At 41.7% G+C, this 288,358-nt stretch overlaps 1 protein-coding gene and 1 non-coding gene across 2 annotated transcripts; both read right to left on the bottom strand.

Moving 5' to 3' along the window:
- Positions 1-115,805: 115,805 nt before the first annotated feature.
- On the bottom strand, positions 115,806-254,889 carry LOC126282044 (ionotropic receptor 93a). The gene is made up of 10 exons (XM_049981461.1): positions 254,852-254,889; positions 235,341-235,479; positions 233,695-233,771; positions 233,287-233,463; positions 205,454-205,796; positions 186,387-186,577; positions 136,381-136,480; positions 129,794-129,989; positions 126,722-126,920; positions 115,806-117,252 (listed from the first exon to the last, which is right to left on the bottom strand). The coding sequence occupies exons 2-10, from the start codon at positions 235,426-235,428 to the stop codon at positions 117,016-117,018; spliced, it is 1,608 nt and encodes a 535-aa protein (XP_049837418.1). The 5' UTR covers positions 235,429-235,479; positions 254,852-254,889; the 3' UTR covers positions 115,806-117,015.
- Positions 233,856-233,929, bottom strand: Trnat-ugu (transfer RNA threonine (anticodon UGU)). Its single transcript has one exon. It is a non-coding gene; the product is annotated as a tRNA-Thr (tRNA).
- Positions 254,890-288,358: the final 33,469 nt, after the last annotated feature.

The following is a 288,358-nucleotide window of genomic DNA, read 5'->3' as shown; positions in this document are numbered from 1 at the left end:
GACGAAGAAGGAAGTGCTTGCATTAAAAAGAGTGTATGAGAGGGATGTAGTCTTTCGCCCTTTTCCATCTGTACATCGTAGAAGCACTAATTAAAATAAAAGTAAGGATCAGGAGTGGGATTAAAATTCGAGGTGAAAGGATATCAATGATACGATTCACAGGTGACATTGCTATCCTGAGCGAAAGGGAAGAAGAATTACATGATCTGATCTAATGAGTACAGAGTATGGATTGAGAGTAAATCGAAAAAAAAGTAACGAGAAATAGCAGAAATGAGAACAGAGAGAAACATAACATCAGGACAGATGATCACGATGTAGATGAAGTTAAGCAATTCTACTATCTAGGCAGCAAAATAGCCAACGACAGACGGAGCAACGAGGACATCAAAAGCAGAATAGCAGTGGCCAAGAGAAGTCTTCTTGTATGAAATATAGGCCATACAGAGATTGGAATACATCCTGCAGATAATTGAGAACTTAGGTTGTAAGTGCTACTCTGAGATGAAGAGAAGAGGAATTTTTGGGGGGGCGCATCAAACCAATTACAAGACTTAAAAAAATTATTTACGAGAGACTTCCACAGTACGACGGCGCTAAACTATAAGTTTATATTGCAAGCTCTCTGCGTAGGTATCCGAGGCTACTTCCTGTCAGCTTTAGATGCGGTCCAAAGGGTTACCTTCATTAACACCCACACGGCGTCCCGGATGCCTCATATGGCGGAAGAGCTACTGATGATTGCAGTGATGGCACAGCGGATCGGGTCGGATTTTGGTTGCTTTGATAGTGATGCCCTCACACTCCCCCCCCCCCCCACCCCCCCTCGCCGCAGAGGACTTGGACTTATCAATGTTCGAGCGCGTGCAGCAACCCTTTACATCAACACCATACTAAAAGGCGGAATCGTCGACACAGTTTCATTGGTCTCCTCACTGATGAACTGGTTCCTCCGTCCGGCATGCCCCGTGTTGCAGTCGCTCACATCGGCCCTCCAACATCAAAGCACGCTTCCTCAAAACAAAACAAAAAACAAAAAAAATCAAATGTGTGTGATATCTTATGGGACTTAACTGCTAAGGTCATCGGTCCCTAAGCTTACAAAAAACTGATTCAAATGGCTATGTGACTTAACTTCTGAGGTCATCAGTCGCTTACAACTAATTAAACCTAACTAACCTAAGGACATCACACACATCTATGCCCGAGGCAGGATTCGAACCTCCACCGGGACCAGCCGCACAGTCCATGACTTTGGCGCCCCAGACCGCTCGGCTAATAGTGCGCGGCCATGCTTCCTCGATTACAGCTATGTGCACATGAATTTCACCCGTACCAGGGCACATAGGGGCGTGATGTGTACGACGTGTTGAAGACGAATCACCTTCGTAAGTGGTTGAAAGACGCCATCCATGAGGCGTGGAGCCTACAGTGTGGCGAGCGATTGACCAAAAATACTTCACGACGTAGATCCGCGCCACCTGAAGTCCGGATCATGTAGGAAGGCGGCCCAATTTTCAGTGGTTCTGCGCATCCCCTTCCTTTAGCTGCTGGCTGCCAATAATATTCATTCTCTTTCCGAGGGGTTAGCAGCGGGCTATAGCTGGGTGGCGAGGATCTCGCTCCTCTATGCTACCTGTTGCTGTCTTTCGCGACAACCGAATTGTGTGATTGGATTGAAGAGTTCCTAGATAACAGGACGTAGCATGTCATTCTCAATGGAGAGAAGTCTTCCGAAGGAAGAGTGATTTCAGGTGTGCCGCAGGGGAGTGTTGTAGGAAACACCCCCGATTAAAATTCCTGTACTGAGTTTTGCGTTATTTGTTGAAGCCGCCAAAAAGTTAATTATTATGATTATATGACCGCGCGCGTAATGGATGAACGGCTATCGGTTTTTCTGCTGTGGTTTCAGGGGTATTTCAACCGAGTGCGGCTGTTTTGGAACTGTATAGTTGAAATGATTGAAAGTTTGTGTATTATTAAGGACCACAAAGGTTTCAGATGTACAAACTGTACGAACACACAAGTTCTGAGGCAGTTGCTACCTTCGCCTTACACGTCTAATCACAGTTATATCTTTTTATTGGTTGTTGATTTTCAGTACTTCGTCACATGCGATGCTGATGGTTAACATTCACAACAGTCCTCTCTGCATCCGCTCGCTCGACAGTCTCCACTACTACCACTCGACACTCGTCTCAATACCTACTGCAGCATTCGACAATCGACTCCTGTCTGCTATCGACCTGGGATCGGTTACTAGCATCTATGTTCGTGGGATCATGGATCCCTTACACGTTGCTGTTCGCAATATACATAAATGACCTTGTGGATAACATCGGAAGTTCACTGAGGCTTTTGGCGGATGATGCTGTAGTATATCGAGAGCTTGTAACAATGGAAAATTGCACTGAAATGCAGGAGGATCTGCAACGAAGTAATCGCGAAAGCGTTACGGAGACGGTAGACAAACTCCAGTGCAAGACTCTGCAGGAGACACTCAGTAGCTCGGTACGGGCTTTTGTTGAAGTTTCGAGAACATACCTTCACCGAGGAGTCAAGCAGTATATTGCTCCCTCCTACGTATATCTCGCGAACAGACCATGAGGATAAAATCCGAGAGATTAGAGCCCACGCCAAGGCATACAGACAATCTTTCTTTCCACGAACAATACGAGACTGGAATAGAAGGGAGAACCGATAGAGGTACTCAAAGTACCCTCCACCACACACCGTCAGGTGGCTTGCGGAGTATATGTAGATGTAGATTCATTCAATTGTCAGTTTTTTTCTTCTAGCAGTATAGTTGTGAATGAGTACCTGTAAATTTTTTAGTGAATTTAAAATAAGTGAGGTGACGACAATAAACGTGAAGTGCTTCACAAGCAAGAGAGGGGGAGATTATTTACCGCATTTATAACTTTTTCAAACTTGAAATTGAAATCAATCTCCTACTGTTGACATTTGAAGACTCAGGAACAGACTGCAGAACTGTAAAGAGAATTATAAACGAAAATGTCTGGGCTTTGGGAATCGTAGACAAAGTTGGTTTCGTCTCACCTGGAAAGGATCAAAATCGCAAGAAACATGTAACACAAATGGATGTTTGTTTTTAACAGGGATGTTTAAAGTACTCCATATGACTGCTGAATGCCCGACATCGTTAATACTTGTTACTGTAATGCATGAGAAAACTGCCTTCAAACGTAGAGCTTCGTTAATGTAAAGGACTTTAAAAGACGTTGGTTTCAGATGTGTTAAGAAGAGCGTTTTTAGTTCGAGGAAGTGACGTATAAAAATTCACGATACAAATGAAAGACTTAGTTCTACAGTGAATTGCCTCGACGAAATATGGGCCAATCAGAATAATTCCAGGATGATCTGCTGGATAATGAGTGACGGTACTGGCGGTTTTGAAGTTGTCAAAGGAATAGGTTCTCGGATAATTATTCTGCATCCTGGCTCGTCTTCTGATTTTATTCCTGAGAGTAAACTTGTACTTATGTTTAAGAAAAACAGCAGTTACCACCATGCGGAAATGAACGCTGTCAGATTCGTGACGTGGTTCACAGTTCCTATCGTACCTTGCTTCGAAGTAGGTCATTATAACGTACCATGCCAGTTATAATTTAGCTGTTACAGAGAAAACACCAAGTACAAACATCAGAAAAGCGGACATTTTCGCCCGGCTTAGAAATGAAAATATTTCGCACAATATAAAACAGACTGGTGCCGGTCTCCTGGCGCTCTATGATTTTTGCAAGTCACGCGACGGAACGTACAGATTTGACTTCATTGCACGTGAATGGGATCACACTGATTTTCTTTTACCATATTATCACTGTCAGTATAACCCCATGGAATTAATCTGGACAAAGAGTAAAGGCTATACTTTAAACTAATCCTGATCATTATCTTTTAATCTGTTGAGCTAAATATACCGCTTTAAGAACTGAAGCAATTAGTACTCGAAACGATATTTCTGTTACGACAAGAGAAAAACCTGTGGCAAAAATTAATAGTTTCCTAAAATTTTTTGAGGTTATAGTAGCTAAAAAAGACGAAAATAGTGTAAATTTACGATAAATGTAAATAATATACACTCCTCTTGAAAGGGAAAACTATATGTAACACCATACGTTAGTTCTAATATGTGTTGTTGATGTTGTGGTCTTCAGTCCAGGGACTGGGGAAATAGTCAAAATACACCTGTTCCTTGTGTAGTTATGTAACGAAATTGCGGAGCGAGTCTTCTTGAACGAAGATAGGCTTTCAGTTAACAAAACTTTCTAGAAGAGTGAAATTTAAGTTTAGACCTACAACTGACGATAATAATATGAGTTAATTGCGGCACTCATAAATGTTCGAAATATGACGACACTCACTAATACCGACACACTCAGTGAAAGATTATGCACATGCAACGCCAGCCGTAAAATGTTAGAATCTAGAATTTCAAATCGGCAAACGAATCTGGCACTCGCTGTCTTCCACAGAGGAAATTTCGGAAATTGGCTTTTATATGTAAACAAACAAGCCAATTGCAGGTTTTTTTTTTACTTAGCCGATTCTGCGACAACTTCTACACTGGATTGCCGAAGACAAACACTGCAGTGTCGGTTTATTTCAGTCAAAACAGCGAAAATTATGGAGCAGCAACAAAGCAGTCTTCTGCTTGGAGCAGCTAAAATGTTCCTGCATAACAGTCTTACACTTCCTTCTGTCACTGGACTCGCTATCGGGAGGACGACGGTTCAATCCCGCGTTCGGCCATCCTGATTTAGGTTTTGCGTGATTTCCCTAAATCGCTCCAGGCAAATGTCGGGATGGTTCCTTTGAAAAGGCACGGCCGACTTCCTTCCCTAATCCGATGAGATCGATGACTTCGTAGTTTGGTCTCTTCCCTCAAAATAACCCAACAACTTCCTTCTGTGTCCTATTTCATCTGCCTCCGTGTTTACCTTTAAATGAGGTATGCTTGCTTCTTCTCTATTAATGTGACGATTTCTTCGATTCACACTGTCAGTACTTAGACCCAAGCGTTAGATATTACTATTTTCAGCAGCCATCCCCTCACCTGCTGACTAAACAGTTCTTTTTAACTTTTTGAACGGTGCATTTTAGATTCGTGCATTACTGACATTGTGCTCAATCTTTGATCTTATTCTTTTGGATTCCTTCAAAAATGGTTCAAATGGCTCTGAGCACAATGGGACCTAACATCTAGGGTCATCAGTCCGCTAGAACTTAGAACTACTTAAACCTAACTAATCTAAGGACGTCACACAACACCCAGCCATCACGAGGCAGAGAAAATCCCTGACCCCGCCGGGAATCGAACCCGGGAACCCGGGAAGCGAGAACGCTACCGCACGACCACAAGATGCGGGCAGAGATTCCTTCTCGGGAATGCTTTTTTATCTTTAGCTTTTCAGTTTTCGTTCGTCAGAATTCCACGAATAATTTTCATTTGTAACTCGCCCTGCTCCACTGCCCTCCTCCGTAGTTTGGTGCACCCTAGCTCCTCATCGTTAATCATACGCTGCTTCATTAGGATGTACAAACACGCATCTAACAAGGAATCTGCATTGTTCTATATATTATGCGTTTTTGCTTTGCCAACGGATTGAAATGTGCTGTTAGAAGGTCATAATGTTCTTTTCAGTCTTGAACTGCGTAAATTCATCTCGAGTGAATCATGATATTTCATCAGTCAGAAAATAATGTGTTTCCACCGAGCTATATATATATATATATATATATATATATATATATATATATATATATATATATATATATATATATATATACAGGGTGAGTCACCTAACGTTACCGCTGGATATATTTCGTAAACCACATCAAATACTGACGAACCGATTCCACAGACCGAACGTGAGGAGAGGGGCTAGTGTAATTGGTTAATACAAACCATACAAAAATGCACGGAAGTATGTTTTTTAACACAAACCTACATTTTTTTTAAAAATGGAACCACGTTAGTTTTGCTAGCACATCTGAACATATAAATAAATACGTAATCTGTGCCGTTTGTTGCATTGTAAAATGTTAATTACATCCGGAGATATTGTAACCTAAAGTTGACGCTTGAAACCTCCGACGTTCAGTTGCGTGTTGTAACAAACACGGGCCACTGTCGGCGAGTAGTATCTGCAGGGACATTTTTATGATGATGACCGTGTTTACGAGTGTGGCTGTAGTGCACTGTTATGGTTTGGTCTAGCTGTCGCAGTGTCCGCATGTAGCGCTTGCTGCTATTGTTATTCTGCATTCGTCTCCGCACGCAGACCAACTGTAGTACACGGTGTTATCAGACGTCTGTGATAGTGTAGTGTTGTAGGAACTGTGACCATGGTGTATTCGAACTCTGAAAAGGCGGAGATGATACATACTCATCTATGGCGAGTGGCGACAAAAGGCAGCTGAAGCCTGCAGGGTGTATGCAGAACGGTGCCCGGACAGAGAGCATCCGACGTGCCGCACATTGCAAAACATCTACCGCCACTGTATGCAACATGTATGGTCGTAGCACGCAAACGGGTCCGTGACAGGCCCGTCACAGGAGAAGCGGGTGCAGTTGGTGTGTTAGCTGCTGTTGCCATGAACCCACACATGAGTACACGGGACATTGCGAGAACCGGTGGACTGAGTCAAAGTAGCGTCACCTCTTTCACCCGTTTCATGTGTCGCTACATCAGCAATTACATGGTGATGACTTTAATCATCGAGTGCAATTCTTTCAATGGGCATCAATAGAGAATGCGTTGCAGTTCTACCTGTTTACCGATGATGCGGTTTTCACAAACCACGGGGCAGTGAATCTACGGAACATGCATTACTGGTCCGTGGATAATCCTCTCTGGCTCAGACAGGTAGAGCGACAGCGACCGTGGACTGTAAATGTATGGTGCGGAATCATTGGAGACCACCTCATTGGTCCTCACTTCATTGCAGGGGCCCAAACAGCTGCAACATACATCGCGTTTCTTCAGAATGATCTGCCAACGTTGCTCAAAAATGTCCCACTGGAAACGCGTCGACGTATGTGGTATCAGCATGATGGTGCACCTGCACATTACGCAATTAACACTAAGCTGACTCTTGACAGGATGTTCGACGGACGTTTCATGGGACGTGGAGGACGCATAAATTGGTCAGCCCGTTCTCCTGATCTTACACCTCTGGATTTCTTTCTGTGGGGTACGTTAAAGGAAAATGTGTACCGCGATGTGCCTACATCCCCAGAGGATATGAAACAACGTATTGTGGCAGCCTGCGGCGACATTACACCAGATGTACTGCGGCGTGTACGACATTCATTACGCCAGAGATTGTAGTTGTGTGCAGCAAATGATGGCCACTGCATTGAACATCTATTGGCCTGACATGTCGGGACACACTCTATTCCACTCCGTAATTGAAAACGGAAACCACGTGTGTACGTGTACCTCACCTCTCATAGTAATGTACATGTGTGTGAGTGAAAAAGACCAATAAAAAGGTGTTAGCATGTGGACGCAATGTGCTGTTCCAGTCTCTTCTGTACCTAAGGTCCATCACCGTTCCCTTTGGATCCCTACGTAATTCGGTGCTCTCCGATACATGCGATCGAACATCAGAGGAGTGGTACTCAAGAGTCAACTTTAGGTTACAATATCCCCGGATGTAATTAACATTTTACAATGCAACAAACGGCACTGATTACGTATTTGTTTATATGTTCAGATGTGCTAACAAAACTAACGGGGTTCCATTTTAAAAAACCTAGGTTTGTGTTCAAAAACATACTTCCGTGCATTTTTGTATGGTTTGTATTAACCAATTACACTAGCCCCTCTCCTCACGTTCGGATATTGATAACTTTCGAAAATAGTCAAAAAAGGATGTTTGTTCGCATTGGCATGTACTGAAATTCAGTATGAGTTGTTCTTTATCAGTACTGTAAATCATAAAAGCTGATTTGTGATTTGCTATGAAATCTTCATTTTGGCGAGAGTGTTTTTACTCCGCAGAAATAAATCTGTGGGTAACAAGCAGGAGAGCATGGACCAAAAGGTGTTTATTCATTTATTAATTGATTTTATTTCGTGTGTGTCACGTTTCCCTACATCCCTTCCCTTATGCGACCTGAGCTGTATGAATGAGATATTATGTGAAGTAGCAGAAAGCTTTAGTCAGAGGTTGTAGCATTGCATGAGTAGAGTGGTTCTGTGGTAGAATAGTACCAACCCCTTAAACACGAACAAGTTTGGCAAAGAAAGTGTGTAAGTCAGGTCAGAGAGTTCGCGAAGTCACGAGTATTGGCTCTGTCATCTTGGCGAACCATCCTCTCCACCACCTTTTGAACGAACAAAGGTTAGGCGATGTGGCCGCAGGTCCATTTAGTCCTGGGTAGCGGTGCTGGACAGACGTGGAGGACCGACCTCATGATTTTTGTAATGTTAACAACGGTATTTGAATGTTTCAAATCTACTCCTTAATAAAGTCCAGATGTTGAAAACAGGTGTGACACCAAGACGAAACCCCCACAAGGGAGTTTATTTTCATAACTTAGTAAAATTACTGTAAGAACTTTGCGTTTGTGTCTTGGTCAGGCCACACACCAAGCCTTAAGCTCGCGGTCTTATTATTTGTCTGTGCTTAACTGAATCTAACTGATTTAATGTATTTTAATGTGGTCTTTCTTTTTCAGTAACATATTGGGGTGTTTTTTCATAATGTTTTCTTCGTGTACTTGCTTTCCGGCCACGTGGTCGGTTGGAGCAACTGCCACATTGGTGAAGTGGAGTTCTGTTCTGAAAATGTATAGTAGACTAGTGAATAACCATACGGTAGTGGGTGAGTGTAAGATTGGGAAGGTATAATCTTGTGTGTCCGTATTTTTTGCTTTTCTGTTGGCTACCGCAATTTGCCCACGTGTGTGGATTAGTATTAACATGATAATTCGTTAATGTTTCTTGTGCCCCCCATAACTGTTTGATTTGCTTGTAATGTTGTGCGTTACATGAAATATATGGTTAAAACTCTTGTATCTAGAAAAGTTCAGATTTTAATGCCCATTGATGAGATAAAGACTTGCAAACTCTTCCCGCCATATGATAGTAAATATTCTTCCCTCCCCCAGCTCGGTGACGTGGTGTTGTTTCTGGATGCAAGAATAGACCAAAAAGGGCAGTCACAGTCAAGTGCACCACTTGCTACTCCCTCTTCAGCGTAAGTTTTAATGAAAAGTAAAATACTCTCCTGGAAATGGAAAAAAGAACACATTGACACAGGTGTGTCAGACCCACCATACTTGCTCCGGACACTGCGAGAGGGCTGTACAAGCAATGATCACACGCACGACACAGCGGACACACCAGGAACCGCGGTGTTGGCCGTCGAATGCCGCTAGCTGCGCAGCATTTGTGCACCGCCGCCGTCAGTGTCAGCCAGTTTGCCGTGGCATACGGAGCTCCATCGCAGTCTTTAACACTGGTAGCATGCCGCGACAGCGTGGACGTGAACCGTATGTGCAGTTGACGGACTTTGAGCGAGGGCGTATAGTGGGCATGCGGGAGGCCGGATGGACGTACCGCCGAATTGCTCAACACGTGGGGCGTGAGGTCTCCACAGTACATCGATGTTGTCGCCAGTGGTCGGCGGAAGGTGCACGTGCCCGTCGACCTGGGACCGGACCGCAGCGACGCACGGATGCACGCCAAGACCGTAGGATCCTACGCAGTGCCGTAAGGGAACCGCACCGCCATTTCCCAGCAAATTAGGGACACTGTTGCTCCTGGGGTATCGGCGAGGACCATTCGCAACCGTCTCCATGAAGCTGGGCTACGGTCCCGCACACCGTTAGGCCGTCTTCCGCTCACGCCCCAACATCGTGCAGCCCGCCTCCAGTGGTGTCGCGACAGGCGTGAATGGAGGGACGAATGGAGACGTGTCGTCTTCAGCGATGACAGTCGCTTCTGCCTTGGTGCCAATGATGGTCGTATGCGTGTTTGGCGCCCTGCAGGTGAGCGCCACAATCAGGACTGCATACGACCGAGACACACAAGGGCAACACCCGGCATCTTGGTGTGGGGAGCGATCTCCTACACTGGCCGTACACCTCTGGTGATCGTCAAGGGGACACTGAATAGTGCACGGTACATCCAAACCGTCATCGAACCCATCGTTCTACCATTCCTAGACCGGCAAGGGAACTTGCTGTTCCAACAGGACAATGCACGTCCGCATGTATCCCGTGCCACCCAACGTGCTCTAGAAGGTGTAAGTCAACTACCCTGGCCAGCAAGATCTGCGGATCTGTCCCCCATTGAGCATGTTTGGGACTGGATGAAGCGTCGTCTCACGCGGTCTGCACGTCCAGCACGAACGCTGGTCCAACTGAGGCGCCAGGTGGAAATGGCATGGCAAGCCGTTCCACAGGACTACATCCAGCATCTCTACGATCGTCTCCATGGGAAAATAACAGCCTGCATTGCTGCGAAAGGTGGATATACACTGTACTAGTGCCGACATTGTGCATGCTCTGTTGCCTGTGTCTACGTGCCTGTGGTTCTGTCAGTGTGATCATGTGATGTATCTGACCCAGGAATGTGTCAATAAAGTTTCCCCTTCCTGGGACAATGAATTCACGGTGTTCATATTTCAATTTCCATGAGTGTATTTAGACAGATACTCTTCCGCCCTGACGACTTTGCTTGTAGTGTCTCTACTGAACTTGTTCTGCGTGACCTATAGCAATTAAATGTAATAATCATGGGTTGAAGTATAATTGTGTGTCTGCATAAAATTTCATTGAAGCCAGGTGTGCGCTCCCTTCTCCCTTTCCATAATTACGTGGCCAAAGTGAATCATGTTAAGTAGAGAGACCAGTTGTGATGATGTATATTCCAATATACAAGGCTAGCTGTAAAAATGCCATCGGTATTGAATAAATATCAATTAATCTATACCCTCGACTGATTATTTCCTCCCTTCATCATAAAGAATAGGTGAAAGTCAGTACCACAGTCGAATGCTGGGACATGAAAATAAATAAAAGCTCTATGCTGCCTAATAGGCTTTGCATAGGTGCCTTCTGTAGTGGTTGTAAAAAAAATATTGCGTTCCCGTTGCGTTCAAATTTTTATCGGTTGGTTAAGCCCACCTGCTAGAAATTATTTATACCCCAGCGGTAACTGACAGAGGGTAGCTTGCACGAGCTGTAGGACAAAACAAGCAACGGTAACCTTCCTACCAGGTCGAGCTGCTTCTTGTAGCTTTTGGGATGGAAGATCCATGTAGGTGTTCTTAAATAATAGGGAATGTTTCAATAGCCATATGTAGTCCTATTACATCTCTTTATTTCAATTTCATACTATGCTCACTAGATATTGAACGCTTATTACTTTTTAGTTGCTCATCTCATGGATCAGTCTGTGACTCTTTGTGAGTAGAATCAGTCGGCTTAATCACGATTTGCACAGCCGCCATTATGGCCGCCTCGTTGAGGTAAGTATCATTTGCATTTATTTATTAGAAACTACATCTTTTATCGGAATGAAATTCAATATATCGTCGAGAACAGAAAATGATGTGCCTATAATTTTGAAGATTTGTCGTCATAAGACTTTCAACCAAGCCAGTTAATGCTAAAATAAATATTTCGTGTTCTCATATTTAATGACTTTGAGAGTTTCGAAAATAGTAATATTATTCTCAGAGATGTAATGGTCGTTTTTATGCGATCTGAAACCACGAACCGCTGTTGAATCAGTACCACGTTAAACGTTTCGCACACTGGCAAGAAAAGTGTCACAAGTCAAAAAAACAGCAACTTTTTAGTTTATGTCACTGAAAAATACGTAAGAAGTGTCTCAAGGTGCACGAAAAACGTCACACATCCATCTTCCAGTTTGTCCACGTAAGGAAAGTTCTGTCAGTTTTGTTGTTGACTATTTCATCATTGCCACGGCAAGAACTGTGTCCTTCGTCCTAGCTACTGGAAGGTGAGCATTAAGAGCGGCACATTCTAAGTTTTCATGTATAAGGTAGGTTGAATATGATTTTTGATATCACTGCTTATAACAATGTCTGTGTTCGGTATCTTATAATATCCTTCAGATAAGCAAGCGTATCTGAAGGAACAGGCACTGTTTTGACTGTTATAGTTGTTGTAATTATTACAAAATTTCTTGCGTAAAGAAAGAAATGGAAATTTCTGCTCTAAATAAAGTTATTATTATTGAATCCCTTTTCTCAGGGATTTGATATTCCTTCATTGAATAATCCCATTTACGATTATATGTTTTCTTAAACTGTGTCCCTAAATTGTACCTAATTGATGTTCTATTCCTTGTTAAATTGTATTAATTTTCATAGTTTATACTTTTACATTGTATGTTTTTCTAATAAAACAATTTCGAATTATTTTTAATTTTTTTATTCTAACTTAACTACTAATTTAAAAAACCAATTTTGCGTGATGGAGGTTCGAATGTCGCACTATGGTTCAGTGAGGTAAAAACTGTGTATTACTTGGAGTGGAAAAGTGGCAAAAGTATTACATGAAGGGTCATAACAAAAACTAAAGCGGTTTTAGAAAAGCCATAAAAATGACACAACTCGAAGAACTAACTGATAAAACCCCATATTCGACGGGACAGAACTCCATGTCCATATTACTGTTGTTTCGAATATAATGGAATTTAATGTCAGAAATACTTACTGGAAATTTAAAGAAAGTTTGTATTAGTTCAATATAAGGTTTATAGAATTCCTTAAGTCGACTTTTCTCAAGTACTATGGTTTTGAGTCGTGTCGCATTTTGTACCAGGGTACGATTTGTTTAAGCTGCAAGATTTTTTTAAATTTCTTCCTTGCTCAGATCGCATATAGACAATGTACTATTTCCCTAGACAAAGCTGTGCTTACTAGTAGGCACTACACAATATCATCTTCTACTGAATGGTAAAATTTCATGAAAAGTGGCTCGGTTTACCAGATTTTTCCTACTTGTCAAAATAACTCACGAATAGTAATGAAATGTTAAAAGCGTCAGAGATAGCGACCGATGGCTCGAATCGTACCATTACGAAAGCGCGGTATATCTGTCCAAGATGACGCGCGTCCGACCAAAATGGGCGTATCAAATGATGAGGCGAGCGGCTGCTCCTATTGGCCACAAGTGGCGCCCGACTGACGTGTTTGAAGCAGCAGTTAACTGGCGCTTGAAAATAAGGTTTCAGCAGTTACGTAATAGCGAGTGTGTTTAGCGACGTCTGGCTCCCCATCCGGGACAATGCGCGTGTTTACTAAGCTACTAACACAGCGACATTAACGAACAATTGCTGACACATGAGACCTTGCGCCAAGCCAAGGGCAGCGCTGACGTAAACAGGACACATACGTTCGTTCGTTCGTTCGGCGGCAAATAGCGAACTGTGCGACAGGTATGCTATAATAGTAACACTGAAGCCTTGTCCGTATTTAAGAGCCAGCATCAAAGACATAACGTGGAGAGATGTCGAGATTTCTTGAACAAAATAATAATCTCCGTCGAGAGCCAGGATGGACCCTGGGATGCGTCTCATGGGCCTTCTGAAGTGACTGCAAAACAACACCGTATCAGAAATGTAACCCGACTGGGGAAATTAGGGCAATGCCCTGGGACCCCCCGGGTCAAGGAGCTCCTTGGCATAAAACAGGGAGAAAAGAAAACGTTATAAGGAAAATTTATATTGAAAACGAAAAGTGCCAAAATAGAAAATAGTGCGCCCATGTGGATTCACAAGTGTTCTTAGTTCGTTGGTGGTCTTCAAATGTTTTTGGCTACGAACAGAGCAATAGAAAAACTAATAGTACGAGAGCCCACGACTAAAATCGTGTCTCATGGTCTTATGGCCAAAACCGTACAAAATCACTACAGTAGGTGATCATGAACCTGACTAGTTGCAGAAACAGTCAATTACGTCACAGCTCCACGGGTATATATTTCTACAACGTCAAAAAAAATACATTAGGGAAGATAAACTTCTTTGCCAAGATCGCTAATAATAGCCTTTATTCCCGATAACAGGTTTCGGTAATCAATGTTACCATCTTCACATGCCGACGGACAGGTTATTACAAAATTCATAAAATAGTAGTAAAAGTGGTCTTTCTCGTGAACTGGCAGGCCAAACTAGAAGACTGATGCATCGGCGTATTGAAATTAAAACAACCGTATTCACAATTATTCACGACATACATCTGTCTTATGTCACTGACAACATGGCACATCATTGCAGCCAGAGCGCCACTAGAATGCTAGTTGTTTTGACATGCCGATGCATCTGTTACGTACCTGCCAATTTATGAGAAAGAGCACTTTTACTGTTATTTTAAGCCGTATTCAGCAACCTGTCCGTCCAGATCTGAAGATGGTAATACTGATTACCGGAACCGATTATCGAGAATAAAGGCTATTATTAAGGATCTTGGTAAAGAAGTTTATCTTCTCTAATGTGTTATCACAGGTCACCCCTCGCTGCTCAGTATGAGTAAACTGAAACGGAAAAAAACGTAGATAGATGGTATTATCACAATACGCCTGATGTACGTAGATTCTACCATTTTATTACGAAAATGTTCGTTTTCAAATTTTCAATTTTCGACATCACCTATACTTCCAAAAACTAAATAACATTCTAGCGCTTGTCATACTCCTAGGTTGAGGACTGTTACTTACTTGTCCCTCCATTCACATCTCACGAACGTTAACAAGTCAAGTCCTCGGATTAATTTTGATAATTGGTTACCACAGGGCATGGCGCAGATTATCTCAAACGAAGCTATTTATATCAATCACGATACGTGCTATGAATATTGGGTTGAATGTGGTACTGTTGAATAAACAATTAATAAAAATCTAAGTTGTCAAGGGCACGAGGAGGCAGATCCTAAGATTGTTTACCATGTTTGTGAAATTAGTTAACGGCATCCATTACTACACAACATTCAACAATGACATTGTAATTATAGTGCTTGAGGGTATGGAATTTGTAAAAACTTCCTTAAACATTTGGATTGATGCTGCCGTTGATAATTCCTGCAGTTGCGTTGATGTTAACGTCTGTATGAGAACAACAGAACCGCTCTAGCAAAATTTTTACCTGCTTTTCACGCTATGACTGGCTGTAGTTACAAATCCGCATTCTATCGCAAAGGGCAAAAGCACTGACAATGCTAAAAAATTCTACACGTTACCAAAGGCGTTCACAGATTTGGCAAATATACTTATTAGACCGGAAATATACTGAATGCCTTAGAACATTTCACGTGCAGATTATACAACGAAAGAAAATTGACGATGTCGATTCAGTTAGATTAAACATTTTTGCACAACCATGCAAAATGAAAAGTAAACTTTCTTCTACAACTCTAAATCTGGATTGATCTAATTTTGACGCCTGTGGACTACCGCAGCGTAAAACAGAATTGGAATAGCATTTGCTGTAACCAAAATACATTTCACAAATATGGAGCAACGCTCAAACGAAAAATCTAGCAGATCTTGGTAAACCTTGCAGAATTTGGGTGGTGTGACAATGCGGAACGTTGCGATGTTTCATGAGTCTCCCGTTGCCAATCACCAGAAATGAGCGACCTTATTGAAGACGAAGGCTCGACGTATACAAAAGATGTAGCTGTCATCAATTTCGCTGTGAGGTTTTTATAAATAAATTAGTGATATTGACTAACTATTTTTGTTTTCCAGAAGAAGAAACTGAAGAAATTCGTACTGACCTGGAGAATCATATTGATGAGGATGACAGTTTTGACGAGACAGACATTGATGAAAATCGTTCATAATTTTCTATTTAAACAAACTGTATTTTTCAAACTTTATTCCATTTTCTTTTTGTGCAATTTATTTACAAAAATTCTTCAGTATGATAGTTTCGAGTACGCAGTCTATTAATCATATCAATATCTGATATGACGTTATACCCAGGGAATGAAATTTAAACACACTGATTGCCACTTCGGAACTATTTTGTTTGATTACGCAGTGTTCAGCCACAGAACCCTGCACGTTTTCGAAGGTCCTTTTGAGGTACCGCAAGACATGGTCGTATCTGCCTTTCGACGTTAAGGAAATTTCTTTAGCAATATCGCAGAAAAATGGCAAAGCTTCGAGATTTACCACGTGTTAAATGGTGTGCGTCAGATTAAACTTGAACTGACGAAGCACGTGCCTACTTATTTGACGATTGATTGTGTATGGGCGATTGTGACGTATGGCGGTCAGCCATGAACTTCTACGGGCTCCGGCCAGGCGGCCAGTCAGGTCGGATTACCTCCGCAGACACCTGATTCAGACGCCGATAGGAGATGTTGCATCTTCCGTGATGACACCTGCAATGCTCCCTGTCATCTTTGTTGCTGTTGCGAAGGTGTCGCATGCAACGGCTGAGATTCCTCCCGATATCCCATCTTTGCAGGACACTGACGAGGAGGCGAGTCTTCAGATTCCCTCACCATTACCTCCGGCGGAAATAACGCCCTCGGATGCCCGCCAGAATACCAGAAGCACCGCCGGCAGGTGTGGCCGTGTGGCCGAGCGGTTCTAGGCGCTTCAGTCTGGAACTGTGCGACCGCTAAGGTTGCAGGTTAGAATCCTGCCTCGGGCATGGGTGTGTGTGATGTTCTTAGGTTAGCTAGGTTTAAGTAGTTCTACGTTCTAGGGGACTGATGACCTCAGAAGTTAAGTCCCATAGTGCTCAGAGCCATTTGAACCAGAAGCACCTTTACAGTTGCGATGGGCATCAACTCGGGCGTTGTACCAATCTCTGCTCTCTTTCCAGCTGTAGATGCCGTTGAATGATGGCTGATCCCACGCTGATACAGAACAACACGTTCGGAAGCACAAGTCACCGAGGAAGCGTAAGAAACATAGTCATATGCCATCTGATGATTTTCTCCTCAGTATGATCACACAGGACGGTGAACTGAAATCAGACAATGCATCAGTCCCGGAGGTCGGCAACATGTGGCAGAGTCGTGATGATTCTACCCATTGATAACGCACCGATACTGCTGCTACTTCTCGGGTGCAGATGTAGAGGAGGAATTGGAACGGTCTGTGAATACCGTTGGTGGCCGCATTCCAGCGATTGTGCCCCTGCCATCTCATCACAGTGAACGCCATGGCTTCGGCCATCTTGTGCGCACTGCCCCTCTCCGATGCCACTGGCTGAACCCATGTCTCGACAGCAGGAGTACCGGGACAGATACATCGCCTAGCTACGATCACTGTCAAACCTCTCCGTGCCCCTCAGAAATTGCCGATGCTCCACGTTATATTTCGAGTGGTGGATTCAGACGTGGTCCCCTTGCAAGAAGTGCATATCCATTGGCAAAAGATTCCGGAATAGTCCCCCATTCGGATCTCCGGGAGAGGACTGCCAAGGGGGAGGTTACCATGAGAAAAAGATTGAATAATCAACGAAAGGATAACGTTCTACGAGTCGGGGCGTGGAATGTCAGAAGCTTGAACGTGGTAGGGAAACTAGAAAATCTGAAAACGGAAATGTAGAGGCTCAATCTAGATATAGTAGGGGTCAGTGAAGTGAAGTGGAAGGAAGACAAGGATTTCTGGTCAGATGAGTATCAGGTAATATCAACATCAGCAGAAAATGGTATAACAGGTGTAGGATTCGTTATGAATAGGAAGGTAGGGCAGAGGGTGTGTTACTGTGAACAGTTCAGTGACCGGGTTATTCTAATCAGAATCGACAGCAGACCAACACCGACAACGATAGTTGAGGTATACATGCCGACGTCGTAAGCTGAAGATGAACAGATACAGAAAGTGTATGAGGATATGGAAAGGGTAATGCAGTGTGTAAAAGGGGACGAAAATCTAATACTCATGGGCGACTGGAATGCAGTTGTAGGGGAAGTAGAAAAGATTACAGGAGAATATGGGCTTGGGACAAGGAATGAAAGAGGAGAAAGACTAATTGAGTTCTGTAACAAGTTTCAGCTAGTAATAGCGAATACCTTGTTCAAGAATCACAAGAGGAGGAGGTATACTTGGAAAAGGCCGGGAGATACGGGAAGATTTCAATTAGATTACATCATGATCAGACAGAGATTCCGAAATCAGATACTGGAATGTAAGGCGTACCCAGGAGCAGATATAGACTCAGATCACAATATAGTAGTGATGAAGAGTAGGCTGAAGTTCAAGACATTAGTCAGGAAGAATCAATACGCAAAGAAGTGGGATACGGAAGTACTAAGGAATGACGAGATACGTTTGAAGTTCTCTAACGCTATAGATACATCAATAAGGAATAGCGCAGTAGGAATTACAGTTGAAGAGGAATGGACATCTCTAAAAACGGTCATCACAGAAGTTGGGAAGGAAAACATAGGTACAAAGAAGGTAGCTGCGAAGAAACCATGGGTAACAGAAGAAATACTTCAGTTGATTGATGAAAGGAGGAAGTACAAACATGTTCCGGTAAAATCAGGAATACAGAAATACAAGTCGCTGAGGAATGAAATAAATAGGAAGTGCAGGGGAGCTAAGACGAAATGGCTGCAGGAAAAATGTGAAGACATCGAAAAAGATATGATTGTCGGAAGGACAAACTCAGCATACAGGAAAGTCAAAACAACATTTGGTGACATTAAAAGCAACGGTTGCAACATTAAGAGTGCAACGGGAATTCCAATGTTAAATGCAGAGGAGAGAGCAGATAGGTGGAAAGGATACATTGAAAGCCTCTATGAGGGTGAAGATTTGTCTGATGTGATAAAAGAAGAAACATGAATCGATTTAGAAGAGATAGGGGATCCAATATTAGAATCGGAATTTAAAAGAGCTTTGGAGGACTTACGGTCAAATAAGGCAGAAAGGATAGATAACATTCCATCAGAATTTCTAAGATCATTAGGGGAAGTGGCAACAAAAAGACTATTCACGTTGGTGTGTAGAATATGAGTCTGGCGACATACCACCTGACTTTCGGAAAAGCATCATCCACACAATTCCGAAGACGGCAAGAGCTGACAAGTGCGAAAATTATCGCACCATCAGCTTAACAGCTCATGCATCGAAGCTGCTTACAGGAAAAATATACAGAAGAATGGAAAAGAAAATTGAGAATGCGCTAGGTGACGATCAATTTGGCTTTAGGAAAAGTAAAGGGATGAGAGAGGCAATTCTGACGTTACGGCTAATAATGGAAACAAGGCTCAAGAAAAATCAAGACACGTTTATAGGGTTTGTCGACCTGGAAAAAGCGTTCGACAATATAAATTGGTGCAAGCTGTTCGAGATTCTGAAAAAAGTAGGGGTAAGCTATAGGGAGAGACGGGTCATATACAATATGTACAACAACCAAGAGGGAATAATAAGAGTGGACGATCAAGAACTGCTCGTATTAAGAAGGGTGTAAGACAAGGCGGTAGTCTTTCGCCCCTACTCTTCAATCTGTACATCGAGGAAGCAGTGATGGAAATAAAAGAAAGGTTCAGGAGTGGAATTAAAATACAAGGTGAAAGGATATCAGTGATACGATTCGCTGATGACATTGCTATCCTGAGTGAAAGTGAAGAAGAATTAAATGATCTGCTGAACGGAATGAACAGTCTAATGACTACATAGTATGGTTGGAGAGTAAATCGGAGAAAGACTAAGGTAATGAGAAGTAGTAGAAATGAGAACAGCGAGAAACATAGCATCAGGATTGATGGTCACGAAGTCAATGAAGTTAAGGAATTCTGCTACCTAGGCAGTAAAATAACCAATGACGGACGGAGCAAGGAGGACATCAAAAGCAGACTCGCTATGGCAAAAAGGGCATTTCTGGCCAAGAGAAGTCTACTAATATCAAATACCGGCCTTAATTTGAGGAAGAAATTTCTGAGGATGTACGTCTGGAGTACAGCCTTGTATGGTAGTGAAACATGGACTGTGGGAAAACCTGAACAGAAGAGAATCGAAGCATTTGAGATGTGGTGCTATAGACGAATGTTGAAAATTAGGTGGACTGATAAGATAAGGAATGAGAAGGTTCTACGCAGAATCGCAGAGGAAAGAAATATGTGGAAAACACTGATAAGGAGAAGGGACATGATGATAGGACATCTGCCAAGACATGAGGGAATGACTTCCATGGTACTAGAGGGAGCTGTAGAGGGCTAAAAGACAGAGATTGGAATACGTCAAGCAAATAATTGAGAACGTAGGTTGCAAGTGCTACTCTGAGATGAAGAGGTTAGCACAGGAAAGGAATTCGTGGCGGGCCGCATCAAACCAGTCAGTAGACTGATGACAAAAAAAAATCGATAGTATTCTTTACCCATCTGGGTACATCCCTTTTATCTTCAACACATTGGACATCAGTAGCAGAGCGGCGATCCGCATCCGTGTAAAGTTACCCATCGACAACGTCCAGTTCTTCCGTATTTGACGGGCATGCCTCTCACTCTCTTCTTTGTCCGATTTTTTAACATATTTGCTCGCTCATTATCAGGGAGTCGAAGGGGACGCTCTGCCTTCTTTGCGGAGGCAGTCCTACCTCGTTTCGTTGGGCGGCTAGATGCACTAGTGTTGGGTGGTGATCTTAATTCCACCCTGCACCCCAAAGATCAGTTGCCGCATCATTCACCTTGCGCAGAGGCTGCTACGATCCTCGCTCTCTCTGACTTGGGGACACGTGGGAACACGTTCATAGTGACAGCCAACGTTCCATGCACTACTTCAAACATTCTTTGAGTCGCCTTGGTCGCATTTATATCTCACATTTGCTAGTAGGAAGATCCTGATGGGCTGAGATATGGCTTGTCGCTTTTTCCAACCATGTGACCTATGTCTGCAGCATCATTCTCGACCGCTGAAAGCTGAATGTGGCGCTACTGGCAGCTCCTGACTGTCAGCAGTTTATCAAGGTGACTTGAATAAAAGCAAGCCAAATTTAAAAGAACACAAATTCCCCAAGATTGGCAAAGTTTTGCAGAAGTTCGAAATATAGCGAGTGCTTCAATGCGAGATGCTTTTAATAATTTCGACAACGAAACTCTGTCTCGGAATATGGCAGAAAACCCCAATAGATTCTGGTCATACATTAAGCTCATCAGTGACGAGTGGCTATCAGTACCTTCACTGCACGATAACAACGGTCACTGATGACAGTGCCACTAAAGCAGAGTTGTTAAACGCGGTTTTCCGAACCTTCTTCAACAAAGAAGACGAAGTAAATATTTCTGAATTTCAATCAAGAACAACTGGCAAGATGAGAAACATAGAAGTATATATCCTCGGTGCAGCAAAGCAGCTTAAATCACTTAATAAAGGCAAGGCCTCCTGTCCAGCTTATTTACCAGTCGTGTTCCTTGCAGAGTATGCTGATACAATAGCTCCATATTTAGCAATTATATACAACCGCTATCTCATATAAACATCCGTACCTAAAGTCTGGAAAATTGCTCAAGTCTTATCAATATTCTGAAAAGGAAATAGCAGTAATCCGCTGAATGACAGGCCCATATCACTAACGTCGATTTGCAGTAGTGTTCTGGAACATATACTGTGTTCGAGCATTATGAAGTACCTCGAAGAAAACAATTTATTGACACATAGGCAGAAGGATTCATAAAATATCGTTCTTGTGAAACTCAACTAGCTCTTTATACTCAGGAAGTAATGAGTGCTGTCGACAGGGGATGTCAAATTGATTTCATATTTTTAGATTTACAGAAGGCTTTCGACACCGTTCCTCACAAGCGTCTTCTACCCAAACTGTGTGCCTATGGAATATCGCCTCAGTTGTGCGACTGGATTCGTGATTTCCTGTCAGACACAGTTCGTAGATCGAGTATGACGTTCCCCGGGGAAGTGTTGTAGGCCCTCTATTGTTTCTGATCTATATTAACGACATACTAGACAATCTGAGTAGCCGTTTTGAATTGTTTGCAGATGGTACTGTCATTTACCGTCATGTAAAGTCATCATCAGCTGACCAAAACGAATTTGCAAAATGATTTAGATATGATATGTATATGGTGCGAAAAGTGGGAATTGACCCTAAATTAAAAAAAAGTGTGAAGTTATTCAGCTGAGTACTAAAAGAAATATGTTAAATTTCGATTACGTGATAAGTCATACCAATCTGAAGGCTGTATATTCAAGTAAATACTTGGGGATTACAGTTACAAATAACCTAAACTGGATCGTTCACATAGAAAATGTTATGGATACAGCACACAGAGACCACGATTCATTGGCAGAACACTTATAAGGTGCAACAGTTCTACTAAACGGACTGCTTACACCACGCTCTGTCCTGGAGTATTGTGCAGTATGGCATCCGCATCAGGTGGGATTGACGGATGACATCGAAAAAGTTCAAAGAGGGGCAGCTCGTTTAGCATTATCGCGAAATAGGGGAGATAGTGCTACAGACATGATAAGTGAATTGAAGTGGTAGCCATTAATGCAAAGACGTTTTTCGCTGCGATGGGAACTTCATAAAATTTCAATTACTCGTTTTCTCCTCCGATTGCGAATGATCGTCACGATAATGTAAGGGAAATCAGGGCTTGCCCAGGAAAATTTAAGTGTTCCTTTTTCCCGCGCGCCGTTCGAGAGTGGAACGGTAGAGAGACAGCTAGAAGGTGGTTCGTTGAACCCTCTGCCAGGCACTTTGTTGTGAATAGCAGACTAATCACATAGATGCAGACGTAGATACATGTCACTGCTGCTGTGGCAGTTACACATCTATGTTGTCATGGTGATCCCTCTGCAGAAAAATTACCCTCCACCAGGCCATGATGGTGTATGGCAGAGTAGGAGGTATTCCCTGGAATTACATTACCAAGTGTGGAGGGACTCCTCTACGACGCCATTTTCGCCTGAACGATGCACAATAACGAACCGCGCAAAAGTCACTGCCCTCATGCACCCACCACCTTGAAGGTTGGTTGGTTGGTTTGGGGGAAGAGACCAAACAACGAGGTCATCTGTCTCATCTGACTAGGGAAGGACGGATAAGGAAGTCGGCCGTGCCCTTTCAGAGGAACCACCCCGGCATTTACCTGGAGCGATTTAGGAAAATCACGCAAAACCTAAATCAGGATGGCCGGACGCGGGATTGAACCATCGTCCTCCCGAATGCGAGTCCAGTGTGCTAACTCCCTTGAAGGGACAATGATTTGAGCCTGCACTTGCGACCATACGGCTTTGGAAGCTCCAGTGATGTACTACTTTCTAGCAGACAGACGACGACATTACCGGGCCCTGGTTCAATCACTGATGACAAAGGCACTCAACATGACACCCAATGCTGCACAGAACATGCCCTTCATGTCTATTATGCTAGTTTGTCCGCTAACGATCCTCATTCACCATCTGTCGTTGAAACTGTCTCTCGGCTCCAGAGGACGTGGCATTGGAATAGGAGGCACCAGTGACAGAGGTTGAAGTCCTTACGCTATCTGAGTGGGAGCTGCCAACAAGTCATCTGGCCCTGATAGCATCTCCCTCAAATTTTATCGTGCTTTCCGATGTCTCTTGCTGCCCACATGTACTGTTATCTGCAAAGAACTGATGTCCCCATAGTGAGGGTCCCCAGTGCCTTTCTAGACCGCTTCATTGTCTCTTTTTACATACCACACGGGGGTCCATACATTAGTGACTATCGGCCCTTGACCTTGCTAAATAGCGACATGAAGGTCTTTTGGAAGTGCGACGTAAGTGAGCAGCCCATTATGTCGCGTCCTGTGATCAGGTATCACTAGACAGCCTAAAACATTTGAACAGTGCTCTGCCACTACAAGGTTTTGATTGCCCTCGCCCGGGCTTAACATTTGCACAAGGCTTTGGCGTCCCATCAGTCAGGTGTTTCACTGGGTCGATCGTTCTTTCCTTACGGCTGTCCTCTATCATGTGGAATACCCAGAAATTATTGTCGAGGTGGTAATACATCTCCTGTGTGGCGCGACATCCCGGATGCTGCATAATGTGAGGCTCACACAACCGACCCTGATCAAGCACTCGGTGCGACAGGGGTGCCTTCGCCCTAGAACCATTGTTATGTGGCCTACAACGAAGACTGACGGGGATGTCGCTAGATGAACATTGATTTTGCTGTACTGCCTATGCGGCCTCTGCCTTCAAAGTGACAACAATACCCAGGCAGCACTTGCTTGAGTGATGATCTATGACGGGGCGTCGGGCAGCTCCCTTAATGTATATAAATCGCTAGCTATGTACATGAGTACAGGCCTACCTCAAGGTAGCATTGACCTCCTCAACGTGACCTATACCTTAAGCTGCCTTGCTATCATTTTTACGGCTGATCTGCGGCACTGTGCTAGCGTCAACTGCAGATGACCATTGCAACGGTTCGGGTTTGGACTTGTTGAACATCGCCTCCAGTTCCTTGACCTCCAGTACCGTACGTGCTACGTCAACACTCACATAGCGTCAGGGATCCCTCCCGTGGTCCCGCACACCGTAGCTCACCACATGTTATTTGTGATGGGTTCCTTTGTTAGCAAGGGGATGATCTTCAAAGCCCGCTATGAGTCCCTCACCCTTCTCCAGCCTCGAGAGCGTGCAGATCGTTAACCATGTTCCGGATAGATCTCAGACCCCATTTTGTCAGCTCACAGTCGACGATGTGGCGGCATCAGCTTAGTGCTTGATGTACATTATCCAGCATCGTTGGCTCCTCCAGTGATGTTATCGGACATTGCAGTGGCCTTCTATCACGTCGGACTCTTTTTTATGGAGCACAGATACCTTTCTACCTCTATACCGCTTGTGCAATTTTTGTTACCTAAGACGGTCTACAGTGGGATGCAATTGGCCTGCGGCTCCAGTGTGACAGAACAGATGTACCTGTTCTAGGGGTGGCGCAATACAGTGTGATTATAATTAAAGTTTAACATTCAAACCGGTGTAGAAATAACACCACTGGTCGTAATGACGTCAAATTTCAAAGAAATATTATTGGAGAAGGGGAAAACATATGGCAGAAGAAAAATAAATAGTTGCAAATTGTAGCAACAGATGGCGCTGTGAGCATCATAATTTAATAGTGGTCGACTACAAATGACAAATGAATCATACAACAATGCCTAAGGTGTACGTCTGAAGTTAACAAACTGTACTACTCAGTGTGCATGGGTGTACAGGTGTGATACTATTAGTTACGTAAACCAATCCACCACGGCAATATCATATGACATCGGATGCGAAAACTAGGTTTTTAATTGTCCTGAGGCGAAAAACTGCAAAAAAAGCATGAATCACATCGCTTTTTAAGTCTTCTGAGGCAAAAAAGGCGCCAAAAAAGCATCAGTCAAAATCAAATCGGATTATTAACTTCCATATGACTGGCGCAAACACGTTCAATATGCTGGCCACTGTTTTCTGGAACAAGTTGAAAAAGAGAAACAGCATGAAGTGTTTCCGTGGTCACGTTCAGAATGTGTTGCGCAATGCGTGCCTTTAGTGCAGCTAAGTTTGCAATCGGAACGCTGAACACAACGTCTTTCAAAGAGCCCCACAGCCAGAAGTCACACAGGTTAAGAGCAGGTGATTAGGACGCCCAGGCTGTAGGGAAATGGCGAATCTTCCACGGCCAATCATTGTCCAAGAAATTCTAAAGAAAAGGTTTCTCTTGCAGGCAGGTCAACGGGAAAACTCGTGCACATGGGTAATTTTGAATGGATAGCAAAGGAGGATGTTTCGCGGATTTTATGCACCGTGCTCACGGGTATGTCCAATGTTCGGGCAATTCTCCGTGCACTACACGTTTCCACACCACCACTCGTCTCCTCCTCCATTGCTGTGACCACTGCTTCCACTGACGTCGAATCAATTCGTTTCCTCCCTCTACCATGTTGCACACCAAAAGAACCCGTCTTTTCGAATTTCAGAATCATTTTCTCCAGACCCACGGCAGTAATCAGACCAACGCCGTTTTTCAAACCCTGCAGTGGCCAGAACTTCTGCAGAGCAGAGCATTCTTGTAATACAGCTTTACGAGCAGAGAGCAATCCTGCATTGAGGCAGTAATGGCGAACGTCGCAGACGCGAAAGCAGGAAAAGCCGTGTATCCGGCGTGTTTATACGAACTTCAATAGGACGTGCGTGTGATAGGTGTTTTCATTTACGTGTTCTGACACATACAGCGCCATCTATTGATGAATTTCCACACTATTTTTTTTCTGCTGCCATACGCTTTCCCCCTTCTCCGATAATATTCCGTTGCAATTTGACGTCATTCTGACCAGTGGTGTTACTTCTAGAGCGTTTTGAAAGTTTAATTATAATCACCCTGTATATGTCGGGTAGTGAGCGCCCCTATTGTTGACATTGCTGCACGCTTCGCAAGGTGTGTCACCGTAAACAGAAAACAACCAAACAGTCCTTGTCTGTATCAAGTTCAGCTCGTTAACTCACCGCCTTGCTTCGCAAGTGGGATGCCAGACACAGACGATAATCGCTTTGTTTGTGACCTGGCAGTTGACGCCTGACACTTGGTCAATCAAATTCTGGACTTCCTTACACGTGCTACTTCTGACCTAATAACGCACAAGATACTGTTCCCGGATGACGCGTACTTCCCCCGCACACCAAGACTCACTCTGTGAACTGTTTCGGCGGTGTAGTTCGATATTTTTTGCCACCAGCGACAACAGTATCCTCGATTTTTGGACTTATACAAGCGAACGACATTGCAACATTGCCTGTAATCCGAAATACAGGTAATACTTTTCCAGCTTCCTTTGGAGTGCTTACTACGACACGCCACATAGCTGGAATGTCCGGGAAATGAGCAGTTGATTTCATACACTATTTTTGATACTATAACCCATAACTATGTTCCCCTTTATTTCGAGAAGACGTGCATGGATTTCTCCACGGCTATAAGTGGCGGTTATCATGGACTTCACTCCACCAGACACAAGGCGAAAAAACTTCTTCTCTGTTACATTCATTTGGTACCCGCTCCTCCCTTTCCGCTCCGCTCGGGGACTGTGTCTTGTGTTGTCTTCATTGCCATTTCATCCTCATAGATAAGCAAGTTGCGGAAGTAGCGCCAACTAAAAAGACTTCCTCAGGTGACCGGTCTACCCGACGGAAGGCCCTAGCCACGTACAAATTTCATTAGCAAATAAAGGGTCTTTCATTAAGAGTGATACTTTTCGAAATCGGAAAAAATAAAGCACTTGACGTGTCGAAGTAAATTGTAGTTATGTTCTGAGCAAAATATCGTTCAAATGTCCACCACAGATTTGAACACACTGACGCACACGATGGCTACAGTTGCTATTCACTCTGTCCAATGTTAGTGACGTATGTCTGTGACAGCCTGACGAATGTTCACCTCCAACTGCCCAAAAGCTTGTGGCTCGTCAGCATAGACCTGGGCTTTGATGTAGCCCCACAGAAAAAAAGTCATGGTCGCCAAATCACTCGATCGTGACGGCAAACTGACAGATCCACGTCTTCAGATGATCCGTTTGCCAAATTTCTCGCTCAGCAAATCGAGCACTGAACCAGCTATGTGGTACGTAGAGACATCTTGCTGGACCCACATGTTTTCAATACCTATGGTCTCAGGTTCCGGTGATAGAAATTCGCTTGACATAGATCTGTGGTGGTTGCCATTGGCGGTAACGGATCTTGGCTCATAATCTCTAAAGAAATAAAGTTACATGACTCTGCCACGCTATAAACCGCACCAGTGAGTTTTTCTGAATGCAATTCAATTCAATTTACTAGCGTCCTTGTAGTACATCATCAAAATGACATAGGACTTGTCAATAAACATTACAATTTAAAATACATATACATGAAAATTTATAATTGAATTTAATTGTCACTTAGACATTACAATTGTAATAGAACTATAAGAACATTAACATAAAAATATACAAGTAGGATAACAACGCACAAAAAAAAGCTAGTGATTCTCACATCAAAGATTATTTCCATTCTTACATTAACACTGTTTCACACTTTCATAGAACAGCAACTATTTAAATGTGAGCAATTACACATATTTATTAACTGCACTTGTATTGTCAATGATTCATAAACTTTTCAATACTGTAAAAACTATTGCACAATAACATGTTTTTTAATTATCTTTTAAATATGTGCAGTTTTGATATTATTTTTAGTTCTTTGGGGAGAGCATTGTAGAGGATTTTGGGTTGGTACAATACACTTTTGCGATACATAGCTGTTTGATGAATTTCTGTGTGGAAATCATTCTTATTCCTTGTTTCGTAGTTGTGAAATTCTCTGTTTAATGTAGAAAATTCCTCGTGTTCTTTTAAGAAACATATGCTTTCATATATGTATAAGGATGGTAGTGTCGTGATTTTTAATTCTTTGAAAGCTTGCCTACAAGAGTCTCTATAACCCATACCTTTTGTTATTCTGACTGCCTTCTTTTGTAGTCTAAATTAATGTTTTGTTAGACTGTTGTTCCCCAAAACTGACGTTTCCTTGCAAATTTCCATTTGCTCAGTTACTGCTATGGTGAGGATATCAGGCAGTTTGTGTTGATCACTGAGATTATTTATTGTTTTCATAATCTGAGCACAGGCATTCAGTTGTCCTGCTCTATTTAGGAGATCTCCACTGTTTATGAAATGTTTTCTGAAATCTAGCTGGACAAATGTTGAATTTGGGTAGCACTTTGTTATTTTTGAAGCAGTCTGTTAGTTTTTTTGATTTCTTCGTTAACACGAGATTTCTTTTAAAAAATCGTATGGAATGCTGGTTACCATCACATGTACATTTTTTAGCTTTTCGAGCGTCTCTCTTAGCGCTTGTCTTGCTGATAATACATCATTGCAGCGGACGTCTACTCCGCCCCCTAGGATTAGAACACAATTATTTTTATTTATCTTGATACTCAGATTTTCGCAGTTATTGACGATCTCTTTCAGTGGAGCATAAGGTTTTATTACCCTAGTAACACTGCATCCTGAGTTATATAGGGTTTCTGCCTGTCTTTTTCCCAGACTGTCGGCAAGTATATACACAGTAAAAGCATTATTTGTTGTGCTCAAGTCTTCCGAAGTTTTGCAGTCTATTATACGATCTTCTTTCTTTTCACAGTCTCTATGTATTATATTATTAACAGATTTTAACGTTTTGAGTACATTATGGGCTGAGTTGTTAAGTTTTCACTCGAGGTTTTTGTTAACAGTTGCTTGTATGTTAGGTGTGACGAACTTTTCGGAGGCTTGTTTACTTTCATTTCTCACGACACTTACTACTTCCACTCTCTCGCCACAAGATTTTACTTCGTCACATATTTCCAGAGCATTGTATCAGTTTTGTACAGCGATCTTTTTAGTTGCTTTTAGTTAGTATTTTTTAAAATTTTCACTCATTTTAGGAAGAATAGATGTGCTGTAGATTTCGGAGTTGGTGTTAAGTGATGATACTCCATGCAATTCACGTTCACGAAGCTTCGCTTTTAGGACTTTTATTGTTTTTTAGCACTTTGCAATTCATACAACACACTTTCTAACACATTAATTTCACGTCGGGTAGCGTAAGCGACTAACATAGCGTTAAATCCGTTACAACTTCCCTGATCACATTCACATGAAAACACAGTTTTTGAATTAATGTACCTCACACACGCAGAATGTATCCGTAATTGTGATTCTAAGCAAAGTCTGAAACCATTTTGCACATTTGAATTACAGATTACACACATCTATTCGATTATTTCTGGGCTGTTAACACTCCAATAACGACAATTTTGCGTACTGACGATGCCACTAAGCCAAAAATGCGCCACGCCTTTTCCACTGAAACCAGGATGAGCTTCCAACTGTTGTACAGCCCACTTAGCGAACTTACAACGCAATCTGTGATCGTTTGGCTTCAGCTTTGTAGTCAGTACAACCTTGCAATGATCCAGGCCCAAACCACTTCGCAAGTTTCGTCAAGTTGGTTTCTCAGATAGCCAAAACCGTTGAGTTCGTCTCTTCCTCAATACTGGCTGCAACTGTTGCGACATTGTCCTCATTTCGCACTTTACGTTGTCTTGTTGGTGACTTCTGGTCGTGTAGAGTGAAATCCTGCTCAAACTTGGTTATTTGGCTGCAGTCCAGAGTATAGCCTTGAGTGGGGAAACGGTGAAGCAGAACCAAACGATGACCACCCACAGCTGAGATGCCTGTTTGGTAGATTTTTTTATGGTTTCTAAACATTCATGAAGTGTGAATTGTTGCATGATAAAACTGTAAGTTGTACTTGATATTTTCACACCTGGAATCACGCAAAAAATACACACTGAAGAGCCAAATAAACTCGTATAGGCATACGTATTCAAATACCGAGTTATGTAAACTGGCAGAATACGGCGGTGAGGTCGGCAACCCCTATATAAGACAAGTGCCTGGCGCAGTTGTTAGATCGGTTACTGCTGCTACAATCGCAGTGGTGAAAGTGGTGTTATAGACGGCGGACGAGCGATGGTACAAAGCACATCCGAGATAGCGATGATTTGGGGATTTTCCCGTACGACCATTTCACGAGTGTGCCGTGAATATCAGAAATCTAGTAAAACGTCAAATCTCCGACATCGATGCGGGCGGGAAAAGATCCTGCAAGAACGAGACCAATGACGATGAAGACAATCGTTCAATGTGACAGAAATGCAGCCCTTCCAGAAATTGCTGGAGCTTTCAATGCTGGGTCATCAACAAATGTTAGCGTGAGAACCATTCATCGAAACATCGATAAGGGCTTTCGGAGCCGAAGGCCCACTCGTGTACCCGTGATGACTGAACGACACAAAGCTTTAGGCCTCTCCTGGGCCCGTCAACACCGATATTGAACTGTTGATGACTGGAAACATTCTGCCTGGTCGTTTCAAATTATATCGAGCGCATGGACATTTACGGGTATGGAGATAACCTCATGAATCCAATGACCCTGCATGTCAGCAGGGGACTGTTCAAGCTGGTGGACGCTCTGTAATAGCGTGGGTCGTGTGCAGTTGGAGTGATTTGGGACCCCTTATACGTCTAGATACGACTCCGACAGGTGACACGTACGTAAGCATCCGGTCTGATCACCTGCATCCATTCATGTCCATTGTGCATACCCACGGACTTCGGCAATTCCTGCAGAACAATGCGACAACCTTCACGTCCATAATTGCTACAGAGTGGCTCCAGGATCACTCTTCTGAGTTTAAACACTTCCGCTGGCCACCAAACTCCCCAGACATGAACATTATTGAGCATATCTGGGATGCCTTGCAACGTACTGTTCAGAAGAGATCTCCACCCTCTCGTACCGTTACGGATTTATGGACAGCACTGCAGGATTCATGGCGTCAGTTCCCTCCAACACTGCTTCAGACATTAGTCGAGAACATGCCACGTCGTGTTGCGGCATTTATGCGTGCTCGCGGGGGTCCTACACGATATTAGGCAGGTGTACCAGTGTCTTTGGGTCTTCAGTGTATGAGAAAATGGGAATTTCAATTTTAATAAGTATCACTCTTAATGAAAGACCCTATATTTAAAAATGATTCAAATATGTAATAAAAGGGGAGAACCCAATGGTGATGATAAAGATGAACAGAAACATCTTTAGGCGAAGAAATCGAGAAAAAATTGTGGTTGTTAAAAATAGTCAGGACCCATTTCCATAATCGTTTCTGAAACAGCACAACGGTATTTCAGACGTTTAAATACCGAAGGGAAATCAGCAGTTAATTCATTAATGTTGTTAACATTTCCACTCGCAATATAGTATATCAGATCCGTAAAGTGGTCGATAATAATTTCTTGAGCACAGAATTTTTGTAAAGACAGTAATTATCTCGTAAGATTTTCCTTCTCACGAGTTTCTACGTTACCATCGTCACATAAATAACGCTTGGGTGTAAAACATATAACTGTAGATCCACCGTATCTCATAAAGGCGTACATTACTGTTGTTTTGTGAAAATGGGCACTTCAAGATTGCACTGGGCGTTTATCAACAACGAAGTAGGGGACTGGAAAACCTTACCCGAAAGGATTTTAACAGCTAGTTTCATGCTACCTGTCAGTAATGGAAAACATACGAAGTTACAAAAAAAATAAAATGGTATAATATTTGGCATTATATTTTAGAAGGAGTAATTAATGTACAATTAATATTAGCAACATACTATCATATCTATTGTGGAAAAAACAGCTATGTAAGAAACTCATACAACGGTAGTTTTCTTCCCGCCACTGAATTACTAAACAATTGTTATTCAGTATGGTACTGAAACAATTACACCAGTAAACTGGTCCAGTTGGCTCTAAGCACTATGGGACTTAACATCTGAGGTCATCAGTCCCCTAGACTTAGAAACATGTAAATCTAACCAACCTAAGGAAATCACAGACATCCATGCCCGAGGCAGTATTCAAACCTGCGACCGTAGCAGCCGCGTGATTCCGGACTGAAGCGCCTAGAGCCGCTCGGCCACTTCGGCCGGCACACCAGTAAACAGGTGACTCTGTAATTTAGGTAAATCCCGTAACTCAGAACGAAATTATTTCTTTGATGGCAAGAGAAGTGCCACGCCAAATAATTCGACTTTATAAAGCTCAGTTTTTTTTCTTCCCGTCATATAAACTGATCAGCTAGAATATTACGATCGCCCGCCTGATAGCCGGCATGTCCATCTTTGGCACGGATAACAGCAGCGAAGCGTCGTAGCATGGAGACAATAAAGACTTGGTAGGTCGCTGAAGGGAGTTGGCTCCAAATTTGCACACACAAATGTTACCGAATTTCAGTAAATTCCGGGTAGGGGGGCGATGAGCTCTGACGCCACGTTCAATCACATCCCTGATGTGTTCGATCGGGTTCAGTTCTAGCGAGTTGGGGAGGCAGCGCATCAATTGGACCTTTCCACTGTGTTCCTCGAACCACTCCATCACACTCCTGGCCTTGTGACATGGTGCATTATCTTGTTAAAAGATGCCACTGACCTCGGAAAACATGATCCTCATAAAGGGGCGCACGTGGGCTGCAACCAGCATACGGTACTCCTTGGCCGTCATAGTGCCTTGCACGTGCTCCAGTGGACCCATGGATGCTCATGTGAATATTACCCATAGCATAAAGGAGCCACCGCCAGCTTGTCTCCGCCCCACAGTACGGCGTTAAGTAGCTGCTCCCCTGGAAGATTCGCGCCCTTCCATTGGCATGATGAAGAAGGTATCCATCAGACCATGCAACGTCCTGCCGCTGCACCAACTTCCAGTTCTGGTTCTCACATGTCATTCCAGTCGTAACTGCGATGTCATGGTAGTTAGTATTGACACATGGATGGGTCGTCGGCTGCAGAGGCCCATTATTAGGAGTGTTCGGTGCACTGTGTGTTAAGACGCACTTGTACTCTGCCCAGCATCAGTCTGATGTTCGTTCTGGCAAATTCGCCGCCTGTCCTGTTTTACCAGTCTGCCCATCCTGCGGCGTCCGACATGTGTAGAGAGGAGTGGCCGCCCAACCCCACGACGTCTGGGCGTGGTTTCATCTCGGTTCCACCACTTGTTGAAGACACCAAAGCACTCCTCGAACACCCAGCAAGTCATGAAGTTTCCGAAATGCTCGTCTCATGCCTCCGGGCCATCACAATCTGTCCTTGTTCAAACTCAGATAGATGGCGCACTTTCCCCCTTCTACACACGGACAGAAAAATGGTTCAAATGGTTATGAGCACTATGGGACTCAACTTCTGAGGTCATAACCAACCTAAGGACATCACACACATCCATGCCCGAGGCAGGATTCGAACCTGCAACCGTAGCGGTCTCGCGGTTCCAGACTGTAGGGCCTAGAACCGCACAGCCACTCCGGCCGGCACACGGACAGCACATTCACTGATACTACGAAGGGGAGTTGGAAAATAAGTTTCCTCTGTCGATGGTCTCGCGGTTCTAGGCACGTAGTCCGGAACCGTGCGACAGCTACGGTCGCAGGTTCGAATCCTGCCTCAGGCATGGATGTGTGAGATGTCCTTAGGTTAGTTAAGTTTAAGTAGTTCTAAGTTCTAGGGGACTGATGACCACAGCAGTTGAGTCCCATAGTTCTCAGAGCCATTTGAACCATTTCCCCTGTCGGCTGTGGGCAGAGTCGTGTGATATGGGCGCAAGACGGCACGGAAGGTAAAGGCGCACGTGCAAGACACCGATACACCATTATTTAGAGGTCGACCGCGATCAAGCAGATGGTGCTGTCGCACACCTGCGCAAAGCGGGTGCCAGCTGCTCAGTCTTTTCCCGGAGCTATGGAGAGAAGGTGCGTTTCGGAGTCGTGGTCAAAAATGGAAGTGAGAGCTGTTATCAACTATGAACGGGCACGTGGAGTATCAGGCACAGAAATTCATAACCGCGTTGTTGAGGTTATGGGTCAGGTGTGATGTCAAGGCAAATGGTGCGGAGATGGTGCCAGCAATTCAGTGACGGCCGGCCGCTGTGGTCGAGCTGTTCTAGGCGCTTCAGTCTGGAACCGCGCTGCTGCTACGGTCGCAGGTTCGAATCCTGCCTCGGGCATGGATACGTGTGATGTCCTTAGGTTGGTTAGGTTTAAGTTGTTCTAAGTCTAGGGGACTGATAACCTCAGATGTTAAGTCCCATAGTGCTTGGAGCCATTTGAATCTGAATTCAGTGATGGACGTCAGCAAGTGCAGAACATACCGAGAGCTGGACAGACGCACACGGCCACTGCAGATGCAAATGTCAGGAAGGTGGATGACATGATTAAAGCGAACCGGCGTATCACCATGGATGGAGTAGCGGCAGAACTTGGAATCGGACATGAGCGAGCTCATAAGATCATCCACGATATTCTTCGATACAGGAAGGTGTCAGCACGATGGGTGCCCCGCCCTGACCCCGACACATGTGGAACAACGCATGGCGCTCAGCCTGGAACAGCTCCTGCGTTACCATGAATCTGGCAATGACCTTTGTGTTTCGGATTGTGACGGGGGATGAAACGTGAGTCCACCATTACACGCCCGAATCGAAAGCCGCATCCATGGAGTGGGAACATCTGTCATCACCTGCCCCAAAGAAGTTGGAAGATCTGCAGGTAAAGTGCTACTCACCGTTTTCTGGGACGCCAAAGGAGCTTTGCTACTGGACTTTCTGGAGGACGCAAACATCAGTGGTGCGCGGTACTGTGCCACTCTGTCGAAATTGAAAGAGGTGATTCGAAAAAAGCGTCCTGACCTTCTCAAATATGGCGTTCTGCTGTTCGATGACAACGCGAGACCACACACGGCGACGGCAACGCAAAACCATATTGCAACTCTTGGTTGGGAGCGTCTACACCATTCGCCTTACAGTCCGGATCTCGCACCAAGTGCCTTCCATCTGTTTACTACTTTGAAGAAGACTCTCGGCGGAAAACGCTTTGGTAGCAATGCTGACTTCAAACAAGCCGTTCAACGCTTCTTCCGTATGAACCGCCCTGATTATTTCCTGAAATGCTTTTTGAAGCTTATAAAGCGGTATGACAAATGTATCAATGTACTTGGAAATTATGTAGAAAAATAGAGATATGTCTTATCTTTAATGTCTCATTCTCTTTTTTTTCCTTTCACACGCAACTCTGGCCACAGTCGACACGCCAAACTTATTTTCCAACCCCCCACACTTACATGCATAGTGCGTGTATCTGACTGGCAGCCATTCCTCACCACGTGACGCTACTATCGCCTGGACGGGTTTAATCGATAGCAGGTCGGTGGTCATGAAGTTCTGACTGGTCAGTGCATAAAAGTATGTAAACCATTTTTAGAACCGATCAGTTACCATATCATAACAATTAACTCTTAACTGGAGTTGTGACTTACTTTACCATTAATGATACTGTGGTATCCAAAAGGATGCCACATTTTTTAGCCATGAAAAATAATTTATCTTGCTTTCATCACAAATACTTATTCATATACCACCTGGAAAACTCGGCATTGTCTAGGGAGTTCAATTTGTCAATTCCATATTAGAAGTGAAAACAAAAAAACTGTGTTTTTAGTGCAACATCGAAAAAACTTTTCATTTCCTTGTATTCGTGAAAACAGCTTTGAAATTGAGACAGTCGTACAAAGAAATATGAATAATGTACAAATGTGTAAGTACAGTGTTCAAATTAAGAAACGTAGTATGCAAAATACAAATTATGCCACATTTATTTAACTCAGAACTTTGTGATCAACAATATTTCTAGTTACTTGACCAGGAGCCACGACGGATAAGTTCTTGCTTGAGCCCAGCCTTGAGCAGGTGACATGAAGTTGTCCATGAGAAAAGTATGGAGATTCCAGAATGAGATTTTCACTCTACAGTGGAGTGTGCGCTGATATGAAACTTCCTGGCAGATTATAACTGTGTGCCCGACCGAGACTCGAACTCGGGACCTTTGCCTTTTGCGGGCAAGTGCTCTACCATCTGAGCTACCGAAGCACGACTCATGCCCGGTACTCACAACTTTACTTCTGCCAGTACCTTGTCTCCTACCTTCCAAACTTTACAGAAGCTCTCCTGCGAGGAAGTTTCATATCAGCGCACACTCCGCTGAAGAGTGAAAATCTCATTCTGGAAACATCTCCCAGGCTGTGGCTAAGCCATGTCTCCACAATATCCTTTCTTTCAGGAGTGCTAGTTCTGCAAGGTCCGCAGGAGAGCTTCTGTAAAGTTTGGAAGGTAGGAGACGAGGTACTGGCAGAAGTAAAGCTGTGAGTACCGGGCGTGGGTCGTGCTTCGGTAGCTCAGATGGTCGAGTCGTGTTCCGGCACTCGGCCAGTGCACATCGCGCGGTGACGGGCGGTAGCGCGGGCCAGTGTTTACGTCGCGAGCAGTGCTGAGGTGGAGAGCTGAGCAGCGTGTGCGAGCGTTGTTAACGTTTGTTTCTGTATAACTGTTGTAAGTAAGATGTCGACAATTAACAGAGCGAACAGCGTTCAGTGTGTTTTCGATCGCACTGCCTTGCGACCGACGGCGTTTGAAATTCATGAGTGGATCTTTGAGGATTTGAAATTGCCTGAAGATATAGTCGACACGTTCCAGTTGGACTTTGTGCAGTACTCGTTATTTATCAAATTTATTTCGAGTGACACTTATGAGAAATTCGTTGAGGAGCATGTTGGTGTGAGACCATTCCGTCATAATGATGGCAGTATTAGTAATGTCCAAATCGTGCCTTCGGGATACGGAATGAGAACCGTCAGGGTATTTAATGGGCCACCTGAGTGCCCTAATGATCTGATTGCACGTTCTCTATCACTGTACGGCGCTGTTTTGTCTGTTACAAATGAAAAATGGTCGAGTGCCTATCGCTACCAAGTTATCAGCGGGGTACGAAGTGTAGACTTGAAAAAGCTTATACCTTCGTATGTTGCCGTTGGCGGCTGTCGTGCACAGGGAACTTACATTGGACAACCCCCTACCTGTTCGATCTGCCATTCAAGAGAACATGTGTGGATGAACTGTACACGTCGACGTCCATTTCAACTTCCACGGGAACGTCCTGCAGACGGAAGTGAAAAGCTTGTTCCACTATTGAGTGAGGTGGTCGCGGGGACTGTACCACCACCCCGGCAGCCGGAACATGTTAGCGAGGCGGAGATGCCAGTTCAGGGGGAATGCAGTGCTAAAGGCATTCGCGGTAGGACGGACGTCGATTCGGCACCGTCATCCTCACAGGGGCAGTTACCGCTGGATACCAACGATGCGCCAGCCACCTCTGAAACTAAGCCGTGTCAGATACAGGAGCGGGTGCAGATCAGTTTGCCTGAACCACCCCTATCGGTAGAGACTGTAGTAGACACGAAGAAAGGCCGCCGAAGGAGAAGCAAATGGAATAGTAGCAAAGAGGAAAAGTCGAATGATTTGAGACCCGTACACGTGTCAGCAAGTGGCAGCGAGACTGAACCTCAATCTTCTTGCTCCGTGCGCTGCGAGGACACCGCGAGGCAAGAACGCATTCGTGAACAAACCAAACACCTGAAGGCACTACTGAGCGCTGAAAGGGATCAGAGCACCGTAACGGCTAAGAGGAAGAGCGAGCAGAGCAGCGAGCAGCTGCAGCAGCGCTCCCGCAGGAACTCGCTGACGTCAGTCGCAGCCCCGCGTGGTGGCCAGGCGGATGCGACCACGTTGACAAGACTTAACCGGCGGTGGCGGGCAGGGCGGCGCGCGCACCGAGCAGCACCCCGACAGCAATGAGCCGTGGTGGCAGCAGAACGAGGAGATGCAGCAGTAGCTGCTCTCGCGCATGACCATCGCGATGCGACCTTCCCCTCCCTGACCCGTTATTGGTTTTGACATTACGTTTCGTACTCCAAACGTTACCAACGAGTTTGGTTCAAAGCCGGAGAGAAGGACGATCCAAAACTCAGAGCTCATTGTCCTCTGAACCATCATGTGTGACAGCCAAACCTACAACATTACCACACTTAACGTCAATATAATTCAAAGTGCGGTGAAACTCCGTTGGCTAACTGATTTCTTGTATGGTACCAGAGTTGACATTGCCCTCCTACAGGAGGTAGTCACAGCCTTAGAAGTGCCCGGTTACTTTCTTATTGATAACATCAATCTTCAGGATGCTGTAGGCACTGCCATACTTCTGCACGACGGTATACCCTTTACGGATGTGCAGCGGCTGCCCAGTGGTCGTGGCATTTCTCTTCGAGTGAATGGTGTGCAGATTGTTAACGTGTACGCCCCCTCAGGTAGCACTCATAAGAGAGATCGTGCAAAATTTTATAAAACCGAGGTTCCCATTCTTCTTAGCGCTTATCGTGAACATCTCATCCTTGGTGGTGACTTCTGTGCTCAACGACAGAGACCAAACTCCTAGCACCAACAGATGTATCGAACATGAAAATTTAATTCATGCCATGCGTCTTCACGATACATGGGAACAACTGCACGGTGAACGGGTAGCGTACAACTTCGTAACCAGTCATTCTGCCAGTCGGCTGGATAGGATCTATGTGTCCGATGCCCTCCAGCGACACACTGTGAACTGTGACATAGCTCCTGTCAACATCTCCGACCATTGTGCATATCAGTGTTACCTCAACCTACAACGCCAGCCAATTACCGCGGGAAGGGCTACTGGAAATTGAATGTCAGCCTTCTGCAGGATGCCCAACTTGAAGAGGAGGTGAACTTAACGTGGCAACATCTCCAGCGACACCGACGTCGTTACGCTAGCGTTCTACAGTGGTGGATTCAGTGTGCTAAGCCTACATTACGCCTCACCCTCATGAGCTACGTCCGACAAAAAAGCTTTTGGCAGAAACAGACTATTGAATTTTATTATCGCTGTTTGAGAGAACTGTACAGTCGCACTAACAATCCTTCTCGCGACATCGCCGTAAAGATCAAACGATATAAAGCGAAAATCACGGCGATACAACGCCAACGAATGCATGGCATCATCGTGCGAGCCCACCCCAAGGACGTTGCCGCCGAAAAACGGGCCTCTCTGTACCACATCCTGAGAACGACGAAACGGCGTAAAGCCATGTTGATTGAAGCCGTCGTTGATGACGCTGAGAATGCCATCACGAAGCAACGTGACATCATCTCGCACGTCTACGACTATTATAGTCAACTTTACAAGAAGCAACTAGTTGATGAACACTCGTGCGAGGATTTTCTTAGGGCCTTGAGCTGTCGCTTGTCACAACAGGATAATGCAAAGCTGGAATCTGTTTTCACAGAGGAAGAAATCCGACTGGCGGTCCACAGTACACAGAAAGGGAAATCACCAGGACCCGATGGTCTCAGTGCTGAGTTTTACCAGCGATACTGGAACCTCCTCGGTCCGACACTCCTCGAGATAGCGAATGAACTCTGGCACCTGGAAGTCATACTCAAGGCATTTACGGAAGGTATCATCCTGCCCTTACCGAAAAAAGGGAACATCAGGAAGGTCGAAAACATGAGAACCATCACACTCCTGAACGCCGACTTCAAAATCATCACCAGATCGATTAAGCTAAGGATGCAAACCGTTATGTATAAGGTTTTAGGCAGTTACCAGTACAGTGCAGTGCAAGGCCGAAGTGCAATCTCAGCTGCCTGCGATTTGAGGGACATCATCTGTTCATATGCTGAAACTAAAGGACAGGGCGCTCTGATCTTTCTAGATTTTGAGAAGGCTTATGACCGTATACGTTATGAGTTCCTCTTTCAAAGCATGAAGAAACTAGGATTTGGACCTCATCTCATAGAATTAATTCGCAAACTTACTACAAACGCCTCTTCACGGATTCTCATTAATGGCCATTTTACAAAAGAAGTTTCCATTGAGCAATCCATCCGCCAAGGATGTCCTCTGTCAATGATTTTGTACGCCATTGCAGTAGAGCCGCTACTGAACAACTTAGCGCATAGCGGGATCGGGCTTAGCGTCGAGTCTGTCACTATCCCATGCATTGCGTATGCTGACGATATATGCGTAACTGTGTCATCATCGCAACAACTGTGTCATCATCGCAACAACTCTTCTACAAACATTCACCTTTCTTTCAGGAGCAATACTCAATAGAACTAAAACCACAGTTTTGCAGATCGGTGGCGGTATCGGAGACATATCCCATGTTACCTGGTGCAAGGTAAAGGATTCTCACACAACCCTTGATGTTACCTTTGAGGCCAAACCAGACAAATTCCTGACGAAGAACTGGTCACATATGCTTAATAAATTACGTGCTGCTTTGATGCTTCACTCCGACAGTGACTTGAACATACTACAGAAAGTTAAGACCATCGAGATCGCCATTACGAGCAAGATGAATTATTTGGCGCAAATTCTTCCAATATCCGACCACGTAGCCAAGAGTATACAACAAGCGTTATGTTGGTTTATTTTTAGGGGGCATATTTTCAAAGTTCAATTCGATACCTTAACCTTACCTTCGTCCAAAGATGGCCTTAACCTCATTAAAGTACACAAAAAATGTGTCACCCTGCTCCTAAATCGCATCAGGAAGGAGTTTCGTACCCGGAGGACCAGTCTCATCAGAAACCTCATTCAGCGGTGGAAGCCTCATAGCTTTGACCCACCCGTTAATATCGCCGGCATTCCACTTTCTTACCGACATGTGCGACTGTACTACATGGAAATGAGCTACATTCGACACAACATCGTCGATAACGGAAGCCTGACGAACAGGAAGCTTTATGACCTTCTCATGACAACAAACCACAGGAATCGTCTCGAAGAAAAACATCCACATACACATTGGAGTATAATATGGCGGAATGTGCACAGCTATATGTTACCATCACGCGTCGTAGCCGACTGGTATCTCACAGTCAACGATATAGTAGCAACGAATGAAAAGCTACATATAATAGGCCTTCATCCGACGCCCGACTGTGACGCATGCGGAAGAGTCGATACGCTTCTTCATAGGTTCACGTGCGGACATTCAGAAGAAATTACAACATTTCTTCGTCAACGATTGTCAGTGATAGACCGTACGACGCCCAGTGGTGTAGACCTTTTAGAGATCATTCAGCCACAAAAACTGAGGTATACACGAGCAAAAAAACAACGCTACAACGTGGATCATGGGCCATACAGCATCGTTTATTATGCAGAATAGGCATGCTACTTTCCTAGACTATTATTCTTACATAGAATTTGAACACTTTAAAATAATCCAACATTGTGACTACAGGAGGATATTTGGAAATATGCTGAAAATCATAATTAGCGGTTAAATGCTTCAAATACAATATTTAGATAGTAGAGGTTGCCAGTTGCCTGTATGTATGAATCCTATTTGCTTCCTGGGACTTTTGTTCTTGCCGTAATTTTAAGATACTATTCAGATGCTCACCAATGCAGAAGGCATTTTTTTCTTTCCCAATTTCCTCTCAACATTTTCCTTCTCTCGCAGAGCAGCGGAGCAACATTCCTTCGACAATGAAGTGATAGTCCTTTGTGCACCTCAAGAAGCCATTTCCTTTCTTTTCTTATATTGCGCAACGGCAGCCTAGAACTGATATATACTATGTTCATTCTATTCTCATTACAAATCGGAGTAAATGTTTATTTTCCCTTCCTAATTAAAAAAAAATTTTAAAAATTAAAAAATTAAATTAAAAAAATATAAAAAGGCGCTAGTTTAAGGCCCCACACCAAAAAAAGATGGTAGAGCACTTGCCCGCGAAAGGCAAAGGTCCCGAGCTCGAGTCTCGGTCGGGCACACAGTTTTAATCTGCCAGGAAGTTTCAAGTATGGAGATGTCAAATCCACGCCGCCAATGTGTAGTAGACTGTCGCAGTGACTTGTAAATTGTGATGGCAAGTGCAGATCTCACTGGAAACGGCAGTCTTTTGAAGTGAAAGAGGAAATCTGTCGGGGTAAGGGGTATCTCTTGAACTATGTGTCGTATGGCGATATATTTGTGTTGTCACATTCTGCGACGTATGTGGATATAGTCTGTGAAATATATTACGAATAGTGTTTGTAGCAAAGAAGTAATAAATTTAAATGTCATGCATGATGCAACAATTTTTCACGCATACCAGTGTTTATGATGTCATATCTCTTGTTTCGTGTCATAAAATGATATACTTTTGTAGGTACATAGAGCGGCATGTGTGGATACTGTCTGAAGATGTGTTGAGAATAGAGATAGTAGCAAAGAAGTAATAAATTTTAATGTCAAGCATAATGCAGCAGTTTTCTACCCGTCTCATTGTTTATGACGTTAGATCTCCTAAACTATGATAGTTAAATGGTTCTTACCCCCACAGTAATCGTTGCCTGACAGCAAGGGATATGATTACCAAGTTTGGCTGAAATCAGTCCAATGGTTTAGAAGAAGATATGGAACATACACACATCCAGTTTTATTATACTTATGGATCTCGTGTTTGCATGTATCAGATTACCAAACCGCGGTTTAATACAAAAACTCAAAACAAATCACAAAAGGTAAATAAGTTTATGTAACCCTGAATAAGAGTAAAATGAAATGATACATAAAAGTTCAGACTAGTTACTGTGTTAGAAACAGTACTACATTCCTGTAAGACGGACACATGCGATGTGAAAAATCAACAGCATGTAAATGGACTTCACATATAAATCGATAAACAATTTTTCACAAGACTTTAGTATTCACCAAGCTACCCTCTCCACCATTTCAATAGACCACTAAACGACAGGTTTGGCAAACTGTACGACTACAACAAATAGAATAGTGATTTGTCTTTTTTCTCGCTGACATGGGAGGACAGAGCACATCATTTCATCTTTGAGTGCAGTATAGGTATCCGTGATTTAGGCAGAGCTTTCTTCGAAACTTGTGAGACTGTTATTCTTAGTTCTTTTAGTGGTCTGTCATTCATCAGTCTCGTTGAGGTACGGTTCAGTATTCTGCATGTCCAATGTTTTGATGATTAAGTCTAACAGTAACTTAGTTGATAAGTGAATTTTGACTATATAGAAAACAGAAAAACGTTGTCATGGGATCAATAATGACACCACTCAAACGTCGCATCTGTGCACTAAAAAAGCGGATGAGTCAACATTGCTTCTTCTCTGTCTACGGGTCGCGTATCAGTTGCCAACAAGGTACAGTATGTGGAACCGTCAACAGTAGAATGACCAACAGAGGAAACGGCTGGGATGTACAATTTCACTGATATCGAAAACGACCCCATAAATCAGTTTGAGAGTTTAAGGTGGTTGTGTTAAGAAGATATGCGGATCATTTACAACGTTTTTCGCAAGTCGAAGATCAGCCTTGAACTTGAAAGTAAAATAACTGAACCTAAAGAACGAAAACAGCAAGAATTTAGCAAATGTCGAGACCAGGCTATAATGGAGCACCCGTTGCGAGGGTCGTACAGGTACACAATGTCAAAAGGAAATAAAGAACCAAGAAATTAGCTCCTCATATCTACAATTGTGCGTTGTGGAAGTCACAATTTCAAGAAGTCGCAATTTCAATATAGTTCTTTAAGACAGAGTAAAGGCTAATTAAGAAACAACCTCGTTTTTCGAAACACTTGAGAAAATGTACTCTTTTTTTTTTCTTTTTTGCTTCAGTGACAGGATCCCCTGAATTAAACACGCTGTGGTGGAAAATAAGTCGCCATCTATGATCTTCTAGTAAGTTTCTCTGACGTTCTTCAACAAAGTTAATTCTTACGAGTAAGAAATGTAATGAGCGAACTGTAGAAATAGCTCTTAAAAAGAAAATTAATTCTACAAGCTTTGTTGTCGGTAGCATTTTAGTAATTGTTGGAACTAGCGCAGCAAAATACGTACTTCTGAGTGAACTTTCACTTTGCAGCGTATTGTGCGCTTATATGAAATTTCCTAGCAGATTAAAACTGCGTGCCGGACCTAGAATCAAAATCGTGAGCTTTGACTTTTGCATGCAAATGCTCAACAAGTTTTTTTCGTAATTCTGAAAACTATATTGTCGGAATAAGGCAAGCTAGATTTTAATGACTACATAGAATTTGCGCATTATAGTAGATACATTGTTAAGAGGACACCACAACATACTCAAAACACAGTCCGAGAGACCTGTGCAGCACATTTTGCCATCAACACACATGCATAAGAAATTATAGTTCATATACGGTATCCTAATAGTTCATGTATACGTGCCGGTGTCGCAAGCAGAGAATGAAGCAGCAGAAAAAAAGTATGTGAGAATATTGAACAGGTAATTCACTACTTAAAGAGAGATGAAACTCTGATAATACTGTTGGATTGGAATGTGGTTGTAGGAGAAGGAATAGAAGAAACAGTTACAGGAAAATATGGGCTTGGTAGTAGGAACGAGGCAGGAGAAATACTGAGTTCTGCAATAAATACCAGTTAGTAATAGCGAGTACTCTCTTCAAAAATAACTCCGTAGGGGAAGGGGAGGTATACCTGGAAAAGGCCGCAAGATATGGCAAGATTTCAGTTAAATTGCATCATGGTCAGGCAGAGATTCCAAAATCAGATATTGGATTGTAAGGTGTTACCAGGTGCAGATACAGATTCAGATCACAATTTAGGAATAATGAAGATTAGGATGAAGTTTGAGAGACTAGTCAGCAAGAATCAATGTGCAAATAAGTAAGACACGGAAGTACTAAGAAATGAAGAGGTTCAGTTGAAGGGGAATGGACAGCTCTAAAAAGGGCAGTCATAGGAGATGGAAAAAAACGCAGGTCAGGGTAGGTAACTGCAAAGGAACCATGGATAACGAACGAAATACTTCAGCTGATCGACGAAAAAAAGAAGTACAAAAATGTTCAGAGAAATTTAGAAATGCAGAAATATAAGTCACTGAGAAATGAAATAAAAAGAAAGTGCAGGGAAGCTAAGGTGAAACTGCCGCATGAAAAATGTGAAGAAATCGAAAAAGAAGAAGTGACTCAGCATACAGAAGTCAAAATACTTTCAGTGAAATGAAAAGCAACAGCGCACAGTGGGCCAGAATCTTGAAAACGTGGCCAAAAAGGAAAAAAAGTTTAAAGATGGGGATTTTGGACTATCAGGTTGGCAGCAGCAATGCTGGGACAACTGAATGCCGGCTGTGCGGACGACCAGATGTTCATTTGTTCGGTAATATCTCAGGTCAAATGCGGCAGTTCATTGTTAGCATGCGCGCAGCTGGCCAGGCTACAAAAACAGTCGTGTTGTCGAAGGAAGTTATTTATGTTTTGTGCAAGTGAAACCAATACTTTCAATATGGAATGTATTCTAGGAGGTATGTACTAGTGAAAAAACACTTATATCACTATTAAATCATCAATTATACACGTTTACATTTCAATTAACGTACTACATGGAAATGAATGACAAAATCGTAAAATACGCTTAAAAAATAGAGATAAGTTACGAATTCCACGACATTCCGCTTTCTTTTCGCTGTGTACGCAAGTATATATACCTTTGTAAATTAAGCTTCAAATCCTGCGACTAGTTACGACTCTGGCTTTGAACCACGTTTTAAGCGACACTTGCAAAATGTCATTGTTCAGACATCTTCAAAAATGACAGTAGAATCAATTAATTATGAGTTGTTTGTACAATTTAAATTACAATCGACACGTAGAAGCATTCTAAAGAATAAAATCGTTAGAAAAATGACGAAAAGTGTAACACAGATTTTTTTTTTTAAATTTCAGTTTCATCTGATCCAGAGTATTCCAGAATCGGATTTTCGAGGAAAGATATTTTTCTAATAACAAAAGAGTATTTGTCAAATGATTTGGAAGGGATCATAGAACATTTGGAAAGGTTGTTGACAGAAAAAAGTGTACACATAATTAAAATTCCCTATGATATGAGGCCTACCATTTCGATTTTGTTAACAAAGTTATGAAGCAAGTATAAGGAAGCAAATTGGCGACAAGGATATTTTTTCAAGAATAACGAAACCTGGTTAAATACAATAGTATATATTCCGATTGATTCGAAACCTGCAAGTGTGACTAAATCAACAGGCCGACCTGCCACAAAATTTGAAACATTATCTGATAGGTCTAAAAGAAGGAGAACTGAGAAGATTCGTACAAAGTTCACTCCTGTCAAATTATCGTTCGCCGCGCAAATGAGTCTACGCTCTTCGAGGCACCCGGATGCTGCGAAGATTGTGAAAGACGTCACACTCTCAAGTCCATCCAAGGTGGAAAAATACAAGGCAGGCTTGCGATTTTCAACATCATCGCCATCCTCATATGATGCAAATGACGGTCTAGCACTCATTCTCGACTTGAAATTGTTCTGAAGAATCTTACCAGCATTTGAGAAATGGGGCTAAAGAAAAAGGCTTAAACACACTATATCCACCGTATTCAGATGTTTTGGTAGCAAAAAAAGCTTGCTGCCCTCCAGACGTAACCCTCACTTTTACTGAATCAAAAGCTGAGGTACGGTTCCAAGCTTTGTTAGACCACACTGTTCAACGTGTTCTACTGCTGAAACAAGATGATACTTCACATATGAATGATTCGGAAATGTCTAATATGGCCCTTATTTGTAAGTGGGGCTTTGACGGAACCTCCGGGCAAAGCATGTATAAAATGAAGTTTTCAGATTCGAGTATTTCAGATGCAACTTTATTTTTCACTTCGCTTGTTCCACTGAAACTTGCAGGTGTAAATGAAGAAACTAAAGAAGAAAAGATCGTATGGATTAATCCAAAACTGTCTTCAACCCTCTTTTGCAGACCACTGAAGTTAGAATTTACAAAGGAAACAGAGCAAACGTCTCTAAATGGGAAAGCGTATTATGACAAACAGATCAAACAACTCCAGTCAATCAAAACAGTTATTCATGAGAAAGACATTTCCATTAAATACAATTTAAGCATGACCATGGTAGATGGTAAAGTGTGCAATGCTATCACCAACACAAAATCTGTGCAACGGTGCTATCTCTGGAAGGCTACGTCTGCCCAATTTAATAGCATTGACGATGTTTTGAAAAAACAAATTACCGCCGATTATCTGCTGTACTGACTATCAACTCTTCACACCTGGATTCGATGTTTTGAATGTTGTATTCATTTGGCATACCAAATGAAAACAAAAAAGTGACAGACACGTAAAACAGAAGATAAAGAGGAAAAAGCAATACTGAAAGCCAACATTCAAAAAGCTTTCAGAGAGCAGCTTGGAATTGTAATTGACATGCCAGAACAAGGGTTTGGCAGTACGAATGACGGAAACACCACTCAACGTTGTTTGAAAACACTCCAACATCAGCTCTGATAACTGGAGTTTCCGAAGAACTAATCCACCATTTCCATATCATTTTGCAGTCGATTTCGAGCAGACGTCAGATCGACGTTGAAAAGTTTTGAGCATACGCCTTAGCAACTGCCAGGCACTACTTGAAACAATACCCCTGGCACAACATGCCAACAGCAGTCCATAGATTGTTGATTAACGGACCAGACATTATTTCTTCGGCCATTTTACCCATTGGTCAACTATCGGAGGATACTCAGGAATTAACCAATAAGTTGATAAAGCAATATCGCCTGAGTTTTTCTCGAAAGTTTTCTAGATTTAAGACTATGGAAGACGTGTTAAGGAGACTGTTGGCAACGACAGACCCCTATGTTTCTTCCTTACCCAAATCTTCGCCAAAGAAACTGGAGAGTTTGTCGCCAGAAGCCGTTGCCCTCTTAGTTCCTGTGGTGGAAGACTATGAAGATTCAATGCAGATGCAGATAATGAGGAAACAGTGTTTGAGGATGATGACGATTCAGTTGAAGCAGATGATGAAAAAGAATAAGAAAATGAAAACTTGTAAATTAAGTTATAAAAAAATTTTCAAAATAAATAATTATAATTAAAATGAAATAATTTTTTGTAATGCTTTACTCCATTTTGTAACCTATATTTGGTCCTTTCTTCGAGTTTTCCACTTTTTTGGTTTATTTTTTAAGCATTAACTACAATAACCCCCCCCCCCCATGAACCATGGAGCTTGCCGTTGGTGGGGAGGCTTGCATGCCTCAACGATACAGATAGGTGCAACCACAACGTAGGAGTATCTGATGAGAGGTCAGACAAACGTGTGGTTCCTGAAGACGGGCAGCAGCCTTTTCAGTAGTTGCAAGGGCAACAGTCTGGATGATTGACTGATCTGGCCTTGTAACAATAACCAAAACGGCTTTGCTGTGCTGGTACTGCAAATGGCTGAAAGCAAGGGGAAACTACGGCCGTAATTTTTCCTGAGGGCATGCAGCTTTACTGTATGATTAAATGATGATGGCGTCCTCTTGGGTAAAATATTCTGGAGGTAAAATAGTCCCCCATTGAGATCTCCGGACGGGGACTACTCAAGAGGATGTCGTTATGAGGAGAAAGAAAACTGGCGTTCTATGGATCGGAGCGTGGAATGTCAGATCCCTTAATCGGGCAGGTAGGTTAGAAAATTTAAAAAGGGAAATGGATAGGTTAAAGTTAGATATAGTGGGAATTAGTGAAGTTCGGTGGCAGGAGGAACAAGACTTCTGGTCAGGTGACTACAGGGTTATAAACACAAAATCAAATAGGGGTAATGCAGGAGTAGGTTTAATAATGAATAGGAAAATAGGAATGCGGGTAAGCTACTACAAACAGCATAGTGAACACATTATTGTGGCCAAGATAGATACGAAGCCCACACCTACTACAGTAGTACAAATTTATATGCCAACAAGCTCTGCAGATGACGAAGAAATTGAAGAAATGTATGATGAAATAAAAGAAATTATTCAGATAGTGAAGGGAGATGAAAATTTAATAGTCATGGGTGACTGGAATTCGAGTGTAGAAAAAGGGAGAGAAGGAAACATAGTAGGTGAATATGGATTGGGGCTAAGAAACAAAAGAGGATGCCGCCTGGTAGAATTTTGCACAGAGCACAACTTAATGATAGCTAACACCTGGTTTAAGAATCATGAAAGAAGGTTGTATACATGGTTGAACCCTGGAGATACTAAAAGGTATCAGATAGATTATATAATGGTAAGACAGAGATTTAGGAACCAGGTTTTAAACTGTACGACATTTCCAGGGGCAGATGTGGACTCTGGCCACAATCTATTGGTTATGACCTGTAGATTAAAACTGAAGAAACTGCAAAAATGTGGGAAATTAAGGAGATGGGACCTGGATAAACTGAAAGAACCAGATGTTGTACAGAGTTTCAGGCAGAGCATAAGGGAACAATTGACAGGAATGGGGGAAAGAAATACAGTAGAAGAAGAATGGGTAGCTTTGAGGGATGAAGTAGTGAAGGAAGCAGAGGATCAAGTAGGTAAAAAGACGAAGGCTAGTAGAAATCCTTGGGTAACAGAAGAAATATTGAATTTAATTGATGAAAGGAGAAAATATAAAAATGCAGTAAATGAAGCAGGCAAAAAGGAATACAAACGACTCAAAAATGAGATTGACAGGAAGTGCAAAATGGCTAAGCAGGGAATGCTAGATGACAAATGTAGGGATGTAGAGGCTTATCTCACTAGGGGTAAGATAGATACTGCCTACACGAAAATTAAAGAGACCTTTGGAGATAAGAGAACCACTTGTATGAATATCAAGAGCTCAGGTGGAAACCCAGTTATAACCAAAGAAAGGAAAGCAGAAAGGTGGAAGGAGTATATAGAGGGTCTATACAAGGGCGATACACTTGAGGACAATATTATGGAAATGGAAGAGGATGTAGATGAAGATGAAATGGATGAAATGGGAGATATGATATTGGATGAAGTGTTTGTCAGAGCACTGAAAGACCTGAGTCGAAACAAGACCCCCGGAGTAGACAACATTCCATTTGAACTACTGACAACCTTGGGAGAGCCAGTCTTGACAAAACTCTACCATCTGGTGAGCAAGATGTTTGAAACGGGTGAAATACCCTCAGACGTCAAGAAGAATATAATAATTCCAATCCCAAAGAAAGTAGGTGTTGACAGATGTGAAAATTACCGAACAGTCAGTTTAATAAGCCACAGCTGCAAAATAATAACACAAATTCTTTACAGATGAATGGAAAAACTAGTAGAAGCCGACCTCGGGGAAGATCAGTTTGGATTCCGTAGAAACACTGGAACACGTGAGGCAATACTGACCTTACGACTTATCTTAGAAGAATGATTAAGGAAAGGCAAACCTACGTTTCTAGCATTTGTAGACTTAGATAAAGCTTTTGACAATGTTGACTGGAATACTCTCTTTCAAATTCTAAAGGTGGCAGGGGTAAAATACAGGGAGGAAAAGGCTATTTACAATTTGTACAGAAACCAAATGGCAGTTATAAGAGTCAAGGGACATGAAAGGAAGCAATGGTCGGGAAGGGAGTGAGACAGGGTTGTAGCCTCTCCCCGATGTTATTCAATCTGTATATTGAGCAAGCAGTAAAGGAAACAAAAGAAAAATCGGAGTAGGTATTAAAATCCACAGAGAATAAATAAAACTTTGAGGTTCACCAATGACATTGTAATTCTGTTAGAGACAGCAAAAGACTTGGAACAGCAGTTGAATGGAATGGACAGTGTCTTGAAAGGAGGATATAAGATGAACATCAACAAAATCAAAATGAGGATAATGGAATGTAGTCGAATTAAGTCAGGTGCTGCTGAGGGAATCAGATTAGGAAATGAGACACTTAAAGTAGTAAAGGCGTTTTGCTATTTGGGGAGCAAAATAACTGATGATGGTCGAAGTAGAGAGGATATAAAATGTAGACTGGCAATTGGAAGCAAAGCGTTTCTGAAGAAGAGAAATTTGTTAACATCGAGTATAGATTTAAGTGTCAGGAAGTCATTTCTGAAAGTATTTGTATGGAGTGTAGCCATGTATGGAAGTGAAACATGGACGATAAATAGTTTGGACAAGAAGAGAATAGAAGCTTTTGAAATGGGGTGCTACAAAAGAATGCTGAAGATTAGATGGGTAGATCACATAACTAATGAGGAAGTATTGAATAGGATTGTGGAGAAGAGATGTTTGTGGCACAACTTGACCAGAAGAAGGGATCGGTTGGTAGGTCATGTTCTGAGGCATCAAGGGATCACCAATTTGGTATTGGAGGGCAGCGTGGAGGGTAGAAACCGTAGAGGGAGACCAAGAGATGAATACACTAAGCAGATTCAGAAGGATGTAGGTTGCAGCAGGTACTGGGAGATGAAGAAGCTTGCACAGGATAGAGTAACATGGAGAGCTGCATCAAACCAGTCTCAGGACTGAAGACCGCAACAACAACAGCAACAACAACTACAATAACCCCTAAATACTGACTTTTATATGAATAAAAATGTATAAATATAAATAAATAAAAAGACATAGATTTTGACCGCCATCTAGGATCCACCATTTTTAAATAATTTGAACTCTGTCATCATCAGTAACCTCGATAATTCCCTAAAAATTACTTTTATATGTACAAAATGATAGTAGTGTACATAGAGTCTGCCATATTGGGTCCGCCATTTTGTTTTTTTTCACTTTTTGATATCATATTCTTAATCAGAAACTCCGTAAACCTTTACATACTAAGTAAATTGAACAACTACTTACATTTTGACCAGCTTTTTGGGATTCTGACCCACTGTGCGGCGGTAACATTAAGAGTGCAACGAGAATTCCACTGATAAATGCACAGGACAGCTGATAAGTGAAACGCGTACATTGAATGCTTGTACGATGGAGAGGACTTGTCTCATGACGTGATAGAAGAAGAAACAGGAGTCGACAGAGAAGTCCAGTATTAGAGTCAGAATCGAAAAGAGCTTTGGATGACTTAAGATCAAATAAGGCAGATGGGATATATAACATAATATATAACATTCCGAGGAATCCTAATAGGATTTAAATGCAAAGTAACATGCAAATCAGTGTAGTATGTAAGGGCCTCTAATCTGAGAGTATGGATGTTGCAGCTACATACGATCTCTTAGGAAGGGGGCTGGCAGAAGTAGCTACTTAGCATCAAATGATAATTTAAAAAACTGCTTCAGGTAGCTTTTAACATCTGTGCAAGATAGAAATTGTACTTCTCAGCTTCCCTGCTGTTCTGAAACGGTTGCAGCTCGTCAGCGATGATGCTCGAACAGCTAAAAATACTAAATGCTGAAAAGTCTTATTGAATTTGACATGGAGGGGTATTTACAGTACTTAAATAATTCCAACAAATGCTCTACGATCATATATTGAAATATTTAACACCCACACACATGCACAACATGTGTAGTTCGATCATTAACATCGTAGGCAAACATAGGATAGAGCAAAATCTATAATGGCGCTCTTTTAATAACGAAAAACTAACATGATCCCAGATATTATTGTAATGTAATTCTATGATACATCTTTTTAACAAATTCTTTGATGAGTACCTATTGCAAAAATTAATTTTTGATCAATAAAATTCATATTACATTTTCAACATACAATGATTCTTAGCGTTTTGTGAATGTTTGTTAGATAAAGGTTTACGTCATTGTTTATTATTCATCATTATTAAGAGCATGTTATAACAGCAATTGTAATGGACTTAACCAGCAATGGGTTGTGCGAAATGATGTCAGTGTCCTACAATGTGGTGTTTGATAACCATTTGACTTACAATGGTCGTAATCGTAACTAAATTGAATATATTTATTTTAATTATGTAAACCGAACTGTTTAATATACACTCCTGGAAATTGAAATAAGAACACCGTGAATTCATTGTCCCAGGAAGGGGAAACTTTATTGACACATTCCTGGTGTCAGATACATCACATGATCACACTGACAGAACCACAGGCACATAGACACAGGCAACAGAGCATGCACAATGTCGGCACTAGTACAGTGTATATCCACCTTTCGCAGCAATGCAGGCTGCTATTCTCCCATGGAGACGATCGTAGAGATGCTGGGTGTAGTCCTGTGGAACGGCTTGCCATGCCATTTCCACCTGGCGCCTCAGTTGGACCAGCATTCGTGCTGGACGTGCAGACCGCGTGAGATGACGCTTCATCCAGTCCCAAAACATGCTCAATGGGGGACAGATCCGGAGATCTTGCTGGCCAGGGTAGTTGACTTACACCTTCTAGAGCACGTTGGGTGGCACGGGATACATGCGGACGTGCATTGTACTGTTGGAACAGCAAGTTCCCTTGCCGGTCTAGGAATGGTAGAACGATGGGTTCGATGACGGTTGGATGTACCGTGCACTATTCAGTGTCCCCTCGACGATCACCAGAGGTGTACGGCCAGTGTAGGAGATCGCTCCCCACACCATGATGCCGGGTGATGGCCCTGTGTGCCTTGGTCGTATGCAGTCCTGATTGTGGCGCTCACCTGCACGGCGCCAAACACGCATACGACCATCATTGGCACCAAGGCAGAAGCGACTGTCATCGCTGAAGACGACACGTCTCCATTCGTCCCTCCATTCACGTCTGTCGCGACACCACTGGAGGCGGGCTGCACGATGTTGGGGCATGAGCGGAAGATGGCCTAACGGTGTGCGGGACCGTAGCCCAGCTTCATGGAGACGGTTGCGAATGGTCCTCGCCGATACCCCAGGAGCAACAGTGTCCCTAATTTGCTGGGAAGTGGCGGTGCGGTCCCCTACGGCACTACGTAAGATCCTACGGTCTTGGCGTGCATCCGTGCGTCGCTGCGGTCCGGTCCCAGGTCGACGGGCACGTGCACCTTCCGCCGACCACTGGCGACAACATCGATGTACTGTGGAGACCTCACGCCCCACGTGTTGAGCAATTCGGCGGTACGTCCACCCGGCCTCCCGCATGCCCACTATACGCCCTCGCTCAAAGTCCGTCAACTGCACATACGGTTCACGTCCACGCTGTCGCGGCATGCTACCAGTGTTAAAGACTGTAGTGGAGCTCCGTATGCCACGGCATACTGGCTGACACTGACGGCAGCGGTGCACAAATGCTGCGCAGCTAGTGCCATTCGACGGCCAACACCGCGGTTCCTGGTGTGTCCGCTGTGCCGTGCGTGTGATCATTGCTTGTACAGCCCTCTTGCAGTGTCCGGAGCAAGTATGGTGGGTCTGACACACCGGTGTCAATGTGTTTTTTTTTCCATTTCCAGGAGTGTATTTAAATTTTATTACTAATCCTTTAACATTGCGAGGAATAAAATAAAATGGAAAAGAAACAACGGTGTCAGAGGAACTAGGCCTACCGAATTAGCAATCTGGGCAGCTGACCAATAGGACTCTTACGTGGGTAGCCGCTCAAAAATCCCTCAGTTCTACATGGAAACCTTTGTAGAACGTAAGTAGTGTTGACGTGATCACGCATTCTGAACCTACAATCCTCTCACTACTTTACAGTTTCTTCCTACTCTTGATGAATAATAAAGTTTTGTTTATTTGTTATGCAAAGTAGGCCTATCTGTCTCTTGGCGTGTTCTTGTTTGCAAGAAATGGTAGACTGATTGCATCTCCCCAGCATTCTACCAATAAACCGGAGTCTACCACCTGTTTTACCTTCAACTAACCACAGTGTGTTTCACCCTGGTATTTGTGTGAGCTGGCCGACTCCAACTCCGACTTACTGATATTGTAGGATGTATGTTTTTTCGTTTTGTGAAGTGCCAGATTTTACACTTATTTATGGATTCTTCCGTCGCTTCTTGATGAACATTTCCATATTGAGAGTTGAATAACATTCAGGCGGTATTTTTGTTCTACTGATTTTTATTTGTATGAACTAGTTTTAGGCTTATTAGGCCATCTTCAGATAACTACGAACCAAAAATTATTCTAAATAATTCTAATTGTTGTCATACATGGTACTGACAAACCATAAAAATGATTTATTATGTTAAAGAACAGTTTTACAGAACAAATAGTCAAGTCGACCTAGTGTAGCAAAAATACGATTCACTCTTAGAGCCGACACATCTCCATTGCTCGGCAGTCGAATCCCGATGGTTCCGTGCCCACTGCAATCGTAATTGGCGGTGTTGTTTGGTCTACATGTGAACACTTGGTGGTCGTCTGTTGTGGAGATCCATGCGCAACTTAGGATTATGGATGGTGTGCTCCAAAACACTTGTGTGTGCACCAACACTGTCCTCTTTCGGTAGAGAAGTTACAAATCACCATCTGCCCTCCTTTACAGAGCAGGTAAACCCCCCAAACCCCACATTCTGCAAAGAGGGGTGGACTTCCAACCATTTAGCGCCTAGTGGTACTGTCCTACTTCTTTCTGTAGATACTCATGACAGTAGGATGTGAACAATTGGCCAGCTTTGCCGTTTTTGAGATATTCATTCACAGGCTCAACGTGATAATAATAACCTGCCCTTTGTCAAAGGGTCGTATCTCAATGGATTTCCCCGGTTGCTGCCCATATATTCGCTAGAGTGATCCTCTATCCATGTCTGCTCCACTTACATACTTTTGTTACTATGTCACTTGCCCGCATTGCCACAGGCGGCATCCAACATCGTGTTTTGGATTAACAGTGTGCAACATGCACAGCAAGGGTCTGAGCATACTTCAATGCGGCACACCCAAAGTTACTTCTATATCTGGTAACGACCCTCCAACCAAGATAACATGCTGCACGTCATCCCTCCCGAGAGATCCTCACTCCAGTTACAAACTACATTTGACACCCTATACGATCATACTTTTGACAATAAGTGTAGATGTGGTAGTGGGTGAAATGTTTTTCGTAAACGAAGAAATACTGCGTCTGCCTGGATACCTGCATCCAAACTTTCAGTATTTCGTGTGAGAAAAGTATGAGTTTGGTTTCGCATAGTTGATGTTTTCAGAATCAATGCTATATGGGATGGAAGCGGACATTCTGTTCAAGGTACCTCATAATGTTTGATCTCAGAATATGTTCTAAGACTCTACGAAAACTTGATGTTAAGGATGATGGACAGTAGTATTGTGGATCACATCTATGACTCTTCTTGGAAAAGGGGTTGACCTATGATTTCTTCGAACTACTGGGCATTGCTTTTTGTTTGAGGGATCTATGATATACTGTAATTAGGAGAGGGGCTAATTCAGCTGCAAATTCATTATAGAATCTGACAGGGTACATATTTAGCCAGTGCATGGTCAACTATCTTTTAAAATTAAACAATAGTACCTCTAACAGAACTGATAACATATGTGTAACAAAAATCTTAAAATGCTTTTCTGATCATGATGGGCAGCTGTTAAAAATGCATGGTTTAAATCCTGATAGTAAGAGTAGTTTGATCAAAAAATCATCTAGACTATTAACAATGAGAATCAAGAAACCTTCAGTGAATGTTTGCAGTGGTTAGAAAGAGACAGTGTGTACGGCTAAAAATGTCAATGATAAATTTAACCTACTCCTGAATGATTTTTTGCCCTTTTTGAAGCTGTGTTTCCTAGGAGATTTTCAAAAAGTTCCTCCCTGAGTGATTATAGAAAACAGTGGCTCACTAACAGAATTGAAACATCCTGAAAACAATGAGAATAGTTCAGTCAGAAATTCTAACAAGCCATAGGAAGGGAGCACTACAAATTATACTGTAGCACCCAAAAGAATGCGATAAAAAAAATCCAAGGATATTTATATCAGATCTGAAATTGACAGGTCAAATAGTAAAATAAAAACTACTGGGAAGGTGCTCAAAAGGGAGACAGAAAAAATTTCAGAAGATAAATGGAGTATCAAAGTGTATCATAAGTGAAGGTGATATAGTTGCCAATATTTTCAAAACCATCTTTTGACAGTAGCAGATCAGACTGTCCCCAACTCACTCAAATATGCAATTGTTAATCCACTTTTCAAAAAATGTGATGAAGCTGAGGTTTCCAACTACTGGCCAATTTCATTGCTAACAAGTCTTTCTAAAATCCTAGAGAAACTTATGTTCAAGAGAATCATTGATCATCTTAATAAACATGACATCCTTAATAAAAATCAATTTGGATTCCAAAAGGGTATTTCAATTGAACATGTCATTTTCTCATTTGTCAACGAACTCCTGAAATTGATAAACAATAAAATGTAATTGGTTGGGGTCTCTTGTGATCTGTTTAAGGTACTTGACTGTGTAGATCACAAATTCTACTTATGAAGGCGGAGCACTATGGCTTATATGGCGAAGTAGTCTTGTTGAATTTTGCTGACCCTAACCCAACTTGAAACATATCTAGATGACAGAAGGGAAAAGATAGCACTGAATAATTGTGCAATTGCACCTGCTTGCTCTGACTGTGTCACAGTGAAATGTGGAGTATCACACAGTTTGGTACTAGTTCCCATACTTTTCCTCATCTTTGTCAATGATCTGCTGTAGTGTCCACAAAAAAAGCACACTTCGCCCTATTTATAGATGACACAACCATTATGATCAAGAAAGTACCAAACAGCAGTCTAGAGAACTCTGTAACCACCATATTCAAAGATGTTCTAGAGTGTTTCATTTCTAATGGTCTGGCCCTCAATGTTTACAAGACTCAATTCATTCAGTTTCTAACAGCAAACAAAAAACTTGAAAGTACTGAAATAAAATGTGGTGACATTGAGAGTTGAGTCCTCCAAATTCCTGGAATTACGTATTAACAACACTCTAAACTGGTCAGTTAACATCTTCGGCCTACTTAACAGAGTTAATTTGGCTACATTTACCATTTGCCCAATTTTATCTGCTTGTGATGTGGACACAATCAAAGCTGTGTACTTTGGATATTTCCATTCTCTTATGATATATGACATCATGTCCTGGGGACACCAGTCATGAGCAAATAAAGTCTTGATTGTGCAGAAGAGTATCATAAGAATTATGGGTAGAGTGTACCATAGATGCTTTTTAAGAAACTTACTCAAACAACAAGAATTCTCATCATTCCATGTGTAATCTTATCCTCCCATGCATCACCATTAAAGTTCTCATTCTTTGCACAAATTTTGAAAACTTTGAGAGGAGGAAGGTTACAAAAGAGGAACTTTTTTACTTATGTTGATTATCTAATTGTTGTTGTTGTTGCTGGCTTAAAATCTTGTTGTATCTATGAGTACATTCTTGCTGCTGAAAATTTTGATTTAATGTTATAGGTTCTTGAAGACAAAATAACTGATGAGTTACCTCTTGCTGTGAAGAAGAGCAATTTTAACTGTTAGTACATAATCACACTAACACCTGAAATATAATATACTGTATACAAAACTTTTAATGAAACAGCTGAGATAATTTTAACGTATGCAAGAATCGATGGTATACATGATATTGGTTATCTCTCTATATAAAAAAGGTTATGTTAGAGGAGGGTGGTTCGTCATATATGCTAATCTTGTTGTTTTTCACTGATGTGCTTTGTGCACAATAATCATACAATCTACAGGACAAACAGTGAATATCATGATCAAATACAAGAAATAAACATAATTTTCACGAAGATATAAAAAAATATCAGCATGGTACAGAAAGGAATGCATTGTTCAAGCATAAAAGCTTACAATTAAATTCCAGTTCATGTTAAAAACCAGTGACTTGGGATAAAACAGCCAGCTAAAACTCTGTCTTTTGAACAATTATTTTTATTCTTTAGAAGAATTTTTCACAGTATGTAATAATTAGGGAAATGTGTTTAATTGTAACCATTCCTATACGAAGTGACTATGTACCACTGTATATCAGTTGTTGACACTGCTTTTTATATGAATTAGAAAGTAAACCTTATAATTTGTTTGTGTACCCATAACCATCATTACTACTATAATTTATGTTGTTATTTGAACACTGGAAACTCATGTATCTGTTGACATGTGATTTATATAATAAGTCTATCGACCATTTACATATGGTTATTTTTGTAATAATCTGACATGTTCTACAACCTAGCAAAACACTCAGGTCAAGGATCTGTGGAACTCAAAAATAAATAAATAAAATATTCCTAGACTGTTACACTGTTTATTTTGTCTATATATTTATCACTCACTGATCTTCTACAGATAACACCATGTACTGCCACTCCATGTTGGAAATATATTTTTCACCATTGTAATCACATTTCTCGTTTCATTTATGATGTCTTCTTTGCTGTAGTTTTGAAGAGAATTCGTCCCCATTTGGATAATTTGAAATTTCCATTACAATTTACACTTTCCTTTACACTATGCTTTGCTTCAAGAACATTTTTCAGATGCTTACTCAACTAATAAGTTCTTATCATTGGGAGAACAAGTATTCTGCAGCTTGGAGCTACTTCATTTTTAAGTACAGAATCTCAGATTATTAGTTTTCATTTTTGAAGCTTTGTTTAGTACTATTGTACTGTTTTTGTTGTTTGTGTTATTGCATTTATATTTAACTCGTGGTTTTGTATGCTGTTTGTTATCTGCAGTTACACCATTCACACCAGGTTCTATTGTATTACTTAAATCTGTTTTATCACATGCACACACATTTTTTAGTTATGTTTCATCACTGTTCTTTTATTTTCAATGGTGCACTACTTCTGTTTTCTTTTTTTAATCTTGCATTTTCTTCTTTCAAGGAATTTATATCATCTTTAAGAATGTCAATGTATCTGGTCAGCAACTGGATAATTACATTTTTAGAGCTCACTATGTTTGTGAAGTCTATGTGTTATTCATCTTTACATACATAGCATGACCAAGGAAACTTGTCATTTAACTTTTTTTCTTACTTTTGCATATGTCTCATGAAACTAGAAGTTACACTTTACTCATGTTACACCTTGTAATGAGTGTTTTACACATACCTGGCGTTTTGAACTACTGTATGTAAGTTTCTTTGTAGAGATCGAAGTGTCAGTGCACTGATCCATTTTGCACCATCCAAAATCATATCTAATAGTGAAGAATGATAAAGACAATAGATGCAGTTCTGAATGCAACCCAAGGAAGAATTCACAATATGAACTGAAGTAATACTGTCAGTTAACTGTGGCACCTGGTAATTGTCAGTTACTTGGCAATGTAAAGGGTGCTTGCACTATGAGGTTATTACTCATGGTATTTCTTTATGTTCAGAACAATGTATATACCTTTGCTTACACCTGTTCTTATGTTGCAACATCTACTGCATTGGGCATGTTATTCTAGTTATCTTATAAGGCCCTTCATATGAGGTCTGTTCAAGAAATTCTGGAACATTCGTAATTTCATGCCAATGGTGCATTGGAGGAAAATGCACTGGGCATACCTGCACATGCTTGAGTTAAATGTGTAACTGCTGGTAGTTTCATTGTTGTATATCTATTAATTATTTTTCAGTGGTGTATTGAGTAGAACAGTTTACAAATTTCAAGATGGCAGAGTTAGAGGAGAAGCACATCTGCTTTAAATTTGGCATGAAACTCAAGAAAACCTTAACAGAGACACACCAAATGATGCAGGAAGCCTACAGTGATGAGTGCTTAAGCCATACTTAGTGTTACCAATGGTTCAAAAGGTTTAAAAATAGCCAGACAGAAGTTAAATATGACCCTCGTTCAGGACGCCCTTTGATGTCTACTGACATCGCTCAGGTCAGATTCATCAACAAAACTGTGTGTGGCAAACGAAGACTGACTGTCTGAGAGATTGCAGAAGAATATAACATTTCAGTTGGACCATGTCATGAAATCCTGACAGGATCTTGGAATGCATTCTGTTACTGCCAAGTTTGTCTCTCGGCTCATGAGTGAAGACCAGAAAGACCTTCACCTTGCACTCTGTGAAGAGATTTTGGATCACGCAAATGAGAATGGGATGTTTCCTAAGAGAATTGTAACTGGTGGTGCGATGTGGGTCTATGGTTGTGATGTTGACCCCAGGGTTCAGTCTTCACAAAGGGTCAGGAAAGGTTCTTCAAGATCAGACAAGCTCATCAGGTCAGATCAAATGTCTAAGCCATGCTGACAAGTATCTTTGACTTTGAAGGATTAGTTCATCATGAGTTTGTGATGTAGGGAAAACATTTAATTGATGATACTATTGAGGTGTGTTGAAATGCCTGCAAGGAAATGTGAGAAGGAAATGGCCTGAAATGTGGCAACACAATTCATGGCTCTTGCATCATGATAATGCACCTGCACATTCATCCGTGTTTGTGCGTGGCTATTGCACAAGCCATGAAATCACTGTGTTGCCTCATCCACCATACTCTCCAGACCTGGACCCTGTGGACTTTTTTTATTCCCAAAGTTGAAAACCCCATTGAAAGGATGAAGACTTGCAATGATAGATGAGAAAAAATAAAATTCGCAGATTGCACCGTGTCATCCAACAAGAGGCATACCAAGACTGCTTCCGGAAGTGGAAACAGTGTTGGGAGTGGTTTATCAATTGTGGAGGACAGTTTAAAAGGGAACCATGCACATTTAGTAAAACATAAGCATAGAAAAAATTTGTGGATAAGTTCTGGAATTTTTTGAACAGACCTCATATGTCTCATAAAATTTATGTTTATTTTTGAATTTAACATAACAGAAGGAAAATACCATCTGCTTTGTTACAGTATCTCTCTCTGTCTCTCTCTCTCTTTCTCTGCCTGTGTGTGTGTGTGTGTGTGTGTGTGTGTGTGTGTGTGTGGTATAATACTGTGAATTTTTGTCTTGCTGCTTGCGTTTAATGCCTTAGTTTTCTGACATGCACTATCAGATTCTAAAATCTTATGCATTTTTACTGTCATGTTGTTAAAGTCCATTTTAATTTTATTCACAGATTTTTTCACACCAAAGTGTTCATGTTATGTAGTGTGTGTACCGTCCAAGTCTTTGAACTGCACACAAAGGGCTATAAATATTCCATGATTCTTTATTAGGATTTGATCTATGATGGTGCACTCTTTATGTATTATATAGTATTTCTGACATTGTCACTTGTTTACAAATTCCATTTTTCTTGAATTATTTTTGTTGTGTCATCTCTATTCTGTTCCCTTCTCATATCCTTTAACACATCCTTTATCCTGTCTTTGTACTTTACTTTCAACAATTATAGTATGGAAACTTTCTTCTGTCTGTATTGTTCAATTCATCATTATGCTTGCTCATTGGCAGCCTGGATAATGTGTCTGCTACTACATTACTCCCTCCAGGCAGCTACCTAATTCCATATTCCTGAAGAGCAAACACCCGTCACTTTAATGTACTCTGCATTAATCTGTAATCCACAAGGAAAGTACCTTATGATCTGTAAACACTTTGACTTTTCTTCCCATGTCACAGTATCTAAACTTGTTAAAAGCCCATACTATCACTAGCACTTCCTTAATCATCACTGAGTGTCTTCTTTACCATTTATTCAATACATGACTGGCAAAATTGATAGTCTTTCTTTCCAGTGGCTCCCCATTTCCAATGAATTGCTACAGATGAGATCTGATGGCAAAATGAAAGAGGTCCTTTTGGCAAGTATGAGATGGCAGTACCTGTACTGAAATTAAACAATGCTCTGTGACAAACAAATAAGTTAGCTGGCTCAAGATCAATGTCTTCGATTATTTCTGCAAAGCATGTTGCGATCTTTTCAACAGCTCCTCTGGTTGACACCTTGTTTATGCACTGGTCAGTAGCATGTACAAATTTTACAAAATGCAGAACACTGTGCTGTCTGTTATAATGATATTTATTGTGCTACTGGTTTCAGTCTTAAATCATCTGTAACAGCAGAAAAATTATTGCTGGTTTATCACATTTCATACAGACTTTGACATTTGTTACTACTGAAAACCATAATTGCCAATAAAAATGAAAAATTGTAGCAAGATTAAAATACAATCTTGCTATATTTTTCATTTTTATTGGCAATTGTGGTTTTCAGTAATAATGTATGTCAAAATATGTATATTGTCATTATCACAGATGGCATAGTGTTATGCATTTTCAAAATTGTCTGGTGGAATTGCAGTCATAAATAGCCACTGACATGCACCAATTACCTAGTTCTGTCATCAAATCACAGACTGAGATAACAGGTGACACATGACAGAGACGTAAAAAACAAATGCACTCACAAGTTGGCCCTAAAGGGTAAGTGCCTGAGCTCTTTCTCATAAATAATATAAGTAAGAGTTACTTGAACAGTCCCTCCAAGATAATGGCATAGGGAATATTTTAGAATTATTACACAAACCTAGAGTGTAACAATGTACACTTATTTTCCTCCAATGGTAAAAATAACAAAAGATATGTTGCACTAAATTGACCAATCTGAATGAATGAGAGTTACACAGCAGTGAGTCGCGATCCCATTAGTTTTTATTATGCTTGCAAATCTAGATTTCAGCTATAAACAGGCATCTCCAGTGCTAAAATATAAGGAAAATTATAGAATCGAAATTAATTTACTTTACATAGAGCAATGAGTAAACACCATGTTATCCAATAGTGGCTATCCACTCTGGTATACATGCAATTTTCGTTACAACGCAACAGACTCATGGCAGTTCATATCACCATATATTATTATAAGCAGAAGGACACTGAGGTAGTTTTTTACAGCAAGTACATCAGTCTTGATTTATATCATATAGAACAAGTAGCACCCTCTTCATTATGAATTAACTAACAGAGTTTTGTTACAATATAATAGTTTAAAAAGCTTTTTTATATAAGATCTAAAATTAAAAAGCATATTTGTGTATCACTTCTGAAATATTCAAGAAATGCCAGATTACAATTTACTTTCTCATATCTTAGTGGTGAAGCAATACATGAAAATGTATGCAGAGGATCATTAGTTGGTTCACATAACTATCTTATACAAAATTATTACACTACTTTAGAAATAAAACTAAACAAATTAAAAAGATTTTGTTGAAGATCACCTTGATTAAATACAGTTCTACACCAAACTGAAATTTGCAGAAGCTAAAACCTAGCGTAGTCACTCATACCATAGTGCTTATGTGATCAACTAAATTTTTAATATAAAAGAAATAGTCCTTACAAATACTTTTTATGGAGATCTGTTAAAATATTAGTAAAATAATGAAGATAAAAATGGCAAGGCTGATTTAACCAGTCACATTTAATCAAAGATACAAACGCCTTCTATTGACATAAAACTTCATACATAAAGGTATTGTGCAGTTGTAATTGCTTTATGCTGTTTGCTGAAAGACGATAAAACATACTGCCATTATACCTACCGTGTAGGTTAAAATTGAATATGGATGTGCTTATTTGGTGGTAAAATAGATACATCAGTGGCTAATACCAACAGAAGGGAAGACTGAATGATCCTCTAGTAATACTAAATAATGTTATCACACATAATCATGCCAAGTGTTGACTTTTTAACAGCAAGCCAAAATTTTTAAATCAGCTCACTCCTGTGTTATGATGTGTTTTGCCACAAAGCAGAAAATCGTCAAAGAGCTTCCAAAATAGGATATTCTTCACTAACAATTGCTCATTGAGCAGGTGGATGTTACGTGATCTCAGATGGCAGTATATCTCTATCTTCTCTAGGAGGTCCATGAATCTGCATTTCTCTGCCTTGTGCAATAACTTGATACCTGATCTCAGAGAGGACAGGGTGTGTCCACTCTCAACCAGGTCAGCAGTGAAGTTGGATATATTAACTGTATCCTGTGTCTTCAAAGGTACATGCTCACCAATCCTGATCTCAAGTATTTTACCTATCTGTCCCACGTACCAGGCATCATAGTCTGAACATTCCATTCTGTACACACACGATACATGGTGTGTATTTCTTTTATCAGTACCACTAGCCAAAATATACCAAAGGCTGTTCGTAGTTTTTCTGAAAACGGATGCTGTTTTAGTACTATAAGTGCCATAGTATGTCATACAAATATATCTGTTATGTGCAACTTCCATTTTGTTGCTACATACAATTTCTCTTTTATTTTGGTATTTCTTGAATTGTGTTGTGTTGTGAATCATGTTTTATTCATCTCACGGTGTACCCAAAGATGTATAATACAGTTACAATGAGTTTTACATTAATAAATAATAGCACTGCAACAAATAATAACACTATAACAGAATTTCTTGGAAGATGTACCACATTGTATCCAGCTCAAATTTACAGTTTGTACTGCATGAATTCATCCACTGAGTAATAATAATACTTCAGTGTCAGTACCTCAAATAGCTTTCTTTTAAGTGGACCTAAATTCATCTGCATCAACTTGTTCCCTTTTAATTTATTACAGATTTTCATTCCCATGTACTGAGGTCCGTGGACATTCAGTCTGAGGTGGTGGACGGGGAGCATAAAATTTTCTTTGTTTCTAGTATCATGTGAATGGACAAAATGGTTTCCCTCAAATAATTCATGTCTGTTGTATAAAATTTTCAGAAATTTTATCTACATAGGTGTTGGCACTGGTAATGTGTTCAGTAGTGCCTAATTTGCTCAGCTGGGAGACTGGGAGTTTAAGAAGACAGTTAATAGAAAAATAAAAGAAGGCATCCTTATGTTGATCTGTATATCTGTGTAAGTATATTTTCTGAAAATGCCAAATCCATGTTTCCCATTATCATTGCTGATATTTAAGTCCAAGAAGTTAATCAAACATCGGTTTCCATTTCGCAGGTGAACTTGATTTTTTGATGTAGTCCATTTAACCTGTCCACGACAGCATGAATTACATCACTGTTGCCATTAACTAGCAGCAATGTGTGTTTTGATTTTATATATTAACTAAAAAGGCTTTTTAAACTATTGTATTGTAACAAAACTCTGATCATTTATTTGTAACAAATAGGGTGTTAATTGTACTACATGATGTAAACCAATCCTGGTGTACTTGCTGTAAACAACTGCCTCAGCGTCCTTCTGCCTGTACACCTGTAAGAACATATGGGTACCATGAACTGCTGCGAGTCTTTTGAGTTGTAATGAAAATAGTATGTTGACCAGAGTGGATAGCTTCTATTGGATAACGTGGTGTTTACTTATTGTTCTATGAAAAGTAAATTAATTTTTATTCTGTAATTTTCCTTGTATTTTGGCACTGGAGATGCCTGTTTATAGCCAAAATCTAGATTTTCAAGTATAATAAAAACTAGTCTTCCTCGTCTGGCTCTCCTTTCTTACAATCTACGGTCACTGTACACAATGGCTCCTGATGGAATCAAAATTGGTTAACAAGCTGAATGAAACAGAATCCTACAGGAGTATGCTCCCAATTTTTAATATTCTGATGCTCTCTGTTGCTTCCATGACAGCCTCCACCTTCATGTCTCACCAAAATGCTCCCTTTCCTCTTCTAGTTGGCCTACGCTATGTCTTGGTGGTATATTGTCCTCCCAACTGTGACCCTTGACATTCCTGTCCATGCCACTGCCTCCCACATATTTTTGCTCCACCCTTCCTGCCCTTGACTGTTTTCAGACAATGAATGTAACAGCTCAGGTACATGCTTTAATTGATATCTTCTTTGTTGATGATAATATGTTTCTTCTGCACTGACACCAGAAATTTCAGTATTATAACAGCAGATTTTGTTAAAGGATCAGTTAAATGGTTGTGTTTCTCCCAGTGGTGTTGGAAAAGGTCTTTATAACTATTACAACCACTACTAGCAAAGCTCCAACCTTCAAATATTTCACTTCTGACACTCTACTACTAGAATACTATTGGTTCAAAAATGCTCATACAAATTCATCATATGTTTTTTAATTGTTAATTAATCCTGTTCCCTAATGATATGACATCCCCTTCAAATCTACTGGCAACCCATTTCATTATTGTTTTTCTAGCAAGTGTTCAGGAATAATACCCTCAAACCAAAAATCGAATTCCACAATATGTATGTTACCTTTTATAGAGAAATGATGAAATTTTCATGCATTTAGATAATCATCTTAATCACATACTTGTACACTGCCTTTCCTCTGACCTGGCACTTATCATGTTTCTAATTTTTGTTTGGTTTGCCCTTCTATTTTAGTGACATGATTTGTCACCATTGCTACAGCAGGGAGTTTTTCCTATACTTTCCTCAATTTCTTGCATTTTAACATGAATCACCTTTGTGCTCTCTATACTTTCCATTTTCATATTGAAAATTTTACTGCTAAGTTTATCTTGTTCATTCATAACAGCTCACAAATAACCATTCACAGATAGATTATGTAGTGCAAAAAATATAATCTCTAAGAAGATTACAGAATTCATAAGACCAGTAAAAATATTACCTTTGTGGAGTGTGATGGTGTTTATAGGATAAATTTTGAATTATTTTTGAGTTATTGTCTTGTAATAGGATGCTGACTCATTTTTTGCTGCAGAATTTCTTAACTGCACCTCTGTTTGGATGTCATAAAGGTTTCTCCGCAGAAATGGTCATTCAATACCTCACAAATTATGTACTGGTTACAGAAAAACAAGAAAAATTTCCTGCCATTATAATCTGTGATCCTTAAAAATATTTTGTTTATGTGGACCAGGAAACTCTGCTTGGCAATGGATGAATTGTCCACTGATAATGAAATCATTAATGTCAATTTCTGGTAAGTTTTATTTGTTTGAAATCACATAATATGAGTATGTGTGATTGAGATTTAAACTGATGTAACTCTTCAGGCTTTCCCGGCAAGATCTTGACATGTGGAATAATCGGGTCTACTGCTGGATGTTTGTGTCACTCTGGCACAATATTTCGGCCACTTAACTTGTTTCCTTCTTCTGGTGCTACCTGGGACTGCCATATTGGAGGATCTTGTCCAGTATTTATGCCCAGAGGGCGCTTGGTGCTCTCTTTGCCGTCCGCACCTGCCTGGTGCTGCTCCTGAGGTTTTCGCCCTTCCCTGGTGCTCCCACAGATGTCCGTGCCTGGCTCATCCACCATCTGTGGTCGCAGCAGCTGTCTGGAGCTGGACCTGTGTTTGGTGTTCCGTTCATGGTCCATGCCCGCTTGGTGCTGTTCCTGAGGTGTTGGCACTTCCCTGGTGCTCCGACAGTCATCTGTGCCCGTCTCGTCCATCATGTGCGGTCGCGGCGGCTGTCAGAGGCCTGTCCTGCGTCAGGAGTTGTGTTTGCAGTCCGCGCCCACGTGGTGCTGCTCCTGTGGTGTTACTACTGCTTGAGGAGTTTCTTGGTTTCTTTCGTTGGGCCCTTATATGCTCCAGAGCCAGACTCCACGCCAAGCTGAGCTGGTAACCGCTGTCTCGGTTTATTAGGTTGTCTGTGTCCTTGATCTCAATGGCCTCCTTTATGACACTGTCCCAAAATCTTGGCGTGTGTGTCACAATTTTAGTGTTGTTGTAGTCCATTGAGTGACCGAGCTCCAGACAGTGCTCTGCCATGGCAGATTTGGTTGCCTGTCCGAGTCTGGTGTGCCTCTGGTGTTCTTTGCACCTGACATCAACCATCTTGGTTGTCAGGCCAATGTATGACTTTCCACACTGGCACAGGATGTTGTAAATGCCTAGTTTACGTAGCCCCAGGTCGTCCTTCACACTTCCTGGCATTGTCCCAATTTTGAAGGGGGGCACAGAAGATACATTTTATACCATATTTTGAAAGAATTCTGCTGCTCTTTGCAGAAACAGGTCCAGCATGTGGCAATAGACCTGATTTTTTCCACATGTCAAGATTTAAACTGTTTGGTATGGACCAGTTGTACACATGTTCAGCTATCATCTGCACTAAGACTTAAGGACAGGTTTTTTTCCTTAAGTACCAGCTTTCCAGCTTATTTTAACTATGTTCAGTTTATCCAGAGTAGTCACACTTAGTGTAGTTATAGTAGTAGTAGTAGTAGTAGTAGTAGTAGTAGTTGTAGTTGTTGTTGTTGTTGTGGTCTTCAGTCTGAATTTTGCTTTGATGCAGGTCTCCTCACTACTCTGTCTAGAGCAAGCCTCCTCATCTCCAGATACCTAGTGAAAACTAATTACATTGGACTTTTTTACTGCATTCATGCCTCAGTTCTGCTCTACAATTTTTATCCCTCACACTTCTCTCTATTAGCAAGACTGGTAACAGTGATTCCTTTAGTCCTCAGGATGTGTCCTGCCAACTGATCCCTTCCTTTAGACAAGTTCTCAAGTGATGTCATAAATATCTGTTTTCCTCAGTTTGATTCAGTATCTTCCCACTAGTTACTAGAACTACTCAAGTAATCCTCAGCATTCTTCTGTAGCATCACATTTCAAATGCCACTATCTGCTTCTTGTCTGAACTACTTGTTGTACACATTTCACTTTTACTCAAGGTTACACTCCCAACAAATACCTTCAGAAAAGATTTCCTAGCATTCAAAAAAAATTCTCTTTCTCAGAAATGCTTTTCTTGTTATTGCCAGTCTGCACTTAATACCCTCTCTACATTGCCCATCATCAGTTATTTATTGCTCAAACATCAAAACTCATATATTTCTTCTAGTTCATCATTTTGTAATATGATTCCATCAATATCACCTGATTTAATTCAAATATACATTTCATTGCCATTGTTTTACTTATATTGATCTTCACCTTATAACCTCTTCTTAAGACACTATCTACACCATTCAGCTGCTCTTACAAACATTTTGCCATCTCTGACAAAATTACAATGTCATTGCCAAACTTCAATGTGTTTATTTCTTCTCCTTCAACTCAAATTTTCTTTCCAAATTAACCCTTGAGTTCCTTTACTATTTGCTCGGTGTGCAAATTGAATCAAATTTTGGAAACAGAGCAGCTCTGTCTCACTCCCTTCTCAAATACTACTCCCCTTTCATGTCCTTTGACACCTGTAATTGCAGTCTGGTTTCTGTATAAGTTGTGAATAACCTTTTGGTCCAAGTATTCCTGCTACCTTCAAAGTTATAAAGAATGTATTCTGGTCGACACTGTCAAAAGCTTTCTCTAAATTTACAGGTGCAATAAATGCAGGTTTTCCTTTATATAGCCCATTTTCTAAGATTAGTCATAGGTTCAGTATTGTCTCATATGTTCTCACACTTCTTTGGAATGTGAACTTGTGTTCTCCAAAGTCTGCTCCTTCCAGGTTTCCATTCTGCTATAGATAATTAATTTCAGTATTATGCAAGCATGATGTATAAAATTGGTAGTTTGGTAATATTTACACTAACCAGTGACTGCCTGCCATAGAATTGAGGTAATTGCATTGTTCTTTAAGTCCCAGGATATTTCACCTCTCTCATATACCTTGCATGCCAGGTGGAATATTTTTGTCAGGTTGGCTCTTCCAGTGATTTAAATAATTCTGAGTCTGCTCCTGGAACCTTGTTTCTATTTAGTCTTTTCACTGATCTGTCGAATTTCTCTCTCTGTATTACACCACCCAGCTCATCTTCATCTGTTTCCTCTTCCCTTGTAATAATGCTTTCGAGTTTGTTATCTTTGTACAGTTCCTGTATATACTCTTTGCCTCTCTAAAATTTCGCTTCTTTGATTAGTATGTGCTTGCCATCTGAACTTTTGATATTCATACAGCTGCTTCTCATTTCTCCAAAGGTTTCTTTAATTTAACCTACAGACAGAATCTATTTCCTAAAGTTCTGCTTGCATTTGTCTTCTATCCATTCCTGCTTAGCCATTGTGTATTACCTGTTGATATCAGTTTTAGACATCTGTATTCTCTTTTGTCTCCTTCATTTGCTGCATTTTAATATTTCCTTCTTCCATCAGTTAGATTACTTACTTCCTGTGCTGTCTAAGGTTTACTTCTGGGCCTTTTTTTTGCATATTTGATCCTCTGCCCCATTACTATTTCAAATGTTATGAGTATCCATTCATCTTCTAGTGTGTTCCTTACCCCATTTCAGTCAATGATTGTCTAACGCTTCCTTTGAAATGCTCGACAACCACTGGGTCTTGCAGCTTATCCAAATCCTTATCTTAAATTTCCTCCCATGTTGCAGTTACTTCAGCTTTAATCAGCAATTAATGACCAATAATTGATTGTTAGTATCAATATCTGCCAGTGAAAATGTTTTGCAGTCTAAAATCTGTTTTTGAAATAACTCTTACCATTATGTATCAAACTTCCTCCCCCCGCTGATGTGAGCTCTCTCTCTCTCTCTCTCTCTCTCTCTCTCTCTCTCTCTCTCTCTCTCTCTCTCTCTCTCTCACTCTCCTCCCCTTCCCCACTCTCCCTTGCTACTCTCCTCCCTTTCATGCCCCTCTCCCTTTCGTGCCCCTCTCCCTTTCTCTCCCCCCTTACTGTCTCCCTCCTCATCTTCAACTTCTCCTCTCCTTTCCTCCCTCAATTCCTCTCTCTTACATAATCTATCTTCTGAACTCTTTTAGTTTTTTTGAAGTGAGTCATCTGCCAAATGACATGCCTGACATCATCCCACTATCCCCTCCTTACCTCACAGATCCTTCCCTATCCTCTTCTCACTATCGTCTGTCCAGGCAACTACTCTCAGTAATCATGAATGAATAACCAGTCTCACCAATGCCACAGGAGTGTGCATTTAGATGTCTGTGTGAATGTGTGTACTTTTACCAGAAAAACAACAAGAGCTTGAAAACAAGTGTAAATACTGTTTTCTGTTCAAGGTTTCTTTGCACCATGCATTGGTTTGCTATAGGTTAGCAGTTGCCTGTTCCTTATTTTATATATTTTTCCACCTAAGTATTTCCATTGTGTATTAAAAACAAAGATTCCAAGACTTACCAAGTGGGAAAGCGCCGGTAGATAGACACAATGAATAAAACACACACGCAGAATTTCGAGCTTTCGCAACCAGTGGCTGCTTCGTCAGGAAAGAGGGAAGGAAAAGGAAAGATGAAAGGATGTGGGTTTTAAGGGAGAGGGTAAGGAGTCATTCCAATCCCGGGAGCAGAAAGACTTACCTTAGAGGGAAAGAAGGATAGGTATATACTCGCGCACACACACACACACACATATCCATCCATACATACACAGACACAAGCAGACATATTTAAAAGCAAAGAGTAAGGGCAGAGATGTAAGTCAAGGCAGAAGTGTGGAGGCAAAGATGTTGTTGAAAGACAGGTGTGGTATGAGTGGCGGCAACTTGAAATTAGCGGAGATTGAAGCCTGGTGGATAACGAGAAGAGAGGATATATTGAAGGGCAAGTTCCCATCTCCGGAGTTCGGATAGGTTGGTGTTGGTAGGAAGTATCCAGATAACTCGGACGGTGTAACACTGTGCCAAGATGTGCTGGCCGTGCACCAAGGCATTTTTAGCCACAGGGTGATCCTCATTACCAACAAACACTGTCTGCCTGTGTCCATTAATGCGAATGGACAGTTTGTTGCTGGTCATTCCCACATAGAAAGCGTCACAGTGTAGGCAGGTCAGTTGGTACATCACGTGGGTGCTTTCATACGTGGCTCTGCCTTTGATCGTGTACACCTTCCGGGTTACAGGACTGGAGTAGGTGGTGGTGGGAGGGTGCATAGGACAGGTTTTACACCGGGGGCGGTTGCAAGGGTAGGAGCCAGAGGGTAGGGAAGGTGGTTTGGGGATTTCATAGGGATGAACCAAGAGGTTACTAAGGTTAGGTGGACGGCGGAAAGACACTCTTGGTGGAGTGGGGAGGATTTCATGAAGGATGGATCTCATTTCGGGGCAGGATTTTAGGAAGTCGTATCCCTGCTGGAGAGCCACATTCAGAGTCTGATCCAGTCCCGGGAAGTATCCTGTCACAAGTGGGGCACTTTTGGGGTTCTTCTGTGAGAGGTTCTGGGTTTGAGGGGATGAGGAAGTGGCTCTGGTTATCTGTTTCTGTACCAGGTCGGGAGGGTAGTTGCGGGATGCGAAAGCTGTTTTCAGGTTGTTGGTGTAATGGTCCAGGGATTCAGGACTGGAGCAGATTCGTTTGCCACGAAGGCCTAGGCTGTAGGGAAGGGACCGTTTGATATGGAATGGGTGGCAGCTGTCATAATGGAGGTACTGTTGCTTGTTGGTGGGTTTGATGTGGACGGATGTGTGAAGCTGGCCATTGGACACATGGAGGTCAACGTCAAGGAAAGTGGCATGGGATTTGGAGTAGGACTAGGTGAATCTGATGGAACCAAAGGAGTTGAGGTTGGAGAGGAAATTCTGGAGTTGTTCTTCACTGTGAGTCCAGATCATGAAGATGTCATCAATAAATCTGTACCAAACTTTGGGTTGGCAGGCTTGGGTAACAAAGAAGGCTTCCTCTAAGTGACCCATAAATAGGTTGGCATACGAGGGGGCCATCCTGGTACCCATGGCTGTTCCCTTTAATTGTTGGTATGTCTGGCCTTCAAAAGTGAAGAAGTTGTGGGTCAGGATGAAGCTGGCTAAGGTGACGAGGAAAGAGGTTTTAGGTAGGGTGGCAGGTGATCGGCGTGAAAGGAAGTGCTCCATTGCAGCGAGGCCCTGGACGTGCGGGATATTTGTGTATAGGGAAGTGGCATCAATGGTTACAAGGATGGTTTCCGGGGGTAACAGACTGGGTACGGATTCCAGGCGTTCGAGAAAGTGGTTGGTGTCTTTGATGAAGGATGGGAGACTGCATGTAATGGGTTGAAGGTGTTGATCTACGAAGGCAGAGATACATTCTGTGGGGGCTTGGTAACCAGCTACAATGGGGCGGCCAGGATGTTTGGGTTTGTGAATTTTCGGAAGTAGGTAGAAGGTAGGAGTGCGAGGTGTCGGTGGGGTCAGGAGTTTGATGGAGTCAGGTGAAAGGTTTTGTAGGGGGCCTAAGGTTCTGAGGATTCCTTGAAGCTCCGCCTGGACATCAGGAATGGGATTACCTTGGCAAACTTTGTATGTAGAGTCGTCTGAAAGCTGACGCAGTCCCTCAGCCACATACTCCCGACGATCAAATACCACGGTCATGAAACCCTTGTCAGCCGGAAGAATGATGATGGATCGGTCAGCTTTCAGATCACGAATAGCCTGGGCTTCAGCTATGGTGATGTTGGAAGTAGGATTAAGGTTTTTCAAGAAAGATTGAGAGGCAAGGCTGGAAGTGAGAAATTCCTGGAAGGTTTGGAGAGGGTGATTTTGAGGAAGAGGAGGTGAGTCCCCTTGTGATGGAGGACGGAACTGTTCCAGGCAGGGTTCAATTTGGATAGTGTCTTGGGGAGTTGGATCATTAGGAGTGGGATCAGGATTATTTTTCTTCGTGACAAAGTGATATTTCCAGCAGAGATTACGAGTGTAGGACAGTAAATCTTTGACAAGGGCAGTTTGGTTGAACCTGGGAGTGGGGCTGAAGGTGAGGCCTTTGGACCTCCATTATGACAGCTGCCACCCATTCCATATCAAACGGTCCCTTCCCTACAGCCTAGGCCTTCGTAGCAAACGAATCTGCTCCAGTCCTGAATCCCTGGACCATTACACCAACAACCTGAAAACAGCTTTCACATCCCGCAACTACCCTCCCGACCTGGTACAGAAACAGATAACCAGAGCCATTTCCTCATCCCCTCAAACCCAGAACCTCTCACAGAAGAACTCCAAAAGTGCCCCACTTGTGACAGGATACTTCCTGGGACTGGATCAGACTCTGAATGTGGCTCTCCAGCAGGGATACGACTTCCTAAAATCCTGCCCCGAAATGAGATCCATCCTTCATGAAATCCTCCCCACTCCACCAAAGGTGTCTTTCTGCCGTCCACCTAACCTTTGTAACCTCTTGGTTCATCCCTATGAAATCCCCAAACCACCTTCACTACCCTCTGGCTCCTACCCTTGCAACCGCCCCCGGTGTAAAACCTGTCCTATGCACCCTCCCACCACCACCTACTCCAGTCCTGTAACCCGGAAGGTGTACACGATCAAAGGCAGAGCCACGTATGAAAGCACCCACGTGATGTACCAACTGACCTGCCTACACTGTGACGCTTTCTATGTGGGAATGACCAGCAACAAACTGTCCATTCGCATTAATGGACACAGGCAGACAGTGTTTGTTGGTAATGAGGATCACCCTGTGGCTAAAAATGCCTTGGTGCACGGCCAGCACATCTTGGCACAGTGTTACACCGTCCGAGTTATCTGGATACTTCCTACCAACACCAACCTATCCGAACTCCGGAGATGGGAACTTCCCCTTCAATATATCCTATCTTCTCGTTATCCACCAGGCCTCAATCTCCACTAATTTCAAGTTGCCGCCACTCATACCTCACCTGTCTTTCAACAACATCTTTGCCTCCACACTTCTGCCTCGACTTACATCTCTGCCCTTACTCTTTGCCTTTAAATATGTCTGCTTGTGTCTGTGTATGTATGGATGGATATGTGTGTGTGTGTGTGTGTGTGTGTGCGCGCGAGTATATACCTATCCTTCTTTCCCTCTAAGGTAAGTCTTTCTGCTCCCGGGATTGGAATGACTCCTTACCCTCTCCCTTAAAACCCACATCCTTTCATCTTTCCTTTTCCTTCCCTCTTTCCTGACAAAGCAGCCACCGGTTGCGAAAGCTCGAAATTCTGCGTGTATGTTTGTGTGTTTTATTCATTGTGCCTATCTACCGGCGGTTTCCCACTTCATAAGTCTTGGAATCTTTGGTTTTAATATATTTTTTCCCATGTGGAAGTTTCTTTCTATTTTATTTATTTCCATTGTGTGATCTATTTGAAAACTTCCTGTGTGTCCAGGGCATCTACCATATAAGCAAATGTCCTTAAATTAAATAGTATTCTGTGTGACAGCTTCTACCAGAGTTTCCTCTTTTATTCCATTCGCTCCTGTCCATGTGCTCCTGTTCATGTGCTCCTACTATTTTTCCTTCTCCTTCTTTTCCTATAATTGAATTCCAAGCAATGAATCATTATAACTAAATTTTTGCCACCTTCAACTATTAGAATAATTTATTTTAACTCATCATACTTCCTTTTAATCTTTTCATCACCTATGAAGGTAGTTAACATATAAACTTATCCTATTGTGACAGGTGTTGCTTTCATGTCTACTTTGGCTGTGGTAATGTGTTCAGTATGCTGTTTGCAGAAGCTTATTCATATTCTTATATTCTTATTTATTATTGAATTACTCCTCCATTACTCTATTACATTTTGAATTAATACCCTATACTCACCTGACCAGACTGTCATCACACTTCACTAATTCTCACCATATAGAGCTTCATCCTATCAATTTCCCTTTTAAACTCCCTGGCATATCTATCTGATTATGGGATCTAATATCCCAAATTCTGACCCACACAGTGGCAGATTTGTTTCTCCTGATGATAACATCTTCCCGAGTAGTTCCTGCTCAGAGATTTGACTGGGGGACTGTTTTATCTCTGGGATATTTTACCCAAGAGAATGCCACCAACATTTAACCCTACATACCTGAAAATGGAGCGATGAAGGAATGACTATCTAAATGCCTTTGTACAAGCCCTAATTTTACTTATCTTACCTTCATCGTGCTTATGTCAGACATATGTTGGTGCTAATACAATTATTCTGCAGTCAATCATAAAGGCCAGTTCTCTAAACTTTCTCAATAAAGTTGGCAGAAAGAATGTCGTCTTTCCTCCAGGGATTCCTGTTTAAGTCCTTAAGGCATTTCCACAATACTCACGCTGAACATTCTAGTAAAAAATCCAGTAGCATACCTCTGAATTGTTTCAATGTCATCCTTTAGCCCCATCTATTGGGGATTGTAAGCACTCAAGCGATACTCGAGAATGGATAACACTAGTGTTCTATATGCTAATCTCCTTTGTAAATCAGTTGCACTTCTTTAGAATTCTCCCAATAAATCTGAGTTGATCATTTCCTTTTTTTTCTACAACTGGCCTTATGTGCTTCTCCCATTTCATATCAGTTTGTGATATTATGCCTAGATATTTAATTAACATTATGGTGTCAAGGGGCACACCACCAATACTGTATACAAACAATACAGGAATATCATGAATGCATGAATGCATGAGGAGATGAATATTGTTTTCTGCTGTTGTTATGGTCATATAATCAAACAAACTTCTTTGCTAAAATGTGCATTTCCAAATTTGTTCTACAGTTTTTTTTTTTTTTTTTTTTTTTTTTTTTTTTTTTTTTTTTTTTAAGTTAAACACAACAGCTAGTACGGTATCATATGTAGTGGCAACGACAGAGGCTGCATGATTTTTCTGGACATTGTGGTCACCTAGCTACATTTAACCTTTGTGATGGCAGCAAAATCAGTTTTACACTGATTTTTGATACTATAATTTCATCTAAATGTATGATATGCTGTCCTGTCTAGATAATCAATTCCAGTAATGCCATTTATGTGGTGCTGAATAGTCTTGTCTCTTGACTATCACAGTGAATAAAATTGATAAGAGTAACCTCCATACACAATATTATTAGAACGGCTGGAACAATTGGCCGAAAGCAGTGGTAGCTGCTGTGTAAGAGCACAAGAGCACATGAACATCCTAACTGTCATCTTACAAATTTATTGGTTGTATTTCTTTGAATGCTGTTAATTATAACATAGATGCTGCAAACTGAAAGATACGGCACTTAATGTACCACGCTATTGCTCCTATAGACTCTGTGAAACTTGGCATCAGGGTTGTGAGAACACCTACAGCTGTACATGTTTGGTTCATACCCTTGAGAAAGACTATGATAAGTCAGTGAAATCAGGCGTATATAAGATTGTGTGTGATGATTGCCCATGTTATTACATAGGTCAAACAGACAGAGCTACAGCAGTAAGGTTTAAACAACATCTTCCAATAAAGGGCATAGGAACACTGGGGTCAGCCTTTGCGGAACATCTGGTGCAAATTGCTCATATACCTAAACCTTTACGTGACATAGAGCTACTACATCATGAAGCTATAGACTCGACACGCTTGAGGAGCTACAAATTTCTGCACACCTAATTACAGATAGAGACAATTTACTGAACGATCAACTGTATCTAAAAAATAGGGCATACTTCGAAGGCTTCCAGCCTATATTAGGTTTCCAGAATATTAGGTTTACAATAATTCATAATGCGTGTGACCATTACAGATTCTGTAATAATAGAACCTTCCCTACAGATTTTCATACGAGATTTGTTGGTCAGTTTATAAGAGTCCGTGGCAGAAAGTAAAATATAGTCATGCTGGATACTGTAATTAACTTACAATAGTAAAGTATAAAAGTATTTCATAGCAAAAATGTTATCTGATGCCTGTGTAAGTGTTTGATTCCATATGTCTCACGCACGCTTCACCCTCTGTGAGGCAGACCGCGAAGCCCTTGCGGTCCACAGTCTCTAGTCACACGACGAAGCCCATACAATGGGCTTAAAATGAATTTGCTACAGCTTGTTTAATAGAAGTGACAAAACCTTGTGATTATGCATCAAGTTTTATAAAGTTGACTTAATACATGGCTTCTTTTAGGCAAACATTTAAATAATATTTTATGCAAGTACTACATGTTGCATCCTGTAGGATGAAATATCTAATATAATTTACTAGCACATTATAATATTAACTTTTTGCAGGTTCTGAAGAAGACGTTATTACTAACATTGATACCTAGGTAAACGATAAAGTTAACCTGCAACTGTAGGCTGTATATTCTTATATAAACAATATCAGTTGCTGTTGCTGCATAAAAATGTTAAAAATTATGTTTTAAGAAACTTTTGTACATGTGCAACTCATATGACATAACTGCCTTATGGCCAAATACATATGGATTTGATGAACAAGATGCACGGTTCACCATGTGAACAGCTAGCCCTGGCCACTCAACTAGTGCCATTCAACTCAGCGCCACCAGGAGGGAGCACACTGTAGCAGACTTTTACCCCTTTCACTTGGCAGCTTGGCATAAATCCTGCTAGATGATAGCCTACTCCTCAGGTATGCTAATCTACTCTCTATATACTGCAGTAAAATTAGAGTGGATGACAGTATATGTTAAAGTTGTACTGACAGTAAACCTATTTTGTGGGTTTCTGATTGAGTTATAGTAATTTAAGATCTGAAGTCATTGACACAGTAATCCATTTGAAGAGTGAAAATCTCATTCTGGAAACATCCCCCAGGCTGTGGCTAAGCCATGTCTCCGCAATATCCTTTCTTTCAGGAGTGCTAGTTCTGCAAGGTTCGCAGGAGAGCTTCTGTAAAGTTTGGAAGGTAGGAGATGGATACTGGCAGAAGTAAAGCTGTGAGTTCCGAGCGTGAGTCGTGCTTTGGTAGCTCAGATGGTAGAGCACTTGCCCGCGAAAGGCAAAGGTCCCGAGTTTGAGTCTCGGTCGGGCACACAGTTTTAATCTGCCAGGAAGTTTCTTATGTCCACTCTGTTATTACCTACTGAATAATATTTTGGGAAGTCAACAGTAAAAATATTCAAATAGTTTTCAAATTACAGAAAAGAGCAATTCGTATAATAACCAGGAGTGGCAGTAGGGCTCACTGCCTTGAACATTTCCAAAAGCTGGAAATCCTAACTGTCCCCTGTGAATACATTTTTCAAAGTATTACGTATTAAAAAACAAATATTGGCTGCCATGTTAAAAATTCTATAGTACACAGCTATGAAACTAGAAACCAATACAATCTGAATCTAGAGATGAAAAATTAAGTTAAAACTCAGCAGAGCTTGTTGTACAATGCCGTTAAATTGTATAATAAATTACCTCAAAATATAAAAGATATTGACACAATTGGACAGTTCAAAGCAAAACTAAACAAAATTTTATTACATAATAGTTATTACGCAGTAACAGACTATCTGAATTACAACATGTAGCATAAATAAAGTAGCCTGCATTGTAATACCGGGTGATCAAAAAGTCAGTATAAATTTGAAAACTGAATAAACCATGGAATAATGTAGATAGAGGTACAAATTGACACACATGCTTGGAAACACATGAGGTTTTATTAGAACCAAAATAATACAAACGTTCAAAAAATGTCCAACAGATGGCACTTCAGCTGATCAGAATAGCAATAATTAGCATAACCAAGTAAGGCAAAGCACAGGTGATGTTCTTTACAGTAAATGCTCAATATGCCCACCATTATTCCTCAACAATAGCTGTAGTTGAGGAATAATGTTGTGAACAGCACTGTAAAGCATGTCCGGAGTTATGGTGAGGCATTGGCGTCTGATGTTTTCTTTCAGCATCCCTAGAGATGTCGGTCGATCACGATACACTTGTGACTTCAGGTAACTCCAAAGCCAATAATTGCACGGACTGAGGTCTGGGGATCTGGGAGGCCAAGCATGACGAAAGTGGCTGCTGAGCACACGATGTCACCAAACGGCGCGCGCAAGAGATCTTTCACATGTCTAGCAATATGGGGTGTTTTTTTTTAATTCTTATAAAACCCCATGTCATTCCAAGCATGTGTGTCAATTTTTACCTCTCTATCTACATTATTCTGTGGTTTATTAAGTTTTCAAATTTATACCGACTTTTTGATCACCCGGTACATGAGGAAATAATTATAATATGAAATCCAGAATTGTACAGTACTATAAGAAAATTACATAAGGATACAAAACTTATGTAAGATACTTTAAAAATATGTGTAAATATTAATTTTATGTGTATAAATTGTAGGTATATTGTATTGTACATGATTTTGCTGATGAAATGTAAATTGTTACATGGATTAATAAAGAAATCAATCAATTCCTGAAGACTGAGGGCCAACCTTTCTCTTTTATGGAAATGCAGTTTATACTCATGCTTGTTAATAGTAATTAGCAAAAATGAAAATAAAATATATTTAAGGATGCAGATGCCAAAAGAAGAGAAGAAGTAAAGAGATCGCAGCTTGCAGTTTTCAGTCAACAAGCCCTTCATCAAAAATAGACAAAAAACATACACACACTCATGCCAATGAAACTCACATGTGCAACTGGTCTCATGAGTGTGATTTGTGTGTGCGCACGCATTCTTTTGTGTGTGTGTGTGTGTGTGTGAGTGTGTGAGTGTGTGTGAGTGTGTGTGTGTGTGTGTGTGTGTGTGTGTGTGTGTGTGTGTTTTGTCTATCTTCAGTGAAGGCCTTGGTGGCTGAAAGCTCACCTTCCAACAGTTTTTGTTGTGCCTCTCTGTGGCTCAGTATCTGTGCTATATGGTATGTAGCAATCAATTACTTATTGTTACGATACAGATTATTGGTTCACTATTATTAGTATTGGTTTATTAGTATTGTTTCAATGGTTACAGTGCTACTATGGTTTCAGTTCAGAACACTGGTATATTATTACTGGTATGGGTACGCTATTACTTATCAAAAACCTCTTTCAGACTGCAGAAGCAACGGTCAATGCCTTCACTGTAGCTTTGAATCCTGCAACACTGTTTACGAACTTTATGTTATTTGGTAAATTTCTAAATATCATTTTTCCCAAGATGCAGAACTTCATTTTGGCAGAGGTTAGTTTTTGTTCTATGCATATGGAGTTTCATTTTTGGTCTTGTATTGTAGGTGTGTACATCCCTATTTTTGAGGATGAGTGCAAAATTTGCATTCTGGATAGCTTAATGCTATTGGAGAAGCTCTCCAGAAAACGACTCTGCACTTCAGAAGAGAGTGAACATTTCTATAGTACACACATTTAGACAGTCTTTGTTACAGCAGCTTTCGAGGATTCTCATGACATAGGAGGATCTGTTCAACTTTCTGATGAGGTTGTCATTAAGTGTTTCTCATCTGACATTATCCTGGATCCAGAGCCTGAGAAACTTTCTCAGATCAACTGTTTTTACAACTCTGCCCACTGGATATTGATAGTTTGTGGGGCCTTTCCCTTGACATTAGGAATGTTGAATGCTACAGAATTTTATGATAATTTTACTGAGTGTGAACTATCCTGCTATTCTATCATCTTTATTATGTTCTCTTATAGTAAGTTTTCTGTTTTTGCACTGATGAAAAAGCATGTCATCAGAAAACTGATAAACATTTTAATCATGTGTGTTTGTTTATGGATCATTTACATATAGGAGGAACAGTACTGGTTCCAGTATGGATTCTTGGGGAACATAATATTTCATATCTCATTAATCTGAGTAATGGTTTGTAATTTTGGTCATTTAGTGTGTTTTACTTCCACTACTTGTTTATGTCTGCAAAGGTATGATCTGACCTAAACATTAGATATGCTCCTGATGCCTAGTTAATTTAATTTATCAAATGCCTTCACCAAGTTACAGCATATGCCAGTAACATATTCACCTCTTTCTGTGAAATTTTGCTCAAAAATTTATAGATAGCATTGTGGGTTGAGTGGAGCTTTCTAAACCTCTGTTGTTCTGTGGACAGAATTTGGTACTTTTTGCATAAAGCACAGGTTTTTGCAGAAGACGTTCTCCAAAACTGCTGAGAATAAAGACGATAAGGCAATTAGCCTGTAATTTCCAGGTCCTTCTATGTTTCTTTTTTTGTTTATTGGATTCAATTTTGCAATTTTTTTGACAAGATGGGAAAGTCTCTAATGCCAGTGAACGATTGCATTAATGTGTCAGTGGTTTACAATGAATTCACTAAACCTTTCCATTATTTCATCAGGTATGAGTGTACAGTCTACTCCCAAAGACCATTTCATGTTTAACATCATTAATGAGATTCAATATTAATTTTCATTTATTGGGCACAAAACAATGGGATACCAGTGCTATTGATCTTAAATGATGATTCAGCTGCATTTTTGGTACAAGGGTTATTCTTACTGATTGGTTACTGCAGTTACATTTGCAAAATGGCCATTGAAATCATTTGCTATTTACCAAGGGTCTGTTATTTTCTTTTCATCTTGATGTAGGTTGATATTGCAATTTTTGGTGGTGACATTATCTGACTGCTGTCATATCTTTTCTTCCAGTAGATTGTATATAAAGGCAATCTGCCTACATTTTTGCTCCCTTTTTTAAGTACTGTCTTGCGTTTCCTGTAGTTAGCAAGAATTTGATCATTTGCTTGCTGTGCCTGACAACACAGGGATCGCTCTACTGATGCCTGCACCGTTTACTCCCCATGTGTGCCAAGGAGTAGATGCCCATCTCCCTGGGGCATCAGGACCCCCGGCAATGGCCATCCTGCTAGGTGGCCCTTGCTGTGGCTGGGTGGTGCCCCTGGGGAGGGCCCTTGGTCAGAGTAGGTGGTATCAGGGTGGATGACATGCAATGAAGCGTGGTACATCATCTCTTGCTGGTGTCCAGCCACCAGCAGTCTCTAAGCATTCAAGGGCTCATTTTAAAGGTAACGTTTATGACCCCCAATCCTTCCCATCCCTGGCCACACCATGGGAGGAACAAAAGGCAATGAATGACAGTGACATGTAATCGCCCAGGTATCTTGTTTGTACCAGAGCTGATGGGGAATCCTTTGTATCCATGAAGCCTCTGTTCTTTGTAGAGCATTTGGAGGACAAGTTTGGGGAGGTGTAGGGCTTGTCCAAAGTGCGCTCCATGTCAGTTTTGATAAAAACGGCATCCTCAACCCAGTCACGCAGGTTACTTACTTGTGAGAAGTTGGCGGATGTTAACGTTACAATCACACCACGTAAGAGTTTAAATATGGTCCAGGGTGTTATTTTCCATAGGGACCTACTTTTGCAGTCTGATGACGAGCTGCGCGCCAACTTAGAGTGTAGGGGTGTTCATTTTGTCCGGCGCGTTCATCGGGGTCCGAGGGAAAATCAGGTTGCTACCGGTGCCTTCATCTTGGCCTTTGAGGGTGATACATTACTGGAGAAGGTCAAGGTGATGGTCTACCATTGTGACATCAAGCCCTATATCCCTCCCCCGAGGTGGTGCTTTAAGTGCTGGAAGTTCGGCCACATGTCTTCCCGCTGTACTTCCAGCCTCACATGTTGAGATTACGGACGCCCATCTCATCCCGATACTGCATGTGCTCTGCCTCCCATCTGTGTCAACTGTGGAGAGCCTCATTCACCTTGCTCGCCAGACTGCAGAATCTTACAGAAAGAATGCAAAATCATGGAATACAAGACCCTGGACCGACTGACTTACACTGAGGCTAAGCGGAAATTTGAACAGCTACATCCCGTGTGCATGATGGCATCTTATGCCTCAACTGTCACTCCTGCTGCAGCTCCTTAAGCTCCACCACAAACAGTCAGCTCTCAGAGTCAGAGGCCCTCACCTGCCCCCTTGACGATGGGGGGCCCTTCTCTCACTTTTGCTCCCACACCATCTACCTCGGGAGCAGCACCCACTAAACCACTGGGGACACAAGTCCCCATTTCTAAGCCGGAGAAGCGTGGATGTCACTCGCACGGGTACTGAATCAGTGGCAGCGAGTGAATAAGCGGTGTAAATTGCCTTCCCAGTCCCTTCATGCCTTTCTCAGCCATGGACAATACCATCCTGCAGTGGAATGCAGCGGTTTCTTCCACCATCTAGCTGAGCTCCAACAACTTATCAGCCTTCACCCTTTCTTCTGCATTGCTATTCAGGAAACTTGGTTTCCAGCAATGCGAACCCATGCCCTCCGTGGCTATCGGGGTTATTATAAGAACCGGGCAGCTTATGAAAGGGTGTCTGGTGGCGTCTGTATATATGTCCTTACCTCTCTTCACAGCGAGTCTGTCCCTCTACAAACACATTTAGAGGCTGTCGCTGTTCGGGTGTGGACACCACAGGCTGTTACCGTCTGCAGTCTTTACCTTCCACCGGTTGGTGATGTCACGCAGCATCTCCTGGCTGCACTGATAGTCCAATTGCTGCCGCCTTTCCTGTTACTGGGCGACTTCAACGCCCATAACCCTCTGTGGGGTGGGTCGGTGGCTTTTAAATGATGGTTCCTTCACACACTGCAATGTGGTGCATGGCACATACTCCACCATCGACCTTTTGATCTGCGTCCCTAGCCTCTTACCGTCTGTCCAATGGAGAGTGCATGACGACCTGTGTGGTAGTGACCACTTTTCGATGTTTCTGTCACTGCCACAGCGTCAGTCTTCTTGGCGGCCTTGCAGGTGGGCTATGAATAAGGCTGACTGGGACTTGTTTTCCTCCACTGCCGCTATTGAGCCTCTCTCTAGTGATGACATTGATGCGGTGGTTCAATCGATCACCACCAGCAGCGTTACTGCCGCCGAATCTTCCATTCCGCGTTCTTCTGGGTCCCCTTGGAGGAGGACTGTGCCTTGGTGGCCGCCTGAGATCGCTAAGGCGATTGAAGATCGCTAGTGGGCGCTCCAGTGTCACAAGCGACATCCCTGCATTGAATACCTCATCAGCTTCAAACAGCTGCGTGCGCGGGCCCGCCTCCTTATCCGCCAAAACAAGCAGGAGTGCTGGGAGCAGTATGTGTCCACCATTGGCCTCCATGTCTCTCCATCGCAGGTCTGGGCGAAGATCCGACGCCTCTATGGCTATCGGACCCCTGTCAGCGTCCCTGCGCTCTCACTGAATGGAGCAGTTTGTACAGACCCCGACGAAATTACCAATAGCTTGGCAGAGCGTTTTGCTCTGAGTTCCGCTTATTCCAATTACCCACTGGCCTACCGCTCCATTAAAGAGCAGATTGAACGTCGGAGCCTTTCTTTTCGCACCCACCATCCTGAATCTTACAATGTTCCATTCAGTGAGTGGGAATTTCACAGTGCCCTCGCCGCTTGTCCTGATACCGCTCCTGGGCCATATAGCATCCACTGTCAGATGCTGAAACACCTTTCAGTGGACTGACAGCGACGGATCCTCGATCTTTACAACCGTATTTGGGTCGAGGGTGAGTTTCCGTCGCAATGGCGGGAAAGTATTGTTATCCCCATTTTAAAACCTACCGTCCCATTAGCCTCACCAACGTTCTTTGCAAGTTGCTTGAACGGATGGTGAGCCGGCGATTGAATTGGGTTCTGGAATCTCGGGGCCTTCTGGCTCCATCTCAGGGTGGGTTCCGTAAAGGCTGCTCCGCAGCCGCCAATCTGGTGAGCCTGGAGGCTGCCATCCGTACTGCCTTTGCCTGCCGTCAGCACCTGGTCGCTGTCTTTTTCGACATGCGGAAGGCATACAATACGACATGGCGTCATCACATCCTTTCTACGCTTCATGGATGGGGTCTTCGGGGCCCTCTGCCAATCTTTATCAGAAATTTTCTGTTGTATCACACCTTCCGCGTGCAAGTCGCGGCCTTCTATAGTTCCTCGCGCGTGCAGGAGAACGGTGTGCCACAGGGATCTGTTTTAAGTGTCTGCCTATTTTAATAGCCATTAACGGACTCGCTGCGGCGGTGGGAACGTGTGTCTCAGCGTCCTTGTATGCTGACAACTTCTGCCTTTACTACAGCTCTATTGGCATTGCAGCCGCTGAACGTCAGCTACAGGGCGCTATCCGTAAGGCGCAGTCTTGGACTGTAGCTCATGGGTTCCACCTGCGTTATGCATTTCTGCCGGCGACGCACTGTCCACCCGGAGCTGCGGCTTCATCTTGACACCGAACTTCTTGCAGTGGTGGAATCACACAGGTTTTTCTGGGTGGTTTTCTATGCCCGGTTGACTTGGCTGCCTCATATCCGGCAGCTTAAACAGGTGTGTTGGCCGCATCTAAATACTCTGAGATGCTTGAGCGACACCCACTGGGGCGCCGACCGATCTACTCTGTTACGACTCTACCAGGCGTTAATCCAGTCCCGTCTGGATTATGGGAGCCTGTCTTATGGCTCAGCATCCCCATCTGCGTTGCGGGTATTGGACCTAATCCTCCACAGCAGGATACGCCTTGCCACTGGTGCTTTCCGTAACAGCCCTGTGGACAGCATACTAGTGGAGGCAGGTGTCCCTCCACTGCGGTTACGGCGCCAACGTTTGCTGGCCGCTTATGCTGCCCATGTTCTCAGCTTGCCGGGGCATCCAAACTATCGGCTACTATTCCCACAGTCACACGTCCATCTTCCAGAACGTCGGCCCAGGGCTGGATGTACAATCGCGGTCCGTGTCCGAGAGCTTCTCTCCGGACTTGGGGCTTTATCTCTTCCGCCTCCTTTCTGGGCACCTCTGTGTGCACCCCCGTGGTGTGTGCCTCGCCCTCGCCTTGAGCTGGAACTGGCACAGGGCCCGAAGGACTCAGTCCCTCCAGAGGCCTTCCGCCGCCACTTTTATTCCATCCTGGCCACATATAAGGGCTCTGGCGTTGTATACACTGATGGTTCGATGGTTGCTGGTCATGTTGGTTATGCGCTAACTCTAGGGGACCATTGCGAACTACGTTCCTTGCCAGATGGCTGCAGCGTTTACACTGCTGAGCTGGTCGCTATCTTTCATGCCCTAGGGTATATCCGCTCCTGCTCAGGTGAGTCCTTCGTGATCTGTAGCGATTCCCTGAGCGGTTTACGAGCTCTTGACCAGTGTTTCCTTCGTTCTCGTCTGGTGATGGCTATCCATGAGTCCCTGCATACTCTTGCCCATTGCGCCCGCTCTGTGGTCTTTGTGTGGACCCCCAGTCATGTCGGTATCCCGGGCAATGAACATGTTGACCGCCTGACCAAACGGGCCACCAGTGGACCCACTCTAGACATTGGCCTCCCAGAGACTGATTTGAGGGCAGTCTTACGCCGCAAAGTTATCTCGCTTTGGGACGCTGAATGGCGCAGTCTGGCCACCCCTAACAAACTCCGTGCCGTCAAGGAGACGACGACTGTGTGGCACTCCTCCTTGCGAGTCTCTCGCAAGGAGTCTGTCGTCCTCTGCCGACTGCACATTGGGGACACACGGATGACCCATGGCCACTTACTTCGCCGTGAGGACCCCCCTCTATGTCGCTGCGGCTCGGCATTGACAGTGGTCCACATTTTGTTGGACTGTCCACTTTCATCTGTGCTCAGGCACACGTTTGCACTTCCTGACACGCTCTCAGCCCTTTTAATAGATGACTCAGCCACGGTGGACTTAGTTTTGCATTTTATTCGGGCAGGGGGATTTTATCATTTAATCTGAGTGTTTATGTTTTTTAGTGTTGATTCTGGCTTTTAGCCTCTGATTTTAGACTGAGTTTTTGGTGGTTGACTTTCCTTTTTTTTTTTCTCTATGGTCGGCCAACCACCATCACACTCTGTGTGTTTTAAATTGTTTTGTCTTGTCTCTGTCGGAGTATTTCTTGTCCTGTTTCGTCCTCTGTCTTTCGTGTTGTTCGTTTTTTACTCTCTTTGGGTGGTTTTAGTTTTTTGGAAAAAGGGACCGATGAACATAGTAGTCTGGTCCCTTTAATCCCACTAACCAACCAATCGTGTTCTTCTAGATCGCTGTTAGATGTTCCAGATAGGGACCCCTGCTTGCAGCCCCGCCACTATCATTTTCATTGAAGTCGCTGACAACAATTCCTTCTCCTGGATTTAACACCAAATACTTTGCTTGGCATGGCTTTCCTTTTGTTTCATTAGAGTGAACCTGTTTCAACTGCATTTCAAAGGCTGCTGCCCAAGAATCTTTTGATGAGTTGGTACCATGTGCATTGTTGTCAGTTGCTTCTGGAATCTGTGAAATGACTTTATCAGGACAGAAAGGAAAAATCCCTGCTTTTCTGAAACCAGATATTATATTTCATCTGGACATGATAGCTATATTTTCGAAGGTTTTTCTCAACAACTTAGGAAATTGGGATTTTAGCACCACTCCTCTATTCTTCCTTTTACAATCGTCTAGCACATTTCTCCAAGCAAGTTTTAAAGGTCTAAAAAAGGCCACTTCAAGTGGCTGACACAAATGAGTAGAATTGGGTGGTAGAAGCACAAATTTAATGTCCAGTTCCTGGCAGAGTTTAATCACATTATATGACAGATGAATCGAGAAGTTGTTGCCTATAATCACTTTAGGTCCCTCTAATAGCTGGGCATGAGGCAAGACAATTTCAACAAACCATGATTCAAACATTGTTAGGTCAAACTAACCACTTTGATTCCCATTATAACCTGCACCAGTTATGACCCCTTCAGTCCAAGTATTGCAGAGGTGTTTTGCCCTATAAACTGTGTATGGTGGGAGAACTGAGCCGTCAGCTGGTGCTGCTATCATCACACTGATACTTGACTCAGAACTATCCATCATCCTTTCAGGATGTCTTGTGCCTCGCGTCACTATTACTTTCACTTGTCCAGGGTCATCACAAAAGTGTGTCTCATCATAGCTTACAATGTTAAATGGAGGGACACCACTTAGGGTCACTTCAAGGTTTTTAAAATAATGAGTCTCTGTTTCTTGAGTAACTGCTGCCTTTGCCCTCTTCACATTTTCACTTACTCTAACTGATAGTTCTTTATTTATTTGCAGAAAAGATGTTACCCACTCATGCCCAGCTCGATTCTCACAATTTTTTTTATCAATCCTCCCTGCTTGATTTAGATATACGTGTACAATGTCCCTAACATCATTATTCCTCAAATGAAAGCCCCATTTCACACAACACAATAATCCTTGAACCAGACTTTTTTCGTAACTATTGATTAACACTGGTTGGCCGCCTATTTTATATTTGTACCTTTCCCTGAGTTTGTCATTTAATATGCTATATGGAACTGAATATTGCTCTGAAGCTTTCTGGATGCTTAATTTTCCTTTAGAAGAAATTGTGGTTCATAGGCTGATTTTCATGTTTGTTCCTAGAACCCTTTTGTACACAACTGGCCATTAAAATTGCTACATCACGGAGATGATGTACTATAGACGCAAAATTTAACCGACAAGAAGAAGATGCTGTGATATGCAAATGATTAGCTTTTCAGAGCATTCAAACAAGGTTGGTGCTGGTAGCGACACCTACAACATGCTGACATGAGGAAAGTTTCCAACCGATTTCTCATACACAAACAGCAGTTGACCAGCATTGCCTGGTGAAACATTGTTGTGATGTCTCGTGTAAGGAGGAGATGCAAACCATCATTTTTCTGACTTTGATAAAGGTTGGATTGTAGCCTAGCGTGATTGCAGTTTATCGTATCGTAACACGTTGGTCAAGATCCAATGACTGTTAGCAGAATATGGAATCAGTTGGTTCAGGAGGGTAATATGGAATGCTGTGCTGGATCCCAATTGCCTCCTATCAGTATCAGTCGAGATGACAGGCATCTTATCTGTATGGCTGTAATGGATCATGCAGCCACGTCTCGATCCCTGAGTCAACAGATGGGGACTTTTGCAAGACAACAAGCACCTGCACGAACAGTTTGACGATGTTTGCAGCAACATGGACTATCAGCTCGGAGACCATGGCTGCAGTTACCATTGACGCTGCATCACAGACAGGAGCGCTTGCAATGGTGTACTCAATGATGAACCTGGGTGCATGAATGGCAAAATATCATTTTTTCGGATGAATCTAGGTTCTGTTTACAGTATCATGATGATCGCAACCATGTTTGGCGACGTCGCAGTCAACATACATTGGAAGCATGTATTCTTCATCCCCATAGTGACACATCACCCGGCGTGATGGTATGGGTGCCATTGGTTACAAGTGTTGGTCACCTCTTGTTTGCATTCATGGCACTTTGAACAGTAGATGTTTCATTTCACATGTGTTATGACCTCGGGCTGTAACCTTCATTCGATCCCTGCGAAACCCAACATTTCAGCAGGATAATGCACGACCGCATGTTGAACTGTAGCCTTTCTGGATACAGAAAATGTTCTACGGCTGCCCTGGCCAGCACATTCTCCAGATCTCACACCAATTGAAAATGTCTGGTCAATGGTGGCTGAGCAACTGGCTCTTCGCAATATGCCAGTCACTACTCTTGATGAACTGTGGTATCGTGTTGAAGCCGCATGGCCAGCTGTACCTGTACACGCCATCCAAGGTCTGTTAGACAGAATGCCCAGGCGTATCAAGGCTGTTATTACGGCCAGAGGTGGTTGTTCTGGGTACTGATTTCTCAGTATCTATGCGCTCAAACTGCGTGAAAATGTAATCACATGCCAGTTCTAGTATAATATATCTGTCATATGAATACCTCTTTATCATCTGCATTTCTTCTTGGTGTAGCAATTTTAATGGCCAGTAGTGTATAATCGCATGATGGGATTCACCTTACAGAAACAAAATTTTGTAATTAGGCCTGCATAATGACTAAGCAGTATTAGCAATGAACAAAAAAACAGTGAACTGTATCACTTAAGACATTTATAACCAAGCAATAATATTGCAACTTACTAATTACACTTCAGATGTAACAGACGTCAGCAGAATTTTTCACACTGTTGTGTTGACTACACAAGTGTAGCACAACTGAAAATGCTATTTGATGGTTGCACACAATCTAACTTGCCATTGTTGTTGATAGATTAGTCAAGAATTCACGACAATGGTCGGCTGCAATGTGATTGTTAAAATGCTACTCAGCTATTCAGATGTGGAAAAACTGGTAAATGTTAAGATTATCACCACCTGATCAGATTCATCTCACTTTACGGTACATCACTTATTACTTACATCTTGTTGAATCTTCAAGGCAGATGTCATGTTTTAATTCAATTGTATCTGCTCCGAGTTAAAAAGTAATTGTGATCTGTACACCCACTGAGACAAATACAAGACTGTCAGTGATGAAATGTTGACATTATTTTTCTAATTAGAATAGATATTGCTCTTCCTTCCACCAATAATAGATGCAAAGGAGAAAAACTACACATGGTTCTACAGAGATACTGCTTTACAGGACTTCCATGTGAAGAAGATAAGTAGCAACACCTGAGTTCCATTAAAGATAAATTAAAACATGATACACTGGGTGACAGATCAAATGTGAGTGTTCTGACTAAGCTCTGAACACAAAGAGGAGGGTCAAAAACATTTCATTTTCTTCCCAGTGATCAGGACACTGGTCATGGTGAGAAAGAAGAAGATAAAGAAGGTATGAACTGTGAATTTTCAAGATTTTAAATATTAGTAAGTGATAGATTATGGTGTTGGCAAGAACAATGAAAAATAAACAGACTCAGAAAATATGGCAGACAGGATGGTCAGCAATCTGTGGTTGTTTGCTGATGATGCCATTGTGCATGGTAAGTTGTCAAAGTTGAGGTACTGTAGGAAGCTACAATATGACAGTTGGTGTGGTGAATGCAACTCCCCCCTAAATGTGGAAAAATGTAAGTTAATGCCGATGAGGGGCAGAACACACATGTAATCTTCAGATACTATGTTACTTGTATCCTGCTTGACACAGTTAAATTATTTAAATATCTGGGCATAACATTGCAAATTGATTTGAGGTGGAATAAGCATGTGTAAACTGTGGTAGGAAAGGCAAATGGCCAGCTTCAGTTGACTGGGAGAATTTTAGGAAAGAGTGGTTCACCTGTAAAGGGTGCCTCTTATAGAACACTGGTGTGACCTACTCTTGAGTATTGCTCAAGTGTTTGGGATCAGTACCAGGTTGGATTGAAAGAAGACATCAAAGCAATTCAGAGGTGGGCTGCTAGATTTTTTATTGGTAGGTTTAAACAACTACACACTGTTGCATCAGCTATGCAAGCCGAGGATGCAGTTTGAACAGAAAGGGTGAGCTCTTAACCCTTTAGCGACCAAATTATTTCCAGAAGTTGTAGACTTATGAACACTTTATTGCTCTAAGAAACCATACATAAAATCATAGTTTAAATCTTGAAAGTGAGGATTTAGCGTACAGGAAAAAAAAATAGTGGAATTGTTTCCACTGAACACTGGAGTAACTTGACTTGGTAATTTTTTTTAAAAAATGTGTATTCTTTATTTTTTAGTTCAAATAAACATATTAAACATAACATTTATATTTGTATTAGTTCATATTGTCCTTTGAGTTCACTAAGGTGATATACTATGGATCTTAGAGAAGCATGGTGCTACACACAAAGGTACACAGCAGTTGGTACACACTTTTTTGTTCTCTTTTCTTTGTTCTTTGTGCTACATTGGCAGCATCTTCTGTTTGTTGTACCTTTTGTAGGCAAATAAGTTCCAACTTTCTCCAGATGAACTTCATCTGGTACTGCAGACATGACTCTTTTTGGTGTTTGAAAATAAATGGGCCTCCCTCTTCCCTTAAGACTTGAGAAGCCGGAGATGAGCTGCTAGCCAAGTGCAATCTAAATGTTAGCTGATCTGCTTCTGTATCTTCCACATAATGTAGGACTTGACAACTGTCAAATGTACAAGAAAGAGAAAGTGTCTGTGCCACCACTTCCACGAACGACGACCTACAGCATACTGTACATGCAGCTGATCAAATCTATCCACTCCTAACATTATTTTATTGTACTCTGCCACAGCCAATGGGCAGAATATTTCACTTCTCCTTCGATCTTTGCTTCTTCTCAGAACAGTTGTAATGTATTTGGGATTTTGGTAATTTGATAGTATACAAACAGGTTTACTATCCTGCCACTGCACTGCTGCAACACATGAACTGACAGCAAATTCGAATTCTCCCCTGCTAAGTCTAGAATTTTTTTTCAGCATATCAGGCAAAATTCTTCCTATTTGAACAAACAGTTCCAATGCCATGAAGTCCACGAGACTGTAACTCTTCCAGTATTTGTAATGTTGTAGAATAATTGTCAAGTGCCACCAGCCTTTTCCTGCCAGCCATTGCATTCGTTAGAGTAAGCACAACTTCTTCACCCAAACTAAATTCAGACATATCATTTGTATCTCTTTTTCCAGTGAAGATGTCGCAGTTTATGATGAACTAGTATTAGCATCAGCTAGGCACCACAATTTTTATCCATGCTTCACTGGTTTCATTGGCATATATTGTTTGAGTGTTGACAGTCCTTTGAAGGCCATGATACATTTGTCAACTGCTAAAACAGAAGATGGTTTGTAAACTCCACAAAGCTCATTTGATTTTGCATTGACAGGTCAAATTTTATGCAACTTTTCATTACTGGTTTTTCTTTTTTGACACACATGCTGTCATCATTGCCATGCAGATTTTTTGTATTGGTACTTTGTCATGACTGATGAGATAGCAGTTATTCCAAGAATAGGATCACTGCTCCAATAATTTGTGAGTTCTGGAAGCTAATGAACACTCATCAAAATAAACATTCCCAAAAAAGCTTTTATCTCAGGAACAGTAATGTTCTGCGAGTTGGAGGTTGCTTTAGTTGTTGCCTTCCCTGACTTCACAACGCACCATTTCTGCCTTGCATATAAGTTCATCTGATTGCAAATGTGAAGCAGCAGATCTTCTGTAAATACAGATTTGAAATCTTTTATTTCATTATCAGACTTGGAAAAATTTGCAGATTTCTGCACTTTATTCTAATTTCAGTGGAAGATTTACAAATACTCCCATTCCATGTTATATCACTAGAAGAAAATGTCGCAGCAGCTATTTCTGTCGTCAAATCAGATACATTTGCCTGATAAGGAGACATGTTCCCAATTTCACTAGAGAAACAGTAATGTTATCACTATTTTGATTCAAAATCTGTGACATATTTGGTTACTCAGAATCTTCAACAGAGTCGCATTGATATCTGAATCTTCTATGTCTTCCCTTAAAGCATATAAAATTCTGAATACCTGTGAACTTCCTATTACAGGCCCCCTTCTCTTTACAGTTTACAACCTACAACTGTAGGATTGCAGTGGAGTGTATAATTATAACAATAGACTGGCAGAATTTTATGAGGTGTTTATTAGATTACAGATGTTAGTCATACCACTTGCTGTAGGGAAGGAGAGTCCATGGAGGATGTAGAAGGCTAGGAAAATTGATGGAATGTTAACATGCATAGCAGAACAAGAGATAAAGTGCTAAAGAGTCAACAATCTAATGAGATGTTGTGCTAACTTCTTTTCAACAAGATGAGCGTTATGCAGTATAGGAGGTAGAACGTTAAAATATGTTCACAATGAAGGATTTTATAGAACAGGAGTGGAGATACTAACACTCCTAGTATATTAAAAAGAAATACATTGAATACATTCAAGTAGTCAATTGCTGTCTAGTAAATCTAGTAAATGTAAGAGAGTAAAAGATAAGAAAATAGGTATAAATAAGCAGAAGACATAGGGGTGAGAAGTATGCGTTTGTGGTGTTGTCATATGCATTATAAACAAGACTAACAAGTAAAAAGAGAAGTTAAGGAAAGGGGAGTTATAATGCAGAGGTAGAGAGTAAAGTCAGTGTAAAATGAGTATGGAGAAACTTCTCATATAAAGTGAATAAAGATTGTGAAAAAGGTCTAGTAGCTGTGTTTACTGATGAAGTTAAGATGGGGCATACCCAAAACCACAAACAGGTGTCAGAGAAGCAAAGGATTGGGGGATCTGTAGGAGAAATTTCCTACGCCTTGTTCAGGTAAAACCATGGGAGGAATGACCTGTACTGATTTATGTAGGTAGGACAGGTGTAAGGATAGGTGAACGCATGGCAGGAATGGTCTATACCTTGGTCCGGTGAACCTGCTGAGGAATTACCTGTACCATATTTTTTGTGTATGGAGGGAAAAAAAAGGGACAAGGATATCTATAATGGAACAATGGTTTAACACAGTGTGAAACTGTTGATGTTTATAAAAATATCAGGAATCTGATATATCAGTATTTATAAAGGTATCAATATTAGCCCTCAATATATCAATGTAAAAAATATTGACATACATCTACATCTACATCCATACTCCGCAAGCCACCTGATGGTGTTTGGCGGAGGGTACTCTGAGTACCTCTATCAGTTCTCCCTTCTATTCCAGTCTCATATTGTTCGTGGAAAGAAGGATTGTCGGTATGCTTCTGTGTGGGCTCTAATCTCTCTGATTTCATCCTCATGGTCTCTTCACGAGATATACATAGGAGGGAACAATATACTGCTTGACTCTTCGGTGAAGGTATGTTCTCGAAACTTTAACAAAAGCCCGTACCAAGCTACTGAGTGTCTATCCTGCAGAGTCTTCCACTGGAGTTTATCTATCATCTCCGTAATGCTTTCGCGATTACTAAATGCTCCTGTAACGAAGCGCGCTGCTCTCCGTTGGATCTTCTCTATCTCTTCTATCAACCCTATCTGGTACGGATCCCACACTGCTGAGCAGTATTCGAGCAGTGGGCGAATAAGCGTACTGTAACCTACTTCCTTTGTTTTTGGATTGCATTTCCTTAGGATTCTTCCAATGAATCTCAGTCTGGCATCTGCTTTACCGATGATCAACTTTATATGATCATTCCGTTTTAAAACACTCCTAAAGCGTACTCCCAGATAATTTATGGAATTAACTGCTTCCAGTTGCTGACCTGCTATTTTGAAGCTAAATGATAAGGGATCTATCTTTCTATGTATTCACAGCACATTACACTTGTCTACATTGAGATTCAATTGCCATTCCCTGCACCATGCGTCAATTCGCTGCAGACCCTCCTGGATTTCAGTACAATTTTCCATTGTTACAACCTCTCGATACACCACAGCATCATCTGCAAAAAACCTCTGTGAACTTCCGATGTCATCTACCAGGTCATTTATGTATATTGTGAACAGCAACGGTCCTATGACACTCCCCTGCGGCACACCTGAAAACACTCTTACTTCGGAAGACTTCTCTCCATTGAGAATGACATGCTGCGTTCTGTTATCTAGGAACTCCTCAATCCAATCACACAATTGGTCTAATAGTCCATATGCTCTTACTTTGTTCATTAAACGACTGTGGGGAACTGTGTCGAACACCTTGCGAAAGTCAAGAAACACGGCATCTACCTGAGAACCCGTGTCTATGGCCCTCTGAGTCTCGTAGTGCGAGCTGGGTTTCACTTGATCGTCTTCTTCGAAACCCATGCTGATTCCTACAGAGCAGATGATGTATCATGCAGCGTAACTTGCTGTGACAGTGCGAGAGAGAGAGAGAGAGAGAGAAAGATATTGTTTATTACTCTGTGGCGGTCAGCGCTCTCATAATTATTCTTAGGAGAAAGAGCTTTTGTTCTTCTTGAGAGTAAAAATTTTAGGAGGGGAGAGCCATTCTTGTGATGTAAAAATCGACACCATTCCGAGTTTTTGATTCACATTGTAAAATATATGTGCATATGGAAGGAAATTAGTTAATAGAACAATAAAATATTGTTCATTTCAAGAAGGTACGTGTTATTATACACCCAACGATATACTTCTATTGTGATTTACTAATAAACACCAGCTTGAGAACAGTTCTGACGGGAGCATTCAGTTCTAGTGAAATAGTTCGATGTTTTCTTTGGAAAAGTAGTCACTTCATGGATCATTCAAATCCACAATAGTACCTGGACATTTCTCAGAACTGAAAGCAATCTGAGTGCTATGCAACAGAGCGCCGAAGAATATTTCTCCGTACTTTGGTTACCACTTTCAGCTCCACACGGTATCTGGAGCAGATTTCTACAACAGTGGAAGGGTGTAATCGCTTATCAGTTTCATACATTGCCCTGTGTACGCTTTATGTATTTACCCACAACAGTGAACATATAGTTACTCACACAGACAATACAAGGTGGTGTGGGGAACATTTCAGTATAAAGGTCCTGTAGAGCTGTACAGTAATTAGCCTAGTAGTAGTAGTGGTAAAATACAAAAAAAAATTTTTTTTTTTTTTCAAAGGAGTCTTTATATATGTCTACCGTTAGACAGGACACGATCCTGATACCACACTCATAGTGAATCTCTAATATAACTATGTTAGTAATTTAGTAATTAATGTTTCATTGTGTGTATATATGTCTAGTTTTATAGAGCAACTACATTATGGTCCTTTGTATGTTTCATGCTACCGGAAGGTGCGGGAGTATCTTGTGAAGAGAACGAGTACGCCGTTCCAGCAAACGAGCAGAAACTTCAAAAAGGCCAGAACATTTGAATTAATTGCTTTCTTGAGCATTTAAGCATTGCAGTGACCTTTCATGTATTAATTTTCTAAGTATAAATAGTGTTGCTACATTACTTTTACTAGAATTCCAGTATTTCAGTAGATATAGTAAGACAATATTTTATGTTTTATCTATGTACTGTGTTTGTGTCACATTGTAAAGTGTACATTAACAGCATTAGGACATTAACGGTTTTTGAGTGTGTAAAATTTAATGGTCACTTTTGTAGGACTTATTTTAGCGGAGAAACTGTCAACTGCTTATTTACATGGTGATAACTAGATATATGTTCAAAGCCAATAAGCAAACACGCATCACAATGCCACAAAATGAATTGAATAGTGTGAATGCGTCGTCAACTAGTGCCACAGAATTTAATACCGCCGTAGTTAGCGATATGTCGATTACGGCTGAGCAACCAGCAGTAATTAATACGCTCGCGCCGTGGGCCCAAACGGTTACTGATTCCGACATTCATATGTCGAAAGAAGCCCAGAGAAATATGCAGCAACCAACAAACAACATGATTTTCATCTCTGGCACACACACGTGAGAAAACGAAATGACTGTACTGAAAATTGTGTCGGTACAATCCTCATTAAGCCCAATGCAATCGTCAATTGCTGAGAATACCGATTTGTTATCCCAGCTGATGTCAAGTTTGACACAAGGGATTAAAGAATGGGAAATCACACAATACACGCTTGTAAACGATATGAATCGTAGATTCCTGGCATTCGAAACCACGCAATCCACGTTTGCAAATGACATGAATCGTAGATTACAAGTATTGGAGAGTGCGCAATTTAATTTGGCTCAGGAGCATTCTAATAAACTAAAAGAAATAAATGATAAGATTACTGAAAAAATCCTGAGTTTGGAAACAAAGCAGAGTCACTTGATTGCCAGTCAGGCACAACTCATAGTTACACAGGAACAACATTATCAGGAATTAACACACAAATACAAAGACATCTTATGTCGTCAAGATACACTAAATCATCAAGTGCAAGAAGTTATTCATGTACAGAACACTATTCGCAAGACGTGAATACAATTAAGCACGATAACGAGCAAGCTATCATTGGACTTACTCGGAGGATGGACACTCTCAGTCTCGAAGGCGAGAAACACATAGAGAAACTTTTCAATGAACATAAGATCGCATTCTCTAAGGACATTGAAGATTGGGCGAAAGAGCAAACCGAGACAGTGCGAAATTATGTTGACAAAACCTTGAAAGAATCGGTTTCTAACGTGCAACTTAACAACGAAGCAGCACAAGAACAACTTAAAGCAGAAGTTAAAGAGATTAAGGAGAATATAGGAGATCAATTTCCTGCTTGGAAAGCAAAGATAGAAAATACATTAAAAGCATGGCAGCAGGGTCTAATTAACACTAGAGGGGCACATACTACTTGCAGTTTATCAAAAGCAGACCTTATTCCTAATGAAACCAGTGACACCGAATCCATCCAACAATATCGATGTATTGGTGCTTATTCATGTAATCAGCCAGAAACAAATTATCGAGATTATCATTCAGCGCGAAGTAGCTACCAGAATACACCTGTGACTATGAATGAAGAAAAAATGCTTAAATATTGTCAATTCCAGATATTTATTCCCGAAAGGAAGTCGATCAATCCCGTGGTATATATCAAGCAATTTAAAGGAATATTGCCGCGAATGTGGACTGAGCAACAAAAAATTATGTACGTTGGAGGATTCATGCATGGAGATGGATCGACGTGGGCATCAGGAGCATCTGATTGGTGTCAAGATTAAGACCAATTTGAACGTACTTTCTTGCACAAATACTGGAATAAAGGAGTACAAGAAAGACTACGTAAGGAAGTTTTTGACCCACAAACTTTTTCTTTCAAAAATGGATCTTTAAGAAAGTATTTCGAGAAGTCTAGTTAAAAGTTGATTAAGTCTTTTCAGTAAATTGATTCCTTAGCATGGATAGGATGTGTGACTGCTGTGTACGGACGCAGGAGGAGCTGGCCACTCTTCGCGAACAGCTGAGCGTGTTGATGGCCGCGGTCAGCTGTCTTGAGGCTGCTGCCTCGGAGTGTAGCGGCAGTGGGGAGTCTGGTGCGTCGCAAGGTACATCCCAGGTGTTACATGCTTCACCCACTGTCCCTGCTGTCGAGACATCTTCGCGGGTACCGAGCGCGGTTGGGCCACCCTCTCCCCAAGGGGAGTGGCGGGTTCAACGGCGTTCGCGGCGCACGAGGCGAAGGGTAAATGTGGAGGCTGGCAGTGTGGCATCGCCCGCTCTGCCTGTGAGTGGACATGTGGCTGCTCCTTCAGCAAGGTCCGAGCAGGCACACGGGGGAAGGGGCTTATTAGTTATTGGGAGCTCCAACGTTAGGCGGGTGATGGAGCCCCTTAGCGAAATAGCGGGAAGGTCGGGGAAGAAGGCCACTGTTGACTCTCTCTGCTTGCCGGGGGGTCTCATCCGTGATGTGGAGAAGGCTCTACCGGCGGCGATAGAGAGCACTGGGTGCACCCGACTGCAAATTGTTGCTCATGTCGGCACCAATGACTCATGCCGTCTAGGTTCAGAGGGCATCCTCAGTTCGTACATGCGGTTGGCGGAATTGGTGAAGGCGGAAAGCCTCGCTCGCGGGCTGGAATCAGAGCTAACTATTTGTAGTATCGTTCCCAGAACCGATCGCAGTCCTCTGGTTTGGAGCCTTGTCGAAGGCTTAAACCAGAGGCTCAGACGATTCTGCGGAGATCTGGGGTGCAAATTTCTCGACCTCTGCTATCGGGTAGAGAAATGTAGGGTCCCACTGAATAGGTCAGGCGTGCACTACACGCCGGAAGCGGCTACAAGGGTAGCGGAGTACGTGTGGAGTGCACATGGGGGTTTTTTAGGTTAGAGAATTCCCTCCCCAGGCCCGACAAGACGCCTCCTGAGACGTGGCAAGGTAGGAGTAGGCAAAATGCAACAGAGAATAACAATATTAATGTGCTAATGGTAAACTGCAGGAGCGTCTATAGAAAGGTCCCAGAACTGCTCTCATTAATAAACGGTCACAACGCCCATATAGTACTAGGGACAGAAAGTTGGCTGACACCAGACGTAAACAGTAATGAAATCCTAAACTCAGATTGGAATGTATACTGCAGAGACAGGCTGGAAAGTGAAGGGGGAGGCATGTTTATAGCGATAAGAAGTGCAATAATATCGAAGGAAATTGACGGAGATCCGAATTGTGAAATGATTTGGGTGAAGGTCACGGTTAAAGCAGGCTCAGACATGGTAATTGGATGTCTCTATAGGCCCCGGGCTCAGCAGCTGTTGTGGCTGAGCACCTGAAGAATAATTTGGAAAATATTTCGAGTAGATCTCCGCACCATGTTATAGTTCTGGGTGGAGTTTCTAATTTGCCGGATATAGACTGGGAGACTCAAACGTTCATAACGGGTGGCAGGGACAAAGAATCCAGTGAAATTTTTTAAAGTGCTTTATCTGAAAACTATCTTGAGCAGTTAAACAGAGAACCGACACGTGGCGATAACATATTAGACCTTCTGGTGACAAACAGACCCGAACTATTTGAATCAGTTAATGCAGAACAGGGAATCAGCGATCATAAAGAGGTTACTGCATCAATGATTTCAGCCGTAAATAGAAATATTAAAAAAGGTAGGAAGATTTTTCTGTTTAGCAAAAGTGAAAAAAAGCAGATTCCAGAGTACCTGACGGCTCAACACAAAAGTTTTGTCTCAAGTACAGATAGTGTTGAGTATCAGTGGACAAAGTTCAAAACCATCGTACAATATGCGTGAGATCAGTACGTGCCAAGCAAGATCGTAAGAGATGGAAAAGAGCCACCGTTGTACAACAACCGAGTTAGAAAACTGCTGCGGAAGCAAGGGGAACTTCACAGCAAACATAAACATAGCCAAAGCCTTGCAGACAAACAAAAATTACGCGAAGCGAAATGTAGTGTGTGGAGGGCTATGCGAGAGGCGTTCAATGAATTCGAAAGTAAAGATATATGTACTGACTTGGCAGAAAATCCTAAGAAATTTCATAGGACCGTTGCTATTCACAATATACATAAATGACCTGGTAGATGACATCGGAAGTTCACTGAGGCTTTTTGCAGATGATGCTGTGGTGTATCGAGAGGTTGTAACAATGGAAAATTGTACTGAAATGCAGGAGGGTCTGCAGCGAATTGACGCATGGTGCAGGGAATGGCAATTGAATCTCAATGTAGACAAGTGTAATGTGCTGCGAATACATAGAACGATAGATCCCTTATCATTTAGCTACAAAATAGCAGGTCAGCAACTGGAAGCAGTTAATTCCATAAATTATGTGGGAGTACGCATTAGGAGTGATTTAAAATGGAATTATCATTTAAAGTTGATCGTCGGTAAAGCAGATGTCAGACTGAGATTCATTGGAAGAATCCTAAGGAAATGCAATCCGAAAACAAAGAAGCAGGTTACAGTACGCTTGTTCGCCCACTGCTTGAATACTGCTCAGCAGTGTGGGATCCGTACCCGAGACCATGAGGGTAAAATCAGAGAGATTAGAGCCCACACAGAAGCATACCGACAATCCTTCTTTCCACGAACAATACGAGACTGGAATAGAAGGGAGAACCGATAGAGGTGCTCAGGGTACCCTCCGCCACACACCGTCAGGTGGCTTGCGGAGTATGGATGTAGATGTAGATTTAGATGTAGATGTATATAAATAAAAGCAAATACTGGAATGAACCAATCCCGACGCAGGATATCATTCGAATATTAAAGGGCAAACTTCCACTTGAAGTTAAGGGAACACTTCTACATGTGCCTAAACAATATGTGGAAGATTTTCTAGCCACAATGGATTCAATAGACATTCTGTTCGAAGAATCACGAGTGCGCTATAACCAACCAAGTTACCAACCTAACAAATACAATAGTAACAACAAACAATATGGAAACAAACTTTCTGCACAAAATTCACCAAACCCACAGGTGAATTATTTCCAGAAAAACGTGACATTTGGTAACGAAAATCCCGACCAGTGTAATCATGACCAACAATGTGAACAAACATATAAACGGAAATGGAGGAAGAATAATAAGAAGAGGAAAGGATACTATCAAGAAGGGAATTATCAGCAAAAACGCCGATATCAGCAACCAACCCAAGAATATCACAACGAACCACAAACTTCAGGTTGGGTACCAAATGCTAATGCAAATGAATGGAGATATCAACCACCAATAATAACTGACGTAACGGAGCAGACATCTACTAATAATGGACAATCGTCAAACTAAACTCGACTGTCAGAAGCCCCGACGCTGAAGTCGAGGAAGTTTTGAGGGGCGAAAATTCAAGCGTCAATTTTTTTCGGTACAATGATGGCAGATTATTAATAGAAGAACTTAGAAGAACTTCAGCACGATATGATGCCTTGTCAAGAGGAACATATCACTGAACCTGCTGCGAAAATTCAGGCGGCAATTGAAGGCATTACTGTGCAAGTTACTTTAGATACAGGAGCACCAGTAAATGTCGTTTCTGATAAGTTATTTCAAATAATACTTCAGAAAGCAAATCCACCTATTTGTCCTGTTCAATGTTGTAGAATTGTAGGTCCTACTGGTCATAAGTCTTCTCAGGTTAAAGTGCAAACTCAACTGCAGTTAGATATAGGAAATGTAGCTATAAATTGCACGTTCCTTGTAATAAAAAAATTGGTTGAGGACTGTATCCAGTGTATAGATGAATTTTGAGAGAGAAATTGGCATATCGATTTTTCTCTAGTCCGTGCCAGTTTTACAGTAATGAATCAGAAACATCAAATGAATCTTCTCAGGGAGTATAGTACCCATGGAAAGTATTGTGAGGGACGAAAGCTGCAAATAAAGTGGATACATAGCAAACCTGCATGGTATTACTAAATTAATTACTTGCAACCAGTTTAAACCCTGAATATATGGTGTATGAAAAGGTGCAAGAACCTGAATATTTGCAACAACACCAAAGAAAGCAATTTATGATCTTCTACAGGAATATCATGAAGTCTTTCAAGAAAGACCTGGTGTAATCAAGGGATACACATGCCATTTAGATGTGATACCACACCAAGTTTTCTGCCGCATTTTTTATCCAGTACCGTGGCACCAACGAAATGCAGTTGATGCGGAAATCCACCAGATGCTTGAATGGGATCTGATCTGATCGAACCTTCGACGAGTCCATACTGTAGTCCGTTTCATGTTGTCTCGAAAAAGGCAGAAAAAGTTAGTCTCGTGTTAGACGCACGGCAGATAAATAAGATTATCGTGCCCGTGCGAATTCATCCGGAAAATATCGATGAGCTAATTCAAAAGTTCGAGGGGATAAAATACTTAACAAATATTTATCTGAGAAGTTCATTTTGGCAGGTGGCTCTAGACAAAGCATCAAAAAAGTACACCGCGTTTGTACATGCAGGTAGAAGCTATCAATTTAAGGTTTTACCTTTCGGGCTAAACGTGAGCTCAGGAGTTTTTATAAATGCTCTAGATTACGCATTGGGACCTGCACTTCGAAGCAATTTAATTTTGTTTGTGGACGAGATGTTCATAGCTATGACCACATGGAAGGAGCACGTTGATTTATTAAGAACAGTGTTAGAACGTTTCAAGGAAGCAGGCATAACCGCAAATCTGCAAAAGCCCCATTTTGCTCGAAATAAAATCAAATTTTTGGGTCATCTTATAAATGGAAAAGGCATCTTACCGGACTCCGAGAAACTAAAGGCAATCAAAAACTTTGCAGTTCCAACAACAAAAAGGCAATTAAAGGGCTTCCTCGGAGTTGTCTCTTTTTTCAGGCGTTTCATTCACGACCACTCTATTAATGCAGAACCGTTGCACAGCTTGTTGCACAAAAATACTCAGTGGGTGTGGACGCAACAATGTCAGAATGCATTTGAAGCAATAAAACATGCCTTAGTCAATTCACAAATATTATATCATCCAGATATGAGCCAAGAATTCGGTTTAATGGGAGATGTTTCGGAAATTGGAATAGGTTCATACCTCTTCCAAGCAAATATGATAGATAGAAAATCAACTTCCTGTCAAATAGCTTTTGCTAGCCGACTCTTAACTGCTTGTGAAAGAACATATGCGACTACCGAAAGGGAAGCATTGGCCGTAGTCTGGTCATTTAAGAAATTTTACTATTACTTATACGGAGCGAAGACAACAGTATACTGTGACCACAAAGCGTTAAGTTTTTTTGCAAACATGTCAATTATTACATCCAAGATTAGCAAGATGGACTCTCTCACTCCAAGAGTTTCAATTTGAAATTAAATACATAAGCGGACAGGATAATTTCATCGCCGATGCACTGTCTACAATGCCAGATGGAGATTTGTCAACTATCAATATCACGGACAATCAGTCCGAATTTAATGTTCTTATAATGACTGATAGAATATATTGGAAACATTTTCTTGACATGTGTAAGAACATGGAAAAACTACAGAATGAAGATCCTTGTTGGCATTCAATAAAGAAAACTTTAGCAAAGCCTGTAAACGATGATCTGAAGAGACTGTACAAAGTTGGGGACGACGTCTTATTTTTCAAAGGGCATCTTGATTCACATAAGTGGAAGGTGTGTATTCCTGAGAAGAATGAGAATGACTTAATTTTGCACACGTGCGTCACTTGGGGTCATTTTGGAGTATTTAAGTGTGCTCGGAAGATTCAAGCATATTGCTTCTTCCAAAATATTCGCAGGAAAGTACACAGGTAGTTAAGGAAATGTAAAATTTGTCAGCTAGCCAAACCAGGAAATTTTTGTGTGAAAGATTTCCTACATCCTATTATACCCACTAAACCGCTGTCAATCATTTCGGTCGACGTCTGTGGTCCTCTACCATCATCAAGGGGAAGATGATATTCACTAAGTACGTCAAAATTTATCCATTAAAATCAGCTACTGCTGCATTCATAGCCAAGAAGCTGGTCAAGGATTATATAATCAAGGTAGGCAAACCAGAGGCTATTCTTTCTGACAATGGGACAATGTTCACTGAATTTCGTTGGAGGCAAACATTAACCAGTTGTGGTATAAAACAAATTCTAACATCAGTGTACCACCCTTCGGCGAATCCCGTGGAACGAATTTTTCGTGAATTAAACCGGTTCATGAGAATATAGTGCCACAACCAGCAACCCAAATGGATCGATTATCTTCACGATTTTCAGGAAATTGTAAACAATATGTCACATACGAACTGATGTTTGGAAAACAGGAACAGAATGACTGGATTCGACCACTCCTAAAGTAGCTATTAACAAAATAGATCTACAAAATAAAGTATGACAATCCTTACTCAATATAATGGACAACGCAAGAAAAAGGAAAATATATTTTGACAATCGACTTGGAAAAAAAAACATATAAAGTGAAAGACCAAGTTTTAGTAAAAACTCATCCTAAGGCTTCACTTATACAGAGGAAGAACACAAAATGGCAATTATTGTATCAAGGACCATTTATGATTACCAAAATACCCCATCCAGGAACTTTTTTTTGAAGGATGTGAAGAATGGAAAGGTGAAAGGAATGTATCATCACTTGTTAAAGCAATTTCATGATGACTGAAGATTCTGAAGATTGAAGATACTTTTCTTATCAAATAATATTGATTAGAGAATTTTCATTAAACCTATGAATCATACTTTGGATAGTTTCTTTCTTTTGCAAATTAGTAATTAGTTTTTCTTTTCAGGCGTAATGTACGAGAGACATGCAGAAATTATGTATTTGTTTCCTACTGTAAAGAGAAGTTTTCTTTTCAGTATGCAGAGAATTTAGCTATACTATGAATGATTTCTTTCAAAAAAAATTTTATTTAGTTGATAGTAACTTCAATCAGGTTTCGGAATGCATAATGACCATGGGTTAGTGACTCAAATGAATCTGGTCTATGGCAAGATATTTTTTCTTACGTCAATTTAACAATGTCAGTATATGTTTGTATTTGCTTTTTTACTCGCTGAGCTGAAGTCATGCTGTTCAGAAGGGGTAACCCGTTCTCAGTTTTAAAAGGACGCCTATTACTTTGTTTCAATATTTTGTGATGGACATTGTCTTTATAATTGTACTATTGTTGTAATATACCTGTGTATGTAAATTATGTTATGTTAATTGTTGCTCGCGAAGTTACCAACTGAGCAAATGCCTTTCAGTTATAAGCACATCAACAAGCGTTAAAGTCCATCTGAAAGATGACGAGCATAAGTTGACACAGCAGCACCAGTTGGATTTTTGTATAGTGCATTCTAGGGCTGTTGATAGAAATGAAGAACACCTTACGACTTCCGAATATTTCGAATTCAGGACAGAGAATTAGAAAGAACTTTAGATTAGATTCTATTTCAGCTCAGCATAGATCAAACACCTTTCCCTCAGAACTTACACTGGCTCTTATTTTCTTGTTAACCATATGCAGAAAACTATAATACCCACGAGGAGACAGTGAAATGGGAATAGAATTCAATCAGTTACCCGGAGATGACAGATAGAAGGGAATCATAGATGGACGTAAACCAAAGAGTCGATGGCTCACCTCAAGACACAGAAGATTAACAGTGTTGTGTTTCTTTTGTGAACAGTGTTTAAATTCATTTAGAAAAATCCATATTTTAAATATATTTTTCCATTGTAATTCAATTAATTTTCTTTGCAAATGAGAAATACAAGGATGGTAAATCTACCCCGAGGTTTTCCTTGGTTTTCCTTTGTGGTGCTTGGCCGAATGGCTAGATTATCCATTTGAGACATCCCAAGGCAAGTGACAGAAGCTTTGAGTGATGATGAAAAAGGTTTCTAATCATACCTCATGCCATCCTCGACGAATGAATAAAGGCAAGCATGTAAACTATGCATATAAGCTGCATCAGGAATTTTCAAGCAGCACAGGCTTTGTCAGCAGTATATGCAGCCAAATCTATAATTTCCATTTAGATAGTCATTCACTAATACCAAAATATCATAAGAAAAGTAGTGGACCTTAATACTCTAGAGGACATTAATACTATATCACCGATATAGTGTTGTGTGAACGCTCGTGTTTGTTTTGCCCAAAAACGTTCGTCCACATGAGGGGCATATATGATGTATCTTGCTGTGACAGTGCGAGATAGAGAGAGAGAGAGAGAGAGAGACAAAGATATTGTTTATTACTCTGTGGCGGTCAGCGCTCACATAATTATTCTTACGAGATAGAGCTTTTGTTCTTCTTAAGAGTAAAAATTTTAGGAGGGGAGAGCCATTCTTGTGATGTAAAAATCGACACCATTCCGAGTTTTTGATTCACATTGTAAAATATATGTGCATATGGAAGGAAATCAGTTAATAGAACAATAAAATATTGTTCATTTCAAGAAGATATGTGTTATTATACACCCAACGATATACTTCTATTGTGATTTACTAATAAACACCAGCTTGAGAACAGTTCTGATGGGAGCATTCAGTTCTAGTGAAATAGTTTGATGTTTCCTTTGGAAAAGTAGTCACTTCATGGATCATTCAAATCCACAATAGTACCTGGACATTTCTCAGAACTGAAAGCAATCTGATTGCTATGCAACAGAGCCCTGAAGAATATTTCTCCGTACTTTGGTTACCACTTTCAGCTCAACACGGTATCTGGAGCAGATTTATACAACAGCGGAAGTGTGTAATAGCTATCAGTTTCACACATCACTCTGTGTACACTGTATGTATTTACCCACAACAGTGAACATATAGTTACTCACACACATAGAAAGACAATACAAAGTGGTGTGGGGAACATTTCAGTATAAAGGTCTTGTAGAGATGAACAGTAATTAGCCTAGTAGTAGTGGTAAAATATAAAAAAAAATTCTTTTTTTTTCAAAGGAGTCTTTATATATGTCTACCGTTAGACAGGACACGATCCTGATACAACACTCATAGTGAACCTCTAATATAACTATGTTAGTAATTAATGTTTCATTGTGTGTATGTATGTCTAGTTTTATAGAGCAACTACATTATGGTCCTTTGTATGTTTCATGCTACCGGAACGTGCAGGAGTATCTTGTGAAGAGAACGAGTACGCCGTTCCAGCAGCCGAGCAGAAACTTCAAAAAGGCCAGAACATTTGAATTACTAGCTTTCTTGAGCATTTATGCATTGTAGTGACCTTTCATGTATTAACTTTCTAAGTATAAATAGTGTTGCTACATTACTTTTACTAGAATTCCAGTATTTCAGTAGATATAGTAAGACAATATTTTATGTTTTATCTATGTACTGTGTTTGTGTCACATTGTAAAGTGTACATTAACAGCATTAGGACATTAACGTTTTTTGAGTGTGTAAAATTTAATGGTCACTTTTGTAGGACTTATTTTAGCGGAGAAACTGTCAATTGCTTATTTACATGGTGATAACTAGATGTATGTTCAAAGCCAATAAGCAAGCACGCATCACAATGCCACAAAATGAATTGAATAGTGTGAATGCATCGTCAACTAGTGCCACAGAATTTAATACCGCCGTAGTTAGCGATATGTCGATTACGGCTGAGCAACCAGCAGTAATTAATGCGCTCGCGCCGTGGGCCCAAACGGTTACTAGTTCCGACATTCATATGTCGAAAGAAGCCCAGAGAAATATGCAGCAACCAACAAACAACATGATTTTCATCTCTGACACAGACGCGTGAGAAAGCGAAATGACTGTACTGAAAATTGTGTCGGTACAATCCTCATTAAGCCCAGTGCAATCGTCAATTGCTGAGAATACCGATTTGTTATCCCAGCTGATGTCAAGTTTGACTGTCATAACACAAGGGATGAAAGTATTGGAAATCACTCAATCCACGCTTGTAAACGATATGAATCGTAGATTCCTGGCATTCGAAACCACGCAATCCACGTTTGCAAATGACATGAATCGTAGATTACAAGTATTGGAGAGTGCGCAATTTAATTTGGCTCAGGAGCATTCTAATAACCTAAAAGAAATACATGATAAGATTACTGAAAAATTCCACTATAAAGGTCCTGTAGAGCTAAATAGTAATTAGCCCAGTAGTAGTAGTAGCGGTAAAATACAAAAAAAAAAAAAAAAAATTTCAAAGGAGTCTTTATAATACCTGCCTATAAAAATTTCAGCTATATTGCCAGTTTCAGAGCTGTATATTTAAGTATTGATTTATTATTAGATGTTCTGTGCCTCAACAAGATAGCAGCCTGCCTATTCCCCTTAGAGCAAGAATTGAAAGAGAAACAATGCACATTCATGCTTGGTGAGAAACACTTTTTCTAACAATGGTAATTGCATACAAGTGGCACAATAAAAGGTGTCTGATGCGGCTGTCATTCAGTTTCATAGCACATCAGAGTTGTACCAAACACTTTATGTTGAATTCCCTATTATTTTCATTTCTGCCAACACCAATGACCAAGCAGTTTTAGTGTCAAAATTGTTTGGTGAAGCTAAATGTTGCAGTTTCTGTTGCTAGCATTGAGTGCTGATTGTCAGCATTTCTCCTCACATGTCTGTGGCCACTGCAAAGACAAATCGTCTCATTTAGATTTTTGTTCGTCGTTTTCAGTGACTGTTTTTGAAGAATGCCAATGTGAAGAAATAGCACACTAGTTGCATTAAGAATTGTTTCTTAACACCACTTCATATTGGAAATATTGTTATTCCATTCACACCACTAGCCTCCAGTACAGTCGGATTTTTTCTTCTTTTGTGCCACATGTACTTGTTTGACACAGCCAAAGTGAAAGAGTGGATGTGATGAAAGCTCAAAAAGTAGTAAGACTTCTCCACAAGGTGAAAGTGAAATTATGTTCTACTACTATTTCAAAAGAACAACTTCAAATATATACTGAAAATTGTGAAAAAATATAATGTAAAATTAAAGTATCAGCACTGGATATTGCAGTCTTTACATCAATATACCAGGGAGAAAAATATCTGTCCTTAGAATGAGTGTAACTTGAGTTAATACATAAGTGTGAAGTTTTATTGTGACTGATGGTCACGATGTGGAAGTTTTCTCGAAATTAGTTATAAAAATGAATAGACTTACCCGATAGCCAAGGTGAAAGATGGTTTGGAGCAGAGATATTCCATACAAGTTGACAAGAGCACGTACTGAAATTTGACTTGAAGAATTGTATAGTATGTGAAGCAGTTGACTGGGATATTTTTCACTCCCCCTCTTGTTTTGCCATCTGCCTCCTTGAAATTCATTTTTTCATGTCTGCCTAATTACTTTTAACGTATGTGAGTATAATCTGCATTTCTATAAAAGCGAAAGGATGGCTCTCAGTTTTACAGAAAATAACACCAGATCTAGTTTTGTGCTTAGTTTTATGTATGTAACTGATTTTCTAATTTATTTTGACTATTCCTAGTTAGTATCTTTTGTTATAGGGTGAAATCAGCAATTGTTTGATTACCTGGCTCAATTCGAAAACATGTTACCAAAACCAGCCCTTAATTAATTCCAATGTAATAAAAAGTTTTGTCAAAAGTATTGTTTGTGTAACAATATTTGTTAATTTCATGATTTAAACAAATAATTAGGCCTAACCCTTGTAGTATAAGAAACTGTTAAAAGAAACGATTTTTTTGATGCATTCAGTTAATTTAATGAGTTAAGTTTTAATTGTAATTTCTGTAAATTTGACTTTGAGCAATTTGTAGTTTCAGTGTCTGTTATTGTAAGGAAATATGAGGGCCCAATTTCTGGTCCCAAGACAATCAGTCCACAACCGAGTTTCAGACAAGGAACCTGTATTAGATAGATGAACAACAATGCATTTGTGAAATAAGTGTATCACAATTAGGCCGTATGTTAAAACAATGGCAGTGAGCATTCCATACATACCTTTTTATTCTTCAAGAACCGTGAACTATGTGATTAGACTTTTACTGCTCGTAGGTGTTCAACAGTAAACTATTGTAGCAGTATGTGGATGTTTGGCTGCAAACTGTTAATGAGGTTTACTGAAAGTACCAGACTTGTGCCTTGTTATTAAACATGGTGTATATTCTGATTAACAAAATGTCAATTAGTATAAAGTAATTATGTGTCTTTTTAGTGTTATGGTTTGAGAATTCATTTGTAACTCACAATATAGAGTTATCATGGCATCTTCCCTTTATGTGGGGATATCTGTAATGTTACATGCCTTTTAGGCAAATGAAATTTCCCACTCCCTACTTATGGCAAGAAAAAGTCAGCATAACAAAACACTAAAGTAGTATTAGGTAGGGAATGAAACAGCTTGCACGATCTTTTTTTTTTTTTTTTTTTTTTCATGTTTGTGCGGAGTGGAATGTAGATGTGTGCAGTTCAAGTAAGCAGCCAGGTATGACGGCGAGTAGAGATCTTCACCTGCTGTGGGCAGAGCCTTTTATGTTCAGATATCATGTCATTGTGGTGTATTGTCTCTCCAGGAAAGTAAACAGCAATTAACAAAGGAAGCTTTAGAATGAAATTGTGACTTACTTATGACTTACTCCTTGTTGAGCCTTCAAAGTGGATTTTGTGTTTGAATTAAATTATATATCCTCCTAGTTACAAAGTAATTGTGATGTGTAAACCCATTGAAACAAATATAATACAGTCTATGATGAAATGTTTACATAATTTTGTAATCAGATTAGAAATTGTTTTTCATTTCACCAATAACAGTGGCAAAGGAGAAGAGCTCAAATCCTTCCAGGCCTATGTACTGTTCTGCAGAGATACATTGCAGGACCTCCACATAAAGAAGATAATTAATAGCAACTGAGATACATCAAAGGTAAACTAGCACAACATAAATCCAGTGACAGATCAAATGCGAGTTTTAAAATTTTATTTTTGTGGGGTGTCCATAGCCTCGAAGTGTTTTGAGAATGGAAAAATGATCCAGGTAAACCTCTGATCATTTTCAAGCAGGTATTTTAAGCTTCCAGCTTCATTTTTCATACCAGCAATATAATGTAAAATGTAGCTGGAAGCATAATATATGTGCTTGAAAATGTCCAAAGGCTGAAACTGGCCAATCACGTAGATAACAAAAGGAATGCAGCCGTCCTGGACCACATTTTCACTTTCGAATGTGATTGTTCTGACTCAGCCCCAAACAAATAAGAAGACAACAGCCTTTAGGTAAGATTTTTACAATTTTCTTCAGCCTGTTTCTTTATTTTATCTGTTACCTAAGCTAAAATTTCATAATTACTTTCCCTCCCTTGGTTGTCTTTATAGTTGGTTCCTGGACCACTCTGCAGTACTTCTGTGTTGAGTTTACATTTATTGCTCCTTCACATTCTCTAACTCCCCACCACCACCACCACCAACAACAACAACAACAACAACAACACACGTAGTTTAGATGATCCTGTGTTATTTTTGCATGGTTATTAATTCACATGTTCCCCAGTGTGAGCCTAAACTGGAACAAACATTATTTTTGGGATCTTAGGCTAGTTCCCAGTGTGGTAATTACCATTATGATTTTATTATTTGTGATTATTCTTTCGCTCTAAGGAATTGACCCAAACTCTAGTCTATCATGAGTTCTAAACACATTAAAATGCCTGTTTCTCGTGAAATTATTGTTGTTGTTATTGGTATGCTTAAAATCTCTTTCAATGTGGTTAAGGAACCTGTTTCAGAGAAGTAGAACATCTGTGTTCAAGTCCCAGTCTAACAGAAATTTTCAACCTTCGCCATCAATTTATTTCAATTCCTTTAGGCAGCTGAAGTCCTGATTTCTCAAAATACAATGGTACTCATCCAATACTCTATGATCATCTGACATTGTCTTTATATTAACACAATCCTTCATTACTCACATAGTATCCAACATGCTGCATATTTCACTGCAACCCTTTTGACCAATGCAAGAGACCATCCTTAACCTTGTGAATACACTGTCCATCTGATTTGTCTGATCTTGATACAATCTATTTATAGCCTTACCTTTTGGTGTCAATTTAAAATGTTAAATATAAGGGCGTACTGAAGAGATACAGTGTAATTATTGAATTAACATTAAATAAAATTGTCATAACTTCTGAACAGTTTGTATTAGGATGTTCAAACTGCACAGTTGGCCATGTGGAATGATGGGAATTAGTATGTCACTATTGTCTGGTTTAGCAATGAAGCCCACTTTCATTTGGATGGGTTCATCAATAAGCAAAATTGGTGCATTTGGGGGACTGAGAATCCTCACTTCACAATCGAGAACTCTCTTCAACCTCAGCAGGTGACTGTATGGTGTGCAGTGTTCAGTCATAATCAGTGTGATATTCCTTGGTGGTGTGGTAACTACGAAACAGTACATGAAGGTTTTGGAAGATGATTTCATCCCCATTGTCCCTAGTGATCCTGATTTCAACAAGATGTGGTTCATGCAAGATGGAGCTTGAACCCATCAAAGCAGAAGGGAGTTTGACATCCTACAGGAGCACTTTGTGGAGCACATTCTGGCTCTAGGGTACCCAGAGACCTGAATTGGCTGACATATTCTCTGGATCTGAACACACACGACTCCTTTTTGCTGGGCCGTATTAAAGACAAGGTATATTACAATAACCCCAAAACCATTGCTGAGCTGGAAACAGCCATTCAGGAGGCTGCTGACAGCATCGATGTTACAACACTGACACTTCAGTGGGTCATGCAGAATTTCGGTACTCGTCTGCAGTGACGTTTACATGTTGAATAAAGTGTGTGCACACAATAGTTTGTAACAAATTTAGGTTTTTTTTTTCATATAGTTCAATAACTGTCATCCTGTACCTTCCAGTTTTGTAATGTGAGATATTTCTAATGTATGCAAATTTGTAAGCATGAAGAATAAAGATGTAGAATTTTAATATTGTTTGTTTTATTTAGGTAGCTGAATACTTTCCCCATAGAAATTTGGAGTCATTACTTTTCAGCATGCCCTCATAGAATACTACTACTGCAGAGTGAACATTATAGTGCTTATAGGACTGGGTTTTTTTGACTAATGATTTTAAAGTGATTTCTACCTTTGTGTTTTAGAAAAAAATTAGATTTTTCATCTTATAAGTTCAGTTGCAATTAAATTTCCTCAGCTGTCATTAGAGCTGCCATTATAATCAGTTTAGCAAAAGTTTAAATTTGGAATATTTCCCTTAAAATTCAAAATGCACTTAGAAAATTTTGGGCTACAGTCTTATCAAAACAGATTTTAGAAATGTGATGTGGTACAGTACTCGGAAGTATCTTGAAATAGGATTAATTAATTAATAACTTTTGAACTGTCATATTTCTAGATAAGTTAATTACCTTCTCTGAGCACAGGGTGATGTGGGAACATGACTAATTACTATTGGTAACAGAATGTGTTTGCATAATGTTTGCAGTGATAATGTTGCCGTAATAGTATAATTATTCTTTAGAATTTAACAAAAAATGTAGGTGTATTCTATCATGGCAATTAATTTTCATTGTGTGCATGATAAGAAAATAAAATAAATTGAAAAGTCCAAGTTAAACTGAGTTCTTAATTAACTTAGTGTTCAACAAATTTGCAGACTCTTTGACACATCTTTGTGTTGAAAGAGCTTTATAGTCTTGAAAGAGCTTTATTTACAAATGTGTATTTACAATTATGTGGCATGCACTATAGTAGCATAAATACTACATTTTTACTCCATCACATTATAAGTGCAGTTTCTCATCTTTCTAGAAATACTATCAGTTATCAATACACAACATTTTTCTATGAAAACATGGAGAAGATAATGAAATGCCTATATTACATTTCAGTACTGTAACTTACAGCAATATTTCATCACCAGTACAAAAGCTGAAACACAACCTTTTTTTTTCTATTTCTGGCTGCCAAAACACACCAAATATATATGTCTCTAATGTGGAACATTACATAAAACTGAATTATATATGTTCAATGTAAATAAGAAATGTTATTTTGACCATATTTATTGAATGTGATGAACTCTTTAAATAGTTAACAAAACTTCAAGTATAACATGTTTTTAAAAATCAGTTACGTGCTACACACATTACTCCTTTAATTCCTGGTAGCTATATTTATGATATTACAAAAGTGCCAACAAAGAACATCAATACTTGACATTATGTGTGAATTATATTAAGAGGTCATAGAACCAATAAAGTTATTAAAGATATAGCTAAGGTACAAAAAAGATATAGTTCAATTTTAGTACAATTTACATTCTTTATGGAGGTTAATGGTGAGTAATGAAATGAATGTTTGTTATGATTAATTTCTACTTACTCTTTCAGATGCTGTCACTTCAAATTTATTGATGTTATATTTTGCTTAAATCACATAAAGAAATGGTGTATTTTAAACAGAATGTCAAAAATTGAACCTACAAGGTGCAAACGTGTATGTAAAATCCTGTACATAAGTCAAAAATGAAGACAGAATATTATAGTTAAAAGTAGACTGAAACAGTTTTATATTCAATTCCCATCTACAAAAGCACAGAAAAACTTTGCAAAAGAAGATTAACATTTCTTTCTTTCTGTGGCCTCTGATGAACATCAGTTTACTCCTTGTTACATACTTCAGCTTTAGTGTGATATAAATAAACCTGTAGTTCTGAAAAAAATTAAGATAATATGATGGTGGCACAAGTCTCAATTATTTTTTTCAATGTTTCTCATGCTGTTAGATGCCTGCCCTAGCTTAAATATGACATTTGTGTGTTGTGTGAACAAAAGAAATCTACTTGTTATGACTACTGAAATTTTCTTCATTGGTATTATTTAACTTGTGTATTGAAACACATAATTACTGTTTTTCTGTCTTGACAGTGATTTTCTGCTTGATGATTGGAAATCTTTTGTAATGCTGTAGGCTGGCTGTTTAACATTAATTATATTCCCATTTAAGTACATTGTGTATGGTGGTCTGTTGGCTTGTGCCTTTACAGTTTTCCAGTCATCTGGATAAGATGCAGATGCTTCTGTCTGCAGCTCTGCTTCAGCAATACATCGTTTTACCTGGAAATTTTTTATGACATCAATGTAACATCTGAGCCAAAAACTGACAATATTATTAAAAGGGTAGACTGCTACTCACCATATAGAGGAGATGTTGAATCACAGACAGGCATAACAAAAAGCCTACACACACACACACACACACACACACACACACACACACACACACACACGGGCCCCTGGCACCCCAGGCATATGCATGTGAGCTGTGTTTGCATGAATGTATGTGTCTGTATGTGTGTGTATGTGTGTTTTGCCTCTCTGAGAAGAAGGCCTTCTGGGCAAAAGCTTATGTGTGTGATAGTCTTTTTGTTGAGCCTGTCTGTGACTTAACATCTCTACTGTATGGGAAGTAGCACTCATTTCTTTTCATAATATTGTAATTATTTCATCCTAGATTTTTCTTACATATCAGACTTGATATTATCAGATCTTAGAGCTCTGTACTACTCTGGTAAGGTAAAAAACAAACCAATTTCAAACATATCACATTTTTAAGGTACACGGTTTAGACAAAAATATGGATAAACCACTAGAAATCATATTTGGCCATAAACAGCAGGTGTGCAATGTCCTCAGTATGTTGCAAGTGTCACTCATAGCCAGAACAGTGTTCTGTGTAGATGTGAGAGCATTATGTTGGAGCTGAATGAATTTGAATGTGGGAAAATTCTTGGTGCTCGTACAGTGCATGCTTACATAACCAGGTTTGTTGAAGTGTTTGGTGTTTCAAGAGGTACCATATCAAAGATTTTTACAGTGCGCAGTGAAAGTTGAAAACATCCACTAAGTCACAATGCAGAGGAAAGTATATGTTGGCCGATCATGATTCACAGTCATTATGAGGGCTGTGACAAAAAATAAAGAGTAAGACAGCTGCAAATGTCATTGCAGGACTGAGTATTACACTCACAGATCCTGTCAGAACCAAAACAACACAAGGGCAGCTCCTTAGCAGGGAACTGCAGGGTAAGCTTGAATTGCAAAGCTACTCATCAGTGATGTGAATGCCTGTAACAGGAAAGCAGGGTTCCGAAGCCATAAAATCTGGACTGTGGAACACTGCAATTTGGTTGCATGAGTCTCATTGCACATTTTTTCCAACTTAAAGCAGAGTTTGAGTCCCAAGAGTGAAACATGGTGGAGGTTCAGAGATGTTTTGGGCATCACATTGTGGTATATGACAGGCCACATGGTTACTCAACAAGGACACTTTACACCCTAGGATTATGTGACATTTAACCCTCCAGGAATTTTTAAATCTGTCCACACATTGCGGCAAAATTAAAATTCATTCTGAACTGGTAACTGTTTTGGCAATGTTCTGACAAGTTTCGCATCTCTTTGGACTGCAATGTAGCTCTAAAACTATTAAAGAGCTGACTGCATTTGGTCCACAGAGACCACAAACACTAATTACTTCAAGGAGAGAGGCATTTAAGCAGTCATCCTTTCCAAATTTCAGACATGATTGGATGAGGAAGAAACCCTGACATGTGGTACCATGCTAATTACCATCAACCCACAGATGCATCCTAAAACCACTAAACAAAATCCAACATTCCATTGTTACTAGCACTTCCAATTTTCACTAGGTATGTTAATGTTGCCACATACAAAGAACTGCTTATCTGGGTCATTATCACATAGGCTTAGCATTTCACAGTGTCTGTCCTTTCAGAGTAGATTGTGCAGGAAATCACATGCCTTTTGCAAAATGCTGAACATTCTGTTGCCTGTTCAGTATTTTGAAGACTAAGCATAGTTTCACATCCCAAAGATGTGTTTCTTCATTTAAATCATAGTTCCAGTCTAATTTAATTCCTTTAGTCTCATTTGGCCCAACTACATAGTTCCTATGTACTAGGTAGTCTTTGCATCAAAAGTAAAAAAGATCAAATCTCAGCTATGGGAATATTATAGTGTAGGCAATAGAGAATTATGCAGTGCCTGTACTACAGCTAATAAGATTTGGTTGAAGAACTAAAAGCAGTGAACCAAAACAGAATCATGAGAAACTGAGAAGAGGGCCAGCTTGCCGTCTTGGGATGAAACACTTTCCCCACTTCCTGGTCTGTACTAGGATTTGTGGGAACATTACCTGCCATAAAGCCATTGTTTTTTGTGGACAGTATTGAGAACAAGTTTGGTGGAATCTCTTAGTAAGAAGCGGTTGGGCTCCCTATTGATCAAAGCTTCTTCTGCCACCCATTCTGCAGCTATTTATGTTTGTGATCATCTTGGCGACATCCCAGTGGCTGTTACCCCTCATCAGTCACTGAATATGGTACAGGGAGTGATTTTTCACTGGAATCTAATCCTGCAAACTGATGAGGAACGTCGTGGTAATCTAGAGCGATGTGGCATTCACTTTGTTCGACATGTGCAGAAGGGTAATAAGGAGAACTGCACTGATACCAGGACAACTGCACTGATACCAGGACAACTGCACCATTGCCAGCGCCTTTAATTTGGCTTTTGACAGAGATACCCTCCCAGAAAAAATCAATGTCATGTGCTACCGATGTGATGAGAAGCCATACATCTTGCCACCCATGAGGTGTTTTCCATGCTTGCTATACAGTGGACCCTCTGTGACTGGTCACCGACTCCATGAGGGAAGTTCCTGTGTTCTACCACCTGTGTGTGTAAATTGTCATGACTGCCACTCTCCACACTTGCCGGACTGCCCAGCTTATGAGAGAGAAAAGAAGATCCAAGAGTACAAGTCCTGAATTGCTCGTCTTATGCTTAGGCTCACCAAAAATACAGGATGTACATAAAGTCCAGGAACGAATTCAATTGCACAAGAACTAAACATAGTACAGTTATGATACATATGTCATTTTGAAGAGAAACTCTCAAAGTTTCTCTTTTTTTTTTTCAAATATTCAATATGCAAACCATGAGTGCTTCACTGATTCCTTTGGATTCCTTACAAATGTCTCTAGTACACGCTCCACATTCACTTTACTCACACTGGGACGTCTGCTTGTCTCTGCAAGGCACAAGCAACCCGTCGTAATGAATTTGTAGTGCCAGAGGTAAATGGCCTTCCTTGTTGGTGGCTTGTTACCATACTTAGTTCTAAACATCTGTTGAACAGCTATGGCACACTTGTTTTTGTTGAACTCCAGCCCACAGGAAGCTCACTCCGCACCTGAACTCACCTTGTTTGCGACTGGTGCTGACTATTGGCAAATTACCAAACTACACTGTGGCAGTATACATGAAAGAAAACTTTCAGGGTTTCTCTTCAAAATGACATATGTATGGTATCTGTAGAATGTTTGGTTCTTGTGCAATAAATAATTGAAAGTGTTCCTGGACTTTATGTACACTCTGTACGACCGAATCCTCCCAGTGTTGATTTCTTCAACTTTTGCATCTCTTACATCCTTTCCCTCCTCTTCCCTCTTCCTTACCCCAACCCCGTCTCCTTCTCCCCTTCCCCTCCCATGGAGTCCCCATGCTCTCCCATCCGGGTGCCACTCCTCCTCCCCAGCCAAACAAGTGCCCCCTTCTTCGGCACCCACCAGTGATGAGGCTCTCCCCCCCCCCCCCCCCTCCTCCCCTGGTCATCTCCCCCCTGACGTCTCTCAGGCTGGAAGCTTGCTATCACAACTCTGCCACAAGATGTACCATCTGTATGCCCCAAGGTTGCTCACTCACTTTTGGTCTTGGACCTTGCAGAAGGACCTGTGTCCTGTCCTCTTCCTCCAAAAGATAAGAACTATAAGTCCTAGGACAAGGCCCTCCCTGTGTCTACAGAGGTACCATCTCCCCTCTCACAATTTAAGTCTGACCTCTTCGTTATGGATATCATCCCATCCTCATCAAGCAAAGAGGGTGCAACCAACTACAGACTGTGATGCACATGGGGAAAGAAAACAATGCCTGTCATCAGGCCTCTGAGGCCATATTTTGATCACTCCAGTAATTAGCAGTGAGGGTTGTGAATACCAGCATTGCTCATGGAGTTCCAATGAAGCTCACAATCTTCATCATTGTTCTCAGAACAGATCGTGGCCCCCTATCTCTTAGTCAAGTGGAAGGCCTGAATCAGAGACTCTGAGGGTTCTGTGACAAGCTAGGCTGTGACTTCCTAGACTTGCACAATAGGGTTGAGAGGTGTATGGTTCCTTTAAATAGCAGCTCAGGTGTGCACTACATATAACAGGCAGTTACCCAAGTAGCTAATTGTGTGTGGGGTGCACACTAGGTTTTTTTTTAGATTAGGTGACTCTCCATTCAATCCAGATAATGATAGCTGTGGGAAATCCAGAAGCATCAGAGTAAGATTCAAAGAAATGTCTCCTGCAAATTAGAGTATCAAAATTCTAGTGGTTAACTGTAGAAGCATTCACAACGAAGTGCCACAGTTCAAAGTACTCCTAAAAAATACCAAAGTTCTTGTAATATTAGTCACTGAGAGTGGGTTTTAACCCGAAGCTGATAGCAGTGAGATCATTGGGGAAAATTTAAGCATATACTGAAAGGATAGAGAAATGGAAAATAAAGTTGGTGTATTTGTTGCAGTGGACAAGAAATTCAAATCTGCTGACTTAGAAATTGAAGCTGCATGTGAGATTGTTTGTGAAAGACTCAGTATGATGAGTGGGCAAAATATTATAATAGGGTCCTTCTATTAACCACCAGGGACTCCTTCTGATGTAACCGAAAACTTTAGAAAAAAGCTTCAGTTCACTTGTACGTAAGTTCCCTAATGTTACTGTAATCATTTGAAGAGATTTTAATCATCCAGTAATCAACTGGGATAATTTTAATTTTGTTAGGGATGGGCTCGACAAGACATCCTGTGAAACAGTACAAACTGCATTCCTGAACACTTCCTGGATCACATTGTTCAAGACCCCACCTATGATTTGCACCTTGTAGGACAGTTCATAATGGGAGAGATCCTCCAAGATATACAGTCATTATAAAGATGCTTCTAAAGAAGCAGAGGCTACTGCACAATAAATATAAAACAAAGCACAGGGAGACAGAAAGAGAGGTGCTAGATGAAATGCTTTTGGCAGGCAAGAAAGTGATGCATGAATCCTTCAACGACTGCTGTAGCAGAACAGTGTCCAATTATTTTTCACAAAACCCAAAGAAATTCTGGTCATGCATAAAGACTGTTAGTCGCACCAAAGTTAGTGTTCAGTCACTCATAAATGAGACTGAAATGAAGTTGAGAATAGGAAATCAGAAGCAGAAATGCTTAACTCTGTTTTAAGATGTTCCTTTAAAAGGAAAATCCAGGAGTATTCACCCCAATTTAATTATTGTGTCACTGAAAACATGAATGATATTAGTGTCAGTGACATAGAAAAACAGCTGAAATTGTTGAAACTGAGAAAAGTCCCTGGATGCAATGGAATCGCTATCAGATTCTATACCATATTTACAGTTGAGTTAGCCCCTCTGTTAACTACAGTCTTTTGTAGATCCCTCTAACAAAAAACTGTGCCTTATAGTTGGAATAAATGACATATTACACCTGTCTACAAGAGAGGTAGCAAATGTGATCCACAAAACTATCATCCAATATCACTGACATCCATTCATTGTAGAATCTTGGAACATATTCTGAACACACACATCATGACGTATCTCAAACAGAATGATCTCCTCCATGCTATCCAGCATAGATTTTGAAAACTTAGATCATTTGGAAGCCAACTCTCTCTCACTTTTTTTGTGTGACATCCTGAAAGCCACCAATAAAGGCAGTCAGGCAGATGCAGTATTTCTCAATTTCTGTAAAGCATTTAACTCAGTACCATGCCTATGCTTATTGTCAAAAGTATGTTCATATCAGGGATCAGATGAAATATCTGACTAGACTGAGGATTTCTTGGGAGGAAAGATGCCTTATGTTATTTTGGATGGAGAGTCATCGATTGAAGTAGAGGTAACTTTGATGCATCCCAGGGAAGTGTGTTGGGTGCCTTGCTGTTATTGTTGTGTATTAATGATCTTGTGGACAACGTTAATAGGAACCTCAGATTTCTTGCAGATGAGGCAGTTATCTACAACAAAATGCAATCCAAACGAAGCTGTACAAATACTCAGTCAGACCTCAATAAGATTTCAAAGTGGTGCGATGATTAGCAGCTTGCTTTAAATGTTCAAAAATGTAAAATTGTGCACTTCACAAAACAAAAATCATAGCATCATATGAATATAATGTTAGTGAGTCAGAGTTGGAATCTACGTGTCTGTTAGGAGCGGGGCTAGCACGGCCATCTTGGTGTCATGGCACAGTAGTATTACACTTGGCATCATGGCGTGGGGTGGCATGAGATATGGCTTCAGGCCGTGGCAGAACTAATTGAGGGAACTCCAATGGCTCAGTGGTATGTCATGGATGTCCTGCATCCTCATATGTTATCTCTCGTGCAACAGTATTGTGGTACCATCTTTCAATGGGACAATGCCCATCCACACCTGCCATGTGTCTCTATGAACTATGTACATGATATTGCAGTACTTCTGTGGTCACCAAAATTCTTACATATTTCATGGATAGAACATGTTAGGGACCAGCTCAGACATCAGTTCCATACTAATGCCAGTATCTACAACATCAGGGACCCTTTACAACAGCCATGAGCCAGCTTGCTTCAGGAGAGAAAATAATGACTTTATTACACTCTTCCCAACTCAGTAAATGTGTGTCTCCAGGCCAGAGGGGTGCAACTTCATACTGATAAGTGAGCTTATGAAGCCAAGCTCTTTGTAAACTTAAGTCAATTTTGTAATCACTGAAAAAACATCACATAAACTTTATGGCTGAAGAGAGTAATCTCATTTCTTATTGCCTTGTGGGTGCTTCATTTTTTTTTTAAATTATGTGTTGTATCTCCTAACATGTAATGTATTATTGAACCACTAGAACATCTAATATGACTCACCACTCTTTGAGGTATTCTCTCATTATTCTATGGTTCACAGGCAACATACTGATGAGTTCTGTGACTGCTGCCTGTCAGTACCTTCATCTTTGTTACCTGTGTGATGGGTATAAAACTAAACTTGCTTCCTCTGCACATTTCTGTAGCACACACTGCCTCCACCACAAATGGAGCAATGCTGCTCGTGTAGACTGTTCTGTTGGTCAGTATGCCTCAAAAGGGTATTTCAAGCTTAAACTGTTAACAGGTTGTCACTTTAGACAGAGAGGTTATAATCATGGGAAGTTGCTCACCAAATTGGTGTGCATTCTAAAAGCATCATTAGAACATTCAACCATATTGTGAATAAAATAGAAAGAAACTTCAACATGGGAAAAATATATCAAAAACAAAGATTCCAAGACTTACCAAGCGGGAAAGCGCCAGTAGACAGGCACAATAAAATAACACACAAACACACACACAAAATTTCTAGTTTTCGCAACCAACGGTTGCTTCTTCAGGAAAGAGGGAAAGACGAAAGGACGTGGGTTTTAAGGGAGAGGGTAAGGAATCATTCCAATCCCGGGAGCGGAAAGGCTTACCCTACGGTCTTTCCCTCTCCTTCCCTCTTTCCTGAAGAAGCAACCATTGGTTGCGAAAGCTAGAAATTTTGTGTGTTTGTTTGTGTGTTATTTTATTGTGCCTGTCTACCGGCGCTTTCCCGCTTCGTAAGTCTTGGAATCTTTGTTTTTAATATATTTCAACCATATTGCGAGACACAAGACATTGTAGATCTGTTTCATAGTGGTCATCCACAGTCAGAATCAGCTACGTATAAATTATGTCTCATAGGTGTGCTGAGAGGAATGCTGTAGAGCTGTGTACTGCCTTCTTGGAAGTAGCTGGGAGGACTGTGTTGCCCAGCAGTATGCAACTCTCTCCCTACACAATCCATTTGGCTACTAGCTGTTGATTATGCACATCAACCCCCACCCCCAAGAACTGTAGTGCATGAAGAAGGTGTTGAATGAGAACTTCTTGAATGTAACATGAATCAGTGGCATGCGGTGTCATATGTTCAGTCATATTTTTGGCTGGTATTGTATTCAAACATAGGATGCTTCTGGTTGCTGTAGAGAATAATCAGAGGGCTGTGAGAAACTGGGACAGGACCCTCCAGTCTACATACCAGCCCTACAGTCAGTATTTTGGTGATAGGACCCTCTTTCAAGACAATAATGCATAAGTGCACTGCACCCACCTTGGGAAAACATTGCTCAAGGAGGCATGAATGAACCAAATAGAAAGACTTGATGTATGTGCTGGCAAGAGCACTCTTGGAACCAGCTGAAAACTTGAAGTACATCATTGTAGAAACCCTCCACACATTTTGAGTGACCTTAGAAAAATTGACATCAAGGGACGGGCAGACTTGTCACAGCACCACAGTGACTACCTTATGGGCAGCACGCTACTGAGGACCCAAGCATATTACATTGAAAAAGACATAGGTAGACATTACTGGATGGTGCCTAGAAGAAAATCTGGATTTTATAACTGTGCACTTTAAAACTAGCTGTCTTTGTTTTTGTTATTTTTCTTGGTTTTAATTTCACATTAAATTTATTTTTTTCGTTTTATTCTTTTATTAAACCTGCCTAGATAGTCAAGCACATTAAAGTGCCCTCTTCTGGAACACAGGGAAGCACTCAGGCCCATTATCAAAGGCATCGACAAATTAACGACAGGGACCAGTGTGCCAGGCAATTTGGATGTTGTTTTTAGACAGTTTTCCACATTGGCTAAGGTAAATACTGGGCTGGTTAGGATGTCTTGCGTCAGACAAATGATGTATTAAGAATTTGAAAAATTATGTCACATTTGACCTTGTGATTACACTATATGCACACAGAGGAGGTTCCTCCTAGTGAATGGCTGGCTGTAGCTGTAGAATGCCTTTGGATCTTGTGACCCCATACTAATAATAGCCTATATATAGGTATGGTTCGTTCTCCATGAAACTGGGGAAATTCCATATCAGTTAAAACATGGCATTGGCTAAATAAACAGCACTGAAATGGAAGTAAAAACTCTTTCATTCTTTACTCTCCTTAAATTCAAGTCCAAGGACGTTTGCAGATATGCAGGTGGCGCAAAAATTATTTTTGAGCAGGATGCTGCATCGTATGGACTCGCACCACTCACAGTCACATATAAGATTTTTTTTATTTTGTGCAAAGTGGGAAAAAAAAACCAAATCAGGGCTCTAGTTGATACCAAAAAGGTAGGCTATGAGGGATGCATTTAAGGAAGATCCTTATTCTTCATAGTTGGCTGGCTGCACAAAATTTGTGGATCGTGAATGTCTTCATTTGTTAAGATTATCTGTCTAGATGCACTGATACTCTAAGGTAGCCAACATATTTTTACGGATGAGCGTTTTAGTGGGTGGTAAGATCTCAATAAAGATATGTAATAATAATAATAGTAATAATAATAATAATAATGTGCCTCCTGCTACACGACACAGGGCTGACTGTGCCTTGCTCATACGTTATACATACCTGACGTGTAAGAATTTCACCGAAGAAGGCGACTGTAGCGGCGCAGAAGCCAGTCACGACGATCATGTACGTCATGTACAGGTCAGAGTTGCGAAGCTGTCGCTCCTTACTGCCCAGGTCCAGTGGACAGATCTCGATCTGTGGCAAGTCCTTGCGCAGCAAGTGCCTGACTATCCCAGTTTCCACCAGTGCCTTCAACCTGGTAAACACCGAAAGTCTGTTGATAATGTAACACCAAAAATCGCAACAAATGAGGTATCTCACTGCGCTGTAATACCGCTATAGTAAAATTTTTATCTTTACAGTCTCAAGAGCTTTTCAATTACAGAAAGCACAGTGAATGGAGTGTGTCACGCGAATAAGATGTCGGTGATCGGCTGGAGCTTCTAAACGGCGATGGAGAACTTGATCGGCTTGTTGGGGATCGTCCCCTACAGCGACTATCTTGCGGCGATGGTGACATACATCGTCCTGCATCCACATCATCTCATTCATCTTCGTCGTCCCGGAGTTGGCGTCGGCTAAGATCTGTTATTCGTGGTTTTTCTCATTCACACATACACACACACACACACACACACACACACACACACACACACACACACACACACACACACATGAACTACCAACATTGGAAACCGTATTTTCAGCACCAAGAAGAGTGGTGTGGCATTTCTATTTTTGAAATATGATATCTATTGAAATTTCGCGCCAATCGCATAAGAGTGGCGCTAATAGGTTTGCTTTAACAACATGCTGCAGTGGTCGAGAGCATTAGTTATCTATGAAACTGAACGTTCATGTTAGTCAGGAAGACGCCATTGGCAACACCTCACTGAGTCTGAACGGGGTCGTTTAACAGAGCTATGAGAAGCTGGATGTTCCTCTGCGATCTGCAGAAAGACTTGGCAAGAATGTAGCCAATGTACGTGATTGCTGACAGCTGTCGCTACGAGAATGTACACCCACAAGAAGACTGGGCTCTGGACAGCCATGTGGGATTATCAAAAAGAATGATCATTGTGTTTTGTGTATTCTGTTTATGGCTCTGGAGGATCACACTGCAACTGCAGCAGCAACTTGAGCAGCACCTGGCACCACAATGAGAAAGAATTTTTCCAAACCGGTTACTTCAAGGACAGCTCCACGAGAGGCGCCCTGTAGCGTTTACCCCACTGGCCCAATACCACAGCCATCTGCGACTTGAGTGATGTCAAGCGAGAACTCAGTGGAGGGCAGAGTGAAGGTCTGTTGTGTTTTCTAATGAAGCTGGTTCTAACTCTGTGCCAGTGATGGCCATGTGTTTGCTTACGAGGAAGCCAGTTGAGTACCTACAACCAACCAGTCTACATGCTAGACACACTGGGCCTACATCTGAAGTTATGGTCTAGGGTGCAATTTCGTAGACAGCAGGAACATTCACGTGGTTATCCCACGCACTCTAATGCAAATTTGTATGTCAACCTTGTGATTCGACATGTTGTGCTACTATTCATGAACAGCATTCCAGGGGATGTTTTTCAACATGATATTGCTCATCCACATATCGTAGTTGTAAACAAACTTGCTCTGTAGAGTGTTGACATATTGCCTTGGCCTGCTCGATAACCCTATCTGTCTCCAATCTAGCACATTGGGACATCATCGGACAACAACTACAGCATTATCCACAAACAACACTGACCCTACCTCTACTGACTAACCAAGTGTAACAGGCACGGAACTCCATCCCACAAACTGACATCCGGCACTTGTACCACATAATGCATGTACGTTTGCATGTTTCCAGTATAATTCTAGTGGTTACACCGGTTATTAACGAATCAGCATTTCACATTTGCAATTGCTGATCTCGCACTTCCGTTAACCTGTGGTCTTGCTATGTTACGCATTCACATATGTTACTTACATGTGTTACATAGACAAATGTATTCCCGAATTTCATTACTCTACACTAATAACTTTTTGTTGTTACGATTTTTTTCCGTTTGTATAGATAAAAACAAACATGTATTACAGGCCACTGAACATACTTCTCATATAAAAGAACCGAAACGTAGAGGCAAAAAAACAAACTGCCTTTCATTTAGTTGCAAAGACTGAGTATACTCCATGAAATCTGAAGCTACTTAGGTGCGACGGAAGATGGAAGAATATCAGCTTTGTCTTGTTCAAAATGTCGAGCAATATGATGAAAACTGATCCATGACATATTTTCACTTTTTCCACTAACGCCTCGATTGTTAAACACTGGTCTTTGAACACCAGGCTCTCCCTGTCTCTTATGATTCTCAGCTCTTGAGAGAGAGTGAGAGACAGAGAGAGAGAGAAACTGGGTCATTTCGGTCTCTGCCATTTAGAGTGGGTTGGCAACACTGGAAGCTTCTGCGCCACATTAACACCGTTCCATTTAATGGTGCATTGTTGCCATACATTTCCACCAATCCAATAGGCGTTGTGGTGGTGTTGTTCGCCTTAAAATAGAGAAAACGAATTCTTGCAAGATATTCCACTTTATTCATATCCAGCGACATTTTGTTCTGGTTCCTCTAATGACAAGCGATGAAACTATGGCACGGGAATTCCCAGAACTTCTTATGCCCACGTAGGAAATGCCAACGGTGTAAATGTAATGATAGAATCCGACCAGTGGTTTCTGTTCAATAGGAAAATAATTTTTCCAGTCAACATGAAACAAACCCGCCCAGACAGCTGTGTGTGTTAAAGTACCAGCCTGGACATGGAATTTTCCACATCCCACTAGATTAATATTTGGCTAGTAGCCAACTCCCACCTCCGTTACTTGGTTCGCAAACACTGGAAAAATGTTCGCTCATTTTATAACGAATGACGCACACAGTTGAAATATATGTATTCTGTCCCACCAGGGACGGCGGCGATATAAAGACCTCACCCCTTCTTAAATTAAAGACGCCGCTCCGTTGCCAATCATGACCGAACCTTTTACTATGTGAGGATAAGGCACAAGAAAGAGAAGAAGATGAAGCCAGAATGGAAACATGACAGCATTTAATCGTGAGACAAATTCATTCGGTTTTTCTTCATACTTACAGTGGATCAAATATGTGAGCCAAGCTGCTGTTGAGCGGATAGTAGAAAGCGATGGGTAGGTGCAAGAAAGGCACCTTTGTCATCACAAATGTGCAGCGATCTTTCTCCTCCACTTTGGGGTTTCGTGTCTTCTCCAGGTAATCTCTGAACATAGTGTGTTCCACGTGCTGTTTCTCCCTCAGGTAAACCAAGTCATCTGTCAAACATTCACAAGCAACAGTCATCTAACGTATCTAGTATGCTGGTGACGTACACTGAAACACATGCCGATTAAGTTATTGACTTATTCTCTTACAGATATAAAATAGGAGGGCTGTTCAGAAAGTAAGGACCGATCAGTCGCGAAATCAAAACCACAGTGAAAATCAAAACTGTTATTTGCAACAGTTAGCTACTTCTCTACATAGTCGCCACTTCAATGCAGACATCTGTCGTAGCGTTGTACCAACGTTCCAATACCCTCGTCACAAAAGGGAGCCTCCAGTCCTTTCTGACTGTTTTCTACGTTGGACTGCAACTCGATGTCTTCATAGCCAGCGGTTCATTTGGGTAAAGATGAAGAATCGAAGGAGCCAAGACTAGGCTGTATGGTCGCTTATCAAACGCTTCCCATCGAAAATGCCGCAGGCGCATACTCACTGCCCCTGCAGTTTGCGGCCAAGAATTATCATAAAGAAGAAAATCCATAACAGGTCCGTTATGTGGGTTGCATGAAATCAGGCGAAGTCGCTCGGTAGGCACTCTTACTTAATGGGAGACACTGTTTTCTAGCCATCTTTACACGCTCACTGTGCGCTCAGAACTGAGAGTAGTGGCGTGACACTATTATCTACAGTCATACTGGAGACACTGCCCAACACACATGTGCAAAGGATGTAACTGATCGTGTGGATGAGTCAGGTGGACTTTTTTTAGTTTGCCGAGTGGTTATAAGTAAAATTCAGCTACTCAGGGAGGTCCAGTGTGGGCTGTAATTATCGTTTGCCATCGAAACTTTACAGATCTGCTAATCCGTTAATGCGGAATCTATTTACGCTGGGAAAAATTAGGTCCAATTTTGGCCAGCAGGGGTACAAAACTGGCGTTTTTCAGCATCTCGTTGATGTCATCGGTGCGCATATTGAACAAACTGTGTAATTTGTGGTTAGCAATAAGATCAGTATTACGCCATTCTCACTTGGTTCACATTTTCTGGCCACATCCCGTTCCTGATCCATTATACAGGGTGGTCCATTGATCGTGACCGGGCCAAATATCTCAAGAAATAAGCGTCAAACGAAAAAACTACAAAGAACGAAACTTGTCTAGCTTGAAGGGGGAAACCAGATGGCGCTATGGTTGGCCCGCTAGATGGCGCTGCCATAGGTCTAACGGATATCAACTGCGTTTTTTTTTTAATAGGAACCCCCATTTTTATTACATATTCGTGTAGTACGTAAAGAAATATGAATGTTTTAGTTGGACCACTTTTTTCGCTTTGTGATAGATGGCGCTGTAATAGTCACAAACATATGGCTCACAATTTTAGACGAACAGTTAGTAACAGGTAGGTATTTTTAAAATTAAAATACAGAACGCGGGTACGTTTGACATTTTATTTCGGTTGTTCCAATGTGATACATGTACCTTTGTGAACTTATCATTTCTGATAATGCATGCTGTTACAGAGTAATTACATGTAAATATCACATTAATGCAATAAATGTTCAAAATGATGTCCGACAACCTCAATGCTTTTGGCAATACGTGTCACGACATTCCTCTCAACAGCGAGTTGTTCGCCTTCCGTAATCTTCGCACATGCATTGACAATGCGCTGACGCATGCTGTCAGGCGTTGTCGGTGGATCACGATAGCAAATATCCTTCAACTTTCCCCACAGAAAGAAATCCACGGAGGTCAGATCCGGTGAACATGCGGGCCATGGTATGGTGCTTCGACGACCAATCCACCTTTCATGAAATATGCTGTTCTATACCGCTTCAACCGCACGCAAGCTATGTGCCGTACATCCAACATGGATGATGTCGTCCAGGATACCGAGCATACATAGGACACGCCCGTTGGGCATTTTGATCACAATACCCATACATCAACACGATATCGACCTGTTCCGCAATTGGTAAACGGTCCATTTTATACATTTGTGACTATTACAGCGCCATCTATCACAAAGCGAAAAAAGTGGCACAACTAAAACATTCACATTTCTTTACGTACTACATGAATATGTAATAAAAGGTTCGGTTCCTATTTTAAAAAACGAAGTTAATATCCGGTTGGCCTGTGGCAGCGCCATCTAGCGGCCAACCATAGCGCCATCTGGTTTCCCCCTTCAAGCTAGACGAGTTTCGTTCTTTGTAGTTTTTTTCGTTTGATGCTTATTTCGTGAGATATTTGGCCCGGTAACTGTCGATGGACCACCCTGTATATGTACACTTTGTACAGTACATGGAAACATTCCTACTTGTCTTTCTTGCATTCACATCTTCATACTTGCACCTCATGGCAAAAATTTAAAAATTTTTCCAACTTAAGCTGTTCCCCATTAACACACTAGAAAATCTACCAAGTTTCACTGAGAAGTGCTGTCATACGATAATTACCCCCACTCCTCCCCTCATGAACCATGGACCTTGGACGTTGGTGAGGAGGCTTACGTACCTCAGCGATACGGATAGCCGTACCATAGGTGCAACCACAACGGAGGAGTATCTGTTGAGAGGCCAGACAAACGTGTGGTTTCTGAAGAGGGGCAGCAACCTTTTCAGTAGTTGCAGGGGCAACAGTCTGGATGATTGACTGATATGGCCTTGTAACATGAACCAGAACGACCTTGCTCTGCTGGTACTGTGAACGGGTGAAAGCAAGGGGAAACTACAGCCGTAATTTTTCCCGAGTGCATGCAGCTTTACTGTACGGTCATATGATGATGGCGTCCTCTTTGGTTAAATATTCCGCAGATAATATAATCCACCATCCGAGTCTCCGGGCGGGGACTTCTGTGAAGGATGTCGTTATCAGTAGAAAGAAAACTGGCATTCTACGGATCGGAGCGTGGAATGTCAGATCCCTTAATTGGGCAGGTATGTTAGAAAATATAAGAATGGAAATGAATAGGTTAAAGTTAGATTAATGGGAATTAGCGAAGTTCCGTGGCACGAGGAACAAGACTTCTGGTCAGGTGAATACAGGATTATCAATACAAAATACAATAGGGGTAATGCAGGAGTAGGTTTAATAATGAATAAAAAATAGGATTGCGGATAAGCTACTACGAACAGCATAGCGAACGCGTTATTGTAGCCAACATGGACACGAAGCCAACGCCTACCACAATAGTAGAAGTTTATGTGCCAACTAGCTCCGCAGATGATGAAGAGATTGAGGAAATCTATGATGCAATGAAAGAAATTATTCACATACTCAAGGGAGATGAAAATTTAATAGTCATGGGCGACTGGAATTCGAAAGTAGGAAAAGGACGAGAAGGAAAAGTAGTAGGTGAATATGAACTGGGGTTAATGAATGAAAGAGGAAGCCACCTGGTGGAAGTTTGCACAGAGCAAAACTTAATCACAGCTAACACTTGGTTTAAAACTAAGGAAAGAAGGTTGTAGACACGGAAGAGGGCTGGAGACACTGGACGGTTTCAGATATAATATATCATGGTAAGACAGAGATTTAGGAACCAGGTATTAACTTCTAAGACATTTCCAGAGGCAGATGTGGATTCTGACCACAATTTATTGGTTATGAACTGTAGATTAAAACTGAAGAAACTGCAGAAAGGAAGGAAGGAGATGGGACCTGGGTAAACTGAAAGAACCAGAGGTTGTGAGAGTTTCAGAAAGAGCATTAGGGAACACTTGACAAGAACAGGGGAATGAAATACAGTAGAAGAAGAATGGGTAGCTTTAAGAGATTGAATAGTGAAGACAGCAGAGGATCGAGTAGGCAAAAAGACGAGGGCAAGTAGAAATCCTTGGGTAACCAACGAGATACTGAATTTAATTGAGAAAAGGAGAAAATATAAAAATGCAGGAAATGAAGCAGGCGAAAAGGAATACAGATGTCTCAAAAATGAGATCGACAGGAAAAGCGAAACTGCTAAACAGGGATGGCTAGACGACAAATGTAAGGATGTAAAGGTATATCACTAAGGGTAAGATATATACTGCCAAAAGGAAAATTAAAGAGACCTTTGGAGAAAAGAGAATCACCTGTGTTAATATCAAGAGCGCAGATGGAAAACCAGTCCTAAGCAAAGAAGGGAAAGCAGACAGGCGGAAGAAGTATATAGAGGTTCTATACAAGGAAGATGTACTTGACGGCAATATTATGGAAATGCAAGAGGATGTAGATGAAGATGAAATGGGAGATATGATACTGCGTGAAGAAGTTGACAGAACACTGGAAGACCTAAGTCGCAACAACGCCCCATGTGTAGACAACATTCCATTGGAACTACTGACAACCTTGGGAGAGCCAGTCCTGACAAAACTCGACCATATGTTGAGCAAGTTGTATGAGACAGGCGAATTACCCTCAGACTTCAAGAAGAATATAATAATTCCAATCCCAAAGAAAGCAGGTGTTGACAGATGTGAAAATTACCGAACAATCAGTTTAATAAGTCACAGCTGCAAAATACTAACAAGAATTCTTTACAGACGAATGGAAAAACTAGTAGAAGCCGACCTCGGATCAGTTTGGATTCCGTAGAAATATTGGAACACGTGAGGCAATACTGACCCTACGACTAATCTTAGAAGAAAGACTAAGGAAAGGCAAACCTACGTTTCTAGCATTTGTAGACTTAGAGAAAGCTTTTGACAATGTTGACTGGAATACTCTCTTTCAAATTCTAAAGGTGGCAGGGGTAAAATACAGGGAGTGAAAGGCTATTTACAATTTGTACAGAAACCAGATGGCAGTTATAAGAGTCGAGGGGCATGAAAGGGAAGCAGTGGTTGGGAAGGGAGTGAGACACGGTTGCAGCCTCTCTCCGAAGTTATTCAATCTGTATATTGAGCAAGCAATAAAGGAAACTAAAGAAAAGTTCGGCGTAGGTATTAAAGTCCATGGAGAAGAAATAAAAACGTTGAGGTTCGCCGATGACATTGAAATCCTGTCAGAGACAGCAAACGACTTGGAAGAGCAGTTGAACGGAATGGACAGTGTCTTGAAAGGAGGATATAAGATAAACATCAACAACAGCAAAACGAGGATAATGGAATGTAGTCGAATTAAGTCGGGTTATGTTGAGGGAATTAAATTAGGAAATGAGGTACTTAAAGTAGTAAACGATTTTTGCTATTTGGGGAGCAAAATAACTGATGATGGTCGAAGTAGAGAGGATATAAAATGTAGTTTGCCAATGGCAAGGAAAGCGTTTCTGAAGAAGAGAAATTAGTTAACATCGAGTATAGATTTAAGTGTCAGGAAGACATTTCTGAAAGTATTTGTATGGAGTGTAGCCATGTATGGAAGTGAAACATGTACGATAAATAGTTTAGACAAGAAGAAAATAGAAGCTTGCGAAATGAGGTGCTACAGAAGAATGCTAAAGATTAGATGGGTAGATCACATAACTGATGAGGAGGTATTGAATAGAATTGGGGAGAAGAGGAGCTTGTTGCACAACTTGACTAGAAGAAGAGATCGGTTGGTAGGACATGTTCTGAGACATCGAGGGACCACCAATTTAGTGTTGGAGGGCAGCGGGGAGGGTAAAAATCGTAAAGGGAGACCAAGAGATGAATACACTAAGCAGATTCAGAAGGATGTAGGCTGCAGTAAATACTGGGAGATGAAGAAGCTTGCACAGGATAGAGTAGCATGGAGAGCTGCATCAAACCAGTCTCAGGATTGAAGACCACAACAACAACAACAGCAATAACAATGGGTTTGGGTTTTTACCAAAATAATGTGTCATCAACAAAGATTATCTTTTTGTGAAGAGTCGTCCAATGCACGCGGTAAACCATTTAAGTAAGCCAAGAACAGGAGTGGGTCAAGCAGTGAACATTGTGCTACAACAACTTCAATGTTTTCCCACTCTGAATTTAATTTTATTCCCGTCCTATATATTTGTTACGCGGCTCTCTGTTTTCTACTGGTAAGATACGACTCCATAAATGCAAGAGAAAGGCCTGTAACGCCCTGCATAATCAAAGACCTCGGTAAGATCACAGGATATGCCAATAGGGCATTTTTTCTTGTTTCGTTCTTCCACTACTGAATTCGTGAGATCATATATTGCTTTCTTGGTAAAGAAGTCTCTACAGCAGCCAAACTGAGCTGCTGATAAGAGATTATTCTCAGAAAGATGATTCAGTGTTCTGTTCCAGTTTACCTCCTCTAACAAGTAAAATAAATAGGTAAGAATAGAAAAGAAATCTAAAAAAATGGCTACGTAGGGAGAAAGGAGCTCGGTGTATAATTACAGGTCAGTTGCTTATCACTATTTCTATAAATGCTGCTGCATACTTCAGTCTTTCAGGAGATACAAATTTACTCATCGACTGCTACAGCTGTTATTGTCGCCTTTAATGTTCTTTGCGATGAGCTTTGATATTACTTACCCTTTTTTATCCTCAGTAGCATCTCAGTGTCGCTTACGTCAACGAACTGGCCGTATCCAGCTTGCAACGACAGATTGAGGAAGCTGTACTCATCATTGTTCTGAAACAAACGTAATTGCTGTGTTTGATAGGTGGCGTTTCTAAAACCATGCGGCCGATGTTTGAGCTTGCGCAATCGGAATGTATCCCTGAAAACAACTAGACGCATTAATTCAGAGATAGCCGAAACAGTGGTATCATTTTCCACAGTATAAGAAATATACAGTGGCCTTCCTCGGATGTGTCGGTGGTTCGCTGTGTGGCTCATACCCAAATGTTAGCTGGACATACTGACTGCGCTGTGTGGCGGGTTCTAGACCCATTTGTGTTCCAGGGTTGCGACTACTTTACTCTCATTCTTTGTGGAACCTGAGGGTTGAGACATAATTGTTGACTGTGTAATAAACAGTTTATTGTGCAACTATCAGCTTTTTGAAGGATTAAAATGGAGTAAAATTTCTGTTAACAATTTAGAATAATTCGAGCAAATTACAGAATTAGGTAGAATGTTGCCTTATCGCTCGGTTCACATTATACGTGACACTCTTTTACAGCAGTGCTTCAGAAAGCTAGCATTCCCCCAATCAGACAAACTAATAACAGAACACCGTTGTTAGTTGTGGGAAGTAATCGCTACTGCAAAAAGGATGGAGCAACTTGTCAAAATACAGATGACCTGATCTTCTAAGGATTAACTCGTTCCTACACGAATGGAAACTTACACTAACGTTGAGGAAGCAGCGAGAAATCACAAGGAAATTGGTGCTGGATTATTACAAGGAGCGCTCTATGTCACGTCCTACGCATGATAGAGCCTAGCGGACGTCTTTTCGCAGAATATATGGCCATTTACAATGTAGATGTACACTTAGTTTCAATGCCCTCAAAGTATAACGTATAATGGTTCCGATCTTTATTGCTACTAAAATAAATTACTTCGTAAAAATGCTCATGTAGTGTCGCAACTTAAAGGGGCTACAATTACATATCGATTGTTTACGACGAGGGACAAAATAGCTTGCTGATAAATAATGATTCAAATTTTTACGTGAAAAGTCTTAAAGCTTTTTAAATAAAAAACTTGTTAACGTTATGTATCTTCATGTCTACATATTTATTTCTGAACATTGTCACCTATGCGACGAACACATTTCTCCCAACGAGAGAGCGGTTTGTTGATATAGTCAATATAGACTGTTTGACATTGCTCCCAGAGCCACAACCTCATCTCAGCTTGCACCACTTAATCAGCATCAAAGTGAAGTCCTGGAAGGTATTCTTTAAGTTTTCGAAACAGATGAAAATCGGATGGAGGCAAGTCGGCACTATATGGAGGATGATCGTTGACAGTGAACCTAAGGAATCTGATTGTTGCAAATGTCGCAGGGCTCGTGTGTGGTACGACTGTCATATTGAAGTAGAGGATGATCCATGTGTGGGCAAAATCTTCCTAATTCGAAACTCGAACACAGCACGCTGTTTCTCACGCACTGACATAGTAAACGTTACACACCGCTTGCTACACACTATAATTCGGTGCTCTCCAGCGGCAGAATGTTGCAGACATGTCGACATAAAGAATAAAGATGTAGAATGTTAATAAAATCTGTTTTATGTAGTAGTTTTAGGGGTTTCCCACAAAAAATAGGGGGCATTGCTTTTCAGTAAGCCCGTATTCAGTTTCCAAGTTAGTAATTTATCATGAAGCTTACACTGCAGACATTCTTGAAATTAGAATATAATATTTATTTAAATAGTTACAATAACAGATTTAATTTATTTCAAAAATTTCTTTCAAAATCGAAGTAAACACACCTTTTTACATATTGAAATATTTTATTATACATTTTAGTATATTTGTACCTAAGTAAAAGCCTGTTGCTTATTTAATCATAGCAAAGAAAAACAAAATAATATGATTTCTGAAAATTTTTTGTGTATTAGGTAATCTGATTATCCGAATGTATCAGATACGCCCCGCGTTTGTCGCATCGAGTACTCCGTTTTTTTTATGTGTATCACGTGTTCTGGTTCGTGGTGAAAATAGTGTCGTTGACCACTTCCATTACAGTAGCCACTTGAGCAAAATCTCCTAGTAATTTAACTTTTCTAGGATGGGCCGCATGACGCTTTTGTAAGCAGTGTCTTTTGTAGATTGCCTGCATTTTCCTATTATCCTACTACTGAACCAATGTCTCTCTCCTGCTTACTTAGGATTGCGCCTATATTATCGTTCTATATCACATTTCCACAAATTGTTAGCGCAGCTCTTTCTATGAATTTACTTGTGCCAGTTGTGACTCATTCATATCGTAACCATGTGACACTATGTTTTTACGTTTTGTGGAGAACACAGTTTTACGTTTCTTAATGCCATTATGATATTTTATCAAGATCTGGCTGAATATTTTTGTCGCTTTTTTTCAGGTAATGTTTCCCTGTAAATAACTGCACCATCTGCAAAAAAAAAAAAAAAAAAAAAAAAAAAAAAACCCTGGTGTTACTATTGATAATGTCAATAAGTTCATTAACATACATTGATTCCTTCATTCATTTAATTGACCCTATCAATTGACACGACCTGTTCTTTAGTTTCCTGCAACAGGTCTTACTAAAATGTTATAATGGTGTTCCAAAAGTAAATATGTGGATTATGTTCAGAAATTAATTGTTTTCAGAATCATATAATGCTGTTTCAACAAAAACAACAAGAATAACTCTAGCAACAACAACGCCTCCTCCTACTACTACTACTGATGCTGCTGCTGCTGGTGATAATAAAAGGAAAAGAAGGAAAAGATTCAACTTGAAAAGCAAGGTTCCCAAGACACCAGCTTAAGGGTGGGGGCCCGTATTTTAGTTAGGCAAAAAATGACATATGACAATCTTTCAGTAGCTCGGCCAGGCAGTTACGGTTCAACAAAGAGCTAAGATCCGGTATCATCACGCCATGTCCAGATGTCTGCTGCACGTATCTGCCCAGTTGGATGTTTTCTCTGCCAACTCGCATGTTTTTCGTGATATTCAAGATGCTTTATTTCTCGGCATCAAATAATATCACGACTCTGCCTCATTAATAGTATTCGCTTGCGAGTTTTGCTCTAAATGTTCCAGTGTGAGGTTTCATTGCGGAGTTTTCGTTACCATTATTTTAAAGACACTTCATTCACTTTTCTGTATGAATTACATTTATCATTTGCATATACGATCTACGCGAAGCATCAGAATACAGTATATTGCGAACTGAGTCTTTTGTCACTAGCTAAATAGGTTGCTACTCTTTCAGAAGTCATATATGAGGGCACAATCAAATCCTGAACCCAACGACGCGCTAGTAAGTGACGATCACTTACACACCAACGACTATGTTCTTTCTCTGACGTGCTTGTTTTGTCCCTTTGTAATGAGGAGTGCATCGTAAAGGCAGCAGGAACCAGATAAGCATTAGAACAAAACGATCACGTAGTCACACATCCGTCAATGATTTGTTGAAAATATTGTCTCTATCTGTTCTTAGTTCGATTAGACTGAGCTGAAGTCTCTTTAATTCTCATGAGCTATCACGGGAATTATTCTTTAACAATGAAATTCATAAAAATCTTCACTTTCCTTAGTGAGGTTGACAATTTCTAAAATCAGCAGTCTCCTTCTTACTTTACCATTACATTATGGATGAGTGCGGCCTTTGTTAGTGGACTCTTAGTAAGTTCTAACTTACAAATGTGTACACATAGCGAGAAAACAGCACGACAGAATTAGTGATTTCGAGATTTCCTGGAATTGCAACAAAGTACAGGAATTTCACTAGGACGAAATCGTGCTTAAATCTAGTCAATTAGCGAATGACACGATCAGTTGCAGGAGGCAAGACTGAAAAGAAGTGGAAATGGTTTTTTTTTTTATTTGATGTTTCAGGTGTCGCGAATAGAAAAAACGTCGAGGAGAAAGCGATATGTTAAATACAAATTCTGCGAGTCACCGTCAGAGCGTAGTCTGACTGCTGATGTGGCTACTGCAACCCGACTCAGAAAAAATAGTCAGTTTCAGAAAAAAAAACATAGAAAATATATTTAAAATTATTTTTTCTTGGATACAAGCAATTTTTCTTTCTCCCAGGACCCGTGAGCAAAATTTTAGTTCATGAACTATGACTTTCCTGAATGCATATAGATTTTCCTTAGAGAATAAGCACGAATACAGAAAAAACACGTGTTGGACACCGTTTTCTTTAGTGTCGCACGGTATTTTTTGCAAACAAAAAATATAGATTTATTTTCCATTTCTCAAGTATGTGTGACCATGCTAAATAAGACTAATGGAATACTGAAAGTATACCCAAAAGGGCATCATGAGTGGTCACAGGTTTTTTTCGACTCATGAGATAGCGTCAGGGAGATGCTCAAAAACCTGATCTGGCAGACGGTTGAAGACAGATGTAAACTTTCTAGCATTAAGAGTGCACAAACTACAACCACCTATGTATCGGTCCCGTATGAATCGCTAAGGTCGAACTCATAGCAGCACGCACAGAGGCGTTTAAAATATGGTTCTTCCCGCATCTCATATGCGAATGCGATAGCAAGTAGCAACAATAAGTGGTAAAATGCGAAGTAGCCTCTGCCATGCACTTCACAGCGTTTTTCAGAGTACAGGCATATCTGTAGCTGTGGAAAACCGGTATTCAAAGAAGGTTGTGTAACCGCTATGCTACGGCGATCGCATGTACACTGCCGGAAAAAAATCGCAACGCCACAAAAATTATTAATGAAGAGTAATGAAATTTCGGGAATACATTTGTGTAGGTAACATTGAAAGACCACAGGCCGGCGGCAGGCATAAAACGTCATCCGAAATTGTACTGTATGCTTTCTCATAAAATTATTTTAAACAATTAGTTTATGAGCCTACTCGAATCGTAAATGGTTGCGAAAGCATACTTGACCTCTTGCAACAAATAACCCGGCACAAATAGGGAGTAGGATGACGAATACAGGGATTAGCGACCACAAGGCAGTTGCTGCTAGGATGGATACCCTAACAGCCACAACCATCAAAAAGAAACGTAAAGTACATCTATTTAAAAAAGCTAATAAAAATGCTCTTAATGCCTTTTTAAGAGACACTCATTCCGATCCGACCACGTAAGCGTAGAAAAGATGTGGAATGATTTCTATGAGATAGTTGTTGTTGTGGTCTTCAGTCCTGAGACTGGTTTGATGCAGCTCTCCATGCTACTCTATCCTGTGCAAGCCTCTTCATCTCCCAGTACCTACTACAGCCAACATCCTTCTGAATCTGCGAAGTGTACTCATCTCTTGGTCTCCCTCTACGATTTTTACCCTCCACGCTGCCCTCCAGTACTAAATTGGTGATCCCTTGATGCCTCAGAATATGTCCTACCAACCGATCCCTTCTTCTGGTCAAGTTGTGCCACAAACTTCTCTTCTCCCCAATCCTATTCAATACTTCCTCATTAGTTATGTGATCTACCCATCTAATCTTCAGCATTCTTCTGTAGCACCACATTTTGAAAGCTTCTATTCTCTTCTTGTCCAAACTATTTATCGTCCATGCTTCACTTCCATACATGGCTACACTCCATACAAATACTTTCAGAAATGTCTTCCTGACACTTAAATCTATACTCGATGTTAACGAATTTCTCTTCTTCAGAAACGCTTTCCTTGCCATTGCCAGTCTACATTTTATATCCTCTCTACTTCGACCATCATCAGTTATTTTGCTCCCCAAATAGCAAAACTCCTTTACTACTTTAAGTATCTCGTTTCCTAATCTAATACCCTCAACATCACCCGACTTAATTCGACTACATTCCATTATCGTCGTTTTGCTTTTGTTGATGTTCATCTTATATCCTCCATTCAAGACACTATCCATTCCAACCCTCCCTTGTATAGACACTCTATATACTCCTTCAACCTTTCTGCTTTCCCTTCTTTTCTTAGAACTGGGTTTCCATCTGAGCTCTTGATCTTCATACAAGTGGTTCTCTTATCTCGAAAGGTCTCTTTAATTTTCCTGTAGGCAGTATCTATCTTACCCCTAGTGAGATAAGCCTCTACATCCTTACATTTGTTCTCTAGCCATCCCTGCTTAGCCATTTTGACTTCCTGTCGATCCCATTTTTGAGACGTCTGTATTCCTTTTTGCCTGCTTCATTTACTGCATTTTTATATTTTCTCCTTTCATCAATTAATTTCAATATTTCTTCTGTTACCCAAGGATTTCTACTAGCCCTCGTCTTTTTACCTATTTGATCGTCTGCTGCCTTCACTACATCATCCCTCAAAGCTACCCATTCTTCTTCTACTGTATTTCTTTCCCCCATTCCTGTCAATTGCTCCCTTATGCTCTCCCTGAAACTCTGTACAACGTCTGGTTCTTTTAGTTTATCCATGTCCCATCTCCTTACATTCCCACCTTTTTGCAGTTTCTTCAGTTTTAATCTACCAAGTGTTACCTATGATTAAGTTGTGCTCTGTGCAAAATTCTACCAGGCGGCTTCCTCTTTCATTTCTTTGCCCCAGTCCATATTCACCTACTATGTTTCCTTCTCTCCTTTTTCCTACTACCGAATTCCAGTCACCCAAGACTATTAAATTTTCGTCTCCCTTCACTAACTGAATAATTTCTTTTATCTCGCCATACATTTCATCAATTTTTTCGTCATCTGCAGAGCTAGTTGGCATATAAATTTGTACTACTGTAGTAGGTGTGGGCTTCGTATCTATCTTGGCAACAATAATGCGTTAACTATGCTGTTTGTAGTAGCTTACCCGCATTCCTATTTTCCTATTCATTATTAAACCTACTCCTGAATTACCCCTATTTGATTTTGTGTTTATAACCCTGTAGTCACCTGACCAGAAGTCTTGTTCCTCCTGCCACCGAACTTCACTATTTCCCACTATATCTAACTTTAACTTATCCCTTTTTAAATTTTCTAACCTACCTGCCCGATTAAGGGATCTGACATTCCACGCTCCGATCGAGATAGTATCGACGGGAAGTGAGAGATATATATCACATAAATTAATAAATGTGGTAGTGATCCCCCATCGAACACAAAACGGGCCAGATCGCTGTTTCAGAAGCAACGAAAAAGGCATGCCAAATTTAAAAGAACGCAAAATCCCGAAGAGTGGCAAAGTTTTGCAGAAGTTCGAAATACAACGCGTGCTTCAATGCGAGATGCTTTTAATAATTTCCACAACGAACTCTGTCTCGGAATCTGGCAGAAAACCCAAAGAGATTCTGGTCATATATAAAGCACATCAATGGCAAGACGCAGTCAATACCTTCACTGTGCGATATCAACGGTGAAGTCACTGATGAGATTGCCGCCAAATCAAAGTTATTAAACACGGTTTTCCGAAATTCCTTCACCAAAGAAGACGAAGTAAATATTTCCGAATTCCAATCAAGAACAACTGCGAAGATGAGAAACATAGTAGATATCCTCGGTGTAGCAAAGCAGCTGAAATCACTTAATAAGGGCAAGGCTTCCAGTCCAGATTGTATACCAGTCAGGTTCCTTTCAGAGTAAGCAGATCCAATAGCTCCATATTTAGCAATTATATACAATCGCTCGGTCACAGAAAGTTCCGTACCTGAACACTGGAAAGATGCTCAAGTCACAACAATACCCAAAAAGGGAAATAGGAGTAATCCGCTGAATTACAGGCCCTTATCACTAACGTCGATTTGCGGTAGGGTTTTCGAATATATGCTGTACTCGAACATTACGAAGTACCTCGAAGAAAACCGATTTATTGACACATAGCACGGATTCAGAAAATATCGTTCTTGCGGAACACAACTAGCTCTTTATACTCATGAATTGATGAGTGCTATCGACAGGGGATGTCAAATTGACTCCATATATTTAGATTTTCAGAAGGCTTTCGACAACGTTCCTCACAAGCGTCTTCTAACCTATGCCTATGGAATATCGCTTCAGTTGTGCGACTGGATTCTTGATTTCCTGTCAGAAAGGTCACAGTTTGTAGTAATAGACGGAAATTCATCGAGTAAAATAGAAGTAATATCCGGCGTTCCCCAAGGAAGTGTTATAGGCCGTCAATTGTTCCTGATCAATATTAACGACTTAGGAGACAATCTGAGAAGCCCTCTTAGATTATTTGCAAATGATGCGGTCATTTACCGTCTTGTAAAGTCATCAGATGACCAAAATGAAACGAAAAATGATTTAGATAAGATATCTGTGTCGTGAAATAAGTGGCAATTGATCCTGAATAAAGAAAAGTGTGAAGTTATTCACATGAGTACTAAAAGAAATCCGCAAATGTAGATTATAAGTCAAACACATCTGAAGGCTGTAAATTCAACTAAATGCTTAGGGATTACAATTATAGATATCTTAAGTTTGGAACGAACACATAGGTAATGTTGTGGGTAGAGCAAACGAAAGACTGCGATTCATTGGCAGAACACTTAGAAGGTGCAACAGACCTGCTAAAGAGATTGCTTACACCACGCTTGTCCGCCCTAGTCTGGAGTATTGCTGTGCGGTGTGGGGTCCGTATCACGTGGGACTGACGGATAATATTGAACAAGTTCAAAGAAGGGCGGCTCGTTTTGTATTATCGCGAAATAGGGGAGACAGTGCCACAGACATGATACGTGAATTGGAGTGGCAATTATTAAAACAAAGGCGTTTTTCGTTGCGACGGGATCTTCTCATTAAATTTCAATCACCAGTTTTCTCCTTCGATTGGGAAAACATTTTTTTGGCACCCACCTACATAGGGAGAAATTATCATCACGATAAAATAAGAGAAATCAGGGCTGGCACAGAAAAATTTAAGAGCTCGTTTTTCCCGCGCTCCGTTCGAGAGTAGAACGGTAGAGAGACAGATTGCAGGTGGCTCTTTGAACCCTTTGCCAGGCAGTTAATTGTGAATAGTAGAGTAATCACGTAGACGTGGATGTAGATGTCAGCGCGTTATAAACCATTGCATATGTGAAATTCTAGTATATTAGCAACCGGTGTAACCGCCAGAAGGTTGAATGCAAGCATGAAATCGTGCGTGCATTGTGTTGTACAAGTTCCGGGTGTGAATTTATGGGATGGAGTTCCGTGCCTGTACGGGTCTGTCAATACTGGGATGGTTAGTGATGGTTGTGGATGACGCTCGTGTTATTGTCCAATGATGTCCTGTATGTGCGCGACTGGATACCTATCTGGTGATCGAGCAGACCCGAGCAACATGTCGACAGGCTGTAGAGAATGTTGGGTTACAACAGCGGTTTGTGAGCGAGCAGTATCCAGTTGGAAAACACTCCTGGAGTGCTGTTCATGGCCGCGCCGAGTGGCCGCGCGGTTAGGGGCGCAATGCCACGGATTCTGCGCCCCCTCCTGCTGGAGGTTCGAGTCCTCCCTCGGGCATTGGGGCGTGTATGTGTGTTGTCCTTAGCATAAGCTAATTTAGGTAGTGTGTAATTCTAGGGACCGATGGCCTCAGCAGTTTGGTCCCTTAGGAATTCACACACATTTGAACATATTTTTGTGCTGCTCATGAATCAACAGATTAGCGTACTAATTTTCAGTCAGGGTGCGTGCGACGACGACGAATGTGATCCTGTTGTCATGCGGAACTGCACCCAAAACCGTAACTCCAGATACAGGTCCCGTATGTCTAGAATGCAGACAGGTTGGTTGCAGAACCGCAACTGTCCTCCTTCTAAGCAATAAATGGTCGTCGCTAGCACCGAGGTAGAACCGGCTTTCATCAGAAAACACATCGGTCCTCTACCCCGCTCTCGAATGAGCTCTCACTTGACATCACTGAACTCGTAAATGGCGATGACTTCGGGTCAGCGGAATGTATCTTACAGAGCTTCTGGCTCAGAGCTGTCCTTGAAGTATCCGATTTGTAAAGGTTCGTTGTGTCACTATGGTGCCAACTGTTCCTCAAATTGCTGCTTCAGGTGCAGTACAATGCACCAGTGTCCCACGCCGAACACGGCGGTCTTCCCTCTCGGTATTACCGTATGGCTGTTCAGAGCTCGGTGTTCTTGCGACCGTACATTCTCCTGACCACCGCCGCCAGCAATAGTGTAGAGTGGCTACATTTCTGCCAAGACTTTTTGCAATATCGCAGGAGCAATGTCCAGTTTCTCGTATCTCTTTTACACGATCTCATTCAAACTCACAAGGGAACCATCAGAAGTGTAAATAACGGATTTTGATGGGTCTGAGATATGTTATAGAGGGACATGCCCTGAATATGAGGATACCCGCTTTCTTTTTAGCGACGGGCCTTGGTTTTCGAAAAAAATTGAAGTTCACTGCGCGCTGTAATTAGCATAAAGTTAGCCCTGTTCCATCTAACCGAGCGTGGCGAAGCGGTTAAGGTTAACGTCTACAGCTACCACGCTGGATGTACTGTGTTCTGGTCTTCTTCGTGTTTTTACTTTTTTTTTTTAAATCAGAATATTCCGAAATTTCTTCATTTTATTTTAGAGGGTATCAACAAACAGTGTAAATTCTGTCAAATTATTAAGAAGTTTAAATTGCGTAGGCTCGGTCAAACAGAAAGTGATCTGTCCGCGCGGACATCCCGTACGAACTCTGTAATTGTGACAGTGTATCGCCCTCGTTACCGCCTTTTATTTGGCTACGGCGATATAATTTCATAATACACTGAGTTCGCACGGACAGTCCTCTGTGAATTACAACCACGTATCGCCATGGTCAAACGAACGGCGGTGATCTAGCTCCTAAACCGTTAGTTTGCATTTGTCTTCAACGTCGGTTGCTCGCAACGCGTTGTTAGTGCTGTGCGTGTTCGAAGAATGCAGTGCAATGGGCGACACAAGTGTGTATACAGAAGTGCAGCCAGAGGAAGAGTAGTTGAATGAACAATCGAGAGGCAAAATCACTAATGCTTTCAAATAGGCCGAAAAATTGCTTCGTGATTTAAATCGTGTAACAAATACACAGCCCAGCACGATCTCTCCTAATTGAATTGCAATATGCAATGAGATATGTTTCGCAATACAAGACCTATTGGCCAAGAGACGGATCATCGCCGGCCGGAGTGGCCGAGCGGTTCTAGGCGCTACAGTCTGGAACCGCGCGACCGCTACGGTCGCAGTTCGAACCCTGCCTCGGGCATGGATGTGTGTGATGTCCTTAGGTCAGTTACGTTTAAGTAGTTCTAAGTTCGAGGGGATTGATGACCTCAGCGGTTAAGTTCCATAGTGCTCAGAGCCATTTTGAACGGATCATCGATGGCGATGAATTAATAAACATCAACGAAGAAGATGTGGTGCACGAATATGAGGCGTTAATTTTTACTTTTTTGTGGATGTTCCCTTTCTTGCGGACGCATGGACATAATATAAAGCTATTTACTTTCCAGCGTACAGGAGTAGAGGAAGATGGCGATTTCGTCGCTGACGAATTCGCACAAGAACCAGCAGATTATGTCCCTCTATCGTACAAAAAACGAGCAGTCGCCCTTGCAGTAGCTCATCCAAAATACAATCTGAAGAGTTTGCAGTCACACGGAGTCTCTCGGTTAAAGCATAAATCAACGCTATATCGATGGAAAGGGGATGTGAAATGGAACACTATCGACCGAGAGAGGTATAAACGGCTCGGCGAAGCGAGACAGAAGTTGGAAAAGGTAAATCATATCAAAAAATATGTCAAATACATTGTAAGAAAGAGGCTGGCTTGTGAAAATAACATAATTTCTTCCGCGAGCAGGTGACAACCAGAACTTTACAGCAATGAGCGATGAAAGCTGCTGTTCCACTTTTATCGGATACCTTTAATTTCGTGGCCAGCTCGACTTGGATCCAACGATTTAAACAAAAGCATAAAATCAGGCAAAGGAAGATTACGAAGTTCATCAGTTCCAAAGAATGTGCAACGATGGAAGAAGTATTAGTAGATGCGGAAGGATTCCGCACACAAACGAAAATACTTATTGGTACTTTTAACCTCGACTACACTTATTAAACGGGCTGTATCAATCAGTCCCTCTCAGAGAAGGCGGCGAGAACCGTTCTAGTGCGGAGAAATAATTTAAACAAGATAAGTCATTCGTACACAACACAGTACACTCTAATTGCATCAGGAAAGGTGATCAAAAATCAAGTGGCTCTAAGCACTATGGGACTTAACATCTAAGGTCATCAGTCCCGTAGACTTAGAACTATATAAACCTAACTAAGGACATCACACACATCCATGCCCGAGGCAGGATTCGAACCAGCGACCGTAGCAACGGGGCGGTTCCCGACTGAAGTGCCTAGAACCGCTCGGCCACAACGGCCAGCTGAAAGGTGATCCTGTATGATTTTTTTATGTATGCAGGAACCGTCGGGAAAATTTGGCTCTAATGTTCAGAAAAGAGTGGATGAATTAAACCTCAAATGTGAAAACGTAATTGTATCCTGCACGAAATCAGGGAAATTCACGAAACTGGTGTACGAAAACTTTTTAAAATCTGTAATTCCTCAAACGTGGGACTGGAAAAATTTCTATATATTATTGATACCTGGGAAGGGCAAATTGATCTGACCGTATATGATCACATCTTGGTGAATGAGAGGAAAGCGTGCACCTGCACCGTAAGACTTATCGCACCAAAGTGTACTCCAGTTTGCCAGCCTTGTGACGTATATTTTTACCGACAGGTTAAAATTTTCACGAAGAAAATTCATAATGCCCCCGATTTGTTGAAGACCAACAGAGCAATCGCGTCCAGGGACGACTCCATAAAACTACACTCATTAATTTTACATCAGTTCAGGGCACCTGCTTTTTCGAGTATGATCAAATACGACTGGTTCACATTCAAAGTTAACGGATGACAGAGAAACCTTTTTGAATGTATACGAACAATGTTTTCCGCTATCGCTCCTAAAAACTCCGTCCGCCAGCAAGACAGTAGCTTTTATGAAATGTGCTTGGTGCTGTAAAACGGTGTGTTTCGGTCGATTTACGACACATATCATCCGGATTTCTGTTGTGGCATAGCAAGCGATTCAGGCGATAGCGAATAAGATTTTGTAATAATGACGTGAAAATTAAATTACAACGGCAAAATTGATTATTTCTTAATAATTTCACACAATGTACGCTGTTTTTTGATATTCTGTAAAATGAAATGGAAAAATCTCGGACTATTCTGATTAAAAAAAAAAAGCAAAAACGCGAAAGGACCCGAATACGCTACGCTATCTAAGCGCGGTAGCTGTAGACCTCAACAGTTCCGCCACGCTCGCTTGGTTCGCACAGGTCTAAAGGAACTCGTATTACAGCAGACTGTGTACTCCAGAACCACTTTTATCGAAAACGAAGGCCCATCGCTAAAAAAGCGGATAGCCTCGCACTCAGGGCACGTCCCTCTACAACATATCCGAGACCCATCAAAATCCGTTATTTACACTTCTGATGGTCCCCTAGTCAGTGAGCAGTTCATAACGGCGCCTTAAAGGCATCCTTGATTAACATCGACTCACCACGTCCAACCTGAAAGGTAACCAACGCTCATGACCGCTACAGCGTGTATTTAAAGCAAACCTGGCTTGCATCCTCATAGTCATGGTACTAGCGCTACTCTTATGCGACTGGCGCGAAATTTGAATAGATGACATCTTTCACACGTAGAAACACGCCTATCAACTTTCGTCTAGTCGCACAACTCCTCCTTGGTGTTGTGATTTTTTTTTCCATCAGTGTATCACTTGGGGCTCGTGGGAGTACAGAGATCTGCGGGCGCGCAGAAAGGTATACAGACTATTTTTTCCCACTCTCACAATGTGAATGGCATAGGGCAGTACTGGTACGACGTTTACGCCACTATGCACTTGCTGTGACTTGCAGTGTGTACTGCATATCTAGATGGATATATACGAATAGCTTCTCGTTCATCGACTGACAGCACGAGCTTTACAAATAATGGCAGCACATAGATATCTGGACGTATTATGGGCGGCAGTCGATGTTTAAACGGTACACAGCCACTAAACGTCGCCGGCACTTTGATTTAACGCACACGTTTGTAACACCACGTTTACTTTACGTAATTATGGTTACCTTGTGAAGGACGTATACACGCCAGCAGATGAACTGTCACTCGTTATCTACGTCCATTGTGACAAATAATTACCGTTTCTCGCGACATAGTCGCTCCAAACCTCCTGCGCTCTGTTATTTAGGGCGTACCATTAATCAGACGTGTCACTGACAATTTTTTTTCTGCGACTGGATCAATGGCGAGTAGACATGGAATGGAAAGTTTCTGTACGCCCATATTCATCCACTGACCTGTTTTGTTACCAGGTGTAAGTTTCCTGCTTTTTCCCTGAATCCAGTCATCCGAGTGATGACAGGACGGTAGAAAAAAAGGGGTAGGGGGTCTTTCGAACAACAGATGGTCGATTTCCTCCTCCATCCTCCTCCAAGTAAGGCAGTTTTCTCTCCTTTTCTTCTTTTTCTCAAATGGAAAACTTTCACCCTTTACTTTTTTTTTTTTTTTTTTTTTTTTTTTCGTTTTGCGAAATATCACTGACTACCTGAATTACGAAGGGAAACACCCGCGGCATATCGCACGATTGATTACAGTAACATACAGCCGGATTTGACGATTACTCGTACAATCGTAACTAGAGAAACTCGAAGGTGACCCAGGTTTCTGAGCAGCAGTCACGCAATCTCATAAAATTAGCCGGCCGCGGTGGTCTAGCGGTTCTAGGCGCGCAGTCCGGAACCGCGAGACTGCTACGGTCGCAGGATGGAATCGTGCCTCGGGCATGGATGTGTGTGATGTCCTTAGGTTCGTTAGGTTTAAGTAGTTCTAAGTTCTAGGGGACTGATGACCACAGATGTTAAGTCCCATAGTGCTCAGAGCCCTTTGAACCATTTTCATAAAATTAGATAAATAACCACCCATGTGGAATCAGAATTTCTCACATCCTATACAAGGTGTTTGACTATCAAGTGGAAGAGTGGAGGATAATGAAACGAGCATATGATTCTAATAAACATAGGTCCAGAAACCAATGGTTTCCCATACATGACGTAAGCACAAATGCAGTCATCCCAATGTTACAATACTGTTAATGTCTAAGGCTACGTTTGAATAATGTTCCTCATGGTGAAAGGATGAGTATGTGGCACACGTGTGATGATGCACTTCAATGTGACTATTCGGTAACGCGTGGCACGAATCTCCCACAACAAGTATTTCGGTCGCGGCTCATCAGGACCGTGGTCTCCTAAGTTCAGTGACTACAATCTGTTGGATTTTTTTTTCTTTTGCGTGATTTAACAGCATAGCTGTACTCGAGCCCATTCATAATGCCGTTCGACTCCGGGAACGCAATCCTGATGATTCTGTCAGTGCATTCGGAACACGCTTTGGATTCTGAGCGTGTTCTGGAATCAATGAGGAGAAATGCTGGAGCTTGCCTTCACATGAACGGTTGCCATGTGGAATATTTGTAGCGTCTTTGTCATCAAGTGCATAGCTACAGTTTGGATCCTCGGCGACTCTGTTTCAAGGTTTTCATGTATTCATTCGTAATACGTCGTAATGGGGCAACCATTGGTTTCCGTACATTTGCCTGTTTCATTATCGTCTACAGGCTCCTTTCGTTTGTGCCTATAATAGTCAAAACACTCTTCGTGTTAAGTATTCATTTTTCATGTAGATGACGCTGTGCTTATGGCAGACGCAGAACTATAAAGAGAAATTGTTTATTTAAGATATACACTCCTGGAAATGGAAAAAAGAACACATTGACACCGGTGTGTCAGACCCACCATACTTGCTCCGGACACTGCGAGAGGGCTGTACAAGCAATGATCACACGCACGGCACAGCGGACACGCCAGGAACCGCGGTGTTGGCCGTCGAATGGCGCTAGCTGCGCAGCATTTGTGCACCGCCGCCGTCAGTGTCAGCCAGTTTGCCGTGGCATACGGAGCTCCATCGCAGTCTTTAACACTGGTAGCATGCCGCGACAGCGTGGACGTGAACCGTATGTGCAGTTGACGGACTTTGAGCAAGGGCGTATAGAGGGCATGCGGGAGGCCGGGTGGACGTACCGCCGAATTGCTCAACACGTGGGGCGTGAGGTCTCCACAGTACATCGATGTTGTCGCCAGTGGTCGGCGGAAGGTGCACGTGCCCGTCGACCTGGGACCGGACCGCAGCGACGCACGGATGCACGCCAAGACCTTGGGATCCTACGCAGTGCCGTAGGGGACCGCACCGCCACTTCCCAGCAAATTAGGGACACTGTTGCTCCTGGGGTATCGGCGAGGACTATTCGCAACCGTCTCCATGAAGCTGGGCTACGGTCCCGCACACCGTTAGGCCGTCTTCCGCTCACGCCCCAACATCGTGCAGCCCGCCTCCAGTGGTGTCGCGACAGGCGTGAATGGAGGGACGAATGGAGACGTGTCGTCTTCAGCGATGAGAGTCGCTTCTGCCCTGGTGCCAATGATGGTCGTATGCGTGTTTGGCGCCGTGCAGGTGAGCGCCACAATCAGGACTGCATACGACCGAGGCACACAGGGCCAACACCCGGCATCATGGTGTGGGGAGCGATCTCCTACACTGGCCGTACACCTCTGGTGATCGTCGAGGGGACACTGAATAGTGCACGGTACATCCAAACCGTCATCGAACCCATCGTTCTACCATTCCTAGACCGGCAAGGGAACTTGCTGTTCCAACAGGAAAATGCACATCCGCATGTATCCCGAGCCACCCAACGTGCTCTAGAAGGTGTAAGTCAACTACCCTGGCCATCAAGATCTCCGGATCTGTCCCCCATTGAGCATGTTTGGGACTGGATGAAGCGTCGTCTCACGCGGTCTGCACGTCCAGCACGAACGCTGGTCCAACTGAGGCGCCAGGTGGAAATGGCATGGGAAGCCGTTCCACAGGACTACATCCAGCATCTCTACGATCGTCTCCATGGGAGAATAGCAGCCTGCATTGCTACGAAAGGTGGATATACACTGTACTAGTGCCGACATTGTGCATGCTCTGTTGCCTGTGTATATGTGCCTGTGGTTCTGTCAGTGTAATCATGTGATGTATCTGACCCCAGGAATGTGTCAATAACGTTTCCCCTTCCTGGGACAATGAATTCACGGTGTTCTTATTTCAATTTCCAGGAGTGTATTTCATAGAAGTATGGATTCCTACTAACTCCAGTGTTCAGCAGAAAATACCTTATCACAAGTAAAACAGACATTAATATAAAATTCTGAAGATGGTACCGTGAGGTAACTCAACATTGATGTTGAAATAATGCTTATCAAGGTTAAACAAGTCAAATGAAACTACGACAAAACAGCATCTTACGTAACAAGACCCTTCACACTGTACAGAAGTGAAACATAGATATTCTTCAAGGAAGACAGAAGGGAATTTATAACAGCAAAAGTAAAGTTTCTTTAAGCTGCACCAATTTGCGGAAGTGATTCACAAATGTTTATAAATGAGAATAAAAGGAAAAATATTAGGTCTAAAACTTTGCTTCCACAGTTCCGCAGTAGGTGGCAGTAGCGGCATGTGGTGGTAGGTCGTAAGCGTCATACAACAAGCTTACGCATTTGTAAACATAACTCAATCAGAATATTCCTCGATTTGTCACAACATCATAATGTTATTCACTCGATTAAATGCGACAAATTACGAGCCCTGTTTTTGTAATTTGCGGGAGGTTTTAATTTTCTGCTTTAACACAAAGAAATTTGGGGCCGAGTCTCATAAAATGCTGGGTAAGACGTGTGGTAAGGTCCTCTCCTCTCCCCCCCCCCCCCCCCCCGCCCACCCTTTCCTCTCCCGTCATCTGTCCAGGTTCCCCCCATCTGCTATGGTAGATCATATTTGTGCCAATTTTTTAGCGCAGTGTTCAAGTGAATGTTCAGTGTTGTTTGTCTTTTAAAAGTGTTGCGAACAGAAACCATGCTATCGCTGGGTGTAAATTTTATATCTCTTGCGAACAGAAACCAGACTGTCACCGTGTTTCTTTTAATTGTATGTCTATTGTTTTACCTGTCTGCTTCATATGTAGTTTATTAGCATCATCAACCCTTTATTTTGTGTTAAGTTCCACGATTTTCCGACATATTACCATTTAAGTCACCGATTTTATCGTCTGTTTTTATTATTTATTATCTTCATCTTTTTAAAACAAATTCTGTAGGCTGAAGAGCGGCCTACTAAGCTGCTGCCAGCCCGCCTCCTTCGGGGGGAATCGAAACTCAATAAAAAAGTGTGATAAGGCATCCATTAATGAAAATAAATGTGTAGACAACTGTTCCAACGCTTCAATAACAGTGTATTTGATGTTGAATGTTGGCATTTCAGTGTAAGTGAGATTTTCGAAGCTACTGAAACTGACGAAAACAATTACAAGAGATCGTTTTCGAAAGGAAGTGACGCCTCTGAGCCGAGCATTTAACGGTGAACGGCCACAATACAACTACAGACATGAAAAGATTACTTTGCAACATGACAATGCCGCAAAACCAGTTCAAACTTACTTGGAGACGTTGAAATAAAAATCCTACCACATCCGCCTCATTCTCCGCACATTGCTCCCTCTGACTAGAATCTCTTTCGAGCAGTGGCACACGGCCTGGCTGAGCAGCATCTCTGGTCATATGAACAAATTGCAAAATTGTATCGATTCATGGATCTCCTCGAAAGACTCACAGTTCTTACGTCGCGGTATTCGTATGCTACCCGAAAGATGGGAGAAAGTAGTGACCAGTGATAGCCAATATTTTGAATCCTAAATGATTTGTAATTTTTTCACTATAAAGCCTCAAACTTCGAGAAAAAATGGCGAAAGCAAAGTTGCAGACCTAATACAAAAGCAAAAATAAAATTGTCATTATCTAGTGTTGGTGAACTGTCTGCATAGAAGGGGAAAAGCAGTTATTTTCCAGTGACCTGTCTGTGACTGTAATTGGAGGACATATTAATGTCCAGTACAATAAAAAGTTTCTCTACCGCGAATTTTCCAGTTTTTTGCGTAGTACAGATGATGGTGTTGTCTCTCTACAGATCAAAGACAGTCCCAAACTGTGAATGAATGTAAGATTTGTCTTAGAATCCATTGAGATAATTAAAGAATCTTTGAAATATCCTATCTTTTGGTATCTTGCTAACTGTTTCCCAGCCTCTATGTCCACCGACGAAGTCACAACACCTGAGCAACTGCATCACCTTGACAGACCTAAGAAACGCTCCCTCACTTTACAATGACGGACCGTAGTATCGGCTTATTACAAACTGTTTCTCGTTGTATGGGATATCTGGCGTCCTTTCCCTATTCTAAGATTATTTCCCAGGCAATATATGATTCTCTCATCTTTTGCTTCTAATGCGCAATGCAACGTGACATCGTCGGCGCAACTTCTGACTCACAAAATAAGAAATCGTTTGTCTGTTTGGTTTTTTCCTTCCTACTGTACATAATCCTGACTTCGATAGCTTTTAAATATACTATCTTCAAATTAGTTATTTCAAAACCTATAGAATTAATGCTTTTGGTGTGTCCTCTTATTTTATTATTCATAGCTTGTTCTGTGGTAGAACTCGAGCGAGATACGAGAGTTGCCAATAAATTGAAAATGGGGCTCGTATCATATTATGATGATTCTCGTTTAGCAGCATAGTGGTTTTCGTGCATTACTTAAGGAGAATTCGGGGTTCGTTCTCTCAAAAGGACCGCGACCATTACGTTCCTCCGTCCTCCTTCTTGTTCATCAAGCCCGTGGTCAGTCACTGACAGCCTCGGCGTCAAAAGGATGCTGAACATTAGATCCTTGTCAATGAAGGCCACGGTTATTGCTTTATACTCAGATACTTTTTTATCGCGTTTATGACAAGTTTTGTCTAGAATATGTATTATATTTTTAGGCTGTCCTCTTTATGTGATAATGTAATTTCATATAAGTGAAAAATAGAGCTTAGATCATTAAATGTATCAATTTGGGCTCTCGCATTAAAATTCGTTTTGAAAATTATGTAATTTGTATAGATATTAATGAGGGTTTATATTGCTGTGCCTTCCCCGAGTGTTTCTTTTGGGATACTCTCTTTTTCTCTCTATCTTACCGTTGTTAAACATTTATCTTGTCGATTAAGTCTAGAATTAAAGGTTTAATTCTTCTCGTAGGCAACGCTGTAAAGGGCGATGTACTTGAGGACAATATTATGGAAATGGAAGAGGATGCAGATGAAGATGAAATGGGAGATACGATACTGTGTGAAGAGTGTGACAGAGCACTGAAAGACCTGAGTCGAAACAAGGCCCCGGGATTAGACAACACTCCATTAGAACTACTGACAGCCTTGGGAGAGCCAGTCCTGACAAAACTCTCTGATGAGCAAGATCTATGATACAGGTGAAATACCCTCAGCCTTCAAGAAGAATATATTAATTCCAATCTCGAAGAAAGCAGTTGTTGACAGATGTGAAAATTACCGAACTATCAGTTTAATAAGTCACAGCTGGAAAATACTAACGTGAATTCTTTACAGACGAATGGAAAAACTGGTAGAAGCGGACCTCGGGGAAGATCAGTTTGGATTCCGTAGAAATGTTGGAACACGTGAGGTAATACTGACCCTACGACTTATCTTAAAAAATAGATTAAGGAAAGGCAAACCTACGTTTCTAGCATCTGTAGACTTAGAGAAAGCTTTTGACAATGTTGACTGGAATACTCTGTTCAAATTCTGAAGGAGGCGCGGGTAAAATACAGGAAGCCAAAGGCTATTCACAATTTGTAGAGAAACCAGATGGCAGTTCCAAGAGTCGAGGGGCATTAAAGAGAAGCAGCGGTTGGGAAGGGAGCAGACAGAGTTGTAGCCTCTCCCCGATGTTATTCAATCTGTATATTGAGCAAGCAGTAAAGGAAACATAAGAAAAATTTCGAGTAGGAATTAAAATCCATGGAGAAGAAATAAAAACTTTGAGGTTCGCCGATGACATTGTAATTCTGTCAGAGACAGAAAAGTACCTGGTAGAGCAGTTGAACGGAATGGAAAGTGTCTTGAAAGGAAGGTATAAGATGAACATCAACAAAAGCAAAACGAGGATAATGGAATGTAGTCGAATTAAGTGGGGTGATGCTGAGGGAATTGGATTAGGAAATGAGACACTTAAAATAATATAGGAATTTTTGCTATTTGGGGAACAAATTAACTGATGATGGTCGAAGAACACAGGATATAAAATGTAGACTGGCAATGGCAAAGAAAGCGTTCCTGAAGAAGAGAAATTTGTTAACATAGAGTATTGGTTTAAGTGTCAGGAAGTCGTTTCTGAAAGTATTTGTATGGAGTGTAGCTATGTATGGAAGTGAAACATGAACATAAATAGTTTAGACAAGAAGAGAATAGAAGCTTTTGAAATGTGGTGCTACAGAAGAATGCTGAAGATTAGATGGGTAGGTAACATAAGTAATGAGGAGGCATTGAATAGAATTGTGGAGAAGAGGAGTTTGTGGCACAACTTGACTAGAAGAAGGGATCGGTTGGTAGGACATGTTCTGAGGCATCAAGGGATCACTAATTTAGTACTGGAGGGCAGCGTAGAGGGTAAAAATCGTAGAGGGAGACCAGAGATGAATACATTAAGCAGATTCAGAGGGATGTAGGTTGCAATAGATACTGGGAAATAAAGAAACTTGTACAGGATAGAGTAGCATGGAGAGCTGCATCAAACCAGTCTCAGGACTGAAGACCACAACAACAACAGTTAGTTAGTTTCGTATTCAATTGATCAATAGCACGGAAAACCGTTATGATGTGGAACGTGTCAAATGCACTAGAAATGCGCACAGGAAACATTTTTTTGTTTAGATTGTAGTGTTATACGTAAATATTTCTAATATCTATCCCATTCCCTTAAATGGCACAAAAATATATCTCCAGATTTATTCAAGAATTCATCTATGGTACAGAAGGAATTCTCAAGCAGGTGTGATTTCAATTTGTTTTTGAAACTATTACTGCTGTCTGTCAGACATTTTATTTCATCTGGTGATTTAGCAAAAAGTTTTATAGCAGCATATTTTACCCCTTTCTGTGCCAAGGATGGGTTAAGGAAAGGATAGTGTATTTATTTCTTTTTACTGGTATTGTAATCATGAATGTCACTGTTGATTTTAAACTGGTTCATGTTGTTGAGAAAAAATTTCATTACCCAGTAAATGTACTGTGAAGCAGTTGTAAGAATTCCTAAACTTTTAAGCAGATGCCTACAAGATGTGCGACTATGAACCCCACACATTATTCTAACTACCTTTAACTTCCGCTGGCATAAGTGCCAGTACCGCAGCACCTTTCCATGTAGTACAAGATTCTTTTAATTATCTTTCTCCCATTCTGTTCCTCGTTACATCTTACTAGATTATCACCTCATTATTTTGCTATCTTTGTCACTGTGTTATATCACACTCTCAAGGAATGACGAGAAAACGACAAAAAATTAATATCACCCATACTGGAAACAATGGAGCATTTAAGGCTAAAATGACATAAGAAAGTTCAGTTATTACTGAATATGGAAATAAACATATTGATGCCGTTTGTTGTGTGATGGTGGCCGGAAGAAGATAAATAGGTAATAACCACATCCTCACCCCCACCACCCATATTCTTTAAAGAACTGAACTGAACTTCATTACCCAGTAAATGTACTGTGAAGCAGTTGTAAGAATTCCTAAACTTTTAAGCAGATGCCTACAAGATGTGCGACTATGAACCCCACACATTATTCTAACTACTTTCTTTTGAGCACCGAATACCTTTTGCTTAAGTGTTGAGTTGCCCCAGAAAATTATTCCGTATGATATCAGAGAGTGGAAGTATGCAAAGAATGATAGCTTACTAATTTCTACATCCTCAAAATTGGCAGTTATTCTGATTGCAAAAGTTGCTGAACCTAGTCGCTTTAGGAGATGCAAAATATGAATTTTCCAATTAAGATTCTCATCTACATGTACATCCAAAAACTTAGTATACTCTACCCTGGCTGCTGACTTCTTTTGATGTGTTATGTTTATTGAAGGAATTATACTTTTTGCAGCAGAAAATTGGATGTACCGTGTTTTTTCAAAGTTCGGAGCAGGTCCATTCGCAGAAAACCAATTAATATCTTTTCCAAAGACCTTATTTGTATCATTTTCTATCAGACTCTCTTTTACTGGATTAATAATTATACTTGTATCATCAGTAAACAGTGTCAGTTCAACATCTTGTTTCACTTAAGAAGGGAGGTCATTCACATATATCAAGAACAGGAGGGGGCCCATGATCGAACCTTGTGGAACACCTAATATAATTTCACTCCAGTTAGATGAAGTGGCAAACTCCTTTGAATCACTTGAAGCATATAAATATACTTTTTGCTTCCTGTTCTGTTGATATTATTTAAACCATTCAGATGCTGTTCCATTTATACCATAGAATTGTAATTTCTCTAACATAATGTTATGATTCACACAATTAAATGCTCTGGATAAGTCACAGAATATTCCTGCTGCTGACATTTTACTATTTAAAGACTCTATTATGTGGGCAGTGAAATTGTATACATTCTTCTGGCTCGAAAACGTGGTCTTATATCATTTTGAGGTAGAATTTTGCTCATGCGATCTGTGCTTCTGGAACCAAAAAGGGAAACTAACAGAATGAGAAGATGGTTACTCTTCCTTCTTTATTAACATAAGTAATGAAATTTCGTTCGCTATTCCTGACTATGGAAGAAGGATGGGCTGTTGTTGTTACTGATACGGAAGCCACCTGAAGATAGAGTGTTGAGCACTGTCTTCCCATTATACAGGTCTAAGTCAAGGCAAAACGAGCTGTGGAAAATATCGACTTTCCGCAAAAACGAACTCACTTCAAATCACCAAAATTCCGTAAAATTTTAGGAGAAAAGTCCTAGAGTTTTTGCCAACAGAAGTACCGCACATTTGGCTGAACGCCATTGGAATTTTGAGGGGAGACTGCACGGAGTTTGAGAGACGGACACAGACTTAAATTTCAGCCGAATAAGCCAATACGAAACAGTTTTATCTACGTCATTTACGAAGATAAAGGGGCCAGCAGCACAGAGTTGAAACAAAACAATATTTTAAATTTTTGCGGTGCTGATCCTTAGGCAGTGTTTAAACGAGCCCCTGTAACTTTACCGTCTGTATGGATGGGCCCCGCCTGCGTGTTTGTCTGTGCTGCGCAGTCAAAACTGCCGGCTGCCCCATTATCGGCCACACCGCGATCGAATGGCCGACAGCTTGGCACGGAAGGTAAATGGCAGCCATTACCCGTGCGGCCATAATGACGGTATGCGTCCCGCGACTCGGACGCCTGCCAGTCGAAAGCCTTGCATAATTCACGAGCCTCCTCGGAGACCGCCCCCAGTGTGTGCAAACATGGCATGTCTCCAGGGACTGAGTCAACTGTATCAGGCCATCTGAACGATAGCGGCATGCCTACAATTTCCGACACAAAGAGCTATCTATGGTACGAAACGGAGCCGGTAAAATAGTCGGTTTCTTCGCAGTGATGACGTCACCCACTGCTGCTTTGCACAGCAGAGCAACTTGTTTTCTTGTCTACACAGTATTTTCATTATCATTATGTGCATCAATTACAACAAAAAATTCCGTTCACATGTAAACCAAAAATATATATTTGCATCTATTTACGCTATACGAACATTTAACGACCCAGACTATCTACAAATGTCTGAAGACTCTATCCAGTGATGCACCTCGACGGATGTTTCATGTAGACTGTTCTTAACTCCAGGAAAACGTCTTATAGGGCATTTGTTTTGAAATGCAACACACCAGTTAGGAAAGCATGTAGAACAGATCAGTATGACAATTCTCAGTTCATTGAGAGCAAGTCACCACACAGAATCCAATTAACAGGATAATTATAAAGTCAGAAATAATAATCTCTACCTTCTGAACAATGTAATGTTGAAATTAATATGAAATACCAACATAACAAACCTACGATACGCGGTCAATTGATGGGAACATCCGCAATTGTCGTATTCTCTTTGTAATTAACATACAAGGAAATCGTGTCATCCCATATAGCTCATTTTCTTTTTATCGGTCGAAGTACTTGAATCAATGCCTGGAATAACATGAGAACTGCTATTATCCATCTTTGTAGCTAAACTATGTGCCAAAATTTACTAATTTACAAAATAATTATGAGACTTTGCAAAATAATGAAATCCAGTGCAGTTCAGCGTTAAAGATAGAATTACTGTCATTACTGGCCAAAATCTCTAATGAAATGTATGTCGAAAATATGATAGGGACACTGCGCTTACTTTTGTTGTTGTGTAATTAACAAAATTGTTAAGATCATTGTTCATCCTGCATGTTTGACGTAAAGTCAAGTGATAACATTGTTTCCTGGCTGGTTTAAATATATGAAACGAATAAAAACGTTTGTAACATTTCTACAGGTACGTCAAGTTAACGTTGTGATATTTTTTTTAACTGTAATACCTAAAAACTGTAACATCAGCAATGAAGTAAATATTTGAAGTGTGTATAAGGTTATGTGTTGGAGAGTTCATGGTTCACTGTTGATCTGGTATTCACGAGGGACCACCTGTGTCCCTCTGAGTAATAAAATGCCGTAAAACGTACATCGGTATACCTTTTACTCAATTCACGTAGCACGCAGAATGGGTATACACCCATGCCCTGTTGTAGTGAAGAATTCCAGGACATCGAATGAGAAGTATCTCAGTTACACCACCCATCTAAATTGTTTGTATTTACATGTGTCTTAATTGCAACAAGTTTATATCACTTTAACTTTCAAAAAATAAAATATATTTAGTTGAAGAATTTATGTTTCAGTTTAAACGAGGCTCGCTCATTGTCTGACAATCATCACAGTCATACACAATGACAGTGCAAAAACCCACTTGTGCGTGTTTTATTTACATACCTTTTCCAGTCCGGTATTTGTTAAGCTGTACTCTCACCTTTCTAAGATAATGAAAACTTGGAACTCCAACAACTGTGTGATCAATAAGTTCGTGGTTAAGTGTTTTCGTGGGTTGCCACTCAGTCCCATTCAGCGTTCCGGTTGGACCCTGTGTGGGCAGATTTGAAACTTCCTGGCAGATTAAAACTGTCTGCCGAACTGGGACACGAATCTCGGACCTTTAACTTCCTCTGGCATAAGTGCCAGTACCGCAGCACCTTTCCATGTTGTACAAGATTCTTTTAATTATCTTTCTCCCATTCTGTTCCTCGTTACATCTTACTAGATTATCTCCTCATTATTTTGCTATCTTTGTCACTGTGTTATATCACACTCTCAAGGAATGACGAGAAAACGACAAAAAATTAATATCACCCATACTGGAAACAATGGAGCACTTAAGGCTAAAATGACATAAGAAAGTTCAGTTATTACTGAATATGGAAATAAACATATTGATGCCGTTTGTTGTGTGATGGTGGCCGGAAGAAGATAAATAGGTAATAACTACATCCTCACCCCCACCACCCATATTCTTTAAAGAACTGAACTGCCAGGTAAAAGCTAAAACATCTTCAGAGTCTAAATATTTTCCAAATGAGTTAATGTGTTAAATGTTTGATTTTCATCACGTAAAACCTTCATGGTCGAAGACGCAAAACCCTAGTTATGGTGGTTTTATTAGTGTCGGATTGGTCACCAATACAGTAATGGAAAAGTCGACACAAAGCTCCAAAACTACATGTCAGACAGTGATATAATTTTATAAATGTCTTCAGTGATATATGTGTATACGGCCTGTAAAACGGGTAGCGAACAGAGTTAGTAGTAAACAAATAATAAATTAAAACCTCATTCTTGGTAACTAATTTTACTGCATGAATAACGAAGAATTAGTGACTGATAAACAGTTCTCTTTTCATTAATTTGTGGGCTTGTAAGCGAGAAAAACAAAAGATTTAGAATTACGCTGAAAGTTTGCTGGAGGACACTAAGTGCTCTCATTATCAAGCAATGGATGAATATGGTCTCGTAATTTGCGCGCTGTGAGTTACGGTGCTTCAAGACATTTTCTAACTTTAATCCTTGATGTTAACTGAGTCTCCCGCTGCTTAACTTACTGTGTTGAAGTTTTGTTATGAGTCTGTTCCTCAGCGTTCAACACTAACGGAAAGGGCGTGTGTACCCAAATGTGAGCGCACTTTTCTAAGTTTAACCACGTGAATGGTGTCCCAAACAGTAATCACAAGTGGAAACGTTTATTATTTATGATGACAAGATTACGGCCATCAGGTCACCTCTCATGCATAACCAGACATTCTTCCTTTTTTTATATTTCATACATTAATACACATGTGTTATAACACCCCTTATGTCAAGTATGGTCTCATGGATACAGTTACGACATAAATACTGGAAACAGTAACAGCTATAGCAATAAAAAAAAACAGTTTATATTAGTTTCATATAGAGATAATAGAGATAAATTACAAGTAGCTAAATATAAATTGTGATCAGTGGTAACAATGGGCGTCAGTAGGGGGTGGAGAAGAAAGAGGAACTTGATAAAACAAATAAAGAATGAAGATGGAAAGAGAGAAACATGATAAGGGTGTAAGTAAGCTGTTTAGGTTTTTTTATTGGTAACGCCGCCGCCACGTAGCGCTCTGTATAAAAATCACTGGCTGTGCCGTGCGCAGTCTGTGTTTAGTTGGCATTGTTGTAATACTCGCCATTGTAGTGTCGGGCAGCGGCAGCTGGATGCTAACAGCGCGTAGCGTTGCGCAGTTGGAGGTGAGCCGCCAGCAGTGGTGGACGTGGGGAGAGAGATGGCGGAGTTTTGAAATTTGTAAGAATTGGTGTCACGAACTGATATATATATATATTATGACTATAAAGGTAAATACATTGTTTGTTCTCTATTAAAATCTTTCATTTGCTAACTGTGCCTATCATTAGTTAGTGACTTCCGTAGTTTGAAACTTTTAGTTAGCTAGCAGTTGTGGCGCTCGCTGTATTGTAGTAGTTCGAGTAACGAAGATTTTTGTGAGGTAAGTGATTTGTGAAAGGTATAGGTTATTGTTAGTCAGGGCCATTCTTTTGTAGGGATTTTTGAAAGTCAGATTGCGTTGCGCTAAAAATATTGATTGTCAGTTTAAGCACAGTCGTGTATAAATGTTCAAAGAGGACGTTTCACATAGACCAGTCGTGTACAATTTTTCTAAGGGACGTTTCAAGGGCTAAAAGGTCCATGTTGAAGTCCGCGAATTTATTGTGTTGACAGGTATTAAATTTTTAGTCTGTGTCACATAAATTTTTAATTTCATCAGAACATGTACATGATGCATTTCGGCAACACCAGCTCAGACTGAAAAAATAGAAACAATTACCTCCTACAAAAAGATAGTGTACTGTCAGTTCTGTGCCTCTTTGCATTGACTGACCGCCCATTGCATTTGTATAAGTCAGTACCTTTTCCATTTTTTATGATATGGTGCTGGAGTTACCGCAATGCAAAATGCGTAGATTTCAATTAAAACAAAAATTTCTGCAAAGAGCATGGAACATCTATCCACTGGCATGACTAAATACTGAAAGAAGAGTATCAGGGAGAAGACGTGAACATCTACTTTGCTTACTGACAGAGAGAAAAGGCGATGAAGCCTACTGTTAATTTTTTAGAGAAAGATTGTGAAAGCGATAATAGCAAATCCTACAGCTTTCTCTTAAATGCAACAGGGTATTGAACTGTGCATAGAACGCCTAGATAACTAGCTCTAGAAGTGAACAACAGCAATGTAAAAGGAGTTTGCAAATGTTTTTGCTTTATGGTAAGCCGCACTCCGGATACTAGACTCTACACGGTCCAATCATATTAATGTGACCAACTACGAAAAGTCCGAATAACAACATTTTGCAGAGTTGTCGTACAGGAAAAGAGTCAGTGAGGTTCTGGCAGTTACAGACACGGATGTGGAGTCATGCAGACTTCAGTGCTGTGGGCAGCTGAGCTAGGTTTCTCGCTTGAGGATTCTTGATACGAATAGACCGATCGAGGTGGTCCCACACATTCTCGATTGAGTTTAAAATCGGGGATACTTATGGCCAGAGAAGTACAATAAACTCATCTTGCTGTTCTTCGAAACACACATGTACACTGCGAGCTGTGTGACGCATTGCATTATCCTTTTGTTAGATGCCATCGAGCCGAGGAAAACCGAGCTGCATGTAGGAGAAGACATGGTCCCCAAGGATAGATGCATATTTTTGTCGATCTATTCTGCCTTCCAAAATCGCTAGATCGCCCAGGGAATGCCACGAAAATGTTCCCCAAGACCATACCGCACACAGAAAGTTAGCTTTCAGATGATTCACGCCGTGCATGCCAACGGCCATTTGTCCGATGTTGTACAAAACGAGATTCATCTAAAAGGTCAGCTGCGCAACTCAGGAGACGTCCAGTTGCCGTAATGGATTAGATTAGAGATTAGTTTAGATTAGTACTTGTTCCATAGATCATGAATACGACACTTCGTAATGATGTGGAATGTGTCAGGTTAATGGGCTCTGAGCAGTATGAGACTCAACATCTTAGGTCACCAGTCCCCTATAACTTAGAACTACTTACACCTAACTAACCTAAGGACATCACACACAACCATGCCCGAGGCAGGATTCGAACCGGCAACCGTAGTAGTCCCGCGGTTCCGGACTGCAGCGCCTTGAACCTCACGGCCACTGAGGCCGGCTGTTAGGTTAATGAAAGGTGTCTATACAAGATATTACATTACACAAAATATTGCATGACACTTAATATTTTTAATTTTTTTGCGGGGGTTTGGGAAATTACCCACTTACTATATCCAAAAATTCATCGAATGAGTAGATGGAGTTGCCATTAAGAAATTGTTTTAATTTCCTTTTAAATGCTATATGGCTATCTGTCAGACTTTTGATGCTATTAGGTAAGTGACCAAAGACTTTTGTCGCAGTATAATTTACCCCCTTCTGAGCCAAAGTTAGATTTAACATTGAGTAGTGAAGATCATCCTTTCTCCTAGTGTTGTAGCCATGTACATTGGTATTACTTTTGAATTAGTTCGGATTGTTAATAACAAATTTCATAAGTGAATACATATATTGTGAGGCTACAGTGAAGATCCCTAGCTCTTCAAATAAGTGTCTGCAGGATGATCTTGGATGAGCTCCACCAATTATTCTGATTACACGCTTTTGTGCAATGAACACTCTTTTACTCAATGATGGGTTACCCCAGAATATGATGCCATACGAAAGCAGAGAATGAAAATAGGCGTGGTAAGCTAATTTACTGAGATGTATATCGCCAAAATTTGCAATGGCCCTAATAGCACAAGTAGCTGAACTCAAACGTTCCACCAGATGCTCAGTGTATTTTTTCCAGTTCAACACCTCATCAATGTATACACCTAGAAATTTGGAATATTCTACCTTAGCATTTCTGATCTAAGTCTATATTTATTAATGGTGTCATTCCATTTACTGTGTGGAACTGTATATACTGTGTTTTGTTAAAGTTAAATGAGGGCCCATTTGCAGAGAACCACTTAATGATTTTCTGAAAAACATCGTTTACACTTTCACCAGTTGATTCTTGTCTGTTGGGTGTGGTAGCTACACTTGTATCACCGGCAAAAAGTACCAGCTTTGTATCTTCGTGAATATAGAATGACAAGTCATTAATACATATTAAGAACGGCAGTCAACATGGGTGCATAAACCACGCGCCGGCTGCGGAGGCACATATGCACCAATGGTCACTGAACGGTCGCAGAGGAGACACTGTTAGTAGCTCCTTGGCTCACGTGGTCGGTCTGACGCCCAGCAGCCGCTCGTCTATTCGGCCGCGCACACCTCCAGAGCCGTCGTTCACTGTTGCCATCTGCGGCCAGTGGTGCGTCATAGTTGCCTTGGCGCCGATTTTGAATGGGGTCGTTTTGCCCCGTACGATATTCTTTATCCACGGCGGTAAGCGAACAGTTTACAGTCATAAGAATTTCGGAATATTTCAGCAATGATCATGCCTTTTTGGACGTCATATAAATCGCTACGTTTCCACATTCCGACAACGACTGCTCTATTATTCGCGTCTCCCCCACAAGGTTTATATATCCTCCAAGGAAAATGCTGCCATCGGCCATCTGCGAGTGGTAATGCATAGATCCTGGTTTGTGGTTTTAATTAAATTATTGGCGCAGCTTAGAACCGTGTCAAGGATATTTATTTAATTATCCTCCTTTTTCCATTTCGACAATTTGATGATGCCTAAGCACGGCAACTGTGACTATTTTACTTTTATCCTACTGTCCATTAAAGTTGCTACACCAAGAAGAAACGCAGATGATAAACGGGTATTCATTGGACAAAGATATTATACTAGAACTGACTTGTGATTACATTTTCACGCAATTTGGGTGCATAGATGCTGAGAAATCAGTACCCAGAACAACCAACTCTGGCTGTAATAACGGCCTTGGTACACCTGGGCATTGAGTCAAACAGAACTTGGATGGCGTGTACAGGAACAGCTGACCATGTAGCTTCAACACGATACCACAATTCATCAAGAGTAGTGACTAGCATATTGTGACAAGCCAGTTGCTCGGCCACCATTGACCAGACGTTTTCAGTTGGTGAGAGAACTGGAGAATATGTTGGCCAGGGCAGCAGTCGAACATTTTATGTATCCAGAGAGGCCCGTACAGGACCTGCAACATGCGGCCGTGCATTATCCTGCTGAAATGTAGGGTTTCACAGGGATCGAATGAAGGGTGGAGCCACCAGTCGTTAACACACCTGAAATGTAACGTCCACTGTTCAAAGTGCCGTCAAGGCGCACAATAGGTGACTGAGACGTGTAACCAATGGCACCCCATACCATCACGTCGGGTAATAAGCCAGTATGGCGATGACGAATACACGCTTACAACGTGCGTTCACCGCGTTGTCTCCAAACACAGATGCGACCATCATGATGCCATAAAAAAATTACGTTTTCCCATTCGTGCACCCAGGTTCGTCGTTGATTACACCATCACAGGCGCTCCTGTCTGTGATGCAGCGTCAAGGGTAACCGCGGACACGGTCTCCGAGCTGATAGTTCATGCTGCTGCAAACGTCGTCGAACTATTCGTCCAGATGGTTGTTCGCATGCAAACTTCCCCATCTGTTGACTCAGGGATCGAGACGTGGCTGCACGATCCGTTACAGCCATACGGATAAGATGCCAGTCATTTCGACTGCTAGTGATACGAGGCCGTTGGGATCCAGCACGGCGTTCCGTATTACCCTCCTGAAACCACCGATTCCATATTCTGCTAACAGTCATTGGATCTCGACCAACGCGAGCAGCAATGTCGCGATACGATAAACCGCAATCGCGATAGGCTACAATCCGACCTTTATCAAAGTCGGAAACGTGATGGTACGCATTTCTCCTCCTTAGACGAGGCATCACAACAACGTTTCATTAGGCAATGCCGGTCAACTGCTGTTTGTGTATGAGAAATCGGTTGGAAACTTTCCTCATATCAGCACGTTGTAGGTGTCGCCACGGGCGCCAAGCTTGTGTGAATGCTCTGAAAAGCTAATCATCTGCATATCACAGCATCTTCTTCCTGTCGGTAAAATTTCGCGTCCGTAGCACGTCATCTTCGTGGTGTAGCAATTTTAATGGCCAGTAGTGTATAAAACACTCCGTTTCCGCATTCCGATAACGTTTCCACTATTATTCGCGTCTCCCCCACAAGCTTTATATATCCTCCAAGGAAAATTCTGCCACCTGACATCTGCGAGTGGTATTGCATAGTTGCTGGTTCGTGGTTTTAATTAAATTATTGGCGCAGCTTGGAACCGTGTCTTATGAAGTAAGCAGGATACTTATTTAATTACCCTCCTTTTTCCATTTAGACAATATGATGATGCCTAAGCACGGCAAACATGACTATTTTACTTTTAATATAATTTTCGTTCCTTTATCAAGGAGAAAATTTCCACTGATTCCTCATAAATGCCTTGAAAAGCTGCATTTTCTATTGTTTCGCACCGCCATTGAAATAAGATGTTCCAACTGCTGTTGAGATAAATTTCTTCAAAAGTTTTCAGTTTATTTCTCTGTGCAGAATCTGTGGAACGAAGTGTTCTCTGATGTTTGGAACACTCTGCCAATTATTTTGACTGTAAGAAAAGTTTTAAACAAATTTGACTTTAGCAGGTTTGAGTGGTCTCGCGGCCGCTTCCATTTTGTGGAATTCTACATCTAGTATCGCGTATTTCTGTTGTGCTAGTTTCCACCTTTCTATTGATTAAAATGGTCCACTGAGTTATCTGCGCCACTGGTTAGCTTCAGACAAAATAATTGTATTTTATAGAAGAAACTTACTTCTGTTCCTGCTGCGAATAAAAGCAGACGTATTTTTGTAAGAATACTTTATCCATACATAGGAGTGTCATTTTGAGACCAAAGAATTATACCGTCTCAAATAGTTTGATCAAAAGAGTGAGTGTCATTTCGGTGTTTCGGCTTCTTCTTTTAAAATCCGTTAGATTACAACCTCTGTACTGTCAACCGTTCTATGAGTCTTAGGCGATGCGAGAATGCGAAAATTTCACATGCAGTCATCATGAGCGGAGAGGTTCGGTTTGAATAAACTGAAGTCGGAGGATGCTCCCAATACTAGTGGATGCTAATAAGAGTTCAGACATATTATAGGGTCAGAGTCTTTTCAGCCAAATTACAAGCGAGCTGATGTTTGGGCACGTGGGATCCCGATTGAAATACTTGGGAGGGAGTTTCCAGCTGTGTTCGACGTCAACCTGCAGGAGCCACTCACAGACAGCTGGTGGTAGCACTAGCAGTGGAGGATATATGAAGCGTGCTGGGGGGGGGGGGGGGGGGAGTGGAAACTGAGTGATTTATCTGACGTGCGAAAGAGCTTAATCATTGGATTTCAGGCGAAGCGTGGAAGCATTTCCGAAAGGACTAAGACTGTAAACTGTTCGGATGTCGGCGTGTTAAAGCATACCGTGCATGGCGAAATGGCGCTATCTAAAACTGGCGCCGAGGCAGTTATGGTGCACCACAGGTTGTAGGCGACAAGGGTTAACAACGGCTGCAGAGATGTGTACAGACGGATACATATGCAACTGTTGAGAAACTTACTGCCTAGATGAACCAAGGGTCTTCCAAAACCGACTGCTCAACGAACGTTGCTGTGCATGGGCCTCCACAGAAGGCGCGTGGTCAATTTATCCCACGCTGACTGCGGTTCATCGGTGACGAAGTCTGGAATTTACGCGCCAGTAACGCAACTGGACGTCCACTGAGTGGATGAATCACGTTTTGTGCCCCATCGGACAGGTGGCGGTTGGCATACAAGGCGTGAAACATCTGACAACAAACACCCTGCATGCCTTACGGCCTATAGAATGTTTTCGTGGCATTCTCTAGATAATCTCATCATTATGGGAGACACAAAGGATCAACACAAGTATGTATCTATCCTTGGCAACCATGAGCACCCCTACATAACGTTTTTTTTTCCCTCGGCACGATGGCATCTACCAGCAGAACAGTGCATAGTGTCATACAGCTCACATTGCACACGCATGTATCCAAGAGCACCAGGATGAGTTCACTGTACTTCCCTGGCTACCAAACTCCCTGGATTGAAATCCAATCGAGGATCTGTGGGACCTAGATCAGGCTGTTCGCACCTTGTATTCTCAGCCAAAAAACATAGCACAACTTGAAACGGCGTTGGAGCTGACATGGCTCCACATACCTGTCGGTACCTCCCAGAACGTCCCTAGCTCTCTTGTTCAACATCTCACAGCAGTCCGCACAGCAAAAGGTGGTTATATAAGCTTTTGATGAGTGGTCATAATGTGATTGGAGAGTGTATAAACGGAAAAAGTTGCGTTATAGTAAAACTGTGCACTGAACTGAATAACCCGATCCTGAACTTCACTTCTAATGATGGCGTCGACATGTCATTAAACTTCATTTTACTTCATTCTTTTATATTAAATTCATAGCTTATGCGGTTATCTGCGGTTATCCTTTATGCTTTTGTTATATTTTTCTTTTAATTTACAAAGATATGTCACAATCTACTGCTCCATACCCAAATAGCACAGTCTTAAAAATTACCAAACTTTTCGTTGAATAATTTATCCTCAAAGGAAACACACATTTTAACAAGCAAGAAAGATGTGTATGGGTGCTCTCTGTTCAAAATAGGAAGAGGTGATATCATGTATGCCAAGAAATGGTTGAAGTGGCTCTGAACACTATGGGACTTAACATCTGAGGTCATCAGTCGCCTAGGCTTAAACCTAACATCACACACGTCCATGCCCGAGGCAGGATTGGAACCTGCGACCGTAGCAGTCGCGCGGTTCCAGACTGAAGCGCCTAGAACCGCTCGACCACTCCTGTGGCGCATGCCAAGACCGAATACACTATGACCAGTGTCCCCAGGGAGACCGACTGCCCCATCCTGGCATTGCCAGGGCGTGACATGTTAAGGAAAGCGTGGAAGAGGAGCAGAGACGGATGAGGAATCATTCTGGCGAAATACGGAGGTCAAATGAAGAACTCAGGAGACATAAGCACTTTGACAACGGGTAGAGCGTTGTGGACCAATACCTGGGAACAAGCGGCTCAGAAATGAAGAAAGTTATTGAATATTCACGCTCTACCGTCGCGAGCGTGAAAGGTCTCTGTTGGATTCCTTTCTTGTTAATTTCTTAAATCTGTTGCCATTTACTGCATAAATTCCTCTTCTAAATTTACTGTGGTGTTTCTGACTATCTGGGAGGAGACAGAGCAGTGAAACGTGTTACTTTTACACATAAACAAGAACGATCTGTCACACTACTACACTTTAAAACACAGTTTATATGTAATTCATGTCACACAGTCTCATACGGAACCTACATCCGCTTTCTTTTATATACAGTATATGTTAAGATACTGTCATCCCCATTCCCTTCTGTGTGAAAGAATGAATGAGCAAATGTATTTCTAGTTGCATGCTTGATGGTAGCAGACAAGCCTGTCTGCTAGAGAACAGTAGGACCAACGTCGGAACAGGTAGCTACGCTTTCTAGAAGCAAACAGGTTTCTATTCTTAGTATGGTCCTGTCCGTCCCTTGTCATGTTGGTATAGGGAACTGCCTCTCTGGTTACTTCCGTTTGTATTTGTGAAGCACGCTCGGTAGGAGCCCCGCAGGTCAGTCTATCCGTGGCGAGCCTCTGAAGTGGTAAAATCTCCGGCTAAGCGCGTCTCTGCTAAGTCCATAGGACAATGGATTTCTTAAGTTCAGCGTAACTGAAAATTTAATCTCTTTTATTTCAGGTTTAGCTCTAAAATATCTAATGTTATATTAAATTGTAACGCAGTGTGATTCGAGTGTACAGTTCAGAATATCTTCCGGTAGTTGCTTTGTCACTACTTTGTGAGTAAAGTGGAACCACGTGTTGATCAGTAACTCTAACTAAGATCATCAACTTAAATGCGAATGTGCGTCAGATTATAACGTCTCGTCTTGACAATATTTTTCTATATAGCAACTTTTCTTTATGTTCAACCCACGTGGGGTGTACTTTGTGACACCAGTACCACGTGCTTATACAATTGTTTCACCCATCAGATCAATAGTAAGACGATAGTAACCAGTTCGAGGTTTTTCTTTTTTGTAAATTGCTTTTCGATCTAATTTATTTTAATTATCAAAATTATTGTGGAGTTACACTCTTTGGTTAAACCAAGTTGACCACGTGAAGCATGTGGTGTAAGCATCAAAGTAGCTCTCAGCTATTCTTTTCGGGAAGATTTCACAGAGAGTTAGTATGAATTTAGTATACCAGTGTGTGGTAATTACATGACGGACAGGATTGCGCTACGAACTAACTTCTTTGGGTGAAAATTGAATCTGTTGGCTGTGGTTAATTTCCTCTTGCATATGTTTCAACGTTCTTCCTGTGTTATTTTATGAATGAAGTGTTGTATGTAGTCTCCCAATCTTGGCTCCCTATTTGATGTGTTCCGTAAGATTACAAATTCACATTTTCACAATCCTAAATGAGGCACCAGCTTAGTTATGACTCAAGTTTAATATGCTGAAATTTCAATGATCAATGTTAAAATAAATTTCCAAATATAAACTGATTTATTTCTTTTTATTTAAATTACATATATATATATATATATATATATATATATATATATATATATACATATATATCACCGGTTGTCGTATGACTATTAAAATATTATAATTAATGTGTCTGGTTGGGAATTTGATAAGCTAGACAGGATACCTGGTGAAACAGTTGCTCAGTTATGCAAGGTTAACTTCTCCAGACAGCTCACAGCTTTTAAGCCACTTTTATGGTCTTGAACATCAGCACCGCTTTCAGAACAAATTAATGCAACAACGTTACAAGCGTCTGTATAAAGTGGTTGAAGGGCGGTGAATCTAAGAGTAGGCGACAAGGTTCAGGATATCCATGCCTCATTTCAGAACGTAGAGGTTGGTGACTTTCCCAACCTGTAAAGCAGCATAGCTGGTCATCTGTGCTAGGTCTGGCGACAGGGTTCAATGCTGGGGCACGCACAACTGTTCCGGAGAGTTGCTCAGTGCACATTGTTGAGCATGGGGCGCTGCAGCAGACGATTATTCTTACGTCCTCCCATGTTGACCCAACGAGGTCGTCAGATAAGAGAGCACTGGCCACACGATCATCGAGATTCTACATCTACATCTACATGAATTCTCTGCAAATCACATTTAAGTGCCTGGCAGAGGGTCCATCGAACGACATTCACAATTCTCTATTATTCCAATCTCGTATAGTGCGTGGAAAGAATGAACACCTATATCTTTCCGTACGAGCTCTGATTTCCCGTATTCTATCGTGGTGGTCATTCCAACCTATGTAGGTCAGTGTCAACAAAATATTTACGCATTCGGATGAGAAAGTCGGTGATTGGAATTTCGTGAGAAGATTCCGTCGCAACGAAAAACGCCTTTCTTTTAATTACATCCAGCCCAAATCCTGTATCATTTCTGTGACACTCCCTCCCATATTTCGCGATAATACTAAACGTGCTGCCTTTCTTTGAACTTTTTCCATGTATTCCGTCAGTCCTATCTGGTAAGAATCTCACACCGCGCAGCAGCATTCTAAAACAGGACGGTCAAGCGTAGTGTAGGCAGTCTCCTTAGTAGGTCTGTTACATTTTCTAAGTGTCCTGCCAATAAAGCACAATCTTTGGTTAGCCTTCGCCACAACATTTTCAATGTGTTCCTTCCAATTTAAGTTATTCGTAATTGTAGTACCTAGGTATTTAGTTGAATTTACGGCTTTTATATTAGTTTACCAAGTTCCTTTTAGCAATCATGTGGATGACCTCACACGTACCATTATTTAGGATCAGCTGCCACTTTTCGCACCATTCAGATATCTTTCATAAATCGTTTTGCAGTTTGTTTTCATCTTCTGATGACTTTATTAGTCGATAAACGACAGCGTCCTCTGCAAACAACCGAAGACGTCTGCTCAGCTTGTCTTCCAAATCGTTTATATAGATAAGGAACAGCAAAGGGCCTATAACACTTCCTTGGGGAACGCCAGAAATCACTTCTGTTTTACTCGATGACTTTCCGTCAATTACTACGAACTGTCATCTCTCTGACAGGAAATCACAAATCCAGTCACAAAACTGAGACGATATTCCATAAGCACGCAATTGCACTACGAGCCGCTTGTTTGGTACAGTGTCAAAAGCCTTCCGGAAATCCATAAATGCGGAATCGATCTTAAAGCCCTTGTCAATAGCACTCAACACTTCATGTGAATAAAGAGCTAGTTGTGTTTCACAGGAACGATGTTTTCAAAACCCATGTTGACTGTGTGTCAATAGACAGTTTTCTTCGAGGTAATTCATAAGGTTCGCACACAATATATGTTCCAAAAGATTAGACCGTGGATAATTGAAAATGTGTCGCCTTGTCGGTCAATCACTTTTCTTGTTATACCAATTCGATCGTCATGGCCCAGTGAAACGTGCAAACAATTAAACATGCCTTTTCCATCCAGTTCTAGGTTGATTATGTAATTAGAGGGAGATAATGGTGTGCATACCTTGGCATATTTAACGACAGTAACTGGACATCCTGCGCTCTTTTGATGTTCGTTTCCTTTCATTTAATGTGGTACTGGGATGGCTCGTTTTCAGGGCGATTTTTGAGTGCGTGGGAAAGCACAGCGTGTTGGATTTGAGACAGATTGGTCATAAAGGGCTACGAAAAAAGCTAATCTTTGCTGTCAGCGCAACCTGGATTGCTGTGATCGGGCATTTCTTGATCCACACTCGCAGACATCTGTACGATCTCCTGTCTCAGGTCGACCATTGCTGTACTAACTGTTTGAAATTATTGATTAACCAGTAGGTTTACGTGACTGTTTTGTTTAGGATCAACGAATTTGGGATTCTTGCCCTGATTGATATGAGCATTAGGAGGGCATACTTTTATCATTCAGTCGAGTAACTCTGCGAATAGATGCCTATACACCAACTAGAATTTATATAATATAGAGTTTGTAAACTATTCCACAGTATTTCATAATCTGTCGATACGAAAATGTTTGTTGAATAAATTAACTGAAAGGATGTTTCCGTTCCATATCTTCCATTCAAATTAAAACATTGTTTGTGAACATCTCCACTTTAGAATTTACAGCTACGGTCTTTAAAAATCGCGTTATCCGTTAAAGTTGAGTACATTAAAATTTATAGCAATAGCTGTAAAGGCATGGCTGGTTCACAGTTAGTTTTCTCGGCGTGAGTAACTTTATACCCAGGGACTTTCACATCGATACGTTATCATCCAGCTGCACAGCTGCTCGAAACATGCACTGTGCTACGGACGCAAGCAGGTGGGGGCAGTGTAACGCAATGATAGACAATCATCTGGGCTTCCAGGAGACTGGAAGGCATCTTGATAGCTGTGAATATTATTGCAGACCACAGGCATATCGTTAAGTTTGATGACTTCCCCTAAGGCTAACGATCTATCTAACAACGCCAGAACCGTTTGAGGAGCATACTGTCAACTCATGTAGATGCCTTAGCCACCTAATCGCCTGATCTGAATCCAATGGGACACTTAAGGGACGCTATTGGGCTCCAGTTTGTGTCCACAAGTCATCCACAAACCATCCAACTGCAATTCGCATGATTTGAAGGACCTGCCCGTTGACCCTACCGAGGACTTATCGAATGCACTCCATGTGGCATCTCTGCTACACTGAGTTCCAAAGGTGGACCAGTGCGTTATTAAGCAGATGGTCATACTGGTGTGGCTAATGTATCTTATTTCAACTTTTAAGGCCTAATTTATACATAAGAGGAGAACAAGCACAGACATTGTTGTGGGAAACTAGAACTGGTCCACTGACTTGCAACTTGTGCCCGCTTCCAGAGTGTCATTTTCTGTACAGTGTCGTGCTGGAGCAGTGAGAGAACGGACATGTGACTTCCCCTAGCGTCGCCGTGCCCGAGCTGGTCGCAAGCACCTACGGTGTTCCATGGAGTTAGCGGCAGCAAGTGGAACAAGCAATACCTTCCGGAGGCCAGTGCCGCCGTGGTGCTGGGAACGGTAGCGATGGAGAAGTCTGTGGCGCGTCGACACAGCCCAGATTGGTGCGACAGCAAGGTGACTGTAAGAGTGCATTTATGCTGCTGGTACCTTATAGCTCGATACTGGCGTATCGTATCTCACTGCTATAACCCGTTCACCATAAGAATAAACTTGATACAAATACTGCAGTGTGTACTGTTCCGCGTTTGCTGGAACCTCATTGGATTTCACTTTCACGTGGGATTGCAGCCAAGCTGTCTCCAAGACTGTCAAGTACGCTAATAAGGGTACATTTTGTAGTGTGCGTCACGCACACCGACTTAGCGATAATACGGGACAACAGCTTCACCGGCGCATTTAACTTGGACAGCACTGGCGGGTCAGCTGCTACAGCTGGCCTGCAGTGACGTGGCCAGCTGCAGTTCACACGTAAAAAGAGACGAGCAGAGGAGCAATACAGCTTCGAATGTCATTTAACTTTTAATCAGAATGTAATAATAAACTGAAAAAAATGAAATGATCGTATGGCATTGTTGGCAAATCCCCCACAATACGCTCCTTAGACGACTAAACGAAAGCTGCAACTCGCTATCCTTTTTAGCTAACTTTCTATTGTAATTTAAAACAAGAATGATGAAAATTCCTGACATAACGACAGGGTAATTTTTCTGCATAAGCTGAGTGCAACGTAAGAGAGAATTGAAATATTTCACCGTATATTTAAATATTGAAGCCACTGAAGGCATCACTTACAGTCAGTCGTCATCTCTTAGCTCTTTCCTTATCCGAATCCGAGAAATACATTTCAGTTCTGGAAGAGTCACTTGCTACGGTGATAACGCGCCTGTCAACAACAAAATCCACGAAGCCAAACAGGCGCAGCATTTTCTCTGCTTCATTAATGACGAGCCGTTCTACATCCCGCCAGCGTTCGGCAGCGACGTGAAAACGCTGCGTGCATTAGTGCCAGTACGTTTGGTAGCTTAGCAGTCTTGTTACTTATCGGGCCAAATCCCGCAGCATGGCTCCAGGTTACTTCCCTTGGGTTAATGTTGTGATGGTACAGTAGCAAAAGTAAAAATGCAGCATTTGTTTGATGTGATCGATGCTGTGAAAATGACTGTTTTTCATGTTTCTACGACACTTATCTACCTCTGTGGTATAAAAAGATGGACACAGTCCAAATAAAGAGGATTTGTTTTTTCATTTGTGCCTTAAAAATCAAATTATTTTTTCTTAATTTAAATAATTTTTGAACAGTTTTCCATAAAACGGCGATAATTAAGAATTTGTATTTGAAATAGAAACAGGAATTTTGCGTCCAATATGTAACTAGAAACAAGGCGACGTGCCTTATTCGTAGAAATATGATGATGTGTTTTATAATCGAGCTGCTCGGGGGAACAAAATGGTAAGCGCCATAATCACAGTTTCGAGATACAGCGCTTCTAAAGTTTCAATTGATCTGCAAATCTGAATTATTTTTTTTTTGAACAGTCCTTTTATTCTGTAGTGATTCTAACATCTATCTTCTACTATACAGACATAAATGAAACTCAGAACTGACTAAAACAAATGAAATATACAAAAATTATTACATTACCGTACACCATTAACAACACATAGTGATAGAACATTACATATTAAATTTTACAGTAAGTCTTCAACATTTCACTGAAACTGCAAAATCATTCATCACTCTCATTACTAATGTCTTTTTCATCTAAAACTGTTGGTTTTAGTGACAGGAAAAATCCATTGTGGACAGGTGATATGTAATTTAGGAGCGACGGGTCGTCAGCAATTTCCTTCTTTTCAATAAGCCTTGGCCCATTGTATTTAAGTCGAAGCGTAGGAACTGGTCCTTAACTTCCACGTATCCTGAAGTTTATTTCATGCCAAATGTCATGACAAAATGCCTCGCTGATGAATAAAGATTATGGATATTCGGAGGTCACCTTCCACCTACATATTTTCCATAGGTTGACATCTCGATCATCAACTGCCTTCTTTCTGAAGACAAACGCTTCTTTAGAGTGTCGTATTTGATAGAAATCCTCTCTTTTTCATATTGCATACAAGCCGACTTCTTGATGATCTCGCACCACCGATCTGGACTGTACTCTGTGTCACTTACCATTATGTTTCCGCAACAGACGGACAGTGGCGCTTACCATTAAGCTGCTCCCTGACATCTGTTGAATGAATTTGGAACTGCTAGTAAGTTTACTGCATTGTGCATCCCACAGGTGGTGTTATTAGCCATCTACCGCAAAATACACGGCGATGGCGCTTACCATTGTGTTCCCCCGAGCAGCTCAATTACGAGATGTAGGTATTTCTAATTGAACGAGACAAAAAATGGTACTGGAGAGGTTTGAATCGACGTACGAATAACGGCATTTAGTTCACACCGCATCACTCTGCGTACTGCGCTTCACGTTCAATGTGCATTTGTGTATCAACTTCATTACATAAAACGCTGGAAAAACCTCAAAGCCGATTACTTCGGTAAATTTATGGCTCTGAGCACTTTGAGACTTAACTGCTGTGGTCATCAGTCCCCTAGAACTTATAACTACTTAAACCTAACTAACCTAAGGACAACACACACATCCATGCCTGAGGCAGGATTCGAACCTGCGACCGTAGCGGTTGTGCGGTTCCAGACTGTAGCGCCTAGAACCGCTCGGCCACTTTGGCCAGCAGTAAATCTATGAAAAATATTAAGAACAGCCTATATCTCATCACTTTTTAATCGTGTTCCACACTCGTAGTTCACTAAGGATCAAAAAGCAGAGTCAGGCATTTTGATACTACGAATTAACAACACCACAATCAGATCACAACGCTGCAGAAGCTGTGACTGTACACAGTTCTTGAAATAAAAACTACGTAGCTAAAGCGTGATTAAGAAAAACGTTGATGGCTGTTAATATATTTGATTATCTTTAAGTTTCATTTAACGTAACTTAGTAATAAGATATCTAATACGTAAGTACGACCTACTTCCAAGAGCATAATAACACCGGTGTACGTGTGATACGGCTTCTGGCCAATCATCGCGTTTGTGTTTGTTTACATCAGGTTTATTCTTATGATGAACGGATTATAGCCGCTAGCGTTGTCACATTTACGCTGCAGTTTCGCTGCTCGGTGCCCACCGCGAGTAATTACCCTGCAGCTGTTCTCATATCGAGCAGAGTGCTAGCTGTGTTAAACGCAGCACTACTGCAGTGACCTTGGAACAGCCGTTTGTGACTCTAGTTGCAGAACATATGGCAATGTTCGCAGAACGAAACACAAGTCAGCTTGATATCACCGCCTGGTGAGGATCGTAGCGAGCAGGTGGGTGAGTCATGTTAAATAGACCCTTAAGGCGCAGGGGGCTTGATTCGTCATCGCCGGGCGATGCCGGCAACCAGCGAGCAGAAAGGTGGTAGCACAAACGCACCCGAAGGGCGGACTGCGCCTGAAGGTGTAGGTAGTCCCTGCAAGGAGACCAACGGGCGAATTCTGAGCAGTGCGGAGGGCGAGGGCCTCGAGAACCTGGTGTACTGCAGCTCAGTCAGCTGGACGTCACTACGGTCTGTACGGGGTGTGGTAGCTGTGCGGACACAATGTAGACGGTTCTTTCTTTCGCCAGACGGTCATCGGTCCCAGTTGAGGTGAAAAAAGAGGCTTCATATCAAGAAAAGCAATACCCGAGTGATTTTGCAGCTGATGGTTGCACGATGACCGTTTTATGGTTGACACAGTGTACTGTGTGTGTATATGAGTGGTGTACTGAGTGTTTTTGTAAGCAACAAATTCTGCACAAATTCCATGCTCGACATGTGGTAAGTTGCGATTTCTTATTTATAGCACAAAGAGGTGCAGCTGTGTATGCTGTCAGCAAGAACAGTTCTACGATACGTTGGAAGCTCAAGAAGTGAATTAAAATTTGTGCTGCGGCCGGGACTCGAGCCCAAGTCGTTTTGCTTATGATGCAGATATGCTAACCATTACACCACCACACCCAAGTCAAAGACCCTCGAAAACAGAAATTCCAATTCACACCTCCCCTTATATTGTCACTATTTCCAGGGCTCTCTGTGATTCGAATATGTTGACCATAATGATGTGGTGGTATGTTGTTGTGGTCTTCAATCCTGAGACTGGTTTTGATGCAGCTCTCCATGCTACCCTATCCTGGGTAAGCTTATTCATCTCCCAGTACTTACTGCAACTTACGTCTTTCTGAATCTGCTTAGTGTAATCATCTCTTGGACTCCCTCTACGATTTTAACCCTCCACGCTGCCCTCCAACGTCAAATTTATGATCCCTTGACGCCTCAGGACATGTCCTAGCAACCGATCCCTTCTTCTAGTCAAGTTGTGCCACAAACTTCTCTTCTCCCCAATCCTATTCAATACCTCCTCATTAGTTACGTGATCTACCCACCTAATCTTCAACATTTTTCTGTAGCACCACATTTCGAAAGCTTCTATTCTCTTCTTGTCCACACTATTTATCATCCATGTTTCACATCCATACATGGCTACACTTCATACAAATACTTTCAGAAACGACTTCCTGACACTTAAATCTATACTCTATGTTAACAAATTTCCTCTTCTTCAGAAACACTTTCCTTGCCATTGCTAGACTACAGTTTATATCTTCTCTACTTGGACCATCATCAGTTATTTTGCTCCCCAAATAGCACAACTCCTTTACTACTTTAAGTGTCTCATTTCCTAATCTAATTCCCTCAGAATCACACGACTTACTTCCACTAGATTCCATTATCCTCGTTTTCCTTCTGTTGATGTTCATCTTATATTCTCCTTTCAAGACACTTTCCATTCCGTTCAACTGCTCTTCCAAGTTCTTTGCTGTCTCTGACAGAATTACAATGTCATCGGCGAACCTCAAAGTTTTTATTTCTTCTCCATGGATTTTAATACCTACTGCGAATTTTTCTTTTGTTTCCTTTACTGCTTGCTCAATATATAGATCAAATAACATCGGAGAGAGGCTACAACCCTGTCTCACTCCCTACCCAACCACTGCCTCCCTTTCATGCCCCTCGACTCTTATAGCTGTCATCTGGTTTCTGTACTAATTGTAAATAGCCTTTTGCTCCCTATATTTCACCCCTGTCGCCTTTAGAATTTGAGAGAGAGTATTCCAGTCAACATTGTCAAAAGCCTACAAATGCTAGAAACGTAGGTTTGCCTTTCCTTAATCTTTCTTCTAAGATAAGTCGTAAGGTCAGTATTGCCTCACGTGTTCCAACGTTTCTACGGAATCCAAACTGATCTTCCCCGAGGTCGGCTTCTACCACTTTTTCCATTCGTCTGTAAATAATTCGCGTTAGTATTTTGCAGCTGTGACTTATTAAACGAACAGTTCGTTAATTTTCTCATCTGTCAACACCTGCTTTCTTTGGTATTGGAATTATTATATTCTTCTTGAAGTCTGATTCTGTTTCGCCTGTCTCATACATCTTGCTCACCAGATTTTAGAGTTTAGTCAGGACTGGCTCTCCAAGGCTGTCAGTAGATCTAATGGCATGTTGTCTACTCCCGGACCCTTGTTTCGACTCAGGTCTTTCAGTGCTCTGTCACACTCTTCACACAGTATCGTATCTCCCATTTCATCTTCATATACATCCTCTTCCATTTCCATAATATTGTCCTCAAGTACATCGCCCTTTTATAGACCCTCTATATATTCCTTCCACTTTTCTGCTTTCCCTTCTTTGCTTAGAACTGAGAGTCCATCTGAGTTATTGATATTCATACAAGTGGTTCTCTCCTCTCCAAAGGTCTCTTTAATTTTTCTGTAGGCAATATCTATCGTACCCCTAGTGGGATAAGTTCTCTACATCCTTGCATTTGTCCTCTAGCCATTCCTGCTTAGCCATTTTACACTTCCTGTCGATCTCATTTTTGAGACGTTTGTATTCCTTTTTGCCTGCTTCATTTACTGCATTTTTATGTTTTCTCTTTTCATCAATTAAATTCAATATTTCTTCTGTTACCCAAGGATGTCTGCTAGCCCTCGTCTTTTTAGCTACTTGATCCTCTGCTGCCTTCACTACTTCCTTCCCTACTTCATCCCTCAGAGCTACCCATCCTTCTTCTACTGTAGTTCTTTCCCCCATTCGTGTTAGTTGTTCCCTTATGCTCTTCCTGAAACTCTTTACAACCTCTGGTTTGGTCTGTTTATCCAGGTCCCGTCTCTTTAAATTCCCATCTTTTTGCAGTTTCTTCAGTTTTAATCTAGAGTTCATAACTAATAGATTGTGGTCAGAGTCCACATCTGCCCCTGGAAATGTCTTACAATTTAAAATCTGGTTCCTAAATCTCTGTCTGACCATTATATAATCTATCTGATACCTACTTGTATCTCCAGGATTCTTCCATGTATACAACCTTCTTTCATGATTCTTAAACCAAGTGTTAGCTATGATTTAGTTATGCTCTGCGCAAAATTCTACCAGGCGGCTTCCTCTTTCATTTCTTAACCACAATCGATATTCACCTACAATGTTTCCTTCTCTCTTTTCCCACGCTCGAATTCCAGTCACCCATGACTATTAAATTTTCATCTCCCTCCATTACCTGAATAATTTCTTTTACCTCATCATACATTTCAGCAATTTCTTCATCATCTGCAGAGCTAGTTTGCATATAAACATGTACTACTTAGTAGGCGTGGGCTTCGTGTCTATCTTGGCCACAATAATGCGTTCACTATGCTGTTTGTAGTAGCTTACGCGCACTCCTATTTTTTTATTCATTATTAAACCTACTCCTTGCATTACCCCTATTTGATTTTGTATTTATGATCCTGTATTCGCCTGACCAAAACTCTTGTTTCTCCTGCCACCGAACTTCACTAATTCCCACTATATCTAACTTTAACCTATCCATTTCCGTTTTTAAATTTTCTAACCTACCAGGCCGATTAAGGGATCTGACATTCGACGCTCCGATCCGCAGAACGTCAGTTTTCTCTCTCGTGATAACAACGTCCTCTTGAGTAGTCCCCGCCCGGAGATCCGAAAGGGGGACTATTTTACCTCCGGAATATTTTTACTCAAGAGGACGCCATCATCATGTAATCATAAAGTAAAGCTGCATGCCCTCGGAAAAAATTACTGCTGTAGTTTCCCCTTGCTTTCAGCCGTTCGCAGTACCAGAACAGCAAGGCCGTTTTATTTAGTGTTAGAAGGCCAGATCAGTCAATCATCCTGCAACTACTGAAAAGGCTGCTGCCCCTCTTCAGGAACCACACGTTTGTCTGGCCTCTCAACAGATACCCCTCCGTTGTGGTTGTACCTACGGTACGGCCATCTGTATCGCTGAGGCACGCAAGCCTCCCCACCAACGGCAAGATCCATGGTTCATGGGGGAAGTGTGGTCGTATAATGATCAGCATATCTGCAAGCAAGAAGACCCGGGTTTGAGTCCCGGCCGCAGCACAAATTTTAATTAGCTTCTTCAGCTTCCAACGTTATCGCAGAGACTTAAATGTCTCAGGGAAAATTTAATTTAAGAACAGCTCTAAGTGTTAACTACATGCTGAAGGCATGGTCAATTGCATTACTCCAAAAGTGTTTTGATAAATTACCTTGAATGTGACATCTCAAAATACATATTGATAGTTGTTCTATGTGAACAACTAGTGTTTTTATTATTGTACAATACTTTGTTAAAATATATGCGAAGGTAATTGGATAGAGCCTTGTTTTTAGGTTTTTGTGGTAGCCATCTGGTAGTAGTAAACCAAAGCATAGTTCTATGTTATAATCCCAGTTTGAGAGTTGTTTGCCATCCCACGTTTTACATTTGAAGTTGTCTCGGTTATTCTTTCTGGTTATCGCAGAGGGTGAAGCACTGTAAATCATAAATGTTGTTGATCAGTTAAGTAAGGGCAAAGGTATAATTATATATTTGAGTCAGATTGTGTGGAGCCCTGTATAGGATCTTTACAATCTACAGAATTTTTTATTTTTTTTGTGAAGGGTATCTCCATTCTGTTGATGACATTGTACAAAAAAGGTGTAAGAAATAGGTGTCTATGTGAAAGGTGGATAAATGAGTTGAACGGCCTCTGTATTTGTGTCAAGGAACTCAGAAACTGAAGATAATTATTACTATATAACAGCTCAATTACTCCAACTACTATAGCATCAAACTGGCTCGGTGACCCAGTGGTAAAAACCAAAGTTTCGAGTCCCAAATAATCTTATAATTTATATGTTTCACCTACCACTCCCTTGTAACGGGCTGGTTTAATCAGTTCTAGATCGAAACATGGCAACGGCATACCACTTCCAAAAGAAGCGTGTCTAAAACACTGTGATGTTTAGTTCTGTGGTATCCGGTCGGCCGCACTTCCAATTACGCCCGCCGCCATTTACGCCGCCGCGTTTGCTACTGCCCAAGGCGCGGGGACACTGCCACGACCAATTACGCCGCTGCCCATGAGGTACAAGCACCGCTCTCGGGAGCTTCAGCGCGGGTGTTCTTAAGTTCTAATTTTCATTCACTGTGCCCATTTTCTGTCTCTGGCAGTTGAATAACATTTACAGGCTTTCAGTGGCCAGGGGACGACATCTTGCAGACAGACATTGTATTGAGGAGTAACAGATTTATAAATCTTTTGTATCTGTATATATTTCTACATTCAAATCTACTGTTAGCAACTGACGCTGCAACTCATTTTTACTATTCGATATCAGATGTAGAATAAATTAACATCTAAATTCTCTGTCCATGAACCCATCCGTTCCTCGCTCCTGTATCCAAAAAGAACCACACACTTTGCAAAGGAAGCCATAACAACACCAACCCTCGAGCTCATGACAGCTCTGTCTAGGATTAGTTTAGCTGATTTTCTAAGCAAGAAAAAAATAAGGAAACACAATTGACAACCAAAGAAATGATGACCTATATTAAGCAACAAGAATGTAACGAAAGCCAACTGGAGTAATTAGGGATGAAAACATTCCTGATTACACAAGTTGACAGCATGTAACAGTAATGAAGCTGACGTATACTTAAATAATATTCGCAAGGAATATTCTCCCCATTATATTTGACAGCGTAGCTATTGATGTAGATTTCGTTTTATAGTTTCTGCTGTGAAACACCACATTTAATAAGTGCAGTTAATATGTTTTTTTTGGGAAGGAAAGAGCGATTACTCACATAGACGAGGTATTCCATTGCGCTGCCCTTCTGCGCCGCCCAGTGCGCCTTCTTAGTTGATATATCTTTGAGGTCAGTGATCTGCAGGGTGAAGCGCGACAGCGTCAGGAAAGCTGTGAGGTTGGCCGTGTAGAAGGAGGTCAGCAGTGTGATGAAAATCCACCAAGTGGCGAACAGCAGCCGAGATGAGTCTGTAACAAGGTCACGGGCAGCTCTAGGGGTAATCATCCTAACTTTCCTCCGGTTTGATTACTAAATTAAACGCAGTATCAAACAAGATGCACACTGTCTGACCAGAAGTATCCGGAAACGAGTATATAATGCGCAACTGACTGACAGATGCCTCAAGAAGTGGGCCCGCCAGTGTAAAAGGTTTTGGGGAGTGGAGTGGAGTGGAGTGCTGTGTTGCCGGTAGAGAGCATTAAATACTTCAAAACCTAATAATTGGCAAGCAATGCTGTACATCCGGAATTAAGTCATGAGATGTTCAATTGACTCTTTTATTAGAACATGTTACGCGTTTCGGGATTATACCCATCTTCAGACATCACAAACTTCAACTCCTTCCTAACCAACCTGGCGTACAGCCTTGACAACTCAAAGAAAGTGTCGAATAAAGATGTCTTCATGGAATAATAATTTTCAGTCATAACCACCCATATCGGTTCTTACTGTAATAAACATTTTCATATCACCATATTCAAGCTGTTTAATGGTTTTATGTTTTTCAGGTAGATGTATTGGAAATTTTACTCACATTGTTTGCAGGCAAACTGATAGAGTGCTCATTGTGTCGTGTCGTTTAAATATTTACCCTCGACAAGTCGAACCTGTCGATCTGGTTTTTAAGAAATCCAAACGAATATTTATTACCACTTTCTACATGGAACTCTTAACTGTATTTTCACGGTCAACGAGCCTTCAAACAGCGACGGCGCTCAATAGCTACGAGGGGCGTTTGAAAAGTCCGTGCAAAGTAGGAGAGATGGCTCTACCAGCGAGTATCGAGGTCATGTTTAGTTAGTAGCATCTTTGGAAAGAACGCACACCAAGTTTCAGCCATATTGGTCTATTTCTTTGTGTTTGGCATTCGTGTGAATCAAGGAAGTCGAATGATTGTCAAAAAAAAAAAAAAAAAATGGCCGAAAAAGAATTTCGTGTGGTGATTAAACATTATGAAAGGCAAAACACATCAGGAGACTAAAGAGAAGCTTGATAAACATTACGGTGATTCTGCACCTTCAATTAGAACAGTTTATAAGTGGTTTCAAAAATTTCGGAGTGGCCATTAGGGCACAAGTGATGCTGAACATTCTGGACGCCCTGGTGAGATTACGACACCAGAAATCATTGATAAAATCCATGATATGGTGATGGATGACAGAAGCGTTAAGGTATGTGAGATTGCTAGTGCTGCGGACATCTCAAATGAACGGGTACATAATATTTTGCATAAACGTTTGGACATGAGAAAGCTATCCGCAAGATGGGTTCCGCGATGCTCACACATGACCAAAAACGGAATCGTGGGAAGTGTTGCAAGGATGGTTTGCAGCTGTTCAGTAAGAATCCGCAGGACTTTAAGCATCGTTTTGTCACTGATGACGAAACATGGATAGATTACTATACTCCCGAAACCAAACAACAATCGAAACAATGGGTTACCAAGGAAGAATCTGCACCAAAAAGGCGAAGACCATTCCTTCGGCCTGAAAGGTTATAGCGTCTGTCTTTTAGGGTTCGCAAGTGATAATCCTCATCGACTATCTGGAAAAGGGTAAAACTATTACAGGTGCATATTATTCATCGTTATTGGACCGTTTGAAAACTGATCTGCAAGAAAAACACCGGCGATTGGACCGCAAAAAAAAACCCTTTTCCATCACAACAATGCGCCAGCACATACCTCAGCAGTTGTGGTCGCAAAATTAATAGAAATAGGATTCCAACTCGTTTCACATACCCCCTATTCTCCAGACCAGACTGCCTTGGACTACTGTTCCCCAATTTGAAGAAATGGCTGGTGGGACAACGATTTTATTCAAACGAGGAGGTGACTGCAGCAATTAATAGCTATTTTGCCGACTTGGACAATTCCTGTTATTCGAAAGGGATCAACAAATTTAATATCGTCGGACGAAGTGTATAAGTCTAAAAGAAGACTGCCGAAAAATGAAAAAGGTTTACCCCAAACACGTAAGTAGTTTTTATTTTTGCGCGGACTCCAACACCCCTCGTACCAAGGACTGCCAAGGACTGGTACATCGGAAGAATAGAACAGCGATGGCTTACAGGTTTAAAGGTAACAATAATTCAATATTATAAAAACATTAGCTGTGTATGGATATGTGTAAAATTTCTAACCACATCGTGCCATCACATTTGTAATGTCTTTCCCGGGGCAAACCCATGCTCATACACAGCTTATCTATCATTAATTTAAATATTCGTGTCTTTTTATCTGCCAGTAAGGAAAGATTCGTTATAACGTCCATCGTCAACAGCCGACACTCGACGTTAGTTGTTTATTGTACGAATAAGATTAACATCGAATTAATAAGGCCTCGTTCACCTCGTGAGTTAAACGTCTTTGTATTAATTTGGAAACATGAGAAAAGAAATATCCGTTGCTAGCACGTGTCAATAACAATTCGTTCAAGGCGAAATGTGTGATTAATAAATTTTAGTCACAGTTCTCAAAGGTAATTACGGCGTTTAAGAGATTAGCCTCATGCTAGAATGAGGTATGTTAGTGTTCAATGTTTAACATCTCGAAAGTTTTGTAAGTATTTAAATAAGTTCTGTAGATTTACATTCGTAGTTATTAAAACGGGGGTAAGTTGGCAACCCTAGTTACGTGTCCCTGAATATCTCTCTTTTATTCATAGAGAAGAAGACTGGAAATATTTTATCAGATGCCCGCACTACATCATCGCATGTTTCCGGAGAGAGGTCGTGTTTGACGAGTGCTCCGTACACAGTGCAGAAATATAAGCGTCGTTCCGTGTACTTACGCCTGCCATCGATTTTCTGGGTCAATTTGAGGACGAAACGGGGCTGCTGTAGGTCGCACTTAAAACAAGTTTCTTCGGAAACAGTTGTTCTAGTTTAACTGCGACGCTTGGTAATGATTTGCAAACATACACAGGGAACTCACTGAAAGGAGGTTCTCGGCTTAGAGACCATTCAAGCATTCAGCAAACAACTGATTTTATTGTTTCGAGTTACTTTTCATAGAAGCGATTCGTACTGCATACCGAAGTAGAGCTTACACGTGAACAAAAATAGAGAATAAAAACGGATGTCCTGTGTTCTGGACTGAACAACGAGCAAAACAATAACATCAATGTAATAATAGCAGGTCCGTTAGAGAATATTTTTCCATAAAAGAGACTTATTATTTGGCGCCTCTCCCCCTTTTTCCCTAGTATACTTTCAACGGCGTCAGTTTCCGCTACTGATTGTGGTACGCCTGTGTCTGACGACTCTGAGCTTGGTGTCCCAAGCTGCTACTGGTATTTGTAATACGTCAAGGACAGCAATCATACACGAAATTCGCCAATACCAGCCCTCGACTCTCAATAAATATGTGCTTCCTGGATGGGAATATAAGCATAGTACTAGTGCAGGTTGTGAAACAAGGATGACGACATATGGAAGTTAGGGTCTGACCGAGATTCACGCACAGGTAGCCGAAGCGTTTAAGGCGACCGCTCGTGTAAAACAGAAAATCCGGGTTTGAGTCCTGGTTCGACACAAGTTTTCATTGTCGTCATTATAAAATACAGCCGAAGGTGGTTCATATTCGCAACTGCCAATGCGTTTCCCCTCTCAGCTTAGTACCCCAAGCTGCGGTTTGTGTCACTTGGGCCTTAGACAGGCCCTGGACATTAGGTTCCACAATAAGTCCATTTAGATATGATTAAGCAAACGGAACAATATCTACTGGCGAAAAACTGTATAACATAAACTTTGAACTGCAATCTATGCAGACTGGTAGATACGCTCGAACACACATTCGTATGCATAAATCAGGTGAAAATTTGAAGCTAGTCTACAGTCTAAGTCAACAAATTAAGCCATTAACATAAAATTTGTAAAGCCTATAGTCAGAGAGCAAACTGTTTCCAGAAGCAAAAATCAACAGTAGCCTTCGTGATGAAAAGGTGAAAAACAGCCAAATGTCTTGCAGTATACAAGGTAACGTTCAATATTTTAAACAATAGTTACATATGGCTTGTAGATCCGCTGCATAAAAGCAAAGAACACATCATCCACACAGAAATTACAGAGGGAGAAATGATCATCACGATAAAATAAGAGAAATCAGAGCAGATTTAAGTGCTCGTTTTTTCCGCGCGCCGTTCGAAAGTGGAACGGTGAAGAAAAAGGTTGGAGATGGTTGGATGAACCCTCTGCAAGGCACTTAATGTGAATTGCAGAGTAATCACGTAAATGAAGATCCGTGGCCCGACAGAGACTCGATCCCTCTGTGTTTCCAGGCACCAGCTTTACCGCTAGACCACCAGACCCGCATGTATGTACATAGTTCATCTGCAGGTTTTGATTAGTTTGAAAGTATCAAAATGTTTGATATAAATTAGTTGCATCGTCGAGCGACCATAGACCTCAGTATTTGATACAAACTCCAATATGATGTCTATCAAAAATGGCTCTGAGCACTATGGGACTTAACTTCTAAGGTCATCAGTCCCCTAGAACTTAGAACTATTTAAACCTAACTAACTTTAGGACATCACACACATCTATGCCCCCAGCAGGATTAGAACCTGCGACCGTAGCGGTCCTACAGTTCCAGACTGTAGCGCCTAGAACCGCACGGCCACAACGGCCGGCCTTGATGTCTCTACCCGTTCCTGCGAAAAAGGGATCTTAACAGACGGCAGACAGATGGATAACAAATGGCAAAAAAATTTTAATGTGATATAATTGTTTTAACTATTTTCAGATTTTTCCGTTACTACTCCAGTAAAATATTGCTCCTTGCCAAATTTTAAGATTCTTGCTCAACGGTAAGTATCCTGTGGATTTTGAGGAGTGAGCATCTTTCGACTGCATTTATTTAGAAGCTTAAATTTATCATACCGAACAGGGGCCATAGACCTTAGTATACGACATCAATGTCAACTTGATATATGTACCCATTCTGAGAAAGAAGGGGTTTTAACAGTCGGACAGGCAGATAGATGGGAAACAAAGTGATCCTACAAGAATTCCGTTTTTACCGACTGAGTACGAAACCCTAAAAAAAGAGAGTAGGACTATAAATAATGTGTTAATTATTGTTAAAACTGGACATGTAAACATACCATGTAAACTGACGCGTTCCACAACATTTCTATAAAAGATTCGTTCAAATGATGTATGGAACGTGTAACTAACTAACCTAAATCTTGATCACTATATAGAGGATTTGAACCTCCTTTCTCCAGCCTTTTCGTAACTTTTTTTGTATCTCCATTTCAGCCGCACCTTTCATTCTCCAAATTTAGTGCTTAGTCCATATCCATAATTCGTAGGTACACATTTCATTCTTACCTGTAAGACATAAGCGAGGAGACAAAAGAAAAATCTGTAGTAGTAATTAAATTTCAGGGGAATAAATAAATACTTTGAGGTTTGCCAATGACACTGTAATTCTACCAGAGGCGGCAAAGGACTTCGAAGAGCAGCTGAATGAAATGGACAGTGTCTTAAAAGGAAGATATAACAAAAGCAAAACAAAGATAATGGAAAGTGGTCGAATTGAATCATGTGATGCTGAGAGAATTAGTGTAGAATACGAAACACATAATGTAGTACGTAAGTTTTGTTATTGGGCAGCAAAATAACTGATGATGACCGAAGTCGAGAGGATATAAAATGTAGAGTGGCGATGGCAAAACAAGAACTCTGAAGAAAAGAAATTTGTTAACACTGAATACAGATTTAAGTGTTAGGAAGTCATTTTCTGAAAGTATTTGTACGGAGTGTAGCTAGATATGGAAGTAAAAAATGTACGATAAACAGTATAGACAAGAAGAGAATAGAAGCTTTCGAAATGTGGTGCTACAGAAGAATGCTGAAAATTAGGTGGTTAGATCACGCAACTAATGAGGAGGTACTGAATAGAACAGTCGAGAAAAGAATCTGACAAGAAGAAAAGATTGATTGATAGGACACATTCTGAGACATCAAGGGCTCATCAGCTTAGCACTGGAGGGAACTGTGGGTGAGAAAATTTGTAAAGCGAGACCAAAGGATGAATGTAGTAAGTAAATTCAGAAGGATGTAGGCTGCACAGTTATTCGCTGATGAAGAGGCTTCCACAGGATAGAGTGGCATGTAGAGCCGCATCAAACTAGTATTTGAACTGAAGACCACAACGAAGAAAAAGTATGTTATGTATATAAACTGTCTCTGAGTATAAATTATCTAAAAGACTGTCTGTGCACACCCTGCAAAATTACCAGACAAAGAAAAGTAAGTAGATGTACTTTTGCAAGTTGTGTTCAGGAATATCGGTCGTTTCCAAGAGCGTCATTTTCACATCCTGCGGAGAAGGTTGGCGATTGAAATTTTACGAGAAGATCTTGCAGCAACAAAAAACGCCTTTGCTTTAATGATTGTCACCAGAGTTCACGTATCATGTCAGTGGCACTCTCTCCCCTATTTCGCTATATCACAAAACGACCTGCTCTTCTGTGAACGTTTTCGATGTCTTCCTTCAATCCTGTCTGATACTTATCCCAAGCCGCACAGCAATTTTCTAGAAGGGGCCGGACAAATGTGCTTCAAACAGTCACTTTAGCAGACTTGCTCCTCTCTCTAAGTGCTCTGCCTATAAATCGCAGTCTTTGGTCTGCTTTCCCCACGGCATTATCTATGTGATCGTTCCAATAAATAAATAAAAATAAAAAAAAACTCCTCTTTGTGTTCTGCATTACGGCAGGTCTTGTCATGAGTTATTCCTAATTGTGATCCTTAAGTATTCAGTTGATTTGACAGTCCTTACATTTTTGTAGTTTATCGTGTACCCAACATTCAGAGCATTTCTTTTGGTACTCGTGTGAATGACCTCACACTTATGATTATTTAGAGTAAATTGCCACTTTTCGCACCACACATATAACTCATGTAAATCATTTTACGTTTGGTTTCGATATTTTGATGATTTTGCATCACGGTGAATGAGAGCATCATCCGAAAACAATGTAAGAGGACAGGCTCAGCTTGTCTCCTATGTCGCTTGTGTAGGTCAGTACAGCAGAGAGCCTATAACATTTCCTTGGGGAGTGCCAAATATTACTTCGTTTTACTCGATGACTTTTTCAATTTTCCTTCTAACCTAGCCTTCAGTTCTCACCTGTGTGAGCAGTCGTAAGAAACAACATGTGGTTCGGGTTCCACGTCAAAGTATAGATCCCCTTTCCCAGGCTGGATAAATATGTTAGGGGCACGCAAGTCGTTGAAATGGGTTCCAGTGGAAAAACTTGCACCAGGCCAACGAACCACATGAAATTATTAACATTATCCACATACATAATTAAGTTTGTCGGTACCCTCAGAGCGCGTGTCCTACTCGCATTCGTCACTTGTTTTTTCTTTTTCTTTTTTTTTCCTAGCAGTTCTGAAATAGAAATTCGTCCATGGAATAGAAGGAGTTGCCCAGAAGAAATGATTTTTTAGACATTTTACTTACTGGGAAAATGATAAAAATTTTATATTGCTTCGTATTGAACTGCTCGCGTGGCAGCTTTAATAATGGGCAATAATGGTTATTCTCTAGTGTTGTAGGTAGGGACATCACTGTTGTCCTCAAACAGCGAACAGCGAATATATGCATTTTGACTGTGCTGTTACCTATATGACGACCGGGGGTGAACACCACATGTTATTCTTATTGCTCCCTTTTGCGCAATAAGTGTTTCTTTCTAGCTGGTGAGTTGCTTCATCAAATTATTCCATAAGACAATGTTGCGTGGAAAGATGCAAAATATGTCAGAAGGTTGATCCGCTTGTTTCCGAGACCAGAAATTAAACAAAGAGCAAAGATAGCTGAACTTAACAGTTTCTATTATCGAGTAAGACAAATGCCAGTATTACTCCTTTGAACGGTATACAACTGATCTCCTTGTCTGATCTGCCACTAACGTATACATCAAAGGATGTCCCAATAGTGTTAGTCATGGGGTAAAAATTGTCTCCTGGTGACAGCACTGGAAAACCAAACGCACTATAGGAAAGGCAACAACGTTCGTAGTCTGTGTTTACAGATCGTTCGTTGTAAAACCTCATCTAAACTTTGGATTTTTTGACTACCTAAAAAAAAATTGGATACGCTTAGATACATTATTTACCACTATACCATCGCACTAGTCTAGTCTAGTCTGAGGAAAGTTTTCGATTTAGGACATTAGTTACCTAGAGGTACGCCTGACTTTTAAATGTATCAACTGTTTTTTACAATGAGCCCGATTACAATTTTTGGCTATAATTTTTGTGGCCTTTTTCTATAATTTAAAAACAGTGTGCATATTTTGTCTATTTGTTTGCCATTAAAGGACTCCACAGCGAAGAATTGAGTGTATACGTGGACAGTATGTAACTAATAGGCTCTGGGTGCTGCAAACTGACAATAGCTGCATGACGAGGTGTTAACTTTCTATTTGCAAGTGTCGGTGTGTTCACAACCGAGAATAAACATTCATTTCTATAAATTTAGTTTTCCTTACACGGTGTATCCCTATAAAATACAATCTACATTAAGTTAAAGAACGGCATCATAAAACCACCAAAAGCTGCTGTAGCGTGTATTTATTTATCGAAGTTTGCAGTAACCCTCGCACATGTTTTGTTTCTTTATTAGTCACTAGGAGCACAAATGCGCCAGTGTCATTGCACTTTTCCGCCTACTATGTCATCAAAGTCTTTCATAAACCGATGACTGAATCAGTTGATACATGTTTTCATACGAGTGCAATGATGTTGCTTACAAATTAGGATAATCGATCATAGCTTCATCATAAATGCATAACATACAGTTCAAATTCTTCCGTTGCAGACGACAAAAAAACTAACTAATTAAAACTAATAAAAACTGTAAACTAATAAAAACAATATAATAAACTAATAAAACTTATGAAGTCATATCGACCATCAAGCCTTAAAATCTACATACTAAAACGCAGACTAGTGGAATGGTATGGTGGCAAATAGAGCACGAAGGACATATAATTCTGTTTACATAATCAAACAAAGTTGTATACATAGAAGAATCCTGTAGATACTAAAAGGTATCAGATAGATGGTAGACAGAGATTTCGGAACCAGGTTTTAAATTGTAGGACATTTCCAGGGGCAGATGTGGACTCTGACCACAATCTATTGGTTATGAACTGTAGATTAAAACTGAAGAAATTGCAAAAAGGTGGGAATTTAAGGAGATGGGACCTGGATAATCTGACTGAACCAGAGGTTGTAAGGAGTTTCAGGGACAGAATAAGCGAACAATTGACAGGAATGGGGGAAAGAAATACAGTAGAAGAAGAATGGGTAGCTTTGAGGAATGAAATAGTGAAGGCAGCAGAAGATCAAGTAGGGAAAAAGACGAGGGCTAATAGGAATCCGTGGGTAACAGAAGAAATATTGAATTTAATTGATGGAAGGAGAAAATATAAAAATGCAGTAAATGAAGCAGGCAAAAAGGAATACAAACGTCTAAAAAATGAGATCGACAGGAAGTGCAAAATGGCTAAGCACGAATGGCTAGAGGACAAATGTAAGAATGTAGAGGCTTATCTCACTAGGGGTAAGATAGATACAGCCTACAGGAAAATTAAAGAGACCTTTGGAGAAAGGAGAACCACTTACATGAATATCAAGAGCTTTGATGGAAACTCAGTTCTAAGCAAAGAAGGGAAGGCAGAAAGGTGGAAGGAGTATATAGAGGGTCTATACAAGGGCGATGTACTTGAGGACAATACTATGGAAATGGAAGAGGATGTAGATGACGATGAAATGGATGATACTGCGTGAAAAGTTTGACAGAGCACTTAAAGACCTGAGTCGAAACAAGGCCTCCGGATTAGACAACATTCCATTAGAACTACTGACAGCCTTGGGAGAGCCAGTCCTGACAAAACTCCACCATCTGGTGAGCAAGATATATGAGACAGGCGAAATACAATCAGACTTCAAGAAGAATAAAATAATTCCAATACCAAAGAAAGCAGGTGTTGACAGATGAGACAATTACCGAACTGTTAGTTTAATAAGTCACAGCTGCAAAATACTAACGCGAATTCTTTACAGACGAATGGAAAAAGTGGTAGAAGCCGACCTCGGGGAAGATCAGTTTGGATTTCGCAGAAATATTGGAACACGTGAGGCAATACTGACCTTACGACTTATCTTAGAAGGAAGATTAAAGAAAGGCAAACCTACGTTTCTAGCATTTGTAGACTTAGAGAAAGCTTTTGACAATGTTGTCTGGAATACTCTCTTTCAAATTCTAAAGGTGGCAGGGGTAAAATACAAGGAGCGAAAGGCTATTTACAATTTGTACAGAAACAAGATGGCAGTTATAAGAGTCGAGGGGCATGAAAGGGAAGTAGGGGTTGGGAAGGGAGGAGACAGGGTTGTAGCCTCTCTCCGATGTTATTCAATCTGTATATTGAGCAAGCAGTTTTTTTTTTTTTTTTTTTTTTTTTGGTCATCAATCTACTGACTGGTTTGATGCGTCCCATCACGAATTCCTTTCCTGTGCTAACCTCTTCATCTCAGAATAGCACTTGCAACCTACGTCCTCAATTATTTGCTTGACGTATTCCAATCTCTGTCTTCCTCTACAGTTTTTGCCCTCTACAGCTCCGTCTAGTACCATGGAAGTCATTCCCTCATGTCTTAGCAGGTGTCCTATCATGCTGTCCCTTCTTTTTATCAGTGTTTTCCACATATTCCTTTCCTCTCCGATTCTGCGTAGAACCTCCTCATTCCTTACCGTATCAGTCCACCTAATTTTCAACATTTGTCTATAGCACCATATCTCAAATGCTTCGATTCTCTTCTGTTCCGGTTATCCCACAGTCCATGTTTCACTACCATACAATTCTGTACACCAGACGTACATCATCAGAAATTTCTTCCTCAAATTAAGGCCGGTATTTGTTATTAGTAGACTTATCTTGGCCAGAAATGCCTTTTTTGCTATAGCGAGTCTGCTTTTGATGTCTTCCTTGCTCCGTCCGTCATTGGTTATTTTACTGCCTAGGTAGCAGAATTCCTTAACTTCATTGACTTCGTGACCATCAATTCTGAAGTTAAGTTTCTCGCTGTTCTCATTTCTACTACTTCTCATTACCTTCGTCTTTCTCCGATTTACTCCCAAACCGTACTGTGTACTCATTAGACTGTTCATTCCGTTCAGCAGATCATTTAATTCTTCTACACTTTCACTCAGGATAGCAATGTCATCAGCGAAATGTATCATTGATATCCTTTCACCTTGTATTTTAATTCCACTCCTGAACCTTTCTTTTATTTCCATCATTGCTTCCTCGATGTACAGATTGAAGAGTAGGGGCGAAAGGCTACAGCCTTGTCTTACACCCTTCTTAATATGACCTCTTCGTTCTTGATCGTCCACTCTTATTATTCCCTCTTGGTTGTTGTACATATTGTATATGACCCGTCTCTCTCTATAGCTTACCCCTACTTTATTCAGTCTCTCGAACAGCTTGCACCATTTTATATTGTCGAACGCTTTTTCCAGGTCGACAAATCCCATGAACGTGTCTTGATTTTTCTTTAGCCTTGCTTCCGTTGTTAGCCGTAACGTCAGAATTGCCTCTCTCGTGCCTTTACTTTTCCTAAAGCAAAACTGATCGTCACCCAGCGCATTCTCGATTTTCTTTTCCATTCTTCTGTATATTATTCTTGTAAGCAGCTTCGATCCATGAGCTGTTAAGCTGATTGTGCGATAATTGTCGCACTTGTCAGCTCTTGCCGTCTTCGGAATGGTGTGGATGATGCTTTTCCGAAAGTCAGATGGTATGTCGCCAGACTCATATATTCTACACACGAAGTGAATAGTCGTTTTGTTGCCACTTCCCCTAATGATTTTAGAAATTCTGATGGAATGTTATCTATCCCTTCTGCCTTATTTGACTGTAAGTCCTCCAAAGATCTTTTAAATTCCGATTCTAATACTGGATCCCCTATCTCTTCTAAATCGACTCCTGTTTCTTCTTCTATCACATCAGACAAATCTTCACCCTCATAGAGGCTTTCAATGTATTCTTTCCAACTATCTGCTCTCTCCTCTGCATTTAACAGTGGAATTCCCGTTGCACTCTTAATGTTACCACCGTTGCTTTTAATGTCACCAAAGGTTGTTTTGACTTTCCTGTATGCTGAGTCTGTCCTTCCGACAATCATATCTTTTTCGATGTCTTCACATTTTTCCTGCAGCCATTTCGTCTTAGCTTCCCTGCAATTCCTATTTATTTCATTCCTCAGCGACTTCTATTTCTGTATTCCTGATTTTCTCAGAACATGTTTGTACATCTTCCTTTCATCAATCAACTGAAGTATTTCTTCTGTTACCCATGGTTTCTTCGCAGCTACCTTCTTTGTACCTATGTTTTCCTTCCCAACTTCTGTGATAGCCCTTTTTAGAGATGTCCATTCCTCTTCAACTGTACTGCCTACTGCGCTATTCCTTATTGCTGTATCTATGGAGTTAGAGAACTTCAAGCGTATCTCGTCATTCGTTAGAACTTCCGTATCCCACTTCTTAGCGCATTGATTCTTCCTGACTAATGTCTTGAACTTCAGCCTACTCTCCATCACTAATATATTGTGATCTGAGTCTATATCTGGTCCTGGGTACGCCTTACAATCCAGTATCTGATTTCGTAATCTCTGTCTGACCATGATGTAATCTAATTGAAATCTTCCCGTTCCTCCCGGAGTTTTCCAAGTATACCTCCTCCTCTTGTGATTCTAGAACAAGGTATTCGCTATTACTAGCTGAAACTTGTTACAGAACTCAATTAGTCTTTCTCCTCTTTCATTCCCTATCCCAAGCCCATATTCTCCTGTAACCTTTTCTTCTACTCCTTCACCTACAACTGCATTCCAGTCGCCCATGACTATTAGATTTTCGTCCCCCTTTACATACTGCATTACCCTTTCAATATCCTCATACACTTTCTCTATCTGTTCATCTTCAGCTTGCGACGTCGGCGTGTATACCTGAACTATCGTTGTCGGTGTTGGTCTGCTGTCGATTCTGATTAGAACGACCCGGTCACTGAACTGTTCACAGTAACACACCCTCTGCCCTACCTTCTTATTCATAACGACTCCTACACCTGTTATACCATTTTCTGCTGCTGTTGATATTACCCGATACTCATCTGACCAGAAATTCTTGTCTTCCTTCCACTTCACTTCACTGACCCCTACTATATCTAGACTGAGCCTTTGCATTACCCTTTTCAGATTTTCTAGTTTCCCTACCACGTTCTAGCTTCTAACATTCCACGCCCGTACTCGTAGAACGTTATCCTTTCGTTGATTATTCAATCTTTTTCTTATGGTAACCTCAGCCTTGGCAATCCCCTCCCGGAGATCCGAATGGAAGACTATTCCGGAATCTTTTGCCAATGGAGAGATCATCATGACACTTCATCAACTACAGGCCACATGTCCTGTGGATACACGTTACGTAGAAGCAGTAAAGGAAACAAAAGAAAAATTTGGAGTAGGTATTAAAATCCAGGGACAAGAAATAAAAGCTTTGAGGTTCGCCGATGACATTGTAATTCTGTCAGAGACAGCAAAGGACTTGAAAGAGCAGTTGAACCGAATGGAAAGCGTCTTGAAGGTAGGATATAAGATAAACATCTACAAAAGCAAAGCCAGGATAATGGAATGTAGTCGAATTAAGTCGGGTGATACTTGAGGGAATTAGATTAGGAAATGAGACACTTAAAGTAGTAAAGGAGTTTTGCTATTTGGGGAGCAAAATAACTGATGATGGTCGAAGTAAAGAGGATATAAAATTAGACTGGCAATGGCAAGGAAAGCGTTTCCGAAGAAAAGAAATTTGTTAACATCGAGTATAGATTTAAGTGTCAGGAAGTCGTTTCTGAAAGTATTTGTATGGAGTGTAGCTATGTATGGATGTGAAACATGGATGATAAATAGTGTGGACAAGAAGAGAATAGAAGCTTTCGAAATGTGGTGCTACAGAAAAATGTTGAAGATTAGGTGGGTAGACCACGTACCTAATGAAGAGGTAGTGAATAGGATTGGGGAGAAGAGAAGTTTGTGGCACAACTTGACTAGAAGAAGCGGTTGGTTGCTAGGACATGTCCTGAGGCATCAATGGATCACATATTTAGCATTGGAGGGCAGCGTGGAGGGTCAAAATCGTAGAGGGAGACCAAGAGATGAATACACTAAGCAGATTTAGAAAGATGTAGGTTGCAGTAGGTACTGGGAGATGAAGAAGCTTGCACGGGATTGGTTGGCATGGAGAGCTGCATCAATCCAGTCTCAGGACTGAAGACCACAACAAACAGACAATCAAACAAAGCCAAGATTACATTAGTTTGTCAAGCAAATGGTCTATAATCACAGACTACGAACATCATTGCTTTCTCTGCAGTGAGTTTGGTTTTCCAGTGCTGCCTTCAGTAAAGACAATTTTTCCCCGTAATTAATACCATTGCGAATCCTATTACGTGTATCAGGAACTGCGTTGGACCCAATGTGCACCGTGAGGAATTCCCATTTTAATGTATTTTGCTCGTGGTAAGTGTTTCACTAAAGTTTTAGTGTTATTTTAGGGTATGTTAGCTGTGCTCTTTGTACCCTGCCTGCTAGGTGTGCTCGGAACTAGTTATTAGCTATACCTCTTCATCCTAAATATACAAGCTTTTTTAATAGAGTCTTATGATCACCAGCATCAAAAACATTACAAAGGATCTGCCTGTGACACATTAATTGATGTAAAGTGCATGAAGTACACTTCTGCGAATTCAGCTACATCTGAATCCTGTACTCGTATTATTGTGCTTAGTACGTAAACAGTGACATATGTTATTTTTTGGGAGATTTTGTACTAATTTCTCTACAAAACTTGAAAAATGCTCATTCGCAAAAGTTGTTACCAGGTGTCAATCATTTATTATTTTATCCCCCTCCCTTATGATACCGTTAATGCGTTTCTTTTTTTTTTTTGTTTTCTCGTGATGACTGGGTGTTGTGTGCTGTCCTTAGGTTCGTTAGGTTTAAGTTGTTCTAAGTTCTAGGGGACTGATGACCATAGATGTTAAGTCCCATAGTGCTCAGAGCCATTTTTTGTTTTCCGCTGGGTTCTGTTAAATAAATTGTCAGATGTGTCATTCTCCACACCTTATATTTATCATTTGAAAGAAATAGTCTGAGAGTCGAAGATCAAGTACAGCTCCAGCATCATCAAACAGGAATCCCATCTCTCCGGCTTATATTTCTGTTTCATCATTTGAGAAAGTTCTGTAAGGGTTGTACCTCAGTTCAGTTTCATGAAAAAATGCTGAAATGCTACCACACTCACCACACTGCCTGGGTGCTGCAAATCTTGAATGAGGCTCACATTGAGAACAACTGATTCTTCTATAACAGTAGCTGTCAACATGAAGGTAAGAGGGTAATTATTCCTCTGGGAGGATAGTTACGATTTCTGATAGGTGAAACCAAATATAAAGTCCAATTGTTTTTCAATCACCAAGCAAAATTCTTTTTTTTTTTCAAAATTGTCTTTATCATCACTATTTCGTTAAATCCTAATATTTGTTAAATACATCATGTAAATCATTTTCCAATACGATGAAACCAAATATAAAGTCCAATTGTTTTTCAATCACCAAGCAAAATTCTTTTTTTTTTTCAAAATTGTCTTTATCATCACTATTTCGTGAAATCCTAATATTTGTTAAATACATCATGTAAATCATTTTCCAATACGATGAGAAGCCCGAAACGTAATTTACTGGAAGCTACAGCTTGTGAAATAAAGGTATGGACAGAGCAACTTCTGCAACCGGCCGCTTGCTACACATGGCGCGTCCAGTGGTTCGACAAAGTTTGTCACTCACTGTTTTGCTAGTTTGGTGTTGGTTAGCTGACCAGAAAAAGCAAAGAAAAAGAAGATAACGCGATTTTTTTAAGAAAAATTGGTATGCGTTCTGGATTTCATTGGTGAAATAGCCAGGTGGAGTGGCCACGTAGTTTAGGCGCTATGTCACGGATTGCGTTGCCCCTCCCGCCGGAGGTTCGAGTTCTCCGTCTGGCATGGCTGTGTGTGTGTCGTTCTTAGCATAAGTTAGTGTACGCTAGTTTAAGTAGTGTTTCAGTCTAGGGATCGATGACCTCAGCAGTTTGGTCCCTTAGGAATTCGCACACATTTGAACATAGATGAAATAAATACGCTTAACCTCGCGCTGAATGATAGTAGGGTGCAATATTTTACCAAATTACGTTGCCAGGTTTATATATATATATATATATTTTTTTTTGAATGTAGGAGATTTGCCAAAGGCTGAGGATAAGAACGTTTCGATGTGTCGAGAGCTGACGAGGACCAATGCAAGCAATGAATAGTCCTTTGTTCACAGATGATATTCAGCAGCTCATGTAAAATGGTCTGTCGGCAACTATTCTCTCGATGTGAAATTCCGACATGTAAATGGCCGAGTTCTAAGACGTTTTTCAGTGAATGGAGTAATACTTCAATATAGTGAAATTCGAGCCCAAATACAATTTCCTGAACTCCACAAAGACAATCCACTAGAAATAGGTATCGATAGAACAGGAAATTTTTACACAAAATTTATTCGCATTTGCGAATATGGCAACCATCAGCTGTAAAATGGAGTGACGACAATTAAAATGTGTGCCGGACCGGGACTCGAACCCAGATTTCCCACTTTTCGCGGGCGGTCGCCTTAATGTTAGGCTATCGGAGCACGACGCACGGCCTTACTCAAACATATGGATGCCAACCACGTATCTACAACCTGTACTCGTACAGCCGTTGTGTTTATTCCCGTACAGGGGAGACAGCGTCACGAAGTTTTAATTATCACCCAGAAAAAAATCGAGCTGAGACGAAGAAAACTAGTGATGGTGGTACTCCTCTATATATTCACCATTCAGAGAGGCACGTGTATCACGAGAACGGATTACTGAGGGAGATCTTGGCTCAATGAATCTGCATATTCCAGTCAAAAATCACTTCAACATCCTTGAAATGACTACCACATAATGGTTTCTTCATCTGAGGTAAGAGGGAGAATACGGGAGGCTGAGGTAAAATTTGATGGCCCAAGGAAGCAGCATGTGTGAAAGCAAGTGCTGTGCAGATAAGTTGGGGCGCTGTCGTACATCGGACACAGAACCTTGAACAACTTACGGCGACACGTCATCTCATCAGCCTCCAGTTATCTCGTTAGGAGATTTCGGTTATTATGATCCAGTGACAGTTAACCAGTACGAACTTAATCTAAGAGCACAGCACCACCGCAGTCCCATAAGCGAACGGTGTTTGACAGTCAATCTTTTTCGACAGTGAAGAATCCACATATTTCCACTATAATTTTGTTCTTTTGTCTCGAGGCTATAGTAATACAGCCATCACTCGTACAAGGCGATCAGGCAAGTCACCTGGTTGGCTAGACATAGTTTCTTTCTTGGGGCCTTCGTCTCACTTCAACGCAGGGTCAGCCGAGTTACTATTGATTTGGCAGTGTTCGTTGCAGAGGGTAACTGGGTGCCCTTCCTGCCGCCGCCCCGAAACCCCCGGGACAGCTGTCAGCGTCTAGAGTAAGTCATGGAATAGTGCGAACGTTTTTCAAATGTCTGCGAGACGTGTAACTGAGGAACGTGGGGACCAGCCCAGTATGCACTTAGTGGGATGTGGAAAATCGCCTAAAAACCACATCCAGGCTGACATACCGGCCCTCGTTAATCCGCCGGGAGGATTCGATCCAGGGCCGGCGCGCCTATCCGAGTCCAGGAAGCAGCGCATTCGCATTCTCGGCTACCCTGGCGGGTCCCGTTGGCTAGACAAAGTGATCCAGCATGTACCAAGCTGACTGACAGAATGGACTGTGAGCATACTAATGAAAACATATTTTTGAAGTTGTCCAGAAGGTGTGATAGGCTGATTATTTTTATTTTCATTTTTTAATTGGTTACTGCAAAAAACGTGACCAAAAAAACGCGACAAAACTATATCCTTATTTCCATCACTCTATTAAATTTTTAAAATTTCAAACAACTGTGCTATAACTTTACAACGTCCTATACATTAAGAAAATGATTGATTTTTTTTTATTTCTGATAATATTTGTAGACCGCAGGACTTCTGTTATGGACACGTGTCTGTTTGGGCAGAGCAACTTTAGCTCCTCGGAGTGGGGGCATAATGATGACTGAATTTCTTAAGAAAATCGTAAAATATTGTCCAAGAGTCAGTAAAAAATGAGCAAAAGGATTTACGTTGATTGCTTCATTCATTTTTCGCTTATTTTATAGGCTGACTGAGGAGAACGGACTCTTAAATGCCCCATCAATCAAAATGTAGTGAATTAAAATTAGTGTGATAATCTATTACGTAAATTATGGCCGCAGACTGAGGTACTACATGATTCTTTTATCGGTGTCAAATTTCATAAAATGAACCGACAAAGGGTGTACTGAAGTGTATCAAGACCTACTGTTTTTCTACCTGCCCCGGAGCAGATAATGGGAGCGCTAAAATTGGTTTACAACAGTACCATGTACACAGCTCCAGCCACAGCGAACACAAGACAGGTAAAACATTGCATCCTTCGCCCTCAGTGCCGATATCACCAGTGGCCACTTGCTCTCTATGCAGGTCTAGAACTAGTAAGAAGGTTTACTGAGAACACAGTGAAGTTATTAAGTATAGGAGGCAAGTGAAAGGGTTAAGGAATAGAACAGTTCGGAGTAGCTAGTTGTAAGGTGTAGGAGAGAGTAGCGAGCGGCAGTACCTGTGACAGGCATCAGGGTGGAGCCCTGCTTCATGAGGGCGCCGTAGACGAACCAGACGCAAGAGCTGAGCGGGAAGATGCGCGTGAGGCGCGCCGAGCCGGCGCAGAGGCGCACGCGCACCAGGATGATGAAGTAGATGGCGGGCCCCATCAGCACCACGGAGGCCAGCACCAGGTACCAGACGGTGGCGTCGAACGGCGCCAGCAGGCCCGTGCCCGACGCCGACACCAGCGGCCGCTTCATCAGGAACACCCAGGGCGCCTCGGCCAGGCTCTCCGAGTGCTGCACCAGCTTGGCGTGCTGCGAGAACTGCGGCAGGTAGCCGACCGCCACGTCCACCTGCTGTCACACGCCGGGACGGTTCCGTTAGGCACCCTTCACCAGCAGCAGTTTCTCACAAAAACCAATGGACAGGTTGAGCCAACCTTGCCCCAGGGGACTAGGACACCGGGGACCTCCCTCGCAGGCGGGTGCAGCTTAAGACGCTAGATTCACCTCGGTAGCGCTTCTCCGTGACGCCACTATGACGTGTACATGTGCAGTTTTGACCATCTGGAACGTCTATCTAATTTCGTGGTCGTATCGAGACTGAGCGCGGCGAGTCCCCTGTAGAACGGTCATCCATCTTGCGTTTACAAAGAGGTATCACAGCAGTAACCCTGAGTCTCATGATTTCCCTTGCTAGTAGGCACTATCGATCTGAAATAATGAGGCTCATTGCCGACCGGAGTGGCCGAGCGGTTCTAGGCGCTACAGACTGGAACCACGCCACGCGATCGCTACGGACACAGATTCGAATCCTGCCTCAGGCGTGCATGTGTGTGATGTCCTTTGCTGTTTACACTGTTATTAAGAGGATTGGAAACAATACAGATGCCCAGCCACACGCAGTGAAAAATAAGGAAATGATTTGTTCATCGTGAAACGATTACATAAACGTACAGCAGTACCTAGAAAACAAAAGACGTCTTCTCAGAAACACACAAAATGTGCGCCGGTATGCAGTCACATTAGCCTGCCGCAGTGGCCGAGCGGTTCTAGGCGCTTCAGTCTCGAACCACGTGATCACTACAGTCGCAGGCTCGAATCCTGCCTCAGGCGTGGATGTGTGTGATGTCCTTAGGTTAGTTAGGTTTAAGTAGTTCTAAGTTCTAGGGGACTGATGACCTCAGAAGTTAAGTCCCATAGTGCTTAGAGCCATTTGAACCAATGTGGCTCATTGCTGTCTCCAGTACCTAATTATTTCTATGCATGAAAGTAATGTGTGGATAACAACGTTCACGTTTTAGGACGGATAAATTACATATTCGGTTGCTGTTACGTGCATATTCCACTTTATATGGATTGATGACGGATGCGTTTTATATCCAGCTATTTTTACAAAACCGATCATGCCCCAAAAGGGTGAAACGCGTCACTGACATTAATTAATTTCGCAATCAAAACTGTTGTTATTCTGAAATAAAAAAGTTAGATTGTTTTCAGAAATGGCTTGCAAATACCCAACCATTGTGTGTGTGTGCCTCATTAGTGTTCGAAAAATTAAACGGATTTATTGACTGCATGCCAATGGATATGTCATATCTTCCCTCATCTTATTCGATTTGACCTCGTTTTAATTTATGTGTTTATTCATTTGAGGCCCATATACGTAATGTAATTTTGACTAGCTACATATACAAAATTATACATGCTTTGCAAGCCAGAATAATAAATTTTGTCTAGCTGCATATACAAAATTATACGTCCTTTGCACGCCAGAATAATAAATGTAGTATTACAATAACACTCTCCTCGAACCGTAAAAAGATTGTTAATATGGAGTATGGTTGTGACTATGGTGTCTTGCTCACGAATAAGAGCAGCAAGTCATATATTCAGTTGGTACATCCATTGCAATTTTGGAAACTATTCTTGCCTTTTCTTTCTCTGGAAGTGGGAACTTGCCAACTTCATACTCGTTTTTTACATACCGTTAGTGTGTACTGTCCGCCCCGATAGCTGAGTGGTCAGCGCGCCGGTCTGTCACGCCAAAGGGCCCCGGTTCGTTTCTTGGATGGGTCAGAGATTATCTCCGCTCGGGCACTGGGTGTTGTGTTGTCCTCATTATCATTTCATCGTCATCAGTGGAAGGGAACGGGAAACCACCACTGGAGTCACTTCCCTAGACGCTCATGCCTCTGACGAGGCTTCCTCCATGACGATACCTGCCGTAAGGCAGAACACAAAGTTTTTTTTAATTATGTACTACAAAAAGTACTTAGCTGGGAACTTCCCCAATGGTAAAAGTGTGTTCGTTGCGTGAAGTGTGTTCTAATTTGTGCGAAAAATTACATTTCACTGCGGTGATAATGAACTCCTTCGTCTGTATTTTTGAAAGTAACTAAACAACGAGGAAAAACAAATGCAGCTACATTCCTGTAAGATATTCTTGTTTGGAAAAGAGATCTCCTAAATAACTAGCTTGTAAATTTTCTTTTATACTTCATAGACGTCTAGGACTAAGTTACCTTTTAATTACTTTTCAAATATATCAGTCTTTTATGCGTTTTTTAATCTGAGTAGTACTTACATTGTTTTACCCGATGATCAACGTATTTCGAACATTTACTGACATTTGCGTGTTCCATGCATAACCTAAATTATTGACAATTACATCTCACTCCTGAGACAGAGCGTTCTTATCTGTACACAGCATCAAATATTATAGAACATACTTTCTTAAATTGACAATATCTCAGAACCATCTAAAAAAGCGAAGGCAAAAAATTTAAATGTAGCAAAACGCAAACCAACGCACCACCTAGATTCATTTTCGTATCCCGACACTCAAACCACTACACGATCGTAGGCTCTTGCAGTGTGTCACTTAACGTTAAACTTGAACACTCCGAAGACGTCATCTGCCATTACATTTTCAACTTATATTCAATTACAACGAATCATACTAACAGCAATGCGCATTTAAAGCAGCCTATATTCATAGGGTGCCAACGGCCTTATCACTATGGCAACACCGGCTCTGGTCAGATCACCGAAGTTAAGCGTTGCAGGGCTTGGCTAGCTCTTGGGTGGGTGACGATGCGGGGCTGCCGAGCGCTGTTGGCAAGTGGGGTACACTCAGACCTTGTGAGGCCAATTGAAGAGCTACTTGATTGGGGAGCAGCGCCACCGATCACGAAAGCTGCTAACGACCGAGAGAGCTGTGTGCTGACCACATGCCGCTCCGTATCCGCACCAGGTGCTGAGGATGACACGGCGGTCGGTCGGTACTATTGGGCCTTTCGAGGCCTCTTCGGATGGAGGGGAGCATATTCATAGTATATCGAAATAGTTTAGTACGTATCAAATGTGGCTTCTTCCACTACTCAGAATTCAATACGACCACGAAAGTCGATAGAAGTCCCCGACAGTCGGAACTTGGCATGGATACGTCACAGTGACGTCACCAAGAAGTGTTCCTGATGTGAATCTAGCACCTCCCGGTGCAGCTAGTACAGGTTACCTGCCAGAAAGGCATACTGCATGCATTCTGCGCATGCATGCGTAAAGTATTTGCCCACCCCTGTCGGAGGGGGGGGGGGGGGGGGGTATGATAACAAGACTTGTACTGTCGCGGGCGCTACCTCAATGCCTCAGCTGTATCCTCAGTCCTGCCCACCAGCGCGGTTGCTGGCGAGCAGATATTCAAACTGGAACAGCCTAATACAGTAGAATCTTCTCCTAAGCTCCCGGATAAACGAGTTCCATGCAGGGTCGCATTAATGCAGAGGCTATTTAAATTACAGCTTTCTGACTGTCGCATTAAGACTTAAAATAAAAAATAAAGTCTTCGTCTTAACACTATAGTGCGTGGCCCTTATATTAGTACAAGGCATGGATCTAACTATTTTGTATGGGCTTCTTCGGCTGAATCGCTAAGAAGGTCTAAGGCTTTTCTCCAGTTAGCTATGGTCACAGGTTCGAATCCTGCCTCGGGCATGGATGTGTGTGATGTCCATAGGTTAGTTAGGTTTAAAGTTCTAGGGGACTGATGACCACAGAAGTTAAGTCCCATAGTGCTCAGAGCCATTCGAAACATTTTTCCTCTCCAGTTACTCGTCAGTTAGTGTGGTGTGGCAGAAGAAGATAGCTAAAGAAAAGCAGAAATCTAAATTTTACGTTCATGCAGGAGAATTGTAGAAACATCCTTTAGTTTGACCATCGCAGAGACGCCTGTATGGAGGACGTAGTAATAGGCGTCCCTGGCACAGAGAAACAACTGAAAGAGTCCGGATGGAACCCTAATTTGGTTTCATAAAGAGTACTCTACAGCACTGGTTCCTTACTCAGTTTGCATTTATCCCGAATCTTTCGTCCGAAGCAAGCTCCAAGCGACTGGAAGAGAGCGCAGGACGCACCTGCAGGGTGAGAGGACGGACCTGCAGAATTACAGACCAATATCCTTAACATCGTTTTACTGCAGAATTCTTGAACAGATTCTCTGCTCGAATATAATAAGTAAGTGGTTCGATGACTTCTTAAGTAATAGAACCCATTAAGTTGTCCTCGACGACGAGTATTCATCAGCGGCAAAGAGTATTGATAGGTGTGCGCCAGGGAAGTGTGATAGGACCGCTGTAATTTTTTATATACACGATTTATCTGGAAGATAGGATAAGCAGCAATATAAGGATGTTTGCTGATGTTTCCGTTGTGTGTCGGATGGTGAAGCGTTGAGTGACTGTAGGAGGATACAAGATGTCTTAGACGAAATTTCTAGTTCGTGTGACGAATGGCAGCTAGTGCAAACTGTCGAAAAATGTCCGTTAGTGCAGAATAAATCGAAGGCCGCCGAGCTAGGAGAATTTAGGTCTCGTACAGAGCAGTATAGAAAATTGTTTTCTCTCGCTCTGTTTGCGAGTGAAACAAGAAGGGAAATGATTATAGTGGTACACAGAGCCCTCCGTTATGGGCCGCAGGGTGGCTTTCGAAGTATGTATATAGATCTAGATAAATTTTTCAGTGGACATCTGATACGTACACTGTCTGATGAAAAGTATATTGGGACTCCTATATCACGCGGAATTTGCGTCCAGATGACTCACTATTATAGAAGTGGGATAGGAGCAAGAAGCAAGGGTTGCGTTGTCTTTTGTCAATTTTAAGTCCTCCTAAAGGATGGAGATTGCCGGTAGATACGAAGCTTATGCTGCAGGTGATATTTACGTCGCCAGCGATTCTGTACGGATCAGATGTATAGTCAGTGGCAGCAACCACACATCTGAAGAAGCTACAATCATTGCAAAGTAAAATCCTCCGTATCACAGCAGACGCAAACAGTACACGCCAAACACTCAATTAGGGACCTGTTAGGCGAACCATCCATCTCAACGTGTATAAGGAAGAAGTCTGAAAACCTGTATGGAAAGGCTTGCACTTCACCCTGTAAGTACGCTGTTTAGGTTTTTATGTAGGTAACACCACGTACTGCTCTGTATGAAAATCGCTGACTGCGCTGTGTGCAGTCTGTGCCTGGTTAAACGCATTGTTGGAATATTCGCTTGTGTAGTGTTGGGCAGTTATATGTGAGCCGCCAGAAGTGGTGGATGTTGAGAGAGAGATGCCAGAGTTTTGAGAGGTTACTATAAGCGGACGATCTGGACGTGTGTCCGCCAGAAAATGGAAATTTGTAAAGGTGTATGATATACGATGACTTTTAAACATTATTGAGATAAATACATTGTTTGTTCTTTATCGAAATCTTTCATTTCCTAACTATGCTTATCAGTTGTTAGTGCCCTCAGTAGTTACAAACTTTTATTTAGCTGGCAGTACTGGCGCTCGCCGTTTTGCAGTAATTCGACTAACAAAGATTTTTGTGAGGTAAGTGATACATGAAAGGTATAGGTTATTGTTAGTCATGGCCATTCGTTTGTAGGGATTATTGAAAGTCAGATTGCGTTGCGCTAAAAATATTGTGTGTCAGTTTAGTGATGATCAGAATAAGTAAACAGAAAACTGAATACATTGAGTTTTTTTAGCTGTTTGGAAATGAATAACGTAAGCGTTCTTCGAGCACTGTCATTCGTAATTTTTCACAGGGGACGTTTCAACCCCACCATATCATTTATCACTTAGGTACAGATTACCCCCAACGCTTCAGATAAGAGACTCGTAACCAAAGTCAACACGTAGTTTAGGCTACAACAGATTGCAGATAATAATCATACAACCACACCATCATTCAGATACATAATCACCACCATTTTTCATAAATCATTGAAGCCATTCTGGAAGTCAGATGGGCAAAGCCAAGTGTTGCTTCAAAGAAGCGAATAGACATACATCCAGACACTATGCCGTCAGTAGAAAAGCAGTAGCACTAGAATGGGTTGTTCAGGAGAACTCGGTGACTTCGAACGTTGACTAGTTACTGGACGTCACCTGAGAAACTAATCTATCAGGGACATTTCAATCCTTCTAAAGCTGCCCAAGTGGACTGTTGTTGATGTGATTGTGAAGAGTAAATGCAAAAGCCACGCAGACCTCGTCTACTTACGAACGGGGACCGTCGAGCATTGTGGAAGCAGGTTGTAAAAAACTCAATGACATCAGAGGGCTCACTCATGGGCTCAGTGCCACCAGCTGTTCAGCTATTGTGCGTAGGGAGCAGCTCTTCATAGGCCCCGCATTTTTGTAGTCAGTGCTAAGTGATGCTTGAAATGGTGTAAAGGGAGACGGCACTGGCCGCTGGATGAAAACAAACAGTTATTTGGAGTAGCTTCATACACTGTGGCAACCCGATGGAAGGGTTAGGAACTGGTGAAAGTTAATGCCATCGTGTGTAGTGCTAACAGTGAAGTACAGAGGAGGTAGCGTTACAGTATTGGAGTGTTTTTAGTGTTTATGGTTCGGTGTCCTTATTGAGCTTAAGGAAACGCTAATTGCAGAAGGATATGACTACATTTTACTGCATTGTGCACAGCGTAAGGTAGAGCAATAGCTCAGAGACAGTGACTATTTGTATCAACATGAAAATGCACCCTGTCAAAGCAGCATCTATGAGGCAACGGCTTGTGGACACTAACACTTCTGTAACCCACTGGAACATCTTTCGAATAACTCAGAACGTCCATCACTATCTTTTTTGGTTTCGGATTTTGAGGAAATATGGTCTGCCATTCATCCATAGACATTCAGATACCTAAATGAAATTGTTCCCAGCAGAGTTCAAGCCATCATATTAATTTCCAATATTAGATGTCCGGATACTTCTGAACAGCTAGTGTATTGAATCAGTGTCTGCTCTGCACGTCACTCGCATCAAATTTTTCAGTGGTACCCAGTCAAACGCATTGCACTTCACTTGTCAAAACCACTAATACTTTTAAAAGAATGATTTACGGATTTTTGGCAGTTATAAGTGAATTTCAAATGACTGAAAAGGCGGTTTCTTACATCCCTGATCTACAAATGTTGCTAAATTAGTCTCACGCCGCTTTTTTCTGTCTGTGTGTGGTTTCTAATCACAGGAAATAGTGTGCGGATTTTGATACAGTTAATTAACAGATAGACTGATTCACAAGGAATGTTTTTGTATAGTATTTATCATCGTGTAATACATGTACTGTTATCTGTTCCACAGCCATACACATTATAAAAATGTATGTCTGAATATTCCACACCTGTTCCCAAAACCTCCGAACCAATTACTGCCAACCTTGGTACACATATCCCTTATTGTCAGGCGACAATCGCTGTGGAGATAAGGATCAACTACCTGTCATAATTCAGGAGATGTGACGTCATAAACAACCAGATGCATTAAAAACTGCCGCATCGTGCACGTAGTTTACATTTATTTCTTCTTTCCTTTTAACTCTATTCACAACATATTTCGCACTGTATCCATATATGCCGTTGAATATTCCTACGTTCATACATCATTCTACGGCACATAGTTCAAGAGCTATGGTGTCATAAACACTGGGATGCGTGAAAGAATACCGCATCTTGCTTGAAGTTTTAATACATTTATTCTTTACTACTAAGACACTTCTGCAGTCGAGTCGGTTTAAGGTAATTCCTGACATTAAGCAGCGCTTTTGACAGCTTTCAACCGTGATCATCACATACCGAGCCCACTGAAGGAGTAGTGAAGGGCGGGGAAATTTATACATGCATGCAGTCACATGCAGGCTGAATCAAAAAGTCTAAATGACACGGAGTTTTCCTGATTGTTGCTGCACCCTGCTGGCAGGCCTATAAATTAAGCGCCACACATGTTCAGCCATTTTCAAGTTGTGTTATGGCAGCAGTCAAATGAGGTTTATTTTAAATGTGTTTGATGTAATTTTTGTCAGCTGTAGGTAGATGTTAGGTCGTACTACAAGTTCCTTTAATGTAATGTTTTGTATATCAACTACTGGTCCTAGATGCAACCTCCCGTTTAATTGTAGATTTGTCTCGATATTTGAACTAGGACACGACTACTGCTTAGGTTAGCCACTGAATTCACTTTTAGGGTATCGGCACGTGACTCTTCAAGTATGTAGCATTTCGCCCTTGAGAGACAAATTTTAATGTATTCGTTTAGAACAATGTGAGACCTTCAGAGACATTGGCCTTGAAGACCTCCCGAATGCAAAAATGGAAATGAGGTGGTTGCTTCTACAAAGAAACCAGATTTTCCAGAAAGGAGTCAAAAACAGTTTTCTGAAATCAGCAGCAGAAGAAGAGGTTCCACTTTTGGTATAAGAGGCCTCAACAAAATCAACTAAAAGTTCAGGTGTCAAGCACGTTAGTTCATCTGACACATCACCTATTCCAAAACCAAAAAAAGTTATTCCTCAGGCAAAACGAGCTAATGGAAAGCGTAAGGGAAAGTCACTGATCCTTGCAGCAATCTCAGACAAGGAACAACTACAACTGGAGCTCTCAATAAGGAAAAAAAAGAACCTATGAAAAAGAAAGTTGAAGAAAACAAGAAAAGAAAACTTAAAGATGAAGAAGATAAATGTACAATTCTATAATTCAAAAAGGCTAAAAGAAGAAGCAGACGCCTTACAATAAACTAGAAAATGAGAGAAGCAGCAGGATGACCTAAATCTCGAATTAAAGGTCAATTGTGATGACAATGAAATGGCTGATGCTGATCCAATGGCGTTTTCAGAGGATGTTTGTTTAATTTGTAGAGAGTGTGAGTAAGATGGATAACTATTTTAGATATGTGTTTCGTGAAGTAGATTCAGCCATGAAGAATGTATCATCTGGAACAGTTCAAAAAATTACAAGTGTGATGTTTGCTACACAAGAAAATGAACTCTTTTCATGCCTATAAAAACTAAAAATGATTACAATAAATTATTACAGAACATAATTATTTTGTTCATTAATGTATTGTTAGTATATGTAATTAATAAACTAATAAAAATAATGTGTATTGTCCATTTTTATGCAATATTTGTTTTGCATGTTGTTACCCCACACCATGCATGTCATTATCCTAAGGGGTATACCTCACAATTACTATTTGTTTATTTTAATGTTCAAAATTAATTTAATATTGATAATTCTTTCCAATCACTTGCAGTGTGTCAAGAAATGTCCATAGTATGGTATGTGTTTGTTTTTGTAGGTTATTATCGATGCAATGAACAATTTATCTTGATTATTTTCTTAGGTGTATGTATTTCCATCACCCGTTCCTACGTATAAAGTCTCGTTTCCAATAGAAAACGGGCAGAATGAATACCTGAGAAATTCTTGTCAGCTACTTTAACAACACACTAGTCTCTTTACACATCGTCCTAATAGATACAGTGAAAACATTATTGGACAAATTACTGTGCACACATTAGCATTAAGGAGTTATTTTTCCTGCACTCCATACGTGAACGGAACAAGCAAATACCTTGTATCTGGTACAAAGTGAAATACCCTATGCTACTCACTCCAGAGTGATTTACTGAGTATAACTGTGTGTACCAGCACTCTTGTATACGAGCTATTACCAGCACCAGCACAAGAAGTCACTGATATTCCAAAGATTATTCATCTGTAATATCAGTGAAGGGAGTGGCAGAGTAGAACTCTGGCAGTACCAAGACAAGGCTGCAAAAGATTTTCGTTGCATCCTTTGTAGAAACTTAGTCATAAGAGTCACGGTCCACATAGAACATCATGGCCAGCCCTACAGCGCTACTGGTGATGTCATACATTGCGTTCCAACATCCTCCAGAGTGGTGTAGCTTCCATCGACTCTTGTGCCGCTGTTGATCTCGATAGATGCAGCATATTGAATTGTCAGCAGTACAATTACTGTTCAGATCTCAGTTTCTGGAATGACAGTGGCTCTCTCTGTCAGATGGTAGTGAGATTTTGTTCCTCATGAAACCATAACAAAGTATAGCAATTCTCTTTAATCCTACTAAAAAAATAACCTTGTTAATGTGTTGCCACAGATGACTGGCTTTTAACAAGGCTGTCAACGTAATACAGTAAAATATTGGGGGTCCTATTTAAGACAAACTGCAAAGCTAAAAATCTGTTGCAGGAATCACTCTTACGGTTCAACTGTAGTTTAGCTGTTTATTTATTTACTTTGGTGTGCTGTGGTGAAATATATCCAATGAGACAGAACATTATGACCACCTCTGGAACGCAATACAGCAACAATTCTATGTAGCTCTGGTTCGACAGATCCTCGATAGGTTTCCAGAGGTATGAGGCATCCGCTACCTACCCACAGGTCACTACAGTTCTCATAGATTACAATCTTGTGTTTCGTGGGTGCGGAGCTGGCACCTAATAGCATCCCAGCTGTCATCCATCGAATTCATATCAAGCGAATTTGGTGCTTAAGAGATCAAGCTTCGAAACCACTGCAGCACAGTTTTGGTCCTGTGATAAGAACAAGCTACCCTATAGAAAGATGCCATGGCCAGCAGGAAAGATAACTAGCACGACAGAATGCAGCCGATTCGCAATTATGTTTATATAGACCACCGCTGTCGTGGTGTCTTCGATTAGTTCAACGAGCACCATGGCAGAGCCCTGCTGATGTTGCCCATAGCATAACATTGTCTGCCAGCGTGCACCAGTAGCACCGTAGACGTCACGCCTCAGTTCAGTGAGTGTGGAGGCTGAGCAGGTAAGTTGGTAGCACTATAGGTGAAGGAGGCCGAGCATAGGGGGCTGGTGAGGGTAGATGCCATACGCTTAAATACAGGAGAAAATGTGCTTAAATGCACACTCAACTGCGACAAGGAATGTGGAAGCATCACGCTGGTGTAGCGCAGGTCAGGACTAGAGCTGGGTCGTTCGCGAACATACGGGTCCAAAGGAACGGTTCACCAAGATGAACCGAACGACCGAGGAACGAATTCTAACGAACGGTCTTTCATAGTTCACTTAGGTCTCGGCTTTCTACTTATAGCTCCCGGGAACGGGAAACGGTCGGTCTCGTTCCCCGAGGAGCACGTCGGCCGGTCTCCTTCCAGCCTCGGTCCCGTTCCCGTATGTCTCGGTCACGGTCTCGCTCGGCCGGACTCGTCGTTCTTCGCGTGGCCACTCGTCTCGATTCCACTGCCGACTGTTCATAGTTCAATATCGAGTTGTTGTTCGTTTCGTTCGCTTCGCACGCGCACTCTAGATCTGTTTCAAATCTTTTTTCAACTCTGAACTTCGGGTTCTTTTCGTATTCTGTTCAGTGTCCACGACCGGTAACTAAAATGTATTTTATAATTACGTAAATTACATAAAAATTACGTGGTATGTAATACATCCATCATTTCAGGTTTTAAGTAGGCTGTTTTGGTTTTTTTATTGGTAACGCCTAGCGCTCTGTATGAAAATCACTGGCTGTGCCGTGTGCAGTCTGTGGCTGGTTTGCATTGTTGTCTGCCATTGTAGTGTCGGGCAGCGGCAGCTGGATGCTAACAGCGGGTATCGTTGCGCAGTTGGAGGTGAGCCGCCAGCAGTGGTGGACGTGGGGAGAGAGATGGCGGAGTTTTGAAATTTGTAAGAATTGGTGTCACGTACTGATATATATATTATGACTATTAAGGTAAATACATTGTTTGTTCTGTATTAACATCTTTCATTTGCTAACTATGCCTATCGGTAGTTTGTGCCTCCAGTAGTTTGAATCTTTTATTTAGCTGGCAGTAGTGGCGCTCGCTGTATTGCAGTAGCTTGAGTAACGAAGATTTTTGTGAGGTAAGTGATTTGTGAAACATATAGGCTAATGTTAGTCAGGGCCATTCTCTTGTAGGGATTATTGAAAGTCAGATTGCGTTGCGCTAAAAAATATTGTGTGTCAGTTTAAGCACAGTCGTGTATAAATTTTTCAAAGGGGACGTTTCAAGGTAACAAAACGGCGTATCAGCTTACTTCACTATTTCGATAAACAGCAGAAGAAGTGCTTGTAAAAGGGCATAATTTTGTTGTTGTTACACATGGAAAGGTCGTCGGCACGGCACACACTGGTGGCCATTTTCCGTCTTTTTTTGGCACAAGATAAAGAGCATGTTCAATGTAATGGAAGGCAGACCAACTTACAACCGAATGAAACCCACGATTTGTAATCGAGTGTATGGTGTCAGATTTTGTAAAGAGAATATGAGAACTCCTACAATATTATTACAGTGGTACTGGGTGGCGCACGAAAAACCTGCCCCGATTACTAGACTGCCCATTGTCACTTACCAATCGTCATCTATTATTTCGAAGTTCAAACAATGAACGAAGAACGCAGGTGTAGATGGATGGAAACTATGGAGAGCATGGATTTCACCCATTCTAGCCGCAAGAGCTGGAGTCTGCTAAGAAGATTGGGAGGAGCTACAACCCTACACAGACCACAGACGAGAATGACACCCACCCAGATAGCGCTGCACATAAAACAAACCTCGAAAATCCATCTAAGAACATCTGAAAAGAAGGACTTCGATCATATGATAAAAGAGGTAATGAAGAACAAACAAGAGAACACAGATCTGATAAAAGATGTAGAGTTTCAAGACATCAATAACGCACTGAAAGGAGTGAAAGCTGGCAAAGCAGCAGGAGTAGATGGAATCCTACCAGAATTCCTTAAAAATCTAGGACCAGCAGGAAGAAACTGGCTAGCAAAACTCTTCTCTCAGTGCATCAAGCAGAACAAACTACCTTCTATATGGAAAGAAGCCAAGGTAGTCGCTGTCCTGAAACCAGGGAAGACTGGAGAAAACCCCAAACATTTTAGACCAATTTCTCTTTTATGCACTGTATATAAATTATTTGAGAGAATTCTGATGACCAGACTCTCCCCAGATATAGAACCCTCCCTGCCAAAGGAGCAAGCAGGTTTTAGGTCTAAAAGAAATTGTTGTGATCAAGTCCTTGCCCTCACAACCTTTATGGAAAAGGGTTATCAGGATAAGAAGAAAACTGGCGTTGTCCTTTTGGATCTAACCTCAGCATACGATACAGTGTGGAGGGATGGCCTACTTTATAAACTGACGGAAAAACTCAGAGCAGCCAGACCTATAATCTTATGAAGAACATTCTAACTGGAAGAAAAATTAGAGTTACTCTTAATGGCAGAACCAGCAGATGCATAGCGCTCAACAACGGACTCCCACAGGGCTCGGTACTGGCCCCCTTATTGTTTAACTTGTACACTGCGGATATCCCAGAAACAGCGTCCCGTAAGTTTATATACGCGGACGATATGGCAATAGCTTATCAAAGCAAATATTTTGAAACAATAGAGCGGAAATTGAACGAAGACCTAAACCTGCTGCACCTATACTACACCAAATGGCATCTCCAACCAAATCCAGACAAGACAGTAAGTGTAAACATGCATCTCAATAACAGAGCAGCCAAGAGAAAGCTGAACATCTGCATGAATAACCAGACCATTAGACATGAAGACAATCCTCGGTACCTTGGAGTGAAGCTCGACCGATCCCTAACGTACAGAGCCCATCTAGAGGACACAAAACAAAAACTGAAAACTAGAAATGCCATTCTAGCTAAACTCACCGGAACCACTTGGGGATGTGATGCAAATACCTTGAGAACTTCTGCCTTGGCACTGGTATACAGCGTGGCCGAGTATTGTGCACCTGTATGGGCCAGAAGTGTGCATGTATCAAAAATCGATATCCAGCTTAGAGAAACAATGAGAATAATATCGGGAGCACTTAAACCTACCCCTATAGATTGGCTACCCGTACTGTCCAACATAGCACCACCTGAAATCAGAAGAAATCAGCTGCTGTCAAGAGAATATAGCAAAATACTGGCAAATCCAAACCTACCCATACATCAGGACCTGACACCAAAAAACCGCCTGAGATCGAGGTCACCTCTATGGCAAATAGGTGAAGAGGTGTTTCCCTTCGACCCAGAAAATGAATGGAAAAGTTTATGGAGTAGAAGCGCAGTAAAGAACAAAAAACTAGTTACTGACCCGAGCATACAAATAGAGGGCTTTAAGCTTCCCAGAAGAGTGTGGACTACGCTGAACCGTGTGAGGACGGGTGTCGGAAGATGCAGGGAGATGATGACAACATGGGGCCTCGCGAACGACCCTCAGTGCGAATGTGGACTCAATCAATCAATGGCCCACTTGATCGAGCGTACTGTGCATGGTTTTAATGGTGAACTGGAAGATATACATAATCTCACGGACAATGCCATTGAATGGCTAAAAAAAATAAGTCATATAGTATAAAATTTTGTATTTTGTATTATGTAATTAGGTAAAGCTGAATGTCTCATTTTTAATGCTGTAATGTTCAAATTTAATATTTCGCCTTGTAAATGCCGATCGAGTAAATAATAAATTTCGAAGTTGTTTACATTAGCTTATTTGTTATTTCTTCACTGCGTAATTATTGCATATTTATCTACTCTGCTCGTAGCGGTCAACAAATCGTGCATAATTGGCGATCAGTCTGTACTCGGGGCCGGTTTTTCGTGCGCCACCTTATAATATTTCACTGCGATCAGCCGCATAACGGTACAGTTGGTTAAACGAGATGTTTTGCAGAATCACGTAAATTACAAGTGTATGAGAATTCTGTTGTGAATAAAAACACTGTACTCCAGGGGGGAGGCAAGTGCCCCCTCTTGGCACCTTGCATCTTCAGTCACCTGCACTACTAATTTTCAATTTTTCATAAGAACCATATACCAAGCACAGTGAACGGCGAACGAGTAAAAATAAACGGTTCCCAAGAAAGAGCGATCACCAGTAAACTAGTTCCCAAAGATAAACGACTAGCCCGCCTCTAGTGAGGACTCAACAGTGATGTAGTGCAGGTAGTTGAATCAGGAGCCTGCAGGTGCAAGCCTACAGTGGCATACCAGTAACTCATGTGGCCCACCTCACCGCTCTTGAAGACAGATGTGCACTTAGACATGTGCAAACAGCATATTGCGGGTGGCGAATGTCGTGAAGGTGGAAGCCCAGGACCCAAGCCAGCAGCGCAGCATACAGCCAGGAAGACGATACCATGTACAGCCAGGGAGCCGATACTCAGGCGCCTCGCACAAGGCGGTATTTTGCTGTCACTTGGTATGGCCCTTCACCAGGTGAAGGCCCAAGTTCGTGCACCTCTAATAGTCACAGAGGTGATCAAACCATAGTGACAATTGCAGTGGCGAAGTCCCACTACCTCGAGCTGGTTGCAGCCTCGATTGCGATGTCTTCATCCAGGCAGCACGTAGCAACCCAATGCGTTTTGACCAGCTGTTCGCCTGGTTGGCGGTGTATCGGACAAGACCACCGATTGGAGTAACAGGATACGTGATACATCCGACTGGGTGACATGTTTCCATTGATCCACAGTCCAAACTCGGTGTTTTGTCTACTGCAACCCTAACTGATGATGGCGGATGGTTAACATGAAAACATGTAGGGTTCAAAATGGTTCAAATGGCTCTGAGCACTATGGGACTTAACAGCTGAGGTCATCAATTCCCCAGAACTTATAACTACTTAAACTTAACTAACCTAAGGACATCACACACATCCATGTCTGAGGCAGGATTCGAACCTGCGACCGTAGCGGTCGCGCGGTTCCAGACTGAAGCGCCTAGAACCGCTCGGCCACTCCGGCCGGCTTGTTTTACAGAGTGGAGAAGCCTTCGACCTCCACATTCTACAAAGAGGCATGGGCGCCCAACACCTTGTCACCTATTTGTGCTTTCACCTTCCGTCTGGCATTTTACATAAATGTTCATAACAGGAGTAAGCGATAGTCTGACCACCTTCATCTTTCCGATATGCTCGTAACCAGGTAGCAGGCCATAACATTTTGCCCTTCATCAAAGATACTTGCGTCAGTAAATTTTCCCATTTTCGGCCCTTACCGTCGCTAGAATCATTGTCCATTCGCCTCTTCTCCCTTTACATATTTTCCTTACTCCGACAAGTGCCGGTAACACCAGCAGGTGACATTCAATATCGCAGAAGTCAGTGGTCGTAATGTTCTGGCTTGTCATTGTATATCAGACAAGACTACTACCTGACAGGGATCGATTTAAATGGACAAAAGTTAATGGAAATTTAGAAACAAAAGACTAAACATTATTATATGCTGTTGTAGGAAGGCTAATTTACAAACAAAAGCTATGGAGATGTAATCTGGGTGGCAGACCATGTAGATAAATAAATAATAAGTTAATGATAGATGTGCACTATCGAAGTTTACACACAGCGCTCACTGGGGGAACGTTTTATTCTGTATCTGTCAGTTGCACTTCTTTCCAGAAGAGCAAGTAAGATATATGCAACTACAAGATAATAAAAGAACAATATTTGAAACGCAATGTAACTGTGTTTATGTTTAGGCAACAAAGGTGCTGCTGTGCGTCGGTGCGACCTGCAGATAGCCATCTTCAGCCCTTGCCATACAGCCGAACGCCTGTCTAGACAGCGATCACGATTTTTATAAAGCGGTGGCGTCGGAGGCCTCCATCGATTTCCAGCTGCACGCTAACCTCTGCTCCGAGCTTCCGCTGCACGCGTTTCAACGACGACCACAAACAATTCGGGAAAAATGTTTGTTTTTATGTGGGCAGCTTTCGCGCTCTTTAGTTAATTAGCCAAATCAACAAACAGAATGCTACCGATACGTTATGAATAGTTCGAGAGTTAAAGAAAATTGTGGTTCCACAGCGGTCATGTGCGCGAGAATCAACAGCCGACGCAGTCTGGGACCGTATGACAAAAAACTAACGAACACATTAGCTGCTCCTTTCGCAGACATAAAGTGATACGTATCTCTCTATTACCACGGTTGCACGTTGCTTCTAAGTGCAGATGCGGAACTGTAATGAGTACCACAGAAATGGTTGGTTTTCTCTGGCACTCGGTGGCTGTTGTTGCAGTTACCACCTTCATATGGATTCTCTTTCATTAACCAAATGGCCGAAAACTCTTCGTCGTCATGGGGTACAATTTCACACAGAGAGGAACATTGTTTATTAGGAAAGATTTGAATGGGAGAAAGAATGGCTGTAGACTGCAAAATGAATTACTGCAAGAGGAAATTTTCCAACTTTGCTCCAAAGATAGGCCATCAGATCACAGATATCTCCTGATTTCACAGCGGTGTTAACAGGGCACAGGAAAACGAAGGCATACTGCCATTTATCAAAGTAACCAACGACACCATGTGTCCGTCCACTGGAGTTAACCAAACTGTGGACCAAATGTTAACGGAATGTAGCAACTTAGACAGACAGAAAAACATATTACTCAGAAGCGTAATAATGAAAGGCTTCTATTAGCCAACCAACAAAAATGACCTGTACAACCATTTACAAAAGACTTTTATAAAATCTGCAATTCTATATAATTTCAGAATGTATGGATTTGAGTCACCGATTGTAAAACAAACTCTGTATTAGATGTGTGGTTTTAGGTTTTCCCGGCGTAAGAAAATCTTGAATAGTTCTCGGTTATGTAACCGAGTGCAATCATCTAAAAGGCGTATACACTGAGGAGACGAAGAAACTGGTACACCTGTCTAACATCGTGTAGGGCCACCGCGAGCACGCAATCCAACTGCACACGCCCCAAACCATTACAGAACCTCCACCAGCTTGAACAGTTCTCTGCTGACATACAGGGTTCATGGATTCATGAGGTTGCCTGGGAACCAGGCGAGGCGAAAAGCTTTGCGTTGTGCACTCATCAAGGGTACACGAGTGGGCCTTCGGCTCCGAAAGCCCATATCGATGATGTTTCATTGAACGGTTCGCACGCTGACACTTGTTGATGGCCCAGCGTTGAAATCTGGAGCAGTCTGCATTTCTGTCACGCTGAACGATTCTCTTCAGTCAACGTTGGTCCCGTTCTTGCAGGATCTTTTTCCTCAGAAGTTAAGTCCCATAGTGCTCAGAGCCATTTGAACCATTTGTATTTCGTGAAGTAGCCTTTGGCAATTTTCAGGGGTTGTTGATACACTTTGTAGACGACACCACCCGGTTGAATACAGGAGAACTTTTCAGAATTCTGTATTAATTTACATCTACTTCACTGTTCTGCAATTCACACTTAAGTGTCTGGCACAGGGTTCTTCGAACCACCTTCAGACTATTTCTCTGCCGTTCCAATCTCTAACAGTAAGTACGTAGGATAAATGAACACTTAAATTCTTCTGAATGAGCTCTGATTTCTCTTATTTTATTGAGATGGTCGTTGGCGTTAATAAAATATTTTCGCATTCGGAGGAGATAGGAGGTGACTGGAATTTCATGAAAAGAGGTCACCGCAACGCAAAACTCTTTTGTTTTCATGATTCCCACCCCAACTCACATTTCATATCTTTGACACTTTCTCCGCTATTTCGCGATAATACAAAACGAGCTGCCCTTCTTTGGACTTTTTGCATGTCCTCTGTCGGTCCCATCTGGTAAGGATTCCACACCGCACTGCAATACTTTACCGAAGACGAGCAAGCGTAGTGTAGACAGTCTCTCTTGTAAACCTGCTGCAGCTTCTACGTGTCCTGTCAATAAAATTCAGTCTTTCGTTTGCCTTCCCTACAACATTATTTATGTGATAGTTTCAGTGTAATTTTTTCGGAATTTTAATTCTTAGTTATTTAGTTGAACTGACAGCCTTTAAATTTGTATGATTTATCATGTAACCGAAATTGAACGGATTTGCTTCCGTACTAATGTGGATGACATAACTCAATGTAGTATTGAAAGAAAATGCTACTTCTCGCACGCTACAGACATCGTATCTAAGTTATTCTGCAATTGGTGTAATCTTCTGATAACTTTACTACGTGGTAAATGACAGCATCATCTGCAGACAATCTAAGAGGCTGCTTAAATCGTCTCCTATATCGTTTATATAGATTATCAACAGCAGAGGATCTATAACGGTTGCTTGGGGAGCGCCGAATATCATTTCTGTTTTACTCGACAATTTTCCGTCGGTTACTACGTACTGTGACCTTCCTGATAAGACATCACTAATCCAGTCGTACAACATACGCGATACTCCATAGGTGCGCAATCTGAGTGGAAGTCTCTTGTGGGACATAATAACTGTCAGAGAAATTACGCAATATTTTAATTTTTTTGTATCTATAGCAAACGTTGTAATCAACTAAACTAATAAATGTAGTATTTCTCTATGTAACAGAAAGTGTTAATAAAAATAATAAATAATACTCATTCTGAGATAGAAATTCTTTTCTCCGTGTTTGATTCCAAATAAGTTTATTTTTTAATGGTATCCGCTCTAAGCAAAATACAGTTTTTCTTCTTTTATCCACAGTTCGCTGATGTTACAGCATCATCATTAGGTTTTTTATTTTCTTGCTATTAAACATCTGGAAAAATGCTCTTTACTGTCTGTGCACACATAAATTCGAGTTTTTAATCCTCCTACATGCGATCGCCTTAGAACCGTGCCTCGCAGGCGTACGCCGCCACCTTACCGGGATCTCCCTGCGGCATCTATCATTCAAATGTAGAGCATAAGCGGATGACATCGTGTTCCTTGTCCGGAATGAGGGGGAGACTCAATGAGCACTGGATAGGCTACAGGCGTATGGGATAGCAGCTGGCAGCGAGGTCAGCTTCCGAAAATCACAATGCATGCGTGTGGAGTGTCGACTAGAACCAGGAACGGAAGGACCCTTACCTGTGGTGCAAACCCTCCGATGTTTGGGTATCACCTTTCATAAGGAGACGGCGGGACAGCTACCGACGGCTGTCGCTGTGAGTCCGTACGTCAGTATGACTAAACGCCCTAAACGTCGGTGGATGTGCTGCAGCGATGATGTGCCACCTGACACACCTTCTCCCCTTGACGCGCACAATGGCTATGAGGATTCAGGCGTCTTTTGGGTGCTGTGGGACAGCTCTTACCCTCCCAGAACGAGAAGGGGGCGTTGGTTTAGTGAACGTGCACAGAAGACGCGTGCCACGTATATTAATACTATGCTAAAAGCGGGACGCAACAGGAATCACTCGCTTACGGGGACGATCATCGAAGAACTAGTACCAATATCGCATCTTCGTGCGGTCAGTGTCGGCCATATATCACCGCCGTTAAAGTATGTGCGCACGTTCATCGTTGAACACAGTTGCGTTCGACAGTGTTTACCGACATCACGACAGTCGACATCGAAGGACGAGTACCAGTTGCTTCTTCGACAGATCACCCGGAACAGAGTGGAACGGAAACATCCAGCCGTTAATTGGAACGTGGTATGGCGCACGGTACACCACCCCCACCTAGTTACAATAGTCAGGTCAACATGATACATTGTAGTGAACCGGAAAGACCTAACGAATAACAAAAAGTGCGCTATACATTTGGCGGATTCGCCCATGTGTCAGCAATGCGGCATGCTGGATAGGGACGACCACCGGCTGGTCTGCGGCGAGGAACTGGCTGTATGGACTCTAGCAAGGAAGATAATAGCGTCCATGCGGCGCACTATATACACAGCAATATCTTCCGATATAGTAATTTTTTCCACAGGAGACGTATCTTCCACGTCGTAAGACAAAAGCAGTGGCGTTGATCACAGGTATGACGGTCCATTACATGTATAGAGATACACGTCTGAACGTACTGGATTACTGGCAATCCTTGCAAGATGGACACACAAAACTGTTACGGCAACGAAAGTACAAGAACTGGTATGCAAATTTCCTAGGAATGGTTTCTGCGGACCCACCATATACTTGGGGTGTGCCGGGTGCGCAGATATGAGCGGTGGTGCTGTCGTTGTGTAACCGACCAAGTAAAGTGATCAGCTAAGGAAAACTACGCGAGTATGCGACCCAGGAAGAACTAACACTTGCACAGTTAGCAATGGAATGTTTCTTCGCATTTTGTTTTAATATCTATAAATACTTTTTAAGGGCGTCGGAGGTGGCTCCACTTTGACTTTGTTGTTATTTCAGGCTGCATAGTAGGACGGCAGCGAGGTTCCTTCCAGGACAGCTATAATGTATAAGCTCGTACTCTGGTTTTGTGAATAACAAAGGTTTCTGTTTCTCCTACCTTCCTTAAAAAATAGAGCGTAAAAAAGTGGCTAACTCACGTGCCTAGTAAGTATGGGATCCGGGTTCCATTCCCAGACTCTGTACAAATTTTCGCTCGCCGCTGAGTCTTTATACATAAGAAGTTCTTATAGCCAGATACATCTCTAGTCAGCTGTAGCTTGTCTCAAGGAGTGTGAATGTTCGTTACGACCCCTTGGAGTAAAGTCCAGTTTCAACTTCACAATACAGACTCCTGATTGGCATATCTCGTCATTTTCGATAATGCCCGCGCTTTTGCACTATGCCTACGTGCAGAGCTTTTCAGTTGTCCATTTCAGAATCACGTCATGGAGTTGGAGAAATCTTTCGGTTCTAGCTGTCAGCCTCTTAGCGATTGGCTGAGGATTAGAGTGACAGAAGAGAGTTGGAGATCGTTTAGCGCTGTTGCTCATTTTTAATTAGGCGGAAATCGGAATCTCTACACTCATTGAGCAGTGCTTTCCAGTTTCGGTGGCAAGATAGGCGGGTTGCAGACGCCTCAGTGATGACGTTGCTTTAGGCTTTTGTAAAGTACACTTCCACTCAGGGTCTACATAAACGCCTCACATTTTTAGGACAGGAGAGGTGATAGGTGAAAAGAGCCTTGCTATTGTTGTAAAGGGGTGTGAACTTAAGCAATAAGTACTAAAGTAGGTCTGAAATCATATCTTCTAGCCCTTGCTGTCGCCAGCCTTCTCCTCAGAAAGCGAATGCACGATCTTGAAGTCACGCATTCAGCTTGTTGAACTCAATGCGCATTTTGGCAACCTAATGGTGTTCACTCCCTTCTTTCTGTGTATTTTCGAAACTTAATTAACAACTTACGCAATCGCTGGCCGTGTCCATGAGTAATTAAGTGACTGTGTTTTATTCTCCCTACCCATCTGTGTCAAGGTGAGTTTCATTCCCTTATCTTATTATCAATGGTTTTTTAAGACGTCAGTGATTAACTTTCAAGTTGAGATTCGATAAATTTATTTGTTATAGCGCCCATTTTATTCCACCCACCATTAGAAGATCCTTTCCTACCATAAACTGCCTATGTGAATGTGGTACCCTTATGTTCCATGCTTAATTGCGACACCCTTTTAATATTCATTTAAATAAGATGTTTTCCGTTGCGTTTACAGTTAATTTTCATGATCATTTTGGGTGGTTCCTCACTTTCTTGGGCACCAGAATTTAGTTTTGTGCATCCTACGGGTATGCTCCAACTACATCCGACATCCCAAACTTTCGTCATTTTATGGAGAGGGTGGCATCAGCGAGAAAGACCCTTATAATTATGTTTGTTGGAAGTCGCTACGTGCTCTCATTCTCAGATAATGGATGAATATACACTGCTGGCCATTAAAATTTCTACACCACGAAGATGACGTGCTACAGACGCGAAATTGAAACCACAGGAAGAAGATGCTGTGATATGCAAATGATTCGCTTTTCAGAGCATTCACACAAGGCTGCCGCCGGTGGCGACACCTACAACGTGCTGACATGAGGAAAGTTTCCAACCGATTTCTCATACACAAACAGCAGTTGACCGGGGTTGCCAGGTGAATCGTTGTTGTGATGCCTCGCGCAAGGATAAGAAATGCGTACCATCACGTTTCCGACTTTGGTAAATGTCGAATTGTAGCCTATCGCGATTGCGCTTTATCATATCGCGACATTGCTGCTGGCGTTGGTCGAGATCCAATGACTGTTAGCAGAATGTGGAATCGGTGGGTTCAGGAGGGTAATACGGAACGCCGTGCTGGGTCCCAACGGCCTCTTATCACTAGAAGTCGAGGTGACTGGCATTTTATACGCATGCCTGTAACGGATCGTGCAGCCACGCCTCGATCCCTGAGTCAACAAATGGGGACGTTTGCAAGACAACAACCATCTGAACTAACAGTTCGACGACGTTTGCAGCAGCATAGACTATCAGCTCGGAGACCATGGCTGCTGTTACCCTTGACGCTGCATCAAAGACAGGAGCGCCTGCGATGGTGTACTCAACCACGAATCTGGGTGCACGAAGGGCAAAACGTCATTTTTTCGGATGAGTCCAGGTTCTGTTTACAGCATTATGATGGTCGCATCCGTGTTTGGCGACATCGCGGTGAACGCACGTTGGAAGCGTGCATTCGTCATCGCCATACTGGCGTATCAACCGGCGTGATTGTATGGGGTACCATTGGTTACACATATCTGTCACCTCTTGTTCGCACTGATGGCACTTTGAACAGTGGACGTTACATTTCAGATGTGTTGGGACCCGTGTCTCGTGATGACTGGGTGTTGTGTGATGTCGTTAGGTTAGTTAGGTTTAAGTAGTTCTAAGTTCTAGGGGACTGATGACCATAGATGTTAAGTCCCATAGTGCTCAGAGCCATTTGAACCCGTGTCTCTACCCTTCATTCGATCCATGCGAAACCCTACACTTCAGCAGGATAAAGCACGACCGCATGTTGCAGTCCTGTACGGACCCTTCTAGATATAGAAAATGTTCGACTGCTGCCCTGGCCAGAGCATTCTCCAGATCTCTCACCAATTGAAAACGTCTGGTCAATGGTGGCCGAGCACCTCGCTAGTCTGAATACGCCAGTCAGTACTCTTGATGAACTGTGTTACCGTGTTGAAGCTGCATGGGGAGCTGTACCTGTACACGCTCTGTTTGACTTAGTGCTCAGGCGTATCAAGGCCGTTATTACGACCAGAGGTGGTTGTTCTGGGTACTGATTTCTCAGGATCTATGCACCCAAATTGCATGAAAATGTAATCACATATCAGTTCTAGTATAATATATTTGTCCAATGAATACCCGTTTATCATCTGCATTTCTTATTTGTGTAGCAATTTTAGTGGCCAGTCTGCTGTCTCCGTTTCTCTTTTCCTCTTACCCTAGTGCTGAATTATCGACTGTGTGTTCGATGCCTACTGATTGCAAGGCACACGCTGAAACTCTGGAAATTTAACACGTAAGAATATATGAAAATCTACTTCATACTCCGCAAGCCATCTAGAGGATACTTCTGGTACCACTAACTGATCCCCCACCCCTCTTCTTTCCTGTTTATCTCATGATGGCGAGTGGGAAGCCTGAGAATTATCTCTAATTTCTCGAATTTTCTTGTGTAGTTACTCCTAGTTGTTGTATGATAGATGCTATTTTCAGCAATTTGTCATCAATAGTGTAGTAGTACAGTAGTGGATTTCTTTTATTATTTATGGGCAATATGTTAAATTTATTTACGTTCATGGTCAACTGCCAGAGCCTGCACCATTCACCTATCCCCTGCAGACCGTTCTGTAAATTGCTACTGTCTTCTGGCATTGCTGTCCTCTTACAGCCAACATATCAATCTGTGAACAGTCTTAAAGAACTTCCGACGCTTTCTGGTAGATCATTTATATATACATAAACTGTGAACAGTAACGGTTCTGTCACACTTACTTACTGAAGGAAGTACGTTTACATCTGTCGCTTTTGTTGTGTTAAAAGCAAAGTGCTGAGCTCTGTGTGTAGGAAGTCTTGAATACAGTCGCAAATCTGGTCCTATATTCGGTAGACTCATATTTTTTTCATTAAATGTCAATATCATATACCTTCCTGCAGGCAAGAAGCACAGAATCAACCTGAGCGCTGTTGTCTACAGCGTTATGGATCTCTTGGAGGAAGAGAACGAACTGAGTTTCGCAAGATCTCTGTTTGCGGATTGCATGTTGATGTTTGGAGAGGAGATTTTTAGTTCTCCAACAGCGTCATAATTCTTGAACACAAATATGTTCCATAATTCTGCAACAGATTGACGTTAGCCTCTGTCCCACGACCCTTCTAGAAAACGGGAATGACCTGCGCTATTTCCCAGTCGATAGGTACCCTTCGTTGTTCCACCGATCTACAATATACTGTTGCTAGAAAGGAAGCAGTTCTTTCGCATAGTCTCTGTAGAATCTTATACATTTGTGTTCACAAATTAAGGATAATGCTAATACATGGTGAAACAAGGCTCTGGTGGGCGGTTTGTGGGTTTAAATCACCTCGGGGTATGACCATGCGGTGCATTTGAACTGCGGTCGTCGCACGGTGGCTCTGGCAGCAGTCCACATACGCAGAGGTGGATTGGTGCATGTAAGAGTGCGGTGCAGCCAGTAAGTGCGTAGACGTTTTCAGACGTGCTAATGATGACTGTGTGTTGAAAATGGCTCAAAGAACACATATTGATGACGTTATGAGGGGTGCAATGCTAGGGCGACTGGAGGCTGGTCAAACACTTGAGGTCGTAGCACGGATCCTCCGTGTGCCACAAAGGGTGATGTCAAGATTTTGGTAACGATTCCAGCAGACAGGAAACGTGTCTAGGCGCTACAGTACGGGACGTCCACAGTGTACAACACCACAAGAAGACCGATATCTCACCACTAGTGCCCGCAGACGGCCGCGGAGTACTGAAAGGAGATTTGCTCGGGACCTTACCGCAGCCACTGGAACAGTTGTCTCCAGACACACAATCTACAGACGACTGAACAGACGTGGTTTATTCACCCGGAGACCTACAAGATGCATTCCACTGACCCCTGGTCTCAGAAGAGCCCGTAAAGCCTGGTGTTAAGAACACAGTACATGGTCATTAGAACAGTGGTCCCAGGTTATGTTCACGGACGAGTGCAGGTATAGTCTGAACAGTGATTCTCTCCAGGTTTTCATCTAGCGTGAACCAGGAACCAGATACCAACCCCTTAATGTCCCTGAAAGGGACCTGTATGGAGGTCATGGTTTGATGGTGTGGGGTGGGATTATGATTGGTGACGTAGACCCCTGAATGTCTTTGACAGAGGAACTGTAACAGGTCAGGTATATCGGGACGTCATTTTGCACCAGTATGTTCGCTTTTTCAGGGGTGCAGTGAGTCCCTCTTCCTCCTAATGGATGATAACGCACGGCGCCACCGAGCTGCTATCGTGGAGGAGTACCTTGAAACAGAAGATACCAGGCGAATGGAGTGGCCTGCTGTTCTCCAGATCTAAAACCCATCGAGCACGTCTGGGATGCTTTCGGTCGACGTATCGCTGCTCGTCTTCAAACCCCTACGACACTTCAGGAGCTCTGACAGGCACTGGTGCAGGAATGGGAGGCTATACCCCAGCAGCTGCTCGACCACCTGATCCAGAGTATGCCAACCTGTTGTGCGCCCTGTGTACGTGTGCCTAGTGATAATATCCCATATTGATGTCGGGGTACAGGCGCAGTTAACAGTGGCGTTTTGTAGCACATGTGTTTCGGGACGGTTTTCTCAGCTTATCAGCAATACCGTGGACCTACAGATCTGTGTCGTGTGTGTTCCCTATGTGCCTATGCTATTAGCGCCAGTTTTGTGTAGTGCCACGTTGTGTGGCACCACAATCTGCAATTATCCTTAATTTATTAGCATGAGTGTAGGTATCTCAGATGGTCTAGATGCCTTTGCACTACTAAGCGAATGTGCTTGCTTTTCTGCTCTGCGATCGTTCATCTCAGTATCTGCCATTTCGACGTCCGTATGAAGAAGGGAAGGAGGGACCATGTTACTATCTTGCACGACAAAACAATTTTGGAAGACAGAATTCAGTATTGCTGCTCTCTCGCTGTTACCTTCAGTTTCGATGCCTCTATAGTCACTGAATGAATGAACAGAAGATTTCGAACCGCTTACTGTTTTTGTGAAGTAGCAAAACCTTTTAACGTTTTCACTCAGATCGGTCGACAAAATTTTACTTTCAAAGTCACTGAAAGCTTTTCTCATTGCTCTTCTTACATTCGTTTTCGCTTAGTTCAGGTTTTATATTCAGCTAGCTACCGACTTCTCTTGAATCTGTGATGACGCTCTCTTTGGTTACGTAGTAGTTTTATAACACAGCTATTAAATCACGGCGGATCTTTCCCATACCTTATGACCTTGCTCGAAATATACTTGTCTAAGGCATATTAAACGCTGCTTTTGAACATTTCCCGTTTGTGCTCGGCATCTTCGTCCTCAGAACCAAATATGTGGTGCTGACTGCTTACATACGAGTACTCTGCAGTCTTGTCAGTCTCCCTAAGCAGAAGATTTTCCAACCTATCCCAACATGCCTTGTAAAAAACGTGCTTGTAGTTCCTAACATAGACCTACGACCGCTCATAGCTTCCCCAACGTTAACTGATTAGATAACTCGTCAAGGATACCAATTCACGAATTACTACGGTTTCCAAAAAATAATATTTTCTATTCTTCTGGTAGGGTAGAAACAGTGGTTGTAACTATTCGTAATAAGAACTTATCCTTACCTTCTTGTGCACAAGACCAATGATTCCGTGATTTTCGTCTCCTAGTATGTTAGACTCCGGCTTCACCACTTCGTAGCTGAAGCCCAACTTATGCTTCAGAATATCCACTATCTCAAAAATGACTCCTTGTCCAACCAGAGCGCCGTCAGTATTATTGGTCAGCGTCAACGGAGGATTCTGAAACACAAGAGAAAGAACAGTACTCGTCATATCAGAAATAAAAAGGAAAAGAATATCGCTTCCGAATGTGTAAGTCCAGATATACCTTTTAACAGAGAAAATCACGAAAAGAAAAGAAAACGAGGAAGAGAAGTTAGTAACACGTAGAATTTATGCCTTTACAGTTCGTCAAGTAGAAAGCAGCAAATAAATATTTATAAAACATTCCAAACGCAGACGATTACTTACTTCCAACGTCCCTATTCTGATAGTCTTCCCCTCCATTAGCTTCGGTGTTCGGAGGATGCATCCGGGATCCGGCTCACCTAGGTCAGAAAATTAGAATTATATTAATACCGTCAGCTGCTGACGAGCGTTGATATAGATCAACGGGGACAGGTGAAAATGTGTTCCCGGACCGGGACTCGAACCCGGGATCTCCTGCTTACATGGCAGACGCTCTGTCCATCTGAGCCACCGAGGACACAGAGGATAGTGCGACTGCAGGGACTACCTCGCGCACGCCTCCCGCGAGACCCACATTCTCACCTTATATGTCCACACACTACATTCTTAGTGACCCACCCCAACCCACTTATTACTCGTGGAAGACATTCTTCCAAGTCCCGTAAGAGTTCGGGGAATATGTGTCCGAAAGAACAGACACCATATCCATATAAGTATATAGCGCAGAAAAGGTAAAGAGTGAATATTTTTATTGGCATTAGAACTATCCCGATTTTACGCTAGCCTTACAACATAAATTACTTCGTTATTTGTTCAAGTAAATCGGAAATTCATTATCGCTTTATGCATTTTCCACTGTGTGATTCAAGTGATGTCGACAACATAACACAGATTTCGTGGACGAGTCCTTCGCAGTGCGCTGATATGATCTCACTTGCAGATTAGAACTATATGCCAGAATAGGCATCGCACTCTGACCATTACTCGAGATCCGAAGGCGGCACGGAAGGGCCTAGGTTCGAGACCTGTTCCTAATCAGTTTTAATCAGTCCCACAAATACTCATCACTGCCAGAAAAAGCATTAATGTCTGTTATTACCTTCAAAAATGTTTCTCATCTGTTAATAGTGTTTCTGGTAAAATGCCTATTCCGCAGTGTAGTATTTCAAATTTGTAATTGTCGTCATCCAGAACAAATGATATGAATGGAACTATATGTAAAAGAGAATTCACTGTCAATAAACTACCGTGCGGCAAAGACTTAGTGCTACTCTAATGAGTCAAAACATTATGGCCATCTGCTCAGTAGTTTGTTTGTCCGTGTTTGGAACGAAATACATCAGTGATTTTGCATTGCATCCGACAATTTGTTGCTAGATTTGTGAAGCTATGTGGCATTAGATGTTTACTCAGAAGTCGTGTAATTCTTGTAAATAAAGAGCCGCTGATTTGCGTACGCAGTGATGGCGCCCGATAGCGACCCAGATGGGTTTCATAGGATTTATATCAGGCGAATTTGGTCGCTGAGACTTCAACGTGAGTTCACGGTGATACTCCTCAAGCCACTGTAGCACGGTTTTGGCTCCGAGACACTGACAATTATACTGGTGAAAGACGATATTGCCGTCGTGGAAGACATCAAGCATGGAGGGATGCCGGTGGTTGGCAGCTGTCAGTGTGTCTTCGGTTACTACCACAGGTCGCATATAATCGCAAGAGAGGCTTCTTCACAACGAAACAAAGCTTATGCATTGCAATAAAACCATTATTTTTTTCGAATGATACGTAACGGAAGTAAATGATGGCATAACCTCACATTTACGAATACGATACCAGTCATTCTTCATCAGCCATGGTGCGAATCTGATCGGTAAAGTGCTAAGAAAGTAGTAGTAATCTGTTGCTTTTCTAGGCTACAGCCACCTTACCTTCGGGCACCTCCATCTTGGTGCCATTGTGCAGGTAGTTGGAACATACGGTGGTTACCACCATCTTTAAGACGGACGAAATATTCATACTGGTGCTCTCCAACTTCGAAGTAGTCACTTGCTTCGAACAGTACTTCCCCTGTGGGACAAACAAACAAAGGAATACTGTAGAGAAAGTACTGTTCAGTATACTTAGAGCCTTATGAAGTAATGACATCGTTTAAACATTAACAAAAGACCTTATAGGCGGAATATGTTGTGAAATCGTAATGTTGGTCTTTTCCGTTTCAGGACAACAGCGATGCTATGTGGCTGTTGTGACATAATTTTATAAATTTGCCTCGTTCCACGCGTCACCGCCATTTATCATTTAAGTAAAATTTCCTGCACTGGGTCGTAATTGCTCGGCTGCTGCCGATCGCAGCTCTTTTAACAACTAACCTAAAATTACGTCATATTAATAGCAAATCCAAATGTTTCGTGACGTACATCAGTAACTACAGCATATTGTATCTTGGTATTTTCTGGTTTGTTCAAAATGTTCAAATAATGTGAAATCTTATGGAACTTAACTGCTAAGGTCATGAGTCCCAAAGCTTACACAGTACTTAACCTACATTATCCTAAGGACAAACACACACCCATGCTCGAGGGAGGACTCGAACCTCCGCCGGGACCAGCCGCACAGTCCGTGACAGCAGCGCCTGAGACCGCACGACTAATCCCGCGCGGCTTTCTGGTTTGATTCAGACATAACACGATGCACACATATACATCCTGAATATCAAGACATGAAGCCTATTCACACTTTCAGATATTCGAATATAGGGATATTGTAACATCTGTGCCTAATAATGGGGTTTTTGAGGGTTTGTTAAGTAGTTTACACCGTATGTGATATTTCGAAATATTGTGTGCTGTAAATGAGGGTTCCTGAAGTCGAAGCAGGCCGTCGGAATATCCGGCTATATTCACTTGGATAGCTAGATCTACATTTATACTCCACAAGCCAAATTATAGTGTGTGGCGGAGATACTACTGGTACCACTATACAAGGTGTGTGGGAAAAATAATGAGACTGGCAACACTGTGAGCGATCTGGCAACTCCTGTTCTACTTGAATACACCGGTGTGTTCATTCCTTCCAGATACTCAGTCCGAGTTTCATATCCGTATAGCTATCATGAGATTATTGAGAGCTCCATCAGTGAAGTTGTGTTTTTGTCATGTGTTACGAGAATGGAACAGGGGATTTTAGAGCAACGTTGTGCCATCACGTTTTGGCTTAAACTTGAGGAATCCGCAAGTGTGACCTCTGAAAAGTTGAAACATGCTTATGGAAAACATTCCTTATCAAGGACGCAAGGTTTTCGCTACCACAAATCATTTTTTTGAAGGGTGACCATGTGGTCTGCCGAGCGCTGTTGGCGAGCGAGGTGTACTCAGCTCTTGTGAGGCAAACTGAGGAGGTACTTGATTGAGAAGTAGAGACTCCGATCTCGGAAACTGACGTACGGCCGGGAGAGCGGTGTGCTGACCACATGCCCCTCCATATCCGCATCCAGTGACGCCTGTGGCCTGATGATGACACGGCGGCCGGTTGGTACCGTTGGGCCTTCCAAAGCCTGTTCGGACGGAGTATAGTTTAGGTTTTTTAGAACTTCAGCTTCAAAAACCGACGAAAACGTAGAACTTGTGCGTGCTCTTGTGAGGTTGTTCCTCCAGGACAAACTACCGATAGGTGCTTTCCAAAGATGTCTTTTCAAGGATCAGGAAAAGGGTGAATCGAGTGGGACTGAACATTTCAGACAAGTGTACGGTGCATCATGACAACACCCGATGTCACACGGCCACATACGTCATGGAGTTTTTGACCTCAAAAGGCATTCCGGTTATTCCACTACCCCCCTATTCATCAGATCTGAGTCCTTGTGACTATTTTCTTTCCCAGAAATTGAAATATGGCTTAAAATGGCGTCATTCTGGGACTCTGGAGAACATTCAAAAGAATGTGACCGACATTTAAAAGGCCTTACCAGTTGAAGTCTTTCAGCGCTGCTACCAAGACTGGGAACAACGACTTCGCCGGCGTGTACCAGCCGAAGGGAACTATTTTGAAGGGGCAATATTGCTGTTTGAAAAAAATAACAACTTTGGTGGATGAATCATCAGTCTCATTAGTTTTCTCACACACCTCGTGCCTTCCTCCTTTCCCTGTTCCATTTGCATAAGAAGAATGGCGCGTGGGAAGAGTGACTGATAAGGCCTCTAACTTCCCTGGTATTCTCTGTTCACGAGATGTGTATGGATGGAAGTAATACGTTGCTCATTTTTCCCCGTGATGCGTAACGCCTCTCTTGTAGCGCCTGCTATTGGAATTTGGTGACCATTTTGGCAACGCTTTCGCGCCGAATAAACGATGCCGTGACGAAACGCGGCGCTCTTCGTTGGAGCTTCTGTATCTCTTCTGCTGATCCAACCTTGTAAGGCTTCCAGACTTCTGAACAGTAGTCAAGAACCGATCGAACAAGTGTTTTGTAGGCGACTTCTTTTATGGGTGAATTACTTATCCTTAAGATACAATCAGATTATGTTGAACTGAATGAAAAATCATTACAAGAATATTAAATATAATATGACTATTATATGTACAAGTAATAGAATTTAAATGAAACTGTAGAGCACACACATAATCAACACGAGAAATACTGCCATTTTTATGTGTTTCACGACTACGTTGCACTTAATTTTAACACGGTTTCTTGTTTGTTCGTTCGGTACAAATTTTGTAATTTATTTTAAACTAAATTCCTCATGAGGCAGAGACTTGGAACTTCCAAACTTGCTCATAACTCGATGTCAGTGCAGTAATAATCCGCTTTCGTGTTTGGTGTGTGACGGAGGATACTTGATGTACCACTGCCATTTCCTATTCCACTTGCGAATGTTTCGTCGTAAGAACAGTTGGTGGTAAGTCCCCGTGTGAGCTAGATTTTCCAAAACTTTGACTTTCGAGGTGTAATAGTAGAAGGAACATGACGATAAACTGAAACAATCCAGAAATTTAGCACATGCCTCTATTGTAAGCTCATCAAAATGTTTGAAATCTATTGAAAAATATGACAAACACAAGACAAAAGAAAGAAAATAATAGTTTAAACAAAAAACCTTTCAACATAAAATGTTTTTAAAACGCAGAGGTCTAACATAAATTCTCCTACCTCCATACAGATTCCCAACCCCGCACAGGTAGTCCTTAAAACTTGAGCTTGTGAATTTTTAACAGCTATGAAAATACTTGAAGAATTTAAAACGATAAACGTGGAAAGCATGCAATACACAACTGATGCATGTTTCCAATTCTACAAATATTTTCATAGCTATAAAATTTCATAAGCACACATTTTCGGTACTTTCTGTACGGGGTTAGGAATCTGCATGGTGTTAGTTAAAATTATTTTACATTCTTCATTCGTGTTAAAAAGTGTTACATTAAAAAAAGTTTTTATTTAAATACGTAATTATCTATTGCAATATTGTTCGATTTAGTCTCGATGTGTTAGAATGTGCAATTCACGTCACTGCCCGTACTCTGGTGTTAGAAATATTTACTTTAACCAGCTATGGTTTTTAAGATGCTATATTAAGTGTCTGCTTTTGCTACGATGTGAATAAATTAGTTACAGTGCTATTTTAGTTGTGCTAACAACGCATATTTGGAAATTAAATTGAAAACATACATGAACCCAAGTGCCCACAGTCTTAGACGTGACCAGTGCCATTGAGAAAGATAAGTACGACCACATGGCATTAACTTGTAGTGTGTCCTGAAGTGTACCTAGGCAAGGTAAGTAGGGGATGAATATGCGAAACAATTATATGAGGGATTGTTTACGATATTTTCCTTGAATAGCCAACCGTACTCCACGCAATGCGATCTTATCGTAGAAAAAAGAACATTCATGTTCATCTCCCGTCGACGAAGTGGTCATTGGAGACAAAACATATGCTCGGACCTGGCATGAAAGAGGACGAAAATCGACGATGATGTTGTCATATAAAACCGTGTGATTTAGGAAAAATCAAGAGTGTGGCATACTGTATCAAGTGGGGAAGTTGTTTGTCATAGACAAAATATCATTATGATACAGTTCACTGACAGAAGTAGTTGCAGTAGACGAGCAGACATTGAGTACTCCGGCGCTTAATGAAATGGGATGTTTAGAAGCTGGTGACTGTGAGGCGCACATAAACAAAAGGAAAATCAAAATAAAATTGCGGGCTTCAGGTGCACTTAGACGTACTGTGTTCATTTGCAGGTGGTGTCACAGCCGCAGTGTGTGGGCTGCGTATGTGGACTTACTCTGTTCCCCCACGATATGGCGGAGAACCGGTCTGAGCAGTGAGTAGTACAGGATGATGACGAGGTGTTCAAGTTAAAGAACGGCATCACGAAACCACCACAGACAACCACATTCGGTCAAATGACTAACCTTAAGTCACCTACATATTAACAAAGTCATAAAAAAATTGTGAATGTCAAAATAATTAAGGTGAACTGGTGCATACAGTCCTCATGGGTATCAATACATCAGGTTAAAGGAAGTTTCCTTAGCGTCAAAACCATCATTATTATCATACATTAGTAAGTAATCTTTATGACTGTGTATTTAGAAAAATCTGTTAAAATAGCTAAGTTTTACAAAGAAATTGCAATAAAAAGGGAATCTTTTGGACATTACATCTTACGAAAAAGAAAAATAACGAAATGTTTTTAACCAAACTCTCAAAGTTTTTAGCCTAGTCTGAGTTTATCGAACATTTGCTGCGCAAACTGACGTAATCTTGGCACCTTCTTTATTATGTAAACAAAATTAACGAAGTTGCAATTTGTAATTCCCTATAAGGTGGTCTGTTTTACTGACTAGTGCATAGACGTAATTGCCCGAATAGCACGAAAATAGGTAGATGTACATGTACAGACAAACAAATGATTACAATTTCAGATAATTTGGATAATTTACTCAAGAGAAATAGGTTCACAACTTGAGCAAGTTAATAACGCGTTTGCAGGCCGTTGTGGCCAAGCGGTTCTAGGCGTTCCAGTCCAGAACCACGCTGCTGCTACGGTCGCAGGTTCGAATCCTGCCTCGGGCTTGGATGTGTGTGATGTCCTTAGGCTTAAGTAGTTCTAAGTCTATGGGACTGATGTACTCAGATGTTAAGTCCCATAGTGCTGAGAGCCATTTGAAACAATAACGCGTTGGTTCACTCTGGTTCTTACGCAAGTTGTTATTCCGCTTGGCATTGATTGGTAGAGTTACTAGATGTCTTCCTGAGGGATATCGTGTCAAATACTGTCCAACTGGCGAATTAGATCGTCAAACTCCCCAGCTAGTTATAGGCCGTGCCCATACTGATGCAAACGTTCTCAACTGGGGAGAGCTCCGGCGACCTTGCTGGCGAAGGTAGGATCTGCCAAGAACGAAGACAAGCAGTAGAAACTCTCTTTGTGTGCGGGCGGGCATTATCTTGCTGAAATGTAAGCCCACTATGGCTTGTCATGAAGCAACGAAATGGGGCGTAGAACATTGTCGACGAATGCTGTAAGGGTGCTGCTGATGACAACAAAGGCGTCTTCCTATCAAAAGAAATGTCACTCCAGACTATCACTCTTCCCACACTATTCGGTGTAAAAATATGGAACGAGCATCGGTGTGTTCTGGACTGTGTTCCGATCTAGTTTTCAGTGCGGCAATAAATTACTAAGGCCATTATGGACAGTTTACGGAATTGCATTTTATGACAATGTTACCGAATTTTCTACATGCGGGAAACTTTTTTTGCTATTGAAGTTAGGTGAAAATATTATGTGGAAAAAATCTGAACAATTTATCATATATTCATCTACTCCAAATCGGAACTCTCTCAAAGTTTGCGAACACGAGATAATTTTGGTTAAATATGGCGCACAACGGTCCACACGCGCGTCAAATACTCTACCACAGCGTTCGCCCATGCGGTTCCGTTACGGGGAACAGATCGCCACGTTTGTTACTGACCAGTTATTAATTTTTATGATCTGACTACTTATATATAACATAAAAAAATGAGATTTACTCAGTGGGAAAATGTGTCTTAAATGTCAACCGGTATTGGGAGAAAAAAGCTACACAAAAAATCAGTACCTCAGAACTGCGGCAATATTTACGAGACATTTTGAAAAGTAATGCCTCCGGTTTTTTTTTATGTGTAGACTCAAAGCTTTCTAAACGAAACAAACTTTATTAACATTCTACATCCTTGTTCTTTGTGTCTGTATATTTATTTATCAATAAACTCTGACGACGAACACATTCTCCCATCTACAGATCGTTTTGTTGATGCCATCACTGTAGGAAGTTTGGCTGTTGACGGAGCCACAGCCCTTCCTCTGCTTGCACCGCTTCGGCACTATGTAAGTAAAGTCCCAGAAGGTGTTCGTTATGTTTTGGGAAAAGTTGAAAATCGGGTGAGGCCATGTCGGGACTACATGTAGAGTAATCGATGACAGTGAACCTAGCGCGTAGGATTGTTGCAGATGTCGCAGCGCTCGTGTGCAGCCTGACACAGCCATGCTGAAGGATAGGGTGCTCCGTGTGTGGACGAACTCTTCGAACTCGAAACTCGTTTACAACACGCGCTTTCTCAAGTAGCGACATAATCACCGTTACAAACCGCCATGTTCTACGCTACAGTTCAGACCCCTCTAGTGGCAGAGGGCTGCAAATATGTAGGCGTCAAGGAAAAAGAAAAGAGTTTTCACATGAAAAATTCGGAGGTGTTACTTTTAGTACGCCTTCGTATTGTGTATGACGCAGACTGAATTCCTAACATGAACATTTCAGAAGTTACGAAATTATAATTTTACTATGTAGCTACATATAGTTGTCAATTACGCACTCCGAACATGCAGCTGAATCGTCTGCCTGTGCTTCAGTTCTGTGGTGGTAATGGAAGAACTGCACTGGCCTCACTCTCGTCGCTGCGACATATGCTTGAAATGTAAATAACAGATTTCAGCTATCAATCGTCCTTTTTAAATTTTATTGGCAGATCTATATTTCAGCTAGAAACTAGGCGTTCTCAAAGCACATTTTTGAACAGTGCATGTAATGCCCGTTGGTCGGGCTTTATCCACAGTTCATTGAATACTACTGCTTGCGGAAGGCGGAATCACAGAAATAGATAAATGCAATGTAAAGTGACTCGTTATTCTCTTTCAGTTTATACTGCCTTAAACTAATAGTTGCAGTGTTTCAGCACGGGAAAGGTAAATCTACACCAAAAAACCACAAGTCAAACAGGAAAATACCCAAAGACAGTAGTGAAGGAGCATATGATCGGCACATATTTCCCAGCCATCAAAGACGAAGAATAATACTAAGAAACTATCTGTTTACTGTGACGGTATCACTAAAACAGCGACTCAGTGTGACACAGGGTAATCGATAAGTGGAAACAGCTTGTTATAGTGAAGTGAGTAAAAAAGCGGTTTTAGATATTTGTATGTAGGACATCAACGAAGTACACAGAGGAGTAAAAATTTGCCAGTGCGAGTAGGAGCCGCGCACTGCGCGTTCCGTACAATCTTAATCATGTACGAGAATGTAGACAGTTCATCCATTCTTGGAATCGAGAAACTCGAACATTTTTACCTGTTATCGACATTGATACTGGCAAGACATCAGTTCCAGGAATTCCAAGATTTTCGAGAATGTTTTAATTTCAATCATGTAAATGCGACATACAATCATGCAGGAGGTACGTGACCACTATTAGAGAATAATCAGCAGTTTTGCCTTCAGGCTGGGTCTCAATGGTAAAAGCCAAAGATCACACGCGTTTCGAAATTTATCCATCATCACATATCCAGAAGCGATTACTGCACATGGATATGGCGTTTCGAGCTGAATGTGAAACAAAAATTCGCAGACTAAAGTCATTCCTTGCCTCATGTTTGACTTTCACCACTGCGGCCCAGCCAGCCAGAATCCAGCACTACTGACTGTTTTAACTTCAAGTTTGACTTCAGATAACAAATGTCAAAAGAAATATTTTTTTCGCTTGATGTAATGACAAAACAAAACTTTTCTTGTTTTTTCTTTACTTTTACTGTGAAACCTTGCTTCTTGCCAAATTTCATGATACTAGGACAACGGGAAGTACCCTATAGGTTTTGACGTATGAGCTTGCGAGTATCATAACATGTGACCTAAATGGCCGTAGCTTTTGGGTGCATTGGCTTAGCAGCTTACATTTATTATACCGCCAAGGGCCTATGGTCCTTGGTACGTGACGTTAATTTCAAATTAATACATCTACCGCTCCTGAGAAAAATGGATCTTAACGGGCGATAGGTGTAAAGAATATATAGAAGGGCTATATAACGGAAATGAAGGCAATATTTTAAAGTGGAGGAAGAAGTAGATGAAAATTAAGATATGATGATATGATACTACGAGAAGAATTTGACAGAACACTAAATACTTTAGTTGAAACGAGACCATTGAAGTAGATAATCTTCCCTCAAAATTATTGAGATCCAAAGAAGAACCAACCATGACAAAACTAATCCAACTGATGTGCACTATACACTGAACAGTCGAAATATTCTCATACTCCAGCAAATATACACTCCTGGAAATGGAAAAAAGAACACATTGACACCGGTGTGTCAGACCCACCATACTTGCTCCGGACACTGCGAGAGGGCTGTACAAGCAATGATCACACGCACGGCACAGCGGACACACCAGGAACCGCGGTGTTGGCCGTCGAATGGCACTAGCTGCGCAGCATTTGTGCACCGCCGCCGTCAGTGTCAGCCAGTTTGCCGTGGCATACGGAGCTCCATCGCAGTCTTTAACACTGGTAGCATGCCGCGACAGCGTGGACGTGAACCGTATGTGCAGTTGACGGACTTTGAGCGAGGGCGTATAGTGGGCATGCGGGAGGCCGGGTGGACGTACCGCCGAATTGCTCAACACGTGGGGCGTGAGGTCTCCACATTACATCGATGTTGTCGCCAGTGGTCGGCGGAAGGTGCACGTGCCCGTCGACCTGGGACCGGACCGCAGCGACGCACGGATGCACGCCAAGACCGTAGGATCCTACGCAGTGCCGTAGGGGACCGCACCGCCACTTCCCAGCAAATTAAGGACACTGTTGCTCCTGGGGTATCGGCGAGGACCATTCGTAACCGTCTCCATGAAGCTGGGCTACGGTCCCGCACACCGTTAGGCCGTCTTCCGCTCACTCCCCAACATCGTGCAGCCCGCCTCCAGTGGTGTCGCGACAGGCGTGAATGGAGGGACGAATGGAGACGTGTCGTCTTCAGCAATGAGAGTCGCTTCTGCCTTGGTGCCAATGATGGTCGTATGCGTGTTTGGCGCCGTGCAGGTGAGCGCCACAATCAGGACTGCATACGATCGAGGCACACAGGGCCAACACCCGGCATCATGGTGTGGGGAGCGATCTCCTACACTGGCCGTACACCTCTGGTGATCGTCGAGGGGACACTGAATAGTGCACGGTACATCCAAACCGTCATCGAACCCATCATTCTACCATTCGTAGACCGGCAAGGGAACTTGCTGTTCCAACAGGACAATGCACGTCCGCATGTATCCCGTGCCACCCAACGTGCTCTAGAAGGTGTAAGTCAACTACCCTGGCCAGCAATATCTCCGGATCTGTCCCCCAATTGAGCATGTTTGGGACTGGATGAAGCGTCGTCTCACGCGGTCTGCACGTCCAGCACGAACGCTGGTCCAACTGAGGCGCCAGGTGGAAATGGCATGGCAAGGCGTTCTACAGGACTACATCCAGCATCTCTACGATCGTCTCCATGGGAGAATAGCAGCGTGCATTGCTGCGAAAGGTGGATATACACTGTACTAGTGCCGACATTGTGCATGCTCTATTGCCTGTGTCTATGTGCCTGTGGTTCTGTCAGTGTGATCATGTGATGTATCTGACCCCAGGAATGTGTCAATAAAGTTTCCCCTTCCTGGGACAATGAATTCACGGTGTTCTTATTTCAATTTCCAGGAGTGTATAATAGTTCCAATACCAAAGAAAGCAGGTAATGAAAAGAGTGAATATTACCGAACTAACAGCTTAATAAGTCATAGTTCCAAAATACTGACAAATTATTTACAGAAGAATGGTAAAACTGCAGAAGCCGCCCTCGGGGAAGGTCAATTTGAGTTCCGGAAAAATTTAGGAATACCCGAGGCATTCCTGACCCTACGTCCTCCTTAGAGGACGGGTTAAAGAAAGACAAACCAACGTTTATGGCATTTGATGAAGGAATACTCTGTTTGAGCGTTTGAAGGTAGCAGGGATAAAACACAATGAGTGAAAGATTATTTATAACTTATGCAGAAACCAGATTGCAGTTGTAAGAGTGACAGGGCATGAAAGGGAAGAATTGGGTGGAAATGGAACGAAACATGTTTGCAGACTATCCGTGATGCTAATCAATCTATTCATTGAGCAAGTAGTAAAGAAAACCAAGGAGAGGGAATTTGAAGTTCAGGGAGAATAAACAAAAACTTGGAGGTTTGCCGACGAAACTGTGATTCTGTCAGAGATAGCAAACGACCTGGAAGAATTGCTGAACGGAATAGATAGTGTGTTGAAAAGAAATTCTAAAATGAACATTAACAAAAATAAAACGAGGGCAATGGAATGCAGTCGAATTAAATCAGGTGTCGCTGAAGAAATTAGGCGAGGAAATAAGACACTGTAAGTAATGGACGAGTTTTGCTATTTGGACAGCGGAATAACGTGATGGGCGAAGTAGAGAGAATAGGTATAGTTTGAAGATCATTTCTGAAAAAGAGTAATTTGTTAAAATATAATATAAGGTTAAGTGGTAGGAAGACTTTTATGAATATATTTGTATTGCGTGAAGCATTGTAAGAAAATGAGACGTGGACGATAAGAAGCTCAGACAACAAGAGAATAGAAGATTTTCAACTGTGGTGCTACGGAGGACGGCTGAAGGTTATATAGGTAAATCGAATAACTAATGAGGAGGTACTGAATGTAATTGCGGAGAAAATAAATTTGTGACATAACTTCACTATGGGATGGATTCGGCTGATAAGACACATTTTGAGACCTCAAGGAGTCATCAGTTTGTTACTGGAAGGAAGTATGGATGGTAAAAATTGTAAAACGACACCAAAGAATGGATATAGAGAGCAGGTTCAAATGACTGTAGGGTGCAGTAGTAATTCGGAGGTGAAGAGGCTTACACAGGCTAAAGTAGAGTCGAGAAACTGCATCAAACCAGTGTTGGACAGAAGACCGCAACAACATCAACAACAATATCAACATGGGTAGTAGATGAACCGTGGAGCTTGTTTGTTGAATTCCAGGAGAGGAGGCTGGGATGACCCTCTAATAGAAGGTGGGTGGATGACGTTAGTCAGAAGACCTTTATCCAGCAGTGACTGCTAATCATGCTGGTAATATAAGACCCTAGTTTTAAATTGTAATAGTGTGCTGTAATTGTATACTTCCACAAAGTAAGATCATATGTCGGTCAAATCCTCAGTCTGAGTTCAATAATGAAGCAGTATGCCATGGCGAAGCAAAACTATGTCATTGCCTTTTTGGCTTTTAAAAATGCTTACAGATCTATCGAGCACTAACCCTATTCTCTACACTACAAGAATTCGAAGTAGATAACAGACAAATTAGTTTACTTACATAATCTCTCGCGAACACTAAATCGAAACTTAAATTCCATTTGAAATCAGAACTGGAATTCCATAAGGAGATGGTGTCCCCCTCCTTCTCCTCTTTAAGTGCGTTTTCGGTAAAGTCATTAGAGAATGGTGCACTACAAAGAGCTGAACTAAAACAATAAATAACACTAGGCAGGAAACAAACAGTCGCTGACAAAGATGGAAAATCAGCCATCACCTCCTCGGAAGAGAGAGCAGGCAAACAAATCCGGACTTTCAAAACAGAGTTCATGACAAAATATCGAAGGTGCCACCAAATCGTTGAAAACAGATTTGTGAAAAGCAAAGTCCAAAAGTTTAACTACTTCGAAGAAGTCAATGAAATCAGTGGACTGACTAAGGAAGCAAGCAAAGCCAGAGGAGATTTCTTATCAACACTTCAGCGACACATACAATACAAAAATCAGTCCTCATTAACGCGAAAAGTAGGCACCATGCAGCTGTTATGGAGTAGCATTTTCACTCTTGAAGTAAGGGATGCTGAAAGAAGTGGAAAAAAGTGGTGAATCCATCAAAAAATTCTGGGATCCGTATAAAGAAGCAACAGAGAACATTATGAAAAAAATCCCCATGCATTCAGCCACAATCAGGACAAGCGAGGCCAGTTTGTTTAAGGATGTAAAAACAATGGAGGACAGTATTATGTTGGTGCATAAGTTCGTAGCGTTTTTGTTTTGCATGTTGGGCTGTTTGTACAGGTTTATTTATCGATAGTCATTTTTTTTGTACTTTACTGTTGCTATTTGGGTTTATATATCGTCATTTTGTCCTTTGGAGATAGACAGAGTGGAGCTGTGGACGCTAGAAAATTAAGTGCCAAATGGATCAAAATGGTTGAAATGGCTCTAAGCACTATGAGACTTAGCATCTGAGGTCATCAGTCCCTTAGAACTACTTAAACCTAACTAACCTAAGGACATCACACACATGCAAGCCCGAGGCAGGATTCGAACCTGCGACCGTAGCAGCAGCGCGGTTCCTGGCTGAAGGGCCTAGAATCGCTCGGCCACAGCGGCCGGCGCCAGGTGGAGAAATCGGAATATTTCCGACTTACTCTTCTGTTTGAGTTCATTATAGGGGTGACAGGAGCAGAGGTGGCCAGAAACATTTGCGCTGTGTTTGGGATAATGCCATTGGACAGAGCATATAAAGAAAATTGACATTAGTAACTCTCCAAGTTCAGGAAGACCTTCGAGATTTGATGGAGAACATTTAAACGCAATAATCCACAAAGATCCACAGCAGTGCGCTCGAGAAATGGCAGACGTATGAAGTGCGATAATTTGGCTGTAGTGTGATATTCTCGTACAATGGGAAACGTTCAAAAATCGGGTATATGGATACCGCATTCTCTAAGCCAAAGTAATACAAATCAGCGGGTGGCCATATGTGCACCTCTGCTTGCTCGTCATCAGTTGGCTCGTGAACAACATAGACCATACCTGTACTGTATCGTTGCTGAAGACGAGATGTAAACGAAGGTTGATCCCAAAAAAAGCAGCAACATCCCGTACGAGGACTTCCGCGTCCACAATAGATAACGTTATGCATCTGATGAAACAGCGACAGTGTGGTGTTCAACGATTGTTTTCCCCAGGTGTAACCATCACTGCTAACATTTGTTGTCAACAACTGAGACATCCTCCAGACGCAGTCCAAGAACAACGACCAGGAAGACTGCGTGAAGTGATGCTACTCCACGATAACGCCCGCCTGCATTCTGCTAGACCGAGGACAACACTATACGGGAGTTGGGAAGTCATTGCGAACCCACCTTACTCACCTGATATCGCGTCCTCAGATTTCCACCTTTTACTCTCTGTATCGAACAATCGCCAGGGAACTTCTTTTCCGGATGAAAATGTGCTCCGAAAATGGCTCGACGAGTTACTCACCTCAAACCACGTTATTGTTACAGTCTCGGACTCGTAAAGATACGCCACCTCTGGCAGACTGTTGTAGTTAGTGAAGAAGAATTTGTTATTGATGACTAAAGTCTCCGTTACATATATCTGTTAACTTATCATAAATCGCTACGAACTTATGCACCAGTTCAATTAATTAAATAAAAGAATCTTGCAATATTTCAGTTACAAAAAGAACAAAAATTATTGGCTTAAAGATACTCAAAAAGTTAATGGTGTGCTTCCGGGTATTCTGGCGAGGTATAGCCATATTGTGCACAATATTTCGACGACCGACTCAGCCGTTTTCTTTAGGTCCCGCGAGTTGCGCTGTTATGAACACTGGCAATCCGGACTCCAGTCAGCCTGCTAAAGTAACTGCACATCTCGCGGGACCTAAAGAAAACGGCTGCGTCACCGTCGAAATGTGCACAAAATGGCAACAACTCGTCAACAACCAGAAGCTCACTGAGAGGACACATACTCAAAAAGAATTATAAGAGATGAGCATAACTGAAGAAGATGTTGAAAGCAGAGAAATATTCTGATCAAAAATAAAAAAGACCTTCAAGATTTTTGGAGAGAAAGAGAGAAAACGTTGGAGAATCTTCGCCTAGGGACAAAAACAGCTGCACAGTGATAGAATGAAAAAATACTGGAAAGATACAAAGAACCTCGTTCGAGAGAACAACTCCTCTGAGTAATTCAGTCCTCAGTTGGCTGTATTCAACGCAAGAAGAAGAGGTTTAGTGAGTACAGGGCAAATGGCTTGAAACTTCGCCCTTTTTTCTCTTTAACGATTTTCGGCAATAATATTACGCATAGGCGCAGGTGACTTTGTTGATTTTGTAACGTGGAAAAACCACACAACAGCTGTGCACACGACAGGTTTCGGAACACTTAAATTTCCACCATTTTGTGCAAATTGTACGAGGACTATTCGGAAAGTAAGGAACGATAGGTCGCGGAACGGAAACTACAGTGAAAACAAAGCTGTTTTATTTGCAACGGTTAGCTACACCTTCCAGCTACTTCTCTACACAGTCGCCACTCAGATTTAGACATCTGTCGTAGCGTTGTACCAACTTTTATATTCCCTCGTTATAGAAGACAGCCGCCAGTGCTTTTCGACAATTTTCTACTCTGTACTGCAGCTCGTTGTCTGTGTCAAAATATTGTCTTCATTACCAGCGGTTCATTTGAGCAGAGATGAACCTCAGGGGTAGCCAGTTACGGACTGTATTGTCGGTGATCAAACACTTCCCATCGAAAACGCTGCTGGGCCATCTTCATTGATCCTGCAGAGGGCGGCCGAGAATAGTCGTGTAGAACGAACCGCATGACAGTTATGTATGTGAATTGCATAGTTTAAGGCGAAATTTTTCGCCATGCCCTCATTTTTGGCGGGAGACGCTAATTTCTAGCCATCTTTACGTTCTCATTGTGAGCTCAGAACTGAAGAGAGCGACATGATGCGATCGATGGACGTGCTAGACACAGTGCCCAACGCATATGTGCGAAGTTTCATCGGATTTTCACTGTATTTTCCATTTCGTGACCGATTGTTCCTTACTTTCCGAAAAAAACCCGTAATAACACATGACAATGGGAGTGACTTTTGGTGTCGAGTCTTAATGTCCACATTTTCGGATTTTTCTAGGTCCCTTTTAACTCTTTTGACACATAACCTTTGGTTCCATGACAATAGTGGAGTGAGGATGACCTCAGGTTGTTAAAAGATTTTATTTGCAAGTAACGTCCTATTCTCTCTTTTAATTTATTTTAATTCATTTTAGAACGTTTAGCCTCATAGTTCCTTATCTGACATTTCAGATCTGAGGATCCCCTCCCATGTTGTGTGACACAATATGTTGATTACTACAGTTTACATCAGATGATGGAACTTCAAGTGTTCCAAACCTTTCGTGTATACAATAAAAAACTGCATTAAGCAACAGTTGTGCGGTTTCTTCATTTTACAAAGCGGACTTACAGAGTTGTCGCTGCCCCATAAGAAGAACTCTCTGTAACTTTGTTGTGTGTTTAATACTTTTAACTCCTATATCAACCGACATATTTATGCAAAAAGTCAGATTAATGTGCTAAGAACTGTAAGGCAAAACGGCCGGAATTGGCTATTTGTTGCAAACATTGTTCTCATGCGAGGCTCCCCTTTAGACTGTTTATTTGTTTCCAAAAAAGCCGTTTACCTAAACGTGAGTATTAAACTGTCTCAAACTTATTTGCGACACTCTTTCTCGCAACAGCTGGCACAATGTATGTAAGACACATTTTATTTAAATTTTTATTAGATTTTGAATTATATGCGTTTATTTTATGTGATTACTGAATTGTATTTTGCTCTTTTCGTGTAATGGCTGATGAGAGAATGTGTGACGCCTTTTAGCCGGGACGCGCTGCCTGAATCTGTAGCGCACCGAAGACTATCGTCCTTCCGAGCAACGATCACATATTGTCCCCGCTTTCCCCTTGAGTCTTCGATCGTAAATTCTGTAACTTTGTTTATGGAATTGGTTTTGGTTGGAGTCCAGCTCTATCAGAAAGGCTTTTACATTCAAATGTATAGACCTTATGACACCGATAAATACTCACGGAATATTGAAAGATAACAAAATTCCTGCTCCGGAGCTGCATGTGTTATATTTTTTGGAGGAGATGAAAGTTAATTTTATCTAAAAATTATATTTCAACTTTTATTATCCCATGAAGCGTGGAGAGTAGTTTATGGTAAGTACCACAAAAAATTGGTAAATTATTTATACACTACAATTTAAATGTGATTTTATATTTTCGAACAGTATGCAGGGGTTCCGTACAGCTCAGCGGTGATTTAAGCGACGCTGTTTCAACAGATAATTCGTAGTTGCTACTCCTGCTCTCCACATCCTATTATATTTTCCTTCTCGCGCTCTAGAAAGCCGAACCTGCAATCTAAATTGGAAATTAATATTATTAGCCAATGAAAAATTTTGATACACAACAGATAATGTAGAAGATTGAGTGTGATTCTTTGCTCTCTGAATTGTTATGTGGTGTTCAACAAGCTTGGAGGAGATGAAAATGTAACACGTAAGAAACTACAACACGATCGCACACCAAAATCCATGGACAAATATGAAAAGGTTTTGGGAAGTCCCTTCTGATATGCTAGAAGATAGTTCCATTTACAACATAGACCAATAGGAAACACATTTTTGTTGCATATAACAATGGAGCGATGTTTGATAGCTCGACTTGCAATAATAGATTCAGGACGTCATACTTTGAAGCTGTAGCACATTTCTCAGAATTTATGCGAAAAGTTTCAACGCCAACAATAAGGAAGATTATAATGCTGTACAAGCCTTTTCGAGAGCTTTCGAATACCGATAAAAAAAATTGTTGTTTCCGTTTTAAAATATCATTGTTCCTTCAATATCTCAGTTGTACAAGAGTAGGGAGTATTAACACGTGCAACAAAATTACATGCCACTCTACCAACTACCGTTGGCCTATGATATCGTTTAGAAGTGTTGAACCGTTCACGACGTAAAAGGGTGCAAGTTTAAGTGATTCACGCTATATACTGTACGTAATTTATTATTGTTATTAGTGTGTATTCATCATTAATGTAAAACATCTTGTGTTATCTATGCCAATATGTAAATTGGAAAAGTTGTTAGGAAAAATCTCGAGGTCTTCACCGATTTACTACAAATTATTACGGACGCTGTAATAAACATTCGGACTAACATAGGCTACATATTTTTAAACAACAATGTATAGGCATTTTTTAAACCGTCTGCAAAAAAAGAAAGTGCTGTGTTGCGAAAATGTGTGCTGTTACATTTCCTGACTTGAAGTCAGTTCTAACTACAGTATCTTAAATGGAGTGGGTAAATCGGTTGGAATCATTGGTATACGGAGTATGAAAAAGATCTCTCCAGTGGGCTGTGTTGCTACAGTAGCTTTAACGATGTTAGTTCACGCAGTTTTGATCTGTGAACGCGTGACCTTACAAAGTTACAAACGATTCAGATCGCATGAGAGTATCCTAATTGTAGGCCGGTATGCCACAGTTACAACTTACATAATATTCAGAATTCTTGTTAAAACTGATTGCGAGAACGAAAAGAAATCAGCACAATGTTGTGAACACAACTTTTGTTTAAAACTACATATACAGAGAAACAATTTATCTAATGGTTTACACTCCACGCTATCGTAATTAAAATCGACTGCAAGAAAGAAGAAGAAAACAGCACATTTTCATAGTACAGCACACCGTTTTCATTATCGAAGCTGGTTTAAACAGAAAAACTGTACATTGTAATTTAAAAGAGTGTACAGCCTGTGTCCGTCCGAATGTTTATTAGAGTATCATGTGTAAAAATGGAGTAAGTCTGTCAAGAACATTTTCAGACGGTTTTCATTCATATTCTATACGATTTTTATTATAATTTCGAATACCATGCGTTCAAAGCAGGCGAAGTTGCAGCGAGGCGCTGAAATTTGGTTCTGACACAATTCCCAGGTTTACCCCAGATTATGACGTAAATATATCTAATTTTCATACGTATTTAGCAACTGCGAAACATCACCGAGTTCGGTAGTATTTTGAATTAGGAGAAGTTTTGAAAAACGTCTGTTAAATGTAAAAGAACACCCTACGCCTCTATTCTTCGGTATGAGAGTGGATAAAGTATTAACAGTACCAAATTTATCGAATATGCAGTACGTAAATATAATACGAGCACGTAACTGAGGGTCAGATCACAGATCCGTTGGTCTTCACTCCTTGTTGGTCTCAACTGTTTTATTTGCCACTGTTCAGGATATCCAGCAGCGGAAAATGAGTGCGTAGGTGGAAAGAGTGAAACGACCCTATGCTTCCTTCAAGCTCCTAGTTAAACAACATCAGTGGTAGTCACCATAACGAGGTGTGCGAGACTGTTTATACATCGAGTCAAGGCAAAGACATATCACGACAAATAAACAATGACCTGGGAAATAGCTGAATGTTAATTTTACTTTTTGTGCTGCGTTTCATATAACGCCCATATTACGTCTATAGTGATGATCACGAAGAGATAACAGTGTCTAATGTTTAATGCTATTTATAAACACACTATGTAAACACAAAACAAAGAGATTGAAGTTGCAGTGGGACCTACAGTAGCAGTAATTTTACTGAGTGACTATAGTCTGTCACACTGACTGTCGTAATTTGGATTAGAAAACACATTTATTTTGTCTTTCTCACTAGAACTCAATGTCGGACGCGCAGCCATTTTCAAGGGTGTGGCATAGCCCGTCAGACTAATTTGAGTTAGTGTCAAAACTTACGGACATTGTTAAAATGCAGTTGGGCGCATGGATTTTAACATGACACCAAGTGTTTCCTGAATAGCTGAATTATACTTGCAAAGTATTTTGCGTCACAGCTATTCAAGAAACGCTTCGTATCATGATGTTCATTTTAAAATCCGGATAATTGACTGTAATATCTACATTCGACGAGTTGTACCAAACACTTAAAAATGCCTACACTGTTTAAACTGTGAAATGTTGAAAAAGACAAATTGAAAGCGTACCCTAATTCAAGTTACGACACCCAGTGCTGCAGATAATTGTCATTCAAAATGATAAGAGTACATGAGTCACTGAGGAAGCGCCGATGTCGCCGTCTCACCAATCACGTTCTCCTATAAGCCGGTATAATAGCAATGAGAAACAGCATAGCATAGTACATGGCATTACGGGAGAGAAAAACGTAGGCAGCGACAGGCAGTAAGTATTGCGTTACCTGCTAGCGTTGCGTCGAGCGCTGGCGCTACTTTGGCCTCTGCGAAGCTTCTGGCGCCTGCCGCAGCGGCAACCTGCCATGCGAGCATGCGTATTCTGCCACCGCTCCGCCCCTACCACCACACCCAGTGGACTCAGCTCGTCATTAACTCGGTATGGTAAGGCACTTGTTTCTCTTTGCACGACATTTGCACCCACTAACATCAACAAGAATGGCATCTAGTTTTTAACCTGTAATCTTAGTCATTTCTCATCATTAAAATTACAACACTGGTTGCAAACCATGTAACGAAATTTTACTTATTGTGTGCATTCAGAAGAGTGGGAACAGCACATGATTAAACTCTCAGGTGATGTGTGAGTACTTACAGTGCGAAATTTAATACACATAGTTGTCATCCCAAATGGTCGGAATCCGGTAGCAACATAGAATGGGGAGTGGAAATGGTTGGGACTCTGGAGCGTAAACATATTTTAACACTAACACAAAATATTGTCAACCGCCTCTCACAGTTACCACTTTCAAGAAAAGCAAGACCAAAACGTATTTACAGGATAAACGAGAACTCTACCGACAAACTTTGTGAGGTGGTAGAATGAACCAAAACAAGAAAAAATATCCAATAGACAAGGACTCTAAAATGTGTACCTCAAGAACTATGAGAATTTGTTCGTTTAACTGCTGTGATACACACCTCTTCTACTGAAAACTCTTTGCTTTCCGATTTTTCGGAAGTGGTAGTGTGGACCAAAACTCGAAAACAAAGTCCAGTGGACATGGGCTCTAAAGTACCGACCTGAAGACCTGTTGTTGTTGCGGTCTTCAGTCCTGAGACTGGTTTGATGCAGCTCTCCATGCTACTCTATCCTGTGCAAGCTTCTTCATCTCCCAGTACCTACTACAACCTACATCCTTCTGAATCTGCTTAGTGTATTCATCTCTTGGTCTCCCTCTACAATTTTTACCCTCCACCCTGCCCTCCAATACTAAATTGGTGATCCCTTGATGCCTCAGAACATGTCCTACCAACCGATCCCTTCTTCTAGTCAAGTTGTGCCACAAACTTCTCTTCTCCCCAATCCTATTCAATACCTCCTCATTAGTTATGTGATCTACCCATCAAATCTTCAGCATTTTTCTGTAGCACCACATTTCGAAAGCTTCTATTCTCTTCCTATTTATCGTCCATGTTTCACTTCCATACATGGCTACACTCCATACAAATACTTTCAGAAATGACTTACTGACACTTAAATCTATACTCAATGTTAGCAAATTTCTCTACTTCAGAAACGCTTTCCTTGCCATTGCCAGTCTACATTTTATATCCTCTCTACTTCGAACATCGTCAGTTATTTTGCTCCCAAAATAGCAAAACTCCTTTACTTCTTTAAGTGTCTCATTTCCTAATCTAATTCCCTCAGCAACACCCGAATTAATTCGACTACATTCCATTATCCTCGTTTTGCTTTTGTTGATGTTCATCTTGTATCTTCCTTTCAAGACACTGTCCATTCCATTCAACTGCTCTTCCAAGTCCTTTGCTGTCTCTGACAGAATTACAAAATCATCGGCAAACCTCAGAGTTTTTATTTCTTCTCCGTGGATTTTAATACCTACTCCGAATTTTTCTTTTGTTTCCTTTACTGCTTGCTCAATATACAGATTGAATAACATCGGGGAGAGGCAACAACCCTGTCTTACTCGCTTCCCGACCACTGCTTTCCTTTCATACCCCTCGACTCTTATAACTGCCATCTGGTTTCAGTACAAATTGTAAATAGCCTTTCGCTCCCTGTATTTTACCCCTGCCACCTTTAGAGTATTCCAGTCAACATTGTCAAAAGCTTTCTCTAAGTCTACAAATGCTAGAAACGTAGGTTTGCCTTTCCTTAATCTTTCTTCTAAGATGCGTCGTAGGGTCAGTATTGCCTCACGTGTTCCAGTGTTTCTACGGAATCCAAACTGATCTTCCCCGAGGTCGGCTTCTACTAGTTTTTCCATTCGTCTTTAAGGAATTCGTGTTAGTATTTTGCAGCTGTGACTTATTAAACTGATTGTTCGGTAATTTTCACATCTGTCAACACCTGCTTTCTTTGGGATTGGAATTATTATATTCTTCTTGAAGTCTGAGGGTATTTCGCCTGTTTCATACATCTTGCTCACCAGGTGGTAGAGTTTTGTCAGGACTGGCTCTCCCAAGGCCGTCAGTAGTTCCAATGGAATGTTGTCCACTCCGGTGGCATTGTTTCGACTCAGGTCTTTCAGTGCTCTGTCAAACTCTTCACGCAATATCATATCTCCCATTTCATCTTCATCTACATCCTCTTCCATTTCCATAATATTCTCCTCAAGTGCATCGCCCTTGTATAGACCCTCTATATACTCCTTCCACCTTTCTGCTTTCCCTTCTTTGCTTAGAACTGGGTTTCCATCAAAGCTCTTGATATTCATGTAAGTGGTTCTCCTTTCTCCAAAGGTCTCTTTAATTTTCCTGTAGGCAGTATCTATCTTACCCCTAGTGAGATAAGCCTCTACATCCTTACATTTGTCATCTAGCCAACCCTGCTTAGCCATTTTGCACTTCCTCTCGATCTCATTTTTGAGACGTTTGTATTCGTTTTTGCCTGCTTCATATACTGCATTTTTATATTTTCTCCTTTCATCAATTAAATTCAATATTTCTTCTGTTACCCAGGGATTTCTACTAGCCCTCGTCTTTTTACCTACTTGATCCTCTGCTGCCTTCACTACTTCATCCCTCAGAGCTACCCATTCTTCTTCTACTGTATTTCTTTCCCCCATTCCTGTCAATTGTTCCCTTATGCTCTCCCTGAAACTCTGTACAACCCCTGGTTCTTTCAGTTTATCCAGGTCCCATCTCCTTAATTTCCCACATTTTTGCAGTTTATTCAGTTTCAATCTACAGGTCATAACCAATAGATTGTGGTCAGAGTCCACATCTGCCCCTGGAAATCTCTTACATTTTAAAACCTGGTTCCTAAATCTCTGTCTTACCATTATATAATCTATCTGATACCTTTTAGTATCTCCAGTATTAAGGTGAGGCAGCTAAGACGGACCACCCCCAATATATCCAGTGTGAATAAATATGTCGAGGTGAGGTATCCACCAAATTACAGCAGACAATATGAGGAATTTCCCGACGTTCTCAAGTCATTTTTGTAGTTTTTAGTCGCCGAATTACGACACTGACTTTAATTTTTGAGTGAAACTATGTATTTTTTCTGTAGCATTTGAAAGAATATTCTAAGAGAACTTCAACGACTTAACACGAATGGTACTTAATCAAATAGTATCAAGATAACAGCGCCGGAGACCACTGCCCAGCAATCAGGAGAAAAGGTTCCACAAACGTCTGCTCTGTTATACCAAATACAAACGAACGAGTAACTCAGGTGTGGTTCTTGTGTGTTTGTCTTTGAGCTTGCAGTCCGTCAATCAGTGTTCTGCTGTTGTACCTATCAGGTAACTCGCCGGTAAAATATTGAGACATTCGCAATATATACAACAGTCAAAAAAGTGAATATCGTTTACGGTGATTGTCGCCAAACTATTAGAGCAGCGGTACGGCTGTATGCTCAAGAGTATCCAGACCGTGTCAAACACCTAGAAAATGGAGTATAAAATATTCCAAGGAAAAAGAAGAGCAATCGATGAAACTAACATTTTAGCAGCAGTAACACACAATACAAATATCACGAAGAGACACATCGGAAGTACGAGAGGAGCCAACAAAACGGGTGTTCCGCGAACATTCCATTGCATTGCATTTCAACCTCTTTACATTTCGCTGCACCTACAGCTTCACGACAATGACTTCCAAAATTGATTACAGTTCTGAGAACGCTATCTACAAAAAGTTCAAAATGATGTGCAAGACCTAAGCAAAATTTTGTTGAGGTAAGATGAATCATTTACAAACAAGGGCAAGTCAATCTTCGCAATATGCGCTAGTGGCCAGTGTAAAATTCACACTGCCTCAAAGAAATGGATAAAATAAGCGCTCTTGATCAACGATGCGTGTTTTTCAAGACCTGCATCATTGATCCCTGTTTTGCTGATGGAGGTGATAAATGCAAAGACACAGCGATACGCACATACACAGGTGGCGGTAGTGTCACATATTTAAAAATGCAAGGCTTGAAAGGCAACAGAAGCCAGGATTTCAGCTCGACAGCTATACAGGAGGGACATTTGTGCATCTGTGCATCTGAGGAGTTGGGTATGGACTTGTAGTATTCCTCCTGGCTATCCTCGTGTTCATATTTAGCCGCATATTTCCCTCCATGGGGTTATAGACTATCAGGAATAGTGTACTTTGAATCAGGTCACTTATTCAGTTTTGTTCAGAAGAGGATTAAAAATTGCAGTTATTGAATTCTTGCCGATTTTTTCGTATATTTCCTGACTGATTTCCGTAACTCTTTCAAAATATTCAATTAATCTTCTCCAAGTTAGCTGACTGGAAGGACCAGCCACAGCTTCCTACGTCATTAAGTGTCTAGACCGCTAGCTGAACGCAACATTAGGATTATTTTTTCTAATTTTCTGGTGTCAGGTGTGGGGATGGTGGTGGATTAGAGCGCACATGTGTCACGTCACGAGTTAGAGGAATAGATTCCCTCTTCTTGGATTATCAAACCTGCTCAGCCCGACGTCACGTAAAACGAAGGAAAGGCTTTGAGAGCTCATTTTGCCTTACTTGAATACCCTAATGCAGGCTAACGGCAGCGCCAGGGGATTAAAAGATCTGCCGGGAAGAAGAAGACGGTCCCTATTCAGCACCAAGGAACGGACGACGCCTGGAGAAGACAGAAGAAGAGGTCAGGTCCAGCCCAGCCGAAAGACGGTGCTTGGGGAGCGGAGCTCTCTTTTGCACTCAAATGTTTAATGTCCGACGTCACTATGGCCTCACAACTGGAACTAACAGACTTTGAAAGCGGAATGATAGTTGGAGCTAAACACATGGGACACTCCATTTCGGAAATTGTTAGGGAATTCAGTATTTCGATATCCTCAGTGTCAAGAGTGTGCCGAGAGTATCAAATTGCAGGCATTACTTCCCACGACGGCCTTCAATTAACGAACGAGAGCAGCGTCGTTTATATACAGTTGTTAGTGCTGACAGACAAGTAACACTGCGAAAAATAACTGCAGAAAACAATGTGGGACGTCTGACAAAAGTATTCGATAGGACAATGCAGCGAAATTTTGTGTTAATGGGGCATGACAGCAGACAATAAGAAGGCCCCATACGATATTAGGATGTATCCCATGACTTTCGTCAACTCAGGAATTCAGTATTTCGATATCCTCAGTGTCAAGAGTGTGCCGAGAGTATCAAATTGCAGGCATTACTTCCCACGACGGCCTTCAATTAACGAACGAGAGCAGCGTTGTTTATATACAGTTGTTAGTGCTGACAGACAAGTAACACTGCGAAAAATAACTGCAGAAATCAATGTGGGACGTCTGACAACAGTATTCGATAGGACAATGCTGCGAAATTTTGTGTTAATGGGGCATGACAGCAGACAATAAGAAGGCCCCATACGATATTAGGATGTATCCCATGACTTTCGTCAACTCAGGAATTCAGTATTTCGATATCCTCAGTGTCAAGAGTGTGCCGAGAGTATCAAATTGCAGGCATTACTTCCCACGACGGCCTTCAATTAACGAACGAGAGCAGCGTTGTTTATATACAGTTGTTAGTGCTGACAGACAAGTAACACTGCGAAAAATAACTGCAGAAATCAATGTGGGACGTCTGACAACAGTATTCGATAGGACAATGCTGCGAAATTTTGTATTAATGGGGCATGACAGCAGACAATAAGAAGGCCCCATACGATATTAGGATGTATCCCATGACTTTCGTCAACTCAGGAATTCAGTATTTCGATATCCTCAGTGTCAAGAGTGTGCCGAGAGTATCAAATTGCAGGCATTACTTCCCACGACGGCCTTCAATTAACGAACGAGAGCAGCGTTGTTTATATACAGTTGTTAGTGCTGACAGACAAGTAACACTGCGAAAAATAACTGCAGAAATCAATGTGGGACGTCTGACAACAGTATTCGATAGGACAATGCTGCGAAATTTTGTGTTAATGGGGCATGACAGCAGACAATGGACGGGAGTGCCTTTGGTAACAGTACGACATCGCCTATAGCGTGTCTCCTCGGCTCGTGACCACATCGGTTGGACCATAGACGACTGAAAACCGTGGGTGGGTCAGATGAGACCCGATTTCAATTGGTAAGAGCTGATGGTCGGGTTCGATTGTGGCCAGGAGTCCTCAAATCCATGGCCTCAAGTTGTCAACGAGGAACTGTGCAAGGTAGTGGTGGGTCCATAATGGTGTGGGCTGTGTTTACGTGAAAAAATGAATCCCATCGGACACTTATGGGACGTAATGCACAATATCCTGCACATGCAACATTTTCCTTAATTATGAACGGCTGTAGCAGTAGCTTAGCTCAGTATTTCTGCAGGGTACGTCCAACGACTTGTTGAGTCCTTGTCACATCGAGCTGCTGCCGTACGCCGGGTATAAGAAGGCCCGATACGATATTAGGATGTATCCCATGACTTTCGTCAACTCAGTGTAAATACACTCCAATTTCTCGAGTTTCTGAGATATAGTTCTGCCGCATTTATTGGAAGACGTCCCCCTGGACATATCGAAATCAGTGTGATACAAACATGAGGGATGTCGCACCCATTCCACATGTGACAGGGCATCTGTGAGTAGGGGTGGTTATGGTTATGGGGTGCCTATCCGTAAAAAGTAAAATTTAAGTCCCCATGGCCCATGGAACTCCTCTATCCCTGACGTTTCACCCAATGCTACGTTGGACCTCTTCGGAGGTGCTCCTGGTTGTGCTGAGCAACGTAGCTTTGGACGGAACGTCAGTGATAGAAGAGTTCAATGGAGCACGGCCATACAACCCAGAAGAATTCTCGGCAACTGAAACATCCGGTCGTGAAAGCCTTCAGTGTATGATTAAGTCCCCGTGCTTGGAAAAGAGAGTCAAGCTCCCCATACTATCATGGTAATTTACTATTAAAATGTAATGAAACAGTCGTACAATGGATAACTTCTTATTACGTCTTAATTTAACAGGGGCAGGTCCACCTTAAAAATTAATAGTCATGAGTGAAATACACAGATTAGCCACCACACGGCAGCACGTTTCAGTTAGGGGAGGTGTCTTTTAAGTAACAAAGCACACTTATATAATATGATATTTATTTCCCTTAACGAACGTTCAAGTGGGAAAGCCTTCAACAAGATAGCAATGAATGAAAAGGTAGAGAACAGTTTTTAATTCTGGTCTTAGAGTCAACTTTAGGATCTTGTAATTAATATTGCCAATGGTCAAGAGAAAGAGCATATCAGAAAATGCTAATGAAAAGTGAACACAGAAGAACAAACACCGTTCACAGTTGCAAAGTGCTTCCTGCATATGAAACAATTAAGTGCGGTCATCGATTACCGAAACAACTAACTCCGCACAGTTAACAAGTACCGCGCCCCCTGAACTATTCCACATAAAAGCGTTACTGGCTGAATACTATCAAATAAATTTCTAGTATTCGACTGCGTGTTCGCAGGCTATGAGCAACATTTAATAGAATACTGGCCCCGTGGAGGGGGGGGGGCAGGGGGAGGGGGGGTAGAGGAGGGAGAGTGAGACTAAACAAAAATCCTGTCTTCTCTCTTAAGTTTTGGAAACGCTCCCCGTCATCCACCACTGACGCCAATGATTCCGAGTGGCATCCAAGAGATTGCGACCACCACAGCAATGAAATATCAAGATATCTATAGAGCGCCAGTGAGATTCTTCTTTCTCTTATTTTGTGGGCTGGGGGATGGGAAGAAGCTAACCTTCTTTCTAACCACGTTCCAAAGGAGCCATTGAGACGCCGTGTCTTGCAGTTCCCATGGAAAACTTGCAACCATCGTTTTTTTAAGTAAAGGAGACGTTTCTCCATGTAGGGAACGCAGCTCTGCATGAGCGCTTTCTAGCCGCCTGGTGCGTTACCTTCCATCCAGTTAACATGGCCAGCCCCGAGTCGGGGGAACCAGCGAGAATGGAGGCTGCATTGTCTCTAAAGCTTACTGACAGCTACACATTTGAGGCCATGGTGAAGGTCAGATGAATGCGTCCCTCAGACATTTCTCTCTTTGCTGGGCTGCTGTACTGATAAAAAGAAAAAATACAGCTTCCCACAAACTGTAGTGAATAGCTAATTCAGTTCCTAATTTGACCGTAAGCAATATGTGGAATTATATATTCATTTTGCAACCAGTAGTACGAATTACGAAAGGAACACCTCAGTTCCCCATTCATTATGTTTATAGACGTGGGGAGTACTATTAGAGCACAGAACTATGAATAAAATATGTAAGGTGGTGCTATGTCAATAATTAAGCCACGTCACACCTCTTCAGAAGGCATTTGGAGAGCACCGGAATTGCCATTTAGGAAACACAAAATGATCTGCACACTCATCAAACTGCACATTTTATACTTTTATCTGTGGTGAAAATCAAAACACGAGGTCTCTTAGGAAACACCAATGACTCCGGAAAACACTAAATGCTTTGTAACGGGAGTCCATGCTGCCGTTAACTCCAAAATCACTTTACAGTCTTTTGCAAAGCTCAAGGCCAGCCAAGATAATAAACACATGAACCGTGCCTGAGTTGTATGCTTGCTTGCATTTGGCATAACAGAGCAGGCGTTTCTGGAACCTCTTCTACTTACAGCGGGACAGTCGCCTGCGGCACTGTTATCTTGATACTATTTGGTCAAGTCACATATATGCTGTGTTGCTGAAATCCTCTTAAAAGCTTTTTCCAAACGCCACAGAAAAAATATACATTTCCATTTGAAAATAAAGCGGTGTCGTAATTTGGCTACTATAAACGATAAAAATTATTTGGCAATGTCAGGAAATTCGCCATATTGTCCGCTATAACTCGGCGAAAAGCGTTTATTCATTATGGATATATTTAGGGTGGCTAGGCGCGCAGTCCGGAACCGTGCGACTGCTACGCTCGCAGGTTCGAATCCTGCCTCGGGCATGGATGTGTGTGATGTCCTTAGGTTAGTTAGGTTTAAGTAGTTCTAAGTTCTAGGGACTGATTACCACAGCAGTTGAGTCCCATAGTGCTCACAGCCATTTGAACCATATTTAGGGTGGCCTGTTTTAGCTGCCTCAACCTGTATACATTTCACATACATTATACACCATATAATCAGGAGTACCCAGCCATCCCTTTGTAATGCGGAGCTGATCACTAGATGTCACGAGAGGCGGTACCGCCAGCATAAAAGGAAGAGGGGAGTACTGTGCTCTCATTTCAGAAGCAGTGACAGCAAAATGGGTCGTTCAGGAGAGCTCAATGACTTCGAGCGTGGGCTAGTCATTGGATGTCACCTGAATAACGAATCAACCAAGGACACAGCATTCATAACTTTATTGTAACTGTTGCCGTGGCTGAGGCCTGCGCAGCGTGTCAGGTGCCATCGCCGTCATCCAGATGATGCGTATTCTGATGATGCCCCGTAATTAAAAGGCCGAAACAGCTCAGAAGTTAACACCAGCTGCGATCAAGACTATTTTTAAACAATATTATGGGACACAGCAACCCTTCTAAAAGCCCGCCCAGCTAGCCGCACTATCTAACGTCCTGCCTCCCGAGCAGGAAGGCGTGTCGGTCCCCAGCACGAGTCGGCCCGGCGGATTATTGTCGAGGTCTGGTGTGCCGGCCAACCTGTGGATGTTTTTTAAGGCGATTTTACATCTACCTTGGCGAATGTGGGCTGGTACCCCTTACTCCGCCTCAGTTCCACTGTGTCGGCGATTGCTGAGCAAACACCATTTTCACGTACGCGTACACCGTAACTACTCTACCATGCAAACATTTGGGGTTACACTCGCCTGATACGAGACGTTCCCGGGATGGGGGGGGGGGGGGGGGAGGGGGCGCTGGAGGCCGAAAAGCACAATAACCCTGGTTTCTGTGGGGGGCGGCGGTGGGGTGGGTGGAGTGCTATGGCCTGTTGTGGCGTTGTGAAGCACTGTGGGCTACGGCGGAATGAAGCCTCTCTAGGTCCCTGGTTTAATACACTACACTACAATACAATACAACCTTTCTAAAGCTGCCCAAGTTGACTGTTGATGGGACTGTGAAGTGGAAAAGCGAGAGAACGAAATGGTTCAAATGGCTCTGAGCATTATGGGACTTATCTTCTAAGGTCATCAGTCCCCTAGAACTTAGAACTACTTAAACCTAACTAACCTAAGGACGTCACACACATCCATGCCCGAGGCAGGATTCGAACCTGCGACCGTAGCGGTGTCGCGGTTCCAGACTGAAACGCCTAGAACCGCTCGGCCACTGCGGCCGGCAACGAAGGAACAACTACAGCTAAATGGAGACAAGGCTGACCTCATGTATGACGGAGAGGGACCGTCGAGGGTGTAGAGTGATCGTAAAAAATCGCTTGAAGCGGAAGGAACGAAACGACAGTTCTTAAGTGCTATTAACATTAAAGGTATCAAAATGATGCGCATAGGAAGTTAAAAAGAATGGATATCAATGGTGGAGCAGCCAGACGTTTCTGTAGTCAATGCTAAGCAACGCTTAAAGTGATGTGCAGAGGAAACGAGTGATAAGGAATGATGAATGACGCTATTTCCTATGGCAATCTGATGGAAATGTCGCCTGCCATCCCTAGTGCCAACTGTGAAGTACAGATTGGATGGTGTTGCGGTATGGAGGTGATTGTCGTGGTTAGGGTGTGTTCCCTTATTGAGCTTAAGAGAACGCTAAATGCAGAAGGATATAAACACGTTTTACAGCATTCTGTACTGCTTGCAGTAGAGGAGCAGTTCAGAGATGATGACTGTAAAAGTGTGACAATGCCCCCTGTCATAAAGCTGCGTCTGTGACGCAATGGTCTGTGAACAATAATATTCCTGAATTGGCCAGCTCTTCCCATAACACCGACGTGAACCCAGAGGAACAAATTTGGGATGAGGTAAGACATCTAATTCGCTCGAGACTCCAGCGTCCAACATCAGTACCTTTTCTGGTTTTGGCTCTTGAGAAAGAACGGGCTGCCATACTTCCACAGACGTTGAGACACCTCATCGAAAATGTCTCCAGCAGATTTCAAGCCGTCATAAAGAGTAAGGGTGGACACACATCATATTAATGGCCATTAGTAGATGCCCATATACATTTGATCAGTGTGTCTGTACATATATATCATTCGTATATTCAGGGAATTATGTCCGACGGCTCCATTTGAATTCCGAGGAAACGTGATTCTGCTCGTAAGTGATAGTCGTTTCGAGAAAAAGGACTGCCACTGGCATCTGTCTAACTCTCTGCTGTTTTGCAACGTGCGACTATAGAGAGGACATTTAATGTATCTGTGGCTCTCAGCCGTGTGGCATTATCTCTGGCCCCAAAACACGCAGGCAACGTTATTGTCTCGCTGCAGAGCTCATTCCCACAGTTCGATTGATGCCATGAACAGCGCTAACAGGAGACATTGTGCTTCACACTATTAACGTATTCCAAGTCAACTAATTACAAGAAACAAATACCAACATGTCGCAAATTTCTGCATGTCATTCTCATCGTCATCCCATCCTTAGGGGTATTAATGGTTTCTTACTCACACGGTATTTTTATACAAATAATGAGTCAAGTACAGTAAACAACAAATTTCGTTAAAATTTCTCCGCGTGTTCCTGAGTTATACCAGATGTCACGCGTTTTCACCTCGAACCCTCAGCCTTAAGGGTGCTAGGGGCGTCTTACTCTCTCCTTCAGGCGTTACAGAAATTGTTGATATATCACTGTCTTTGAGCATCCCTCTCCCCCCCCCCCCCTCTTCCCCAAACTCTAGGGCTGCAACGTCATCGTGACTGCCAACAATAATATGTTACGTCTTCTCAGCCCTCCCGCTCAGTAGAGGTGACGGGCATATTACCGCAACCGCAACATTTTAATACAAGTACTCTTACAAATCTATATGCTTTTGAGCCCGCTGTGTAGTATATGTCTTTTAAGGATATTGTGTAATTATAATTCCAAGTACGCTGCTAAGTTTGACTGCTTTCATATTAACAACAGGCCTACTTCGGCTGAATTTCCATCATCACGTTATCTATAAGAAATGGCTGTGAAAACCATGTACGTATGTAAAAATGTATCATAATGAAAACTATTTAGTAATTACCTACAAACTTAGAAATTATGTACTAAAATTATGTACCATTACTTACAGGTAATCTGATGATAACAGTTCAGGCCTATTGTAAAAGTAAATGCAGTCAAATTAACCAGAGTACTTGGAATTACAATTAAGCAATTCTACAAATGATGAGTCACTTACATACAAAATTTTATGGAATCTACTGAGTCAAGCTTCTATGTCACCCCATTATTTACACCTTCACCCCTATGGTTCTTTTTCTCCACAGGAACTTCGTGGGTACGCACAACTTACCAAAGTTTCATTGTAAGTGCATGAACGGTATAGGAAAGTGCAGAAGACGAATAGACAAACAAATATTCTTTACGTGGCTTCCTCTGTAATAAATGTTTGCGGACCAGAATTACTCCTATGCACTGTTTCTCATATACTGTCATGCTAACTAAGGATCGTCAGCCTCACTTTGGTCCGCAGGATGGAGTTAAAATCGTCACTTTTTCTGCACTACTAATAAACTGCTTTGTAGCTATTCTCAACGTTCAAAATAATCTCAGATCCGACCACTGGATTAGAAAACGAGCACAGCAAACAGTCCCTACGCTTTTTCCAACCGGTTTCTTCAGTAGCGTGCGAAAAATAAGGCCGAAAGTAACTTTCGCACGATGTGTCACAGCCAAATAGCTTGATGACCCTTCGATCGTACATACAAATAACTACAAAGGTATAGTACAGAACGTAAGTAAAAGAAGTACGCAATGAAACGGACAGAAATGACAGTTTTATTCAAAGACAATAATTGTACTGAAGCCACCGCTGTTCGTGGTGGTCCACTGAGCATTGTTCTTCATAGGGTTTGAATTACCACAGAGGGCAAAGCATAAATTGCATTGTGCTCTCATGTTCGCTAAAAGGTTAGTGGTTGACAACTACTGGATGGTCTTTATTATACATTGACGTGCTGCATCGGTCTGGACAATGCATGCCACATGTGCTCAATGGGATTTAAGTCAGGGTTACGGAAAGGTCAGTAAATTCGCCGAATACCCTCTCATTCCAAGCGCTCCTGCACCGGCACTGTTCGATATGGTCGCGCATTGCCGTCCATAAAAATGATGTCAGCACCGAATGCACTCCTGAAAATACGCACATGCCGAAGAAGTGCAGGATCACAATAACACTGACCGATGAGTATACCGAGACCTTTGGAGGTCAGTATGCCCATGCATTATGCATCTTCATCACACCGTAACATTTGGACCGTCTAAACGATCATGTTGGATAAAATTCCTGGGTGCATTACTTGTTCCCGCCTCTCACCATACGAGGATACGTCCAGAATCAATACTCAAACTGAATCTGCTTTCATTCGAGAAGAGCACGTGATGTCCCTTCTCGTTGGTCCAGTCCACGCTCTTGGCACAATCGAAAACGGTCCTGGTCGAAAAATCAGATGCATCCAAATCTGTACAAACTAACAAAGCATGTCTTCGCAATTCGTGTCAGTGAAGCGTATATACAACAAGTATTTAGTGTGAGAAGTGCTTTATAGTTGGATACTATACAACCGGCCATTAAAATCGCTATACCACGAAAATGACGTGCTAAAGACGCGAAATTGAACCGACAGGAAGAAGATGCTGTGATATACAAATGATTAGCTTCCCAGAGCATTCACACAAGGTTGGCGCCGGTGGTGACACCTACAACGTCCTGACATGAGGAAAGTTTCCAACCCACTTCTCATACACAAACAGCAGTTGACCGGCGTTGCCTGGTGAAACGTTGATGTGATGCCTCGTGTAAGGAGGAGATATGCGTACCATCACGTTTCCGACTTTGATAAAGGTCGGATTGTAGCCTATCGCGATTGCGCTTTAAGGTATCGCGACATTGCTGCTCGCGTTGGTCGAGATCCAACGACTGTTAGCAGAATATGAAATCGGTGGGTTCAGGAGGTAATACGGAACACCGTGCTGGATCCCAACGGCCTCGTATCACTAGCAGTCAAGATGACAGACAACTTCTCCGCATGCCTGTAACGAATCGTGCAGCCACGTCTCGATCCCTGATTCAACAGATGGAGACGTTTGCAAGACAACAACCATCTGAACTAACAGTTCGACGACGTTTGTAGCAGCATGGACTATCAGCTTGGAGACCATGGCTGCGGTTACCCTTGACGCTGCATCGCAGACATGAGCGCCTGCGATGTTGTCCTCAACGACGAACCTGGGTGCTCGAATGGCAAAACGTCATTTTGTCGGATGAATCAAGGCTCTGTTTACAGCATCATGATGGTCGCATCCGTGTTTGTCGACATCGCGGTGAATGCACATTGGAAGCGTGTATTCGTCATCGCCATACTGGCATATCACCCGGCGTCATGATAAGGGGTGCCATTGGTTACACGTCTCGGTCACCTCTTGTTCGCATTGACGGCACTTTGAACAGTGGACGTTACATTTCAGATGTGTTAGACCCGTGGCTCTACCTTTCATTCGATTACTGCGAAACCCTACTATTCAGCATTATAATGCACGACCGCGTGTTGCAGGTCCTGTACGGGCCTTCTTGGATACAGGAAATGTTCGACTCCAGAGCTCTCACCAATTGTAAATGGCTGGTCAATGGTGGCCTAGCAACTGGCTCGTCACAATACGCCAGTCACTACTCTTGATGAACTGTGGTATGGTGTTGAAGCTGAATGGGCAGCTATATCTTTACACGCCATCCAAGCTCTGTTCGATTCAATGCCCAGGCGTATCAAGGCCGTTATTAGGGCCAGAGGTGGTTGTTCTGGGTACTGATTTGTCAGGATCTATGCACCTATGCACCCAAATTACGTGAAAATGTAATCACATGTCAGTTCTAGTATAATATATTTGTCCAATCAATACCAGTTTATCATCTGTATTTCTTCTTCGTGCAGCAATTATAATGGCCAGTAGTGTACAATCGGAATATCCATTGAACTTGTAGAAGCTGTGATTCAATTTCAAAATGACATGTGAAAATTTTTACCATGTGGTCTCAAAAACAAGACTCTTCTGAATAAAGCGATATCCTCTATAAAATGTGAATAACAAGGTATGTATTTATAACAATAACGTTTACTACTATTATTTTTATTTGGAATGGTGTAGGTTCAGTTGGTGGTCACGGCAGCGTTAGTAGAAGATTAATAGTCGTAGCAGTAGCATTAGTAATACTTATTTATTACGTTAAATAAATTGTAGCAATAATAATACACAGAAATCTGTTTAACAAATTCTGTTCCCAATTACAGAAATGCCCGTGTCTTCGGGGCTGCCTCAAGTTCAATCTGGAAACCTACGTGTAGTTGCATATGGATATGATGGGTTGCTTATACAACGGCTTATAGCTGAAGATGATGCACTTCGATCAAAAACTAGTTATGGCATAAATAAATGTACAACTGAGACGTCAAAATAAACGATAAATTTTAAATTGAATTTGTAGCTGATTTGGAGGAGTACTTGGTGCAAAAATTTGTACATAGGACTGTCACCTCTGGTACCAACAATGGTCCTGGGTTGCCAGATGCCCCTGTTTTCCAGAACAGTCCAAGTTTCAGATTAAAGAAATCGCTGTCCCGAAAAATACTTTTGGGGTGGCGGTTTGTCCCAGACTTGAAATTACAGAGAAATATTCTCATACTATCTATGTTTTCTCCAACTTCTTATGTGTGTCTCCAGTTAAATATCGAAATGTTTTATTATCACTGCTTACTGGCTCTTAGCACTATGGGACCTAACATCTGTCATCAGTCCCCTAGAACTTAGAACTACTTAAACCTAACTAACCTAAGGACATCACACACATGCATGCCCGAGGCAGGATTCGAACTTGCGACCGTAGTGGTCGCGCGGTTCCAGACTGAAGCGCCTAGAACCGCTCGGCCACTCCGGCCGGCCACTGCTTACTGAATCATTTAAGGACTATTATTGTGTGGTAATGCTGCAGAGTTTCTAATAGTGTCCCTCATCTCACTTCAGTTTAAGCTTTGCACCAACTTAGTTCTCTGTTTCTCTGCCTGAGTCGTATCTCGGTTAATTTGTTATTAAAGTGTTTGATTGTTTTAAGTGAACTCCATAAAACGAAGGAGAGCTATGAAGTAGAATGGGTAATTTGAATTATTTTTCCAATGCAGACAGGGGAAGAGCAAATACCAGATGGTTGCAATTAAAGTGCAGATACTCACAGAGGTCCAGCGTGGCCTGTAATTATCGTATGGCAGCGAAACTTGGTAGATATGTTAATGTGGAATCAATTTACGCTGAAGAAAAATAGTTCCAATTATGGTCACTCTGTACAGCATCTCGTCGACGTCTGCTGTGCACATATCGAACAAACAGTGTAAGCAGCGGTTAATAATAAAATCAACATTATGCCTTTCTCACTGATTTGACCTTTTCTGCCAATGTCTCGTTCCCAATCCATTTTGTACAGAAAAATTTCTAGATATCTTTCTTGCATTCACAGCGCCAGATTTGTTGTAAATGGTGGCCAAAATGGGAACTAATTTTTTGTGTGTTTATGCCGGTTCTGCATTAACGCATTAGAATAACAATCAAGTTTTGTTGCCAAACAGTAATTACAGCCCACACTGGACCTTTATAAGTAGCTGCGATTTAATTATAACCACCTGGAATTAAGTATCATTTAGCTGGTATAAACCATTAATCAAACATGTACTCTGCAAACGCTTCCAAAAAATATAATATAAAATAAAGCGGACAGTTATTTTCTTTCAGATTCATGTAACAGGGAAAATTACCAACAGCAGCAGTAACAGCAATGCGTTATTAGATGATTAAACATCATGTTTTCAAAATCAGTGGACTGTACGTCTAGGCTAATATCCAAACTTTTAATGATTCCAAAGCAGCAAAAGATGTGACGTTGGACAGAACAAAATCAACAGCAATTGTGAAATCAGTGTTGGTGCGCGACACTCTCAAACAAATATGATATGCTCTTTCGAAGGTCTATTATTTCGGTATAGCTACGGACAGACGTAATGACAAACCTAAGAAAGTATTTTCATTAATTAATTCACTTTTTTAAGCTTAAGAGAAGTGTCCAGGTCCCCACTTCTCAAATTAAACGTCCATTGCCAGTCAGTTTAAAAGAAATGTCCCGGTTTGTCACGCAGAAATTACGACAGCCATAAACCAGCCCAGGCATCGCGTTGAACTGGGCTTGTATGACATACAGATATGTCAGTCTATTTATAACTCTCCCCATCCGACTGAGTTGAAGAGTTACATTGGTAAGGGAAATTATTTGATAATGAGATATGTCGACTCATACTCCATTGCCGGGATAACATGCTCGCAATTTCTAGTTCGTGAGCACATGAACGTTAATTATTATAGGCGCACCAATTTTATTCGCACTTGGACATCGGACTTCGTAGTGAAATAATAGCTGCAAGCTCTGTAAAAGCGATCCTCTTGAGATGTAGAAAATGGTTGATAATGCAGGGAAACAAAAAGAATTTTTCTGTGGCATAAATTTACGGAGCCTATTTAGATATACAGGGTGTTACAAAAGGGTACGGCCAAACTTTCAGGAAACATTCCTCACACACAAAGAAAGAAAATATGTTATGTGGACATGTGTCCGGAAACGCTCACTTACCATGTTAGAGCTCATTTTATTACTTCTCTTCAAATCACATTAATCATGGAATGGAAACACACAGCAACACAACGTATCAGCGTGACTTCAAACACTTTCTTACAGGAAATGTTCAAAATGTTCCCCGTTAGCGAAGATACATGCATCCACCCTCCGTCGCATGGAATCCCTGATGCGCTGAGGCAGCCCTGGAGAATGGCGTATTGTTTCACAGCCGTCCACAATACGAGCACGAAGATTCTGTACATTTGGTACCGGGGTTGCGTAGACAAGAGCTTTGAAATGCCCCCATAAATGAAAGTCAAGAGGGTTGAGGTCAGGACAGCGTGGAGGCCATGGAATTGGTCCGCCTCTGCCAATCCATCGGCCACCGAATCTATTGTTGAGAAGCGTACGAACACTTCGACTGAAATGTGCAGGAGCTCCATCGTGCATGAACCACATGTTGTGTCGTACTTGTAAAGGCACATGTTCTAGCAGCACAGAGTATCCCATATGAAATCATGATAACGTGCTTCATTGAGCGTAGGTGGAAGAACATGGGGCCCAGTCAAGCCATCACCAACAATGCCTGCCCAAACGTTCACAGAAAATCTGTGTTGATGACGTGACTGCACATTTGCGTGCGGAATCTCGTCAGTCCACACATGCTGATTGTGAAAATTTGCAATTTGATCACGTTGGAATGAAGCCTCATCCGTAAAGAGAACATTTGAACTCAAATTAGGATTGACACATTGTTGGATGAACCTCGTCCATTGCAGGTGTCCTCGTCGTTCTAGGTCTTCCCAAGTCGCGAGTCATAGGCTGGAATGTTCCGTGCTCCCTAAGACGCCGATCAATTGCTTCGAACGTCTTCCTGTCGGGACACCTTCGTTCAGGAAATCTGTCTCGATACAAACGTACCGCGCCACGACTATTGCCCCGTGCTAATCCATACATCAAATGGGCATCTGCCAACTCCTCATTTGTAAACATTGCACTGACTGCGAAACCACGTTCGTGATGAACACTAAACTGTTGATGCTACGTACTGATGTGCTTGATGCTAGTACTGTAGAGCAATGAGTCGCATGTAACACAAGCACCGAAGTCAACATTAACTTCCTTCAATTGGGCCAACTGGTGGTGAATCGAGGAAGTACAGTACATACTGACGAAACTAAAATGAGCTCTAACATGGAAATTAAGCGTTTCCGGACACATGTCCACATAACATCTTTTCTTTATTTGTGTGTGAGGAATGTTTCCTGAAAGTTTGGCCGTACCTTTTTGTAACACCCTGTATATGATGATAAAGTACTCAGCCAATAAATTATTTTGTTTGAGTAGACTCTGGTTCACATGATAAAACGTTCTATAAAAAATACACGTTTTTTTACTAATCTATCCTCATTAACGCGCATTTGGCTAACTGCTTTAACTATCTCTGCTTCTCACAGAAAGCACCGTGACTATCAGCCATTTCACAGTTGAGCTGTTGTTGTTTGCCATTCAGTTGTCATTATTTTGCGTGCTTCTTGCATTACTAATTCGTTACAGTTTTTCTACAAACAAGATACTGTGTCAGTTCCTTCGTGTAATTGCTCTGTTGAATGTTTTTGTTACAGAAGGTATGAATTCATCAAGGAAGCCTTGTGTTAATAAAACCAACCATTTTTGCTACATATGTGGTAAATATTGTCAAGAAAAGCAACGACGTAAAATAAATAATTTCCTAAAACAAAGCTGTTGGGACTACTGTGAATATAAATGGTACGAATCGATACAAAAAGCGCTCTCAGGTTTATCTGAGCGAACGGTATGGTAAGCCAGCAATCTTGCATAGTGATGATTCGCCAATGCCGGTATTTAGTTCCTTATCAAACTTTTACTGTGACGTTGTCGACAGTTAGAGTAAAAGCAATACTTAAAGTAATTCGAAGACTGCAGTCCTACACTGCAAGGGTTTACTCAGGGTGAGGTAAACGACTTGATTCGAGATTTATATTTATCTAATACATCAGCTGAGCTTCTTGCGTCGAGACTAAAAGAAAAACATTGCCTCCAGCCTGGAGTATCAATAACATCCTATCCGCATTATTCCATATTTAACGAGACGAATGATATTGAATATCATAGTGATATTTCTGGGCTTCGAAATTTCATGGGTCTTCCACGTCTCCATTCGTCCCTCCATTCACGCCTGTCGCGACACCACTGGAGGCGGGCTGCACGATGTTGGGGCGTGAGCGGAAGGCTGCCTAACGGTGTGCGGGACCGTAGCCCAGCTTCATGGAGACGGTTGCGAATGGTCCTCGCCGATACCCCAGGAGCAACAGTGTCCCTAATTTGCTGGGAAGTGGCGGTGCGGTCCCCTACGGCACTGCGTAGGATCCTACGGTCTTCGCGTGCATCCGTGCGTCGCTGCGGTCCGGTCCCAGGTCGACGGGCACGTGCACCTTCCGCCGACCACTGGCGACAACATCGATGTACTGTGGAGACCTCACGCCCCACATGTTGAGCAATTCGGCGGTACGTCCACCCGGCCTCCCGCATGCCCACTATACGCCCTCGCTCAAAGTCCGTCAACTGCACATACGGTTCACGTCCACGCTGTCGCGGCATGCTACCAGTGTTAAAGACTGCGATGGAGCTCCGTGTGCCACGGCAAACTGGCTGACACTGACGGCGGCGGTGCACAAATGCTGCGCAGCTAGCGCCATTCGACGGCCAACACAGCGGTTCCTGGTGTGTCCGCTGTGCCGTGCGTGTGATCATTGCTTGTACAGCCCTCTCGCAGTGTCCAGAGCAAGTATGGTGGGTCTGACACACTGGTGTCAATGTGTTCTTTTTTCCATTTCCAGGAGTGTATACACAGCTTTAAGAATCATTTATGTATCGTTTCACTGTTCCCTTTGATTGAGGCGAGGAATTTTCTTTATAAAATTACTCACTGAAATCAAATGTTCTTCTCAATGCTAGGAGTGTCTACGTAGGACATGTACTTCATACTTAAAGGACTCATCATATATAAGCTTCACGCATTCCACTCTATTTTAGTCTGTTCACATAACATATAATACATAATTACACCAAAATTAGTGGCAATATTTTTCTAGAAAGAGAAAAAAATTGAAAAATTGTCAATTGAACGTTTATTTGAGGTAAAATGTAGTTCAGTCATATTGTAGTGTGGTGATGCTTGTGAGATCAGACCGACGAATCGATAAGGGTTAGGCACTTCCAGATTACTTTGTGTAGAACTTCTGGAAGTCGCAACGACGTCCAGTACTCGTGCTTTATATAGAGAAAAACATAGAAACAACATAGAAACAACGGCGTATCAATCGGGAGTGTGGTGGGGGGGAGAGCAGGAGAGGTATCATCCCCCCCCTCCCCGCCACTTCAAACTCTGAAGGGGAGGAGCGAGATACGGTTTCTGCCCTCCCCCTCCCTCCCAAAATTAACTTTTATTCGATGTATAAGCAAAGCAAGTGAATAAACTACGCCGCTGTCAAGAAACAGGGATAAGTATTTTTATTGGGTGCGAGTTTTGCTTTTGACTGAAGCATTTTATAGCACCTATTACATTCTGTCCTCTCCCTTAGTCCCAGTTTTCAGTCTGTGACCCCTAGTGGCGGACATCCTCTGTATACAAACGTAACAAACTCTCCACAGCACTCCCGACCGGTAGTTGAGATTGATCGGACCCTCAGAGCCGGCTACGACATATAGGCAAACTACAGAGTGGCCAGCGCGCCGAATTTAGGGGACTAGCGCCAGACTATAATGTTCAAAACAAGTATTGCCACCATCCTTATCACTTACTGTTCGGTTCCCCTTGAATCTAAGTCCACACACGTTCGCAGAAATGCAGGTGGCGCAAAACTTTTTCTAATCATTTTAGATTCGCGGTCACGCAGGACTACGTCATGAGCGGTCCTATCGTCAGTGACAAACACGGGCCAACAGCTGCACTGTGTCTCCTGGGTGGACTTGGGTTAAAAAAAATGTAAACTAAATATTATGATAAATTTCATAAATAATCAACAAGTACGCCAAGGAAGAAGAGATAGACCTACAATGGACATGTTATTCCATGGACTCTTGCGCTTCTATGCATGAACTATCTTTCCTTTGTGATTCGCTTATCTTATCTGCTTGGATTCGGACCTAAGAGGACGTTATCGTCCAAAGCTCATCCTGCTGTACCGGCTGATAATGTAAGTTGCACTTAAAACCCGAAAAATATAATGGTTATTTTGTCAAAAGAATTTTGTGGATGTGGTCAATCTATTGTTAGTCTGATAACTAGACTGTCTTAGGTAGATATGAGCCTTAACAAAGAATTTTCATTGTTAGGCGCCATCTTAGAAAAATCTTTAACATTTTTCTTTTAGCTCATCTACGAGACGTACCGTCGGTTAGCACAGTTAACTTTATTTCAGATTCCACGGGACCGGAGGCAGCTACTAATAATTTAACAGTTTTATTTACAGATTTTCTTTATTGTAACGAGATAACATTCCAGGAAGAAAAGTTCTGGTCACAGGATTCCATTTCCATTATGGGATTACATTTGTAGATGCTACTCTTATTATCTAATATTGGGGAATCGAGACGAAACTACGACATTAAGTTACTTACTACAGTAGTGTACATCGAACAGACTTAGCAAATTTTCTCCGGTACAATAAGCACACGACTTCTCACGAACCTAGTATTGGATAAATAAGAAAAGGACAATTAATTATAGACGATTACGTAACTACCCTGAGAACTGAGTTAGTTTACTGAATGCTTATACACGTCGGGCTAAATTAAACAACATATTACTCTGTTAGTAATATTCCTACATTAGTTATTTCTCTTTTATGATGAGCCATTGCATTAATGTGTGTTTCTTTTTTGTATAAGTCACGGCTCATATTTTATTTTATTACATTACACTAATAGTCGCAAAATAACAAAAAAAATATTTTATTACATTACACAGTGCCCAAACAGCGTCGGTATGCGTGACCTGCCTCGCTGCTACGACAATGTCCGCCGCACTTTACGAACAACCCAACATTTAAGAAAATAAAAACAACGTGAAAACCTAAATGTGAGGAGAGGCAGTATTCTAACACTCCCCCCCCTTTTCCTCCCTCCACTCCTTAGCTGCATCGCTATGCATTGTTGCTCTGGTAACGGACGTGAAACTTGTGCAGTGTAGCCAGTGATTATCTATTATCTCCAATTTTCTATACTGAAATAAAAACACATTTGATTTGCAGTTTCGAGGTGAGACACACACATTTGATTTGCAGTTTCGAGGTGATGTGAACGAATCTTTGTGGTGAAAGGTGTGTTGACTATTTTATGTCGTTTATTTGTCATAAATTTCCTAGCTCAATACTGATTGGTCTTAGTAGTTCATTGAAGATGAAATGAATATTTTCGCTCTATGCTTACATTTTAAAAGTTTAGACGGGCGGTCTCTAACTCGATCTAGTTTCGATGTCTCACAGATTGACCACGACCCAAAACAGCATGCGGTAACCGAGAGGCCACTGCCTAGTGAAATCGTTACAAAAGAAGAACAGGAACAGGTAGACAGAGTCAATGCTCCTGTGCCCGCGCCCCCCAGGTAATCTCCTCCACTTTCATACCGTACGCGTCAGCAACAATTAAATTAACCCTCGAGCGGGAGCGCTATTGTAAAAAGTACAACAGCAGCAGTTTTTATCCCTAACCGATGCCTTAACCTTCAGCTATTGCGCCATTGCTGCCATGTATTCCATTATCGATATTTTCTCAACAATGTTAAAGTGGCTTCAGTTCATTTGGTTAGCCCTCTCAGTTTAAGCGATGAAAACACTGAATAGGACCGTGGCAGTTAATCTGAACTTGAAGGTGCGGATGGTGATGATCCCGAAGAGACAGGGTTCATTATTGAAAAGAGAAGTTCCACACTGGTATAAAAGCGAGTTTACTAAAACATCAAAAACCAACAGAACAAGCATTGTGCAAATTCTACCAGATCCGAAGAGAAAGGTGATGGGTATATCTGATAAAGTTAGTGCTTTTTTGAAAACAACTTGACTTTGAAATCGTGTATTAAGATGTTGCGCTACCATCTGGTGTCTATGAGACGAATCCAAACCCGAAAGCTCAACAACTGATTCCAATGTGTCCCACCCACCGGACATCACACACATCCATGCCCGAAACAGGACTGGAACCTGCGAGCGTAGCGTGTTTTTCAGGGAAAACCATGAAGGGTCCAGGAAACGGTGACCGAAATATTGAATATTCCGAGCTCAGTCAGAGACGGAAGAATGTTAGTCCTGCGGGGCTATGCGAAGCGACACGAGAAGATCGAAACTATTTTTTGTGTATCAGTAACTATCGAGGCGTTTGGACTGTGTAAGGGACTGCACAGATCCCTACTGAATCCAAATTTTCATACAGCCGGAATGAAACATTCTGTAGAGGTTCTAAAAGTAGTTCTTGCAAATCTTAGGACTATGGAAGCATTTGACATGCTGTTAGAGAAATCAAAAGATTATTCTAAAAACCTATATACACTCCTGGAAATGGAAAAAAGAACACATTGACACCGGTGTGTCAGACCCACCATACTTGCTCCGGACACTGCGAGAGGGCTGTACAAGCAATGATCACACGCACGGCACAGCGGACACACCAGGAACCGCGGTGTTGGCCGTCGAATGGCGCTAGCTGCGCAGCATTTGTGCACCGCCGCCGTCAGTGTCAGCCAGTTTGCCGTGGCATACGGAGCTCCATCACAGTCTTTAACACTGGTAGCATGCCGCGACAGCGTGGACGTGAACCGTATGTGCAGTTGACGGACTTTGAGCGAGGGCGTATAGTGGGCATGCGGGAGGCCGGGTGGACGTACCGCCGAATTGCTCAACACGTGGGGCTTGAGGTCTCCACAGTACATCAATGTTGTCGCCAGTGGTCGGCAAAAGGTGCACGTACCCGTCGACCTGGGACTGGACCGCAGCGACGCACAGATGCACGCCGAGACCGTAGGATCCGACACAGTGCCGTAGGGGACCGCACCGCCACTTCCCAGCAAACTAGGGGCACTGTTGCTCCTGGGGTATCGGCGAGGACCATTCACAACCGTCTCCATGAAGCTGGGCTACGGTCCCGCACACCGTTAGGCCGTCTTCCGCTCACGCCCCAACATCGTGCAGCCCGCCTCCAGTGGTGTCGCGACAGGCGTGAATGGAGGGACGAATGGCGACGTGTCGTCTTCAGCGATGAGAGTCGCTTCTGCCTTGGTGCCAATGATGGTCGTAAGCGTGTTTGGTGCCGTGCAGGTGAGCGCCACAATCAGGACTGCATACGACCGAGGCACACAGGGCCAACACCCGGCATCATGGTGTGGGGAGCGATCTCCTACACTGGCCGTACACCTCTGGTGATCGTCGAGGGGACACTGAATAGTGCACGGTACATCCAAACCGTCATCGAACCCATCGTTCTACCATTCCTAGACCGGCAAGGGAACTTGCTGTTCCAACAGGACAATGCACGTCCGCATGTACCCCGTGCCACCCAACGTGCTCTAGAAGGTGTAAGTCAACTACCCTGGCCAGCTAGATCTCCGGATCTGTCCCCCATTGAGCATGTTTGGGACTGGATGAAGCGTCGTCTCACGCGGTCTGCACGTCCAGCACGAACGCTGGTCCAACTGAGGCGCCAGGTGGAAATGGCATGGCAAGCCGTTCCACAGGACTACATCCAGCATCTCTACGATCGTCTCCATGGGAGAATAGCAGCCTGCATTGCTGCGAAAGGTGGATATACACTGTACTAGTGCCGACATTGTGCATGCTCTGTTGCCTGTGTCTATGTGCCTGTGGTTCTGTCAGTGTGATCACGTGATGTATCTTCCCCCAGGAATGTGTCAATAAAGTTTCCCCTTCCTGGGACAATGAATTCACGGTGTTCTTATTTCAATTTCCAGGAGTGTATATGAGAGACCCAAACAAAAATAGCAGCGAAATCGCAATATACAAAAACATCATCTGCTGTCTCAAAAACGAAAATTTAGGAAAGATTTGTTTGAAATTCTTGATCTTCTGAATAATACTGATCAAAGATTCAACCAAGCGGATCCAAAGCGACTATCCCATCTTGAAGAGAAAGTTATTACATCCTCCCAAACACATCCTCCATCTACACGACGCTTGGAAGAACTGCCTGGAGCACATACAAAAGACTTTAACCTGGATAGGTTACACACACAGCTCGAAATTCTGCGAACCACTACGACTGGTGTACAACAATGTAATGTACCCTCTAACGGAAGGAAAGGTATTGCTGAACCTGGTAGATTTAAGGAACTCTTTCAGGAAGTTATTCGGCTCATCGTTCTGATTCTGACAGTTCCACTATCTTCAGCATCCTCTGAGAAGTCATTCAGAACCCTGAGACGACTTAAAACTTGCCTCAGATCAATAATGACTCAGTCGAGACCTATCGATCTACTCCTCCTCCATGTTCCTTAAGACAGGGCTGGAAAAATTAATCTTATTGGTGTCATGAAATAATTTGTTTAACGGTCGAAAGCAAAATTGCATTTGGAAATTGTACATAAGAATTTTATTTATTTATTTAGCGTATGGCTAATACAGACATATCATGAAATTACATATACATATGTACATATTGACACACAAGAAAGTTTGTATTTACAACTGAATATCCAGTCCTTCAATCCAGCGCACTGCATCTGGAGTTGCTGGCAGGAAGTCCTCTTTGGCGCCGTGATACGCTCGAATCCTGCATTCACTGACAATGTGGTGAACAGTCTGGTATGGAGCCCCGCAATCACAAGCTGGGTCAGGCAGCTTCTTCCACTTAAAGAGAGCATCCCTGCATCGCCCATGGCTGGTACGGATTCTGTTGAGAGTAGACCAGGTCTTGCGTGGTAAGTCGAATTCACTTGGAGGTTTAGCACCTGAGAAGATGTTATTCAGGTGCACATCTGTCACTGCTTCCCACCGACATTTCCATTCTTCAAGAGGTTTGAAATTCTTAGCAACCATGTCAGCAGCATCGCACAGAGTTGGATGGCGTGATTTCAGTCTCTTGCGATTTAAAAGTGGCAGGTCGCTATGCACGGGTAGGTTAAAATTCCTGGCTCTAGCTGTCAAACACCAGGAAATGAAGACAACGGAAGAGATGTTAGCCAATGGCCTGTCTGTACATAAGAAATTTTAGTCTAAATAAAAACTAAATAAATGTGTTATTCTTTTTCAAACAAATTATGTTTTTCTTTTTTTCAATAAGAAGTAATGCACAGTGTTTGTAAAATAGTAATAATAACAAAAGGATTATCTCTGGCCGACTGATATTGCAATCTACTTCGTTAATGGTCTCAAAAAAAGTAGGACCAGTTTCTTCCCAGGTAAATGATGTCTTTTTAAAAATTAAAGCAAAGAAATTGTTTCCAAAGGCCCGACATATAAAACTGGGTCCATATTAGTACTAGTGAGTTGTTTTCTTTCTATAACAACATAATGCTGATTACCTAACATACTTTCCCACAATATCGGTATGCGTGCGCCTTAACGGTTTTGCTGAAAGACGAAATCATGAAATAGGTTAGCTTGCCCCCATTCTAAAGAAATAGTTAGTGCGCTACTGTATAGAAATAGTAATTATAGTAATTTCACACCTTAATTATTTGCAACAAAACACATAACACTAATGAATTATTTGTTTTGTCTTTACTGATATTAGCCATTAAACTTTATATTTGATATGTGGATTAATTTGCATGTGACTCTTGTAACATGGGCTGTGCTACCATTAGGTAATTACAGTGGTCTCACACTGTGCGTACATTTGTTTACGAAGTGCTGTACGTAGTCTTGAACTAGGTCATTCAACAGACAGCAGCTAAATATAAAATAGCAGAACAGGTGGTACAAGTAGCTTCGCAGTTATACATAATCTGGTACATTACAAAATTATCTTCGTCCTCCACTTAAACTTCAAGGACGCGGACACCATGACAATGGCATCGCCAACAATTAGAATTAGACCACCACAACAGCCTGTTCGTTGCTCACGCCAACGTGCTGATCTTGAGTAGCAATGCTCGGACTACGTGAAACACTCATGGGATTTTGTGTATGCACTTTTGTAGAGATAGTCACACCGTGTTACAGGTACACGCGTGTTCATTACTGTTATTTACTGTGGTCTAAGCCTGTGCAAGTTAACACTGTTATATTTTCAAATCTGATTTAGTATTGGTTGCTTGAAAATGATTACTGTCGTAATTCCTCTGCAACGTACCATATTTATATATTGTGTTACATACATATAGCTAGGGCTCACTCACGAGAAATCCCATTAGAATATAGTTACTGACGTATCTTGTGCCTTAATATTTCATTCTAATAATTTGCACATTTGCAGATTGCCTGCGTATCTCATTCTCGTTTTACGGAAACACAATTTTTTTTTGTAGATAGTGCATATGTCCATTGTTCATAACAGGGTCACTCAATAAAGTTTGGCATCACTGAGCAGTCGGTCACGATCACTTTAATCGTGCAATGAATAGCATCCGACTTAAGCTAGAAATAAGTTTCCACATTAGTGACATATAGCGAAATCACTATTCGCATAACTTCTACGGAAAAGGAAAAGTTTCATGAGTTTGAGACTTGTTTTACATTAGTGCTCAATCTTGGACACAGATAACACAATTCTTTATACGTAATGCACACATCGAAACATTCCTAATTCCTAGAGTGCTTGCTGTATGACTTTATTTTCGTCTCTTTCTTTGGTTTATTATTATGTAATTTGAAGGGGAAGGGGGGACAAGGAAAGGAAAGGGAATGAACTAATGAATCAGCTGCATATTCATTCATTCATTCGTTCATTTATTGGTCCATTTGATTCATTACATACTTAAACAGTACATTGAATATAGGACAAGTTAAAATTGCGAATGGAGCAGAAACACACGCACACACACTCACACATACACACACACACACAGAGAGAGAGAGAGAGAGAGAGAGAGAGAGAGAGAGAGAGAGAGAGAGAGAGAGAGAGAGAGAGAGAGAAGGAGAGAGAGCATGACAAAATTAATTACAGATAACAATCATAAATTACAAGTGACAAGTGAAAATTTGACTTTAACTATTATTAAAAATGGTTCAAATGGCTCTGAGTACTATAGGACTTATCTGAGGTCATCAGTCCCCTAGAACTTAAAACTACTTAAACCTAACTAACCTAAGGACACCACACACATCCATGCCCGAGGCAGGATTCGAACCTGCGACCGTAGCGGTCGCGCGGTTCCAGACTGAAGCGCCTAGAACCGCTAGGCCACCTAGGCCGGCTAACCATTATTACATAATCATTGTTTACAAGGCTATTTTTTGCAATTTAAAAATTCTTTTCAGAGTAAACACATCCTTCCACTAGAAATTACTTACGATTATGTTTTAAAAAAAATTTGTGTGCTGCTATTTTAAATCACTGGGTAGGCTGTTATATAGCCGAACTGTTATCTGTGATACCCTTTTTTGGTACAGTGCTGTTCTACACTGTGACATGTTACACGGATGGGACTTTACGCAGAATTGGTGATGACTATTGAAAATGTTTGTCACACTAGGACTTGAACACACGATTTCTTACTTTTTAGGTAGCTGCATTAACCATTGCGTCACTTGGACACCGTGTTTATTCCAAAAGCGTAGACTGTCTCGGCATGCTCCCATGCCAATTCACATTCCCATCTAGCGACACCTGTCCATGAACTCCACGGCTTCTACTTTTAGATTCCTCCAGAAGGTCGAACTTAAATGTGCATCCACACTGAAAGTTATGGATTCATTGCCCTTCGAAGCCAATCAATGGAGGAAAATGGTGGGGACTGCAGATATATGGTGTTATAGTTGGAGCCGCGGACGATGGGGATCGAGTTTAGATTCGTTCTGCACACCTACGTCACGCATTCTCCGACAGCCAATGAGCGTTAAGTAGTGTTCTGAGCGCTCTGCTCTGAATGCCACAGCTAATGTGAGCGTTAAACGTGATCGTAGTGAATTGTTTAGTGAATTTTTATTCTATTTTTTTGCGAGTTGTCATCGCTGAAGGTGCTGGCTGATAAGTGATACTTTCTGCACGAGCAAGGAAGGAGATAATTTGCAGAATATATACTTTCTTCAAGCGGAAAGCACGCGCATGGCCCATACTGCAACTGTCGCTTGGAGTCGTCGACAATGCAATCCTTGTCCGTGTCTCGACATGAGCGAACTGCCATCGTTCGTCGATTGGAATATGGGTGTGCCGAGATACTCTTTGCATTTGCGATAAATACTGTCTTAAAGTGGAGCAGTAGTTAATGCAACTGTGTGTTGAGCAGTAGATCCCAGATTTGAGGCGTGACCCAGCACACATTTTCTCTCACCGCCACTGATCTTACATTACACAAAGTCCCGATAAAGCTGATATCGTTAGTTCCTTCTCTTTCCTTTTCTTTCTCCCCCCTCCCTCTACAATTTACATAACGTCTATCACAGCTGCGGATCCCGTATGGTGTCTGTTCTTTTGGACATGCATCCACATAATTCTTTGCTTTCGTTGTATGAGGACGCTGATTGGAATTGTACGTGAAAAAACTTACTGTTAGTACATACACATATTTACATATACAAACATACAGAGACTTGGTAATTCATAAGATAAAAAGAAAATTCATTGCTACCGCTACATAATTATTCCAACATTGCAGAGATATTCTGCATTCTATCCTTATTGGAATTACTGTTAATTTTATTCATGGGCTCACACAATTCCCTGTGATTAACAAATTTTGATTAATTTCTGACACAGCAGACAATTAGTTAAATCACTTAGGTAATGCACTATTACCACATCATTTGAACACCTTGTGGCTATAAAGGTCTTTATTACACGCATTACAGTAACCACAAAAGTGAAATTATGTCATCACCATCCACATTCTTCTAACATTTACTTCAACAACACTCTACATCTACATCTACATAGATACACTGCAAGCCGCCTTATGGTGCGTGGTGGAGGATACCTTATACCACTACTAGTCATTTCCTTTCCTGTTCCACTCGCAAATAGAACGAGGGAAACACGACATTCTACATGCATATGTATTAGCCCTAATTTCTCGTATCTTATCTTCATAGTCCTTACGCTCAGTGTACATTCGTGGCAGCACAATCTTTTGGCAGTCCACTTCAATTGCCGGTCGTGTAAATTTTCTCAAGAGTGTACCAAGTGAGGTGGCACAGTGGTTAGCACGCTGCACTCGCGTTTGGGAGGACGACGGTTCAAACCCGCGTCCAGTCACTCTGACATCATACAATGCCTATCGCATTATGCTCATCAGACTCAAAATCACATGACACAAAGGATTCTACAGAGCAATCATTAGCCGAGATTCAGGTAAATGATGTTCAAATAAAATCCTTAAACTATAGGCTAATACATTTACATTAAAACTTAAATACAGATAACAAATAAGCTTATAATACACTCCTGGAAATGGAAAAAAGAACACATTGACACCGGCGTGTCAGACCCACCATACTTGCTCCGGACACTGCGAGAGGGCTGTACAAGCAATGATCACACGCACGGCACAGCGGACACACCAGGAACCGCGGTGTTGGACGTCGAATGGCGCTAGCTGCGCAGCATTTGTGCACCGCCGCCGTGAGTGTCAGCCAGTTTGCCGTGGCATACGGAGCTCCATCGCAGTCTTTAACACTGGTAGCATGCCGCGACAGCGTGGACGTGAACCGTATGTGCAGTTGACGGACTTTGAGCGAGGGCGTATAGTGGGCATGCGGGAGGCCGGGTGGACGTACCGCCGAATTGCTCAACACGTGGGGCGTGAGGTCTCCACAGTATATCGATGTTGTCGCCAGTGGTCGGCGGAAGGGCGGAAGGTGCACGTGCCCGCCGACCTGGGACCGGACCGCAGCGACGCACGGATGCACGCCAAGACCGTAGGATCCTACGCAGTGCCGTAGGGGACCGCACCGCCACTTCCCAGCAAATTAGGGACACTGTTGCTCCTGGGGTATCGGCGAGGACCATTCGCAACCGTCTCCATGAAGCTGGGCTACGGTCCCGCACATCGTTAGGCCGTCTTCCGCTCACGCCCCAACATCGTGCAGCCCGCCTCCAGTGGTGTCGCAACAGGCGTGAATGGAGGGACGAATGGAGCGTGTCGTCTTCAGCGATGAGAGTCGCTTCTGCCTTGGTGCCAATGATGGTCGTATGCGTGTTTGGCGCCGTGCAGGTGAGCGCCACAATCAGGACTGCATACGACCGAGGCACACACGGCCAACACCCGGCGTCATGGTGTGGGGAGCGATCTCCTACACTGGCCGTACACCTCTGTTGATCGTCGACGGGACACTGAATAGTGCACGGTACATCCAAACCGTCATCGAACCCATCGTTCTACCATTCCTAGACCGGCAAGGGAACTTGCTGTTCCAACAGGACAATGCACGTCCGCATGTATCCCGTGCCACCCAACGTGCTCTAGAAGGTGTAAGTCAACTACCATGGCCAGCAAGATCTCCGGATCTGGCCCCCATTGAGCATGTTTGGGACTGGATGAAGCGTCGTCTCACGCGGTCTGCACGTCCAGCACGAACGCTGGTCCAACTGAGGCGCTAGGTGGAAATGGCATGGCAAGCCGTTCCACAGGACTACATCCAGCATCTCTACGATCGTCTCCATGGGAGAATAGCAGCCTGCATTGCTGCGAAAGGTGGATATACACTGTACTAGTGCCGACATTGTGCATGCTCTATTGCCTGTGTATATGTGCCTGTGGTTCTGTCAGTGTAATCATGTGATGTATCTGACCCCAGGAATGTGTCAATAACGTTTCCCCTTCCTGGGACAATGAATTCACGGTGTTCTTATTTCAATTTCCAGGAGTGTATATTGTTTTGCCTGAACTTTGTTATTACTGACACTTAGTCCTTTAGTAGATTGTATTGTAAGAGTATAGCGCAAGACTAGCTATCCGTGTTGCTTGTGAAGCTCGTTCACATATTATATTGAGTTATATGTGGAGTTGTTATCTCTGGAGCTCGGCAGACGCGCGTATACGAAGCTCTTGGTTCAAATGGCTCTGAGCACTATGGGACTTAACACCTATGGTCATCAGTCCCCTAGAACTTGGAAGTACTTAAACCTAACTAACCTAAGGACGGCACACAACACCCAGCCATCACGAGGCAGACAAAATCCCTGACCCCGCCGGGAATCGAACCCGGGCGCGTGAAGCGAGAACGCTACCGCACGACCACGAGATACGGGCTACGAAGCGCTCGCTAAGTTAAGTCATTAATATTGAAATAAGTGCTAATCTAGTTAATATTACATTTTAGAATAGTGTGTATTATTCTTCTCTAGGCTATCTATTGAAGTTGTCGCTTTTCTGACCGTATTTCGATCGAGAAGGAAGTATTTCGTAAAAAGCCGGTAATTTTTGTTTACGTTTTTTAGACGTAAATTTCGCGC

Source organism: Schistocerca gregaria, chromosome 7 (assembly GCF_023897955.1).
Source record: "Schistocerca gregaria isolate iqSchGreg1 chromosome 7, iqSchGreg1.2, whole genome shotgun sequence".
In the NCBI taxonomy this organism is placed as follows: domain Eukaryota; kingdom Metazoa; phylum Arthropoda; class Insecta; order Orthoptera; family Acrididae; genus Schistocerca; species Schistocerca gregaria.
This window is presented reverse-complemented; position numbering and strand designations above follow the sequence as displayed.

Coding starts and splice junctions, on each gene's coding strand:
- LOC126282044 (XM_049981461.1), bottom strand. CDS start 235,428: ATGAATATTTCGTCCGTCTTAAAGATGGTGGTAACCACCGTATGTTCC. Junction 233,772..235,340: donor CAAGATGGAGGTGCCCGAAG/GTAAGGTGGCTG, acceptor TTTCTGACCTAG/GTGAGCCGGATCCCGGATGC. Junction 126,921..129,793: donor GCTCACATATTTGATCCACT/GTAAGTATGAAG, acceptor GGTGTTTACCAG/GTTGAAGGCACTGGTGGAAA.